Source organism: Macaca thibetana, chromosome 19, assembly GCF_024542745.1.
Source record: "Macaca thibetana thibetana isolate TM-01 chromosome 19, ASM2454274v1, whole genome shotgun sequence".
Classification (NCBI taxonomy): domain Eukaryota; kingdom Metazoa; phylum Chordata; class Mammalia; order Primates; family Cercopithecidae; genus Macaca; species Macaca thibetana.
In genome coordinates, this window is record NC_065596.1 from 28,590,403 (window position 1) to 28,834,195 (window position 243,793).

The 243,793-nt window shown below is 47.9% G+C and overlaps 6 protein-coding genes across 12 annotated transcripts; 2 read left to right on the top strand and 4 right to left on the bottom strand.

Moving 5' to 3' along the window:
* Positions 1-39,188: 39,188 nt before the first annotated feature.
* Positions 39,189-53,626, bottom strand: BSPH1 (binder of sperm protein homolog 1). Its single transcript, XM_050768339.1, has 4 exons — positions 53,530-53,626; positions 51,008-51,058; positions 40,305-40,436; positions 39,189-39,766 (listed from the first exon to the last, which is right to left on the bottom strand). The coding sequence occupies exons 1-4, from the start codon at positions 53,624-53,626 to the stop codon at positions 39,624-39,626; spliced, it is 423 nt and encodes a 140-aa protein (XP_050624296.1). The 3' UTR covers positions 39,189-39,623.
* Positions 53,627-58,684: 5,058 nt separating this feature from the next.
* ELSPBP1 (epididymal sperm binding protein 1) lies at positions 58,685-82,200 on the top strand. The gene is made up of 7 exons (XM_050772371.1): positions 58,685-58,763; positions 66,894-66,982; positions 73,400-73,537; positions 75,318-75,464; positions 77,696-77,854; positions 80,282-80,446; positions 82,003-82,200. Exons 2-6 carry the CDS (start codon positions 66,913-66,915, stop codon positions 80,437-80,439), a joined length of 672 nt encoding a protein of 223 aa, XP_050628328.1. The 5' UTR covers positions 58,685-58,763; positions 66,894-66,912; the 3' UTR covers positions 80,440-80,446; positions 82,003-82,200.
* Positions 76,847-100,480, bottom strand: CABP5 (calcium binding protein 5). Its single transcript, XM_050772373.1, has 10 exons — positions 99,778-100,480; positions 96,162-96,192; positions 95,208-95,351; positions 93,826-93,935; positions 88,139-88,286; positions 86,429-86,603; positions 83,748-84,047; positions 81,789-81,906; positions 80,506-80,664; positions 76,847-78,260 (listed from the first exon to the last, which is right to left on the bottom strand). The coding sequence occupies exons 1-6, from the start codon at positions 99,838-99,840 to the stop codon at positions 86,578-86,580; spliced, it is 522 nt and encodes a 173-aa protein (XP_050628330.1). The 5' UTR covers positions 99,841-100,480; the 3' UTR covers positions 76,847-78,260; positions 80,506-80,664; positions 81,789-81,906; positions 83,748-84,047; positions 86,429-86,577.
* Positions 100,481-103,958: 3,478 nt separating this feature from the next.
* On the bottom strand, positions 103,959-163,633 carry PLA2G4C (phospholipase A2 group IVC). 3 transcript variants are annotated; one of them, XM_050772197.1, is made up of 17 exons: positions 162,666-163,633; positions 158,730-158,769; positions 157,698-157,809; positions 156,925-157,061; positions 152,566-152,755; positions 151,041-151,161; positions 148,653-148,793; positions 143,543-143,596; positions 141,257-141,286; positions 137,595-137,651; positions 132,742-132,795; positions 130,092-130,199; positions 124,514-124,609; positions 118,801-118,955; positions 110,962-111,133; positions 109,110-109,260; positions 103,959-104,493 (listed from the first exon to the last, which is right to left on the bottom strand). In XM_050772197.1, the coding sequence occupies exons 2-17, from the start codon at positions 158,735-158,737 to the stop codon at positions 104,448-104,450; spliced, it is 1,632 nt and encodes a 543-aa protein (XP_050628154.1). In that variant the 5' UTR covers positions 158,738-158,769; positions 162,666-163,633; the 3' UTR covers positions 103,959-104,447. The 3 variants fall into 3 exon arrangements, with proteins under 3 accessions (XP_050628154.1, XP_050628156.1, XP_050628155.1); XM_050772198.1 differs by having other exon boundaries at positions 104,411-104,493; positions 109,066-109,260; XM_050772199.1 differs by lacking the exon at positions 137,595-137,651.
* A 3,829-nt stretch (positions 163,634-167,462) lies between these two features.
* On the bottom strand, positions 167,463-218,790 carry LIG1 (DNA ligase 1). Of its 3 annotated transcripts, XM_050772390.1 has the most exons (29): positions 218,440-218,790; positions 218,383-218,401; positions 214,834-214,907; positions 211,304-211,393; positions 210,426-210,561; positions 205,759-205,885; positions 202,636-202,731; positions 200,159-200,266; positions 199,025-199,147; positions 198,701-198,779; positions 196,422-196,502; positions 196,082-196,138; positions 192,679-192,851; positions 190,214-190,380; positions 189,710-189,786; positions 188,741-188,832; positions 188,393-188,492; positions 186,698-186,783; positions 185,694-185,809; positions 183,468-183,563; positions 181,297-181,407; positions 180,680-180,751; positions 176,957-177,101; positions 176,717-176,799; positions 174,678-174,830; positions 172,397-172,450; positions 170,478-170,621; positions 167,886-167,978; positions 167,463-167,747 (listed from the first exon to the last, which is right to left on the bottom strand). In XM_050772390.1, exons 3-29 carry the CDS (start codon positions 214,848-214,850, stop codon positions 167,664-167,666), a joined length of 2,760 nt encoding a protein of 919 aa, XP_050628347.1. In that variant the 5' UTR covers positions 214,851-214,907; positions 218,383-218,401; positions 218,440-218,790; the 3' UTR covers positions 167,463-167,663. The 3 variants fall into 3 exon arrangements, with proteins under 3 accessions (XP_050628347.1, XP_050628346.1, XP_050628345.1); XM_050772389.1 differs by having other exon boundaries at positions 200,159-200,263; positions 218,383-218,493; XM_050772388.1 differs by lacking the exons at positions 218,383-218,401; positions 218,440-218,790 and adding an exon at positions 215,078-215,447.
* Positions 218,791-218,801: 11 nt separating this feature from the next.
* ZSWIM9 (zinc finger SWIM-type containing 9) lies at positions 218,802-242,901 on the top strand. Of its 3 annotated transcripts, none has more exons than XM_050772386.1 (4): positions 218,802-218,853; positions 219,926-220,209; positions 228,689-229,001; positions 239,922-242,901. In XM_050772386.1, exons 2-4 carry the CDS (start codon positions 219,935-219,937, stop codon positions 242,103-242,105), a joined length of 2,772 nt encoding a protein of 923 aa, XP_050628343.1. In that variant the 5' UTR covers positions 218,802-218,853; positions 219,926-219,934; the 3' UTR covers positions 242,106-242,901. The 3 variants fall into 3 exon arrangements, with proteins under 3 accessions (XP_050628343.1, XP_050628344.1, XP_050628342.1); XM_050772387.1 differs by having other exon boundaries at positions 218,817-218,857; XM_050772385.1 differs by lacking the exon at positions 218,802-218,853 and adding an exon at positions 218,873-219,168.
* Positions 242,902-243,793: the final 892 nt, after the last annotated feature.

A 243,793-nucleotide genomic window follows, 5' to 3' on the forward strand; every position in this document is an offset into this window, starting at 1 on the left:
TGAGTAGCTGGGATTACAGGCACACGCCACCACGCCCAGCTAATTTTTGTATTTTTAGTAGAGAAAGGGTTTCACCTTGTTGTCCAGGCTGGTCTCTAACTCCTGGACTCAAGTGATCCACCTGCCTCGGCCTCCCAACGTGCTGGGATTACAGGTGTGAGCCACCGCGCCTGATATCACCACTATCTAATTAATTCCGGAACATTTTCATCATCTGCCCCGAAAACCTCCCCACCCATCAGCAGTCACTCTCCGTCCCCCCAGCGCCTGGCAGCCACGAGTCTGCTTTCTGTCTCTGTGGATGTGTCTGTTCACATTGTGTCACATTGCATGTGAGTGGAATCATGTACTCTGTGGCTTTCGTGTCTGGCTTCCTTCACTCAGCGTGACGTTTTCCAGGCTTACCCGTCAGGTGGCAAGCGGCAGAGCTGCGTTCCTTTCCATGGCTGAGTGATCCCCTGTTGGATGGATAAGGCCGCACTTTGTTTGGACATCTGGGTTGTTTCTGCTTTGGGGCTATGAATCATACCACTATGAACATTCATGTATAGGTTTTTGTGTGGATGTATCATTTCTCTTGGGTATCTACCTAGGAGTGAGATTGCTGGGTTATAGGGTAACCTATATGTTTAACTTTCTCAGGAATTGCTAACCTGTCTTCCAAAACGTCTGACACTTTTGTGACTTAACTGCTTGGTGCCTGAGTTTACTGTGATGGGTAAAGGATATTCCTGGCCGGGCATGGAGGCTCACGCCTATAATCCCAGCACTTTGGGAGGCTGAGGTAGGTGGATCACTTGAGGTCAGGAGTTCGAGACCAACCTGGCCAACATGATGAAACCCCATCTCTACTAAAAATACAGAAATTAGCTGGGCGTGGTGGTGCGCACCTGTAGTCTCAGCTACTCAGGAGGCTGAGGCAGAAGAATCATGTGAACCTGGGAGGCAGAGGTTGCAGTGAGCTGAGGGCAACAGAGTGAGACTCTGTCTCAAAAAAACCAAACCAAACCAAACCAAACCAAAGAATATTCATGAGAAGGATACTTTGTGAAGTACCCAGCACAGTGCCTGGCTCACATTACTCGCTCTACATTAGCTGTGATTATCATCAGTTAGGGCTAGAAAAATTGTTATTATGAGTCTGAAAAGCCAGATCAACTGCGAAAACCGAATGAGTTGGCTGGGCACAGTGGATTACGCACCTGTAATCAGAACTTTGGGAGGCCAAGGTGGGAGGATTGCTTGAGTCCAGGAGTTGGAGACCAGCCTGGGCAACAGAGTGAGACCCCATTTCAATTAAAAAAAAATTTTTATGGGCCGGGCGCAGTGGCTCACACCTGTAATCCCAGCACTTTGGGAGGCTGAGGTGGGCGGATCACAAGGTCAGGAGATTGAGACCATCCTGGCTAACACGGTGAAATCTCGTCTCTACTAAAAATACAAAAAATTAGCTGGGTGTGGTGGCGGGTGCCTGTAGTCCCAGCTACTTGGGAGGCTGAGGCAGGAGAATGGCGTGGACCCGGGAGGTGGAGCTTGCAGTGAGCAGAGATCGCGCCAATGCACTCCAGCCTGGGCAACAGAGTGAGACTCCATTAAAAAAAAATTATATAAAAAAATTAATTAAATATAAAAACCTGAATGAGTTAATGGCAGAAGTGATTAGCACAGCACCTGTTACACATTGAGCACGTAATAAAATTAGCTGTCATTATGACTGACAGGCATTTGACTGGCTAAGAACAAATGTCCAGAGACAGAATGAACCCTGGTACTGCCAGTCACTGACTATGTGTCCATGGGCAGGTCCCATAACATCTCCGGGCCTCAGTTTCCCTTTCTGTGTGATGGTCATAATGACAGTACCTCCCTCAAAGGATGACTGCACCAGTTAATACACATAGATGTGTAGGCCGGGTGTGGTGGCTCATGCCTGTAATCCCAGCACTTTGGGAGGCCGAGGCAGGCAGATTACTTGAGATCAGGAGTTCGTGTCCAGCCTGGCCAACATGGAGAAACCCTATCTCTACTAAAAAATACCAAAATTAGCTGGGGGTGATTGGGGGTGCCTGTAATCCCAGCTACTCGGGAGGCTGAGGCACAAGAATCACTCGAACCTGGGAGGCAGAGGTTGCAGTGAGCTGAGATTGCGCCACTGCACTCCAGCCTGGGCGACAGAGACTCTGTCTTAAAGAAACAAACACAAAAACATTGCGTAGTGACTACTACATACTAAGTGTTATGTAAGTACCAGCTCTTAGCAGCATCATATTGTTTTGTTATGTGACTTTCAGAAAACCATGGCCCAAGCTTACCCCGCTAGAAGCTGTGGGCCCATTTCTGTCTGAGCCAGGGATGCTTATGTCCATTTTGTAGATGAAGAAACTGAGATTCAGGGAAAGGAAATCTCACAGCCAGAAAGTAGAGGTGGGAGTCCAAAGGCTTTGCTCTGAACCCCCGACCCTAACTTGTGGGAGCCTCCTCTCTTAGGAAAGAGAGTCCTTTTGTCCTCTCTCTCTTTTTTTTTGGAGATAGAGTAGAGTCTTGCTCTGTTGCCCAGGCTGGAGTGCAGTGGCACAATCTTGGCTCACTGCAACCTCCGCCTCCCGGGTTCAAGTGATTCTCCTGCCTCAGCTTCCCAAGTAGCTGGGATTACAGGCACCCGCCACCACGCCTGGCTAATTTTTGTATTTTTAGTAGAGATGGGGTTTCACCATGTTGGCCAGGCTGCTCTAGAAATCCTGGGCTCAAGTGATCCTCCTGCCTTGGCCTCCCGTGAGCCACCGTGCCTGGCCAGCAGGATTACTTCCTGGCATAGGATAACAACAAGCATTCAGAGAAAGCATGCTTCTCCAGAAAGCTCCAAAGTTGCTTAATAAGCCGTCATGCTTTATCCAAAATTCTGGTCTAAACTTTAATTCTTCTTGAAGTTTTCACACTCTTCTTCACACATGGGTATCTGCCTCCTTGTATGAAGTATTATTTGTGTGGAAGATTCCAAGAAGGCTGGGACTTTATGGACGCGACTCATGGAATTAACATCAGCAATGCGGGAACTTTGTTGTCTCAAATAACCAAGCCAAGGGAAAGGTGGAGGTAGAATTCCAGATAACTGGATTCAGAAGCATCCGCTTCATTCTCTCCTACTGCATGTGGGCTTTTGGTTCATAGCAGGGAACAAGGCTTAAGCATCGTCCTTTGATCTCCTGAAACTTCAGGTAACAGAAAAGTCTTCCCTTACCTCCGTCATCAGTTAGAAGAGTCATGACTCTAGCTGGGTCATGAGTCCATATTCAGGGGGACAGGTTCCTATGCTATGTCTTGAGTCAACTTCCAGTTCTGTGGTCTGAGCGTCTGTAAGTCATTGCTGAAGTTGAGCATGCTGGAGCTGGGGGACTGGGGCAGGTTTTATAAGCATAGGGTAATGAAGTGTGAACTGATTGGATCTTGCAGTGAGGTGATGCCAGGAGGCATGATCTAATTGGATCCTGCGATGGGGTGATAACAGGGCTTGATCTGATTGGATCCTGGATCTTGCCTTTGTAGCCTCCAATGTTTAATTCAGTCCCCACTCCTCAGTCTGCTCCTCGGTCTTAGTACTTAGGCTCCCCCTGAGGTTACATAGTTGGTTCATCTGGGGATGCCCAGGTTATGGGACTTTCAACCCGCAGGCCCATGGCAACTGGAAAACAACTCACAACTTGGTTACATAAAGTTGAGCCAGTCTGGTGTAGTTACTTTTCGTTTTGAAAATGAATCTAGCCGGGTGCGGTGGCTCAAGCCTGTAATCCCAGCACTTTGGGAGGCCGAGACGGGTGGATCACGAGGTCAGGAGATCGAGACCATCCTGGCTAACCCGGTGAAACCCCGTCTCTACTAAAAAATACAAAAAACTAGCCGGGCGAGGTGGCGGGCGCCTGCAGTCCCAGCTACTCGGGAGGCTGAGGCAGGAGAATGGCAGAACCCGGGAGGCGGAGCTTGCAGTGAGCTGAGATCCGGCCACTGCACTCCAGCCTGGGTGACAGAGCGAGACTCCGTCTCAAAAAAAAAAAAAAAAAAAAAAAAAAAAAAAAAAAGAAAATTAATCTAGCTCTCACAAATCACATCCGCACTTAAAAAATGTCGCTGGGCGTGTTGGCTCACGCCTATAATCCCAGCACTTTGGGAGGCTGAGGCAGGAGAATCTCTTGAGCCCATGAATTTGAGACCAGCCTGGGCAACATAGCGACTTCATCTCTACATAAAACATTAAAGCATTAGCTGGGTGTGGTGGTGCATGTCTGTCATTCCAGCTACCGGGGAGGCTGAGGTGGGAGAATTGCTTGAGCCTGGGAGGCGAAGGTTGCAGTGAACCGTGATCACACCATTGCCTGGGTGACAGAGTGAGATCCTGTCACAAAAGCATGTATATTAGTGGGTAGACCAGTGGTATATCCATATAATTGAATATTACTCAGACAGGCTAAGGAATGAAGCACTGATACAAGCTACAATGTGGATGAATCTGAAAAACATGCTGAGTGAAAGAAGTCAGGAACCAAGGGTCATATGTTATATAATTCCATGTATGTATGTGTGTATGTATGTATGTATTTATTTATTTAGAGATGGAGTCTTGCTCTGTCGCCCAGGCTGGAGTGCAGTGGCATGATCTTGGCTCACCACAATCTCCGTCTCCTGGGTTCAAGTGATTCTCCTGCCTCAGCCTCCTGGGTAGCTGGGATTACAGGCACCCGCCACCACGCCTGGCTCATTTTTGTACTTTTAGTGGAGACAGGGTTTCACCACGTTGGCCAGCTAGGCTGGTCTCGAACTCCTGACCTCAAGTGATCTGCCCTCCTCGGCCTCCCAGAGTGCTGGGATTACCGGCGTGAGCCACCATTCCTGGCTTTTTTTTTTTTTTTTTGAGACGGAGTCTTGCTCTGTCACCCAGGCTGGAGTGTAGTGGTGTAATTTCTGCCCACTGCCATCTCCACCTCCCAGGTTCAAGTGATTCTCCTGCCTTAGCCTCCCAAGTAGCTGGGACTACAGGCACGCACCACAATGTCTGGCTAATTTTTATATTTTTAGTAGAGATGGGGTTTCGCCGTGTAGGCCAGGCTGGTCTCGAACTCCTGACCTCAAGCGGTCTACCCGCCTTGGTCTCCAAAAGTGCTGGGATTACAGGCGAGAGCCACTGCGCCTGGCCATGGCTGTGCCTTTTTTCAATAAAAGGAGTAATCAACACGGAAAAGAGATCAAATCTTTATTGATCACAATGGTCAGGACTGGAAAGGATAGAATTATATTTTGAGAGGCAGCTGATGAATGTGTGACTTCTGTCTCTTCAAGAACACCAAGAGGTATCTAAGTGCTGTGGAGGAAAAAGAGGCGTTAGAATGGTGTCATAGTTTTTCACCCTGCAAGGATCCATGTCACAGTCTCTTACCCTGATAGACAACTGTTTTTCCTGCCTGATGGGAGGTCTGGTCTACCCTCCAAAACTAAATGGTGTGGGTAAATGGGTCAGGAGAAGGGCAGAGGAACATGAAAGATTAGTGGCCTCAGAAGGGTGTAAGTATTTCTCTTTGCCTTTCAAATTAAATATACGATTATAGATTATTTTAATGACCACATTGCTATCTATTATTTGAAAAAAAAAATGTAGCAAATTGATTATTTTCAGTGTTAAGAAAGTTGTTAAAAATGGACAGTCTTGGCCGGGCCTGGTAGCTCACGCCTGTCATCCCAGCACCTTGAGAGGCTGAGGCGGGTGGATCATCTGAGGTCAGGAGTTTGAGACCAGCCTGGCCAACATGGCAAAATCCTTTCTCTACTAAAAATACAAAAAATTAGCTGGGCGTGATGGCATGCGCCTGTAATCCCAGCTACTTGGGAGGTCAAGGCAAGAGAATCGTTTGAACCCAGGAGGCGGAGGCTCAGTGAGCTGAGATTGCGCCACTGTACTCTGGCCTGGGTGACAGAGTGAGATTCTGTCTCAAAAAAAAAAAACAAAAAAAAAAAACAAAAAAGGACAGTCTCCCAGCTGGGCACAGTGGCTCATTCCTGTAATCCCAGTGCTTTGAGAGGCTGAGGTGGGAGGATTGTTTGAGCCCAGGAGTTCGAGGCTGCAGTGAGCTGTGATTATGACACTGCACTCTAGCCTGGGTGACAGAGGGAGACAGTCTCTAAAACCAAATGTTAAAAAAAGAAAAAAAAGGCCGGGCGCGGTGGCTCAAGCCTGTAATCCCAGCACTTTGGGAGGCCGAGACGGGCGGATCACGAGGACAGGAGATCGAGACCATCCTGGCTAACCCGGTGAAACCCCGTCTCTACTAAAAAATACAAAAAACTAGCCGGGCGAGGTGGCGGGCGCCTGCAGTCCCAGCTACTCGGGAGGCTGAGGCAGGAGAATGGCGTAAACCCGGGAGGCGGAGCTTGCAGTGAGCTGAGATCCGGCCACTGCACTCCAGCCTGGGTGACAGAGCGAGACTCCGTCTCCAAAAAAAAAAAAAAGAAAAAAAAAAGGCAGTCTTCTAAAGCTGATGGAAGATAATTTGGAATAACTTAAAATTTAACACACACACACACACACACACACACGTACAATTAACATGTACATATCTTTTGACTCAATAATTACTCAACTATTCCAATGGGAGTAAAACAAAAGAAACCACCAATGCAAACACTTCCTCAAAGATGAATATAGAAGGTATTCCCTTGGTCCTGGTAGGGTCGAAATATTTGACAATCAAATCATGCTCTAATATGGGAATGGTATATCCATATTATGAAATGTAACAAGGTAATGAGAATAAGGTATATTTCTACATTCACATAGAAAATCCCCATGAAGCATGTTAAATGAAGATCAAGTCTCACACCAAAGTGGATGGTATTATTCATTGATGTTTTAAGAGGCCTTAAAATGCTTATGTATGTGTAAATGCATACAATAAACCTGGAAGAACACACCCTAAATTGTTGTGTGTGTGTGGTTTTTTTTTTTTTTTTTTTGGTTTTTGTTTTTTTTGCTGTGGAAGGGAATAGGAAGAGACACGGGAATGTGAGAGGGAATACTACTAACATTTTGCTCCCTATATTTATATGGTGTTGCATTGAGATGCTATTCTCACGGAGGAGCACGTGCTAGCTCGTACGAGGTTTCAGGGACTTGAAAAGTCCCGAGGAAGGCCGGGCACAGTGGCTCACACCCGTAATCCCAACACTTTGGGAGGCCGAGGCGGGTGGATCACCTGAGGTCGGGAGTTTGAGACCAGCCTGACCAACATGGTGAAACCCCGTCTCTACTAAAAATGCAAAGTTACAAAATCAGCTGGGCGTGGTGGCGGGTGCCTGTAGTCCCAGCTACTCAGGAGGCTGAGGCAGGAGAATCACTTGAACCCGGGAGGCGGAGGTTGCAGTGAGCTGAGATCGTGCCTCTACTCTCTGGCCTGGGCCACAAGACTGAAACTCTGTCTCAATAAATAAATAAATAAATAAATAAATAAATAGAAAAAAGAAAAAAAAAAAAGAAAAAAAGAAAAGTCCCGAGGAAACAGTAGCTGTATGAACAGTGGGACTGGAGGGCGCTGGCCAAGCACCACTGATACTCTAAGGTAATGAAAAGCTGCAGGTGAGCAACAGTCAATGGAAAGTCAGGTGTGGAAACCTGAGCAGCTCCCTGGCGTCTTACCAAGGAAATGAATGTGGCCGGGCGCGGTGGCTCAAGCCTGTAATCCTAGCACTTTGGGAGGCCGAGACGGGCGGATCACGAGGTCAGGAGATCGAGACCATCTTGGCTAACACGGTGAAACCCCGTCTCTACTAAAAAATACAAAAAACTAGCCGGGCGAGGTGGCGGGCGCCAGTAGTCCCAGCTACTCGGGAGGCTGAGGCAGGAGAATGGCGGAACCCGGGAGGCGGAGCTTGCAGTGAGCTGAGATCCGGCCACTGCACTCCAGCCTGGGCGACAGAGTGAGACTCCGTCTCAAAAAAAAAAAAAAAAAGAAAGTGAATAAAGCTGCAGACCAGTCTAGGAATAATTAACTTCTGGCCCAACTCCAGAGAAGGTTCAAGGCTCAACAAAGCCAGTAAGGGGTCAGGAGGAGGTAGGGAAACGAGACGCTTTGCGCATATCAAACAACACAGTGGCTACGCCCAAGTCCCTAATAGTGCTGTGATGTTACTGGAGTCCCCAACAGAAAGGTGAACACAGGCTCTTTCCAGCCTCACAGTGCAAACAGGGAAAAGCAGTCACTCAGCTTGATTCGAATGAAATGCCCCACAGGATTCAGGAGGAAAGGATGGGAAGGGGGTGAGGGATAATACTGCTCGTGTGACGAGTGCACCAAAACTCACAAATCCCCACTAAAGAATTTACTCATATAACCAAACACCACCTGTTCCCCAATAACCTATGGAAATAAAAAATTTCAAACATGAGACCAGGCGTGTTGGCTCATGCCTGTAATCCCAGCACTTTGGGAGGCTGAGGCAGGTGGATCACCCGAGGTCAGGAGTTCAAGACCAGCCTGGCCAACACGGTAAAACCCCATCTCTACTAAAAATACAAAATTAGCCAGGCGTGGTGGTGCACACCTGTAATCCCAGTAACTCAGGAGGCTGAAGCAGGGGAATCGCTTGAACCTGGGAGGGGGAGGTTGTAGTGAGCTGAGATTGTGCCATTGCACCGCAGCTGGGGCAATAAGAGCGAAACTTGTCTCAAAACAAAAAAAATAAAATTAAAATTAAAAAACCCCCGAAACCGAAATGCCCCACAGGAATCTTTGTCTCTGTGCCACTGATGTTATGAATAATGACTCCAAAGATGTTTCTGAATAAATGGCTCTGAGTTCTGACAAGCGCATCTTGCTGTTGGGAAGGATGAACACTGACTTTAACCACCCCTGACCCTGGGTTCTGTCCGAGGCTTCACCTCTTAGAGGCCAATGGGCTAAGGCATCCGGGCTTGCCACATCCATTCCCATATACATAAAATGGCAGTTTTGATGGGGAGAGAGGTAATGAGTGAGACGCTTATAATAGAGTTTATAGTAGGGATTCATTTAATGGTGCCTATTTGTGAGTGGTCTTTGAATAACATCTCATTAAGGTGACGGGATTTGACACCTGGGTTTGGGCAGAACCCAACACTCCCAAGCCTGTTTCCTCATTAGCATATGGGCGTGATGATTCCTATAGTCCCTTCCTGAGGTCATAGTGAAGGTTAAATGAGGTGCTGGGCAGGCATTACTCAGCATGGTGGCCAGAACTTATTGTGATCAATCAAATCCTCACTAAATAACACAGAGCATAGGGATGCGTGGACTCTCCCATGTCTCCTGACTCTGCTTTTCTCTTTCTCTTGTGTTTTTCTTCTCTTTTCTCTCTCTCTCTCTCCTTCTTTCTTTTGAGACGGAGTCTCGTTGTGTTGCCCAGGCTGGAGTGCAGTGGCTCAATCTCGGCTCACTGCAAGTTCCGCCTCCTGGGTTCACGCCATTCTCCTGCCTCAGCCTTCCGAGTAGCTGGGACTACAGGCTCCCACCACCACGCCTGGCTAATTTTTTTTTTTGTATTTTTAGTAGAGACTGGGTTCTTTTCTCTTTTTGAGACAGGGTCTTACTCTGTCACCCAGGCTGGAGTGCAGTGCCATCATGCCCACTCAGCTAATATTTATTTATTTATTTATTTCGAGATGGAGTCTTGCTCTGTCGTCCAGGCTGGAGTGCAATGACGTGATCTCGGCTCACTGCAACCTCCACCTCCAGAGTTCAAGTGATTCTCCTGTCTCAGTCTCCTGAGTCGCTGGGATTACAGGCGCCCACCACCACACCTGGCTCATTTTTGTATTTTTAGTAGAGATGGGGTTTTGTCATGTTGACCAGGCTGGTCTCGAACTCCTGACCTCAGGTAATCCTACTGCCTCGGCCTCCCAAAGTGCTGATATTACAGGCATGAGCCACTGTACTTGGCCTAATTTTTTTTTTTTTTTTTGGTTTTTGTAGACATGGGGGTTTCACTGTGTTGCCCAGGCTGGTCTCCAACTTCTGGACTCAAGTGATCCTCTCACATTGGCCTCCCAAAGTGCTGGGATTGCTGGTGTGAACCCATCGTGCCTGGCCTCTTTTCAATGGAAACTAAACTTATTTCTTCACCAGCCTGGGATCAAGGACTGATCATCCAAGCCAGAGGTCAGAGGTCATTTTAGTAGGGCCCAGTGGCCAACTTCAACCCAACCCACTGTCAGTGTTTGTATAGCCCATGCCATGAGCTAATAGTTTTCTCATTTTTAAATGGTTGACCAAAAAAAAAAAAAAAAAAAAAGAAAAGGCAACTAATACTTTTCCATACCTAAAAATTATATGAGATCCAAATCTCAGGATACATAAATATTATTTGGGCCAGGTACAGTGGCTCATGCCTGTAATCTCAGCAATTTGGAAGGCTGAGGAGGGAGGATCACTTGAACCCAGAAATTCAAGACCAGCCTGGGCAACACAGCGAGACCCCGGTCTCTAAACATGAAAAAATTAGCCGAAGATGTTTCCATCTTTGTTGTAAAATTTTGTCGATGAACACAAGCTGTGTGTGGCATGTGGCTGTGGTCCCAGCTACTTGGGAGGCTGAGGTGGGAGGATCGCTTGATCCTGGGAGGTTGAGGCTGCAGTGAGCTGTGATTGCACCACTGCACTCCAGCCTGGGTGACTGAGTCCCTGTTTAAAAAAAAAATATTGGAACACAGCCACATTCTTTTTTCTTTTTTTTTTTCTGAGACGGAGTCTTGCTCTGCTGCCCATGCTGGAGTGTGGTGGCACAACCTCTGCCTCCTGGGTTCAAGCTATTCCCCTGCCTCAGCCTCCTGAGGAGCTGGGACTACAAGCACGTGCCACCATGCCCGGCTAATTTTTGTATTTTTAGTAGAGATGGGGTTTCACCGTGTTGGCCAGGCTGGTCTCAAACTCCTGACCTCAGGCAATCCTATTGCCTCAGCCTCCCAAAGCGCTGAGATTACAGGCGTGAGCCACCACACCCGGCCCATTCATTTGTTTTTGTATTGCCTGTGGCTGCTTTTGTGCTGCAATGGCGGAGTTGAGTATTTGTGACAGAGACCACATGACCTGCTCAGCCTAAGGTATTTACTATTGGGCCCTTCACAGGAAATGTTTGCCAACTGCTGGTCTAAGCCATTACCAGTTAATCTAAGCTGCAAGCTCCCCAGTCCCTTACGCCAGAGGATTCTCACTTTAAGAGATCTATACTGGACCAGGTGCGGTGGCTCACGCCTGTAATCCCAGCACTTTGGGAGGCCAAGGTGGGTGGATCACCTGAGGTCGGGAGTTCCTAGACCAGCCTGACCAATATGGAGAAACCCCGTCTGTACTAAAAATACAAAATTAGCCGGGTGTGGTGGCGCGTGCCTGTAATCCCAGCTACTTGGGAGGCTGAGGCAGGAGAATCGCTTGAACCCGGGAGGCGGATGTTGCAGTGAGCCAAGATCGCGCCATTGCACTCCAGCCTGGGCAACAAGAGCGAAACTCCGTCTCCAAAAAAAAAAAAAAAGATCTGTAGGATCCCCCATTCCACCGTTCCCAACCAGCTTACTTCTGAGGAGAACATTGCTTCCATTTCCTATCTTTATCGTAATTTTCTGTCAATGAACACCAACTCCGATTCAGAATATAGCCTTCCTTGGTGCAATTGTGAGTGGCTTTTTGTCTGAAGATGAAGGGGAAGACACACTGAGGAGAATCTGCAGGGAAAATGGGGGCAGAGGGAGAATTATGAACACAGACAGTTTCTAAAGGATTGTTTAATTTTTAATTTATGTGGGTACTTAGTAGGCATATATATTTATGGAGTATATGGGATACTTTAATACAGACATACAATGCATAACAACCACATCAAAGTGTATGGGGTATCCATCACTCCAAGCATTTATCCTTCGTATTACAGACAATCCAATCATACTCTTTTAGTTATTTCAAAATGTATAAACTGTTATTGACTATAGTCACCCTATTGTGCCATCAAATACTAGATCTTATTTATTCTTTTATTTATTTATTTATTTATTTATTTATTTATTTTTTGGAGACAGAGTTTCGCTCTTGTTGCCCAGGCTGGAGTGCAGTGGCGCGATCTTGGCTCACTGCAACCTCTGCCTCCCATGTTCAAGTGATTCTCCTGCCTCAGCCTCCCGAGTAGCTGGGATTACAGGTGCCACCACCACGCCCAGCTAATTTTTGTATTTTTAGTAGAGATGGGGTTGCACTATGTTGGCCAGGCTGGTCTCGAACTCCCGACCTCAGGTGATCCACCCGCCTCGGCCTCCCAAAGTGCTGGGATTACAGGTGTGAGCCACTGAGCCCGGCCTACATCTTGTTTATTCTTTCTAATTATTTATTTTACCCATTAGTCATTCTCCACTTCCCCACCTCATTCCCTCTACCCAGCCTCTCATGACCATCCTTCTACTCTCTGTCTCCATGAATTCAATTGTTTTTATTTTTAGCTCCCACAAATAAGTGAGAACATGAGAAGTTTCTCTTTCTGTGCCTGACTTATTTAACTTGACAAAATGACCTCCAGCTCCACTCATGTTGTTGCAAATGACAGGATCTCCTTCTTTTTTATGGCTGAATAGTACTCCATTGTGCATATGTACCAAATTTTCTTTATCCATTTGTCTGTTGACGGGCACTTTGGTTGCTTCCAAATCTCGGCTATTGAGAACAGAGCTGCAGTAAATATGGGAGTGCAGCTGTCTCTTTGACATACGAGTTTCCTTTCTTTTGGGAATATACCCAGGAGTGGGATTGCTGGCTCGTATTGAGGCTGTAGAACAGGGATATAGGGTAACCAAGGGTTAAGGTATAAGTAAAAGAACAGCAGGTGCAGCCAGTTTTAGGCAAGATTAGGCAGCATCCAGGTCACATCCTCACTCCTATGATAACAAGACAGTAGTCTCCATTCCAGCCTCTGATTGACTGTGGGCCAAATCTCCACGTCAGCCTCTGATTGGTCACGGGCAAATCCTTCATAAGGCGTAACCAATTGGAGGCCTCTAAAGGGTACCTAGGGGTGTTACCTAATTCTTCTAGCCTAATGAAAACCCTAGAGAGCCTTGTAATTGGTGTGCTTGAGCCTGTTGCTCAAGCCAGCGTCCACTCTGTGGAGTGTACTTTTGCTTCAATAAATCTGTGCTGTCATTACTCCGTTCTTTTGCTGCTTTGTTTGTGTTTTGTTGCTTTGTTTGTGCGTTTTGTTTGATTCTTTGTTCAACACGCCAAGAACCTGGACAACTGACCGTCAAGACCTTCCATCTGGTAACAGTACGGCAGCTCTGTTTTCAGTTTTTTGAGGAACCTCCAAACTGTTCTCCACAGTGGTTGTACTAACTCACATTTCCCGAGAGACTTGTTTGTTTGTTTGTTTGTTTTTATGAGCTAGATTCTTGCTCTGTCACCAGGCTGGAGTGCAGTGGCGTGATCTCAGCTCACTGTAACCTCCAAGTCCCGGGTTCAAGTCATTCTCCTGCCTCAGCCTCCCGAGTAGCTGTGACTACAGGTGCTCGCCACCACGCCCAGATAATTTTTGTATTTTTAGTAGAGATGGGGTTTCACCATGTTGGCCAGGATGGTCTCGATCTCTTGACCTTGTGGTCCACTCACCTCGGCCTCCCAAAGTGCTGGGATTACAGGTGTGAGTCACTGTACCCGGCCTTCCTGAGAGTTTTAAGTGTAATCATTGCTGAACTAACGGCACACCATGCTACTTTTCATGTTTTTTTGAGACTGAGTCTCACTCTGTCACCCAGGTTGGAGTGCAGTGGCATGATCTTGGCTCACTGCAACCTCCTCCCCTTGGGTTCAAGAGATTCTCCTACCTCAGCCTCCTGAGTAGCTGGGATTACAGGCGTACACCACCACATCTGGCTAATTTTTGTATTTTTAGTAGAGATGGGGTTTTACCATGTCGGCCAGGCTGGTCTCGAACTCCTGACCTCAGATGATCCATCCACCTCGGCCTCCCAAAGTGCTGGGATTATAGGTATGAGCCATTGCTCCTGGCCAAATCATGCTTTGTTGACCACACTGAGCTATTTTCAAAGCAATTAAAATTTTGTAAAGGAGTCAGGATTTGAACTCAAGTCTGTCTGACACCAAAAACCATGTGGCCAGCTGCTATTCACTACTTCTTGGGTCCTGGGCATCTAGGACAGTCCAACCCAGGGTACTCACCCAGCCCTGTGCAGTAGCGCCACCTGCCTTGGAATTCCTTGTCAAGAGAACACCAGTCAAAGTCACTGCGGGTGGAGATGCAGCTGTAGTAGGTGACATCACCATAGGTAAACGGGAAGACGCAGGGTTTATGGGAGATCACTGGAAAAGAAAAGACACGTTGGGTTGGGCATGGTGGCTCATGCCTGTAATCCCAGCACTTTGGGAGGCCGAGGCGGGTGGATCACGAGGTCAGGAGTTCAAGACCAGCCTGGCCAAGATGGTGAAACCCCGTCTCTACTAAAAATACAAAAATTAGCTGGGTGTGGTGGCGGGCACCTGTAATCCCAGCTACTCGGGAGGCTGAGGCAGAGAATTTCTTGAATCCGGGAGGCAGAGGTCGCAGTGAGACAAGATCATACTGCTGTACTCCAGCCTGGGCGACAGAGCAAGACTCTGTCAAAAAAAAAAAAGAAAAAGAAAAGAAAAAGACAAGACACGCTGAATGTAGGGCCAGCTTACAAAGTGATTTTTTTTTTAATTTTAATTTTTTATTTTTGGGACAGGATCTAGCTCTGTTGCCTAGGCTGGAGTGCAGTGGTACAATCATGGCTCACTGCAGCCTCAGACTCCTAGGCTCAAGTGATCCTCCTGCCTCAGGCTCCCAAGTAGCTGGGACTACAGGTGGATACCACCATGCCTGGCTAATATTTATATGTTTTGTAGAGACGAGGTTTTGCCATGTTGCCCAGACTGGTCTCGAACTCCTGGACTCCGGGAATCCATCCATCTTGGCAAAGTGCTGGGATGACAGGCATGAGCCACTGCGCCCGGCCGGACAAAGGGAATTGACTTTTAAATGTCCATCTCGATGATCTGCACCGTGCTTCTCATACATCCCTCCATATCTGCATATATTAGGTTGCAGCAAAAGTAATCGTGGTTTTTGCCACTAAAAGTAATGACAGTTAGCTGGTCTCACTAACTGCCCTTTCCTGTGTGTGGTGGAAGATACAAGTGAATATCAAAGGAAGCCTTAATTCAACCCAGGGCTGGAAGCAGACTGGAGTTGCTGGTTTCCTTTTCATGGAAGTCCTCTAGCAACTGCACACCTGATTTCCCTAAGCTAAAACTCTGGAGTCCTTTTTTCTTTTTCTTTTTAGAGACAGGAGAGGAATGAAGATGAGGTAATCATGGGCACATGGAGAAGTCATGATGACAAAGTGGACAAGCATTTTGTTCTAATCTTTTTTTTTTTTTTTTCTTTTGAGACCGAGTCCTACTCTGTTGCCCAGGCCGTAGTGCGGTGATGCGATCTCGGCTCACTGCAAGCTCCGCCTCCCGGGTTCATGCCATTCTCCTGCCTCAACCTCCTGAGTAGCTGGGACTATAGGCGCCTGCCACCACGTCCGGCTAATTTTTTGTATTTTTAGTAGAGACAGGGTTTCACCGTGTTAGCCAGGATGGTCTTGATCTCCTGACCTCGTGATCCGCCTGCCTCGGCCTCCCAAAGTGCTGGGATTACAGGCGTGAGCCACAGTGCCGGCCTCTCTCTCTTGTTTTTCTTTTTAATTTAAAGAGACAGGATCTCACTCTGTCATCCAGGCTGGAGTGCAGTGGCATGATCACAGCTCACTGCTGCCTCAAACTCCTGGGATTAAGCGATCCTCCTGTTTCAGCCTCCTGAGTAGCTGGAATTACAGGTGTGTGCCCCCACACCTGGCTAATTTTTTTATTTTTTGTTAAGGCAAGGTCTTGCTATGTTGCCCAGGTTGGTCTTGAACTTCCAGGCTCAAGTGATCCTCCTGCTTCAGTCCCCCAAAGTGCTGGGATTACAGGCTGAGCCGCGGTGCCCAGCCTGTAAATTTACTAAACATTGTTGAATGGTAAACTTTAAAATGGATGAATTTGATGGAATGTAGATTGTACCTCGATAAGGCTGTTCAATTTATCAAACGAGCAAGCAAACAATAAAAACTACCAATGCTTTTTTCGGAAGTTTAATTCATAGAAGTAGAGAGTAGAATGGTGGTTACTAGAGGCTGGGGGTGTGGCATGGGGACTAGGGAGATGTTAAGCATGATAGAGTTTCAGTTAGACAGGAGAAATAAGTTTTAGAGATCTATTGGACAGCATGGTGACTATTAAATTTCAAAGCTGCTAAAGATTAGATTTGATTTTATTGGTTATTTATTTTTAGCTGGAGTCTCGCTCTGTTGTACAGGCTGGAGTGCAATGGCGTGATCTCTGCTCACTGCAACCTCCGCCTCCCAGGTTCCCATGATTCTCCTGTCTGTCTCCCGAGTACCTGGGATTACAGGTGCCCACCGCCACGCCCTGCTAATTTTTGTGTTTTTTTGTAGAGTCAGAGTTTCACCATGTTGGCCAGTCTGCTCTCGAACTCCTGACCTCATGATCTGCCCACCTCGGCCTCCCAAAGTGCTGGAATTACAGGCGTGAGCCACTGCGCCCGGCCAAAAAATTAAATTTTAAGTGTTCTGACCGTAAAAAATAAGTATGTGAGGTGATGGATTTAACCATTTAACAAAAATAAGTATGTGAGGTGAGGTGATTTAACTTATTTAACAAAATAACTTATTTAACAAAACTTATTTAACAAAACTTAAGTTATTTAAAAATAACTTATTTAACTTATTTAAAAATAACTTATTTAACAAAACTTATTTAACTTATTTAACAAAATAACTTATTAATAACTTATATAACTTATTTAACAAAAATAAGTATGTGAGGTGAGGTGATTTAACCATTCCTCAGTGTAAAAATACATCACAATATCCAATTCTACCCCACAAATATATACGATTATTATTTGTTAATTAAAAATAAAATAAAATAATGAACAAACAAAAAGCTGTGGCACAAATGCTGATGCTAGTTACAATGGAGGAGAGAGCAGTTTTTGGAGGGGCAAGGGAAGAAATCTTGAATAGTGAACTGAACTGGATCCTGAAACATGGTTTGGCTGCTGTGACCACGGATGGTCTTTTTTTTTTTTTTTGAGACAGGATCTCACTCTGTTGCCCTGGCTGGAGTGCAGAGGCGTGATCACGGCTCACTGCAGCCTCAATCTCCTGGGCTTGAGTGATCCTCTCACCTCCGCCTCCCGAGTAGCTGGGATTACAGGTTCGCACCACCACACCACAGCAATTTTTGTGTTTTTAGTAGAGATAGGGTCTTGCTATGTTGCCCAGGCTGGTCTTGAACTCTTGGGCTCAAGTGATTCTCCCGCTTTGGTCTCCCAAAGTACTGGAATTACAGGCGTGAGTCCCCAGACCTGGCAACGGAGGGCCCTTCACGGCACAAGAACAGCAGAGGAAAGCGTGAGATGGCAAGAAAGGGCAAGGGACTTCAGGAATATAATATTGCTTATTGTGAGCATGTGAGACGCAAACAAATTAAGAGATGGTCTCCCTACCTTGGGTCGGAGGGTGCAAATGTGCAATCAGCTCTGAAAGAGAAAAGCAAGGGTAACATTTAGATTGCCTCCTAAGTTACTCTATTCCCAGAGTAATGGCTGTGAAAAGTACCTCAACATTCAAGCAGCCAACTGTTCTGTTGTAAAACACCTACGGTATCATACCCATGAACACTTCTAATTGGGAGACTGTGCATCTACTCACGAAAGCCATTTATTTATTTTATTTTATTTTATTTTTTTGAGATGGATCTCGGCTCACTGCAACCTCCGCCTCCTAGGTTCCAGCGATTTTTGTGCCTCAGCCTCCCGAGTAGCTGGGATTATGGGTGCTGACCACCAAACCCGGCTAATATTTGTATTTTTAGTAAAGATGGGGTTTTACCATCTTGGCCAGGCTGGTCTCGAACTCCCAACCTCAAGTGATCCTCCTGCCTCCGCCTCCAAAAGTACTGGGATTACAAGCATGAGCCACTGCACCCGGTCTAAAAGCCCATTTATTCAGACAAGGAACTCTGAGCATTCCAAAGGCTTTCTTTTCATTTTTGAAACATTTGCTTATTTATTTAATTTATTGAGAGGGACAGAGTCTCGCCCTGTTGCCCACGCTGGAGTGCAGTGGTACGACGATGGCTCACTGCAGTCTCGACCCTCTGGGCTCAAACCATTGTCCCCTCTAGGATGGACAGGCATGAGCCATCATGCACAGCTAATTTTTGTATTTTTATTTGGTAGATATGGGGTTTTGCTACGTTGCCCAGGCTGATCTTGACCTCTTGGTCTCAAGAGATCTGCCAGTTGCAGCCTCCTAAGTAGCTCCGACCATAGGCACGTGCTGTCACACCTGGCTCCTGCAAAGGCTTTTCTAGGGTTAGGTGACAGTAAACTCACTCTATCAATGTTAGTCAACGTCCGCCTATTTGTTGAAATTCTGCAATTCTCCAGGTCAGAGGGAATCCTCTAGCGTTCACCCCCATGTCCACGTTTCAGGAAAACAACGTGTCGATTCACTGCATGAGACTGCATTTTCCCAGAAGCCTCAGTGGTGTGTTTTTTTTTCTTTTTCTTCTAGAAAATTGGGCTCTTTCATCATCCTTGAGCCTATTTTAGGGCGTTTAAGTGTCTGTTGTATCAACACCTCCCACAGAGCCTCTGTCTAATAACAGTGACTCAGGCTGACTTGGCCATCACCACGTTCCTGTTGCCACCTTCATTTCATCTTCACAACAGCCTCAGGAGGGAGATGCGGATTTATGACTCCCTTCCCTCCCAGCCCCACCTCCCAAGTTTGACAGATACGAAAACGTGCTATAAAGGGACAACTTGCCAGAAAGTCTACAGTCGACTGGTAGGAATCAGGCATAAGCTCAAGAAATCTGACTTCACAGACTGTTCTGCACAGTCAGTCTTTGTCGGGGTGCACTGCAGGCATTCAGGAGATGTTGATCTGACCTCAGAAGTGCCAGTTTTCTGTGCAAGGGAATAAACTTCCCTTTCTCCTTCCTCCTCCCCTCCTCCCTCCCCATCCCCCTCCCCCTTCTCTCCCTCCCCTCCCCTTCCTCCCCCTCCCCTTCTTCCCCTTCCCCACTCCCCTCTTTTCCCCCCTCTCCCCCTCTCCCCCTCTCCCCATCTCCTCCTCTCCTCTCCTCTCCCTCCTCTCCTCTCCTCTCCTCTCCTCTCCTCTCCTCTCCCCTCCCCTCCCCTTCCCTCCCCTCTCCTCTCCTCCCCTCCCTTCTCCTCTCCTCTCCTCCCCTCCCTTCTCCTCTCCTCTCCTCTCTCCTCTCCTTTTTTCCTGCTCCTTACGGAGCAGGGCTAACTCATAGGCAGTGTGCCCAGAGTCAGCTGACTTTTCTTTATTTTTATTTAATTTTGAGATGGAGTCTTGCTCTGTTACCCAGGCTAGAGTGCATTGGTGTGATCTTGGCTCACTGCAACCTCTGTCTCCCAGATTCAAGCGATTCTCATTCCTCAGCCTCCCAAGTAGCTGGGATTACAGGCGTCCACCACCATGTCTGGCTAATTTTGCATTTGTAGTAGAGATGGAGTTTTGCCATGTTGGCCGGGCTGGTCTCGAATCCCTGGCCTCAAGTGATCTGCCCACCTCGGCCTCCCAAAGTGCTGTGCCTGACTTTCTTTACCTTTGATAAAAAGATGCTAATTCATAGGTTGTTGGTATTGTTATATTTTATACATATGTATATATATGTGTGTGTATTTATGTGTGTGTGTATGTATATACATATATTTATATTTATATACATATACATATATTTTTATGTGTGTGTATATATATATTTTTTAGACAGGGTCTCTCTGTAGCCCAGGCTGGAGAATGCAGTGTTGCAACCATGGCTTACTGTAGCCTTGACCTCCTGGGCTCAAGTGATCCTCTCCCCTCAGCCTCCTGAGTAGCTAGGACTACAGTCGTGTGCCACCACACCCGGCTAATTTTTTTTTTTTTTTTTTTTTTTTTTTTTTTGAGACGGAGTCTCGCTCTGTCGCCCAGGCTGGAGTGCAGTGGCCGGATCTCAGCTCACTGCAAGCTCCGCCTCCCGGGTTTACGCCATTCTCCTGCCTCAGCCTCCCGAGTAGCTGGGACTACAGGCGCCCGCCACCTCGCCCGGCTAGTTTTTTTTGTATTTTTAGTAGAGACGGGGTTTCACCATGTTAGCCAGGATGGTCTCGATCTCCTGACCTCGTGATCCGCCCGTCTCGGCCTCCCAAAGTGCTGGGATTACAGGCTTGAGCCACCGCGCCCGGCCCACCCGGCTAATTTTTGTATTTTTTGTAGAGATGCGGTTTCATCATGTTGCCCAGACTGGTCTTCAACTCCTGTGCTCAAGTGATCCTCTCACCTTGACCTCCCCAAATACTGGAATTACAGGCAGAATTACAGCCTGTAAATACAGGAATTACGACACCTGGCCAATAATACATATTTTCATCTTTAATTTATTTTTATTTGTTATTTTTGTAGAGACAGGGGTCTTGCAATGTTGGCCAGGCTGGTCTTGAATTCCCATCCTCAAGCAATCCTCCTTCCTTGGCCTCCCAAAGTGTATAATGATATATATTTGTAATATACGTGTATGGTCGTGATCTACCATTGTGCACAGAAGCGGAGGCTTGGAGAGGGAAATTGCTTGTTCGAAGCCACAGAACTAGGAAGTAGTGCAGGTATAACAGAGTCTCTACAACAGTCTTGCCTCGTGGAGTCATTGTCACAAACCTGAACCTCCTCCAAATGCAGCTGGTGAGTGACTGTCATGTTAGGTTAAAACCACAGGTGCTAATATTTTGTGTTAAACCCCAGGATTCGAGGTGCTACTGGGTGACTCTTCTACTTTGTCCAGTCACAGAGCTCTTGGCTATGCCGACAGCTCATCTTTATAATCTTTCACCCTTATTGTCTTTAATCTCTATCATCTTCTCCTAGTTTTACAGATGAAAGAGCAGAGAAATACTTTTATGTGTGTTTTGTCCACATAGCCAAAACCAGGTGCAGCCTGGACTCAGGTTCCGCTCTGTCTGATTTCAGAGACTGGGCTGTTTCTCTCAGACTGCGGTGGCCCCGGAAGTAGGCCTTTGCCATTCCATCTATGAATATTGCTGAACACAACTAAGTCCTTACAGTTGTTGTGATTTAAGCCTCATGTTCCATCATGTCGCTGGACAAACATGAGCATTTATTTATTTTTTTTTTGAGATGGAGTCTTGCTCTGTTGCCCAGGCTGGAGTGCAGTGGCATCATCTCGGTTCATTGCAACTTCCGTCTCCTGGGTTCAAGCAATTCTCCTGCCTCAGCCTCCCCAGTAGCTGGGATTACAGGCTCCCACCACCAAGCCCGGCTAATTTTTGTATTTTTAGTTGAGACAGGGTTTCACCATGTTGGCCAGGCTGATCTGGTCTGGAACTCCTGACCTCAGGTGATCCGCCCGCCTCGGCCTCCCAAAGTGCTGGGATTACAGGCATGAGCCACCGTGCTCGGCCAGCTTGAGCATTTTTACCACTTAATCTTCCTTCTTTTCCAACTGATCAACTGATGAAGAGACACCACTGCCACCGCCGCTGCCACCACCACCACCAACACTGAGAATTACTTTCATGTGTGTGAGGACGTAGCAGTGTGCCTGCTGTGTTCTGTGAAGGACAAAATAGAAGGCAGTGCCTGACGTCTGAAAGCTGACGTGGCACTCAGAGCTGGCCAGTTTATTCTCCTATCAGACATTATCTCCCATATTAATAATCTCAACCTTGCTCTGAGATCTTCGTACCGTGAGATAAAGGACAATGACTTCAGAAATTTGTATAAGCACAGGCAAAAACAAGTTCCCTGCGCAACTTAACACAAAACCCAACCCCTCCTCCGTCATGGCTAAAGTGACTGATTGCTACTTCTTTACTGATTAAATGTTCTTGTTCTAGTCTGTCTTCCCTATAGACAAGATTTATTGAGAGACCCACTCATAGAATGTCCCTCCTTCGCCCTCTTTCCGACAGCAACCAATCTTTTTTTTTTTTTGGATGGAGCCTCGCTCTATTGCCCAGGCTGGAGGGCAGTGGTGAGATCTCGGCTCACTGCAACCTCCGCCTCCTGGGTTCAAGCGATTCTCCTGCCTCAGCCTCCCAAGCACCTGGGATTACAGGCGTGCATCACCACGCCTGGCTAATTTTTGTATTTTTAGTAGAAATGGGGTTTTGCCATGTTGGCCAGGCTGGTCTCAAACTCCTGACCTCAGGTGATCTGCCCGCCTCGGCCTCCCAAAGTGCTGGGTTGACAAGCGTGAGCCACCACGCCTGGCCAGCATCCAATCTTGAGTGAATCTCTGCTTTCTTAAGCCTCCCATCCCAAATCACCCAAGCAAACCCCACATGATAGAACAGGTTCTTTCTAACACCCTGTTGCTTGCAACCCCTCCTGGTGCATGTTCTCCCTGGCTGCAGTGAGGGATAGATCAGTGTCAACTCCAGCGTGCTCCTGCTGGAGGCTGGCTGCAGAGCCTTGGCAGTTCTTTCCTACTTTAATCCTTACAATGACCATGAGAAACAAAGATCACTTGTTTTTGCTGTCAGTAGATTTGTTTTCCGGAGAGGTGATTCAAACGGTTCGAATTTCAAGTGAGTTATGCAAGGGAGAACATCAAAGTTCCCTGAGCCATGTCTGACCTCAGTCACACTGTCATCTTCCCTGCTGGTTACTGATGTAATTCTTGTGAAAACTAGATAGGTTTTTTGAATAGCCAAACAAGCATTTACTCCTTTTTTTTTTTTTTTAAACACAAAAGATAGCTTAGTGTATATACTGTTTATTTTGTGACTTACTTTCTTAACAACAGACTTTGAAGAACTTCCCAAAACAATACATCAAAAGCTTTCTTTCTTCCTTTCCTTTCCTTTTCTTTCCTCTCCTTTCCTTTCTTCTTTCTTTCCTTTTTCCCTCCCTCCCTCCCTTCCTTCCTTCTTTCCTCCTTCCTTCCTTCCTTCCTTCCTTCCTTCCTTCCTTCCTTCCTTCCTTCCTTCCTTCCTTCCTTCTCTCTTTCTCTCTTTCGAGAGTCTTACTCTGTCACCCAGGCTGGAGTGCAGTGGCGCAATCTCAGCTCACTACAGCCTCTACCTCCTGGGTTCAAGTGATTCTCCTGCCTCAGCCTTCCGTGTAGCTGGGATTACAGGCGCGTACCACCATGTTCAGCTAATTTTTGCATTTTTGGTACAGACAGGATTGTACTATGTTGGCCAGGCTGGTGTCGAACTCTTGATCTTAGGTGATCCACCCACCTTGGCCTCCCAAAGTGCTGGGATTACAGGAGTGAGCCACCACACCCCACCCAGCTCTTTCTTTCTTAAAGATGATTATTACTATTCCATAGATGAGACAGCCAAGGCTTAGAGAGAGGCACAATCACACATGATCTTCCAACTAACAAGAGGAAGAACTAGGGGTGGAACCCGGGACTCCCCAAGTCCTCTCTTCTGCACAGAACACTGTGCTGTGTTCAAAACAGATCATGGACAATGAACAGAATCTGTTTCCTGCGTGTCTCAAACCCTGCTCTGTCCCCTGCTCCTCCCGTCGCTCGCCCACCTTGCTGCCTCACCTGCGTTCAGCCCACACATGCAGCCAGCCAGCGACACCCATCCCACCAGGTTCTGCATCACCTCCAACTGCTGCAAGTGTCATGCACCGCAGCCAGCGTCACCTCTGATTTTATACTCTCCCATTTCTGCCCCTCCCACCCCAGCTGCTCTCACAGATGTACTTGACAGCATTTTCTCCCCTGCTTTCAATCTCAAGGTGCTCAGAAAAACTGGCAGCATCCACCTGGGAATGTCGTTTTGGTTTTTTCTTTGAGACAGAGTCTTGCTCTGTTGCCCAGGCTGGAGTGCCATGGCGTGATCTTGGCTCACTGCAACTTCCATCTCCAGGGTTCAAGCCATTCTCCTGCCTCAGCCTCCTGAGTAGCTGGGACTACAGGTACCCACCACCATGCCCGGCTAATTTTTGTATTTTTAGTATAGAGAGGGTTTCGCCATGCTGGCCAGGCTGGTCTCGAACTCCTGACCTCATGTGATCTGCCCACCTCAGCCTCCCAAAGTGCTGGGATTACAGGCTTGAGCCACCATGCCCAGACCCTGGCTGATTTAATTTTTGTTTTGTTTTGTTTTCGTAGAGACAAGATCTCGCTATGTTGCCCAGGCTGGTCTTGAACTCCTGGCCTTAAGCAATCCTTCTGTCTCATCCTCCCAAAATGCTGGGATTACAGGCATGAGCCACTGCATCTGGCTGATAATGCACCTTTGACTTTGATTTTCTTTTCTTTCTTGCTTTCTTTGAACACTCTTTTAACACTCTTAATTCTAGTCGTAACTTCTCTTAAAGACAATGGGCAGTGATATTGCTGAATATTGGTGAGGTTATAGAGGCTATGATAAATCCATACAGAGCTGGTGGGGAACATTCTGGAGATTCACCCCTCACCGCACATCAAAGGCACGCTCAGGATGCTGAGCCGGAGCCAGAACACCGTACCCTCTGGAAGGACTGACGTGAACACCAGAGAGAACTCGTTATTCTTTTCCTGCTCAACGGAAGAGTCACTATACCCCAAGGCACTGGATAAAAAATGTGATGAAACATTTTTTCAGAACCACAGTTGGTATCTAGCCAATGGTACTGGGTGGGTAGGGGCGGGGACAAAAGAAAAATCTTTCCCGAGGTCATGAAGTGTCAGGATGGTATCTGGATTCTAGAGCTTCCCTGGGATTGCCGCTCCTCACAGGCACACAGAAATTCCCGATGATTCTAAGAGAGAGGACATCATTCAGGCCCTCCGTTGTTATCTTCCACAAACATGAAGAGGGATGGCATTGGGTTTGGATTCAGAACAGCTAGCTGCAATGCCGGCTTTAGGACTAGAGGAAAATAGAGGAACATTCACATCGGATAGACTCACGTTCAAATCCTGGATTTTCCACTTATTAGTTGGGGACGTTACCTAAATGCCTTGACCTCTATCTGTGACAGCGGTTGTTGAATGTCCTTTTTCACAGAGGCATGGCACAAGACCAGTGGCAGGTATTCAAGCTTCACGAGTATTTGTTGTTTTTAAGAGTTGAATAAGGCCGGGCGTGGCGGCTCACGCCTGTAACCCCAGCACTTTGGGAGGCCGAGGTGGGCGGATCACTTGAGGTCAGGAGTTCGAGGCCAACCTGGCCAACATGGTGAAACCCCGTTTCTACTAAAAATACAAAAATTAGCCAGGCGTGGTGGTGGGTACCCGTAATCCCAGCTACTCGGGAGGGTGAGAGGGGAGAATCGCTTGAACCCAGGAGGTGGAGGTTGCAGTGAGCCGAGATCGTGCCATTGCACTCCAGCCTGGGCAACAGAGCGAGACTCTATCTTCAGGGAAAAAAAAAAGTTGAATAATTGTAGTGAAGAGACACAGATCTTCCTGAACCCTGTGCATCTGCAAGGGTTGCCATGAAATGCCACAGGCTGGGGATGTTTTCTCATAGTTCTGAAGGCTGGGACTCCATGGTCAAGGTGCTGGCAAGCTCAGTTTCGGGTGAGGACTCTCTTCCTGGCTTCTGCCTTTCCACTGTGTTCTCATGAGGCATTTTCTCTGTGTGCATGGAGAGAGGGGGGCAAGAGAAAGAGAGTATCCATAATCCCAGATACTCGGGAGGCTGAGACAGGAGAACCGACTGAACCCAGGAGGTAGAGGTTGCAGTGAGCCGAAACTGCCACTGCATTCCAGCCTGGGAAACAGAGCGAGACTCCATCTCAAAAAAATTAATTTTAAATATATATATATATATTTAATAGAGACAAGGTCTGACTATGTTGCTCAGGCTGGTCTCGAACTTCTGGGCTCAAACAATCCTCCTGCCTTGGCCTCTCAAAGTGCTGGGATTGTAGGAGTAATTACAAGGGTGAGAGAGATCTAATAACTCCGTCTCTTCTTAAAAGGACACCATCCCTATGGGATTAAGGCCTTGCCTTTGTGATCTCACTTAACCTTTTCTTTCTTTCTTTCTTTCTTTCTTTCTTTCTTTCTTTCTTTCTTTCTTTCTTTCTTTCTTTCCTTTCTTTCCTTTCCTTCCTTCCTTCCTTCCTTCCTTCCTTCCTTCCTTCCTTCTTTCCTCCTCCCTCCCTCCCCTCCCAGAGCATTGGCAGTTCTGTTCTTTTCTTTTCTTTTCCTTCCTTCCTTCCTTTCTTTCTCTTTCTTTCTTCCTTCCTTTCTTGCTTCCTTCCTTCCTTCCTCCCTTCCTTTATTTTCTTTCTTTTCCTTTCCCTTCCTTCCTTCCTTTCTTTTCTTTCTTTTCCTTTTCCTTCCTTCCTTCCTTCCTTCCTTCTTTCCTCCTCCCTCCCTCCCCTCCCAGAGCATTGGCAGTTCTTTTCTTTTCTTTTCCTTCCTTCCTTCCTTTCTTTCTCTTTCTTTCTTCCTTCCTTCCTTGCTTCCTTCCTTCCTTCCTCCCTTCCTTTATTTTCTTTCTTTTCCTTTCCCTTCCTTCCTTCCTTCCTTCCTTCCTTCCTTCCTTCCTTTCTTTTCTTTTCCTTTTCCTTTTCCTTCCTTCCTTCCTTCCTTCCTTCCTTCCTTCCTTCCTTCCTTCCTTCCTTCCTTCCTTCTCTCTCTCTCCCTCTCTCTCTTTCTCTCTCTCTCTCTCTTTCTCTTTTTCTTTCTTCCTCTCTTCCTTTCAGAGTATCTCACATTTCACTCTGTCACCCAGGCTGGAGTGTAGTGGTACGATCATGGCTCACTGCAACCTGAACCCCCGCTGTCTCAAGCAATCCTCTAGCCTCAGCCTTCTGAGTAGCTGGGACTACAGGTGAGCACCACCATGCCTGTCTAATTATTTATTTTTTATTTTGTAGAGATGGAGTCTCACTATATTGCCTAGGCTGGTCTCAAACTCCTGGGCTCAAGAGATCCTCCCACCTCAGCCTCCCAAAGTGCTGGGATTACAGGCATGAGCCACCCCGCCTGGCCCTTACTTAACCTTTGCTACCTTGTTATAGAACCTGTCTCCAAATATAGCCACACTGGGGGTTAGGGCTTTAACATGTAAGTTTTGAGAAGACCCGGTTCAGTTGGTAACACCCTGATGTATCTCTGCAAAATGAGATTTTGGTCTCAGCCTTGCTTATGTCATTGGAAAAGCTGAGAGCTTGGGCATGAGAGTGAACATAAAAAGCAACATGAAAAGTAAAGATGAAACATGAAAAGTGAAGTCAACATAGCAAGTAGAGATGTTTCAATTCACGGGAAAGTTGAAGCGTGTCCCCATGTAGATGACTGGCGTTAATTTTCACCTATAGCTCTCATGGAATTGAGAGTTTCAGGAGACAAATTGCGATGGGGCAATCACTGGCACATGGAGAAGCTGGAAAGAGGAAGTAGATGGGCATTTCGTTCTTATCTCTTCCATTTTTTTTTTTTTTTTTTTTTTTGAGACGGAGTCTCGCTCTGTCACCCAGGCTGGAGTGCAGTGGTGTGATCTCAGCTCACTGCAACCTCCACCTCCTGGGTTCATGTGATTCTCCTGCCTCAGCATCCTGAGTAGCTGGGATTATAGGCGCCCGCCACCAGGCCCAGCTAATTTTTGTATTTTTCATAGAGATGGGGTTTCACCATGTTGACCAGGTGGGTCTTGAACTCCTGGCCTCAAGTGATCCACCCTCCTCGTTCTCCCAAAGTGCTGGGATGACAGGCGTGAGCCACCGCGCCCGGCCTCTCCTATTCTTTTAGAGACAGGATCTCACTCTGTTGCCCAGGCTGGAGTGCAGTGGTGTGATGTGTGATCACAGCTCACTGCAGCCTTGACCTTCTGAGCTCAAGCAATCCTTCTGCCTCAGCCTCCTGAGTAGCTGGGGCCACAGATATGCACCACTGCTCCTGGCTAATTTCGTAACATTTTTGTGGAGACAGAGTCTGTATAAAATAAAGTGTAAATAGTACCATAAATAAAGTATACATAGTACCATTTTGTAGTAGTATAAAATGGACATTAGCAACTCTGAACTTAAGTAGTTCTTGAGTTCTAGAGAGTTGGAGAATCCAGGAATCAACAATGCCGTGGAACTCCTACAGCCCTTTATAAAGAATGGCCCTCGAGGAAAGTGGGAGTGGTGAGTGGGCACTGCGTTCATGCCTCAGCTAAACACGGCAGGAATTTATTTATAACCTACTCTAACATCCTCGAGCCCCTGTTCAATTCTTCGAGCAATTGTAAAATTCTCCCAGTCTTAGAAAAGATACAGGTGTGTGTTCCTCTGCTGTGGCTGTGCACCGAGGCTTCAGTAAAAGTTGCTGTCTGACACCACTGACCTGCCCTTGAATCATTATTACTATTATTTTTTTGGAGACACAGTCTCACTCTATCACCCAGGCTGGAGGGCAGTGACACGATCTCTGCTCACTACAACCTCCGCCTCCCGGGTTCAAGTGACTCTCCTGCCTCAGCCTCCTGAGTAGCTGGGATTACAGGGACCTGTCCCCATGCCTGGCCAATTTTTGTATATTTAGTAGAGACGGGGTTTCACCATGTTGGTCAGGCTGGTCTCGATCTCCTGACCTCAGGTGATTCACCCACCTTGGCCTCCCAAAGTGCTGGGACTACAGGCGTGCGCCACTGCGCCTGGCCCCTTGAATTATTTTCTAGGAGAAGCCAAAAACCCTCCCGGGGCAATCTTCAGTTTTGGGGCTCGCCTGTGCTGCATCAGCTTCACACCTAGAGGAGAGGGTAAAATAGACGGGAGAGCTGCCCTTTTGGGCTGCCTTGAAATAAAGGTTGACCCATGGGTTTATGTATTGTCATTCATTCTCCTTTTCTCTTCCTCTCTTTCTCTCTCTCCCTTGCCCCTTAAGTTAGCTTTTCTAAACCCTACTTGGATAAGGATGAGAAATAGAAGGAGGGGACACTTTAGGATGCTACAAAATAAAATAGAACAACAACAACAACAAGGAAGGAACAAATCGGCCACTGCATATTCCTCCTTGCCAACAAAAAGCCATGCATGCAAAAAGCTGCCCTTCACTGCATAGACAGAAGAGGGCGCGCTTGAGCTACGAATCTCGGAAACTACTCAAACCATTCGCCTCTGTAGCGAAGTCGATCTCCTATAAACAAGGTACTGCAGGAAGAAAGTAGAAAATGAGACCCAGGTACACACGTGCACCGGCGCGCGCGCGCGCGCGCGCACACACACACACACACACACACACACACACACACACCCCAGAAGAAATGAACCAAGGGGAAATGAAATATCCTCAAATAAGCATTTGGAGATAGGAAAAACACCTTGAAACAGAAATTCAAAAAGTACAGAAATGTGTGTGTGTATATATATATATACTTTTTTTTTGAGACGGAGTCTTGCTCTGTTGCCCAGGCTGGAGTGTAGTGGCGCGATCTTGGCTCACTGCAAGCTTCACCTCCCGGGTTCACGCCATTCTCCTGCCTCAGCCTCCCGAGTAGCTGGGACTACAGGCGCCCGCCACCACGCCCAGCTAATTTTTTGTATTTTTAATAGAGACGGGGTTTCACCGTGTTAGCCAGGATGGTCTCGATTTCCTGACCTCGTGATCTGCCCACCTCGGCCTCCCAAAGTGCTGGGATTACAGGCTTGAGCCACCGTGCCCGGCCAGAAATGTATTTTTTTTAAGTTAAAAAAGAAACAATAATAAACTCAGGCAGAAAATGAATAAAAAATAGAAAGTCATATCAGAAGTGAAGACTAAATTAAAAAAGAGTTTTTTTTTTAGACATAGCTTCCCTCTGTCGCCCAGGCTGGAGTGCAGTGGCGCAATCTTGGCTCACTGAAACCTCTGCCTCCTGGATTCAAGCGATTCTCCTGCCTCAGCCTCCCAAGTGGTTGGGATTATAGGCACCTGCCATGACGCCCGGCTAATTTTTGTACTTTTAGTAGAGACAGGGTTTCACCATGTTGACCAGGCTGGTCTCAAACTCCTGACCTTGGGTGATCCACCTGCCTGGGCCTCTCAAAGTGCTGGGATTACAGGCATGAGTCACTGCATCTGGCTAAGAAGGTGCATTTAAGAAAGGCACCAAAACAACAAAGATAAGGCAATAAGGAAAAGAACAGAAAGAGTCATAGACACTGTAGTTGCAATGGGAGATTGCATACATCACGTGTGTTCCTGAGAAAGAAGATTAAACAAAGGAAGAAACGTAATATTTGAAACTGTAATCAAAGAAAACTTTCCAAAAATAAAAGAAGACTGAGTCTATATCTTAAAAGGACCCACCAATTACTTTGAAAATTTTACCTGGGAATTACAACTCCTAGTCATAGAACTAATATAATTATTAGACTTCAAAAGTAAAGAAAAAAGTCTTCAGGGCCTCAAAACAAAAATAAAGCATACTTTAAAGGAACAAGATAATCAGGCTGGCCTCAAACTCCTCAAAAGCAAGGCAAGAATAATGTAGCAGTTTGAAGAAACTAAAACTGTAAACAAATATTGATCTAGCCATTATACAATGTATACATGCATCAAAAATCAGGTTGTACTCCATAAACACATACAATTTTAAGTTGCCAATTAAAAAAATAAAGGCTAGGAGAAAGAATACAAGACAAATAAAAACAAAGAAAGCAGGGCTTGCAATTTTGGCATCAAAGTTGAATTCAAGCCAAAAAGCATTAAGCACGACAAAGAGGGTCACTTTTCAATGACAGGAGTTGCTGTTCACAATGAAGGTATGAGCTATATGCATCTCTGCATCAAATTATCAAATTACAGAGTGATTTTTGTTTTTCGAGATGGAGTTTCGCTCTTGTTGCCCAGGCTGGAGTGTAATGGCACGATCTCAGCTCACTGCAACCTCCACCTTCTGGGTTGAAGCGATTCTCCTGCCTCGGCCTCCCGAGTAGTTGGGATTACAGGCATGTGCCAACACACCTGGGTCATTTTGTATTTTTAGTAGAGACAGGGTTTCTCTGTATTGATCAGGCTGGTCTCCAACTCCCGACCTCAGGTGATCCACCCGCCTCGGCCTCCCAAAGTGCTGGGATTACAGGCGTGAGCCACCATGCCCGGCCCAGAGTGATCATTTTGTAAAGCAAAAACTACAGAGGATGTAAGGAGACACAGAAACATTCCAACAATAGGAAATTTTAACACAACACTCTCAGTGCAAGACATCTCAAATTGGACCCCACATAGGTAAGAATTAGGATACCTAATGGGTATAAGATAGGATTTATGGGTCTAGGCCAGGCATGCCTCAGCCTCCGGAGTAGCTGGGATTACAGGAATGCACCACCATGCTCAGCTAATTTTTGTATTTTTAGTAGAGATGGGGTTTCACCATGTTGGCCAGGCTGGTCTCAAACTCCTGACCCCAGGTGATCCATCCCCCTCGGCCTCCCAAAATGTTGGGATTACAGGCGTGAGCCACTGCACCCGGCCTTTCCTTTGCATTTTCTTACTGTGTCTACCTATGGCCTTATAGCAGTGCCTGGTTACACAGCCTTGCCTTCACTCAAGGGGCATTGAGCTGGTGAACTGACTCATGCCTGGAACTGGGACAAAAGCCATGACTCCAGCGTGATGATTCCAGTCTGGCCGTTATACTGTGGATCTTCTGTGCAATGAATATCTTTTTTTTTTTTTTTTTTTTTTTTTTTTGACACAGAGTCTTGCTCTGTCGCTAGGCTGGAGTGCAGTGGTGTGATCTCAGCTCACTCAAACCGTCCTTTCCCGGGTTCAAGCTATTCCCCTGCCTCAGCCTCCCAAGTTGCTGGGGCTACTGGTGTGTGCCACCATGCCCGGCTAATTTTTTGTATTTTAGTAGAGACGGGGTTTCACTATGTTGGCCAGGATGGTCTCGATATCCTGACCTCGTGATCCGCCCGCCTCGGCCTCCCAAATTGCTGGGATTACAGGTGTGAACCATTGCACCCAGCCACAATGAATGTCTTTAAGCGAGCTGCCCGTTGAATTCATTTCTGAAAAACCTGTGATTAATTTACCACCACCAGATGTCGCTCTTGCACCAGCCATTCCCTACGATCTGATTAGTAATGACACCCTGCTGCCTGGCATAATAACCAGCATCACTTTGCTTCTTAGGGATTCATTGCCACCACCTGGGCTCAATCCCACCAGGCTCTGCGTGTCTCCACTGAAACCCTGAAGCCCAGTTCAAAAAGCATTGCTTTCTGCTAGCATTCCTAGACCGAAAAAACAAGTCAGCCTTACTCTTTACAAAAGATTTCCTATTCTTTGTGAAAGATTAAGATGAGATTTCTGGGTTCACAAAGACAATGTTTCCTTTTTTTTTTTTTTTTTAACCATAATCTATAGAAAGAATGGACTTTAAAATATGAGCCGACATCTATCTATTATCTATATCTTTCTATTTAGGCATCCATATCTATACAATCTCTAAAACCTTTTTTAGAAATAACTCATGCCATACGCATGAAACACTATGTTTTTCCATCCACGTTTGCAGTATTTTTAATTTAAACAATGCTGGTTGTGCTTTGATAAATGGAAGATTATGACTCACCATTCAAAAAGAGCTGGCCTAAGTGTCCTTTCCCTCCCTTCCTTCCTCCCTCCCTCCCTCCCTCCCTTCCTCCCTCCCTCCCTCCCTCCCTTCCTCCCTTCCTCCCTTCCTCCCTTCCTCCCTTCCTCCCTTCCTCCCTTCCTCCCTTCCTTCCTTCCTTCCTACCTTCCTACCTTCCTACCTTCCTTGATGGAGTCTCACTCTGTCTCCCAGGCTGGAGTGCAGTGGCACAATCTCAGCTCACTGCAGCCTCCGCCTCCCAGGTTCAAGTGATTCTCCTGCCTCAGTCTGCCGAGTAGCTGGGATTACAGGTGCCCGCCACCATGCCTGGCTAATCTTTGTATTTTCAGCAGACACATGGTTTCACCATGTTGGTCAGTCTGGTCTCAAACTCCTGACCTCAGGTGGCCCGCCTGCCTTGGCATCCCAAAGTGCTGGGATTACAGGTGTGAGCCACCGTGCCTGACCAGAATCTCTGTTTTAGAGTAGCCTCTAGATGTGTTCTGTGAGGATAGGGATGACATCTAATGCATCTTTGTCCCCAAGTGCTTAGTCCAGGGCCTGGTGCAGGGACGCTCCATGGATGTCCAAAAATTAGACATAAATCCTGAGTCATTGGAAGGAAAACACAGCATCTTCCCCCACTTTTTTTTTTTTTTTTGGATGAAGTCTTGCTCTTGTCACCCAGGCTGGAGTGCAGTGGTGTGATCTCAGCTCACTGCAACCTCCGCCTCCCGGGTTCAAGCAATTCTCCTGCCTCAGCCTCCTGAGTAGCTGGGATTATAGGTGCCTGCCACCACGCCCTGCTAATTTTTGCAGTTTTAGTAGAAATGGGGTTTCACCATGTTGACCAGGCTGGTCTCAAACTCCCGACCTCAGGTGATCCTCCCGCCTTGGGCTCCCAAAGTGCTGGGATTACAGCGTGAGCCACTGTGCCCAGCCATGCGTCTTCCCTTTGTATCTGAACTTTAGCCAGCTGGGTTTGCTGTCCTCCCAGCCCTCGTTCCGTCTCAGCTTACTCTGGGACAGGATCTCCCAACCTCCACTCTAGAAGCATCACCTTCAGCCCGCTAGTCTGCTGTGGTTGCCTCTTTAAAAAAACTATTTCCATAGGTTATTGGGAAAACAGGTGGTATTTGGTTACATGAGTAAGTTCCTTAGTGGTGATTTGTGAGATCTGGGTGCATCCATCACCTGAGCAGTATACACTGAACCCAATTGTAATCTTTTATCCCTCCCTGTCTTCGAGGCTGGAGGTTTTTAAATACTTTACATATCCCGGGTGCTGATTAGGCTTTTGATATTGTTATCATTTGTTCCAGGCTTGTCCAATAATGGGTCTAAGTTTGGAAATCGTGGGTCTAGGTTTGATCTGGATTTGCAAAAGCCAACCCAGTAAATTATGCAAAATGCAACCAGCTGTCTCGTAGGGCACACCAACCAGGGAATCTCTGGGTGATGGCAGATTGCCTGCCTGTTCAGAAACATTACTCAGTGATGTGAAGATCTAAGGTATTTGAAAATCTGTACAGGTATCATGTTTTCTTCTCTGACTGTGAACGTTCTGTTCCCCCAAACATGTCGAACTGGAATCATCACCAGGAACACGGCAACGGACTGGCTGCATGATGCAGGGACTTCTGTTTTCAAATATCTGTTTTTGAGTTTGTTTGAGTTTTTAAAGCCAATTTAGCCCCATCACTAACCGGGTATGAAACTATGTTAGCAGAGTCATAAAAAATCTGATTTTAATTGTAGCTCCTGAAGCAAAATTTTTAATTTGAACACTTCGTTTTCTGATTCTACCCAATGCCTTCGGCAGGATGGTTCTGCCCTGGAACTCTTTTTTTGTTGTTGTTGTTGTTGAGACAGAGTCTCACTCTGTTGCCCCGGCTGGAGTGCAGTGGCACGATCTTGGCTCACTGCAAACTCCGTCTCCTGGGTTCAAGGAATTCTCCTGCCTCAGCCTCCCGAGTAGCTGGGATTACAGGCACCCGCCACCACGCCTGGCTAATTTTTGTATTTTTAGTAGAGATGGGGTTTCACCATGTTGGCCAGGCTGGTCTCGAACCCCTGACCTCAGGTGATCCACCTGCCTCAGCCTCCCAAAGTGCTGGGATTACAGGCGTGAGCCACCGCGCCCAGGAATAGAGTCACTGTTTTCTTGGCCATTCATGAACATGTGAACAGCAGGGAAGAACTGGAGTTGTTCAATGCCCTCATGCCCTGCTGAGGTTGAACAAGGCGATGCTCCACCTTCTAGTTTCAGCTTTCAGTGTAGACAAGTGTCCTTCAGGCTGGGCGCGGTGTCTCACACCTGTGATCCCAGCACTTTGGGACGCTGAGGCGGGTGGATCACCTGAGATCGGGAGTTCGAGACCAGCCTGACCAACATGGAGAAACCTCATCTTTACTACAAAATACAAAATTAGCCGGGCGTGGTGGCGGGCACCTGTAATCCCAGCCACTTGGAAGGCGGAGGCAGGAGAATCGCTTGAACCTGGGAGGCGGAGGTTGCAGTGAACCGAGATCTCACCATTGCACTCCAGCCTGGGCAACGAGAGTGAAACTCTGTCTCAAAACCAACCAACCAACAAACAAAACAAACACACACACACGAAAACAAAACAAAAAATAAACAAGTGTCCTTCTTGCGATCTATTTAATCTCATGTTTTTCCCACTTTTGTATTTTTTGTTGGTAGTGTCACTGTTTAAATGACCCCCAAGCGTAATCCTAAATGCAAGGGGTTATGGCGCACCTTATGGGGAAAATGTGTGTATTAGAGAAGCTTCATTCAGGCATGCGTTCAGCCCTGTTGGTCTTGAGTTCCGTGCTAATGAATCAGCATTATGTATTAAATAAAACATCTTTAAACAGAAACACATATAAAAGAAGGTTACTTATTAGTCATTAACAAAAACATTGTGACCAGAGGCTCTCAAGAAACTAACCTTCTGTTTCCCCTAGAAGCACCAGGTTAGTATTCACTAATTCAGTGTACGTGGCTACTTTCTAGAACACACTTGCCACATATAGCAAGAATTGACTGCATCATCTTATTTTAGATTCACAGAGACCTATGAAACTTCGATCTCCACGTCACAGATGAGAAAACTGAGCCTTGAAGAGATAAAGAAAATTGCCCATCATCAATGATGCAGCCTGGATAGCAAACATATCCTTTGTCCTGTTACTCAAAGAATACTTAAGAAAGGCCAGGCGTGGTGGCTCATGCCTGTAATCCCAGCACTTTGGGAGGCCAAGGGGAGATCGATTGCTTGAGGTCAGGAGTTCGAGACCAGCCTGGCCAAATCCCTGTCTCTACTAAAAATACAAAAATTAGCTGGGCGTGGTGGCGTGTGCCTATAGTCCCGGCTACTTGAGAGGCTGAGGCAGGACAATCGCTTGAACCCAGGAGGTGGAGGTTGCAGTGAGCCGAGATCACGCCACAGCACTCTAGCCTGGGCTATAGAACGAGACTGTGTCAAAAAACAAAAACAAAAACAAGAACAGAAAACAAAACAAAAAAACCGAAAAACTTAAGGAAGCTCACAAAGCTCATAGGTGTTTAGGAAACAAATGTCCTCTGCCATGTTAAAAAAAAAAAAAAAGAGGCCGGGCGCGGTGGCTCACGCCTGTAATCCCAGCACTTTGGGAGAACAAGGCAGGTGGATTATGAGGTCAGGAGGTAGAGACCATCCTGGCTAACACGGTGAAAACCCGTCTCTACTAAAAATACAAAAAACTAGCCGGGCGAGGTGGCGGGCGCCTGTGGTCCCAGCTACTCGGGAGGCTGAGGCAGGAGAATGGCGTAAACCCGGGAGGCGGAGCTTGCAGTGAGCCGAGATCGCGCCACTGCACTCCAGCCTGGAGGGGCACAGAGCAAGGCTCCGTCTCAAAAAAAAAAAAGAAAGAAAGAAAGAAAAGAAAAAAAAAGTATACTGGCAGCTGGAGTAGGAGACAACTTGCAGGGGAAGTCCCTGAGCATACTATTATCTTCTTGGAATGTATGAATGGGGTCGATCAAGGGGACTCAAGCTGGGGTCACCAGGGGAGCTTTAGAAGGTGTGATGCCTGGGCACCACCTTAGGACTTTCTGAATGAATTGAGATGGGCAGCATACTGGTTATAGAGAATTTTTAAAGTTCTACAGTCGAGTGGAACCTAGATCAAAGTTCAGAAGCACTGGGGCCAAGCACGGTGGCTCATGCCTGTAATCCCAGCCCTTTGGGAGGCCGAGGCGGGCAGATCACTTGAGGTCAGGAGTTCGAGACCAGCCTGGCCAACATAGTGAAACCCTGTGTCTACTAAATGTACAAAAAATTAGCCTGGCACGGTGGTGCACCCCTGTAATCCCAGCAACTTTGCTTTCTACTTGGGCTTGACCAATGGGATGCACTGGCAGGAGATTAGAGGGAAGAAGGTTGAGGTATTAATTCCCTTGGCTCCCATGGATTGGTCACTTCCACAGCCACTTTCTTGCACTCTCTCTCTCTCTCTTTTTTTTTTTTTTGAGACGGGGTTTTGCTTTTGTTGCCCAGGCTGGAGTGCAATGGCACCATTTCGGCTCAATGCAACCTCCACCTCCCGGGTTCAAGCGATTCTCCTGCCTCAGCTCCCGAGTAGCTGGGATTATAGATGCCCGCCGCCACAGCTGGCTAATTTTTGTATTTTTAGTAGAGACGGGGTTTCACCATGTTGGCCAGGCTGGTCTCAAACTCCTGACCTCAGGTGGATCCTCCTGCCTCAGCTTCCCAAAGTGCTGGGATTACAGGTGTGAGCCACTGTGCCCTGCCTCTCTGTCTGTCTTTTCTACCCAATCTTCTCTCCTCCCTCCCTCCCATTCTCTCCTATTCTGTCTCTCGCTTACTCTCCATCTCTGTCCTTTTTCTTCCTCTCTTGTTCTCCCACGCTCTCCATTCCAGGAATTTCTCTTCCCCTCACTGTTCAGGTATTGCTCTTACTATCCCTGAATACTGCACTATTATCTGTAGTTTCCAGTTTCCTCTAACTACCCAATTTGAGCGTGCAGTAAGCTTCCTGACTGACACGTTAACCTCAACCAACCCCCCTACACTAGCCAGACATCTTCCGATATGTCTCTGGTCACCTCACTCTCCACTCTCTTCAATGACCATGACACACCTACCCCACTATACCCATCCCTCTATTATCACAAGATTGCTTTTCCTACTACTTTCTTGAGAAAATACAATAAAAAAACTCTCTCACATACGAATCCCCTCAAATTTATGAATCAGCTTATATCTGCACACACTCACTTTTTCTTATACCTTGTAGCAATGGAAGATCTGTTTCTACTGAGGGTGACTCCACTTCCTCCTCCTGGAATCATCCCATCTCTTCCTACTTTCTCAGAGCCTTCTATCAGATAGTTCCTCTCTACTATTCTTTGTTATTTTCTTTCATTTTTTTTTCTTTTGAGATGAGGTCTTGCTATGTTGCCCAGGCTAGTCTTTTTTTTTTTTTTGAGACGGAATCGCGCTCTGTCGCCCAGGCTGGAGTGCAGTGGCCGGATCTCAGCTCACTGCAAGCTCCGCCTCCTGGGTTTACACCATTCTCCTGCCTCAGCCTCCTGAGTAGCTGGGACTACAGGCACTCGCCACCTTGCCTGGCTAGATTTTGTATTTTTTAGTAGAGACGGGGTTTCACCGGGTTAGCCAGGATGGTCTCGATCTCCTGACCTTGTGATCCGCCCATCTCGGCCTCCCAAAGTGCTGGGATTACAGGCTTGAGCCACCGCACCTGGCCCCAGGCTAGTCTTGAACTCCAGGGCTCAAGCAATCCTCCTGCCTCTGCCTCCCAAAGTGCTGGAATTACAGGCATCGGCCACCACTCTTGGCTTCCATAATCAAATTGGATTCTATCCAGATTCTGCTTACTGAACGATGCTCTGTGGCTTCTCTTTGGACTTAGCCAACTCTCAAGTGCTGGCATGCCCACTGCCTGGCTCCCAGGGCACCCACCATGGACCAACCCCAGTGGCCTTCCCTCACTTTGTACAATGCACCCAGTTTTGTTGCCCTTGTTCGTGTGGTTCATATCTGACCTTTTTTAAACCTCACTCTGATACTTTCCCTCCACACCTGTATTCCTACCTCAGGTATCACCTCAGTTATCACCTTTTTTTTTCTGTTTTAAAAATATTCTTTATTAAGGTCATGCATTTTAAATACATGTTAGTTTTTAAAGCAGTTTTAAGTCACAGAAAAATTGAGTAGTAGGTACAAAAGTTTCCCATGTACACATAGCCTCTGTGTTATCAATATCCTTCACCAGACTGGAACATTGGTTACAACTGATGAATCTACATTGACACATCACTATCACCCAAAGTCCGTATGCTTACTTTACTTCATTTATTTTATTTTAGAGGTGGGTCTCCCTTTCATCACAGCTCACTGCAACCTTGAACTGTTGAACTCAGGTGATCCTCCTGCCTCAACTTCCTGAGTAGCTGAGACTACAAGTGTGTGCCACCATGCATAGTTAATTAAAAAAAAAATTTTTTTTTTAGAAACAGGGTCTTACTATATTGGTCCACGTTGGTCTTGAACTCCTGGCCTCAAGCAGTCCTTCCTTTTCAGCCTCCCGAAGAGCTGGGATTATAAGCATGAGCCACCACGCCTACCCCATAGACTTAATTTTTAAAAGGGACTAATTTTACACAGTTAGCAATTAAAGTGCTGAGGCTAAACTACAGATTTCCATATTAAAACCCCATAATCCTTAATCAAAAACCTCTAGTTATTTAGTTAGATCACCTTCAACTCGCATCCCAGAAAAGAAAAATAAAAAAATAAAAAAACCCCTCTCTAATGAGAAAGGGTTCTCCTCTGCCAACAAAAACTATAGGTTCTTTCCAAGGAGAACGATTAAACATCTTCATCCCCCTCCCCTGGTAAATCTCGCCATCATTCACAGTATTTCCAAATTCGGTCCTTGTTAAAATTCTTGGTCAGTGAACACCATTTTCTCCCAAATGCTTCCCCATGGTCAGTACAATCCCAGTAGATCAAGCGTCTATACCAGAAGGGAAACACGCAGCTTGCAAAATCTGCAGAAGAGAAAGAGGAAGCAGCAGTCTGAGTAAGAAACCTTTCTAATCTGCACCCCCTCCACCACACCATGCACACACATGCACACATATGCACACACGTGCACACAAGTGCACATGTGTGTGCATGCACGTGAACAAATGTGCACACATACACATGCACACTCACACAGACATACATGTATGCACACATGTGCACACACACACACACATGCAAATACACACTTTTGCTTCCTATTCCGTATCATCTGCTCTGCCCTATTTCACCAAAGGCACATGGGAACAATATTGGTGGGGGATTCAGATCCCATATTACTTTGATGTTCTACCAAAAAGATTCTTTTCAAAATAATGTGGTTGAAATGCTCATCTCTTTGGCGCAATGTGATTTTTATATCGTAAGAAATTGAACATCCTTTATTTTCACAATTTAATTGGCTATGGATTCTATTTTCAGAACCCTCTTGTGCTTCTCCCCACATCCCAGCCTCAGAGACCAAGATTACTGCTCTGAGGTGTTTAGAGGCAGGACACTCACCTTCGGCAGAGCAATACTTCCAGTATCCTTCGTAAGTCTCATTTAACGAGCACCACTTGTGTCTTGACTTGGACCTGATGCAGTCATAGTAGGTTCCATTTTTATAGTGGAATGGAAAGACACACTCCCCATCTAGAGAAAACAAAATTCTTCCTCTGTTTCCGGGTGTATTGAGAGAGAGGTTATCAAGCCACTGTCTTCCTAGGGGCTGCTGCCCTTTGAAATCAGAGTCATTGGCTGTGACTGCAGTAAATGTTATTGTGCCGCTCAATAGCAGAGCTTTGGCTCTCTAATGACAAAGGTCTTTTGTTTTATATTGCTGCCCCTGCCCTACTTTTTCCCCAGGGTATAAACAGTCTCAAAATTTTGCTTAGCATTTGCTCCGGTTTCAGAAATCTCTCGTAAGCATAGAAACATAAATGTGGGCATTTATCTACCAAACAATTCTTCCCCCCTGCCCCTGGATCTCTTATTTTCACCTCCTTCCATCATCTCTCTTTCTCTCCTTCTCCCATACAACTATACATGTGTGTATGTGTGTCACCTGGGTATATATATGTTGTATGGTTATACATATATACTTATATATGTTACATTGTTTTGTATATATGCTGTATGGTTAATACAGGATATATATAGTTATATGTGCATACACACAGACACACATGCATGATTTTTTGCCACCCTTCAAAATACATAAATGTGGGCATTTATCTACCAAACAATTCTTCCCCCCTGCCCCTGGATCTCTTATTTTCACTTCCTTCCATCATCTCTCTTTCTCTCCTTCTCCCATACAACTATACATGTGTGTATGTGTGTCACCTGGGTATATATATGTTGTATGGTTATACATATATACTTATATATGTTATATTGTTTTGTATATATGCTATATGGTTAATACAGGATATATATAGTTATATGTGCATACACACAGGCACACATGCATGATTTTTTGCCACCCTTCAAAATTAATCATATTTTATAATTGAGTTTCCAACTTAACACATCACAGAAATCTTCTTAAAGTGATTGTGTCGCTCTAACTTCTTCATGGCTCACTGCAGCCTCATTCTCCTGAGCTCAAGCGATCCTCCCACCTCAACCTCCAGAATAGGCTGGGACTACAGGTGCATGCTACCATGCCCAGATAATCTTTAAATTTTTTGTAGAGATGAGATCTCACTATGTTGGCCAGGGTGGCCTCAAACTCCTGAGCTCAAGCATCCTCCTGCCTCAGCTTCCAAAAATGTTGGGATTACAGGCATGAGCCACTGAGTCAGGCCTTAACTTCTTTCTAATGCTGATTCATGTTCTGTGATACGGATTCACCACAATTCATTCAGTATTTCCACATTCAGATTTTTCCCACTGTAAATACAGCTGCAGTAAACATTTCACGCATTTAAATTCTTATGTACCGAAGCGTTTGTTTCTATAGAATCTCCAAAGCAAGGTTACAAGGACAAAGTGTATATACAATTTTAACATTGATGAATATTGCTTTGTCAAAGAAAATGGCAATTAGTCTTTCCCACAAATTGTGCTCCTTTACCTGAATTTTCATTAGCATGAAGCATTTACACACTTTAAAAATGTTTACCTGTATTACAGATGATTTCTGCCTTGCTTTAAAAGATCTGCTGGTCCTTAGGCCACACATATATTTTCCATTTTCTTCTTAAATTAAACAATTTTGTTCCTTTTACGTTTAAAATTTGATTAAGCTAGAATTTAGTTTTGTATATGATGCAAAAGGGCAATCAACTTTATTTTCTTTCAAACACATTTAGTAATGACAGATTGATGATGAAATAAACCACCTGTACATTTAAATGGTCATGCTTAAAACCATGGATTATTCTAATATATCCTGGGATCCATTCTACATTTGCTCTAAAATTTCTTGAAATTACTAGAGAGGTAAGGAAGCATGGTGGTAAAATGAGCAGACTCTGGAGACAGCAAGTATCACAAAATATTTCTTCCTTTCTTCTCTCCTCTTCCTCTTCCTCCTCCTCCTTCTTTTTCCTCTTCTTCTTCCTTCCTCCCTCCTCCTCTACCTCCTCCTCCTCCTCTTCCTTCTATCTTTCTAGGCTGATTCCATGTTGTTTATATTACAGTATTTTAGTATGTCTAAATATCTGATGAGATGAAATATTTCTCTACTCCAGCACTTTGTTCATAATATTTCTAATTATTATTGGATGTTTTTTCTATATAAATTTTAAAATCTGTTATTTCTTGTTCGATTGGCAGAAATTAAAGAGTAGACACATTTAGTGCTGATGAAAGATCAGAGTGACTTCTATACCTCTCTTTTCTTTATCTGTTTACAAGGCACTTATATTACATTTTATATAAGAAGAAAATATTTTTTTTACTGGAAAAACATTACTGATTCCCCCATTTTTACAAAATTAAAAGAAAATATACATTAATAATCAAAGTTTTCTGATCAACTTACCTTCAATTTCTGGAAAATGACTTATAGTATCTGAAAAATAAAATTTAGAGCTGACATTTATTCCACTATTATTAGGCTTTAAAATGTGCTCTTATGTAAAATGAAATTAAATAAAAATATTAGTTTGGGAAAGAGTGATATTGTTATGGTATTATGTTTTCCATCCAAGAACATGGCAATATCTCTTTTTCAAAATGTATTTTTTTGCTCTTCAATATGATTTTCTTATTTGTTCTATATAAATCCTACACATTTCTCACTGATTTAATTCCAAAGTGCTTTTTTTTGGTCACTGATGTTAAACAGAATGCTTTCCATTTCCATCAATATCCAGTTGGTTCTTACCAGTATAGAGAAAAACTATTGACTGGTGTATGTTTATCTTGTATCCAGCCACATAGCCATATTACTTTATTAAAACTAATAATTTTTATTCATGTTCTTAGGGATTTAAAGTATACAATCATAAAATAATTTTGCCTGTTATTTTATATAGATTTTTCCTTTTTACAATATCACTTATGTTAGAACCTAAAATAGTGTTAACGTAACACCCCTGTGCTTTCCTAGTTTTAATTGGAATGACACTTAGATTAAGAATGTTTATTTCAGCATGGTTAGTATTAGTTTAAAAAATAAGAATTAATTAAAAATATTAATCCCTGAGAGAATATTAAAATGAAATTGACTTTATAATATCAAGTAGGCATTAATAAAGATGAGCATATAAATAGATATGGAAAAATTTGTACTTCATTTTTAGGTGGCAAAAGGCATTTTCTATTTCATTATTTTCCATAATACTTGATTTTTGCTAAAAATCACATTATGAAGTTACATGTAATGAAATGTTTAATCACCCAAAAGTAAAATTAACAGTAAAATTATGATTTATCACTTCTTCTTCCTTTTTTTTTTTTTTTGAGATGGAGTATCACTCTGTCGCCCAGGCTGGAGTTGGGTGGCGCAATCTCGGCTCACTGCAAGCTCCGCCTCCCAGGTTCAGGCCATTCTCCTGCCTCAGCCTCCCAGGTAGCTGGGACTACAGGTGCCTGCCACCACGCCCAGCTAATTTTTTGTAGTTTTTTAGTAGAAACGGGGTTTCACCATGTTAGCCAGGATGGTCTTGATCTCCTGACCTCATGGTCTTCCCGCCTCAGCCTCCCAAAGTGCTGGGATTCTTCTTTTTTCTTAACATTTTTAACATGGAATTTACTTAAATATAAGTACATAAAATAGTAATCTTTAATGAAAAATATGATTTCTTACCAGGAAAGGGAATATTCAATGGTTTCACGTTTTATTGCAAAACTCTTTTTTTTTTTTTTTTTTTTTTTTTGAGACGGAGTCTTGCTCTGTAGCCCGGGCTGGAGTGCAGTGGCCGGATCTCAGCTCACTGCAAGCTCCGCCTCCCGGGTTTACGCCATTCTCCTGCCTCAGCCTCCGGAGTAGCTGGGACTACAGGCGCCCGCCACCTCGCCCGGCTAGTTTTTTTTTTTTTTTTGTATTTTTAGTAGAGACGGGGTTTCACCGTGTTAGCCAGGATGGTCTCGATCTCCTGACCTCGTGATCCGCCCGTCTCGGCCTCCCAAAGTGCTGGGATTACAGGCTTGAGCCACCGCGCCCGGCCGCAAAACTCTTAAAAGAAACCCCAATAAAAGTTTTTTGATCAACTTACCCACAGTTGATGACAATTCATCTGAAAGACACAATTTTGAACAAATATTTATGTCACTTTAAAATAAAAGAAATGAAAGGATTTCACCAATTTCTATTCTAGTAAGAATAAAACTATTTTGAAAGTTAGGCAAAACTAAGTTAACTAAGTTAACTTTGGTTCAATAGAGCTTATTTTTGGTAGTGTGATTGTGGGTGATTTCTTATTTTTCTTTTGCTTTAACTGTATTTTCCAAATATTATTAAAGGATAGGAATGATTAAAATTATTCTTAAAACAAAAAATTCAGCAGGCAAAGGAAATTATTTACTTTTCTCACATTTTTCTATAAAATAAACTACTTCATCATAGGTTTCTGATATGGAACACTATAGGTTTTTATTTTTGTCACCACTTCTCACTGAATACCTGAATTCTACTATTAGAGATTCATGTCTTTAGAGTTATCACTTTCAAAAGGGAAACTTCTTCCTCTAGGAGGGAAAAATAAGAATGATACCTCTGAGGTATGTAGGAAATGCAAATAAATGCTCTGAGCATCTTCTCTATCCTGCGTACTATATTTTATTTAACTTATCAGAACAATTTTGTGAGGCAAGCATTGTTTCCATCATCTTAGAGACAAAGTTCAGAAATGTTAAGTTCCATTAAATTAAAAAAGTTAAGCATATGGCAATTCAATTCGAATCCTCCCTGGAGAGGTTGGTTCAGTAGGAAGTAACAGCCCAAACCCTGACACAGGCTCAACCACTGACCAACCATCTGCCCTCAGTTTACTCTGCTATAAAATGGAGAGAGAACATTAGGATGTCAAGTCCTCCCCAGTCTGAATATCCTAATATTCTTGGAACGAAGAAAATTGCCTGATAGCTTTACTTTTTTTTTTTTTCTTAAAGCAGCATTTTTCAATCATTGTTCCTTCATGAGCCATTAAACCTGTAATATTTACCTCCCCCTCCTTAGAACTTGAATTTTTTGTTTTGTTACTTTGCATGGTTCCTGATGAAGTGGTTTTATGCAAAGGCTATTTGATTCAAAACCAGCATGTGTTTAGTTAAACAGTAAATAACTGTTACAAAGTTCATTTAATTGAGGCTTTAAGAACAGTCATAACTTTAGGATGAAATATAACGTAGAATGAATTGTAGAATAAATACAGAGTGAAAGATTTGATTTTTTTCCCAAATAGCCCATGATAGATGATACTTAATAATCATTAAAATGATGTAAGATAGAAAAGCACAATTTACCAACAAGTAAATTTACAAATGTCATGTTTGGTTAAGAGAACATACACATACTATAATGTAATTTGCAGATATCTCTCATATTAAAGCATTATAACTCAACATAATCTGTGTTCATAACTAGTTCATCAAATTTGTAGATTACACTTAAAAGAGCAATGACTTAATTTTTTTATTTTTTGAAAAGATTTTTGCAAAAGCAATGATTTTAATTCTGAATTTGTTGTGTATATTTTATTTATTACTGATTATTTTGCTATTTGCTCATGTTTATTCTTTCCACAGGTTTGTTTTTCAGCTAAATTGTCCTGGCTGCCATTGTGGCTTGAAATTAAAACGTTTTTCCTTAGGCATATATTATTTAAGAAATAGTTATAATGGACCAGCACAATGGTTCACAAGCTTTGTTGCGTATTAGAATCACCAGCTGAGTCTCCTGCCTCTGCCTCCCAAGTAGCTGGGACTACAGGTGTGCACCACCACACCTGGCTAATTCTTGTATTTTTGGTAGAGACAGGGTTTTGCCATGTTGGCCAGGCTGGACCCAAACTCCTGACCTCAGGTGATCCACCTGTCTTGGCCTCCCAAAGTGCTGGGATTACAGGTGTGAGTCACCATGCCTGGCTTGAAGAAAACATATATATATATATTTTTTTTAATTTCAAAGGATTAAGAAGGGCCCCTAAAAATTAATATAGTCCTAGAATTAGTCTTAGAATACTTATACAAAACTGGCTTTCTTTATGATCCTTTGAGGAAAGTGTAAAATGGAAGAAGACAAAGCTATGCACTGGAAAATCATAACAATTTTGTCAGAAAAGTCCTGCATCCCAATTCTTTTCATTCTCAATAACTCACCTTTCGTCATAATTCAAGCTAAATTCTGTTACAATATATAAGGTTTTTAAAAATACCCTGATTTGAAATAAAAATCAGTCTCACTTTTTCAGATAAACCCAAATCAAAATTGTTTTATACGGCCATAAAAAAGAACAAAATCATGTCTTTTTTAGCAACATGGATGCAGCTGGAGGTCATTATCCTAAGCAAATTAATGCAGAAACAGAAGACCAAATACCACATGTTCTCACCTATAAGTGGGAACTAAACACTGGGTGCACAGGGACGCAAAGATGGGAACAAGAGACACTGAGGATTACAGAAGTGGGGAGGTAAGGAGGGGACCCAGGCTTGAAAACTACCTATTGATGGCTGCGCGCAGCGGCTCACACCTGTAATCCCAGCACTTTTGGGAGGCTGAGGTGGGCGGATCATGAGGTCAGGAGTTCAAGACCAGCCTGGCCAACATGGTGAAATCCCGCCTCTGCTAAAAATACAAAAATTAGCCGGGCGTGGTGGTGGGCGCCTGTAATCCCAGCTACTTGGGAGGCTGAGGCAAGAGAATTGCTTGAACCCAGGAGGCAGAGGTTGCAGTGAGCCAAGATCGTGCCACTGCATTCCAGCCTGGGCAATACAAGACTCTGTCTCCAAAAAAAAAAAAAAAAAAAGGAAAAAAAGAAAACTACCTATTGGGCACTATGTTCATTATTTGGGTGATGGCTTCAACTGAATCCCAAACCTCACCATTTACGCAATATACTCATGTAACAAATCTGTACATGTACCCCCTGCATCTAAAATAAAATTTTTTAAAAGAAAAATCTTTTGAAAGAAGCCAGAGGGGGAAAAATACTTTACCTACAGAGAAGCAAAGATAAGAATTATATCCAACTTCTCTCCAGAAACCATGCACATAGAATGAAGCATTTAGAGTGTTGAGAGAAAAAAATCTTCAATCTAGAATTCTGTACAAATTCTGCAAAATTATTCTTCGAAAGTGAAGGAGAAAGAAAGACAAAGATTTTCAGACAAACTCACGTTGAGGGAATTTGCTACCAGAGAACCTGCCTTGAAAGAAATGTTAAAAGTTCTTCAGAGATATAAAGAGAGGAAGCACATTAGAAAAAGAATAAGTGGACCAGGCCTGGTGGCTCACACCTGTAATCCCAGTACTTTGGGAGGCCGAGGCGGGCGGACTACCTGAGGTCAGGAGTTCAAGACCAGCCTGGCCAACATGGTGAAACCCCGTCTCTACTAAAAATACAAAAATTATCTGGGCATGGTGGTGCGTGCCTGTAATCCCAGCTACTTGGGAGGCTGAGGCAGGAGAATCACTTGAACCCGGGAGGTGGAGGTTGCAGTGAGCTGAGATCACACCACTGCACTCCAGCATGAGTGACAGAGCAAGACTTTGTAAAAAAAAAAAAAAAAAAAAAAAAAGGAAAAGAGTAAGTGAATGTAAATAAAATGAAAGCCTGTGAAATGTGTTCAGGAGCTTATGAAGTCCCCTGAACCTGACCACTTTTCCAGAGGATAAGCCGTGAATTTCAGCATCTTCAACAGTATGTATTGGCATCCTTGCAGTTGTCCACAGGAGGATACAGTTTATCAGACTTTATTCTTCCAAGTTATGGAGCCCCAGAGGAGGGAGCTTGGGGAAGCTGGTCAAACAGACTAGGGAAGAAAAGTGTAGTTGCCTCCCTATCATGGGGAACTGCTGTAGCCTGCTACATGGTAGTCCTACGATCCTATCTTGGCCAAGATTCTTGTTTGGATTCAAGAGCTGGGTCAGGAGTCTTCCCAAAGGGCTGCACTTGCTGTTCCATTCTATGTTCAAAGACCAGGAATACAGCACCCAAGATGGAAGTCAAAAGTTTCGAATCTGGAGAATGTCAGAAGGCCTGGAAGAGCACTGATGAAGAGCAGTAACAATGAACGGGGAGGAGTTGGGGTCCTCGGGTACCAAACCATGGGAGGCTCATCCCACAGACGGGAGAGACGCGTGGCCTCTGTGACTGCTTCTTCCTTGGTTTTGTGTTGTAGAAATTTACTGGTCGGGCATGGTGATTTAGCTTGTAATCCCAGCACTTTTGGAGGCTGAGCCAGGAGGATTGCTTGAACCCAGGAGTTTGAGACCAGCCTGGACAACATAGCAAGACCCCATCTCTACAATAAAGAAAGACACAAAAATTAGCTGGGCATGGTGGTGTGCGCTCTGTAGCCCCAGCTACTTGGGAGGCTGAGGCAGGAGGATCACTTGAGCCTGGGAGATCAAGACTGCAGTGAGCCATGATTGTGCCATTGCACTCCAACCTGGGTGACAGAGTAGCCCCTATCTAAAAAAAAAAAAAAAAAAATCTAGACAAAGTACCATAGACTGTTTGGTCTAGAGCATTTATTGTCTCATAGATCTGGAGGCCAGAGGCCAAAATGCCAGGGTTGGTTCCTTCTTAGGAGCTCAGAGGAAGAAACTGTTCTGTGCCTCTCTCCTTGCTTTTGGTGTCTGCTGGCAGGCTGTGGTATTCTGTGGCTTGTGGCAGCATCACTTTAATCTCTGCTTCTGACTATGCATGGCTGTCTTCCCTGTGTGTGTCTGTTTCCTCTTCTTAAAAAGATACCAGTCATTGGATTAGGGTCAACGCTTACCCGTTATGACTGCATCTTCATTAAGTACGTCTGCAAAGACCTATTTCAAATACAGTCATATTCACAGATCTCTGGTAAACATGAATTTTGGAAGGACGCTATGCAATGCAACCCCAGACAGTGAGGATGAAGATGAAGAATTTGAGCATCACTAGACAATACAGTTTGTGGAGGTTAAAGCACCTCTGTCTTGGATGCTAATTCGCCGTGTTGGTTTCTGATGAACCCCATTCTCAGAATGTCCCTAAAATTTCTATTTTATCTAGTGTTCTTTGTGAAAGAACATGTACTGGCCGGGCGCGGTGGCTCAAGCCTGTAATCCCAGCACTTTGGGAGGCCGAGACGGGCAGATCACGAGGTCAGGAGATCGAGACCATCCTGGCTAACCCGGTGAAACCCCGTCTCTACTAAAAAGTACAAAAAACCAGCCGGGCGAGGTGGCGGGCACCTGTAGTCCCAGCTACTCGGGAGGCTGAGGCAGGAGAATGGCGTAAACCCGGGAGGCGGAGCTTGTAGTGAGCTGAGATCTGGCCACTGCACTCCAGCCTGGGCGACAGAGCGAGACTCCGTCTCAAAAAAAAAAAAAAAAAAGAAAGAACATGTACTACAAACATGTACTTACTTTTTTTTTTTTGAGACAGAATCTCACTCTGTCACCCAGGTTGGAGTACAGTGACGCTATCACAGCTCACTGCAACCTTGACTTCCCAGGCTCAAGTGATTCTCTTGCCTCAGCCTCCCAAGTAGCTGGAACTACAGGCACGTACTACCATATCTGGCTAATTTTCAAAATTTGCTGTAGAGACTGGGTCCCACTATGTTTCCCAGGCTGGTCTCAAATTCCTGGGCTCAAGCAATCTTCCCGTCTTGACCTATGCCTGGCCAGAACATATATTTACTATTGATCCTTTCCTTAGGTCAAAACAACCTTGATCAAAGAACCTTTAGGCAGGGCTGGGTGTGGTGGCTCATAGCACTTTGGAAGGCGGAGGTGGGCAGATCGCTTGAGCTCAGGAGTTTGAGACCTGCCTGGGCAACTTGGCGAAATCTTATCTCTACCAAAATTACAAAATAAAATTAGCTGAGCATGGTGGTGTGCTCCTGTGGTCCCAGTACTGGGAGGCTGAGGTTGCAGTGAGCTGAGATCACGCCACTGCACTCCAGCCTGGGCGACAGAGTGAGACCTCGTCTCGAAAAACAAATACAATAAAATAAAATTAAAAATTAAAAAAAAATTAAAAAAGAGAAAATCCTGCCATTTTCGGTAACATGGATGAACCTGGAGTATATTATGCTAAGTGAACCAAACCAGTCACAAAAGGACAAATATTGCATGATTCCACTTGTACGAGATGTTTAAAGTAGTTAAACTCACTCTGTGACTATCGACTACTAAATCCAAACCATTATCCTGCCTCTTTAATACTGTAATAGTACTTTTGGTACTGTAATAGTAGTAATAATGACATAACGATAACAGTTCTGTTCTGAGCATCACACATGCTAACCCATTTAATCTTCCAGCAACCCTGGGAGGCAGCAAGAATCATGATCCTCCTGTTTCAGATGTGGGAACTCATAGCTATCCAGGGCTCAAAGTCTTGCTCGAGGCCACAGGCTAAGCTTGGTTGGAACCCGGAGATGCTGGAGGGAAAACTGGTCTCCTAAGCTTGCCAGGAGCGGAGTAGAGTGGGACGGAGGAGGCGAGAGGAGCCTTTAGTTCTTGGTGAGCGGGGATGCGTGAGAGCTCTTAGCTATGGTTCCTCCTCATCCTCTTTAAAACAATGGCTCTTGCAATGCAAGATTCCCATTTTAACACAAACCCTTGTTGACATCAAACGACCGGTTGGCGGGCAGTCCCTCCGCACCAAAGCCTGAAATGCCAAACGGCAAAAGGGAAAACCCCAGCGTTTTGGGTTCATGAAGCATGGATCTACATACCTGGACAGTTCTCCCTGCAAGGGACCCCACTCCCACGTAATCCCTTAGACAACCCATCAACTTGGAATAGTAATTACATTTTGGACATGGCAAATTTTCAGCCCTGGAACAAGATCACCCAATCAAGTCCTTTGTGAAGTCTTGCCAGTTCCACCACTTTTTCTTTTTCAGGGCAGGCGTATAGCCGATTCAGCATGTGCCACACGCACAGTCCGTTTCCTCTTCTGCCTTCCCACTAGATCGTGCACTAGTGGGAAGAGATGGGGGTGCATATCGTATGCTCATGAGTGGAGATGCTCATGCTGTTTAGTCTCTACATCCTGTGCATCTAGCAAACCTATCAGGTCACTGTTTTTATTTTTTGTTTGTTTGTTTGTTTTTGAGACCGAATCTTGCTCTTGTTGCCCAGGCTGGAGTGCAATGGCGTGATCTCAAATCACTGTAACCTCCGCCTCTTGGGTTCAAGCGATTCTCCTGCCTCAGCCTCCTGAGTAGCTGGGATTACAGGCACCTGCCACCACGCTCGGCTCAGTTTTGTGTTTTCAGTAGAGATGGAGTTTCGCCATGTTGGCCAGGCTGGTCTTGAACTCCTGACCTTGTGATTCGCCCACCTTGGCCTCCCAAAGTGCTGGGATTACAGGTGTGAGCCACTGCACCCGGCCAGTCATTGCTTCTAAAACACTAAAATGCAATGCTCCCCTGATGAGGATGAGGGAGAACCGTAGCTGAGAGCTCTCATACATCCCCACTCATCAAGAACTGAAGACTCCCTTCCCTTCCTCTGTCCCATTTGACTGCTCCTGGCAAGCTCACGAGTCCCGATTTCCCCCCAGCATCTCTGGGTTCCAACCAAGCTTAACCGACGGCCTCAAGCAAGACTTTGAGCCCTAGATGTCTATGAGTTCACACCTTCCCATTCTTTGCCACGACATCTTATTATCTGCAAGCAGGATTGCTGTGGGGACCCAGTTGTGATTGTCTGTATTGAATACAATCAGTGTAAAAAACTTGCAGTTTGCTCAAAAGAAACTCTTAAGAGACAATAGGCCAGGTGCGGTGGCTCCTGCCTATAATCCCAGCACTTTGGGAGGCTGAGGTAGGTGGATCACCTGAGGTCAGGAGTTCGAGACCAGCCTGGCCAACATGGTGGAACCTGGTCTCTACTAAAAATACAAAAATTAGCCAGGCGTGGTGGCATGCACCTTTAGTCCTAGCTACTCGGGAGGCTGAGGCAGGAGAATTGCTCAAATCTGGGAGGCTGAGGTTGCAGTGAGCCGAGATTATGCTACTGCACTCCAGCCTGGGTGACAGAGCAAGACTCTATCTCAAAAAAAAAAAAAAAAAAAAAAAAAAAAAAAAAAAAGAGAGAGAGAGAGAGAATAAGTCCAGGAGGCAGATGCAAGGGAGAGAGAGGGAGATAGTGAATAGGCAACAGTTCTGCAGATCAAAAGGAGACCAGCACCACATCATTTAACATACAGGCTAACAAGCCCGGGGCTCATGAGTTTTTATTCTCTGATGCATTATTAAGAGAAATGCTTCATCTCTAAGGCTCTGAATGGCACAAGTATTATGTGGAAAAATATGACATCCATAATTCAGGAGACCAGACATTGACAGTGGAGAAGATTTAGGATCATCTTAATTAGCTTTTTCCCACTTATCTATATTCCTTTTTATGTATCTACAAACATGATGTCTGATTAAAAAAAAAAACCTGTGGCCAGGTACAGTGTTATTTTTCAATAAGTACAAAATAATTCTACGGGATAAGAAAGCAGTGGTCATAGTTACATTGGGAGTACCTTTTTCTTTTCTGTTCTTTTTTAAAAAAATAGCAAGCACAGTGTTATTTTCTTTTAATGCAAGGATGTCCTGAAGAATACTTAAAAGAAATATATGCAAGATCATTATTCTTGGTCATTCCATAAAAAATTGTTTTTGAAATTATGCTTAGTCCTTATCAAATGTGTCAGATGCGTCCATAGTGAATTCCCTTCTTATTTTTATATTTTCACTTCATAATTGTTACAGGCAACACGACTTTGGAAAAGGAATAAAATCGACTTTATGAAAATCAGTCTCATTTTCAAAACCTCTGCATGAGACATTGAAAATCTCCTAGCATAAAGGGAGGAGACATATGGTTTTCAAGTAACATGTCACTAGGATTTTCCAATTTACATTCTTAGTCTTTCATTCTTTTATTCGCTGAACTTTCTTATTTTTTAAAAAATATTTACCCATGGATTGTGTTTCTGACCTGAAAGGGAGAGTATCTTTTTCTTTCTTAAGGTACCTAAAGCAAGGGGGACTGTTGCCCTCTGTGGCGACTGGGATTTGATTATATACAGCAGCAGATATGCAGGACTCTGTCCCCAGCCAGGGTCACCTGGCTCCTCACCTTCTTCTAGAATGTTGAATAGACCGCCGACCACACCACCGACCACACCACGAAACAGGCAGACCCAAACCAGCAGGAGCCCCATGTGCCGGGCCATGCTCCTGTCAGACACTCGTGGTCGACCAGCTGATCTCCAAGATTTTATAGCCCCTGGAACTAACCACAACCACTTCCCCTCCCTGTCCCCTCCTCTCTTTCCCTCCTCCCCACTTCTCCTCCCTGTCCTCTCCTCTCCTTCCCTCCTCCCCACTTCCCCTCCCTGTCCCCTCCTCTCTTTCCCTCCTCCCCACTTCCCCTCCACGTCCCCTCCTCTCTTTTCCTCCTCCCCACTTCTCCTCCCTGTCCCTCCTGTCTTTCCCTCCTCCCCATTTCTTCCTTGTCCCTCTCCTTTTTTACCTTCTCCTCCTCATCATTCTTTTTCTCCCTTCTCGTTCTCCTCTCCTCCTCCTCCTTCCTTTCCTCCTCCTTCTTCTTCCCTTACCCCTCCTCCTCCCCTCCTCCTCTTCTTCCCTCTCCTCCTTTTCTTCTTTCTTCCCCTCCTACCCCTCCTCCTCCTCCTCCCCCTCCTTCCTCTCTGTCTCCCCCTCCTCCTCCCCCTCTTCCTCCTCTTCTCCCCTCCTCCTCCCCCTCCTCCTCCTCTCCCTCCTTCCTCTCTGTCTCCCCCTCCTCCTCCCCCTCCTCCTCCCCCTCCTCCTCCTCTTCCTCCTCTTTCTACCCTCCTCCTCTCCTCCTCCTTCTTCCTACTCTCCCTCATTCCCCTCCTTCTCTCCCTCCTCCTCCTCTTCCTTCTACACCTCCTCCCCCCTTCCTCCCCCTCCTTTCCCTCTTTCTCCCCCTCCTCCTCCTTCCTCTCTTCCTCCTCTTCCCTCTTCCACCTCCTTCCCTGCCTCTTCTCCCTCCTTCCCCTCTTCCCCTTCCTCCTCCTCTTCTTTCATCTTTCATCCTCAACTTCTCCCTCCTTCCTTGCTCTCGCTCTGCTCCAAAGTTAAGCTATCTACCTTGCCTAGGAAGAACTACTTAAAATAACAGACAGGGAAGATGCAGGCTGAGGAATTTCATGTCGTTTCCATGAAGAGAGAACCATCAGGGAGCCCATGAGCAGTCACAGGTTTACCTGTATCTTCCTGGTCTTTGTCAGCCAGGGCTCAAGAATCCCCTGGAGAGGCCCAGGGAGGTTTCTTGGAAAAGCAGGTTTGCTTCCCTAATATAAGCACCGTTGTTGGTGCTCCACAAACCTTCGACGTGGGCCACTGTTCTCTGGAGGCCCTCGGCGATTAACCTAATGGGCTGCAGATGGCTTTGAAGTTCTGAGGAATGAGCGGTGCAGCGTTATGGACACCTACATTTCCAACTATAAAAAGTTAGATTAATTATGAATTCTGAAACACAGTGTGTTCTCAGTTACTGTTCTTTTTTTTTTTCCTTTTTTAGACAGAATTTTGCTCTTGTTGCCCAGGCTGGAGTGCAATGGTGCGATCTCGGCTCACTGCAACCTCCGCCTCCCAGGTTCAAGCGATTCTCCGGCCTTACCCTCCCTAGTAAATGGGATTACAGGCATGAGCTACCACACCTGGCTAATTTTTGTATTTTTAGTAGAGACAGGGTTTCACCATGTTGGTCAGGCTGGTCTCGAACAAGGTGATTCACCCGCCTTGGCCTCCCAGAGTGCTGGGATTATAGGCGTGAGCCACCTCACCTGGCCCTTAGTTACTATTCTTAGAAGAGGGACTGGGCACAGTGGCTCACGTCTGCAATCCTAGTGCTTTGGTAGGCTATGGTGGAGGCATTGTTTGCAACCAGGAGTTTGAGACCAGCCTGGGAAACATAATGAGACCCCCATCTGTACAAAAAAAAAAAGTTAACAAATTAGCCGAGCATGGTGGCATATGCCTGCTGTCCCAGCACTTTGGGAGGCTGAGGTAGGAGGATAGTTTGAGCCCAGGAGTTTGAGGCTGCCGTGAGCTATCATCGCACCACTGCACTCTTGCCTGGGCAACAGAGTAAGACCCTGTCTCAGAAAAAAATTGTGGAAGACGGGCTATCTTTTCATCTCCATTTTTTTTTTCTCAGTAAGATGGAATCTCCTTTGGAAAAAGTGGCAAAAGAGAGCCCTCCCCGCAACTAAACTGTCAAAAACGTCAACAACTGTCAAATTAGAAGCTCTTATGAAATAAAAGCCTATCCAAGACTTTAAAAATACCTTTGGGGAATCCTAGTCTTTGGAAATGACTGTTGCCTTCACTTATTTCTAACATTTCTTTTTTCTTTTCTTTTCTTTTTTTTTTTTTTTTAGATGGAGTCTTTTTTTTTTTTTTTTTTTTTTTTTGAGACAGAGTCTCGCTCTGCCGCCCAGGCTGGAGTGCAGTGGCGTGATCTTGGCTCACTGCAAGCTCCGACTCCCGGGTTCACGCCATTCTCCTGCCTCAGCCTCCCGAGTAGCTGGGACTACAGGCGCCCGCCACCTCGCCCGGCTAGTTTTTTTGTATTTTTTAGTAGAGACGGGGTTTCACTGTGTCAGCCAGGATGGTCTCGATCTCCTGACCTCGTGATCCGCCCGTCTCGGCCTCCCAAAGTGCTGGGATTACAGGCTTGAGCCACTGCGCCCGGCCTTAGATGGAGTCTTGCTCTGTTTCCCATGTTGGAGTGCCATGGCATGATCTCGGCTCACTGAAACCTCCACCTCCTGAGTTCAAGTGATTCTCCTGCCTCAGCCTCCCAAGTAGCTGGGACCACAGACATGTGCCAGCAGACCCAGCTAATTTTTGTATTTTTAGTAGAGATGGGATTTCACCATGTTGGCCAGGCTAGTCTTGAACTCCTGACCTCAGGTGATCCACCCGCCTCGGCCTCCCAAAGTGCTGGCACCTCTTTCCTTCTTGTTTGAACATCTTTTACAGATCTTGACTATATTCTACAACATAATGGGTGGTCTTTGGCACACTGCCTTTTTGCTATTATTATTGATACTTTATGAAGATCAAGTGTGCTAAGACATTGCACTTTTGCAGAGCCACCCATCCTCGCCTTTAACATCTTTGTTTCACGTCACTCATCATTGCATTGCAAGTCATCAGTTTCCCACTCTGCAAGAATTTCTTCAATCAGTTTCCCTTTATTATTAGCCATACAAGATCCAAAAATCCCTTAGCAGATTAATGTGGGCTGGGCGCAGTGGCTCATGCCTGTAATCCCAGCACTTTGGGAGGCCGAGGTAGGTGGATCACCTGAGGCCAGGAATTCGACACTAGCCTGGCCAACCTGGTGAAACCCTGTCTCTCCTAAAATATACAAAAATTAGCTGGGTGTGGTGGTATGCGTCTGTGGTCCCAGCTACTTGGGAGGCTGAGGTAGGCGAATTGCTTGAACCTGGGAGGCAGAGGTTGCTGTGAGCTGAGGTCATGCCACTGCACTGTAGCCTGGATGACAAAGCGAAACTCCATCCTCTGACTCCAAAAAAAAAGAAGATGAAGGAGGAGGAGGAGAAGAAGAAGAAGAGGAAGAGGAAGAGGAAGAGGAAGAGGAGGAGGAGGAGGAAGAAGAAGAAGAAGGCGGTTGATGGATGAAGAGAAAGAGAGAGGAAAACACACACACATACACCCCCCCAATATATAGTGAGACATTCAAACAGAAAGAGAGACACTGAACAAAACCCAAAGACAGAGAAAGAGCTTCAAAGAGGAAGGAAAAGGAGGCAAGGACAGAGGGAGAAAGAGAGACGGGAGTGGAGAGATGGCGAAAGAGAGACTGAGGAAGAGAGTGACAGGGAGGGCCAGAGAAACAGCCAGTGAAAAGAGGTGAAGGCAGAGACAGACAGAGAAGTCAGGGCAGAGGAGGCCACCATGTGAGAAACCCCCAGCCTGCGAGCCTCTTATTCTGAAAACACCCAAGCCTAGGATGTGAAGATGCAGCACCGAAGAATCAATAAAACAAAGAGCCCCAGACATGCTGGGTCAAGCCCTACTCTCCCCAACAATTTGCTGTATGAGGTTCAGTAAGTCTCTGAGCCTAGCTGTGCCTCAATTCCCTTATCTGTAAAACCAAGGAGTCATACTAGGGTCAGCCGTAACACGTGGCCAACTCTGACAGATCCCAAGAGAAGGCTTGTGGACTTCTTCACAAAATCCCAGGATGGTGGAGAATCATTTAAAAATGATGGCCTGTACTCCCAGCACTTTGTGGGGTTGAGGCAGGTGGATCACCTGAGGCCAGGGGTTCAAGACCAGCTTGGCCAACATGGTGAAACCCTGTCTCTATTAGAAATACAAAAATTAGCTGGGCGTGGTGGTGGGCACCTGTAATCCCAGCTACTCAGGTGGCTGAGGCAGGAGAATCACTTGAACCCAGGAGGCAGAGGTGACAGTGAGCCAAGATCACGGCTTTGTACTCTAGCCTGGATGACAGAGTGAGACCCTGTCTCAAAAATTAAAATAAAATAAAATAAAAATAAAATAAAATGACGTATTTCAGAAGGCTAGTTTCAATTATCCCATGCTTGCCTTTTCACTAGAAAATTCTAGGGCTTGGTCGGGCACAGTGGCTCACCCCTATAATCCCAGCACTTTGGGAGGCCAAGGTGGGCAGATCACTTGAAGACGGGAGTTCGAGACCAGCCTGACCAACATGGAGAAACCCAGTCTCTACTAAAAGTGCAAAATTAGCTGGGCGTGGTGGCGCATGCCTGTAATCCCAGCTACTCGGGAAGTTGAAGCAGGAGAAAGGCTTGAACCTGGGAGGTGGAGGTTGTGGTGAGCCAAGATGGCACCATTGCACTCCAGCCTGGGCAACAGAGCAAGATTCTGTCTCAAAAAGAAAAAGAAAAAAGAAAAGAAAAGAAAATTCTGGGGTTCTCTTTCATTGTTCAGCCGAAACCTCTCCAGCAATTCATAGCTGAATTTCTGGGAACATTCCCTCCTCTGTTCATTAATATTCTTGTCCCTGACCCCAGCCCCCGCAAGGCCCCGTCCATGTACACTTGACTGAATTTTATGGGCTTCGTGGATATGCATGGGGTTATCTCGAGGCATCATAAATTAACCACAGCTGATCTCATCCAAACTGTCTTCGGACAGTAACCACTGATGAAGAACCCTCCTTTGAGAAACTGCCATTGTGTCCTACAGACAGGCTGGGGCCAAAGCCGTTCAACCAATCCCCAGATAATCCAGAGCTCTTGGGAGCAGAACCGTAAAGAGAGATCGTGGAGAGAGCTAGGGCCCAGAAGAACTCTCTCAAAGGTACATTTTGACCTGGAAACTTGGGAGGGTGTGAGAAGTGGGGTCTTGGGACTCCCACAGTAAGAAAGGAAGGTCTAGAGCATTGTGGTGCACTAGAAATATAATGTGAGCCACATAAATCATTATAAGTTTTATAGCAAAAGCACTTTTAGAAAGTAAGAAAAAATAAGTGCAATTTATTTAAATAATATGTTTTGGGGAACCCATGGATATGTAAACGATTATCATTTCAACACATAATGAATACAAATTAATGAATACAAATGAATACAAATTAATTATTGAATACAAATTAATGAATAATTGCATAAATTGTATACATTGTATAATTGTATACATTGAAAATTGTATAAATTGTATAATGAATAAATTGAAAAAATTAATGAATACAAATGAATGCAAATTAATGAAATACTTTACTTTTTTTTCCTATACTTTGTCTTCAGAATCAGTAAGTATTTTACACTTACAACATAGAACAATTTGAACTTTCCCATTTCAAATGCTCAAGAACCAGAAGTAGCTGGTGGCTGCCATATTGGTTCTGGAAGGGGAAAGTCAGAGAAAGTAGGGAAGGGGGTCTTGTGGGTGAGATCCTTTCTCTGTTAATAAACTAAAGAAATGGGTTAAACCAGATTATGTCAATGATGTAATGCTAAGGAAGGTTGCCTGAATCCCAAATTTAGGGAAGAAACTGAAAAAAAGGGAACAAGTTACCTGTTAAGAGACTGAGTGAATTACTTATTAAATTCTTGGTAGTGGATTAAAATCTTCGTAGTTCTACCAATTTTTGCACCGTTTCTCCAAGGTAAGGCGTACTCTCCCTATTTTAGGAAAAAGAAAGTTGAGATTCAAAAAGAGCTTACTGAGATCCTGTTGCTTCTCACTCCAAAGGCAGCCTAATATGTAATAGAAGAGGTGTGTGTGCGCACTTAGAGGTGGAGGGAAGTCTTACACTGAAGTTCTGTTTCAGATCTGGGATCATTTGCTGCTGAGAAGCAGAAGGACTCATTATTTTGAAGCTACACTATACTCCAGTGACTTTACAGCCCCATGTGTCCCTGTAATTATCACAATGGCTTCTATAGTTGAGATTTTATTTCCATTAAACAGATAGGAATATTGGCTCGGAGTTCAGAGGGTGAAATGACCTTCCCAAGGCCACCCAGTTGAAACATAGGAGAGTAGGATTTGAATCCTGGTTGATCGGGTGCTATTATCTTCTCACCGCTCCACTGTGAAATTGTTTTGGCTTAAGAGAACCAGAGGGCAGAGGCTGTGGGCTAAGCTGCCTCTTGGGCACCCTATCAGTGCCTTAATACTACCAGTTGTGGCTGCCATTATTTTCCATGTTGGGTGGAAGTATTGGTGCCAATATCTTATCTCTAGCTGTTTGAAGACAGCTATCATATCTGGTTTCTCTTGGTACCCACCACATTTCCTCATAGGTGACAGGGTTCTTGAATACTCATTGGATGGGTGGTGGACTGATGGAAGATTAAAGAATGAAGGGAAGGATGGGTGGATAGAAGAATGGATGAATGGTGAAAGAATGGATGAACGGAAGGATGGATGAGGAGTGGATGAATAAATCGAAGGATGAATGAAAGGATTTATCTCTGATTTTTGAGGGCAGAAATCATGTGTGGTTCCTCTTGGTACTTGACACAGTTTCTTATGGATGGTGGGGTTCTTAAATACTTATTGGATGAATGACTGATGGATGGATAATAAGAGGATGGATTGAATGAATAATGAATAAATAGAAGGATAAATGAATGGATAGATGAGTGGATAGATGGCTGGTGAAAGATGGACAAAAGGATGGGAGAATTGATCCATGGATGGCAGAATTGGTGGAAAGATGAATGGGTGGATGAATTGATGGGTGGATGAATGGATGATGGAAGAAGATAGATGAAAAGATGGATAGATGGAGGAATGGATGGAAGAATGGTGGAAGGATACATGGGTGGATGGGTGGATGGATGGATGATGACAGAAGGGTTGGTAAAAGGATGGCTGATGGATGGACGGATGCATGAGGGAATATTAACAATGTAGAGTATCATTAAGCCGGAAAAAATTTCTCAGAAGGTAATATTTTCAGGAAAGTTTGAAAGCCAATAAATAACAAAAGTAAAAGAAGAGAATTAGAACATTCTCAAGATGTTTGCTTAATTAATTTATTACTGCAGGTCTAGCATGGTGAATGAATGTCATCATCATCATCATCATCATCAATGGCCAACGTTTATTGTGAATTATCTCTATAGCACACATTGTCTTAAGCATTTTGTATCTTTCATCTAATTTAATCCTCCCAACAACTCTATGAAGTAGATCTAGTTATTAGCATCCCCGTTGTATAGAGGGGTAAGCTGTGAAGTACCTTATTAAATGTCACTCTGCTAGGCACCAGTGAAATATCCACACAGGCTTTTAATGACTGGAAAGCCAGCGGAATTAGAATGCCAACATCAGGAGGCCCCTGCCACCATGCTTTGCTCTATAGATGTTCAATAAATTTGGTAAGTCAATAACTACCCCATAAAATTAATCCATTCCTAAGACAGCCATCTCATTGTTGTAGATTTTTTATTTTGTGATTTTAAACTGCCCCCTGTTGCTTCACCCAGGATGTTCTATCTTTTTTAAAAAACGTTTTAACTCTGCATGTTTTTGTGTGAGCATATGTGCATGCATATACCTGTGTATGTGCACATATGATGTGTGTATATTATGTATACATATATACACATCTATAATGTAAACAGGCATGTGCACATATATGTATATACACATTATGTATGTGCATAGATATATATGTATAATTACTGTTTTTAAAATGTATTGATACACAATAATTGTATATATCTATTGAGGTACATGTGATTTTTGTTTTCCATTATTTATTTATTTAATAGACATGGGGTCTCACTATGTTGTCCAGGCTGGTCTCAAACTCCTGGTCTCAAGTAATCCTCCCACCTCAGCCTCCCAAAGTGCTGGGATTACAGGTGTGAGCCACTGATGTGATATTTTGATACATGTGTATAGTGTGTAATGATCAAATCAGGGTATTTAGGATATCCATTACTTCCAACATTTATCATTTCTTTGTGTTGGGAATATTGCAACTCTTACTTTCTTGGTATGTACATAATTAAATTGTTTTTAATGATGTAAGTCACACATCTGTGACACAAACTTAAATCGAAAGAAGTCTCTTATTTACCCCTGGTTCCCACTTCCAGAGGTGATTGATATCAGTGGCTTCTCACAGGCCCGCTCAGGAAAACGCTCTGTGCATGTATGTGCATGGGGAACACAGATGCATTGGATGAATGATTGATGGATGGATGATAAGAGAATGGATTGAATGAATCATGAATAAATAGAAGGATAAATGAATGGATAGATGAGTGGATAAGTGTCTTGCTGAGAACTACAAGGCTCTAAGTGACTTAGGTTTTCGAGTGTCACCGTCTTTTCGTTCCTCTGCACTTATCCCAAAATTGGTAGTCAGCAGCTTCCAGTAAAATCTCAGGGATGGCCTGAGTGCAGTGGCTCATGCCTGCAATCCCAGCACTCGGGAGGCTGAGGCAGGAGAATCGCTTGAACCAGGGAGGCGGAGGTTGCAGTGAGCTAAGATTGTGCCACTGCACTCCAGCTTGGGACGCAGAGCAAGACTTCATCTCAAAAAAAAAAAAAAAAAAAAAAAAAAAAATCTAGCGTGTATGCTGTCTCCATAAATAGTAATGAAAATATCTGGCTTGTGTGCCCCCTCTGACATTTACACAGTGCTTTCCAGCATCTGCTGAATGTATAAGATCCCAAGGTGCCGGGCGCGGTGGCTCAAGCCTGTAATCCCAGCACTTTGGGAGGCCGAGACGGGCGGATCACGAGGTCAGAAGATCGAGACCATCCTGGCAAACATGGTGAAACCCCGTCTCTACTAAAAAATACAAAAAACTAGCTGGTCGAGGTGGCGGGCGCCTGTAGTCCCAGCTACTTGGGAGGCTGAGGCAGGAGAATGGCGTAAACCCGGGAGGCGGAGCTTGCAATGAGCTGAGATCCGGCCACTGCACTCCAGCCTGGGCGACTGAGCGAAACTCCGTCTCAAAAAAAAAAAAAAAAAAAAAAAAAGATCCCAAGGTAGAGTTTATTCTCCCTCATTTGATGATTGGAAAAACTACCCCCACATTTGCCTGTGGTTTGACTCCAAAACTACAACAACCCTTTATCCGACCAGCCAAGAAACAGTGGCAAGTGGCAGGATGCTGGTCCCAACAACCCCAGGGCTCAGGACAGAGGGTTCTCCAAGCATCTGAACCTGCCAGTGCCCAAGGCGTAACTTGGTCCTCACCTGGATGTTCCAGACGTGGGTGTCTGGCTATTAGGGTTTGTTTTCCAGTTGAATAATTATTTTGAACAGCCCTAAAATATTTTCTATTAATATCCATAACTTGGTCTGTGCAGAGTCATTAACATTCCAGACCATCTGTTGCTACCAATTCTTCGAATTTGCATGAAACTCTTTATTGCACAAGGAAGCAAGCCATGTAAATAGCTGGGGATGGAGGGATCATCCCGGGCAAAGAGAAGAACGAGTGCGAAGGCCTTGAGGTGGCTTCTGCAGGAAACAACTAAAAGGCAGATAGAGGAAGGAGAAGGAAGATAAGAAATGAGCTTTGAGGGAAGGCATGGTATGGACTATGGATTGTATTCTAAAGGTGATGGAGGATTTTGAATTAATAAACGCCACCCCTCCTCACTTTTTTTTTTTTTTTTTTTTTTTGAGACAGAGTCTTGCTCTGTCGCCCAGGCTGGCATGCAATGGTGCGATTTTGGCTCACTGCAACCTCCACCTCCTGGGTTCAAGTGATTCTCCTGCCTCAGCCTGCCAAGTAGCTGGGACTACAGGCACCCACCACCACGCCCAGTTAATTTTTTTTTTTTTTTTTGTATTTTTATTAGAGATGGGATTTTGCCATGTTGGCCAGGCTGGTGTCAAACTCCTGACCTCAAGCGATCCGCCCATCTCAGCTTCCCAAAATGCTCGGATTACAGGCGTGAGCCACTGTGCCTGGTTCACACCTCCTCACTTTAATCCCTTCTGTGGCTTCTGGTTGCTTCTATTCTATTCTATTCTATTCTATTCTATTCTATTCTATTCTATATATTTTTTTGAGACAGAGCCTTGCTCTGTTACCCAGGCTGGAGTGCAGTGGTATGATCTTGGCTCACAGCAACCTCTGCCTCCTGGGTTCAAGCGAGTCTCATGGCTCAGCATCCGAGTAGCTGGAATTACAGGCACCCACCACCATGCGGAGGGAATTTTTGTATTTTTAGTAGAGATGAGGTTTTACCATGTTGACCAGGCTGGTCTTGAACGCCTCACCTCAGGTGATCTGCCTGCCTTGGCCTCCCAAGGTGCTGGGATTACAGGCATGAGCCACTGCACCTGGCCTTCAGGTTGCATTTAGAATCTGAGGGAGAGGCCAGGCGCGGTGGCTCAAGCCTGTAATCCCAGCACTTTGGGAGGCCGAGACGGGCGGATCACGAGGTCAGGAGATCGAGACCATCCTGGCTAACATGGTGAAACCCCATCTCTAATAAAAAATGCAAAAAAGTAGCCAGGCGACGTGGCGGGCGCCTGTAGTCCCAGCTACTTGGGAGGCTGGGGCAGGAAAATGGCATAAACTAGGGAGGAGGAGTTTGCAGTGAGCTGAGATTAGGCCACTGCACTCCAGCCTGGGCGACAGAGCAAGACTCCATCTCAAAAAAAAAAAATCTTAGGGAGGCACTACAGGGTCCGGTCCCACCCACATCACCATGCATCTCTGTGACCTTGCTCCTCCTCACTTTTTGCAGAGACGAGGTGTCACTGTGTGGCCCAGGCTGGTCTCAAACTCCTAAGCTTAAGCCATCCTCCTGCTCAGCTTCCCAAAACACTGGGATTATAGGCATGAGCCACTGTGCCCAGCCTGGGCCCTAGCCATGTGGGTCCCACTTTTCCTTGAGCACATCTAGCTTTTTTCATCTCAGGCCCTTTCCACATCGGCTTCTCTGGCCTGGATGCATCCCCCACCCGCATACCTCCAGCTCCTCTCCTGTCTCCCTCCTCCATCTGTTCCTCCAGGTGTCAGCTTACCTGTCATGTCTCAGAGGACCCTCCCCTGACCTCTCAATCAAAAGTGACCTTGTCCTAGTTATTCCTGAGACTCGTCCACAGCAATGATCACAGCAAATAGTTGTATTTGTTTCTGGTTTCTTCACCTCGTGTCTCTCTCCTTGGTAGACTCTCAGCCCCACGAAGGAAGGGACTATGCCTGCTTTACCCACTGCTGCATACTCACTGTGTAGCCCTGGCCCCACATCTTGTAAATGCTCAATAAATACGCATTCCTGAGTGGATGCATAAAGCAGGCATCAGGAAAGAGCCCGTACTGGGCACAGTGGCTCATGCCTCTAATCCCAGTGCTTTGGGAGGCTGAGCAGGAGGACGGCTTGGGCTCAGGAGTCTGAGACCAGCCTGGGCAACATAGTGAGACCTCATCTCTACAAACAATAATCATAGTTTAAAAATTAACTGGGTGTGGTGATGCGTGCCTGTAGTCCCAGCTACTTGGGAGGCTGAGGTGGGAGCATCACTTGAGCTGGGAGATGGAGGCTGTAGTGAGTCATGATGGCACCACTGCACTGCAGCCTGGGTGACAGAGCAAGACCCTGTGTAAAAAAAAAAAAAAAAGAAAGAAAGAAAGAAAAAGAGAAAAAGAGCTCAGCTTTGTAGAGGAGAGAGGCTGGAGGCTGCATATCCGTGAGGGAACAGGATAACAGTTGAATAGTTGAGAAGAGAGATGAAAAAGACCTTCGTTTAGTCTGTAACAGCAGAGGCAGGAAAAGCGGATAGATTTGAGAGCTTCAGAAAAGTGAAGCCAACTGACTGATAGAACACAGCAAGAGACAGGGACAGCAGATCTGCACTGGGGTCTACAACCCAGGCGGTTGGGAAGAACATAGTGTAATTAAATGAAGTAACATGGGGGAAGGATCACATATTTTGGGCTGTATCTCAAAAGCCAAAGCTTGGAATTTGAGATGTTTGAAGGACATCTAGGTGGACATGTCTGGGAGCCAGTTGAGAATACAGTCCCGGCTCTCAGAGATGAAATAATATTATATGAACAATACCATTTTGGATAATATTTATGAGTTCTTAGCACATGTCTGGTCCTATGTTAAGCCTAGAGGCAGCATTGTACATTACTTAAGAGCTCAATTTCTCTGAACCGAGTCAGATTGTTGGGGTTCACCTGCAAGCTCCCCTACTTACATGATCTGTAACCCTCAGCAAGGTGCTTAAGCTTACTGTGTGCCCCATCTGTGCGTATCTGGGGTGGTAATGGTACTTACCACGCTGGGCTACTTCCTATCTGGATTATCGTGAATTTAGAATGGTGTGCAGCACTCAATGAGTTTTATCTGTTTTTTGTTTTGCTTTGTGTTTTGAGACAGAGCCTTGCTGTGTCGCCCACGCTGGAGTGCCGTGGTGCGATCATAGTGCACTGCAGCCTCGACCTCCTGGGCTCCAGCGATCCTCCCACCTCAGCCTCCTGAGTAGCTGGGACTACAGGCACGCACCACCATACAAGGCTAACTTTTTAAAATTTTTGTAGAGATGAGGTCTTGCTATATTGTCCAGGCTGATCTCAAACTCTCGGCCTCAAACAATCCTCCCATCTTGACCTCCGAAATCTGTTATTTTTTTATGGTTGTCATTAATCGTCATAACAAGGGTGAGCGGTATGCAGGATTAGTGTCCAGCCTCCTGAACAGCTGGGACCACAGGCATACACCACCATACCTGGCTAATTTAAATGAAAATTTTGTAGAGATGAGGTCTCACTATGTTGCCCAGGCTGGTCTTGAACGTCTGGCTTTAAGCGATCCTCTGCCTTGGTCTCCCGAAGTGCTGAGATTACAGGTGTGAGCCACTATGCCTGGTCTATTTTTTAAATCACTGTGGATAGAAAGAAAAATGGCATGTATGATGTCAAATCTAGGAGCTAGTGGGAAGAGGAAGGGGAACTGTGGGATGAAAATTTTTGTCTTCTTTCATTCCAGAGAGAAGAGGGCAGCCGAGATGACCCGATGGTCCAGTTACCTGCTGGGATGGACGACCTTCCTTCTCTGTTTCTATGAGTCAAGTGGAGGTGAGGACACTGAAAACGATGGGGAGGATTTAGAAACTGGAAAAGAATGAATGGGGCAAAGCAAAGATTCCTGGAACCAAGTAGGGAGGAGATGGCTTAGCAAAAATCTCAGAAGAGGCTGGGTGCAGTGGCTCACACCTGTAATCTCAGCACTTTGGGAGGCTGAGGCTGGCAGATCACTTGAGGTCAGGAGTTCCAGAGCAGCCTGGCCAACATGGTGAAAACCTGTCTCTACTAAAAATACAAAAATTAGCCAGGCATGGTGGTAGGTGACTGTAATCCCAGCTACTCAGGAGGCTGAGGCAGGAGAATCACTTGAACCCAGGAGGTGGAGGTTGCAGTTAGCCGAGATTGCGCCACTGTACTCCAGCCTGGGCGACAAGAGCAAAACTCCGTCTCAAGAAAAAAAAAAAAAAAAAAATCTCAGAAGACCTGGGGTTTGGACCTTGGATCTGCCACTTCTTTTCTCTGTACATTTGGTCAAGCCATAACCTCTCTGAAGTCAGTTTCCAGACTGAAGGAAAAATAATGGCATTTATCTCATGGGGTTATTTTGAAGATTAAATAAAATAATGGGCACCAGAATCTTTCATAATGCTCAGCACCTGGAGGGAGGAATGTGAATATGTTGATTAAAAGGCAAGTTATATGATCCCAATGAACTGAACCCTCAGACCCCAACCTGGACACCCTAATTATATATTAATGTATCTCAGAATCTAAACTAATCACTAAAACACTGCAGGTAAGCACAGAAACAGAACAAGAGGAGACCTTGCTTACAGGTCATTCACTCAAGCCTTGGTGAGTCATTTGTCACAATTAGAATCTTTTTCTGCCTGACAGATCATTCTCTTCTGGATAAGGCTCAGGAACCATTTACATATTGATGCACCTTGATCCCACATTCTTTATTCCAGAGATTCCTAACCTGGGGTCACTGAGTGAGGATTAGAGTATATGAAAACTTGAATTTGCATTTTAAAAAAAATGTGTGTATTTATCAGAGTAGTGAGAATAGCTATTGTAAGAAGCAAACTCCAAACTCTCAGCAGCTTAATACAATAACATTTTTTTTTCTTGGTTCTGCAAAGTGCCAGAACCAGGTGCATCCAGTCAGGAAACAATGCTCCACATGGTCATTCAGGGATCAAAGCTTCTTCCGTCCTAGGGACCCACCATCCCCTTGGGTTTCAGAATCTGCTGAGGTTTCTTTGCTTTTAGCTCGTAGACAAGGATCAAGAGAGTCTGGAGGATCTCGGAGGAGAGGGTTTTTTGTTTCTTTGTTTTCTTTTGGCCAGGACAGGAAGTGACATTCATCACTTTCTCCTACTTCCACTGGCTAGAACTGATACAGCTCTTACCTGCAAGCAAGTCTGGGAGATGCAGTGTAGCAGTGCATTTGGGAGGAAAGTAAAACTGATTTTGATGAACACACAGCCATCTCAACCATAAGGGCAAATGAATACTCTCCTAGAGAGAAATTGTGGGTTCTCAAAGAACTGACAAATTCCTAAAAGATTAGGAACTCACAGTTTATTCAGACAAGGAACAATGTAATTGATGGGGTATCTACTTTTCTAGTTATAATCTCAGTTTTGTCATGCCTCCCTGAGACCACACCCACATACTTGTGGTGAAACTCAGTATTCCAAGTTCCCTTTGAGTGTATTTACAGACAAATTTATTTAGTATACACTTACTGAGTGATCTTTAAGTTGCAGGCATTATGTTATGGATCAGAAGTGCAGAAATAAACAAAACCTAGACCCTCCACTCAGAGAGTTCACAGTAATTGGGAGTTATAGACACATAAATGAATTATTTTTTTAAAATTGGCAACTGCATTCATTTATAGTGATTGACTCTGAGTATTATAAGTGTGAGGAAGAGTATTGACCCAGACTGAACCAAATCTTCATGGATGAATAGCAGGGACTAAAGCTGGGAAGAGGGGAAAGACATTCGTGGCAGGGTGAAGGGCAGGAGCAAAATCCCAAAGACGAGAAAGAACATGGAGTAAGGTCAAGGGAATGTTAATCAGGGAGTGAGAACAGGCAGGTCAGCAGGGTCTGGATTATGGAGGATTGTAACTCAGTTAAGAAGATTAGGCCATCTGCTGGATTACTTTGCAGATGGCTAATAGTATTCATTATGCACTGATTCTTACTAACAACTCCCAAAGATAACCTTAATTCCGCCTACAGGGGCGTCTGCCCTCCTCCTCAACACAGTATCCTATATACTCAGTGGTGTTTGTGATTGAGGCAAAGCATTGATAACGACAATAATGATAGTGATGATGACAATGATAATGATGAGGATGATGATGATGATGACGATATGACGATGATGACAACGATGATGATAATGATGACAATAATCGTGACAATGATGACGATGATGATGGTGACAATGACGATGATGATGATAATGATGATGACAATGATGTGATGAGGAGAATAATGATTATAATAACGATGATGATGATGACAATGACAATAATGAGGTTGATGATAATGACACTGATGATGACAATGATGATGATGACAATGACAATGATCATCATCACATGATGATGACAATAATGGGGTTGATGATAATGACACTGATGATGACAATGATGATGATGACAATGATGATCATCGTCACATGATAATGACAATAATGAGGTTGATTATGATGACAATGACAATGATGATAACGATGATCATCATGATGACAATGACAATAATGAGATTAATGATGGTGACAATGACTGATGATGATCATGACAATGACGATGATGATCATTATGATGATGGCAATGACAATAGTGTGGAGAAGGATGATGATGATGGTGATGGTAGTGATGATAATGAAAATGATGATCATAACTAATATTTGTTAAGCAGCAGCCATGCTCCTGGTACTCTTCTAAGCACTTTCCTGATTTAAACTGGTTTACGTTTCACAAAAATAAATACCAAACAGTTCTGAGAAACAGAGGTGAAAAATGCAATGATATTTAAGTACTCCTAATTGCATCACCCCGTTGGTGCGGTTCAGAGATGGAAGTCTGTCTTCTCCACATTCTCCCAACCCATCCCTTGTCCCCATAATGACCTACGTCAGGTTATACAGGACAAGAATCTGATCCACAAGGGCTGTGGTTACCATGTTACAGACCTTGAAGACAGACACCATGTCTTGTCCGTCTATTAGGAGAGGACTAACTATTGTAGCAACACCCAAATGTCAGTGGCTTGACTCAACAGAGGTTCATGTTGAACTCATTCTACAGTCCAATGTGGATGTTCGGTGGGAAAACTTTTTGTTGTAATCCAGAGAACAAGATCCTCTAGTTTGTGGCTCCACTGTCCCCCAGGCCCTCAGTATTCTCTGCTCAGTCCTCAGAGTTTCTCAGCCTTGGCACGATTGCTGTCTGTGGCTGGATAGCTTTGTTCTGGGGAGCTGTCCTGTGCATTGTAGGATGTTTAGCAATATCCCTAGCCTCTAACTGGAGATGTCAGTAGCAGCCACTGGTTCCTTTCCCCTATAAGTTGTAACAACCAAAAATGTCTCTAAACCTTGGCTAATGCCCCCAGGAGGTCATAATTGCTCCTCCTTCTCTATTAAGAACTGCTGCTCTATATTCAGCTGGTTGGCAGAGGAAGAAAATAGCATGGAGGATTGTTTGGGACTTTTTAAAGCCAGGAAATGGTGAGCATAATTTCCACCCATAATCCATTGCACACACACACAAATCGCCCACTGGAGTATCTCACTCATAGTATTCTATCATTATATCTTTGAGGGAGAGAAGGAAGGAGGAAGATAAACGAGATTAGAGCAAGGAGCGAAGCTGTGACTCTGAACTAGCAGATGAGCAAGTTGAGCTCTCATCCCAGTTCTGCTCAAACGAAGCGATCAACTTTCATTAGTCCTTATTGTACGCGGGTTTTCACGTGATGAGGAATCTGGGATAGAATAGCATTTCTTTCTTTTAAAAAATTTACACATCAAAATTCTGCAGAACACCATTTTTGTTTTGGTTTTTTGTTTTGTTTTGTTTTCAGTCAGGATCTCACTCTGTCACCAGGCTGGAGTACAGAGATGCAATCGTGGCTCACTGTGGCTTCAACCTCTCAGGCACAAAGGGTCTTTCTCCCTCAGCCTCCCAAGTAGCTGGGATTACAGGGCACACTACCATGCCTGTCTAATACTGTTTGTTTTTTGTAGAGATGGGGTTTCACTTTGTTGCCCAGGCTGGTCTTGAACTCGTGGCTAGAAGTGATCCACCCACCTCTGCCTCCCAAAGTGCTGGGATTACAGCCATGGGTCATCGTGCCTGGCCAAGAACAGCATTTCTTGATATATTTCAGGGACCATTAGTCTCTAGTGCTATTGAATTGTGAAAAAAAAAAAAAAAAAAAAAAAAAAAGAAGGACAACTCAATATACTGTATACATCAATTCTCATTTTCATATTAACTTTTCTGATGAGTCCTTCATTAAAGAAACCTGTTTAACTTTGTCTCACGTGGCATTTTCCAAACTTATTTTATTCTTTCTGTTGTTTCTTGATCAAGTAACTATTCTAGGTTCTGTGGGTATACTGCACAAAAAAAACCAAAGTTCCTGTACTCATCGAGAAGAATAAGGACATTGAAAGTTGTCCCCTCAATATTTGCCACATCTGGGTGCCACCAGTACTATTATTTACTCAACATTTTTCTTTAAATTTGCTCACTTATCTTCACTTTAAAAAAATTCATTTTAAGAGTTTGGTTAACATCAGTATTATAATATAAAAAAGCACTACCACTTTCCATAAATAGGAAATATGACCAAAAATAAATACTGTACTATGAAAACAAAATCTCATTATTAAATTCTGCTAGGCTATTGTCCGAACAAAGCTTTAAGCCTGAGTCCTGCCCTGTCTCTCTCTCTCTCTCTTTTGTTCTTGTTAAAATGAGAGATTATTAAATATTAGAGATGCGGTAGAGAAATACTAGTATTAAATTGAAGCTTTCTCTTTTGCGTAAGCAGAAGGACTAAAAGGACCACTGGAAAATGATTTTTTTTCCAGTTTATATTTCAAAATTATTTAATGTGTGTCCCTACATAACCTAATGTGGTCTTGTGATCCACCAAAAGTTATTTTGTGTAACGTTATTGGCCTCCGATTTTATGCTCTGAGCAACAGTAGTCTCAGGGAACAACATACCTTGGTTGTCTGGGTTGTGTATGAAACTCTTCCCCAGTGCTCCTGGTTCCATCATGAATTGGATACTCCCTGATATGTCATTAGGAAGTTGGATGCTAAGCCTAGGTGTGTAGCCTTCAGGCCCCCATGAGAACTGTCTCAGTCTGTTTGGGTTGCCACAACAAAATACCACAGGCCAGGCATGGTGGCTCACGCCTGTAATCCCAGTACTGTGGGAGGCCAAGGCGGGAGGATCACCTGAGGTTAGTCTCTACTGCTATTGAATTGTGAAAAAAAAGAAGGACAACTCAATATACTGTATACATCATTTCTCATTTTCATATTAACTTTTCTGATGAGTCCTTCATTAAAGAAATCTGTTTAACTTTGTTTCACGTGGCATTTTCCAAACTTATTTTATTCTTTCTGTTGTTTCTTGAGCAAGTAACTATTCTAGGTTCTGTGGATACACTGCACAAAAAACAAAGTTCCTGTACTCATTGAGAAGAATAAGGACATCGAAAGTTGTCCCCTCAATATTTGCCACATCTGGGTGCCACGAGTACTATTCGAGACCAGCCTGGCCAACATGGCAAAACCTCATGTCTACTAAAAATACAAAAATTAGTCAGGTGTGGTGGGAGGCACCTGTAATCCCAGTTACTCTAGAGGCTGAGGTAGGAGAATCGCTTGAACCCAGGAGATGGAGGTTGCAGTGAGCTGAGACCAGACCACTGCACTCCAGCCTGGGTGACAGAGTGAGACTTCATCTCAAAAAATAAAAAATAAAATAAAAAAGTAAATAAAACAAAATTTAAAAAGTACCATTGACTGAGTAGCTTATAACCAATATAAATTTCTATCTCCCAGTTCTAGAGGCTGAGAAGTCCAAGGGCAAGGCACCAGCAGTTTCAGTTGCTGATGAGGGCCTGCTTCCTGGTTCACAGATGGTGCCTTCTTGCTGTATCCTCACATCATAGAAGGGGCTAGCTACCTCTCTGGGTTCTCTTGTAAGGGTTCTTATCCCAATCATGAAGGCTCTGCCCGTACGACCTAATCACCTTCCAAACGCCCCTTGTACCATGACCGTGGGGGTTAGGATTTTAACATATGAATTTGGCAGGGGGACACAGACATTCAGATCAAAGCAAGAGCCAAACCAAGACTCATCCTTTGCTAATTCATTGTGATTCTTCCCTACTCCCATTTTCTCCTTCTGCCCTTCAGGGATGCACGAGGAATGTGTCTTTCCTTTCACCTACAAGGGATCTGTTTACTTCACTTGCACCAAAATTCATAGCTTATCCCCTTGGTGTGCCACCAGAGCGGTGTACAATGGCCAATGGAAGTACTGCCAGAGTGAAGGTGAGCGGTATCATGTTGTCTCTGCCAGTGGCCTTTGACTAGGGTGGATCACAAAAGAGAATGTGTGACTGTCTATGACATGATCACATTTTTGCAGACGAATTATAATACGTATGCTTGCATAGAAAAAGCTCTGGGATGCCAGACGCTGAATGCTAATAATGGGTAATAATGTTAATAATGATAGTGTTAAAAATGGTGCTCTCTGGATGAGGGTCTTGTGATATTGTAAGACTAGTTGACCCAATAGAACCATCCCATCTTTATGTCTTTCTTAATTTTCTAAATTAATAAGGAAAAAAGAAACAAAGTGTAAGAAAAGGGATTTGAGGCTGGGCGAGGTGGCTCATGCCTGTAATCCCATCAAAACTTAACTACTAATAGCCTACTGTTGACGAGACAGCTTACCAGTAACATAAACTGTCAATTAACACAGATGTTGTATGTCTTATGTATTATATACCATATTCTCATAATAAACTAGAGAAAATAAAATGTTATTAAGAAAATTGTAAAAAGGAGGAAATACATTTGCTCTCCATTAAGTGGGAATGGATCAGCATAAAGGCCATTAGCATCATCTTCATGTTGAGTAGGAGGAGGAAGAGGAAGGTTGGTCTCACCATCTTGGGATGACAGAGGCAGAAATGATGGAGAAGGTGGAAGGGGAGGCAGGAGAGGCAGACACATTCAACAGAACTTTTTTTGAAAAACACCCACGCCCGCTGGGTGCAGTGTCTCACACCTGTAATCCCAGCAATTTGGGAGGCCAAGGTGGGTGGATCACCTGAGGTCAGGAGTTTGAGAGCAGCCTGGCCAACATGGCGACACTCCATCTCTATTAAAAATTAGGAAAAAATAGCTGGGTGTGGGTGGCAGGCACCTGTAATCCCAGCTACTCAGGAGGCTGAGGCAGGAGAATTGCTGGAACCCGAGAGGCAGAGGTTGCAGTGAGCCAAGATCTCGCCATTGCACTCTAGCATGGGCAACAGATTGAGACTCTCTCAAAAAGAAAGAAAGAAAGAAAGAAAGAAAGAGAGAAAGAGAGAAAGAGAAAGAGAGAAAGAGAGAAAGAGAGAAGGAGAGAAAGAGAGAAAGAGAGAAGAAAGAGAGAAAAGAGAGAAAGAGAGAAAGAAGAGAAAGAGAAAGAAGAAAGAAAGAAAGAAAGAAAGAAAGAAAGAAAGAAAGAAAGAAAGAAAGAGAAAGAAAGGAAGAAGAGAAGGAAGGAAGGAAGGAAGGAAGGAAGGAAGGAAGGAAGGAAGGAAGGAAGGAAGGAAGGAAGGAAGGAAGGAAGGAAGGAAGGAAGGAAGGAAGGAAGGAAGGAAGGAAGGAAGGAAGGAAGGAAGGAAGGAAGGAAGGAAGGAAGGAAGGAAGGAAGGAAGGAAGGAAGGAAGGAAGGAAGGAAGGAAGGAAGGAAGGAAGGAAGGAAGGAAGGAAGGAAGGAAGGAAGGAAGGAAGGAAAGGAAGGAAGGAAGGAAGGAAGGAAGGAAAGGAAGGAAGGAAGGAAGGAAGGAAGGAAGGAAGGAAGGAAGGAAGGAAGGAAAGAAGGAAAGAAGGAAGGAAGAAAGAAAAAAGAAACTCACGTATAAGTGGACCCAAGTTCGTGTTGTTCAAGAATCAGATGAATAGGCCATAGGCAAATGCTTGACAAAATAATGCATAAAATCTCTTCTGAACCTTATGTCTGTCCTGTCTTGTGATGGTTGATTGATGATCAAATGACTCTGTCCTGTGAATGACTAGAGGAAGTCGAGCCACTCACGAACTCTGTTCCTAACAGATTACCCACGCTGTATCTTCCCTTTCATCTATCGAGGAAAGGCCTATAACAGCTGCATCTCCCAGGGCAGCTTCTTAGGCAGTCTGTGGTGCTCGGTCACCTCCGTCTTCGATGAGAAACAGCAGTGGAAATTCTGTGAAACGAATGGTGAGCCCCTGTAGCAGGGATGTGTGGTGGGAGGGAGAGTGGACAGCAAGGATCATCTTGAGGGGAGGCCGGGCAAGGTAGAGACCAAAGCAGCAAGGGGGAAGTGCTTACAGGAGCTAAGTATCTGCTCAGAGAGTTCACTATGACAACTGCAGATAGGGGTATCCCGAGGCCATTTGCCCAGTCCCCAATCCAGCATGAAAAGACCCATGTCCTGAGAACTGAAACAATGAGCTGAAGTCCTGATATTGGCTTCTAGTATTTCTGTTTCTAGAACTGACAATAGTGAGATTCACCCATTGACAGATCCAACCTGCCCTTTCTTTCTTTTCCTTCTTTCTTTTCTTTTCTTTCTTTCTTTTTTTCTTTTCTTCTTTCTTTCTCTTTCTTCCTCTCTTCCTTCCTTCCTTCCTTTCCTTCCTTCCTTCCTTCCTTCCTTCCTTCCTTCCTTCCTTCCTTCCTTCCTTCCTTCCTTCCTTCTTTCTTTCTTTCTTTCTTTCTTTCTTTCTTTCTTTCTTTCTTTCTTTCACTTTCTTCCTCTTCTCTCTCTCTCTCTCTCTCTCCCCCCCCCTTCCTTCCTTCCTTCTTTGTTCTTTTTCAGGGTCTTGCTCTGTCACTCAGGCTGGAGTGCACTGGTGTGATCGCGGGTCACTGCAATCTCTGCCTCCCAAGTTCAAATGATTCTCCTGCCTCAGTCTCCTGAGTTGCTGAGACTGCAGGTGCCCGCCACCACACCCAGCTAATTTTTGTATTTTTACTAGGGACAGGGTTTCGTCATGTTGGTCAGGCTGGTCTCGAACTCCTGGCTTCAGGTGGCCCACCCGCCTCGGCCTCCCAAAATGCTAGGATTACAGGCATGAGCCACCATGCAGGGCCCCGACCTGCATTTCAATGCAGCCTAGCATCTTATTAAGTCTACGCACAATCCCAGGTGAATAGTGACCAAAATTCATTCAATGCCCTCTATGTACTACACTGATCTAACAGATTTGTATACAATATCCTGAATCTTTCTATAGCAGCTCTATGAGCTGCTATTCTCCACCACCCATTCAATAAATTGTCCCAGTAAAACTGAGCACTTCCCAGGGTCACAGTCATAGGCTATATTAGAATTAGAGCTTGAGTTCTAGTCCATACGGTTCCAAAGCGCACGCTCTCTCCTTAAGTACTGTTGCTTCCACAGAGACAAAAATCCATGAAGGCACTTATTCCTAGGCATGCTTATTCTTGCATAAAAATCTTAATTCTGTTCTTCCCTTAGCACTCAACAAATCTTAATTCTCTCTAAACCTTAATTTTATTCTAGTCCTAATCATCCACCATTTGCGTTCTTTACTATAAACCAACACTAACCTTAAATCTCACTATAGCAGGCCGGGTGTGGTGGCTCACGCCTGTAATCCAAGCACTGTGGGAGGCCGAGGCAGGTGAATCACCTGAGGTCAGGAGTTCAAGACCCGCCTGGCCAACATGGCGAAACCCCTTCTCTAATAAAAGTACAAAAATTAGTGAAGCATGGGTGGCACATGCCTGTAATCTCCAGGCAGGAGAATCTCTTGAACCCAGGACACGGAGGTTGCAGTGAGCCGAGATCGTACCACCGCACTCCAGCCTGGGTGACAGAGCGAGACTCCATCTAAAAAAATAAAAAATAACGTCTCGAAGTGGGGAGGGAAAACTCAGCATATTGATGGGGTCTTGGGGTCTTGTCTAAGGTGGGTCTCTCAGTGGGGGATGTGATTTGGATTGTGTAAGGATCATGATGTAATAGTTAGGGTTGGTGGTCACAGCAAGGTGAAATGACCAAAGACGGGGTTTCAAAGAGTCTGGAAGAGTAAACAGTGTTTTGACACAGTCTACTGAAAAAGTTGAACGGTCTGATATTTATGTAAATAGCTTTTCTAGAGGCTTCTGGAATGAATAATAAGGCTATTTGCAAGATAAGAATCTTCCGGGACAAGAATTTCCTAGCTTAATAGAGTCAAGGTGATGGCGACCGCAGAACCGTGAAGTCACGTTAATGGAGACAGTAAGCTGTGTGCGAGTTGATAATTTTGGCTCTCACTTATCCATAACATCCAGATAATAACGTCATCCAGAAGTTGCTTGGAGAATCCAATGCTATGTTGCCTTTCACGGGATAAAGCGTGGGACAGTTTTTGTGTCATAAATGGAAGCTCTTTTCAGCTCCTCTTCTTGACCTGTAACCTTTCCATAATCATTTTCAGAGTATGGGGGAAATTCTCTCAGCAAGCCCTGCATCTTCCCCTCCATCTACAGAAACAACGTGGTCTCCGATTGCCTGGAGGATGAAAGCAACAAGCTCTGGTGCCCGACCACAGAGAACATGGATAAGGATGGAAAGTGGAGTTTCTGTGCCGACACCAGTAATCTGGGGATGGGAGTTGGGTGGGTGTGGGTGGATTCTTTCATTCATCTGCTCAACAAACACCTACTGAAACCACATTGTGAGCCAGGCACTGAGTTGGGCGCTGAGGATCTGGTGTTGAATCAGGCAGACAGAGTTCTGGCCTCGTGAATAACGTCAATGGTGTGATATGCCACAGGCTTTAAAATCCAAGAGAAAGGTGCCAAAATGAAATGCTCGAAATGTTAAACACCTAACCGTGATGCAAATACAGAATAAACACATGCTAAGGCTTTTAAAAACCCTAGCGTGAGCCAGGCATGGTGGCTCACGTTGTAATCCCAGAACATTGGGAGGCTGAGATGGAAGGATCACTTGAGGCCAGGAGTTCAAGACCAGTCTGGTCACATAGTGAGACGCTGTCTCTACAAACAAAACAAAACAAAACACAACAAAAATAAATAAATAAATAAATAGCCAAGTGTGGTAGCACGTGCCTGTAGTCCCAGGTACTTGGGAGGCTGAGGCGGGAGGATCACTTGAGCCTGGGAGGTTGAGGCTGCAGTGAGCTATGATCATACCTCTGCACTCCAGCCTGGGTGACAGAGTGAGACCTTGCCTCTAAAATAAATAAATAAGCAAACAAACAGTGAAATCACCCGACAAAAGGCTCACACATTTGGAAAACGTACTAGACTGCCAAACTGCACCTGTTCACAGTAGGAGAGCTGAAATGAACCGGAAGAGCATCCCCTTGTTCCCCTCAGCTGAGAACATGTGTGTTGGGAGATTCAGACTTCCTCTCTCTGTGTGTGTCCACAAATGGCCGCAGAAGCGTCATGAGTGTTGATTTCGTGAGTCATAAAGTTTAGCAAGTAAACACATTTGCACCTGTGGAATCATGAAAGATGAGGACACTGGGATTGGTCCTCTGAGACAAATCCTCTATCCACCAGGTCCTCCTGGTGACCAGCGTTCTCCTTCTCCCTCCTTCCTCCAGCGCCCTCTGTGCTTCCACTCTGCCCTTCTTCCCTATTCCAGTGCCCTGCCCTATCTTCCAGCCTTTCTCAAGTCCTACACTCTGATAGCTTCTGAGCGAAGAAAATACCCAAGGCCCAGTGGAAAGGAAAGGGAAGTCCTTGGGCAAAGAGGAACTATAAGGAGTTATAGGTCTGCACCACTCCAGGCAAGGGGTCAGGCGAATAGCTGTGGGTGGGGATGTGTGTTGTTCCAACAACTCGGGAATTTCCTAAATAAAATAAATTATTTCTCAGCTGGTCATGGGAGAAGATGTGACAGCAAAAATTGAGACCCATTTACCCTCTGTTGCCTCAAGCTGCTGTGGATAGAGGTGTCCAGTTCATATTATTTATGGGGTCATCTTTTGTGAGGACATCATTTATATCCTCATCTTTCACGGATTCCACAGGTGCAAATGTGCCTACTCGCTAAACTTTGTCACTCACGAAATCGATACTCGTGACGCTTCTGCAGTCATCTGTGGACACACAGAGTGAGGAAGTTTGAGTTTGAGTTTCCCAACACACATGTTCTCACCCGAGGGCAGTAAGGGCGTGTTCTTTCGGCTCATTTCAGCTCTTGTAACTGTGAACACAAATTCTTCTTTTGCTTAGGTTTGGGTCAGCATTCTGAGCAGTGCCCAGGCAACACCTTCCTGTGCAGGGTTTACCCAGATTTTAGATTTTAGTTTTTTTTTTTTTTTTTACTTTTTTTATTTTGTTTTATTTTATTTTATTTTTGAGACGGAGTCTCACTCTGTCGCCAGGCTGGAGTGCAATGGTGCAATCTCGGCTCACTGCAGCCTCTGCCTCCCGGGTTCAAGCGATTCTTCTGCCTCAGGCTCCCGAGTAGCTGGGATTACAGGTGCCCGCCACCACACCCAGCTATTTTTTTTGTATTTCTTTTCTTTTAGTAGAGATGGAGTATCTCCATGTTGGCCAGGCTGTTCTCAAATGTCTGACCTCAAGTCATCTGCCCACCTTGGCCTCCCAGAGTGTTGGAATTACAGGCTTGAGCCACCAGAGCCAGCCGCTTTTTATATTTTAAAGACAGGGTCTCCATCTGTCACCCAGGCTGTAGTGCAGTGGTGGCTCAATGCAGCCTCAACCTCCCAGGCTTGAGCAATCCTCCCACCTCAACCTCCTGAGTAGCCGGGACTACAGGCACACACCTCCATGCCCAACTTATTTTTTAAGAAACTTTTTGTAGAGATGGGGTTTCGCTATGTTGCCCATATGTAGGCTGGTCTTGAACTCCTGGCTTCACGTGATCCTCCAGGCTCAGTCTCCCAACGTGCTGGGATTAAAGGCACGACCCCATCACACTCAGCCCCAGTTTGAAATCTAGGGTGGGTCTGAAGCTCACACCTCTATGACAGTGTGAAGCCTGGGGAGTAACCTTTGTCCTATCCCCTTCTGCTTCCTAGGAATTTCCGCATTGGTCCCTGGCTTTCCTTGCCACTTTCCATTCAACTATAGAAACAAGAATTATTTTAACTGCACTAACAAAGGATCCAAGGAGAACCTTGTGTGGTGTGCAACTTCTTACAACTACGACCAGGACCACACCTGGGTGTACTGCTGATGCTGAGGTGAGAGCAGGGACCAACAGTGGTCATTTCACTGACGCAGAGGTGAGACAGGTGCACACCTGGTACGTTTCTGATGTGAAGGTGATTTCTGCTTTTTCCAGCATGTCTGATTAGTGTCGCTGATGTGAAGGCGAGATCTGGATTTTCCAGCATATCTAATTAGCTGAGGTTCCCAGCAATGCGTGCTCTGTTGCCAAAGTTGGGGAAGACTGGAACAACTGCCCAGATTAGAAGGATGAAAGAAATTAGGATTTCTCCCACAAGCAGGAGAGCAGAGGGGAGACTGGCACTTTCTCAGACCCAGAAAGGTATCATTCCGAGTTTCAAGTCTGCGAGGCTTTGGCTGTGGACAATTAGGAAAGTGGAACTTCTCAAAATGGAGTGTGGTAGGAAAAAAACAATCCAGAAAAGGGGATAACTGACCAGCCGTGGTGACTCACACCTGTAATCCTAATGCTTTGGGAGGCCAAGGCAGGAGGATCAGTTGAGGCCAGGAGCTTGAAAACCACCCTGGGCAATGTAGCAAGACCCTATCTCTACAAAACAAAACAAAACAAAATTCGTTGGGTGTGATAGCACACACCTGTAGTCCCAGCTACTCAGGAGGCTCACTGCAGCCTCCACCTCTTGGGTTCAAGCAATTCTCCCACCTCAGCCTCCCGAGTAGCTGGGATTACAGGGGTGCACCACCACGCCTGTTTTTTTTTTTTTTTTTTTTTTTTTTTTTTTTTTTAGTAGAGATGGAGTTTCACCATGTTGGCTAGGCTGGTCTCGAACTCCAGACCTCAGGCGATCCACTTGGTCACCCAAAGTGCTGGGATTACAGGTGTGAGTCCCCGCACCTGGCCTATCCCTCCTTTTCTTTTCGTCTTTTCCTTCTGCCTGTCCACCAAGGCCAGTGTCAGTGTTCTCCAGCCTAGAGAAATGCCCTTTAAATCTCCTGCATGGATCAACGAACCTCACTGCTCTGTGACTTCTGAAATCTAAAATAAAGAGAAGCCCTTTCATCAGATGTGTAGACAAAACACCATCCCTCCTCCCTTTGGGGTGGAAAACGCTGGTGGTTCTAGCAATGTCTGTCCTTACGACGCACGTGGCTTATGGATGACACTAAATTAGTGGACCCTTCCTGAATTTTGCCTTGGCAATGAAAATCGTCTTCCCGGAATAGAGGAGAGGGAAAGGAGGGGGGTTGGAACTCTGGGAACCGTCTTAACAGGGTAGACATTAAAAAACACCCACAGCAGCCTTCGGTCTGTGGCTAGGACTAGGAACAGTGTCCAGCCTCTGACTTCTGTCCATCACAGCAGAACTAGCTCTTTGCCGATCCCCTTCCCCTTACCATAGAGGTGAAGTCGAGGGGCTCATTGTTCATTGGCCTGTTCCTATGAGCCCGGCAGAGGTTGGGGGAACGTCTGATTCTTCTCAGCACAGCTGCTTCCCCCAGCTTCCGACTAAGTCTGGAAAACCAATGCAAAGTCATTTTTAATTCACCTTCCTCTTGGAGCCAATGCCTACTTATTCATTACATTCAGATCTTTGCTTCTATTTTCAAGGAGAGGAGAAACATCTTCAGAGGAGGACCGCCATATTGAGGCTGAGCACGGATTCGTCTTTCTCATTGCTTTTTCAAGCTTAAATAACCACCTTTAGAAATACCCTCTGAACTACCTGGTTCGATCAGCTGGTCCTTTGTGAAGAACGTAGAGAGAATGCGGCATAACCACCAATAAAGGAGACTTGATTTAACCCTGGGATCTGCCTTCTCTGCTTCCTAAGATGAGAGCCATGGTGAATGTGTGGGAAAGGAATGGTTGGTGGCCAGGCTGTCGAGTCTCACGGTGTGGAGAGGTCAGACTCTCAGGCCAGAGACCTCTAGGAGTCGTTACAGCCTGCTCTGTCTTCTGGGGGAAATCAGATTTGGGTGGGGTGTTTGTAGGTACTTACTAAATTATTAATAAATTAATTAGGAAGTAAGCAGAGGGTAGAAAATTCACCGCAGGACTGCCTCAATCATTCCTCCCCTGTGCCCGTGGCAGATATCAAGAACTGATTATAGAATCTGATTCCCTCTCAGCCCAGATGGAAACTCACATTGTTGTTCTCGTACTTTCTTCTTCTTCCTTTCACTCTTCTCCTTCTCCATTTCCTTCTCCCTTCCTCTTCCCTCTCCTCCTCCTCCATCTTCTCCTCCTCCTCCCTCTCCTTCTCCTCCTTCTTATCCTCCTCCCTCTCTTCGTCTCTCTTATCCTCCTCCCCCTTCTCCTCCTCCCTCTCCTCCTCCTCCTCCCTCTCCTCCTCCTCCTCCCTCTTATCTTCCTCCCTCTTCTCCTCCATCTCCTCCTCCTTCTTATTCTCCTTTCTCCTCCTCCTCCTACTCTCCTCCCTCTTCTCCTCCTCCCTCTCTTCCTTCTCCTCCCTCTTGTTTTTCTTCTCCTCCTACCTCTCCTCCTTTCTCCGCCTCCCTCTCCTCCTCCCTCTTCTTCTTCTCCTCCTCTCTCTTCTCCTTCTTCTCCTCCCTCTCCTCCTCCCTCTTTTCCTCCTCCCTCTCCTCCTTCCTCTTCTCCTCCTTGTCCTCCTCCCCCTTCTCTTCTTTCATCTCCTTCTCTCTCCTCCTCCCTCCTCTCCCTCTCCTCCTCCCTCTTCTCCCTCTCCTCCTCCCTCTTCTCCCTCTCCTCCTCCCTCTTCTCCCCCTTGTCCTCCTCCCTCTTCTTCTTCTCCTCCTCCCTCTTCTCCTCCTTCTCCTCCTCCCTCTTCTCCTCCCTCTTCTCCTGCCCACCTCTGTGCCTTCCTTGTGCCCGTATTCTCTTCCCCCTTGTCTTCCTGAAGGCTCCTCCTCCCTTCACTCATTGTCCGTGGAACTGCCCCTGTGATGGAGATGGACGTGAGCTTCCCAGATCCCCCCTTTAATAAAGGACTTGCTGCCCAGCTCCGGCGAGTGCTGTCTGCAGGCAGCCTTTGGTGGTCAGCCCAGATCAGAGATGGTCTCAGCTTCAAAGTGGCCTCCATCACCCAAACGATGCCCTTCCCAGGGCAGGTCACAGCCAATAACTGACCAATGCTGGGTTTAAAGGCCTGGCTATTCCTATCCAAGTGAGATAACTCAAAAGAGCTACATCCAGAGCTCCTGTGGGTTCAGCTGAGGTTGTAGAGCCTGAACCGTGGTTCAACCTCTCCCTCTGTCCAATCCCAGTTCCTTCCCTTCTTAATTTATCCCAAAGAAACTCTCTGATAAGCCTCCTGCCTGCTGTCTCTGCTCTCAGAGGTGGAGCCCTGGGGAACCCAACCTGAGACAGCTCACCTTTGAGTGATGCCCATTCTCTCCGGGCGTGGTGACTCACACCTGTAATCCCAGCAGTTTAGGAGGCTGAGGCAGGAGGATTGCTTGAGGCCAGGAGTTTGATACCAGCCTGGGCAACATAGCAACACTCCATCTCTACAAAAAATACAAAAACTAGTTGGTTGTGGTGGCTTCACACCTATAGTTCCAGCTACTTGGGAGACCAAGGCAGGAGGATTGCTTGAGTCCAGGAGTTCGAGGCTGCAGTGAGCTGTGATTGCACCACTGCACTCCAGCCTGGGTGACGGAGCAAGACCCTGTCTGAAGAAAAAAATAGAGATGTCCTTTTTGACCACTCTAATTAAGCCCCTTCCCCAAATTATCTTTGTATCTAACCATACCACTTTATCCTCAAAGTATCCATCCCAATCCGAGCTTCTTCTAATGGATTTAATTTTTTTTTTCTCCCTTGGCACTGGAATGTAACCTCCAAGAAAGCAAAAGACCTTATTTCTGGGCACATTCCAGTACCTAGAATAATCCTGGGCTTATAGCATGAAATTGTGATGTCCAATACAGTAGCCACTAGCCACAAGGAGCTAGTTACATTTAACTTAAATAATTAATAGCGTTCCTTATTAATATGGTTTGGCTGTGTCCCCACCCAAATCTCCTCTTGAATTGTAGCTCCCATAATTCCTATGTTACCTATTGATGTGGTTTGACTGTGTCCCCACCCAAATCTCATCTTGAATTATAGCTCTCATAATTCCCATGCTACCTATTGATGTGGTTTGGCTATGTCCCCACTCAAATCTCATCTTGAATTGTAGCTACCATAATTCCCATGTTACCTATTGATGTGGTTTGGCTATGTTCCCGCCCAAATCTCATCTTGAACTGTATCTACCATAATTCCCATGTTATCTATTGATGTGGTTTGGTTGTGTCCCCACCCAAATCTCATCTTGAATTGTAGCTCCCATAATTCCCATTTACCTATTGATGTGGTTTGGCTATGTCTGCACTCAAATCTCATCTTTAATTGTAGCTACCATAATTCCCATGTTACCTATTGATGTGGTTTGGCTGTGTCCCCACCCAAATCTCATCTTGAATTGTAATTTCCACATGTTGTGGGAGAAACCTGGCAGAAGATAATTGAATCATGGGGGTGGTTTCCTTCATACTGTTCTCGTGGTAGTGATTACATCTCACAAGATCTGATGGTTTTATAGGGGGAAACCCTTTTCTCTTGGCTCTCATTCTATCTTGCCTGCTGCCATGTAAGACGTGCCTTTCACCTTCTGCCATGATTGTGAGGCCTCCCCAGCCACATGGAACTGTGAGGCCATTAAATCTGTTTTTCTTTTTCTTTTTGTTTTTTTAATTTATTTTGAGATGGAGTCTCGCTCTGTTGCCTAGGCTGGAGTGCAGTGGCGCGATCTTGGCTCACTGCAAGCTCTGCCCCCTGGGTTCACGCCATTCTCCTGCCTCAGCCTCCTGAGAAGCTGGGACTACAGGCGCCCGCCACCACGCCCGGCTAATTTTTTGTATTTTTAGTAGAGATGGGGTTTCATCGTGTTAGCCAGGATGGTCTTGATCTCCTGACCTCGTGATCCACCCGCCTTGGCCTCCCAGAGTGCTGGGATTACAGGCGTAAGTCACCGTGCCCGGCCTATTTTGACTTTTATTTTAACTTTGCATTGCTGGAGTGTCTTGCTTTGGGCTGAGATTAGGAGGAGTCTCTCTTTTTTGTTTCATAGCACAGATTGATGTCAGGACATGAGAAATGGAACAGACTTCCCATCTAACAGAGGCATCGTCTCTGGGTGGCTCAGGACAGACCAGCGTGAAGGCAGGGGGCTTCCAGGAAAGACTTCGCAACAACCTGGCTGAACTGGGGATTTGGGGGATCCTGTCATCGCTCTCTTTGCATGATGGCATTTTTTTCCGGGGATTAATTCCCCAGGGATCAGCTTGCTCTAAACCTTGATAATCCAGATTTGTGGTTTAATTCAGTCCCCCGAGTATCTTACACAAGGGAAGGGATGTGGGAGGCGGGGAGGCGGGGGGGCAGAGAGAGAGAGAGAGAGAGAGAGAGAGAGAGAGAGAGAGAGAGAGACACACACCAGACAGTGCTTCCAGGAAATCAGGAAAAGGAAGGAGTTGACTTTGAATGCCACTTGCATGAGCCATTTCTAAGCCCAGCCCCAACAACAACTCTGTTTCCAGCTCTGTGGTTGATTCGCATCCTTTTTATTTTATTTTGTATTTCTATAGATTTAGGGAGTACAAGTGAGGTTTTGTTACACGGGTATATTGTGTAGTGGTGAAGTCTGGGCTGTTCATGTAACCATCACCTGAATAATGCATAATTTGTCTCTCTGTTACCGGGAGAGAGAAACAGGGGATTTGCAACAGTTGATGCAGGCAGGGGAAGAGTAGAGACTACGTGCTGAACCTTCTGATATCCAAAGGAGAAGAGACTATTTTCACCCAAGGGGAAGCTGGGGAAGAGACTCTGGCAGGTCACAGGGACTTAGGACTACGTGAAGTGAAAAGACGTCATGAATCATTGGAATTTTTGGGGGTGGCAACTGGACCCTCCCACTTTTCCTATTTCCATCCATAGACTCCTCCTTGTTAATCTAGTTCTGCAGACGCCCCGATCCTGGCAAAACTACTGCTCTCGGTCTCACCTCATGCATAGCTCTGCATGCCGATCCCTCTCTCCCGCCTGCCTTCCCTCTCTGCTTTAAGGGGATCTGGGGCTTTGGGGCTTTGGTTCTCCACAAGCACTTGCTCCATGTTGACCAGGTGGAGAGGGCCAGGGGCTTCCAGGACCTCCTCAGCGAGACATCATCTTCACAAACTCTGCAAAGCAAAAACAAACAAACAAACAAACAAACAAAAAACCCAGTAAGGCATCTTGTTGTAAAAGCCCCCAATATTATTTTTTTGAGCCTTTCCTATGTGGCAGGCACGGCTGGTGATCCCTGGGAAATTACTTAATCCCTCTATGCTTCCATTTCTCCACCTATGAAATGGGAATCAGATCTCTTTGGCAACTTACTTAACCCTGTACCTCAGTTTCTCATCTATCAAGTCAGCATGTTTAATAGATTTATCTCATGAGGTTGAGATAAAATTGGCTTAGAGGCTGGGCTCGGTGGCTCACACCTGTAATCCCAGAACTTTGGGAGGCTGAGATGGGCAGATCGCTTGAGCCCAGGAGTTAGAGACCAGCTGGGCAACATAGTGAGACCCCCAACTCTACAAAAAAATTAAAAAATTAAAATAGGTAAATAAGATTTGCTCAGAACCGTGCCTGCCATCTCAGCCACCCCATGTAAACTACTGTGGTTATTATTATGCTCATACTTCTGAATAATTTCAATATGTTGCAGTTTCTTCATTTCTGTCATGAAAATAATCTTTGCATGTAAATAAAACATTAAGTTTAAAAAAATGGGAATCCTAGTATTGCTATTTCCTTATATGGTTTTTAAGACTGTTAATGGCATAAAGCTCATAAAAAAGATGAAGTTTCCCATAAACAGCTATTGTTGGCCGGGCGTGGTGGCTCACGCCTGTAATCCCAGCACTTTGGGATGTCAGGGTGGGCGGATCACTTGAGGTCAAGAGTTGGAGACCAGCCTGGCCAACATGGTGAATCCCCATCTCTACTAAAAATATAAAAATTAGCAGGGCATGGTGGCAGGCACCTGTAATCCCAGCTACTCCAGAGGCTTGAGGCAGGAGAATTGTTTGAACCCAGGAGGTGGAGGTTGCAGTGAGCTGAGATCGTGCCACTATACTCCAGCCTGGGCGACAGAGCGAGACTCTGTCTAAAAAAAAAAAAAATAATAATAATAATAATAATAATACAATGGTATTTTGTGCTTGATTTCTTTTAGTTTTCTCCAAAAGGTGTCATCATCCACCCCATTTTACAGATGGGAAAACTGACCCTTAAGAGAAAAAGTGAGTAGCATAAGGCTACATGCTCAGTCAGCGATGATCCTGAATTTGAAGCCCCTGAATCTGACCCCAGAACTCCAGCTGCTAGCCAGTCCAGTCTCTTTCCGATGGGACAAGTTCTTCCTAGGATAAAAGGCGCCCTGCAAACTAAGAAGGAATGGGCAAGGCGGAAGGGGGTCCTGAGCATGGGAAGGAAAGGGCCTTGGCTGAGGTATTCCTCGGAGCCACATGATGTGAGGGACACCCATTTGAAATGAATGGCCTGGGAGGAAAGGGATGGAACAAATGCTTCCAAAACCTGCCACCCACTTCCATTCTCCAACTTGGAGAGGAGTGAGGAGTGGCCAACTTGGAAAATCTGACTGTGAGTTGGAAGTGGATTCCTGCAGTGGCTGCCCCCGCTCCCCACCACGCCCAGTCAATGTCACCTTCAAAGTCAACGGTGCCGTCTCCATTAACATCAGCCTCCCGGACAACCTCAGAGATCTCCCGGGGAGTGAGCCTCTCTCCCAGGAGTCTCTGCATGGCCTGCTGCAGCTCCGCCAGGGTGATCTCCCCATCTCCGTTCGTGTCAAACTGAATAGAAGCAGAGGTAGATGATATCAGCAATGACGACGACAGCCACAAGATGATGGTTTACCCGTCACTTACTGTGCGTCAGACACTGAGCTAAGAGCTTTGGGAATGTGAGCCACTAAAATGTCAGCTCCAAAGGACAGTTTTGTTTTGTTTTGTTTGTTTTGTTTTGTGTGAGACAGTCTCACTCTGTCACCCAGGCTGGAGTGCAGTGGTACAATCTCAGCTCACTGCAGCTTTCACCTCTTGGTTCAAGCGATTCTCATCCCTCAGCCTCCCGAGTAGCTGGGAATACAGGCATACGCCACCACGCCTGGCTAATTTTTGTATTTTTAGTAGAGACAACGTTTCACCATGTTGGCCAGGATGGTCTTGAACTCCTGACCTCAGTTGATCCACCTGCCTCAGCCTCCCAAAATGCTGGGATTACAGGCATGAACCACTGCGCCCGGCCAAAGCTTTTTTTTTTTTTTTTTTTTAATGAGACGGGGTCTCACTATTTTGGCCAGGTTGGTCTTAAAATCTTGGCCTTAAGCAACCCTTCCTTCCACCTCATCCTGCCAAAGTGCTAGGCTTACAGTCGTGAGCCAAGGTGCCCAGCGATACATCTGAAACTTACTTTCAAAGTGATTTTTGAAATATATATTATTATTTACTACAGTTATCCTGCTGTGCAATAGATCTCAAAAGTTATTCCTCCTGTCTAACCAAAACTTTGTATCCTTTGACAAGTAACTGTCCATTCTTTTTCCCTGGCTCCCCAGTCTCTGCTCACCACCTCCACCTTTCTTTTTATTTGCATGAGTTCAATTTTTTAAGATTCTGCATGTAAAATCATGTGGTATTCGTCCTTTTGTGCCTGGCTTATATTGCTTAGTATAATGTGCTTCACGTTTATTCACGTTGTTGCAAATGATAGAGTTTCCTTCTTTTTAAAAGCTGGATATGCTGGGCGCGGTGGCTCACGCCTGTAATCCCAGCACTTTAGGAGGCCGAGGCGGGTGGATCACCTGAGGTCAGGAGTTCGAGACCAGCCTGACCAACATGGAGAAACCCTGTCTTTACTAAAAACACAAAATTAGCTGGGCGTGGTGGCACATGCCTGTAGTCCCAGCTACTCAGGAGGCTCAGGCAGGAGAATCGCTTGAACTTGGGAGTTGGAGGTTGCGGTGAGCCGAGATCCTGCCATTGAACTCCAGCCTGGGCAATAAGAGCGAAATTCCGTCTCAAAAAATAAGTAAATAAATAAAATAAATAAAGAGAAAGAAAATTTTAAATGACCTATGCGACTTGCACTGTATTTCTTTTGGACGACGCTGCTGTAGGCTGAGGAAGCTGCAGGTTTACAAGTGCTGTAAGGCAGGAAGGTGTACTTGAGGAAGAGGGAGAAGCAGGCAGTGTTTAGGGAGGCATGAGCTGGGGAGAGATGAGCATGAAATAGACAAGGTCTCAGTGTTGCAGAAGGCAGGGCCCAGGTACATAGGGGCTTGTGTGTCATGGGACGTTGTCAGGATTTGGTTCTGAGTAACACAAGAAGCCACTGGAGAATTTTAAGCAGGGGAGTGACCAGATCTGATATATATTTTAAAAGAACGTGAGCATGAAACCCTTTTGTGTAGAGAACAGACCACATGGGAGGACCATGATGGGAACCTGGAAACCAATTAGAGGGTCGCCATGATCATCCCGGTAGGAGATGACTGTGGCTTGAACCAGTTAGCAACAGCAGAGCTCGAGAAGGAGAGCTGGCTCCCCGATGTTTTGGAAATTGAACATACTAGACTTTCTGGTAGACTGGTTAAGGGTGTGCAGGGTAGAGCTTTGGAGGCAGTTCATTAATTCAACACACATGTATCCATATTGCTAAAAAATAATATGTGTCAATAGTGCCCATGGGGAAGGCACTGTTCTTGGGACTGAGCGTGGAGCAGCGAGCGAGACACTTAGAAATACTTGTCTTCTGTGCCTGGCTTATTTCACACAGCATACTGTCCTCCAGGTTCATCTGTGCTGCTGTGTGGGGCAGGATTTCTCTCTTTTGTAAGGCTGAATATTGTGTTTAAATATATACCACACAGAAGGAGAAATACTGCATAATTCCACTTACATATGAGGTACTTAAAATAACCAAACTCATAGAAGCAGAGAGTAGAAGGATAGTTGCTGGGGGTTGGGAGGACAGGGAATCGGGGAGATATCGTACCATGGGTATAAAGTTTCAGTTATACAAGATAGGTTCTGGAGATCTGCTGTGTGACATTGTGCCTATAACTAGTAATACTGCATAATGACAGATATTGCTTTTAATGGCAAAACCACAATTACTTTTGCATCAACCTAATAACTATGGGCAAAAGACATGAACAGCCATCTCTCTAAAGAAGACAAACAGGCAAAAGACGTGAACAGCTATCTCTCTAAAGAAGACAAATAAATGGTAAACAGGTTCATGAAAAAAATGCTCAGCATCACTAATCATTTGGGAAATTTAAATTAAAACCACAATGAGATATCACCTCACACCTGTTAGGATGGCTATGGTCAAAAAGATGAATAATAACAAGTGTTGGTGAAGATGTGGATAAAAGGGAACCCTGGTACACTTTTGCTGGGTATGGAAATTAGCACAGCTATTATGGAAAGTGGTATGGGGGTTCCTTAGAAAATTAGGCCGGGCGCGGTGGCTCAAGCCTGTAATCCCAGCACTTTGGGAGGCCGAGATGGGTGGATCACGAGGTCAGGAGATCGAGACCATCCTGGCTAACACGGTGAAACCCCATCTCTACTAAAAAAAAAAAATACAAAAAACTAGCCGGGCGAAGTGGCGGGCACCTGTGGTCCCTGCTACTCGGGAGGCTGAGGCAGGAGAATGGCGTAAACCCGGGAGGCGGAGCTTGCAGTGAGCTGAGATCCAGCCACTGCACTCCAGCCTGGGCGACAGAGCCAGACTCAGTCTCAAAAAAAAAAAAAAAGAGAAAATTAAACCTAGTGCTGCCATATGACCCAGCAATACCGCTTTTGGGTATGTACCTAAAGGAATTGGAATCAGTATGTCAAAGGGATGTTGAACTCCCCTGCTCATGGCAGCACTATTCACAATAGCCAAGGTATGGAAGCAACCTGTGTCCATCAAAACAGAAGAGTGGATAAAGAAAATGTGGCATAACCACACAATGGAATACTAGTCAGCTTTTTTTTTTTTTGGATGGAGCTTCACTCTTGTTGCCCAGGCTGGAGTGCAAGATAGGTTCCAGAGATCTGCTATGATCTCTATGTGGCTGTATAGAGTGGCATGATCTCGGCTCTCTGCAACCTCTGCCTCCCGGGTTCAAGCAATTCTCCTGCCTCAGCCTCTGGAGTACTTGGGACTACAGACGTGCACCACCATACCCCACTAATTTTGTAATTGTAGTAGAGACGGGGTTTCTCCATGTTGGTCAGGCTGGTCTCAAACTCCTGACCTCAGATGATCCACCTGCCTCGGCCTCCCAAAGGGCTGGGATTACAGGTGTGAGCCACCACGCCTGGCCTTAAAATTTTCTAGTAGCCACATTTTTAAAAAGTTAAAAGGAACAAATGAAACTGATTTTTAATGGTCTCTTTATTTAACCCAATATATCGAAAGTGTTATCATTTCATCATGTAATCCGCTTAAAAATTATTAAGTAGCTCTGTAGGTAGCATTCTTTTTATGCACACTGGATTTCACAAGGCAGTAAGTTCTAAGTTCTCAGTAGGTGCTTAGCATCTTCATTATGATACTTAGCATAGAAGTTTACTTAAGTATACTAGTATATTACACTAATTATATTAAGTATACTAAGTCTTAATCCAGTGTTTACTTTACACTTACAGCACTTCTTAATCCAGACAACTTTTTCTTTTGGTTTGAGATGGAGTTTCACCCTTATCACCCAGGCTGGAGTGCAATGGTGTGATCTCGGCTCACTGCAACCTCTGCCTCCCAGGTTCAAGCAATTCTCCTGCCTCAGTCTCCCAAGTAGCTGGGATTACAGGTGTCCACCCCCACGCCCAGCTAATTTTTGTGTTTTTAGTAGAGACGGGGTTTTGCTGTGTTGGCCAGGCTGGTCTTGAACTCCTGACCTCAAGTGATCCACCTGCCTCAGCATCCCAAACTGCTGGGATTACAGGGGTGAGCCACCACGCCTGGTCCAGACAATTTTTTATCAGAAATATTCAATCTGTTCCTAGGCTTCTACATAACACTAACAGTTGAAGAGGTGAATTCACATACCCAAGTCATTCTAGACAAGAGCTTTACAATAAAGTAAATAGAATGAAGTATTTGTTTTTAAATTTAAATAAACTGTATTTATTTATTTAGAGACAAGGTCTCACTCTGTCACCCAGGCTGGAGTGCAGTGGCGCAATCTTGGCTCACTGCAACTTCTGCCTCCCTGGCTCAAGTGATCCTCCTATCCCGGCCTCCCAAAGAGCTGGGACTACAGGCGTGTGCCACCATGCCTGGCTAAGTTTTGTATTTTTTTTGTAGAGACGGGGTTTTGTCATGTTGCCCAGGCTGGTCTGAACTCCTAGGCTCAAGTGATCCACCGACCTCGGCCTCCCAAAGTGCTGGGATAACAGGCGTGCGTAACTATGTACAACCTGCAAGAATCATACTTAAATACTGGAATTTGTATTCAATTGCATATAAATGGACATTAAATAAATAATTTAATTGAAATCCATTGGTTAAACACAATTAAAAATTTGGCCAAGCACAGTGGTTCACACCTGTAATCCCAGCACTTTGGGAGATCAAGGCCGGTGGATCGCTTGAGGTCAGGAGGTCAAGACCACCCTGGCCAACATGGTGAATCCCCGTCTCCACTAAAAATACAAAAGAAATTAGCCAGGTATGGTGGCGGGCACCTGTAATAGCACTTTGGGAGGCCGAGGTGGGCGGATCATGAGGTCAGGAGTTCGAGACCAGCCTGGTCAACATGGTGAAACCCCCGTCTCTACTAAAAATACAAAAATTAACTGGATGTGGTGTCGGGCACCTGTAATCCCAGCTACTTAGGAGGCTGAGACAGGAGAATGGCTTGAACCCGGGAGGCAGAGGTTGTAGTGAGCTGAGATTACACCATTGGACTCCACCTTGGGACAACAGTAAAACTCCATCTCAAAAAAAAAAAAAAAAAAAAAAAAAAAAATCCTGACATTTATTTTAGAGACGGCAGGATCTTGGATAAGATTTATAATCTTCATGAGCCTCACTTTTCTCATTTGTTTCATTGGGATACATGACTGCTTGCTACTCCTAATGTGTGTGTGTGTGTGTGTGTGTGTGTGTGTTTTGAGGATTAAATCAGAGAAAGTATACAGAGGAATTGATCCATTGCAGGTGTTTGGAATACATTAGTTTTCTTCCCTATTTATCGATCCCACCATGGCTAGAAAAAAAAAAGGGGTGGGGGCCTAGTTGGTGGGTGCTGTCCATGGTAATAGCTAATTATAGGCAGACCCTCTGGGGTCTGCCTCTACCGTCACCAGCACCATGACACTGTTAACTCACCTCCTTGAAGGCATCCCGCATCTCCTGGACACCGATCATCCCAGCTGTTTCTGCAAGCAATTTGGGGGTCATCAGCTCCACAAAGTCATCAAAGTCTACACGGCCACCCACTGAGGAAGATGGCACAGGATTAGCGAGACCCCACAAGCCCCGGCCTTCCATTATCTCACTTTGTGCTTTGAGTCAGTTCCAGAAATAGATCAGCTCCTATCTCCCTGCCCTATATGAGCCGTCTTTGACTTCCTCCCTCCAGCAGCCAACTCCAAGCTCTCATGTCCCTCTAGCCTGAACAGGAGTGGACAGGGTGCGGTACGTTGGAAGTAACTGTCTGTGTGATTTTCAGACAGTTGGTTACGATGTTTCTCCTCCTCTGTAGACCCGTAGAAAGAGGAGCATGAATTAAATGAGCATTCAAGTTTCTTTCAGGTACGAATATTATCATTTATCATTACCTTGAATTCAACCTTGTTTAGTCTGTTACATGCCCAGAAGCAAACCCAATTGCTTTCTTTTTTTTTTCTTTTGAGACAGAGTCCACTCTGTTGCTAAGGCTGGAGTGCAATGGTACGATCTTGGCTCACTGCAACTTCTGCCTCCCGGGTTCAAGCGATTCTCGTACCTTAGCCTCCCGAGTAGCTAGGATTACAGGTGCCCGCCATCACACCTGGCTAATTTTTTTTGTATTTTTAGTAGAGACGGGGTTTCATCAAGTTGGCCAGGCTGTTCACAAACCCCTAACCTCAGGTGATCTGCCCACCTCAGCCTCCCAAAGTGCTGGGATTACAGATGTGAGTCACCGTGCCCGGCCTCAATAGCAATTTCATTCTAGCTGAAATCTCAAAATCAGTTATGATCTCCATCAAAAAATCCATCCATCCTTTCTGTAACACAATTCACCAACATCAGCTCCAGCTCCAAGTTTGTTTCCAGCATCCAATACAGCTCCAGTCTCTTGCTCAGCTGATGGATCTTAGTGGTGATAGTAATAACTACATTTAATAAGAATTTACTGGAGGCTGAGCCTTTATCTGCATCAGCATCTTTACCCCTTCCTTTCCATAGTCCCATAAGGTAAGGAGAGAAGCATCTTCCTCTACAGATGAGGAAATGGAAACTCAAGAGTAGCGGATAACTCTGCTTTTCAAAATCACCGTAATTAGTAAATAATAGAACTGAGATTTGAACACAGACGTATCTCTAAAAGCTTTTAACCGCTTCAAATGCTGCCTTCCTGAGTCGAATCTGACCTGTTTTCTTCCAGACTTCTAGTCCCTCTCACCCTCCTCTCCATCCCCAACTCTACTCTCAATCTCTACATCCTTCCCAATTCTGCCCTGATCCCTTCCCTAACCTCGGCCGTCCCTCCCGTTCCCTGGACTCACGGTTCATGCGGATTTGCTGGCCGAGCTCAATCAGTTCCATCTCTGTGGGCATGTAACCCATTGTCCTCATGAGATTCCCCAGATCCTTACAAGAGATGAACCCATCTCGGTCCTTGTCGAACTCAAGAAATGCTTCCCGCAGCTCTGAAAGTTAGGAGGGAACATTGAGGGAACTTGAAACAGTCAGTGGGGAAGAGTGCCATCTCTTAAAGCTATCAGTGAGGCTCCAACTAGAGACTCCTTAAAGGAGTGTACATTAAAAAAAAAAAAAAAAAAAATCAAGGCTGGGTGTGGTAGCTCATGCCTGTAATCCCAGCACTTTGGGAGGCCGAGGCAGTTGGATCACCTGAAGTCAGGAGTTTGAGATCAGCCTGACCAACATGGCAAAACCCCATCTCTACTAAATACAAAAAATTAGCTGGGCGTGGTGGTGGGTGCCTGTAATCCCAGCTACTCGGGAGGCTGAGGCAGGAGAATTGCTTGAACCTGTGAGGCAGAGGTTGCAGTGAGACGAGATCGTGCCATTGCACTCCAGCCTGGGCAACAAGAGCAAAACACTGTCTCAAAAAAAAATTTTTTTTTTTTTCAAAAAAGAGTGATGGATGAAATGTGTTAGCAAAAGAGGCATCATTCCTGAGACCACTAAATGAGAGCATTGGCATCCTTCAGATTCTTGGGTGAAGTTTTGGGGAACCTCAAAGTCACCAAGAGAGAAACTCATTTGTTTCACTCCTGAGTCTTGGAGACCCTTGAGGATGGGTATGCCTTTGAAATACTTTGGGAGGTCCTTCAACTGCCATGAGAAAGAGTTCCACAAAATTACAGTTGAGTGGGAAGAGAGGGGGATTGTAAAAATTCCATGTAAAGGAATTTATACAGAAATTCAGAAAGGGATGGAGGGCAGGTCAGGTGGGTGGATGGCAACGTGGGGGCAACTGGGGAATACGGTGTTACCTTCAATCTCATCTTGTCCCAGTGGTCTTTCCTGGAAAGGAATGCAGATGAGAGGGAATTTGGAGAGAGGGTCACCCATTCTTCAAAGGTCTCCTTGTTATCCCAAGCTCCTCGCCACTCTCTCATGGTTCTCTTCTCATTCTCTCTCCTCCTCCATCCCTCCCATTCCTCTTCTCATCTCCTGACTCCTGTTCCACAGTTCTTGGCTCCCCACTCGATCTCAATTCCTCTCCCCCACCCATGAATCCCGATCTCCCTTTTTCTCCCTTTCTTAGACAAACACCCATCATATTGTGTCAAAGGGGGTCTTAAACACTGGGGAGTCCAATCTCTTCCATCACCAGATGAAAAAAGCGAGACTTCACAACCACAGCTAACTCATTCAGAGTGCTGACTCTGTGCCAGGCAGTTTCCACAATCATTTCATATAAACCTCAGAACTGCTCTGTGAAGTGGATCTACATCTCGTTTCCATCGTACCCATGAGAAAGCTGAGGAACAGAGAGGTGAAGGAACCTGCACGAGGTCACACAGCTCACAAGCGGCAGATCCCCTCCCAAGGGAGGAAGGCATTCAGTTACTCCCTGGAGGTCATGGGGCAAGTCAGACGCAGCTTTGGGATTTGAATTCAGGGCTCCTGACTCCCAAGTCAGAATTCTTCACACTAACCCCCATTAATTCCTTCTCACCTGCCTCCAATCTTCCTGTCAATGGTTAGAATCCCTGTGCACAGAAACAGCATTCAATGGCATTCAGGCAGGAGGGTCAGTGCCAGCATGACCAATTCCTAAACACTCTGAGAATGTCCAGTTATTGCTGCCCCACCTACTCCTGCACATACCTGAAGGGTTGAGCTTAGATATACATGGCATGTTAACAAGGAAATTCTACTGATCACTGGCCTCTTTAACCTTCCCATCTCCCTTTATCCCCGGAGCTTTCCCTCAGCTTCTCTTTCATCTGATCCCCTCCTTGCGATCCCTCATCACCCTTTTTTAATTCTTTCTCTCTCTCTTTTTTTGAAACAGAGTCTTGCTCTGTCACCCAGGCTGGAGTGCAGTTGTGTGAACTCAGCTCATTGCGACCTCCGCCTCCTGGGTTCAAGCAATTCTCCTGCCTCAGCCTCCCTAGTAGCTGGGATTACAGGCACCTGCCACAGCGCCCAGCTAATTTTTGTATTTTTAGTAGAGACGGAGTTTCACCATCTTGGCCAGGCTGGCCTTGAACTCCTGACCTCATGATCCGCCTGCTTCGGCCTCCCAAAGTGCTGGGATTACAGGCGTGAGCCACCACCTGGCCTTTTTCATTCTCTTTTTTTGGTGATCTTAAAGCCTAACAATTAAAAGTATGCCCATTCATCTAAGAAAGAAAAACTATACTTGCCCTTAATTTACCCTAAATAAATCCATAAATAGAAAAAAAAAAAGTATGCCCACATATCTGGACAAGTTGATATATATGGAAAAATAAAAAATAAATTAAAAAATTTAAAAAGCATGCCCACAGGAATCAAGCAGACCTGACCCTGCAACTTGCTTTTTTTTTCAAATGAGACAGAGTCTCACTCTGTTGCCCAGGCTGGAGTGCAGTGGCATAATCAGGGCTCACTGCAGCCTCCACTTCCTTGGCTCAAGCGATCCTCCTGCCTCAGCCCCCTGAGTAGCTGGGACTGTAGATGCATGCCACCATGCCCAGCTATTTTTTTGTATTTTTAATAGAGATGGGGTCTTGCTGAGTTTCCCAGGCTGGTCTCAAACTCCTGGACTTAAGTGATCCTCCCGCCTTTACCTCCCAAGGTGCTGGGATTCAGGCATGAGTCATTGTACTTGGCCAACCCTGCCACTTACTAACTGTGTAAGCTTAAGGCAAAGGGCTTCATGACTCAGAGCTTCACTTTCCTCACCTGCAAAATGGGAATGAAAGCCACTGACCTTATGAGTTGTTCCGAGGTGTAAATAATATCAGGCGTGCAAATCCCTTTGCACAGGGCTGGGCACACAGCAATGACTTAATAAGTGCAGCTATTGTTATTAACATCATCATCATCACCATCATCATAACCACCACCACCACCATCATCACCACCACCACCACCATCATCACCATCACCACCATCACCACCACCACCACCACCACCATCATCACCATCACCATCATCACCATCACCACCACCACCACCACCACCATCACCACCACCACCATCATCATCACCATCATCACCATCATCATCACCACCACTACCATCATCACCACCACCATCATCACCACCACCATCATCATCACCATCATCACCATCATCATCACCACCACTACCATCATCACCACCACCACCATCACCATCACCACCATCATCATCATCACCACCATCACCACCACCACCATCATCACCACCACCACCACCACCATCATCACCATCACCACCACCACCACCACCACCACCATCATCATCACCATCATCACCACCACCATCATCACCACCACCACCATCACCATCACCACCATCATCATCATCACCACCATCATCACCGCCACCACCATCACCATCACCACCATCATCACCATCATTATAACCATCACCACCATCATCATCATCACCATCACCACCATCATCATCACCATCACCACCATCATCATCATCACCACCATCATCACCATCACCACCACCACCATCACCATCACCACCATCATCACCACCACCACCATCACCATCACCATCTCACCACCATCATCACCATCATCATAACCATCACCATCATCACCACCATCACCATCATCACCATCATCACCACCACCACCATCATCACCATCACCACCATCATCATCACCATCACCATCATCATCACCATCATCATTACCACCACCATCATCACCATCACCACCATCATCACCACCACCACCATCATCACCACCATCATCACCATCATCATCACCATCATCACCACCACCATCACCATCACTATCACCACCACCACCACTATAATCACCATCACCATCATCACCATCATCACCACCACTACCACGATCATTATCACCACCACCACCATCACTATCACCACCACCACCATCATCATCACCACCATCACCACCATCATCACCACCATCACCATCACCACCACCATCATCACCATCACCACCACCATCACCACCATCACCACCATCATCACCATCACCACCACCATCACCACTGCCAGCATCATCACCATCACCACTATAATCAGCACCATCATCAATGCCATCATTATCACCACCACCGCCATCATCACCACCATCACCATCATCACCACCACCACCACCATCATCACCACCATCACCACTGTTATCACAATAAGCATCCATAGAAAAGGATAATGGTAATCTCAACAATGACATCATCCCACTTCTCTTCATTTTTCTTCCCTTTCTCTCCTTCTTTTTGCTCCTGACTTCTGATTTTACCCCCACCCATTTATCTCACTGGCTTACATGACCCCACCAGGGTCCTTGGAATTCTTGTACCTCAGCTTCTGCTCTATCAGCCTGTTCCCCTGGTTCTATGGCACCATCATGTCCTCTTCTTTGTCCCACACTCCTGCTCCCCTTGCCCTGCCCACCACCCTTCCCTCTCTCCCCACCTCACCCGCTGTTTCTCAGCAATGCCTTTCCTCAAGAAGATGCAGGCAGGGCCCATGGGGAACTGCATGGAGGGGTGGGGTGGAGCTTGCAGGGCACCAGTCTCAAGATGGCCCCTCCTCCTTGCTCCCTGTCGGAGCTCAGCCTCCTTATCTTCTGTAGCACTCCTTTGCCACCTCTTCCTGCCTCTCTTGGCTTCTCCCTCGGTCCCTGTGTCTTAGAGCTGTGACAGCTGGGCTGGAAATCTCTACTCAGTTGGGGAGGGATCAGAGCTGTCCCTGCCTCCCCATCTGGCTTGAATGATATGGGTGGGGAGAGCCAGAGTCAGGCTCTGTGACTCCTTTATCCCCAGAGTGGAATTGGAAGGTGCATTTTAAAAACGAGAATTAGAGGCTGGATGTGGTGCTCATGTCTGCAGTCCTAGTGCTTTGGGAGGCTGAGGTGGGAGGATCACTTGAGCCCGGGAGTTTGAGACCAGCCTGGGCAACACACAGAGACACTGTCTTTCAAAAAATAAAAAAATAGCCACGCATGGTGGTTCACACCTCTAATCCCAGCTGCTCCAAAGGCAGAGGTGGGAGGATCGCTTGATCCCAGGAGTTTGAGGCTGCAGTGAGCTATGATTGCACCATTGCACTCCAGGCTGCAGTGAACTATGATTGCACCATTGCACTCCAGCCTGGTTGACATGGTGAGACCCTGTCTCAAAAAGAAAAGAAAAAAGAAAAGAAAAGAAAAGAAAAGAAAAGAAAAGAAAAGAAAAAAAAGAAAAGAAAAGAAAAGAAAAGAAAAGAAAAGAAAAGAAAAGAAAAGAAAAGAAAGAAAGAAAGAAGAAAGAAAGAGAGAGAGAGAGAAAGAAAGAAAGAAAGAAAGAAAGAAAGAAAGAAAGAAAGAAAGAAAGAAAGAAAGAAAAAAGAAAGAAAGAAAGAAAGAAAGAAAGAAAGAGGGAGGAAGGAAGGAAGGAAGGAAGGTAGGGAGGGAGGGAGGGAGGGAGGGAGGGAAGGAAATAAAAGAAAATGGGGGAGGGGATTAGAGCAGAGGGCATCATTTATTCAATGTTCCAACAAGCATGTGAAGGGTCAATCCAAGACTGGCTTCTAGGCAGTGAGATGGAGAGCACAGGGCGCCTGGCCTCAGGGAGCTTTCCTGGGTGAGTTGGGAATGTGTGCGAGTGAGCAGGATGCAAGCATGGACTTCAAGAAGTGGGCGTGCACAGTGACTAAGAGCATGGCATTTTCTCTTTCTCTGTTCATCTCTTTCCTTCTGTCTTTCCTGAACGATTTAGAGGGGAAAAGCAAGGTGGGGGTGTCAGGGAGGGTGAGAAGTTATGGTGGTGTCAAAGCCTAAAGGGGTTTTGAGGTTCCACACTAGGTAGGGTTAGGGGAGGAGGGGGCTGGGGGCCATCTGGTATGGGGAGCCAGATGGGGTAGTGGGGTGAGGAGGAGTCCACAATTTGGAACATGAACTGAGTGGGGTGGGGGCGTTTATATGCAGGCATTGTCTGGGGCAGGGGTTTGCACTGTAAGGCAATTAGGGAGAAGGCCACACAGGGGGCATCTGGCATGGGTTGTCACAACCCAAGCAGAGACAGAAGGATGTCCATTCATGGGAATAGCAAGGTGTACGGTGTTGAAGCCAGACTAGGCTGGGAAAGACATTCCCACAGGGGTGAAATGGCAAAGGAGAAGGGAAATTGGCTACACATGGTGAGTAAGGGGAATGGGGGCCAGGTCTCCCACTGTTGGAAAAGGGAGTTACTAAGACAGAAAGGAGGAAAGTCGAATGAGCCCTGTGGTGTTGGACTGTAACTGGAGGTGCTGGTATGTCCTCGTGGATCTCAATTGTGTATAGAGATAAAAATAAACACATAATTTCAGTGTGTATAGGAACATTTGTACACATATTCTCTAGCTCTCTCCACTAAGAGAACATAGAAACAGGGATGGCCCATACAAATGAGCACCGCTAGCATCCAAATCTTGACTTCTATTTACTATTCTCCATCAAATGACACCAGAGTGCTTAGGAAATTTGGCCGATTCCATGTCTAGGGCAAAAAAAGAACAGGATGAACCTACAAACATCCTATGCTTAAAGCAAGAAATTGCTCAGAGTTATGAGAACATGTGGAAAGAACAAAGGAGTCTGCTTGAAGAAGCTCCATTGGCCATACTGGGCAGTTTGAGAGTCAAAATAAATAATGATAGTAACAAATTATACAGGACCACAGAGGAAACCAGGAGTCCATACTCAGATAAATAAAAAGGTAAGTGGGAAGTTTGATATTTACAGAGCTCAAAATACCTCCCTACAAAATACCAGTTTCAAAGGAGTTACTTTATAGTGGACAAACATGGCAAACACCATCTTAGTCAAAGTGGACAGCATCAGTAATGTGGTAAGTTGGACTTTTGCACCACCTGACAGGATGTCACGAGAACAAAGCGTCGCTTCTGTAAGATTCCTGAATCTCATCATAATCAGACGTCAGACGAACCCAAATGGAGGGATGGTTTACAAAATAACTGGCCTGTAAGCTTCAAAAATGTCAAGGTTATGAAAATCAAGGAAAGACTGAGGAACCATTCGAGATAGGAGGAGACTAAGAAGACATGGCCGAGGCCGGGGCGGTGGCTCACGCCTGTAATCTCAGCAATTTTGGAGGCCGAGGTGAGCAGATCACTTGAGGTCAGGAGTTTGAGGCCAGCCTAACCAACATGGAGAAACCCCGTCTCTACTAAAAATACAAAAAACTTAGCCGGGCGTGGTGGCGCATGCCTGTAATCCCTGCTACTTGGGAGGCTGAGGCAGGAGAATCGCTTGAACCCAGGAGGCGGAGGTTGCAGTAAGCCCAAGATTGTGCCATTGCATTCCAGCCTGGGCAACTAGAGTAAAACTCTGTCTCAAAAAAAAAAAAACAACAAAAAAGCCACGACTGAATGCAACACAGAATTCTGAACTGGATCCTTCTGCTCTCAAGGTCTTCTTTGGGATGACTGGTGGTTTGCTGGCAATAGTTTGACAGCCCCTTGGCCTGTAGATGCCTCACCCCAATCCCTGCCTCCATGTTCACATGGCCTCCCCTCTGTATACATGCCTCTGTTTTTAAATTCCACCCCTTTTAAAAAAATTTTTAAGTCTGGGATACATGTGCTGAACGTGCAGGTTTGTTACATAGGTATGCATGTGCCATGCTGGTTTGCTGCACCCATCAACCCGTCATCTAGGTTTTAAGCCCTGCATGCATTAGGTATTTGTCATAATGCTCCCCGTCTCCTAAATCCCCCCTTTTCTTTCTTTTTCTTTTTTTTTTTTTTTTTTTTTTTTTTTGAGACAGAGTCTCACTCTGTTGCCAGGCTCAAAGGGTTATGAGAACCTGTGCAGTGGCGTGATCTCAGCTCACTGCAACCTCCGCCTCCTGGGTTCAAGCCGTTCTCCTGCCTCAGCCTCCCGAGTAGCTGGGACTATAGGTGTGTGCCACCAAGCCCAGCTAATTTTTATATTTTTAGTAGAGATGGGGTTTCACCATGTTGGCCAGGATGGTCTCGATCTCTTTGCTTCGTGATCCGCCCGCCTCGGCCTCGCAAAGTGCTGGGATTATAGGCGTAAGCCACTGTGCCGGGTGAAATCCTCCCTTTTCATAAGGACAGTAGTCATTGTGGATTAGCGTCCACACAAATGACCTCATCTTCACTTGATCACATTGGTAAAAGACCTTATTTCCATGCAAGGCCACATTCACAGGCACTGGGGGTAACAATGGCCACATCTTTTGGTGGGGGTGGGACACACAGTTCATCCCTTAACAGTCCTGCTTTAATTCTGGAGAGCCTGTATGAATAATAATTGCTCTGGAACTCCGTCAGTGCCAGACATTATTCTAAGGTCTTGAGACTCATTAACTCAGTTAAGCCTTTCAAGGATACAGGCTCCATGATGGTCTGTTCTACAGATGATGGAACTGGGGCATGGAGGCGAAGGATCTTGTCCATGTTCTCATGGTGAGTAGGTAACAGAAGTAAGATTCAAGTGCAGCTGTGGAGCCACCATGTTGAATTGCTGAGATACAGACGGAAGAAGATGGAAAGGAAAGGGGGAAGGGAAGAAAGGAAGAAGTAAAGGGTACACAGAGGGTGAAAAGGGCCACAGCAGGGGTGGTGGCAGACCAAGACACACACGCACAGCTAATCCATCAGTTAATCAGCAAGCATTTATTGAGCACCTGTTGTATTCTCAGAGCTCCACTTGGCTGGAGAGACAGCCCATGATTTAAACCCCAGCTCTTACTTCTACAGAGCTAACTTCTACAGAGCTACTGGCTGGAAGTGCAGTAATAAAGGAGCAGTGAAAGGCATTGGTCTGATCTGCCGCATTCATTTTGGCTATCCGGACATTGGACATGATACTTCTGATTGTCAGAGACTCATGCTCCAGCTCCAGGATCTCCCAAGGGACCTGCAGGACACATTTCACCACCTGCAGCTCCTTGGACCCCTTCTTCTGAATGATGCTATCAAAATCACAGTCCAGCTGGTCACTGGTGATTGGCCCTGTTAGGATAGCCAAGGTGAACTCATGAAGTGTGTGGCTGAAGGGAGTGAAGAACAGGAAGGCCACGTGGACATCAGGGCCCTGGTAGACCAACAGGCCCATACTGCCCTGGAAGCTGAGGCTCATCTACACCAAGGAGCAACTTTGGGCATAACGCTTCGGGTAATAGAGCCTGGGGAGAAAGGAAAGTTAGAAGTTACCACTGTGCTTTGTAGGAAGTGTTGCACATTGGATAAGATTAGAAGATCTGGAAGCCTCTACAGGTCAGACATGACTTAGGAGAAAGACATTCATCCATTCTTTCATGAACTGAGAAGACCTGGAGCTCTGCCACCTCCTCCTGTGGAGCTCTTGTGATCTATGTTTACCATGTAAATGTTTATGTATCCAACACTATGCTTATTAAGCATGTATCAGATGCTGGGCTAGGGGCGAACTCTTTGGCCTACAGCAAATGTCATGATACCTGCCAGAATTCACAAGATCTGATCTCTGTCCATCTCTCCAATCACCTTTCATTCCGCGCTTCCCCTACCCTGATCCAGCAATAGCAGCTTTCTTCCTGTTCCTTGAATAGACTGATATAGTTTGGAAATTCATTCCCTCCAAATCTCACGTTGAAATGTGATCCCCAGTGTTGGAGGTGGGGCCCAGAGGGAGATGTTTGGATCATGGCGGTGGATCCTTCATGAATGGGTTGGTGCCTTCCCTGCGGTAATGAGTGAGTTCTTGCTCTATTAGTTCACTTGAGATCTGGTTGTTAAAAGGAAACTGGTACTTTCCTCCCTTCTCTCTCTCGCCATGTAACATGCCATCTCCCCTTCCCCTTCCACCAGGATTGGATGCTCCCTGAAGCCTTCACCAGAAGTAGATACAGGTGCCATGCTTCTTGCACAGCCTGCAGAACCATGAGCCAAATAAACCTCTTTCCTTTATAAATTACCCAGCCTCAGATATGCCTTTATATCAGTACAAAATGTTATAGACACAGGTAAGACATAGATCAAGGTCTTTCCCACTCCAGATACTTTGCATTTACTTTCCCTTTGCACAGAATTCTGTTCCCCAAGACTTCCTCATGGCCACCCCTTCTCAGTATTCAGCCCCAGGTGAAAGGTCTCTCCCTCGGGATGCCTTCCCAGACCCCCAGCCCCTTTCCTAAAAAGCCTTCACTTCACTCCTCAGCACACCGCAGGTTTGGTCGTCTCAACGGCACTTACTCTCCATGGCCATCCTGTTGACTCCTTTGTTTACCTGTTTATGTCATGTTGCCCCCCGGGAGGAGGTACCATTCTACAAGAGCAAGAGCCTCACCTGACCTGTATGCAGCCATGGCTGCAGGACCTGGGCAGACTGGATCTAGTCGGCATCCAGGAAATGTTCGTGGAATCAACGAATGAAAGAATGGACACTGTGGGGGGCAAAGTGATGTGGTTCCTGACCCCACACTGCTGCACACCTTGTTATGAGGAGAGAGAGTCAACAAATAAGCATAAATAAGCCCTGAGTTCTACAGGTGAGAAGGTGGGAAGTGGACAGGCACAGAGGAAGATCATGTGTAGACACAGGGAGGCACCATCTGCAAGCCAAGGAGAGACGCCTCAGGAGAAACCACCCCTGCTCACACCTTGATCTTGGACTTCCAGCCTCCAGAACTGCGAAACAATAAGTGTCTGTTATTTAAGTCACCTGATCTGTGGTGCTTTTTTGAGACGGAGTCTCCCTCTGTCAGCAGGCTGGAGTGCAGTGGCACGATCTGGGCTCACTGCAACCTCCACCTTCTGGGTTCAAGCGATTCTCCTGCCTCAGCCTCCCAAGTAACTGGGACTACAGGCGTGCACTACCACGCCCAGCTAAGTTTTGTATTTTTAGTAGAGCAGGGCTTCTTCACCATGTTGGCCAGGTTGGTCTCGAACTCCTGACCTCGTGATCCACCCTCCTCCACCTCCCAAAGTGCTGGGATTACACGCTTGAGCCACCACACCCAGCCTCTGTGGTACTTTTTAATGGCAGCCCCAGCAAACTAATATACAACCCCTCATTAGAAGACAGATGAGTAGCAAATAATCGACCTTCCCCATGCCAGGCAGGGCTTTTGGGGAAACTGTCTGGGGAATACAAACTGGTCCAGAGGCCCAGAGTGGCTTTCTCTTCCCTCTACCTTGCAACCCTGAGGTCACTGACTCAACCTGGTCCTCAGGGTGCTAATTATCTTGTCTAGGGACCAACTACACTGGAGCCAGGTGGGCCTTTGAAAAGGTGACTCAGATAAAGCTACTCCCCTGCTCAAAACTTAACAACAGCTTCCCACTATATGCAAAATAAAATTCTAACTCTTCCCCTGGTTTCTGTCATCGGGGTCCTGCCTGTGTCTTTGTGGCAGGCTGAATAATGGCTCCCAATGATGTCCCTATCCTAATCCCTGGAGCCCATGAATATGTGACTTTTTTTTTTTTTTTTTTTTTTTTTTTTTTGAGACAAGGTCTCACTCTGTCACCTAGGCTGGAGTGCAGTGGTGTGATCTGGGCTCACTGTAACCTCCGCTACCCAAGGTTAAGCAATCCTCCCACCTCAGCCTCCTAAGGAGCTGGGACCAGAGGCATACACCACCATGCCTTGCTATTTTTTTGTACTTTTAGTAGAGATGGTGTCTTGCCATGTTGCCCAGGCTGGTCTGAACTCCTGAGCTCAAGCGAACTGCCTGCCTTGGCCTCCCAAAGTGCTGGGATTACAGGTGTGAGCCACTGCTCCTGGCCAGTATGTGACTTTCCATGGCAAAAGGGACTCTGCCAATGAGGTTAAGCTAAGGATCCTGAGATGAGGAGAGGATCCTGGGTATCTGGGTGGGTCCAGTGGAATCACATGGGTCTTTCCTTATAAGAGCAAGGCAGGAGGTCAGAGCAAGGAGGAGATGAGATGACAAGCAAGAGGTTGAAGGAGAGGCCATGAGCCAAGGAATGTGGGTGGCCTCTAGAAGCTGAAAAAGGCAAGGAACAGCTTCCCCCGTGGAGCCTCCACAGAAGTCGGCCCTGCTAACACTTCGGGTTTTACTCCTTAACACTCGTTTCAGATTTCTGACTTCTAGAACTGTATGAGTCCATTCTCACACTGTGATAAAGACACTACCTGAGACTGGGTAATGTATAAACAAAAGAAGTTTAACTGACTCACAGTTCCACATGGCTGGGGAGGCCTCAGGAAACTTATTAGGTCGGTGTAAAAGTAATTGCGGTTTTTGCCATTACTTTTAGTTGCAAAACTGCAATTACTTTTGCACCAACCTAATACAGTCATGGTGGAAGCAGGGCATCTTCTTCACAGGGTGGCAGGAGAGACGAGAGAGAATGAGAGAGACAGAGAGAGACAGCAGGGGAAACTGCCACTTAAAAACCATCAGATCTCATGACAACCCCCTCACTCTCATGAGAAAAGCATAAGGCAAGCCACCCCCAAGATCCAATCACCTCCCACCAGGTCCCTCTCTTGACACGTGGGGATTACAATTCGAGATGAGATTTGGGTGGGGACACAGAGCCAAACCATATCGATAGAGTAAGCTATCTGTGGAGATATCTGTGGCCTTTCATCTGTGGCCTAGGAACAAAAGGAAAGACAGTTTCTTGCATGACTCAGCTTAATTAAGCTTTCAGCTTAATTTTTTATTTTTTATTTTTTAATTTTTATTTTGGAGGCAAGGTCTTGCTCTGTTGCTCAGCCTGGAGTGGGGTGGTACGATCATAGTTCACTGCAGCCTCAAACTCCTGGGCTCTGGCAATCCTCCCACCTCAGCCTCTTGAGTAGCTGAGACTATAGGCCTGTGCTACCACAGCCAGCTAATTTTTAAAATTATTTGTAGAGATGTGGTCTCACTATGTTGCCCCAGGCTGATCTTGAACTCCTGAGCTCAAGTGATCCTCCTGCCTTGGCTCCCCAAAGTGCTGGGATTATAGACATGAGCCACAGTGCCCAGCCACAGCTTAAGTTTTTCCTTTTGGCACAGTGAATTGGGGTCGTGAGATTTCATTTTCCTTTCACAGAGCTATGGTTTGGCTCTGTGTCCTCAACCAAATCTCATCTCAAATTGTAATCCCCTCTTGTTGTGGGAGGGGCCTGGTGAGAGGTGATTGATGGGAGTGTACTTCTCCCTTGCTGTTCTGGTGATAGTGAGGGAGTTCTCATGAGATCTGGTTGTTTAAAAGTGTGTAGCACTTCCTGCTTTGCTCTGTCTCTCTCCTGCTCTGCCATGGTAAAGATGTGCTTGCTTCCTCTTCACCTTCCACCACGATTGTAAGTTTCCTGAGGCCTTCCAGTCATGCTTCCTCTTAAGCCTTTGGAACAGTGAGCCAATTAAACCTCTTTTCTTCATCAATTACCCAGTCTCAGGTAGTTCTTTATAGCATGTGAAAATGGACTAATATACACAGAGACAAGCATGGAACAAATTCTCCCTCACAGATCCCAGAAGGAACCAGCACTGCTGATACTGTGAATTCACACTTCCAGCCTCCAGCACCATGAGACCATCAATTTCAGTGAAGCCACCCAGCCAATGGTATTTTGTTACAGCAACCCTAGCAAACAAACACAGCCTGCTTCACTCTTCAGAAAACCATTCACTCCTGACCCTGTTCGTGGTCAGTCCACTACTGAGACACAAGCTCAAGTGGGGGAGAAACTACCTATCTTTTTTCACCCCTTCAGCCCTCCTGCCTGTTGCAGAGAAAGTTCTCCAACAGATACTTACAGAATGAGTTATAGGCATCAGAGTGACTATGGTCTCCCACTTACATGGCCGCGTTCCTCATCTCTCTAAGGATCTTCTTCCTGTTTTCCCTGACGTTCATCTTGGCTAATGCCAAGAGTGGCCTCACCACATCTAGAGTGTAGGTGTCAGCGAGCTTGAATGTGTCGTATGTGTCACTCCATGCCTCAATATCATCTGAAGCATAACCAAACCAATGAAGAAAATGCATCGTGAGTTTGGACAATTAATTCTGCAGATTTTGTCTGTTTACATCAGGGCTTGTCAAACTACAGTTGTAGACCAAATCCAGTCAGCCCACCACTTTGGTTTTATAAATAAAGTTTTACTGACACATGAGGTAATGGATTTATCTATATTTTTATGATCCATGCCCCTTCCAGTCTTTTGAGACAGAGTCTCACTCTTGTCTCCCAGGCTGGAATGCAATGGCACTATCTTGGGTCACTGTAACCTCCATCTCCTAGGTTCAAGTAATTCTCCTGCCTTAGCCTCCCAAGTAGCTAGGATTATGGGCATGCATCACCACGCCTGGAGAATTTTTTGTATTTTTTAGTAGAGATGGGGTTTCACCGTGTTGGCCAAGCTGGCCTTGCACTCTTGACCTCAGGTGATCTGCCCCTGCTTGGCCTCCCAAAGTGCTGGGATTACAGGTGTGAGCTACTGCGCCTGGCCCCCCACTTCCTGTCTTCTTTACTACTCCAGTCTGCCTCTCCTGGAACTACGGCTGATGCAGCGTAGGTAACCAATAAGTGTTTGTTAAATGAAGGAAGAAAACAGACACAATTTATCCCTAATGGGAGTCTCATCGCAGGAGACATGATTGACAAGCTAAAAGGAGTCCACTGTGGGAAGTGGTACAATCAGGCCCTGGAGTACCACCTATCCTGTATTCTAGGCCTTCCAGGCAGCTGCTCACCTGAGACTGGATGAGGAATGTGGGATGTCCAGGTGGAAGGCGTTGGATATTCAGGTAGGACAAGAATGCTGCAGAGAGGCAGCAACATGCAGAGGCATGCAAGGCCGAGGGAGGCAGCCTGGCATCTCCAGGCCCGAGGGTGGACAGGATGACTCACTGGACCATCAGATGTTGGAGCATAACGAGATGTCCCCCAGGGCACAGCGCAGATCCATTCAGCCTGGCCTGGTGTTGATATGGTTTGGCTGTGTCCCCACCCAAATCTCATCTTGAATTGTAGTTCCCATAATCCCCAAGTGCCGTGGGAGGTAATTGAAGCATGGAAGTGGTTACCTTCATGCTGTTCTCGTGACAGTGAGCGAGTTCTCACGAGATTTGATGGTATGTATTAATTTATTTGTTTGAGAAGGAGTCTCGCTCTGTTGCCAGGCTGGAGTGCAGTAGTGTGATCCCGGCTCACTGCAACCTCTTCCTCCCAGGTTCAAGTGATTCTCCTGCCTCAGTCTCCTGAGTAGCTGGGATTACAGACACGCGCCACCATGCCCAGCAATTTTTTTTTTTTTTTTTTTTTTGTATTTTCAGTAGAGACAGGGTTTCAATGTGTTAGCCAGGATGGTCTCGATCTCCTGACCTTGTGATCCACCTGCCTCGGCCTCTCAAAGTGCTGGGATTACAGGTGTGAGCCACCGCGCCCAAATGATCTGATGGTTTTATAAGCATCTGGCAGTTCCCCTGCTGGCACTCACTTCTCCTTCCTGCCGCCTTGTGAAGAAGGTGCCTTGCTTCCCCTTCGCTTTCCACCATGATTGTAAGTTTCCTGAGGCCTCTCCAGCCATGCTGAACTGTGAGTCAACTAAACCTTCCTTTGTAAACTACCCAGTCTCAGGTATGTCTTTATTAGCAGTGTGAGAACAGACTAACATAGGTGGCTTCTCAACCTGCTTCTCCCCTGCACCTACCTCCACAGGCATCTGTGTTGAACAGGGGAAAATGCATCACCACTGGTCCGGTTTCTCCTTTCAGGATGTAGCAGCTGGCGGGGGCCTTGGACCACAAATCCAGCTGAGCCTCTTCTACGTGGGGAAAGGGGATCTTGTGGCGGCGGCAATAGTCAGTGGTAGCCCGGATGGTCTGAGAAGGAGGCAATAAGAAACTGTTGCAAGACCTCTCCCAGAAGACCTCCGGGGCCTGGAGACCTGACGGGACCTCAGCTAACAGTCCAGACACACGACAGAGCAGGGCTCAGCTTGGACAGGGACAACATCTTCTGTAAGGGAAAGAGTGAGCCTCTGCCATCACCTGCACGCCGAGTCCACCTGGAGACAATATTTGTGAGGTTAGAGAGTAACCTTTCGGGCTGGGGGCTGTGGGACTCAGAGGACAAGGAAAATGGTGCCTAGATGAGGCTTTGAATCCCAGCTCTGCCACAGAAAGATGTTGGAGACCTCATCTCTACAATAATTTTTTTTTTTTTCAATTAGCCAGGCATAGGGGCATGCACAAGTAGCCCTAGCTACTCAGGAAGCTGAGATGGGAAGACCATTTGAGCCCAGGGGTCCAAAGAGATGTGTGGTATGGGTACATCTCACCACCTCTGCAAAGGAGCTCTGTAATATCCACCTCACAGGGGTATTTGGAAGATAAATGAGATATTCTCCATCATCACTGTGTAACAGAAATATAATGTCACCGTGAAGGTACTTTTCTTTTGTTTTCTTATTTTTTAGATGGAGTTTCACTCTTGTTGCCCAGGCTGGAGTGCAATGGCACGATCTCGGCTCACCGCAACCTCTGCCTCCCAGGTTCGAGCGATTCTCCTGCCTCAGCCTCCCGAGTAGCTGGGTTTACAGACATGTGCCACCATGCCCAGTTAATTTTGTATTTTTGGTAAAGACGGGGCTTCTCCATGTTGGTCAGGCTGGGGATCCTCAGGTGATCCACCCACCTCGGTTTCCCAAAGTGCTGGGATTACAGGAGTGAGCCACCGCGCCTGGACATAAAATACTTTTCTATTGTCTACTTGCTGCACTTGAAGAAAGCAAAAAGAAGTAGGATAAATTAATTTTAAAAAGAAATTTTAAATAAAGGTGACAGCATGGGGAAACTTAATGAGAAGTAGTTTCTCAGTTGTAACAAATTTCATTTATTCTTTTTCCTACGACCTCCTTCCCTGCTGTCTTGAAGCAGAGCAAAAGGACATTGCATGTCTCGTTACTGTAGCACCGAGGTTACTGAAGTTACATAAAACACATCTCAGCCAGGCACGGTGGCTCAAGCCTGTAATCCCAGCACTTTGGGAGGCCGAGATGGGCGGATCACGAGGTCAGGAGATTGAGACCATCCTGGCTAACACGGTGAAACCCCAAAAACTAGCCGGGCGAGGTGGCGGGCGCCTGTAGTCCCAGCTACTCAGGAGGCTGAGGCAGGAGAATGGCATAAACCCGGGAGGCGGAGCTTGCAGTGAGCTGAGATCCGGCCACTGCACTCCAGCCTGGGCGACAGAGCGAGACTCCGTCTCAAATAAAAAACAACAACAACAAAAAACATATCTGAGTCTCTGTGTCTTAGAAAGGCATCCGTTAAGTTCTGCAAGTTAACTGACAAAACTAAGCAAGGAGAATAAAGATAAATGTGGGCCAGGCGTGGTGGCTCACATCTGCAATCCCAGCACTTTGGGAGGCTGAGGCGGGCAGATCACCTGAGGTCAGGAGCTTGAGACCAACCTGGCCAACGCGGTGAAACCCTGTCTCTATTAAAAATACAAAAATTAGCCAGGAATGGTAGCGGGCGCCTGTAATCCCAGCTACTCGGGAGGCTGAGACAGGACAATCTCTTGAACCTGGGAGGCAGAGGTTGCAGTGAGCCCAGATAGCGCCATTGCACTCCAGCCTGGGCAACAAGAGTGAGACTCTGTCTCAAAAAACAACAACAACAAAAAAACAAAAAACAAAAAAGATAGGCTGGGCATGGTGGCTCATGGCTTATGCCTGTAATCCCAGCACTTTGGGAGGCTGAGGTGGGCAGATCACGAGGTCAAGAGATCGAGACCATCCTGGCTAACACAGTGAAACCCCATCCCTACTAAAATTGCAAAAAATTAGCCAAGCATGGTGGCAGGCACCTGTAGTCCCAGCTACTCAGGAGGCTGAGACAGGAGAATCACTTGAACATGGGAGGCAGAGATTGCAGTGAGCCCAGATAGCGCCATTGCACTCCAGCCTGGGTGATAAGAACGAGCCTCTGTCTCAAAAAAAAAAAAAAAAGATAAATGTATAAGTGTTTTTCCAGGAACAGAAAACCAAATACTGCATGTTCTCACTTCTAAGTGGGAGCTGAATGATGAGAACACATGGACACACAGAGGGGAACAACACACACTGGGCGCAGCGCTGGCTGGAGGGTGGGAGGAGGGAGAGGATCAGGAGCTATAACTAATGGGTACTAGGCTTAATACCTGGATGATGAAATAATCGGTACAACAAATCCCCAGGACACAAGTTTACCTTTGGAACAAACCTGTACTTGAACCCCTGAACTTAAAAGTTAAAAAAAGATCAGTGTGTGTTTTGCACACAAATGCAGACTTTGCATAACCACGTGACTTCATAGTTGCGATCTCAAGAAAAAGGGCATTTCTCCTTTATCTTGTTCTTGCAGCTAACAAAAGAATACTTTAAATTTCTAAGCTTCTGAAGTGTTAGAGGAAGAGATGGCCCAGTAAAGATGTCAGAGGAATGTCTTATCCTTTTAGTATGTGGTTATTTTTCCTTATGTACTCAAAAGTGACTTCTTTGTTCAGAGGACTGGTGTTACAACTAGAACCCACTTATTAGCAAAAGGAGATGCAGTCTCAACAAGTGTTTCTTCTTCTTCTTCTTTCTTCTTTCTTCTTCTTTCTTCTTCTTCTTCTTCTTCTTCTTCTTCTTCTTCTTCTTCTTCTTCTTCTTCTTCTTCTTCCTCTTCCTCTTCCTCTTCCTCTTTCTTCTTCTTCTCTTCTTCTCTCCTTCTCCTCTCCTCCTCACCTCCTCCTCTCCTCTTCTCTTCTTCTTCTTCTTCTTCTTCTCCTTCTCCTCCTCCTCCTCCTCCTCCTCCTCTTCTCCTCTCTTCTTCTTCTTCTTCCTCTTCCTCTTCCTCTTCTTCTTCTTTCTTCTCCTTCTCCTCCTCCTCCTCCTCCTCCTCTCTCTCTTCTCTTCTTCTCTTCTTCTTCTTCTTCTTCTTCTTCTTCTTCTTCTCTTCTTCTTCTCTTCTTCTTCTTCTCTTCTTCTTCTCCTCCTCCTCCTCCTCCTCCTCCTCCTCCTCTCTCTTCTCTTCTTCTTCTTCTTCTTCCTCTTCCTCTTCTTCTTCTTCTTCTTCTTCTTCTTCTTCTCCTTCTCCTCCTCCTCCTCCTCCTCCTCTCTCCTCCTCTTCTCCTTCTCTTCTTCTTCTTCTTCTTCCTCTTCCTCTTCTTCTTCTTCTCCTTCTCCTTCTTCTCCTCCACCTCCTCCTCCTCTTTCCTCCTTCTCTTCTCCTTCTCTTCTTCTTCTTCTTCCTCTTCCTCTTCTTCCTCTTCCTCTTCTTCTTCTTCCTCTTCCTCTTCTTCTTCTTCTTCTTTTATTTTTTTGACAGAGTCTCACTCTGTTGCCCAGGCTGGCACAATCTTGGCTCACTGCAACCTCTGCCTCCCAGGTTCAAGTGATCCTCCTTCCTCAGACCCCCAGTAGCTGGGATTACAGGCACGTGCCGCCATGCCTGGCTAATTTTTGTATTTTTAGTTTAGTTGTATCTAGGGTTTCACCATGTTGGCCAGGCTGGTCTCGAACTCCTGACCTCAGGTGATCCACTCGCTTCTGCCTCCCAAAGTGCTGGGATTACAGGTATGAGCCACCGCACCCAGCCTCTTCTTCTTATTTTATATTGAGTTGAATATTTGACTCTAACACTTTCCTACATATACTTATCTTTAGAGACAGGATCTTGCTGTGTCACCCAGGCTGGAGTGCAGTGGTGCAATCATGGCTTACTGCAGTCTCAAGCTCCTAGGCCCAGGGGATCCCATCTCAACCTCCTAAGTAGCTGGGACTACAGGCGTGAGCCACCATGCCCATCTAACTAAAAAAAAAAATTTTGGGCCGGATGTGGTGGCTCACGACTGTAATCCCAGCACTTTCGGAGGCTGAGGCGGGTGGATCACCTGAGGTCAGGAGTTCAAGACCAGCCTGACCAACATGGAGAAACCCCATCTCTACTAAAAATACAAAAATTAGCCGGGCATGGTGGTACATGCCTGTAATCCCAGCAACTCATGAGGCTGAGGCAGGAGAATCACTTGAACCCGGGAGGCGGAGGTTGCAGTGAGCCGAGATCTCTCCATTGCACTCCAGCCTGGGCAACAAGAGCAAAACTCTGTCTCAAAAGAAAAAAAAAATTTGTGTAGAGGTGGGGTCTTGCTATGTTGCCCAGGCTAGTCTCAAATTGCTGATCTCAAGTGATCCTCCCACTTTGGCCTCCCAAAGCACTGAGATTACAGGAGTGAGCCACCATACCCAGCCACTTTTCTACACATAAAACAGAAATATCATGAAGGTGCTTCATAATTGTATTACAGAGGAATTTACTCTCATAAGTACCTTTTAAAGATTTGACATTCGGCTGGGCATCGTGGCTCACGCCTATAATGCCAGCACGTTGGGAGGCTGAGGTGGGCGGATCACCTGAGGTCAGGAGTTCGAGACCATCCTGGCCAACATGGTGAAACCCCGTCTCTACTAAAAAAACAAAAATTAGCCATGCATGGTGGCGCACGCCTGTAATCCCAGCTACTCGGGAGGCTGAGGCAAGAGAATCACTTGAACCCAGGAGGCGGAGGTTGCAGTGAGCCAAGATCACATCTCAAAAACAAACAAACAAAAAAGATTTGACATTCAACTATAGCATCTACATGTTGGTTAGTTTGCTTACAAGCCCCATCATAAAAATAATTAAAGATGAATTTGAGAAAAATGAAAAAAACTTAGATGATCAGGTTCTGTTAAATTGTTACAGATATATCTTGCTTAAATTTCTGTTTATTAATTTGTAACCACCTAATTACATTAAGCACATTTGAAAGAAAAAGTTTTATCTCATGCAATATGTCAAAAGTATGATTGCCTCGATGTGTGATGGTGAATATTAGGTGTCGACTTGATTGGATTGAAGGGTGCCTAGAAAGCTGGAATTGTTTCCGGGTGTGTCTGTGAGGGTGCTGTCAGAGGAGATGAGCATTTGAGTCGGTGGACTGGGAGAGGGAGACCCACCCTCAGTGTGGGTGGGCACCCTCCAGTTGGCTGCCAGTGTGACTAGAACAAAGCAGGCAGAAGCTGGCTTGCTGGGTCGTCTGGCTTTCATCTTTCTCCCGTGCTGGATGTTTCCTGCCCTTGAACATCACATTCCAGGTTTTTTGGCCTTTGGATGCTTAGATTTACACCAGAGGCTCGCCAGGGACTCTAGGGCCTTTGGCTACAGACGAAGGCTGCACCGTGGGCTTCCCTACTTTTTTTCTTTTTTTTTGAGATGGAGTTTTGCTCTTGTTGCCTAGCTTGGAGTGCAATGGCGCAATCTTGGTTCACTGCAATCTCCGTCTCCCGGGTTCAAGTGATTCTCCTGCCTCAGCCTCCCAAGTAGCTGGGATTACAGGCACTCGTCACCACGCCCAGCTACATTTTCTATTGTTAGTAGAGATGGAGTTTCACCAGGTTGGCCAGGCTGAGGTCGAACTCCCGACCTCAGGTGATCCACCTGCCTCAGCCTCCCAAAGTGCTGGGATTACAGGCATGAGCCACTGCGCCCGGCTGGGCTTCCCTACTTTCCAGGCTTTCAGACTCGGACTGAGGCACTATTGGTTTGTTTCTTCCTCAGCTTGCAGACGGCCTATTGTAGGGCTCCACCTTGTGATCATGAAACTCCCTTTCATCTAGACGTAGGTCCTATTGGTTCTGTCCCTCTGGAGAAACCTGCCTAGTACATCAATATACCAATCATGAATAAGGTCTTCTACATGCGTTTTCCATATGCGGTCATTAACATCTGAGGTGTATTTTATCCTCACAGCACACCTTATCTTGGGCCAGGCACATCTCAAGTGCTCAAATGCCACATGTGGCCGGCAACCACAGTACTGGACACCGTAGGTCTCCGAAGTCATCTTTGATTGAAGTTTAACAAATGCTGCTGTTTTTCTTACCATTACTCTTGCTATTCTCATCATCACCAGATACGCATTGTTGTTCATCCTGAACAGCAGCTATGGACCAGGCATGGTGCCGAGGCTCTGCAGATCTCCTGTGAGCCAGATGATACGATTCCCATTTTCAGGATGAGAAAACTGAGGCTCAGAGGTTAAGCCTATCGCTTGGGGTCATGCAGCAGAGATTTGGCAGAAAAGGACTCCCAAGACCTTGATAGTTCCACCTTTATCATATTGTCTTGGGATCTTTATTTCAGCAGAAATCCTAAGACCAGAAAGCCTGGGTATTCCAAGGCCCAGGGTCTAGAAAGATGGTGACAAGTGGGTTTTGGCTCATGGCATGGGGAGGAGGATGGACATTCCTAATTCATATTATAGAATGTAAACTGATAGATGTGTGTGAATATAAGTATATATATTACACATAAATATAATAGATGATATGTTTTACCATGATTATTTTATACATACTACTATGTATTGATATATATCATGTAATAGTTACATATTATGTACATGTATATTGTATGTGTATATATTTTTAAAGAAAATAGCTGGGCAGGGTGGCTTGTGCCTGTAATCCTAGCCTTGGGTGGTAGGAGAATTGCTTGAGGCCAGGAGTTCAAGACCAGCCTGGGCAACATAGCAAGACCCTGTCTCTAAAACAATTTAGAAAACCAGCCTGGCGTGGTGGTGTGTGCCTGCGGTGCCAGCTACTTGGGAGGGTGAGGTGGGAGGATCACTTGAGCCCAGGAGGTTGAGGCTGCAGTGAGCTATGATCACACCACTGCACTCCAGCTTGGGCGTTAGGGTGAGACCCAGTCTCCAAAGGAGGGCAGGGCAGGGCAGGGCAGAGAAGGAGAGGGGAGGGGAGGAGAGGAAAGAAGAGGAAGAAAACGTTTATAAACCCCACAGTAAATGGCAGGCACTGTGCTAAACACTTCACATGTATTAACAAGTATTAATTTAAACCACAGAACAACTCCTGGGGGAGCCATCGTTAGCCCAGTTTTACAGCTGAGGAAACCAAGAGGCACAGAAGTTACATACATTGGATCAGGCCACAGAGCTGGTAAGTGGCAGACTCGGGATATGAAGGCAGGGATAACGGATCCTAGTGGTCACGGTGAAGGTGCAATGTATGCTAAGCACGAATATACTGGCGTATGTTCTCACTCAGCAAACATTTATCGAGGGCCACTATCTGCCCAGGAAGCCCAGATGAGCAGGAAGACACGCCCTCGGGGCTGGAGACATGCACGCCTGGGGAAGGAGGTGCACAGGTGAGGAGCTAGACTGTCGCAGGTCAAACTGGTATGAATGGGCAGGCAAGGCGCAGAAGTGGGGAGCGTCATCTGCCAGGAAGAGGGGCCCAGGAAGGTCTGGGATGGCTTTGGATCAAAAGCTCGTTGGATGTGGCCGACTGCGGGTGCTTCGGGAGCAATGGGTGAGTTGATTTGGCTCTCAGGACTTCCCAGCCAGCACCTCCCCACCGCCCACTTTCCACTTTCCGCGTCCTCAGTTCCTCCTCAAAGTCAGCTTCACTGCAGCCCACCTCCCACCCAGGACCAGCCCCAAGGCCCTTCTCGATTACCTCGAAAGGATCTCCGGCACTGAAGTCAAAGGAGAGGATGAGGTGAACCTCCCGTGTCGGGGGCAGCACAAGTGGGAAGGGAGTGTTGATGGCTAAACCAGCATCCACCAGGTGGAGGTGCCTCCGGCTACTCATTGTCTTGTCCCGGATGCCACCTGCGGTGCCCAGGAAGAAAGAGGATCAGCTGCTTCCAGGGACTGAAAACAAGACTTGTAAATGGAAGGCAGGGAGGGGGATGGGAAGATGATTATTGTCAGTGTAGACAGCAGTCGTGAGGTTGCCCACTAGGTGTTGACTTCTGTCTCTTCCCAGATTCACATGTTGAAGCCCTGATTCATATGTTGAGGCGTGGTGCCTCACGCCTATAATCCCAGCACTTTGGGAGGCTGAGGCGGGCGGATCACTTGAGGTCAGGAGTTCAAGATCAGCCTGGCCAACACGGTGAAACCCTGTCTCTACTAAAAATACCAAGATTAGCTGGGCGTGGCGGCGTGTGCCTGTAATCCCAGCTACTTGGGAGGCTGAGGCAGGAGGATCATTTGAACCCATGAGGCGGAGGTTGCACGGAGCTGAGATCACGCCACTGCACTCCAGCCTGGGTGACAGAGCGAGACTCCATCTCCAAATAAATAATTCAAACACATGTTAAAGCCCTTACACCCAGTACCTTAGAATGTGACTGTATTTGGAGACAGGGTCTTTAAAGAAGTAATTAATAGGGTTTTTGGCGTGAAGTTCCAAACAAAGCTGCCTTCTCAGCAGCAATACGTGAGAATGTTGTTAACCCAGTATTTCTGAGACAGATCTCGGTCAGTGTAGAAAGTTTATTTTGCCAAGGTTAAGGACGCATGCCCGTGACGCAGTCTCAGGAGGTCATGATGACATGTGCCCAAGGCGGTTGGGGCACAGCTTGGTTTCGACATTTTAGGGAGACCTGAGACGTCAATATATGTAAGATGAACACTGGTTCGGTCTGGAAAGGTGGGACAACTCAAAGCAGGGAAGGGGCTTCCAGGTCACAGGTAGATAGGAAGTAAATGGTTGCATTCTTTTTTTTTTTTGAGATGGAGTCTCGTTCTGTCGCCCAGGCGGGAGTGCAGTGGCGCGATCTCAGCTCACTGCAACCTCTCCCTCCTGGCTTCAAGCGATTCTCTGCCTCAGCCTCCCGAGCAGCTGGGATTACAGGCACCCGCCACCATGCTGGGCTGATTTTTGTATTTTTAGTAGAGACAGGGTTTCCCCATCTTGGCCAGGCTGGTCTTGAACTCCTGACCTCGTGATCTGCCCACCTCAGTCTCCCAAAGTGCTGGGATTACAGGCGTGAGCCATCTAGCCCGGCCAACATTCTTTCCAGTTTCTGATTAGCCTTTCCAACTGGAGGCAATCAGATATGCATTTATCTCAGTGAGCAGAGGGGTGACTTTGAATCAAATGGGAGGTAGGTTTGCCCTAAGCCGTTCCCAGCTTGACTTTTCCCTTTGGCTTGGTGATTTTGGGGTCCCAAGATTTATTTTCCTTTCACAGCATAAACCAAAAATAAAACGATAAGCACCCTCCACCACCTCAACCATCTGAATGAACCCTTCCTCTTGGCCAGGGTACTCCAAAGTTAACCTGAAAACCTAGTCCTGGCCGTGACAGGAAGGGAGGGTCAGACATGCCTCACAACGCTCTCCTCCCTTTGGGAATTTAGGAAAGCTGACCAGCATTTAACATCAACACAGAGCTTAAATCTGATAAGAACCATTCCCAATCTATTCTCTCTGCAGCTTGCTACCTGGAGCCTCCATCTGTTACTGGAAAGGGGTCCCGATCCAGACCCCAAGAAAGGGTTCTTGGATTTCACACAAGAAAGAATTCAGGGTGAGTCCACAGTGCAAAGTGAAAGCAAGTCTGTTAAGAAAGCAAAGGGGTGAAAGAATAGTTACTCCACAGACAGAGTAGGGTGTTCCCGAAAGTCAGAGGAGGAATGCATCACCTCCTTCTTTTGTTACATATAGGAAAACAACAACAACAACAAAATATGGGGAGATGTGCTCTGCTAGAAGGGTTTGTGATAAAGGGTTGATTTTCATAATTACTATATTTTGGCTGGGCGCGGTGGCTCATGCCTGTAATCTCAGCATTTTGGGAGGCCGAGGCGGGTGGATCACCTGAGGTCAGGAGTTTGAGACCAGCCTGGCCAACATGGCGAAACCCTGTCTCTACTAAAAATACAAAAATTAGCAGGGTGTGGTGGCGCACGCCTGTAATCCCAGCTACTTGGGAGGCTGAGGCGGGAGAATCGCTTGAACCTGGGAGACAGAGGTTGCAGTGAGCCGAGATTGCTCCACTGCACTCCAGCCTGGGTGACAAAGAGCAAACCTCTGTCTAAAACAAGAAACAAAAAACAACAACAAAAAAAGAAAAACAAAAACAAAAAAAACAAAACACAATTACCATATTTTGCAAGAACTTATATTATTATTTTTAAAGCAAAATTAGGAATGCTTCTGTTCTCAAGATATCAGGATATCAGGACATTCCTGGGTCTGAGTCTATTTAGTAAACATTATTAATCTGTTCCCTTAACCATAAACACCTAGGGGCTAGGAATGCCTAACTTCCTGGGGATACAGCCCAGCAAGGCTGAGCCTCATTTTTCCTAGCCCTCATTCAAGATGGAGTCACTCTGGTTCAAATGCCTCTCACACATCTGCATAACAAAACTTTGAAACATTCCAATAGAATGATAGTGCTCTTCTAAGAAGAGGGGATTAGAACATAGATACACATGAAGCAAAGACCATGCGAGGATGCAGGGAGAAGGCGCTGTCTGCAAGCTGCCGAGAGAGGCCTCAGAAGGAACCCACCCCACAGACACCTTGATTTTGGACTTCCAGCCTTGAGAATGGTGAGAAAATAAATGTCTGTTGTTTAAGTCACCCAGTCTGTGGGATTTTGTCACAGCAGCCCGAGCAGACTAGGATAGTACCGCTGGGAATGGTTCCTCTTGTCAATGAAAAGAGTCAAACTATGGAAAATATTTGAAGAGGTTTATTCTGAGCCAAATGTGAGTGACCAATGGCCCATGATGCAGTCCTCAGGAGATCCTGAGAATGTGTGGCCAAGGTGGTCGGGGCACAGCCTAGGTTTATACATTTTAGGGAGACACGAGACATCAATCAAATACATCTAAGATATACCTTGGTTCGGTCCAGAAAGGTGAGACAACTTGAAGTGGTGGAGGGGTGGAGGTGAGGAGGGGTGGGGGTGCTTCCAGGTTATAGGTAGATTTAAAATTTTCTGACTGATGGCTGGGCACAGTGGCTAACACCTGTATACCTATAATCCCAGCACTTTGGGAGGCCAAGGTGGGTGGATCATCTGAGGTTAGGAGTTCGAGACCAGCCTGGCCAATGTGGTGAAACCCCATCTCCACTAAAAATACAAAAATTAGCTGAGCATGGTGATAGGTGCCTGTAATCCCAGCTACTCAGGAGGCTGAGGCAGGAGAATCGCTTGAACCCAGGAGGTGGAGGTTGCAGTGAGCCAAGATAGTGCCACTATACTGCAGCCTGGGTGACAGAGCGAAACTCCATCACTAAACAAATAAATAAATAAATAAATGGAAAATAAAAATATATGATTGGCTATTGGTTTAAAGAGTTATTAGCAATAGAAAGGAATGTCTGGGTTATGACAAGGGGTCGTGGAGACCGAAGTTTTATCACGCAGATGAAGCCTCCAGGTAGCAGGCTTCAGAGACAACAGAATGTAAATGTTTCTTATCAGACTTAAAATCTGTGTTGAGATAGCTCACATCTGTAATCCCAACACTTTGGGAGGCCAAGGTGGGTAGATCACGAGGTCAGGAGTTCGAGACCAGCCTGACCAACAAGGAGAAATCCTGTCTCTACTAAAAATACAAAATTAGCCGGGTGTGGTGGCGCATGCCTGTAATCCCAGCTACTCGGGAGGCAGGAGAATCGCTTGAACTCGGGAGGCCTAGATTGCGGTGAGCCAAGATCATGCCATTGCACTCCAGCCTGGGCAAAAAATGCAAAACTCCATCTCAAAAAAAAAAAAACAAAAATAAAAAAACTGTGTTGACATGACTGCTAGTTGGCTTTTTCTGAATTCCAAAAGAGAGGAGGGTTATAAGGAGGCATGTCCAACCCCCATTTCCCATCATGGCCTGAACCCATTTTTCAGGTTAACTTTGGAGTGCCCTGGCTGAGAGGAGAGGTCCATTCAGATGGTTGGGTGGTGCGGGGCTTAGAATTTTATTTTTGGTTTACACTCTCATATATTGCTACTGAGAAAGCAACTTCATCCACACCCTTCAGAGAGAAATTTGATGCTAAAACACTCATCGCCATGATCCAGTGACTCGACGCTTGAAAGTGTATTCCGAGGCCATAAGACCTGGCAGCTGTGTGGCATGGTGCTCAGACACAGCTCAAGTCCTGTGTTCCTGGCAGGAAGCACCCCGGGAGAGGTGAGCAGGACTGACATCCAGCCAGGGTTCCCTTCCCAGGCCACACACAGCCCTGGCCAAGGGGGCACATTTTAGAATTCACCGCCCTGGGAGATGCACCTTTTCCCGACTTGCACAAGGGCAACAGGGCCACAAACATAAAGATGTTCACTATAGTCTTGTAACAAAAGAGTGGGGAAGGCTAGGTGTGGGGTGGCTCACACCTGTAATCCCAGCACTTTGGGAGGCCGAGGTTGGAGGCTGGCTTGAGCCCAGGAGTTCAAGATCAGTCTGGGCAACATAGTGAGACCCCATCTCTATGGAAAATAAAAACAAAAATTAGCCGGGCATGATGCTGTGTGCCTGTGTTCCCAGCTACTCGGGAGGCTGAAATGGGAGGATTGCTTGAGCTGGGAAGGCCGAGGCTGCAGTGAGCCATGATTGCACCACTGCATTCCCAACCTGAGAAACAGAGCAAGACACACACACACGAGTGATCTCCACCAGCAATGAACATTGCAGCTTATGGAGACTATTAAATGGCCTTAGTGTGAGTTCCCAGGAGCCTGACATCAATTCCGCCCGAATGACAGGGTCAGCCCCATGAAGGGAAAACCCATACAAGTGTTTCTTTTTGTTTGTTTGTTTTAAGATAGTGTCTCGCTCTGTCGCCAGGCTGGAGTGCAGTGGGATGATCTCGGCTCACTGCAACCTCTGCCTCCTGGATTCAGACGACTCTCCTGCCTCAGCCTCCCGAGTAGCTGGGACTACAGGCACCCGCCACCATGTCCGGCTAATTTTTGTATTTTTAGTAGAGTCAGGGTTTTACCACGTTGGCCAAGCTGGTCTTGAACTCCTGACCTCAAGTGATCCACCCACCTTGGCCTCCCAAACTGCTGGGATTACAGGCGTGAGCCACTGTGCTGGCTCATAGAAGTGTTTTTTTAAAGACCAGGTCCTAGGACTAGCTGACAAGAAATTAGGGTTTCTGCATTTTTGCAAAACCAGAGAAAACCATCAGTGAGGCTTTTCACGATGACTGGGACTCGCAGCGAGGCCACACATTTTTCGGTATGGACCACACCACCGAGCGAAGGTTCCCCTAATCAGACCCCTGGGCATGTTGACACCAGCCCGGCTCCAAAGCTCTGGTGAAGGACCAGCCTGGGATTGTTTCAGGCCCCACCCCTTCCCCTACTCCAGCCCATTCACACACACGGACAGACCAGGGCGGTGGGAGGACGGTCTTCTCACCGTGTTTGTACAGGAAGTTGTGAGTGGTTCCCCATTCCCACTTTGAAGCGCAAATGCTTGTTTTTCTCACAAAATCCAAAAAGTCACTGACTGAGCCTAGAGAAAGAAGCCGAGACAGCCAAGGTGAGTACAGGAGACTGAGTAGTTTCTGCCCCCACCAAAGTCAAACGTGGAAGCCCTCATCCCCCACGGGGTTGTATTTGGAGACAGGGCCTTTAAAGAGGTCATTCTGGGCCGGGGGCAGTGGCTCATGCCAGGAATCCCAGCGCTTTGGGAGGCCGAGGTGGACAGATCACAATGTCAAGAGATTAAGACCATCCTGGCGGACATGGTGAAACCCCGTCTCTACTAAAAATACAAAAATGAGCTGGGCATGGTGGCGGGCGCCTGTAGTCCCAGCTACTTGGGAGGCTGAGGCAGGAGAATCACTTGAACCTGGGAGGTGGAGGCTGAAGTGAGCTGAGATCGTGCCACTGCACTCCAGCCTGATGACAGAGCGAGACTCCGTCTTATCATCACTCATCATCACTGGCCATCAGAGAAATGCAAATCAAAACCACAATGAGATACCATCTCACACCAGTTAGAATGGCCATCATTAAAAAGTCAGGAAACAACAGGTGGAGAAACAGGAACACTTTTACACTGTTGGTGGGACTGTAAACTACTTCAACCATTGTGGAAGACAGTGTGGTGATTCCTCAAGGATCTAGATCCAGAAATACCATTTGACCCAGCCATCCCATTACTGGGGATATACCCAAAGGATTATAAATCATGCTGCTATAAAGACACATGCACACGTATGTTTATTGCAGCACTATTCACAATAGCAAAGACTTGGAACCAACCCAAATGTCCATCAATGACAGACTGGATTAAGAAAATGTGGCACATATACACCATGGAATACTATGCAGCCATAAAAAAGGATGAGTTCATGTCCTTTGTAGGGACATGGATGCAGCTGGAAACCATCATTGTCAGCAAACTATCGCAAGAACAGAAAACCAAACACCGCATGTTCTCACTCGTAGGTGGGAATTGAACAATGAGATCACTTGGACACAGGAAGGGGAACATCACACACTGGGGCCTATTGTGGGGTGGGGGAAAGGGGAAGGGATAGCATTAGGGGATATACCTAATGTAAATGATGTGTTAATGGGTGCAGCACACCAACATGGCACATGTATTCATATATAACAAACCTGCATGTTGTGCACAGGTACCCTAGAACATAAAGTAAAATAAAAAAATAAAAATAAAAAATAAAAATCTAAAAAATTTAAAAAAATTTAAAAAAAGAGAGTCATTCAGGATAACTGAGGTCATGAGAGTGGGATCCTAATTCAATAGGACTGGGGTCTTCATGAGAAGAGGAAGAGCACCAGGCACCAGAGTAATCCCAGGACTTAGGAAGGCCAAGGTGAGAGGATCGCTTGAGCCCAGAAGTTGGAGACCAGCTTGGGCAAGATAGTAAGACCGCATCTTTACAAAAATAAAATAAAATAAAATAAAAAATAAAATAAGCAAACTAGCTGGGCATATGAATGCAAGCCTGTGGTCCCAGCTATTCAGGAGGCTGAGGCAGGAGGATCACTTGAACCTGGGAGTTCAAGGCTGAAGTGAACTATGATTGTGCCACTGCACTCCAGCCTGGGGAACAGAGTGAGACATTGTATCAAAAAAAAAAAAAACAAAAACAAAAACAAAAAAAAACAAAGAAAACACCAAGAATGCATGTGCACAGAGGAAAGGTCGGGCTGGGAGGATGCAGTGAGAAAGCGACAGTTCATCTGCAAGCCATGGAGAGAGGCCTCAGGAGAAACCGACCCCGCTGGCACCGTGATCTTGGACTTCCTGCCTGCAGAATTGTGAGAAAATAAGGCTGGGCACAGTGACTTACACCTGTAATTCCAGCACTTTGGGAGGCCCAGGTGGGTGGGTCACTTGAGGTCAGGGGTTCGAGACCAGCTTGGACAACATGGGGAAACCCCTGTCTCAAAAAAAGAAAAAAAAAAAAGCCAGGCGCAGTGGCTCACGCCTGTAATCCCAGCACTTTGGGAGGCCCAAGCGGGCGGATCATGAAGTAAGGAGATCGAGACTATCCTGGCTAACACGGTGAAACCCTGTCTCTACTAAAAATACAAAAAATTAGCCGGGTGTGATGGCAGGCGCCTGCAGTCCCAGCTGTTCGGGAGGCTGAGGCAGGAGAATGGTGTGAATCCGGGAGGCGGAGCTTGCAGTGAGCAGAGATCTCGCCACTGCACTCCAGCCTGGGCGACAGAGCAAGACTCCATCTCAAAAAAAAAAAAAAAAAAAGAACCGTGAGAAAATAAAAAGCCTCTAGTTGAAGCCACCCCGCCTGTAGTATTTGCTAGGGCAGGAGAGCTGACAAATCCGGCAAGCTGGGAAAGGTTGGCATCCAGGGGCCTCAGGGTCCTGGCCATCTGATCCAGCATCTATCATTGAGCCACTGGTGAGACACGACTTTGGGCCATTGAGGTGGAGGGAGTTGGCAAAGAAAAGATGGAGATTTAATGACTGTATGATCACCTGTGTACCTGGAGAAATGAGCTTGTTTTCTTTAGGTTCATGCGGGAGGACGATGCAGAATGTTCCAGGAGCTGTTCTTTTTTTTTTTTTTTTTGAGACGGAGTCTCGCTGTGTCTCCCAGGCTGGAGTGCAGTGGCGCGATCTCGGCTCACTGCAAGCTCCGCCTCCCGGGTTCACGCCACTCTCCTCCCGCCTCAGCCTCCCAAGTAGCTGAGACTACAGGCGCCCGCCACCACGCCCGGCTAGTTTTTTGTATTTTTAGTAGAGACGGGGTTTCACCGTGTTAGCCAGGATAGTCTCGATCTCCTAACCTCGTGATCCACCCGCCTCGGCCTCCCAAAGTGCTGGGATTACAGGCTTGAGCCACCGCGCCCGGCCCCAGGAGCTGTTCTAAAGTGCCCAGCACATTTTCCTGTGCTCCTGTCCTCAGCCCAAGGGGCTGCCAAGTCACTGAGGCGTAAATCAGGTCATCACCCCAGACTTCTGCCTCTTCCTCACCCTCACACCGGAGTATCACCAAGACCTGCCAGTTCCACCTCCTGATCATCTTTTCAGTGTCTCTGCTCCTCCCAGTCTCAGCTACCAGGACCTTATGCAGTATCTTTTCCATCCAGGATGCAACACAGCCTCCCGCTCTGATTTCTTTCTTCCTGGTTTTCCAGCCTCAGTCCTCTCTGAACAGCATGGGCAGAGCGGTAAGAGAGCAAAGCTAGTAGGGAGGTGGGTGCTTGAGCTAGATGCCGATTTGAATTTGACTTCATCACTCATTAGCTGTGAGACCCTGAGCACGTTACTTTTATTTATTTATTTTTTTCTTGAGACAGAGTCTCAGACTGGAGTGCAGTGGTGCAATCTCAGCTCACTGCAACCTCCGCCTCCTGGGCTCAAGGGATTCTCCCGCCTCAGTCTCCCGAGTAGCTAGGACTACAGGCACCCACCACTACGCCCGGCTAACTATTTTTTTTTTTTTTTTGTATTTGTAATAGAGAAGGGGTTTTGCTATGTTGGCCGGGCTGGTCTCAAACTCCTGACCTCAGGTGATCCACCCACCTTGGCCTCCCAAAGTGCTAGGATTATGAGCATGAGCCACTGCACCGGGCCCCCGAGCAAGTTACTTAACATCTCTGTTCTCATCTGTAAAACCAAGAAGAGAGTAACGCCTATCCCTTGTAGTTTTATGAGGAATAAATAAGAGTCTGCCTATAGCACTTAGGATGTTGGGAGGATGGTTTAACATGTCATCTAGGCTAGGCCACAGTAACCAGTTATTTAATCAAATGCTAGTCTAGGTGTGGCTGTGAAGGTATTTTGTAGATGTGGTTGACGGCTACAATTAGTTGACTTCAAGAAGATTATTCTCAGTGATGTGGGTGGGCCTCATCTACTCAGTTGAAGGCTTTAAGGGCAAAACAGTTTGTAGAGAAGAAATTCTGCCCCCAGACTGGAGCATCAAATCCTGTCTCAGGAACGCATTACCATGCCCAGCTAATTTTTTACAAAAAATTTTTGTAGAGATGGGGTCTTGCTATGTTGCCCAAGCTGGTCTTGAATTCCTGGGGTCAAGTGATCTTCCTGCCTCAGCCTCCCAAAGTGCTGGGATTACAGGTGCGAGCCACTGCACCGAGCCCTCTCCATAGAAATTAGCCCAGTCGGGGATGAACTTACCTGTCTATTCTCCATCTCGTCCTCTAGACTGTGAGTCCTCCAGGCAGGCACCTGGTCTGTCATTTCCCCTTTGTCACCCCTACCCCCAGCCTGCTATTAGGAGAGTTATTCTTTCATGCTAATGACTCAAGACATCCTAAATGGATGGATGGCCGGGTGGATGGATAGAGGGTGGGCGTATCAGTCCATTCTTGCATTGCTATAAAGAAGTACCCAAGGTTGGATAATTTATAAAGAAAAGAGGTTTAATTGGCTCACAGCTCTGGATGCTGTATAGGAAGCATGGTGCTGGCATCTGCTTCTGGTGGGGCCTCAGGAAGCTTCCAATCATGATGGAAGGTGAAGGGAGAGCAGGTACATCACTTGTCGGGAAGAGGAGAAGAGAGCGAGGGGGACGGTGCCACACACTTCTAAACAACTGTATCTCACATAAACTCAGAGCAAGCACTCACTAATCACCAAGAGGATGACGCTAAGCCATTCAGGAGGGATCCGTCCCCCTGATCCAATCACCTCCCACCAGGCCCCACCTCTAACACTGGGGATTACGTTTCTTTTTCTTTTAATTTAATTTAATTTTAAGTTCTGGAATACATGTGCAGGACGTGCAGATTTGTTACACAGGTAAACGTGTGCCATGGTGGTTTGCTGCACCTATCAACCCATCACCTAGGTATTAAGCCCTGCATGCATTAGCTATTTATCCTGGTGCTCTTCTTCTTCCCACCCCCACCCAACAGGCCCCAGTGTGTGCTGTTCCCCTCCCTGTGTTCATGTGTTCTCATCATTCAGCTCCCACTTATAAGTAAGAACATGTGGTGTTTGGTTTTCTGTTCCTGCATTGGTTTGCTGAGGATAATGGCTTCCAGCTCCACCCATGTCCCTGCAAAGGACATGATCTTGTTCCTTTTTCTGGCTGCATAGTATTCCATGGTGTATATGTACCACATTTTCTTTATCCAGTCTATCATTGATGGGCATTTGGGTTGATTCCATGTCTTTGCTATTGTGAATAGTACTGCAGTGAACATACACGTGCCTGTATCTTTCTAACAGAACGATTTCTATTCCTTTGGGCATATACCCAGTAATGGGATGGCTGGGTCAAATGGTATTTCTGGATCTAGATCCTTGAGGAATTGCCACACTGTCTTCTACAATGGTTGAACTAATTTACATTGGGAGATTACATTTCAACATGAGATTTGGAAGGGAGCAAGCATCCAAACTGTACCAGCGGGACATCGGGTCATGTCCCCTGCAGGACTGGCCCACAGGGGTGGGGAAGAGCAAGAGGAGAGAGAAGGTTGGTGGCACTTACTGTTGATGACACTTATTACACTAGGCACGGTACCTTTACTTTCGGGGTCCTCATCGGGCTGCTCCTGCTTTTCCAGGGAGGTCCTGGTCCAATTCTCGAGCATCTCAGTCAGCCAGTTGTAATTAGGCTCACCGCCTTCATCTACGTCAAGAAACCCAGGTGGTCTCAGATGCTGTCTAAGTACCCTGCCAAGAACACCACAGACCCTGTTCTGCCTCACCTTCTGTAATGCCCTGCAGTTCCTCCCGAGGTGACCTCCTTCTCCAGGTGACCCTCTCTCCCCTTGCCTTCTGCTGACCTCCATGTTACCTTGCTCTCTCTGACTTTCTGGCCTCTTTATTCTAGCTCCTTCACCTCTGCCTCCACCTCTACTCATCTTTTACATGCTCATCTTATTCAGGGTTTGAGGCAAAGTCTTCTCTTATTTATTTATTTATTTATTTATTTATTTGAGACAGAGTCTTGCTCTATTGCCCAGGCTGGAGTGCAATGGGGTAATCTCAGCTCACTGCAACCTCTGCCTCCCAGTTTCAAGCGAATCCCCTGGCTCAGCCTCTGGAGTATCTCGGACTATAGACGTGCACCACCACCAGGCCCGGCTAATTTTTGTATTTTTAGTACAGACAAGGTTTCACCATTTTGGCCGGGCTGGTCTCGAACTCCTGACCTCAAGTGATCCACCCGCCTCGGCCTCCCAAAGTGCTGGGATTACAGGCATTGAGCTACCATGCCTGGTACCCCCCCTTTTATTTTCATCCATACTCATGAATTAGATGATGCTCAACTCTCTCTCTCTCACACACACACTGATAATAGCTCTGCTCACATTTGCTGAGCTTATGATAAGCCAGGCTTATCTTGGAGCATTTTGCATAAATTCTACCCTTCAGTCTTCACCGCATTCCTTGGAGTGAGCTCTCTGAGGCTTCTTTTATAAGGGATTAATCCGAATCAAGAGGGCTCTACCCTCATGCTCTCAACACCTCCCAAAGGCCCCATCTCTTAATGCCATCACCTTGGGGTTGATATTTCTTTGTTGTTGTTGAGACAAGTTCTCACTCTGTCGCCCAGGCTGGAGTGCAGTGGCACAGTCACCAGCCTACCATCCCATAACGTTCGTTAGCCATTTGTAGGTTGGAGATAGATTCTCCTTCCAGACTTTTCTATAACCAGCATATGGTGAATGCTGATGTCAAAAAACAATATTAAAGCGTGTCATGTGGCAAGAAGTTGGCTCTCTGCAACCCAGAAGCGGGTTCCCAGGAATCCAACCCTACTGATACTCTGATCTTGGACTTCCAGCCTCCAGAACTGAGAAATAAATCTCTGTAGTGGGTAAGCCAGCCAGCCTATGTATGGCACTTTGCTCTAGCAGCCTTCACAACTAAAACAGGGAGTGAGGCATGAAGTGGATGCAGGGCTGTGCTCAGGACCTACCTTCACGCCATACCTGACTGTTGGCCTGTGAAAAAGCAAGAGTACCCTGCTGTGTTCACCACAGTTGCATCTTCCACAAATGGAAGGGAGACCACCTTTGTCAGCCCCCGCTGTAGTTAGGTTGGGGTCATGTGACTGATCCTGGCCAACAGGAGGTGTGTGGAGCTGGTGCCCGCTACTTCCAGGCCTGGCTACAAAAGGCCTTCTGTGGCTCTCCAGCTCTCTCCTCTCATAGAACAGACAAGGAGACCTTGTGCCAAGAGGAGAAGCAATGAGATTCAAGCAGCTTGGCCCAGCGTGGTGGCTCATGCCTGTAATCCCAGCACTTTGAGAGGCCCAGGCAGGCAGATCACTTGAGGTCAGGAGTTCGAGAGCAGCCCGGGTAACATAGTGAAAACTCGTCTCTACTAAAAATACAAAAATTAGCCAGGTGTGATGGCAGGTGCCTGTAATCCCAGCTATTTGGGAGGTTGGGGCAGGAGAAAAGCTTGAACCTGGGAGGCAGAGGTTGCAGCGAGCTGAGATAGTGCCACTGCACTCCAACCTGGGCGACAGAGCTAGACTTTGTCTTTAAAAAAAGAAAAAAAAAAAAAAAACAGAAAAGAAAGAAAAAAGAGACGCAAGCAGCTTGGATGCCTAAGTCCCCACATGGAGCCAAGGTGCCCTGTAGGAACACTCAACCCATATTGCTTTTTGGGTGAGCAAAATATAAACCCTTTGTGCCTTAAGTCATAGCAATTTGTGGTTTCTTTGTGCAGTACAACCTCTCCTGAACAAATATAGTCTCCTCCATAATATAATCTAACTTCTCCATACAGAATTCATCTGATACTTTGTTCTTGTTCTCCATACTCCCACCATGGGTCAAGTCTGGCTCCTTCAAGACTCTCAGCCCATGTAGTTTTGGGAAGTATTTTTCCTCTCAATTTGCTAATTGCCTCAGGCTGTTCCCATTTTCTGCTTCTGACACTTGGATCCTAGGCATACCTAGGGTATATCTATGCACATGGTTACAGTGCATAGATATACCCTACATGCATATGGTTACAGCGTGTCAGTTTGAACTCTGATCCTGCTTCCACCTGGCTGCGTGGCCTTGGGCACCTGTGAGAGTCCATGTTCCTCTCCATTCCCAAAGGAGCACTACATGAATCAGACACGTACAGTTTTTAGGACAATGGCTGGCTTCAAGCCAGTGTGCAGTCTACACTATCATTAGGGATTCATGACAAAGTAGGATGCTTACCTTCCAGGACAGGACGTTCCCTTTGCAAACTTTGTTGCAGCCTCAGTAACGGGGCTGCAAAAGAACAGAGGCAGGGGGAATGTTTAACTGTACAGTAAAGTCACCAGTTATAGAAAATACAGATTACCTGCAGGGACATCTCTTTAGTAGAAGTGGCAGCCATGGATTGTAGTCTGTTGTGAGAGCTAATTTTGTATCCATCTTCCAACTCTGTGCTCAGTGACCTCATGTTGGTAGCTTGAAGTCTGCCATGATGTGATCAAGTGTGTTTCATACCACTAATGCAAGGATGGCTTAACATACACAAGTCAACAAATGTGATACATCACAGAAACAGAATTAAAAACAAAAATCATAGGAGATGCAGAAGCATTTCACAAAATCCCACATCCCTTTATGATTAAAACCCTCAACAAAATCAGTATACGAGAGACATACTTCAATGTAATAAAAGCCATCTATGACAAACCCTACAGCCAACATTACACTGAATGGGGAAAAGTTTAAAGCATTCCCCCTGAGAACTGGAACAAGACAAGGATGCCCACTTTTACCACTTGTATTCAACATAGTACTGGAAGTCCTAGTCAGAGCCATCAGACAAGAGAAAGAAATGAAGGGCATCTAAACTGGTAAAGAGGAAGTCAAACTGTTACTGTTCACTGATGATATGACTGTACACCTAGAAAACCCTAAAGACTCATCCAAAAAGCTCCTAGATCTAATGAATGAATTCAGTAGAGTTTCAGGATACAAAATCAATGTACACAAATCAGTAGCACTGCTACGTACACCAACAATGACCAAGCTGAGATTCAAATCAAGAGCTCAACTCCTTTTACAACAACTGCAAAAAAAATAAAATAAAATACTCAGGAATATACCTAACCAAGGAGGTGAAAGACCACTACAAGGAAAACTACAAAACACTGCTGAAAGAAATCATAGATGACACAAACAAATGGAAACACATCCCATGCTCATGGATGGGTAGAATCAATATTGTGAAAATGACCATACTGCCAAAAGCAATCTACAAATTCAATGTAATTCCCATCAAAATGCTATCATTTTCCACAGAACCAAAAAATCCTAAAATTCTTTTTTTTTTTTTTTGAGACATAGTCTCGCTCTGTCACCCAGGCTGGAGTGCAATGGCCGATTTCGGCTCACTGCAACCTCTGCTTCCCAGATTCAAGCAATTCTCCTGCCTCAGCCTCCCGAATAACTGGGATTACAGGTGCATGCACCATGCCTGACTAATTTTTGTATTTTTAGTAGAGACAGGGTTTCGCCATGTTGGCCAGGCTGGTCTCGAACTCCTGACCTCAGGTGATCCACCCACCTTGGCCTCCCAAAGTTACAGATGTGTGGCTACCATGCCCAGCCACAATCCTAAAACTCATATGAACCAAAAAAGAGCCCGCATAGCCAAAGCAAGACTAAGCAAAAAGAACAAATCTGGAGGCATCACATTACCCAATCAAATTATACTACAACCCTATAGTTACCAAAACAGCATAGTACTGGTATAAAAGTAGGCATGTAGAACAATGGAACAGAATAGAGAACCCAGAAATAAAGCCAATACTTACAGCCAACTAATCTTCGACAAAGCAAACAAAAATATGAAGTGGAAGAAAGGACACCTTATTCAACAAATGGTGCAGGGATAACTGGCAAGCCACATGTAGGAGAATGAAGTTGGATCCTTATTTCTTACCTTATACAAAAATCAACTCACAAATTCAATGTGAATTTGCATCAAAGACTTAAATATGAGACCAGAAGCCATACAAATTATAGAAGATAACATCAGAAAAACTCTTCTAGATGTTGACTTAGGTAATGAGTTCACAATCAAGAGCCCAAAAGCAAATGCAACAAAAACAAAAGTAAACATATGGATGTATGGGAACAGGCATGGTAGCTCACGCCTGTAATCCCAGCACTTTGGGAGGCCCAAGTGGGTGGATCCTGAGGTCAGGAGTTCCAGACCAACATGATGAAACCCCATCTCCACTAAAAATACAAAAATTGGCTAGGTATGGTGTTGGATGCCTGTAATCCCAGCTACTCAGGAGGCTGAGGCAGGAGAATTGCTTGAGCCTGGGAGGTGGAGATTGCAGTGAGCTGAGATAGTGCTGCTGCACTGAAGCCTGGGTGACGGAGTAAGACTGTCTCAAAAATAAATAAATATATGGGACCTGAGTAAATTAAATACGTTCTGTACAGCAAAGGAAATAATTATCAGAATAAACAGACAACCCACTGAATGGGAGCAAATATTTGCAAACTAGGCATCCACAAAAGACTATTATACAGTACCTATAAGGAACTCAAAGAAATCAGCAAGAAGAAAACAAATAATCCCACCGAAAAGCATCCCAACGATATGAATAGACATTTCTCAAAAGAACATATTCCAGTGGCCAAGAAACATATGAAAAAATGGTCAGCATCACTAATCATTAAAGAAATGCAAATTAAAGCCACAATGAGATACCATTTTACTCCCACAAGAATGGCTATTGATAAAAATTCAAATAAACCAATAGATGTTGGTGTGGATGTGGTGAAAATGGAACACTAATACCCTGCTGGTGGGGATGTGAATTAGTACAACCTCTTTGGAAAACAGTATGGAGATTCCTCATAGAACTAAAAGTACATCTACCATTCGATCCAGGAATCCCACTACTGGGTATCTACCCAAAGAAAAGGCAGCCATTACATGAAAAAGACACTTGTGGGCTGGGTGCAGTGGCTCACGCCTGTAATCCCAACACTTTGGGAGGCCGAGAAGGGCAGATCACTAGAGGTCAGGAGTTCAAGACCAGCCTGGCCAACATTGAAAGCCCATCTCTACTAAAAATACAAAAATTAGCTAGGCATGGTGGTGCATGCCTGTAGTCTCAGCTACTTGGGAGGCTGAGGCAAGAGAATCACTTGAACCTGCGAGTTAGAGGTTGCAGTGAGATTGCACCACTGCATTCCAGCTTGGATGACAGAGCAAGCCTCTGCCTCAATTAAAATAAAATAAAATAAAAAAGACACATGCCCATGTATGTTTATCACAGCACAATTCACAATTGAAAGATATGGAATCCACCTAAGTGCCCATTGACCAATGAGTGGATGAAGAATATGTGGTATATAAACAGCATGGAATATGACTCAGCCATAAAAAAGAGTAAAATAACGCCTCGCAGCAACTCGGATGGAGGCCATCATTCTAAGTGAAGTAACTTAGGAACGTAAAACCAAAACCACATGCTCTCACTTACAAGTGGGAGCTAAGCCATGGGTATGCAAAGGCAATACGGAGTGGCATAATGGACTTCAGAGATTCAGAAAGGGGAGGGCAGGGAGGTGGGGACAAAAAACTACACACTGGGGCCAGGCGTGGTGGCTCATGCCTGTAATCCCAGCACTTTGGGAGGCCGAGGCGGGCAGATTACTTGAGCTCAGAAGTTTGAGACCAGTCTGACCAACACGGCAAAACCCCATCTCTACTAAAAATATAAAAATTAGCCAGGCATGGTGGTGCGTGCCTGTGGTCCCACCTACTTGGGAGGCTGAGGCAGGAGAATCACTTGAACCCAAGATACAGAGGTTGTAATGAGATGAGATCCCTCCACTGCACTTCAGCCTGGGCAACAGAGCGAGACTGTCTCAAAAAACAAAACCAAAAAACTACATATTGAGTGCAACATACTCTAAAACATACACTGATGGGTGGACTACAATCTCAGAATTTACTACTACATAATTCATCATGTAACAGAAACCACTTGTACCCCCAAAAGCTATTGAAGTAAAAATTCAAAAAAACAAAAAAACTTAATATAATATTTTAAAATATTATTACCTAATAGTAGCAGAGTTAATCCCTATAATTAAAATATTATACATGTTATACATTCTTACTTGAGATCAAATCAAAATTCAATTTTTCCACATGTGCTGAAAATGTGATAGAAAGCTGAGTCCTGATACGTGTCGGTTAGGTCAAGCTTCTGCTTCATCTTTTTCAGATTTTTGAATAGTCAATAAATTTTGTCTGCTTTTTTTTCTTTTTCTTTTTTTCTTTCTTTCTTTTTTTTTTTTTTTTTTTTTTGAGACACAGTCTCGATCTGTTGCCCAGCCTAGTGCATAGTGATGTGATCTCGGCTCACTGCAACCCCTGCCTCCCAGGTTCAAGCAATTCTCCTGCCTCAGCCACCCGACTAACTGGGACTACAGGTATGCACCACCACGCCTGGTTAATTTTTGTATTTTTAGTAGAAATGGGGTTTCACCATGTTGGCCAGGCTGGTCTCAGACTCCTGACCTCAAGTGATTCACCCACCTCAGCCTCCCAAAGTGCTGGGATTATAGGTGTGAGCCACTGTATCCTGGCCTCAAGTGATCTGCCCGCCTTAGCCTCCTAAGTGTTGGGATTATGGGTGTCAGCCACTGCATCCAGTCAGATTGCTAATGTTTACTGAGTGCCTTTATCTGCAAGACACTGTCCTGTGTGCTTTTGATGAATTAACTCATTCATCATAACTACTATTATCATCACCCGCATGGCACAGAGGCAGAAACTGAGGCACAGAGAGGTTAAGGAACTTTTCAGAGGTCACAAAGCTCACATGTACCAAAGCAACATTCCTTCCAAGGGGGTCTGTACTCTCATCCACTCTGTGGTCATCCTGGCTGCCCAGTTACATGAGAATAAATGTCAGGAAATGCAGTTGCTAGAACAATTACATACAGGTCTCTCTTCTGCCATGAGTAGGAAAAGTACTGTGAATCTCCTTGCATAAAATATCTCTAGGCTTTGACCTTGCTGTTCCACAAATACTCACCAAAAATACGGCGTCCAATGTATTTAGCATTTGCAACAGTCCTTCTCCATACATCTCCTAAGAAAATAGTAATAAAATTCAAACATTCTCCATCATGTGACTGTCATGCTTGATATTCAAAGCACCAGCAGACTGGTATAAAGCACTACAGGGATCTGTAGCAGGAAGAAAGATCATTCTTCCATTCCATAAATATGTATGAAGCAATTAGTGGGCACCCGGCACTCTTTTGGCTGCTGGAATAGAGCAGTAAACAAGATAGATTTGTCCTCATGAACCTTCTATGGGTGGAGCCAGCCAGACACTGTAGACTGGCTACTCCAAGGCCCATTTCAAGCTCCCTTCCATGCCAACATTTCTCAGCCCACAGGCAGGAAGGGCAAATATTTCCCAGCCTCCCTTGCAGCTAGGGGAAGGTCAAGCTCTGGCCCATGCACATTGCTGGGGGCACTTCTGGAAAGTCCTTGCTCTCCTTCTACAAAAGAGCAGGACAGTAAACATGTTGGATGACAGGCATTGCTGGCATACCCCTCCCACTTGGAAGGACAAAACACTGTGTAGAGATTCACACTGTGAACTTTTTTTTTTCAAGAAGTGATTCAGGAATTGGACAGGAAATCTGAAGGAATCCACCGTCCCTTTGAAGGAACTGACGGGCTGCAGCCTATACTGTGACTCAAGTGAAGGGCTGCGAGTCCCCGGGGTGTGAGACGGGGAAAGACTGCGGGATACATGCGCCCACCACACCAGGGAGCCTGAAAGTCCAGTCTTTGGGGCAAGGCCTTAACCCTATTCAGTGCAGGATATGACTTGGGGAGGTTCATGGAATATAAGTAGGAGCTGCGGGAAGAACCCTGCATGTACTCCCAGATCCCAGTATGGACCTAGGGAAGCCATTACTTACTGTTCCTCACAGGGCACCCTGCAGTGGTCAGCCAAAAAGTTTAGGGGGTGGTGGCAGGTTGAAAGAAGACTGCAACTGGGTTTCACTAGATAACTGTGGGTGCAGATGAACTTCCTTGGCCAGGGCTGGGATTGGGGCATGGGGTAAGCGAAAAGCAAGCTGCAGTCACGTGTATGCAGGATGCTGGCACATGGCTGGGTGGGATAGACGGGGAGGGGTATGGCCTGAAAGCAGTGGTTGCTATCTCTGCTATCTCTGCAGGGAAAGCTTATGACTTGGAGGCATTTGCAAGTTCTGAGCGCAGGCTGCCTGGACCTTAGCTCGCCGCTGCCAGTGGAACAGGGTGGGAGGAGATCTGCCTTGCCAAGTGTGTGGGATCTGCGTGGGGCTTACTGCCACCTGCCACTCCCCGCTCCCTGCACAAACTCTTCTGTGCAGCAGAGGCAGAAAGACTCCTCTCTGAATTATCAGCACACTGGCCTGGAAACCAACTGCGCCCCCGATACCCAACAGGGATTGCTGCTTGCCCCGCACAGGGAGAGTTAGAGCACAAAACTGCCTGATCCGGCCCACACCTGGCTTTGCCCTGCCACCCCCATCCTGGTGGCTTAATACAAAGGATAGAAACTTTGGGGAACTCTATGGCTCTGCCCATTGCCTGAGAAACAAGAGTAGCCACCCTGGGCAACATAGGGCAAGTGAACATCCCCACTGCTACTCCTGCAGCTGGTGCTCCACCTGCTGGGTGGAGGCCAACCAACACAGTCCATGACAGCATCTCCTGGTAGGATAACACGGCCCCCAGGAAGGAGAAAACGGCTCTATGTCCTCAGCTGTCACCACTGCGTGCACCACTCTGGCTAACCAGGAGGTCCTGAGTCTGTCCACGTGATCCGTTCATTACCACCGTAACTAGCATTCAAGGAAGCCAATATACTAAGGCTACCTATAACAGGAATCTCACAGAACCTGTGTCTCTCTCCTGCCACCCCCATTAGAGCTGGTGCTGCTACCCACTGCTGGGAGTCTCGAGGACAGGTGACATTATCGGATTCCTTGCAGACGTTCCCCAGAACCAGCCTGAAGTGTGGAAGCTTCACTGGGTGGCTAGACCCAGAGGAACAACACTCACTGTAGTCTGGTGCCCAGTGACTCCTATCCTACGGGAATGGGGAGTGCACCATGTCAAGGGAACACCCCACGGGACAAAAGAATCTGGACAGCAGGCCTTGAAGATCAGATCTTTCTGCTGGTGGGAAGTTTCTTTCAGCAAGGGCACAGTTTTAGTGCTGGGCTTAGCAGGGAAAGTCCACAGCTCTAACCCAACCATCAGACAGCCCTGGTGTGAGCGAAGGGTCTTGGAGAAGGGGATATCTTTCCTCTCTCTTCCATTGCCACAGGCACAGCTGGGGCTTCTCCCGTGGGAGCTCAGCATGGGTGCAACTGTCGACAGTCTTTCTGGAACACATCAGGGTGACGGCATCCCCGCAGGAGGAGCACCCTCTAGGTTTAGGCTTGCACAAGAGACAGATTCACAATTCCTCTCTACTTGGAACACCAACATTCCTACAGATGAAAAGAGGTGCCCGTCTGATCTGAATAGCTAGAGCACTGGATCACGAGTGTGTCTGAGAGGTGGATGGCATTCCGGCTGACCTGGCAGGGGAGCTGAAGTGGCTCCAACCCTTCCACCTGATAAGACCTTGGTGCACAGCCAGGTGCGGTGGCTCACGCCTGTGATCCCAGCATTTTGGGAGGCCAAGTTGGGCAGATCACCTAAGGTCGGGAGTTCGAGACCAGCCTGACCAACATGGAGAAACCCCGTCTCTACTAAAAATACAAAATTAGCTGGGCTTGGTGGCAAGTGCCTGTAATCCCAGCTACTCGGGAGGCTGAGATAGGAGAATCGCTTGAACTCGTGAGGCAGAGGTTGTGGGGTGAGCTGAGATCATGCCATTGCACTCCAGCCTGGGCAACAAGAGCCAAACTCTGTCTCAAAAAAAAAAAAAAAAAAAAAATCTCAGTGCAACTCACTGAGAGGTCCTCCAGTCACCTCTGTCAAGGCTGGGACCTTTGCTCACCACTGGGTGTTGCATTTACTCACATGCTTTAGCCACAATCACTTCCTATGCAGACACACCTCTCCTACAGACCTGAAACCTGAACCATCACACCAGCCAGTAAAATACTGGGGGAAAAAATTGCATGCCATGTGGGGAAAGAGTTAAGCTTCAAGAGACTTCGACCATTCCAACCCTGTAGGCAACAGCGAACTTGCTCACACAATGAGCACATTGCTTCTACAACCAGCATCGGAGAAAGCCATCACACAAAGACTCCCTATATCCAAAGAACTCTTACAGTCTTCACCCCTGAAAGCACCAAGGACCAAATTAGGCTATAATTAGCTAGGGACATTAAAGTCACATCCTTAAGTGGAAAAAAGGAAAAAAAAAAAAGTCAAATCAAACATAAATTCAAGAATAATTAAAAGAAATAGTCTACTCAAATGAGAAGGAACTAGAAAAGTAACTTTGGTAATATGATAAAACATGGTTCTACAGCACACCCCCAAAAGATCACATTACCTCTCCAGCAACAGATCCAAATCAAGATGAAATCTTTGAAATACCACAAAAAGAGTTCAAATGGGCACCAAATGAATCATACACGTAATGTTCTTAGGACAATGGCTGGCCTCAAGCAAGTGTGCAGTCCATATTATCATTAGGGATTCACGACGAAGTAGGATGCTTACCTCTCGGGGTCAGAAGATTCCTTAACTGGTCTGCAAAAGAGTAGAAGCAGGGGGAATGTTTAGCTGTACAACAAAGTCCCTAGTTATAACATAAAAAATACAGATGACCTGCAGGGATATTTCATTAATAGAAATGGCAGCCATGGGCTCCAATGGCAGCCAATACCTCTCGAGAGCCAATTTTGCACCTCTCTTCCAACTCTGTGCTCAGTGACCTCATGTTGGTAGCTTGAAGTTTGGCCATGGTGGGAACATTTACACCACAGGAATTGGCAAATGCTACATATCAGGAGTTTTGTTTTTGTTTTTTAGAGAGAAAGCTTAGCAGACCCACTGGAGAAGTAACACTCAGACCCATCTCACACCTTTAGTTAGCCATTTGGAGGTTGGAGATAGATAGATTCCCTTTTTCAGTTTGTTTTTAACCAACTTATGGTGAACACCGATGTCAAAGAACAACATCAGCCTGGGCACAGTGGTTTACACCTGTAATCCCAGCACTTTGGGAGGCTGAGGCGGTGGATCACTTGAGGTCAGGAGTTCAAGACCAGCCTGGCCAACATGGTGAAACCCTGTCTCTACCAATAATACAAAAATTAGCCAGGCATGGTGGCACGCAACTGTAGTCCCAGCTACTCGGGAGGAGAGTCGCTTGAGCCTGGGAGGTGGAGGTTGCAGTGAACCGAGATCACACCACTGCACTCCAGCCTGGGCAACAGAGCAAAACTCTGTCTCAAACAAACAAACAAACAAAAAAGTCAAAGGATAAGAACTAGTACAGTGCCTGGCATACAGGAAGTCCCATGAATATGCATTAAATGAATGGTGAGTTGTTCAGGGTGTGAACTCAATAATGATCCTAAAAATATGATTAACATAAAATGAAATACTCCTATGTGTCAGGCTTTGCTCTAAGCATTTTACATACATGAGGTCATTTAAACCCCACATCAAATATACGAGACTGGGACTGTGTGCTCTTGTCTCCGTTTTAGGAAGGCGAAATTGGGTCACAAAGAATTTAAGCAGCTTTCCAGAGTCAGCAATGCAGGAGAAGCAGAGCCGGAATGTGGATCCAGGCAGACAGGCTTCGGATTTGAACCACCACACTATTCCCCTAGAGATCCACCACCCAATTCTCCTATAGAATCCTGCGTCTGCACTCACTGACCAGCAGCATGGGTGAGTCACGCATCCTTCCCATGACTTGGTGGATCTCAGCAAAATGGAAAGGACAAAAGCATCTGCCTCTTAGGGTACTGAAGGGGTTAAATTTAAATGAGGGGCTGGGCTCGGTGGCTCATGCCTGTAATCCCAGCACTTTGGGAGGCCCAGGTGGGCGGATCACGAGGTCAGGAGATTGAGACCATCCTGGCTAACACGGTGAAACTCTGTCTCTACTAGAAATACAAAAAATTAGCTGGGTGTGGTGGCGGGCACCTGTAATCTCAGCTACTCAGGAGACTGAGGCAGGACAATGGCGTGAACCCGGGAGGCGGAGCTTGCAGTGAGCCAAGATAGTGCCACTGCAGTCCGGCCTGGGCGAAAGAGCGAGACTCCGTCTCAAAAAAAAAAAAAAAAAAAGACCAGGTAATGATTGCTAATGTTTACTGAGTACCATTATCTACCAGGCACTGTCCTATGAGCTTTCAATGAATTAACTAATCAAATATTCATAACTACTATTTTTTTTTTTTTTTGAGACAGAGTCGCGCTCTGTCGCCCAGGCTGGAGTGCAGTGGTGCAATCTCCACTCACTGCAAGCTCCGCCTCCCAGGTTCACGCCATTCTCCTGCCTCAGCCTCCCAAGTAGCTGGGACTACAGGCGCCCGCCACCGCACCGGCTAATTTTTGTATTTTTAGTAGAGACGGGGTTTCACTGTGTTAGCCAGGGTGGTCTCGATCTCCTGACCTCATGATCCGCCTGTCTCGGCCTCCCAAAGTGCTGGGATTACAGGCGTGAGCCACCGCGCCCAGCCCATAACTACTATTATTATCACCCGCATGGCACAGAGGCAGAAACTGAGGCACAGAGAGGTTAAGGAACTTTTCAGAGGTCACGAAGCTCACATGTACCAAAGCAACATTCCTTCCAAGGGGGTCTGTACTCCCATCCACTCTGTGGTCATCCTGGCTGCCCAATTATATGAGAATAAATGTCAGGAAATGCAGTTGCTAGAACAATTACATACAGGTCTCTCTTCTGCCATGAGTAGGAAAAGTACTGTGAATCTCCTTGCATAAAATATCTCTAGGCTTTGACCTTTCTGTTCCCCAAATACTCACCAAAAATATAATTCCTATTGACTTCAGCGTTACCAAGAGCACTTCCCCATAAACCTGCCAAGAAAATAGCAATAAAATTCAAACATTCTCCATCACGTGACTGTCATGCTTGATATTCAAAGCACCAGCAGACTGGTATAAAGCACTGCAGGGATCTGCAACAGGAAGAAAGATCATTCTTCCATTCCATAAATATGTATGAAGCAATTAGTGGGCACCCGGCACTCTTCTGGCTGCGGAATAGAGCAATAAACAAGACAGATAAGGTCCTTGTCCTCGCAAACCTTCTATGGGCAGATCCAGCCAGGCGCTGTAGACTGGCTACCCCAAGGCCATTTCAAGCTTCCTTCCATGCCAACCCTTCTCAGTCCACAGGCAGGAAGGGCAAATATTTCCCAGCCTCCCTTGCAGCTAGGGGGAGGTCAAGCTGTGGTCCATGCACATTGCTGGGGGGACTTCTGCAAAGTGCTTGTTGTCCTTCTCAGAAGGAGCAGGCCAGGCGTGGTGGCATGCAACTCTAGTCTCAGCTACTTGGGAGGCTGAGGCAGGAAGATTGCTTGAGGCCAGGAGTTCGAGACCTGTACTGGGCTATGATTGTGCTTCTGCACTGCAGCCTGAGTGACAGAGAGAGACCCTGACTTAAAAAAAAAAAAAAAAAAAAAAAGGTTGCAGCTTCATTGGATGCAGCAGCCATCCTGTGGTGTGGAGGAGTTCAGCATGAGGGTGACTGTTAATATGCTAAGGATGGAGGAGCAGAAACCCAGAATAAACCTAGGTCCTTCTGCTTAATGTTCCACAGCTAAACCAATGTCACCCAGTCACCTATCTTTGCATTATTTATGTATTTATTTTGAGATGGGGTCTTGCTCTGTGGCCCAGGCTGGAGTGCAGTGATGTGATCTCAGTTCAATGCAACCTCTGCCTCCCAGATTCAAGTGATTCTCCTGCTTCAGCCTCCTGAGTAACTGAGATTACAGGTATGCGCCACCACGCCCTGGTAATTTTTGTGTTTTTTTAGTAGAGATGGGGTTTCACCATGTTGGCCCAACTGGTCTCGAACTCCTGACCTCAAGTGATCTGCCCGCCTCAGTCTCCCATAGTGCTGGGATTTCAGGTGTGAGTCACGGTGCCCGGCCTGTCTTTTTCTTTTGTAAGAAAATTAATCCCACATTTCCTCAGGGCACTGTGGTTGGTTAGTGACTTTTAGCCAAACATATTTGTATAGATACAGGAAGACATAAAAAATGAATAATCAGCCAGGGCCAGGTGCGTTGGCTCACGCCTGTAATGCCAGCATTTTGGGAGACTGAGGTGGGTGGATGAATTGAAGTCAGGAGTTTAAAATCAGCCTGGCTAACATGGTGAATCCCTATCTCTACTAAAAACACAAAAATTAGCTGGGCCTGGTGGTGTGCACTTATAGTCCCAGCTACTCGGGAGGCTGAGGCAGGAGAATCACTTGAACCCGGGAGGTTGCAGTGAGCAGAGATTGTACCACTGCACTCCAGCCTGGGCGACAGAGTGAGACTCCATCTCAAAAAAAAAAAAAAAAAGGAGAAGAAAACTCAAAGACACTACAGACATACCCATTGGGTTGGCTGGTATCCAAAAAACCCCAGAAAACAATAAGTGTTGATGAGGACGTAGAGAAATTGGAACCCTGGTGCACCATTGGGCAGAATATAAAATGGTACAGCCACTGTGGAAAATGGTATGGTCGTTTCTCAAAAAAATTTTTTTTTTTTTTTTTTTTTTGAGATGGCCCAGGCTGGAGTGCAATGGCACGATCTCGGCTCACTGCAACCTCCACCTCCCAGGATCAAGCAATTCTCCTGCCTCAGCCTCCCGAGTAGCTGGAATTATAGGCAGGTGTCACCACACCCAGCTAATTTTGTATTTTTAGTAGAGATGGGGTTTCACCATGTTGGTCAGGCTGGTCTCAAACCCCCGACCTCAGGTGATCCTCCTGCCTCGGCCTCCCAAAGTGCTGGGATTACAGGCATGAGCCACCAGGCCCGGCCTCAAAATTTTAAAAATAGAATTACCACATACATGATCCAGCAACTCTACCTCTGAGTATGTACCCAAAAGAATTGAAAGCAAGGTCTCAAAAAGATATTCACAGACCCATGTGCATGGCAGCTTCCTTCACAACAGCCAAAAGATGAAAGCAATCCATGTGTCCATCGATGGATGAATTGATAAGCAAAATGTGGTATATTTGTACAATGGAATATGATTCATCCATAAAAAGGAAGGAATTCGAACACATGGTACAATATGGATGAACTTCAAAGTCATTTTCCTCTGTGAAATCAGACAGACACAAAAAGACAAACAGTGCATGATTCCATTTACATGTCATACTCAGAGTAGTCAAACTCATAGAGGCAGAAGGTAGTATTGTGGTTGTCAGGGGCTAAGAGAGGGGGTGACAGGGAGTTAAGTGTTCAATGGGCATAGAGTTCTAGTTTTACAAGATGAAAAGGGTTATGGAGATGGATGGTGGTGATGGTTGCATAACATTATGGATGTATCATATTTATACCACTGTACTCGACACTTTAAAATTGTTAAAATGGCAAAATTTATGCTATATGTTTTTTGTAATAATAAATAAAAAGCACCCGGGTGTGTGTGGGGGGGATAAGAGACATGTACAGAACCACTTCAGTAGGTGATACATACACCCAAGGAAATAATAATGTTATAAGGAGCACCTGGGAGTGACAATTTCAGAATATCTGATGCCCAAGACCAGATTTAGCAAAAAGATGGCGGGGATAGGAGACAGGAGCCAGGCTTGGCAATATGAAGGACCCCTTCTGTTCAGACAAGAGAAAGGGGGAAGATCCCCTTCATCCTACCTCATTCCTCTCCCTGAGAACACCCCTCCATCTACCAGGTTGCTGGAGCTGGAACCTTTAATGTCATCTCTGATTCTCCTTACTCTCCACATCCAATCCAGGTGTAATTCTTCTTCATCCATCTCCAGGTTTCCAGAGTCCATCCACTTCCCTCCCATATCCACTCTGGTACCCAACCTTAAACTGCCATTATCTGTCACCAGGACCATTAGCTTCTCAACTGCTCCCAACTTCTAAGTTTGCACACCCACCCCTAATCCATGCTGAGAGAGAGAGAGATCGATCTTTTCCAATATAAACTGAATCAGGTCACCACCCTAATTAAACTGCCTCCCTGGCTCTCCCAACACACTTGGAATACAAACTAAACTTCATCTGTGTCCCTCAGGGTCCCATATGATCTGGACCTTGCCTACCTCTCCAGCCCTCTCTCACAGCCTCATTCAGGAGGCTCCAACCTCACTGGTCTTCTCATTGGTTCTAGAGTAAGACAAGCATGGTCCTGGCTTAGGGTCTGATATGGTTAAGTTTTATGTCCCCACCCAAATCTCTCGAGTTGTAATCCCCAGGTGTTGAAGGAGAGACTTTGTGGGAGGTAATTGGATCATGGGGGCAGTTCCCCCCATGCTGCACTCATGATAGTGAGTGAGTTCTCACGAGATCTGATGGTTTTATAAGTGTTGGGTAGTTTTTCTTTGGCTTGCTCTTCTCTCTTCTGCCACCATGTGAAGAAGGTTCTTGCTTCCCCTTTGCCTTTTGCCATGATTGTAAGTTTCCTGAGGTCTCCCCAGCCATGTGAAACTGTGAGTCAATTAAACCTTCTTTGTCTACAAATTACCCAGTCTCGGGTAGTATCTTTATAACAGTATGAAAATGGACTAATACAAGGTCTCTGTATTTGCTCTTCCCTCTGTCCATGTGCTTTTCCTCTAAGATATCTGCATGGCTTCACTTTTCATCAGGTCCACGCTCAAAGGCCATCTCCTGTCAGAAGCTCGACCACCAATTAAAAATAATACTGTGGTCACTCTCCAGCCCCTTATCATGAATTATTTTTCAAGATAGCATTTACTGTGATCTGACATTATAATATATATTTATTTTTGTGTGTGTTCATTCATCATCTCCTTTCCTGGAGTGCAAACTTCATTAGGGAATGAGCCTTCACTGTCCTGCTCATGACTGAATCCCCTGCATTTAAAATAGTATCAGGGTCCCAGCGTGTCTCAAAAGTGTATGCTAAAATCATGGCGATTCAACCATCCTTGAATTACTACCATGTGCTGGGCACTGGGCTGAGTGCTTTATTTGTGGATTATGCCTAACTCTCATACCCACATTTTGAGATAAGTACTTTCCCTATGAGAAAACCGAGGCTCAGGTAACATAAATGACTTTCTCAAGCTGGCATTATTTGTCCCGTGTAGGGGAGCTGTCTGCCTAGCAGGGTAATGCCTTCAGACCCTGAGTTCTCAGAAGATTATGAAGCCACAACTAAAAGTGATACCAGTGTGTAAGCTACAGTCAAGGACATTTAATCAAGTTCTGATTTTACTCACTATCACTGTTTTGATTGTTTTTGGTTTTTGTTGTAATTTTTTCTGGAAATACCCTGTTTTAAAAAAATTGTATGCCCCTTGCTTTGCTGGTGCCCAAAACACATTCTAGTTTTTTTTGTTGCTGTTTGTTTGTTTTGAGACAGGATCTTTCTCTGTCATCCAGGCTGGAGGGCAGTGGTGGATCATAACTCACTGCAGCCTTGAACTCCCAGGCTGAAGTGATCCTTCCACTGCCTCAGCCTCCTGAGTAGCTGGGACCCATAGGCACATGCCACCATGCCTGGCTAATTTTTAAGTTTTTGTAGAGACACAATGTTGCTATGTTTCCCAGGTTGGTCTCAAACTCCCAGTCTCAAGGGATCCTCCCATATCAGCCTCCCAAAGCACCATGTCATCCCAAACACATTCTGAATCTGCTTATTGGAAGCCACAGCCCTGGACTTGAGCCCCTCTATTAAGCTCTCTCTCCTGGATTGTTTGATAGGATATCATGTATCTGACACATTAAGGAGACCTTTGAGAGACACTGAAGACTCAGCAGGAGGAACACACCATTCCTCTTTCTGGAAGCATACCAAGTCCTTTTCTTTCCCCCCAGAAATGTAAGAGCTGGGCAAAGCTAGACCCTCTTACCTCTCCTCCACTTCCCACCCCCATTTAATCCCCTCTGACCCCAGCACTGACCTCTCAGGAAAGACAGGTCTCTCTCAGGGTGAGTTCTGACCAGTCTTCCCTTCTTGAATTTGCTTCCGAAGTGGGTTATGGAAACATAGGCCCCCAGTGCAGGGAAGCCAGCATGGTGAGGGGTGAACTCGAACCAGGTCTCTGCAGAGGAAATACAAGGGCTAGTGAGTCCCAGCACAGAACTTGGAACGTAGCAGGTGTGCAGGAAAAAAAATCTATTAATGAGGAATTACAACCATGCCAGGAGAATGTCAGAGACGGACCGTGTGGTGTCAGAAACCACTGGGGATCTCATCCTCAGACCTGAGTCTTTACACTGCTGGTGGCAGCTCATAACTTCCACAGAAGCCTGTTTCCAGTATTTTCCAGAGCTTGAACCCTCAGCCCTGCCTCTCTCTTCCGTCTCATTGTGGCTACAACTCCATGGAACCCTGGAGTGCAAAGGAAGAGTGTAGCCACATGATTGCATGGAAGTTTGTCTGTGGGCATAAATCTAATGCATGATTCCAATGTGAGTCATTAGAATATTCCAGGGAAGAAAATGACATGATCAGATTTTCATCCTGGAAACTTCCATTAGGTAGCCAGGGAAGGAGGTGGACAGCTTGGGATGGGCGGGCCAGTGAGGAACTAATTACAAGAGTCTCCCAGGAGACTGGGAGACCTGGTCTGGGGGTGATGTAGAAGAGCACAAAGGATGAAAATGAGGAGGGGGTGATTTCTAGGGCTGGGAAGGACTGAATTTGTGGGGCCTATGGAATGGATGGAGTCAGCTCTATCTGCTCTGGTGAGAAAACAGCACAAGGAAACACACTGAGGAGAGAGAGAAAACACTCACGGCTGGGCGCGGTGACTCACGCCTATAATCCCAGCACTTTGGGAGCCCCAGGCGGGTGGATCACCTAAGGTCAGGAGTTTGAAACCAGCCTGACTGACATGGTGAGATCCTGTGTCTACTAAAAATACAAAACTTAGCCAGGTGTGGTGGCGCATGCCTACAATCCCAGCTACTTGGGAGGTTGAGGTAGGAGAATCACTTGAACCCGGGAGGCATAGGTTGCTATGAGCTGAGATCGCGCCATTACACTCCAGCCTGGGCAACAAGAGCAAAACTCTGTCTCAAACAAACAAACAAACACCATTCATACTGAGGGCTTCTGAGCCTTGAGATGCCGGGAGATGTCCAACCACTGGTAACTGGTAACATTGCCTGATATATCGTGAGAAGCCAGGACACAGTTGCTGAACAAGTAAGTGCACAAGTAAGTGCTTAGGAAATAGGGTAAGGAGGTGTGGATCTCAGGAGAGAGATGAGCTCAAAAGAGAAACTGGAAATGACTGGAGAGCTGCCAGCATTTGGGTGACAATTGGACCTATGGAGCAGGAAGACATCTAAAAAGTGAGAGATGGCTGGGAGCCGTGGTTCACGCCTGTAATCCCAGCACTTTGGGAGGCTGAGGCAGGTGGATCACCTGAGGTCAGAAGTTCGAGACCAGCCTGACCAACATGGAGAAACTAAAAATACAAAATTAACCGGGCATAGTGGCACATGCCTGTAGTCCCAGCTACTAGGGAGGCTGAGGCAGGAGAATTGCTTGAACCTGGGAGGTGGAGGTTGCGGTGAGCCGAGATCGTGCCATTGCGCTCCAGCCTGGACAACAAGAGAGAAACTCTGTCTCAAACAAAACAAAACAAAATAAAACAAAAGTGAGAGACAGCCCTTCCCACCCACCCTACCATCCTTCAAACCTCCCTTATTACAGTTTCTTTCCTTTTTTTCTTTTTTCCTTCCTGTCCTCTCTTTTCTTTTTTCTTTCTTTTTTTTTGGGGGGCGGGGGGACAGGGTCTCACTTTGTCGCCCAGGCTGTAGTGCAATGGTGCAATCACAGCTCACTGAAGCCTTGAATTCTGGATATCCAGTGGTTCTCCTGCCTCAATCTCCTGAGTAGATTCTTCAGGTTCCTGCCACCATGCTTGACTATTTTATTGTGTTTTGTTTTGTTTTGTTTTGCTATTTAATGTTGCTGTTGTTTTGAGATGGGATCTCACTATGTTGCCCAGGGTGGTCTCCAACTCCTAGTTTCAAGCAATCCTCCCACCTCAGCCTCCCAAAGCACTGGGATTACAGGCATGACTGGGATTACAGGCGTGAGCCACCATGTTGACCTCTTAAAGGTTTTCTTGATCCATGCAACGCAAGTACGCGTCCTCTGGCTACTTCTGGGACTTCCCTCTTCTCTCCTCTAAGCTGAGCACACTGTTTTCCGCAATCCTGAGCCCTTCCCTCTTCCTGGGCTCCCCAAGGGAAGGGCAGGAAAACACTCTTCCATTTCACTCCATGCCGTTCCGTCCCTTACTACCTCTCCCTCCCTCTAAATGTTTGCTTACCCTGTGCTTTTGCCTCCTGCCAGGAGGGTTGTAGGTCGTTGTCAATGGCTGCAAATATCGGGTAGGGTAGTGTCCCTTCTTCCACGGGCTTCTTCATATTGGACAAATGGGACTCCGGCAGCTTTGGAAGAAGGTGCCAAGACGAAGTGTGAGGGAGCATATGGGTCCCACAGGGTGGAACCTCTGCACGTAGGCCAACTTTTTTTTTTAGAGGGGTCTCAGTCTGTCACCCAGGCTGCAGTGCAGTGGTACAATCATGGCCCACTGCAGCCTCAACCTCCTGGGCTCAAGCAATCCACCTGCCTCAACCTCCCAAGTAGCTGGGACTACAGATGCATGTCACCATGCCCGGCTAATTTATTTTTTGATAGAGACAGGCTCTTTCTACGTGGCTCAGGCTGGTCTCGAACTCATGGCTTCAAGCAATCCTCCTGCCTCGGCCACCCTAAGTGCCTGGATAGGCTAGGTGCAGTGGCTCATACCTATAAATCCCAGCACTTTGGGAGGCTGAGGTGGAAGGATCACTCGAGTCCAGGATTTGGAGACCACCCTGAGCAACGAAGCAAGATCCTGTCTCTACAAAAAAAATGAAAAATAAAAGACAATTAGTCAGGCACAGTGGTGGGTGCCTGTAGTCCCAGCTACTTGGGAGGCTGAGCTGGGAGGATTGCTTGAGCCCAGGAGGTCAAGGCTGCAGTGAGTATGACTGCACCACTGCACTCCAGCCTGAGTGACAGAGTGAAACCCTGTCTCAAGAACAAACAAAACAAACAAAACAACAACAAAAGCCCAAAGTGTTAGGATAGGCTGGATGCAGTGGCTCATACCCATAATCCCAGCACTTTGGGAGGCTGGGGTGGGAGGATCACTTGAACCCAGTAGCTGGAGGATTGCTTGAGCTCAGGAGTTTGAGACCAGCCTGGGCAATATAGCGAGATCCCTGTCTCTACAAAAAAAAAAATTTAAAAATTAGCCAGGCATGGTGGTGCACACCTGTTGCCCCAGCTTACTCAAAAGGCTGAGGCAAGAGGATTGCTTGAGCCCAGAAGGTCAAAGCTGCAGTGAGCCATGATCCCGCCACTGTGCTCCAGCCTGGGTGACAGAGCAGGACCCTTTCTGAAAAATGAAATGAAATGAAATGAAATAAAATAGTGAATTCAAGACATCAAATGGCCAAGGAGGGATGGAGAGGAAAGTTGTCTTGGGTCTGAGACTTTCCCTATTTTTGCCTTATTCCATCATAATTCCTCATTGTTCTTCTTGCCCTGGATGTCTGTGTATCTTTCTAGTAAATCATATCACTTTATTTTTTGCATAAATGAATAAGAGTCAGTTTCTGTCACTTGCAACCACTGTCATTCTGATATACTTAAGTTTTGAGGCATCCATCGAAATGCCCAGATTTTGATGTCTTGAAAGTCCTGAAAGACTTAAAAGGTGTGCCAGTCAGTATCTTTGGCAACCTCACGCCCTGAGACCCCTTGCTCCTACCCCCACCCCAGGTCCCCAGCGGGGAATGACTTACTTCTCTGGTTTGCTTGGAGATAACCATGTAGGCCCAGAAGTCGGTCAGAGAGTAATTCTCAGACCTCGCTGCTTGGATGGTTTTCTGTAGGCTCTTAGCCAAGTCCCACTCCTGTCGGCTAAATCGATGTCTCAGGTCAGCCTCGAGAGCTTCCATGTCACCATCATTGGTGTAGAGAGAAGATATTGCCCTGGAGGACAGAGGAAGAGAGTGAGTTTGGCATTGTATGTATGGACGATGAAGACTGGGGAAGGATGCGTGGGAGGAGGTCCTTCACAGGAACACCTGCCTCACGGAGAGGGCGACACGCAGAGGAAACGGAAAATTTACATTAAATAAATATAACTGCAGAACGATCAGGGTCAAAGGAGGAGGCTCAAAATCATCTGGGACAATCCTTCTATTTCACAGGCAGGAAAATGAGAGCATGATGGGAGAAAGGCCTCATCTGAGTCAAATGTTTTTTGCAGCCAGCATTTATTAAAGGTTTACATGTGACAGCAACAAACTGTCTTTAGTCTTTTAGACCTATTAACTCACATAATCCTAGAAAATCAATGAAAGGGACCAGGTGTGGTGGCTTATGCCTGTTAATTCCAGCCCTTTGGGAGGCCGAGGCGGGAGGATTGCCTGAGGTCAGGAGTTTGAGACCAGCCTGGTCAACACGGTGAAACCCCGTCTCCACTAAAAATACAAAAAAATTAGCCAGGCGTGGTGGCATGCACGGTGGTGGGCACCTGTAGTGCCAGATACTCAGGAAACTCCGTCTCTACTAAAAACACAAAAATTAGCCAGGCACGGTGGCACACGCCTGTGGTCCCAGCTGCTCAGGAGGTTGAAGCAGAGGAGTCACTTGAACCTGGGAGGCCGAGGTTGCAGTGAGCCGAGATTGTGCCACTACACCCCAGCCTGGTGACAGAGCACAACTCCGTCTAATAAAAAAAAAAAAAAGACTTGATATTCATTTGTTCACTCAATAAATATGTGTGTGTGTGTATATATAATATTTATATAAAATATATGTATGTATATATATCTTTTTAAATTTATAAAGAAAAGAGGTTTATTTAGCTCACAGTTCTGCAGGATGTACAAGAAGCATGGTGCAAAAAGCTTCTACTCATGGCAGAAGGCAAGGAAGCTGGTGTGTCACATGGAGTCTATATATATATATAAAATTTTTTTTTTTTGAGACAGGTCTTGCTCTGTTGCCCAGCCTCAAGTGCAGTGGCATGATCTTGGCTCACTGCAGCCTCAAATCCCTGGGCTCAAATGATCCTCCCACCTCAGCCTCCCGAGTAGCTGGAACCACACTACTCACCAGGTGCATCACCATGCCCTGCTCATTTTTAAATTTATTTTCTGTAGAGACAGAGTCTCACTATGTTGCCCAGGCTGGTCTCAAGCTTGTGGCCTCGAGCAATCCTCCCACCTCAGCTTCCCAAAATGCTGGGATTATAGGTGTGAGCCATTGTGCCTGTGCTCAATAAAAATTTTTGATGTTCTTAATGCTGCTTATTGGGTGCTATCTACACTCACACCATCCAATGTATTAAACACACATCGTAGCTCTTGAGCCCTTGAAGTGTGGCTAGCGTGATTTTAAATTTTTATTTCATTTTAATTAGCTTAAATGTAAACACTGGTACTCCATTCAGTTACTGGGAAACTCTGGAGTATGTCTGGAACAAGCTGGTTATGAAAAGCTCTTTCCTTTAACATCTTTTTTTTTTTCTGGAGACGGAGTCTTGCTCTGTCACCCAGGCTGGATGGAGTACAGTGATTTGATCTCGGTTCACTGCAACCTCTGCCTCCTGGGTTCAAATGATTCTCCTGCCTCAGCCTCCCAAGTAGCTGGGATTACAGGCACCCGCTACCACAACCAGCTAATTTTTATATTTTTAGTAGAGACAGGGTTTCACCATGTTGGCCAGGCTGGTCTCAAACTCCTGACCTCAGGTGATCCACCCGCCTCGGTTTCCCAAAGTGCTGGAATTACAGGCGTGAGCCACTGCCCTGGGCCTCCCTTAACATCTAATGAGACTTCTGCATCCAACTTGGAATGCGCTGAGTATAAAAGGCCCAGCAGCTTTCAAAGACTTAGTCTGACAAAAGGAATGTCAAATATCTCATTAACAATGTTTTTCTTAATGATGTGTCAAAACACGAATGTTTTGGATATATTGGGTTAAAGAAAATTGATCATTCATTTCACTGTTTCTTTTTACCTTCTTGAAGAGGCTACTAGAAAATTTAAAATGGGCCAGACATGGTGGCTTATGCCTGTAATTCCAGCACTTTGGGAGGCTAGGGCAGGCAGATCACCTGAGGTCAGGAGTTTGAGACCAGCCTGGCCAACATGGTGAAACTCCATCTCTACTAAAAATACAAAAATTAGCTGGGTGTGGTGGCAAGTGCCTGTAATCCCGGCTAATTGGGAGGCTGAGGCAGGAGAATCGCTTGAACCCGGGAGGTGGAGGTTGCAATGAGCCAAGATCGCGCCACTGCACTCCAGCCTGGGCAACGAGAGCGAGACTGCATCTCCAAAAGGAGAAAAGAAAAGAAAAGAAAGAAAGAAAGAAAATTTAAAATGATAGAATAGATGAAATATGGCTCATGGTATACAGTACTACTGGATAGCTCAGGTTGGGACGCTTTGCATATGTTTCATCATTTAAATCTCAAAGAGTCCTGTGAAATCAGCAAGTTATCCTCAACAGTGGAGGAAACCAAGGCACAAAGAAGTATGTCTGGGCTCATAACAGCCCACGAAGGACAGCTCCAGGAACTAACCCAAAGCTGTTGGAATATAAGGCTTTTGTTGTTGTCATTTGTAGAGATGGGGTCTCGCTATGTTGCCCAGGCTAGTCTTGAACTCCTGGGCTCAAGAGATCCTCCCACCTGGACCTCCCAAAGTACTGGGATTACAGGTGTGAGTCCCTGTGTCCAGCCAGGTCTTAACCACTGCAGCCTTGGAAAGATTACAGAAGAAATCATGTGGTTCCTATCTCAACAGCGCCCCCTGGAGTTCTGCAATGTGCAGTTTGGCTAAATCCTCATGCCATGTCACTCAACATGTTCTAGATGAGCCTTGGAGGAATAGAGGGGTCCTAGGTGTGACTCTGCAGTACCTTTCCCACTCCCAGGCTCTGCAGCTCTGCTCTTCCTGCTGTCGTCCCCATGAACCTCATCCTCCACACCCAGCTCAGAACCCAGCTCCAGATCAAACTTTGAGCACAGAAAGGAAAACAAATCATGCCAGCCAGGTTCAACATTCATGCCTCTGCCCTGCCTATCTCACTCGAGCCTCTGCTGCTCTGCCCAGCCTTACCTCCTGCTCGGAAAATGTGCCAAGATCGATTAGTCATGTCTGCCCTGGGCTTGGAAACAAACATGCAGACATGAGTGTTTCATACCTGCCATCTGGGGCCTCCTGAATGAGACAGTCCTACACAAATTAATGCAATACTTTATCACGGAGGCTGAGAAGTTAAAAGGGCTGTATTCTATCCACCTGCAGTGTGAAAAGTGCACCTGAACCTGTAAATCCTCCTTTAAAGTCAGAAGGTAGTATTATTATGCTTTGTCCACAGCAGTTTTGTGTAGTAAAGAAAGATACTTCTTGTTTTTCCCTGCTTCCTGGTGCAGAGTTCCTAAAATCCTTGGAATTGTTTTTTAGAATTTTTGGGTTTTTTTTTTGAGACAGGGTCTCTCTGTCACCCAGGCTGGTGTGCAGTGTGTGACTGTAGCTCAATGCAGCCTCAGCCTCCCAGGCTAAAGCAATCCTCCTGCCTCAGCTTCCTGAGCAGCTGGGACCATAGGCATGCACCACCACACCTGGCTAATTTTTTCACTTTTTGTAGAGATGGGGTCTAGCTATGTTGCCTAGCTTGGGTCTCAAACTCCTGAACTCAAGTGATCTTCCTGCCTCAGCCTCTCAAAGTGCTCGGATTACAGGCATGAGCCACCACACCTGGCCCATCCTTTGTAATACACCAGCAAATATAAGTAAAGTGTGTTCCTGAGTTCTGTGAGCTATTCCGGTAAATTATTGAACATGAGGAGGAAGCTGTGGGAAACCCCAAACTATTGCCAGTCGGTCAGAAGTACCAGCGGCTAGGTAATTGCAACTCGTGTCTGAAGTGGGGCAGTTTTTAGGGACTGAGCCCCTTTAACCTGTTGGAATCTGACCTGAACTCCAGGCACAGCGTCAGAATTGCTCAGCATTGTAGGATACCCAGCTAGTATCAGAGAGCTCAAGAAGCAGCGTTGGAAAAACCACACATATTTGGTGTCAGGAGGAAAACAATAATCCCATTTATGTGTCAGAAAGCAATCTGAAACACGAGTAACACTTACCAAGTGGATCCGGAGACCCCTGCGAGGTACGTGACAGCATCCAACAGGCCCTGTTCTTTCATCTCACTCAGGACCCCAAGGCAGGCAATGTGAGCCCGCAGTCCTCCGCCTGAGCCCAGCACAGCAACAACTGGGGCCTAGGCATTGGGGAGAGAATCAATCAGAGGTTCAGAGCCTGAGGATGGAGGTGGGAACAAGAACAAGGGTACCTAGGGCCAAGCACCGTGGCTCACGCCTGTAATCCCAGCACATTGGGAGGCCGAGGCGGGTGGATCACTTGAGGTCAGGAGTTCAAGACCAACCTGGCCAACATGGTAAAACCCCATCTCTACTAAAAATACAAAAATTAGCTGGGTGTGGTGGCGCACACCTGTAATCCCAGCTGTTTAGTGGGCTGAGGCAGAAGAATAGCTTGAACCTGGGAGGTGGATGTTGCAGTGAGCCAAGATCATGCCACTGCACTCCAGCCTGGCAGACAGAGCGAGACCTTGTCTCAAAAAAAAAAAAAAAGAAAAGAAAAAAGAAAAAAAGAAAAAGAAAAAGAAAGGAGGAGGAGGAGGAGAAGGATAAGAAGAAGACCTAGGATCTCCCTTAGGCAGGGGCAATGTCTGTCCCATAGAAGTTCATATCCTTCTATTTCTGTCCCACAGAAGGTCGTATCCTTCTATTTCCTCCCTTTGGTCCAGCTCTCCCTGGCTGAGATGGGCCCTGGACACTGGGCACAGAGGGGGCGATCCTGGGATCTCTGGGGCCACCCTCCTCCCCTCACTTACCTCATCGGCCTCAATATGTAGCTTCTTCAGAGCTTTCAGCACATGATGTCTTCGTCTCTCCACAGCCACCTTTTCTTCTTTCTGGAGCCCAGGAATTATGGAAACCTCAGAGCTTCCCAGGAGAAAACACAAAGAAGTCCAGAAAATTCACAGGGAAAAGGGATAAAACACAGAATTTGACTTAGAACCGGGCTGTCCGAGCAGGTGGCCACCAGCCCATGGGTACCTGGTTTCCTTTTGGGGTGAGGAAAATATTCTGAAACTAGATAGAGGTGATGGTTGTACAATACTGTGAATGCATTGAATGCCAGTCAATTATTCACTTTTCAAAATGGTTAATTTTGGGGCCAGATGCGGTGGCTCACACCTGTAATCCCAGCACTTTGGGAGGCCGAGGTGGGTGGATCACTTGAGCCCAGGAGCTCAAGACCAGCCTGGCCAACATGGTGACCTCCCTCCCTCCCTCCCTCCCTCCCTTCCTTCCTCCCTCCCTCCGTCCTTTCTCTCTCTCTCTCTCTCTTTTTTGAGACAGAATCTTGCTCTGTTGCCCAGGCTGGAGTGCAGTGGCGCAATCTCAGTTCACTGCAACCTCCACCTCCCCGGTTCAACAATAAGACAGGGTCTTGCTCTGTTGCCCATCACCAGTGCGGTGGTGCAATCATAGCTTACTGCAGCCTTGAGCACCGGGACTCAAGTGATCCTCATGTCTCAGCCTCCCAAGTAGCTTGGACTACAGGTGTGTACCACTATGCTTGGCTAATTTTAAAAAATATTTTCTTTTATTGTAGAGATAGGGTTTCACCATGTTGCCCAGGCTAATCTCGAACTCTGGGACTCAAGAGACCTTCTTGCCTCGGCCAACAAAAGTGTTGGGATTACAGGCATGGGCCACCACGCCCAACCTTCAGCTCTTTCCATCTATCTCCACCAAGCGAGAGGAACGGTCACAGCCCTCACCTCTTGACACTCACTGTGCATTCCATTACACAAATGCTCTGCTTCCCCACAGTGGTCAGCTCTGAGACGACTTACCTTCCCATGGTGCACTGCAGTCAGAAAATTCTCAGTCCTCCTGCCAAACAAATGGCTCTTGTTAGACCTGTGTCCACTGTTGGGCTTAGCAAAGACAGTGGGGGAGGGCCGGGACTGTCACAGGCTCATGGGTTCTTCTCATCCACTGCCCAGACAAAACCAATGTGAACAGCAGGTGTTGCAGCAAAGAGTGAGAGTTTAATAATCTCAGGGGCAGCCAAGAGAGGAGAATGGGAGAAATATTTCAAGCACGTCTCTCTGAAAATCTGGAGGCTAGGGATTTTCCTCTCTGTCTTTCTCTTTTTCTCCTCTCTCTCTCTAGATGAAGTTTCCCTCTTGTTGCCCAGGCTGGAATGCATTGGCATGATCTTGGCTCACTGCACCCTCCACCTCCTGGGTTCAAGCAATTCTCCTGCCTCAGCCTCCCGAGTAACTGGGATTACAGACATGTACCACCATGCCCAGCTAATTTTTGTATTTTTAGTAGAGATGGGGTTTCTCCATATTGGCCAGGCTGGTCTCGAACTCCTGACCTCAGGTGATCCGCCTGCCTCGGCCTCCCAAAGTGCTGGGATTACAGGTGTGAGCCACCGCGCCCAGCCTGAGGCTAGGGTTTTTTTTGTTTTGTTTTGTTTTGTTTTTTTTTTTTTGAGACGGAGTCTCGCTCTGCCGCCCAGGCTGGAGTGCAGTGGCCGGATCTCAGCTCACTGCAAGCTCCGCCTCCCGGGTTCACGCCATTCTCCTGCCTCAGCCTCCTAAGTAGCTGGGACTACAGGCGCCCGCCACCTCGCCTGGCTAGTTTTTTGTATTTTTAAAGTAGAGACGGGGTTTCACCGTGTCAGCCAGGATGGTCTTGATCTCCTGACCTCGTGATCCGCCCATCTCGGCCTCCCAAAGTGCTGGGATTACAGGCTTGAGCCACCACGCCCGGCCTGAGGCTAGGGTTTTTTAAGGAAACTTTGGTGGGCAAGGGGCTGGGGGAACTGAAACAATTGATCGGGTATGGATGAAATCACAGACCAAAACTGTCTTTGTATGGCTGAGTCAGTTCCTGGTAGTGGGTGTCAGGACCAGGTGGTAGCTCTTGGTCTGCCAAAATGCTCACTCTGAAAACTATCTCAAAGACAAGTTCTTTTTTTTTTTTTCCTTAAAAAAACAAAAACAAAACAAAACATTATTGCCAGGAGCAGTGGCTCATGCCTGTAATCCCAGCACTTTGGGAGGCCGAGGCAGGCAGACCACTTGAGGTCAGGAGTGACCAGAAGACAGGAGTGTGACCCTCTGTCACGCCTGGACAGGGCCACTAGAGGGCTCCCTGGTCTAGCGGTAACGCCAGCGTCTGGGAAGATGCCCGTGGCCTAGCGGACCTTGGTCTAGCGGTCACGTCAGTGCCTAGAAAAAGCACCCATTTAGTTAGAGAAGACTGCTCCACCGCCTCTTGTGGAGGGCCTGACTGGTGTCAGCCGCCCACAGCCATCCGGAGGCCTAACCATCTCCCTGTGATGCTGTGCTTCAGCGGTCACGCTCCTGTTTCACTTTCATGTTCCACTCTGTACACCTGGCTCCGCCCTCTACAGAGCAGCAGCAAAATTAGTGAAAGTATTAAAGTCTTTGATCTTTCTGAAAAGAGCATAGAAGAAATAATGACATAAGCTGTCTTCTCTCTGCCTCGGCTACCTAACAGGGAAGGGCCCCCTGTCTGGTGGACACGTGACTCACGTGACCTTATCAATCACTGGAGATGACTCACACTCTTTACCCTGCCCCTTATTATCCAATAAATAACAGCGCAGCCAGGCATTCAGGGCCACTATCGGTCTCTCCGTCTTGGTGGTAGTGGTCCCCCAGACCAGCTGTCTTTTCTTCTCTGTCTTGTGTCTTTATTTCTACGATCTCTCATTTCCACACACGGGGAGAAAGATCCACAGACCCTGTAGGGCTGGTCCTTACAGTGGCGCAATCATAGCTCACTGCAGCCTCCAACTCTTGGGCTCAAGCAATCCTCCTGCCTTGGCCTCCTGAGTAGCTGGGGCTAGAGGCATGCACCACCATGCCTCTAAAACTTTGCCTCTGGCAAAGTTTTAATTTTTTTGTAGAGATTGAGGTCTCACTGTGTTGCCCAGGCTGGTCTTGTTCTCCTGGGCTCAAGCAATCCTCCTGCCTTAGCCTCCCAAGAAGTGGGGATTACAGGTGTTAGCTACCACAGTCCACTAAAAAGATGAGTTCTGTAAGTTTCACAATAGCGATGTTATTTACAGAAGTGGCTGGGGAAGTTATAGATCTTGCGACCCCTGGTTACGTGACTCTGAAGCACATATAGAAAAGGAAGCTAAGGGAGGGCAGGTCATTGTTTAACCCACAACTGTTATTTAGCAAAGTTCCAGCACCTTCATGATTCTAACCTTGTCTTATGAATGTGGCTTCAGGCCGGGCACAGTGGCTCATGCCTGTAATCCCAGCTCCTCGAGAGGCCAAGGTGGGTGGATCACTTGAGATCAGGAGTTGGAGACCAGCCTGACCAACATGGTGAAACCCTGTCTCTACTAAAAGTACAAAAGTCACCTGAGCATGGTGGTGGGCGCCTGTAATCCCAGCTACTCAGGAGGCTGAGGGAGGAGAATCGCTTGAACTCAGGAGGTGGAGGTTGCAGGGAGCAGAGATCACACCATTGCACTCCAGTCTGGGCAACAAGAGTGAAACTCTGTCTCAAAAATAAATAAATAAAAAGTAAATGAATGTGACTTCAATCTCTCAACAAGCACTGGGGGTCAGTTTTCTTCGTCTCAAAGTTTAACTATGAATTAAATTCCTCTCATGGTAATTTTGGCCTCTGCACTAGAATAAGAAAAAAAAAAAATCTAGCCTGTGAGGTTAGAAACAAGATGGTCAGTCATGTTAGCTTTCTCTCATTACTTTCATTTCTGCAAAGGCAATTTCAAGATCCCTGTTATGAAATTAATCGGCTTCCCCCCACCACCTCCAAATTCATGTGTTAGACTTGTAACCTCCAGAACCTCAGAATGTGACTGTATTTGGACATAAGATTCTTTTTCGTTGCTTGCTTTTTGAGACAGGGTCTTGCTTTGTCACCCAGGCTGGAGTGCAGTGATGTGATTGTGGCTCACTGCAGCCTCAGCCTCCCTGGCTCAAGTGAGTCTCTCACCTCAGCCTCCCGAGTAGCTGGAAGTGCAGGTACATGCTACCATCTCCAGCTAAATTTTTTATGTTTTGTAGAGATCAGGTCTTGTTATGTCACCCAGTCTGGTCTTGAACTTCTGGGCTCTAGAGAGCTTCCCAAAATGCTGGGATTACAGGCATGACTCATCGCACCTGGCCAGATAGGCTCTTAAAGAGGTGACTAAGTTAAAGTGGAGTCCTGAGGGTGGCCTGGAATTTGGTTTTATTGGTTTTATAAGGAGAGATTAGGGCCTCTGCGAGAGGCTTCAGGAGAAACCAACCCTGCCAACACCTTGATTTTGGACTTCCAGCTTCCGGAAGTGTTAGAAAATAAACTCCTGGCCGGGCGCAGTGGCTCACGCCTGTAATCCCAGCACTTTGGGAGGCTGAGTGGGGCGGATCACGAGGTCAGGAGTTCAAGACCAGTCTGGCCAACATGGTGAAACTCTGTCTCTACTAAAAATACAAAAATTAGCCAGGTGTGGTGGTGTGCGCCGGTAGTCCCAGCTACTCCAGAGGTTGAGGCAGGAGAATGGCTTGAACCCGGGAGGCCGAGGTTGCAGTGAGTGGAGATCGTGTCACTGCACTCCAGCCTGGGCGACAGAGCGAGACTGTGTCTCAAAAAAAAAAAAAAGAAAGAAAGAAAAAAGAAAAAAGAAAAAGAAAAAAAATCCTGTTGTTTAATTGCACCCAATCCCTGGTCCTTCGTTACGGCCGCCCCAGCGGGATGAAACAGCCCTCCCCGCCCCGACGGCTTGCCTGAGTCTGTGCTGGGGCTTGTGCGCATGCGCAATGGAGCTGGGTGCTCGGGAATCCGGAGCAGAGGGTTGGGCTCCCTGGGCTTAGCGATGTAGTCGCTGCACAGTTCGTTCAGCCGGGATCTCAGTGGGTGAAGACTGCGGGAATCCTCGGTGCCAAAGCTTCTGTGGTCCTCCTGCTTTCCTTTTCCCGCTGTGGGGGGAGGTCGCGGGCTGGAGGTGTTTCCTCCTGGTCCTGAGCAGGGCCAACCTGGAGGTAAAATGCCCCCTGCGCTTTTATACAGCCCTCCTCGGCTTGTGGGCCCTGCTCGGTTGCTCCAGCTTTTTCAGCTGTTCCCAAGCTCACCCAGAGCTATTTGCATCCGTGGGATCACGTGGAAAGAGGGACTTTCCAGGGTTCCTTAATGATGTCACCCTTCTATCATTAGGCACCCGAGACCAGTATTCAAAAAAAGAATGTTGTCGTTATATAACTATATTGAAGATAAATATTCCTCAGAACAGATTTAGCTAATCTTCCTATGCAATGGGCTGCCTAATAACCATCATATATAATATCATACTCAAATACCCAGAAAAAGAAATATTGAGGCCAGGCGTGGTGGCTCACGCCTGTAATCCCAGCACTTTGGGAGGCTGAGGCGGGTGGATCATGTGAGGTTAGGAGTTCTGAGACCAGCCTGGCCAACATGGTGAAACCCTATCTCTACTAAAAAATACAAAATTTAGCCAGGTATGGTGGTGTGTGCCTGTAATCCCAGCTACTACTCGGGAGGCTGAGGCAGGAAAATTGCTTCAACCCAGGAGGTAGAGGTTGCAGTGAGCCAGATCCTTGGGGCCAAGTGTGGCTCATTTAATGTCAATTTTTAGAAAATCTGTGAGCTCCATTCACAGTGAAGGTTTGAAGCCCAGAAGTGGCCTCCCAACAGGGAACCACATTTCCCAGCATCCTTTGCAGCTAGGTGTGGTCATGTGACCAAGTTCCAGTCAGTGCAATGGAGCATCTGTGGGGAGCGCCACTTCTAGGAGTGGCTCCTAGAAACCTCCCATACTACCCTCCTGCCTACTCTTCCTGAAGCCCAGCACTAAACGTCCCAACTTGATGGGTTTTGAATTTTTTTTTTTTTTGAGATGGAGTCTCTTTGTCGCCAAGGCTGGAGTGCAGTGGTGCGATCTCAGCTCACTGCAACCTCTGCCTCCTGGGTTCAAGCAATTCTCCTACCTCAGCCTCCTGAGTAGCTGGGAATATAGGCACCACGCCCAGCTAATTATTTTTGTATTTTTAGTAGAGACGGGGTTTCACCGTGTTGGCCAGGCTGGCTCGAACTGCTGAACTCAAGTGATCCACCTGCCTCGGCTTCCCAAAGTGCTGGGATTACAGGCACGAGCCACCACACCCAGCCTGATTCTTATTTTTTAAAAATAGAGATGAGGCCATAATCCCAGCACTTTGGGAGGCCAAGGCAGGAGTATCACCAATTTTAGAACAGGATTTCACCAGGGGGAAGATGGTTTCCCCTGCTCCCCCTAACTCCAGGCTCATCTCTTCAATGCCCACAACTCCAGCCATTGCAGGATCTTTTCACTCCTAGACCTGTCCATGCCATTGCCCGACCTGTGGGATAAGGTTCCGCACCTCACAGAAGCTCACGAGGCTCTCCACAGTATAGTTAGTAGTTACAGATGCAGGGTCAAGGAGCTGAAGGCATGGACCAAACCCTGGCCCACCACTTCCTAGATAGTGGACCTAGGGAAGGTAACTTACATCCCTGCACCCCTCAGTGTCCTCACTTGTTCAATGGGGAGAATAAAAGTACCTACCTGGTGGAGCCATCATGAGGGTCACTGAGGAGTGAGGATGACCCTGCCCAGCTCCAGCGGAGGGACATGGCGGCCATGTGTGGCGGGAGATGTGTTCCTGGGACCCTGCACTGGTGTGGGAAGAGCCAAGCCCAAGGGAACCATGGATCTCCACACAGAGTCAGACAGTGACGTGGGGATCCCCTGACATACAATATTTAAATACGTATATATATTTTTTGCCTTATTTTATTTGAAATTGAAACACAAATGCATACTAATTTGCCAGTTCTTTAAGGCAGAGCTGTATCAGGAACTCTTAGCTGTGAGAAACAAGTCATTTTTTATTTATTTTTTTTTGAGACAGTTTTGCTCGTTGCCCAGGTTGGAGTGCAATGGCTTGCTCTCAACTCACTGCAACCTCCACCTTCCGGGTTCAAGTGATTCTCCTGCCTCACCCTCACGAGTAGCTGGGATTACAGGCGTGTGCAACTACACCCGGCTAATTTTGCATTTTTAGTAGAGACGGGGTGCCTCCATGTTGGTCAGGCTGGTCTTGAACTCCTGACCTCAGGTGATACACCCGCCTCGGCCTCCTGAAGCACTGGGATGACAGTCATGAGCCACTGTGCCCAGCCGAAAGCCATGTTTTAGAGTGGCATAATCACACTGGGACTTCTTCTTCCCCCACTCCAAAGAACAAAAGCCCACAGTTACGCAGCTGCTGCCCTTGGCTCGCCGGCTTAAGGTCGTCAGGGGCAGTCTGCTACTCTCCTTTCTTTTTCCTCATGATTACAAAGTGGTGACTTGGCTCCAGCCATCACCATCTCTAGTCAAGGCAGGAGGAGGGGAAGAGCTGCCACAACCAGGGCTGTCCTTTTTGGTCAGGAAAGATGTTTCTCCAGAAGCCCCCAGCAGCCCCTGTGCTTATGTCCCCTGGGTCTGCCCACACGGGGCCACAAGGCCACTGCCAGCCAGGAGAATGGGAAGACAATGTTGTATTCTTGGGCTATGACAAATAGAAACAAAATGTCCAAGAGATGGCGTGTGCAAGAGACCATGATGGAGACACAGGAAGGAAGACAGGGAGGGTGAGAGTCACAGTGACAGACAGTAAAGTAAGCCTGGCACAGACTTGCACAGCAGGGAACAAGGCCTCGCAGATACGAAGGAAGGGGAGAGAGGACGGGTGGGAGACAAGGGCAGAGGAACCTGATGAGAGAGAAGGGAAGAAGGGAGGGCAGATGTGAGAGGGAGAAACAGAGTGTGAGGGGCAGGGGGATGGCTAGGAGCCCTTTGTCCCTCCTGCGGGAGTATCAGGACATCCTGACACTCTCCTGTCCAGAAGCTCATGTTCCACGCTGGGCCCCGAGGTCAGAGGCCTCCTGCTCTAGAAGACCCAAGCCTGGACCCCACCCCAAGTGTACCTGTTTTCCCCAACCCAGCCCTGTGGTACCCAGGGTTGGGCGGGTGTCCCAGGCATCCTGCTTGCCTTGTCTGACCACTTCCCGATGGTTTTCCTCTAACATATCATCCCATGTGGGGTGGCTGGAATAATAACAGCCCCCCCCCGCCCAGAGATATCCAGGTCTTAATCACTGAAACCTTTAATGTGATTTTTTTTTTTTTTTTTTTTTTTGAGATGGAGTCTTGCTCTGTTCCCCAGGCTGGAATGCAGTGGCATGATCTCGGCTCACTGCAACCTCTATCTCCCAGATTCAAGTGATCCTCCTGCCTCAGTCCCACTAGGAGCTGGGATTACAGGCATGCACCACCATGCCTGGCTAATTTTTGTATTTTTATTAGAGATGGGGTTTTGCCATGTTGGTCAGGCTGGTCTTGAACTCCTGGCTTCAAGTGATCCTCCCACCTCAGCCTCCCCAAGTCCTGGGATTACAGGTGTGAGCCACCGTGCCTGGCCTCTGTCAATGTATGATCTTATGTGGCTAAAGGGACTTTGGGATTGAGTTAGGATCCTGAAATGAAATTATCCCGGATCATCCAGGGGGCCCTAAATGGAACCACTTGAGTGCTTGGAAGAGAGAGGCAGAGATCTGATGGAGGAGAGGAGGTGACCTGATGACCTCAGGAGAGAGATTTGAGGCGGGACGCTGCTAGCTTTGAGGAAAGTGGAAGAAGCCATGAGCCTGGGAACCAGGTGGCCTCTGGAAGCTGGGAAAAGCAAGGACCCAGTTTCTCCCCTGGAGCTCCCAGAAGGAACCGGCCCTGCCACCACTTTGACGTTAGCCCAATAAAACTGATTTTGAACTTCTGACCTCTGGAACTGTAAGAGAATACATGTGGCTTATTTTAAGAAACTGCATTTGTCTTCCTTAACAGGGTTCATGATGGTGCCTCCCCGTGGGATGGCTGGAAGGTTAAACAAGTTAAAAAACATATGGATGTAAAGATTTTAGACTACTGCTGTCCAATACAATTAAATAAAATATTTGGCATGGCTGGACGGGGTGGCTTATGCCTGTAATCCCAGCACTTAGCGGGGCCAAGGAGGGTGGATCGCTTGAGGCCAGGAGTTAAAGACCAGCCTGGCCAACATAGCGAAACCCCATCTCTACTAAAAATACAAAACTTAGCTGGGCGTGGTGTCACATGAGTGTAATCCCAGCTACACGGGAGGCTGAGGCAGGAGAATCACTTGAACGCGGAAGGTGGAGGTTGCAGTGAGCTGAGATCTCGCCATTGCACTCCAGCCTGGGCAACAGAGTGAGACTCTGTCTCAAAACAAAAACAGAACAAAGCAAAACAAAACAAATTCGCATCCTCTGTCATGCTGGCCACCTGTCAAGTGCTCGGGCATTGCAGGTGGCCAGTGGCGGCCACACTGCACAGAGCAGTTACGGAAGATACCCACCACCGCAGGCAGTTCCATGGCTGGTGCTGGCTCTGGCAGTTCCTAGGCCACTGCTACATGCTATGCAAGTGACACCCATGGGAGCTTTGCCCCCAGAGCCCAGCACAGACCTTGTCACAAAGTAGCTATCCGATAATTATTTATTGAAAGAAATGATGGGATGAATCCCAGGCTCAGGTGTAAGCCACCCCCCTCACACACACACCCCTCCCCTGACTCTCAAAAACCATAGCCTGCCACAGCAGATTTGCTAAAGAGCAAAGGCAATAATAACCCTGGGTTCCGTCCAACTCATGCCCTGTACCCAGGCCCTAGGAGGGCAAGGACTTAGTAGGTATCTTCAGGGTCAGAGCCTGAGTCCTCGCCTTGTTGGTTCTGAATCTGACTTTGCTTCCGGTACAAACAGGCCACCTGCGGAGACAGGGTGGGACGGGGTGGTCAGAAGCTCCCTGGCTGTCCCCACTTCCACAAGGTTCCAGAGGCCACCACGCTAAAAAGCTGGTAGGGCCAAGCAGCTGGGCGGCCCAGCCCTGCTTCCCAGGGCCTCACCTGTGCACTGGTGGTGGCCTGCTCCGGCTGCTTGTCTTCACGGACTCGAATAAACCGAGGGAAGCGAAGGGAGATCCCCTTGTCACTATCCACCTGCAGAAGCGGGATGGAGACTCCTGCGGTCCAGCCCCAGCGACACCCTGCTCAGTCTCCTCCCTCCTCCACTCTGGACTGCTTCCTGATCCACACGAGGGGGCCAGACGATGGGTTGTCATAAGGATTAAACAAGTTGACAAAGCGCTTGGAACCGTACCCAGGGCACAGTAAGTGCTTAAGAAATGCTGCCTGTTGGCCGGGCGTGGTGGCTCACGCCTGTAATCCCAGCACTTTGGGAGGCCGAGGTGGGAGGATCACGAGGTCAGGAGATGGAGACCATCCTGGCTAACACAGTGAAACCCCGTCTCTACTAAAAATACAAAAAATTAGCTGGGCATGACGGCGGGTGCCTGTAGTCCCAGCTACTCGGGAGGCTGAGGCAGGAGAATGGCGTGAACCCAGGAGGCGGAGCTTGCAGTGAGCCGAGATCGCGCCACTACACTCCAGCCTGGGCGACAGAGCTTCGTTAATATGATGATGATGATTCGGGCTGAGGCTGAACTATAGGGCCAGGGCATGGGTTCTAGAACCTGACTGTGGGATTCCAATCCCAGCTCCCAACTCTCAGGAGCCACGTGATCCGGAGGCAGTGACTCGAGCTCTCTAGGGCTCTACATCCTCACCTGTAAAATGGAGATGTTTGTGTGACTATGTCCTAGGGATGTGGAAAGGATTAGATGAGTGTCTATGAGTGACATGCTGATTACCACACAGCGCCCGCCGCACAGCAAGGGCTGGACACACACCGGCTCCAGTCCCTTGTTACTAAGGGTCTGTGGCTCTCCAACGTGCAGCATGGTAAAAAAAAATTTTTTAATTAGATCAAAAACGTAAGCTCTTGACTGGGCATGGTGGCCCATGCCTGTAATCCCAGCCCTTTGGGAGTCCGAGGTGGGTGGATCACTTGAGGCCAGGTGTTTGTGACCAGCCTGGCCAACATGGTGAAACCCCATCTCTACAAAGACGACAAAAATTAGCCAGGTGTGGTGGTGCACGCCTGTAGTCCCAGCTACTCAGGAGGCTGAGGTTGGCCCACCTGAGTCCAGGAGGTTGAGGCTGCAGCGAGCCATAATCGTGTCACTGAATTCCAACCTGGAAAACGAAGACCGTGTCTCCAAAAAAAAAAAAAAAGGAGTTATTTAAAAGTGGAAGTCTGCTTCTCATCAGAAAAGTATGTGCTAGCTCGGTTCTGAAGGACAAGGAGAAACTGAAAAGAAAATATATCTAATTAAAATTATTTATTTATATATTTTTTGAGGCAGTGTCTCACTATATTGCCCAGGCTGGTCTTCAACTCCTGGCCTCAAGCAACCTTCCTGCCTTGGCCTCCCAAAGTGCTCAGATTACAGGCATGAGCCACTGTGCCCAACCTCATTTTAACTTTGAGATGTGCTGTTCTTTGGAAGGAGAAGCTGGGAGCTTTCCTAGTGCTGGCCACGGGCTGGTGTTCTCCCCCGGTTTACAACAGTGCTTTGGTGAGTGCTGAAGACTGAGGCACTAGAGAGAGAAATTAGCCAAGGCGTTCTAAAACCTGATCGCATGAAAATTAATTACGGTTGAGGAAGAAACTGCAGCAAAGTAAATGGTGAGGAGGAAGTGAACTCAGCCTTTGCTTAAAAGAACTGAGTTTCTAAAAATGATTTCAGAGCTGAAGATGAGATGATGATACTGAAAGGAGCGGTGTCACTGTTTTCTGACTACTCCTGGTGGTTTTTTTTTTTTTGAGACGAAGTCTTGCTGTGTTGCCCAGGCTAGAATGCAGTGGCATGACGGATCACTGCAACCTCTGCCTCCTGGGTTCAAGTGATTCTCCTGCCTCAGTCTCCCCAGTAGCTGGCACTACAGGCATGGGCCACCGTACCCGGCTAATTTTTGTATTTTTTGGTAGAGGTGGGGTTTCACCGTGTTGGTCAGGCTGGTCTTGAACTCCTGACCTCAAGTGATCTGCCCGCCTCAGCCTCCCAAAGTGCTGGGATTACAGGCATGAGCCACTGCACTTGGCCTGGGAATTATTTTGTTTAAGAAAATACTTTTTTTTTTGAGGCAGAGTTTTGCTTTGTCATCCAGGATGGAGTGCAGTGGTGTGATCTCAGCTCACTGCAACCTCCGCCTCCCAGGGTCAAGCGATTCTCCTGCCTCAGCCTCCCGAGTAGCTGGGACTACAGGCACCCGTCACCACACATGGCTAATTTTTGTATTTTTGGTAGAGATGGGGTTTCACCATGTTGGCCAGACTGGCCTTGAACTCCTGACCTCAAGTAATCTGCCTGCCTTGGCCTCCCAAAGTGCTGGGATTACAGGCACGACCCCCCGTGCCTGGCCCATTTTTAAAGAAAAAATGTTTTCACCTTGTTATCTGACAGTCAAATAAAATGCCAGCTCATCTTCCCAATCCTTACCTGGAAGAACAGACAGGAGCCAAGGTCCCCTCCCTACTCTGCTGTGGGGCTGCCCAGAATCCCACACAGGGCCAAGCCCAGGTCCTCTGCCACTCACCAGGCCCCGCGCAGCAGGGTAGATGGGGGAGAGGGAGAGGTCGGCACACTTCACCTCCCAGACGGCGCTGGGGTCCAGCCAGTGGTCGGGAGTCACGGCACCATCTATCCGCACATAAGGGCGGGGGCTGGGCAGCACCAGGGCCTGCAGTGAGCAGAGGAAGAGAGGATCTGAGGGTCTGGAATCTCAAAGTCAAGGCCAAGCCTTGGAGGGCTGGGGAGAGGGAGGAAGGGAAAAAAACAGACACCCCCTTGAAATAAACAGAAATAGAAACAGAAAGTGTAGGAAGGGAATAGAAACACACACCCCTTAAAGTAAACAGAAACAGAAACAGAAAGTGAAGGAAGGGAAAAGAAACAAGACACCTCCTTGAAGTAAAAAGCTGGGAAAGGTGGGAGTTGGGAGGAATGAGAGATGGTGGGTAGCACCAGGGCCTGCAGTGAGCAGAGGAAGAGAGGATCTGAGGGTCTGGAATCTCAAAGTCAAGGCCAAGCGTTGGAGGGCTGCGGAGAGGGAGGAAGGGAAAAAAGCAGACACCCCCTTGAAATAAACAGAAATAGAAACAGAAAGTGTAGGAAGGGAACAGAAACACACACCCCTTAAAGTAAACAGAAACCGAAACAGAAATAGAAAGTGAAAGAAGGGAAAAGAAATAAGACACCCCCTTGAAGTAAAAAGCTGGGAAAGGTGGGAGTTGGGAGGAATGAGAGATGGCAAGAAATGAAAGGCCCTGGGGGCTGAGGCAGGACATTAAAGACAAAAATAGGCAGACAGAGGGCCAGAGACCTGGAGGAAGGAGACAGAGACACAGTGGGAGGGGGACAGAGATGTAGAGAGAGAGGGCAACGGAGAGAGAGAACCGAAGAGTCCGTGTGTCCCCACCCACATTTCATCTTGAATCACAGCTCCCGTAATCCCCACCTGTGGTGGAGGGACCTGGTGGGAGGTAACTGAATGATGGGGGCGGGATTTTCTGTGCTGTTCTCGCCATAGTGAGGAAGTCTCACGAGATCTGACGGTTTTATAAAGGGCAGTTTCCCTGCACGTGCCCTCTTGCCTGGCGCCATGTAAGACGTGCCTTTGCTCCTCTTTTGCCTTCCGCCATGACTGTGAGGCCTCCCCAGCCATGTGGAACTGTGAGTCCGGGAAACATCTTTCTTTATAAATGACCCAGTGTTGGATATTTCTTTTTTTTTTTTTTTTTTTTTTTGAGACAGAGTCTCATTGTCACCCAGGCTGGAGTACAATGGCATGATTTCAGCTCACTGCAACCTCTATGTCCTGGGTTCAAGCAATTCTGCCTCAGCCTCCTGAGTAACTGGAATTACAGGCATGTGCCACCACGCCCGGCTAATTTTTGTATTTTTAGTAGAGAAGGGGTTTCACCACGTTGGTCAGGCTGGTCTTGAACTCCTGACCTCAGGTGATTCACCCGCCTTGGCCTCCCAAAAGTGTTGGGATTATAGGCATGAGCCACTGCGCCCAGCAAGTCTTGGGTTATTTCTTCATAGCAGTATGTGTATGAAAATAAACTAATACAGATCCAATATGTAGGACAGACACTCATGCCTGAAATGCCTGTGACCATGACAACTCATACTCACACTGATCAGGGCTCACAGGCACTTCACAACGAGCAGTTGTGGCACCTGCTGTGTCCTGTGGCTACCCCGTGGTGTGAATGAGGCACAGGGCTTGGGGAGGCGAGGTTCCTTGAGCAGGGTCACCAGCTAGTAGCCGGCAGCGCTGAGACATGAACCTGGAGATGCTGGACTCCAAAGCCAGCTCCATTGCCTGCTGCCCTCCTGCCCGCACCCAGAGCCCCAAGATGGTAGAGGGTCAAGAGCCCTGACGGAAGGAGTGCACTGTCAGGGGCGGGGGGCGGCAGGGGTGGCTGAGGCGTGGCCGCCATGACTCACCTTGAGGCTCTGGTGATGCTCCTCCAGCTCCTCGTCGCTGAAGCCAGTTCCAAGCTGCAGGGAGGAAGCGGGAGGTCAGAGGCTCAGCCGGCCATGGGCCCAGCACTTGCTCCCGCCATCTAAAGCTGTGTACACTCATGGCCCCCACCGCCTTCTGGTCTATGCAGTATCCACAGAAAACCAGAGAAGTGGGGAGCTGGGGGTGTGGAGCATCCAGCCTGAGATTCCCGGGTGGGGAATGCTCTCCCAGCAGGCCTGCCCTGTCCTCTGCTTTATGGAGAAACTCCTCTGCTTCCACTGTCTCCCTGGCCCAGGAAGTCACTCCCTTATGCCCACCCACATCCTCACTGCCCAGTAACCGGCTGTCCTCACTTCCAATCTTTTTGTTTTTTTTTTTTTTTTGAGACAGGGCCTAGCTCTTTCACCCAGGCTGGTGTGCAGTGGTGCAATCTTGGCTCACTGTAACCTCCACCTCCTGGGCTCAAGCGATCCTCCTGCCTCAGCCTCCCAAGTAGCTGGGACCACAGGCATGCGCCACCACGCCTGGCTAATTTTTTTAGAAAAGTTTTTGTAGAGGTGGGATCTCACTATGTTGCCCAGGTCTCGAACTCCTGGGCTCAAGTGATCCTCCCGCCTCAGCCCCACAAAGTGCTGGGATTACAGGCGTGAGTCGCCATGCCCAGCCCGTCTCTAATGTTAACACTACCAAGAGCTTCTTTCACCTACCAAAATAGGAAAGGCTAAAAATTAGCAATAATGCTCGATGCTGGCAGATACGCAGCAAGTGAACAATAACGACCGATATCACCTGGAAGGCTCCTTTTGCATTGAGAGTCTTAAGGATTTTCTTGCCTTTTGTCCTGACGATAGCTCGTTTAAAAATCTATTCTAAATAATGCAAAATGGTGACAATGTAGATTGGTGGCCAAAATATTTGTGAATTATAAAATCATTTCTGTCACTGATCATGTAGGTTAACGGACACTAAGTACTGATGTCACCCATAAGCACAAAGCTGGCAACAACTTCCCCAGACAGCCACAGGGAGCTGGTTCAGGACACTGGGGCATAACGCTTGAAAATTCTCGTGCAGGCATTCAAGTCCTGTTGCCACACTGCTTAAGGGCATATACAACATTGAAAATAAAGTACTTCCAGGGTAAAAAGGCAGAAGAGAAAATCACTCACAGAGAAGGATCACAACTTTGCAAAAATGTAAATAAAACATTCCCTCAAATGTCACTACTGCATGTCTCTGGGCGGTGGGAGTCTAGGTGATATTTTGTTCTGCTTCTGTGGCAAAAGACCCAAATTTGCTGGAGAGGGGAGTATAGGAAATACATTAAGAAAATCTAGGGCCGGGCGCGGTGGCTCAAGCCTGTAATCCTAGCACTTTGGGAGGCCGAGACGGGCGGATCACGAGGTCAGGAGATCAAGACCATCCTGGCTAACACGGTGAAACCCCGTCTCTACTAAAAAATACAAAAAACTAGCCGGGCGAGGTGGCAGGCGCCTGTAGTCCCAGCTACTCGGGAGGCTGAGGCAGGAGAATGGTGTAAACTCGGGCGGCGGAGCTTGCAGTGAGCTGAGATCCGGCCACTGCACTCCAGCTTGGGCAACAGAGCGAGACTCCGTCTCAAAAAAAAAAAAAAAGAAAATCTAGTCCAAAATGTGCACAGCTTTAAGAAAAACTTTAACTTGAAAAAAAATAAAAATCACTTCACATTTCCCAGAATTCCTTGCAGCTAGGGGTGAGCCATGGAGCAAAGTGATGAGCAACAGAACCTGAGCAGAAGGTGTTGGACGAGGCTGACTCAGGGTCCACCCCACTTTGCTCCTTCCTGGTGCGTGGAGCAGGCATGGCCATGAGGGCTGGAACTCCTGCAGCCACATTGTGATGATGAGGCCAGAGGCACATGACAAAAAATAATGTGGGGAAAGAGAGGAGGAACCTGAATCCCTAATGGCATCAGACTGCCCCCTCCACACTTCTCATTTCATAAGGAAAAAACTCCTTTTCTTAGTGTGAGCCACCACTATTTGTAGCTAATCTCCATCTCTCACTGACACACATTCCTGACACCTTTCTATCCCAGCCCGTTTTTCTATATGAAGCAAGAGTTACTCATAGAACCAGAAAAAGTAAATAAAAACTGGGGAGAACGAATCCTTCACAGGGGGATGTGAGTGTCCCTAGGTCTGGGTTGTGCAATAGGAAGTCCCCCCGGGAGTCTAATATCCTTCCCTCCTGCTTCTGTGGTCAGCCCCAGTCCCCCAGGACCTTGCATATGGCCTGCAGCTCCTCACTGTCCTCGTCATAGGAGGCCAGCAGGAAGCCCCCGTACCGGCCGGCCCGCTTCCCCCGGCCCAGGTAGGCGCCGATCACCACCAGGTCCAGGGTGTCACCCACGCCATCAAGGTAGTCCTTCTTCAGCTGGGGGAAGAGGAGGCAAGAGATGAGAGGGGGAGCGCCCAAGGCGGGGGCCTCACTGCTGGAGAGGGGCTCCTCCATGGACTGAGGAGGGACTGGAGGTAAGTCTGAAGGGAACTTCCAGAAGGAACCCCAAGGATGGCCCCTGGGAAGAGACTGGACATGGGAAGGGCCTCTAGGTTTAAATAAGAACAAATGGGGCCAGGCGCGGTGGCTCATGCCTGTAATCCCAGCACTTTGGGAGGCCGAGGCGGGTGGATCACCTGAGGTCGGGAGTTTGAGACCAGCCTGACCAACATGGAGAAACTCGTCTCTACTAAAAATATAAAATTAGCTGGGCGTGGTGGCGTGTGCCTGCAATCCCAGCTACTCAGGAGGCTGAGGTAGGAGAATCGCTTGAACCCGGGAGGTGGAGGTTGCAGTGAGCCGAGACCGTGCCATCGCACTCCAGCCCGGGTAATGAGAGCGAAACTCCATCTCAAAATAAATAAATAAATAAATAAATAAATAAATAAGAACAAATGGGAAATGCAGGCGGGATCGACGGGACCTCAGGAGTCAGCCTTGGCACCCTCTTTCCCTCAGTACAGAGACGTGGCCAACTCGCTCTGGCCACTCCTCCAAAGGGAGAGCATTTTTCCATTCATTCAGACACGTTCACTAAGTGCTGACCGTGTGCCAGGCAGAAGCTCAGCCTTGGCGGCACAACAGTGCTATTTCCTGAGACAGGAAAGGTCTGTGCTGGAGGGAAGATAGCCACAGACAACCATAAGCACACAGGAAGAGCTGGTAAGCCGGCCTGGCCAGCTCGGTGCCACAGTGCCTCCCGCTCCAGCCCCTCGTCCACCCCTCACTGCCCCTCTCCACTCAAACATCCATCAACTCTTACTAAGGACAGGCTCCTGCTCGCTGGCCCTCACCACGCCCGTCCTCCACTCGAGGGGAAACCCCAGGAGCTTTGCACAATGACAACCTGACCGTGACTCCTGGCACAGAACCCTCACTGACTTCCTGAAACCCTCAAGAGGAAGATCCAGTTTTATCTCACAGTGGCCCCCAGGTGCTTCGTCATCTGGGGCCTGCTCCCCACTCTGAGCTCACCTCGCGCCTCGCCTGCCCTTGCTCCCTGCACAGGCAGAGCCTGCTCCTCCCTCAGAGCCTCTGCACCGGGGGTGCTCTTCCCTACTGCTCTGTCCCTGGCCTGATCACCTGGGGCACTCCCAGCCCCTCCTCACGGGGCCGGAGTTGACTCGCTTTTCTTCACGGTGCCCACTCCTGCCCGACTTTCTCTTATTCATGTCCTGGCTGACTTCCTGCCCAAGAGCCTGGCATGACATGGGCGGCAGGCTCAGGAGAGAAACCTCATCTACGCTGCACCTCGTGGGATGTGCAGTGCTCAGGCTGGGGCTGTTCTCAATCACAACTCGTGAGCAAGGGCTTGCAGCAGGGGGGAGGTCTGAACCCGGCTGCAGCAGGGGGGAGGTCTGAACCCGGCTGCAGCAGGGGGGAGGTCTGAACCCGGCTGCAGCAGGGGGGAGGTCTGAACCCGGCTGCAGCAGGGGGAGGTCTGAACCCGGCTGCAGCAGGGGGGAGGTCTGAACCCGGCTGCAGCAGGGGGGAGGTCTGAACCCGGCTGCAGCAGGGGGGAGGTCTGAACCCGGCTGCAGCAGGGGGGAGGTCTGAACCCGGCTGCAGCAGGGGGGAGGTCTGAACCCGGCTGCAGCAGGGGGGAGGTCTGAACTCGGCTGCAGCAGGGGGCTGGGGTGGGATTGTGGAAAGGGGCCCTGCGCTCAGACAGGGTACACAGTGGAGGCTCAAAATCCACGGCCCAGCTGGGACAGACCTCCAGACCCGGGGCGGGGAAGGCCCGGTGAGGGGGTGGGAATCACCTTGAGCCAGTTGTGCGATCTCTTGGCGATCTCGTAGGTGGCATCGACATCCAGGGTCTTCACCATCAGCCCCTCGCAGGAGTCTGAGGGAGAGACAGAAGCGTGGTCCTTGGGAAGCCCCGGCTCACAAGCGCCAGGGCAGGCAGGATTCTGGTCAAACAGTCCCGGATTGGGGACGGGCTGGGAGGCCAGGGTCAGCGCAAGCTGCAGACCTCAGGAGAGAAGAGCAAGCACCCTCACCTTTCACCGACTGCTCCAGGAACTCGGCGATCTGCTCGACGTCCTTGGTGTCCAGAGAGGTGGCGAAGACAAACTCGCCCTCCGTCTCCACAAAGTTCTCCCGGAGCAGCTGCCGGCGCCGGGAAAGGGGCTCACGTACCAGGGACTGCAGGGCCGGGGAGGAGAAGAGAGATGAGACATCATTGTGGAAATAAAGACAATAAGCCCCAAATGTGAGGCGAACAGGACACGTGCAGGTCACAACTAGTGACAGCTAGTTTGTGGAAAGCCTTGAGAGGGAAGAACCCCGACGTCAGAAGGATTCCGGGAGCTTAAAGCACAGGGCTAGGTCACTGGCAAGAGGGCTTGACATCATTTAGAGTCGGTGACTTCAGGAGCACCAGACAGGGGGCCGTGGCCTCGCTGGAGCTTGAATTAACACTTTATGGGCATCTCATCAGTTTTTTGTTTTTTTTTTGAGACAGAATCTCGCTGTTGCCCAGGCTAGACTACAGTGGTGAAATCTTGGCTCACTGCAGACTCTGCCTCCTGAATTCAAGTGACTCTCGTGCGTCGGCCTCCCGAGTAGCTGGGACTACAGGTGCACATCACCACACCCAACTAATTTGTGCATTTTTTAGTAGAGACAGGGTTTCATCATGTTGGCCAGCTGGTCTTGAACTCCTGACCTCAAGCGATCCACCCACCTCAGCCTCCCAAAGTGCTGGGATGACAGGCGTGAGCCACTGCACCCAGCCTCATCTCCAAGACGATTAAAAAAAAAAAGTCCTCCTTTCCCTAGAATTCCGAACGTTTTCACTGAGTTTTTCCAGTACCTTTAGAGTTTTGTGTTTTCTTTGAAATCAGTCCAGCTGGACCTTGCAAGAGTGTGTGTCAGAGAGGAAGGGGGTGATCTAATGTTTTCAAACAAAGGATAAGGCAGTTGTCTCCGCATATCAACACTGACTAATCCGTCTTGTGGCTTTGAATTGCTTTTCTCTTTTGTGCGATCGGTTCCCATCCACGCGCAGTGTTCCTGCTCTGCCCTTTGCCCAGGGCTTCTCTCTGTGTGGATGTTAAACTACCTTCACCACTTGCCCTCCAGGGGGACATGCACGTGTTTTCCATCGACAGTTCTTTTCTGTCGTACAATTGTGCTCATGAACATCTTGTATGAAAAGATGAGAGAGGGGAGCCACAAGGGTTAGGCAGGTACAATGTATCTGGGGTCAGACCATTTCAGGTTTACATCCCACCCACACACTTCCTAGCTGGTGACTTCGGGCGGGCAAGCGTTTACCTCTGTGCACCCAGAGCTCCCATCTGTAAAATGCAGCAATACCTACTCAGCGCATGTCTGGAAAACTCAGCTGAGCAGGTGCTACCCAGTGTAGCCGCCACCAGCCATGAGCCCTTGAAATGCAGCAAGTTCAATCGGAGATGTGCTCAGGGCAAAACAGTCATTGGATTTAGAAGACTTAATCCAAGAAAAGAGCGTAAAATTCCACGTTAATAATTTCTTACATTCATCGCACATTGAAAGGATAATATCTTAGACACTGGGTTAAAGAAAATAGGATTTTATCTGTTTCTTCTTACCTTTTAATATGACTACTAGAAGCTCTAAAAATAGAAATGTAGGCCGGTTGTGGTGGCTCACACCGGCAATCTCAGCAGTTTGGGAGGCTGAGGCAGGCGGATCATTTGAGGTCACGAGTTTAAGGCCAGCCTGGCCAACATGGTGAAACCTGGTCTGTACTAAAAATCCACAAATTAGCTGGGCGAGGTCCTCGGCAGGCACCTGTAGTGCCAGCTACTCGGGAGGCCGACGCAGGAGAATTGCTTGAACTCGGGAGTTGGAAGTTGCAGTGAGCCAAGATCAAACCACTGCACTCTAGCCTGAGAGAGAGACTGTGTCTCAAAGAAAAAAAAAAAAATCTAGGGGGTGAGGACACATTAAAGAGAAAAAAAAGATACATACTTGACTGCATAAAAATAGTTCATCAGGCCGGGCGCAGTGGCTCAAGCCTGTAATCCCAGCACTTTGGGAGGCCGAGACGGGCGGAACACGAGGTCAGGAGATCGAGACCATCCTGGCTAACACAGTGAAACCCCGTCTCTACTAAAAAATACAAAAAACTAGCCGGGCGAGGTGGCGGGCGCCTGTAGTCCCAGCTACTCAGGAGGCTGAGGCAGGAGAATGGCGTGAACCCGGGAGGCGGAGCTTGCAGTGAGCTGAGATCCGGCCACTGCACTCCAGCCCGGGCGACAGAGCCAGACTCCGTCTCAAAAAAAAAAAAAAAAAAAAAAAAAAAAATAGTTCATCCATGTTCAACTACTGATAATAAAAATTTTTTTTTTCTTTTTTGAGACAGAGTCTCACTCTGTTGCCCAGGCTGGAGTCCACCACGCCCGGCCTGATTGCAGCTAAATTTCTTTTGAAAGCTTCCATGTACTAGCTACTGAGTTCCACACCCCTGTCCTACCAGTCAGCCCTCACCCTAACAGATGAGGCACCTGCCACTGTTAGCTCTTTACTGTACATCAGGAAACTGACACACAGGGAGGCTGAGCCATTCATCTGTAGCCACACAGCTAGGAAGGGAGGGCTGAGATCTGAAGGCATGTGGCCTGGCTCCAGATTCCTGATACCCCAAAGCAAGCCATTCTCAAACTTTTCTTTCTTGAGACCTCTTTACACTCTTAAAAGTTATTCAAGGCCAGGCACAGAAGGCTCACGCCTGTAATCCCAGCAATTTAGGAGGCCGAGGGGGGCAAATCACCTGAGGTCAAGAGTTCGAGACCAGTCTGGCCAACATGGTGAAACCCCATCTCTACTAAAAATACAAAAATTAGCTGGGCGTGGTGGCGCACATCTGTAATCCCAGCTACTTGGGAGGCTGAGGCATGAGAATCGCTTGAACCTGGGAGGAGGCGGTTGTAGCGAGCTGAGATCGCACCACTGCCCTCCAGCCTGGCGACAGAGCGAGACTCCATCTTGAAAAAAAATTATTCAAGACTCAGATCGCGCCACTGCACTCCAGCCTGGGTGACAGAGCAAGACTCCGTCTCAAAACAAAAACAAAAACAAAAATTTTTCAAGACTCACTCCATAGAGCTTGTTAATGTGGGTTACATAATATTATAGTTACACCATATTAGAAATTTAAAATGAGAAATTAAACAAATCCAATATGCTAATCCAAATAATATTATTATTATTATTTTTTAAATAGACACAGGGTCTTTCTATATTGCCCAGGCTGGTCTTGAACTCCTGGGATCAAGCGATCCTCCCGCCTTCCAAAATGCTGGGATTACAGGCGTGAGCCACAGTGCCTGGCTCTAAATAACATATTTTGATGAAACATAACCTATGTTTTGAAAAATTGGTGAGACTACAGGCATTATTTTACACTTTGCAAATCCTCTAATATCTGGCTTCACAGAGGCTGGCTTCTCCTGCGTGCTTCTGCAACACACTGTTCTGGTGGCAGGACCTGAGGGAGATCCACCTCACGCCAACATGGAGTTGGAAACAGAGGGACGTCGAAGATGTCCTTGAAAGAATCTTAAGGAACCTCAGGGGTCCTCAGACCACACTTTTGAGAACTCCTGCCCAAGTGTGGCCTCCTGGCCGTGTGAAGTGGCAGAGTCGGAAATGGAAGTCAGACTGGCAGCTGCCAGGCTCACATCCCACCCCGTCACCCCTCAGTTGCCCCTGGACAGGAAGCCGGAACTCACCTCTCCATTGAGGTAGATGAGGTCGAAGGCGTACAAACACACCTGCACCTGGATCTCGGACGCATCCACTTCCTGGGTTGGGGCACAATGGAGTTTGTGAGTGCAGGAAGGTGAGACAGGGTGCTGGGCCTGAGGCCAACAGCATGCACCTACTGGTCTCCCTCTCGCCCCACCTAACTGGCTGCCCATCTGTGAGGGCAGCCATGCTGCTGGTTCCAGGTGCTGGATTGTAACGGCTCTCAGCTAATTCCAACAACCTCATTCCCCTTCACCAGATATTTGCTTTCCCAGCCTTTTCTGCAGCTAATGGCAGTGACATGGTACAGTTCTGGCCAATGAGATGGAAAAGGGGAAACCTGTGGGGGTTTCCTGAACAGATCTTCTTTCATAGTGAAACAACAGAGATGCAGGAAAAGGGCCTTCCCCTCTTCCTACTTGGGATGCTGGGATGCGAATGTGATGGCTGGAGCTGTGGCAGCCATTCTGCAGAAGGCTGAAAGAATTGCATCCAGACTGACACTCTGCCCTTCTGGGCACTGGGCAGGACCCACAGCCAGGACTGGGCGGAAGATGAGGAAGTAGGGGGCCTTGGCAGGCAGTGGAGCGGGTGATGCTACCTTGCGTTTGCGGGTGGTGAGCACTTGGAATGGCTGGATCTGCTTCTTTTCCCGGTCCCAAGCCACGGCTTCAGTGTCCAGGATGAAGGATGTGACCGATGGGAGTTTAATCTGAAAAGTGAAGGGAGAGACCAGGGCCTGTGAGAGGTGGAGGATGAGGTGGAAAGACAAACACGGGGAGATAAATTCCCCTTTTCTTCTGCAGCTCTCAAGATGCACTAACAAAGAGGCAGCACATGCGCACAGATGCTTTTCTCTTATTCCCCACCAAGAGGAGACAGAAACTAACGTTTCTGAGAATGTAATATTTGGTCCCACAAGCTGGAAACCCAGGAACTCTTGTCATCTCCCTCCTTCTGTCACCCACATTCAGTTCCCCAGTGGACTTGATGATTTATTTCCTAAGCTGTCCACTTCCCACCGCCTCCCTGCTCAGCCCAGCCTACTGGGCTTCCCTGTCCTGCACCAACCCCCTCCAATCCAGCTTCCCCATAGTGGCCAGGGTGACACTGGCAAGCCCCAAATCCGATCACAGCACCTCCCTGCTAAAAACCATCCCCATGATTCCCCAAAGCTGTGGGGACCCTCCTGGGTCAGTCTGGGTCGTCCCTCGCCTCACCTGGCCCCCTCAGCCTCTCTTCGCCCCAGCATGTGAGCCTGTTTCTCAAATAAATGGGCAATGCCTCTTCCACCACTGGGCCTTTGCGTATGCCGTTCCCTCTAGAGTGCCTGCGCCGTCCGTCTCCTCCACTGGGAGGCCTTCTTTTCCCTCAAGGGAACACTGTGTTGCCCAAGCCGGGGCAGCATTCATGTTGTATCCTGGAGCCAGGAGCTTCCCTGGCACCAAGTCTAAGCCAAGCCTGTTTCTTTTCTTTTCTTTTCTTTTTGAGACAGTCTTGCTCTGTCGCCCAGGTTGCAGTGCAGTGGCATGATCTTGGCTCACTGCAACCTCCACCTCCCAGGCTCAAGCAATTCTCCTGCCTCAGCTTCCTGAGTAGCTGGGGTTACAGGCACATGCCACCACACCCGGCTACTTTTTGTATTTTCGTAGAAACAGAGTTTCACCATGTTGGCCAGGCTACTCCTGACCTCAATGATCCAGCTGCTTCAGCCTCCCAAAGTGCTGGGATTACAGGCGTGAGCCACCGCGCCCAAAGGAAATATGTTAGAATGATGAGAATGTGGAAATATTTTATACGTTCATTGGGTTGTTGGTTACTTGGGTGTATGAACTTTTCAAAATTAATGAAACAGCATAGTGCACACTGAAAATCACTAACTTTTAGGGAAATTACACCTTAAGAAAATCGATTTAAAAAACAGTGCTTGGCACTGAACAGGAGCTCCCCTAATGCACGCACTCAGCTGTGCCTCTCGCCGTCACTGTCTCTAACAGGCAGAAAGCTGGCCACTGTGCCCCCTGCTTTCTGAAATAGCCTACTTCCTATTGAATTAGGGGCAGGCAAAGAGAAAGGCTCTTTGACGGAGGACTCCTTGAACAGGCACAAGAACCCCATTGGGTGCAGAGAAGCCCCCAGCTCTGGGGCCTGTGAGGCCCAGCTCTGTATGACTCTCTCTCTGAGACTCGGGGCCTATCCGCAGGCTGGCCCCGTCTACACTCGTCCTGACTCCCTTTCCCTGCGTTCCTGACCAGAGAGGCTGCAGAGTTAGACTCCAGCTTTTCGAGGCTTTGCTGCACTAAGGTGGCCACAGAACTCGGTGCTGGACAGTGACTCCCAGCTGGAGTCCACGGCGGGGGAGCGGGTGTGGGTGGGAGGTGTCCAGGAAAAGTGTCAACTCAAGCTAGAATCCCTTTTCCCTCTTTCTGTCTGGAAGAGTGACATCTGTTTGGGAAACTCTAAGGGGACAAGCATCGGCACTAAAAGCCAACCAGCCACGGACAGCAGGGGATAGAGGTAGTGATGAGCTGGGTTCAGGGGGACATCAGTGCTCAGCCAAGTCAGTGCTGGGGTGCCCACCTCTAGATGTGAGAAAAAAATCCTATCGGCGTACACCGCGCAGGACTGAGTGCTCCGTCATTTGCAGCCAAAAGCAATCTGATCTCCTCCCAATAAACCCCGCACTGTGCCACACTGGCCTAGACTGGCCTCAGGTCTTTGCACCCCTGACCACAGCCCGTGGCAGAGTGCAAGCGCGTGGCAGACGCCCACCTTGGGGATGCGGCTGATGATGTCCGGGTACTTTCCAGTGTTGTCTTCCTGATTCCTGCTGAAGATCTTCACCTCCCCGCCTTCCAGGGCGTGGATCTGTCACGATGGGAGAAGGGAGGGGAAATCAGCTGAGTCCCCTCATGCGGCCTCACCTTTCTCTTCTGACCCCACCTGCACTGGTAGAAGGTTCTGGAAGCTCTGGAGGAGGAACTGGTGTGGAGACTTGAGCGAATCATCTCCTCAGTACCAACAGCACCTCCCAGCCCTGTCTCCGGAAGCTCCTGCCATCATTTTCTTCTTCATTTCCAACCCTACACCTCTCCCCATGTAAGCACGTGCACCTTGCTGCGTGTGGGAGCTGATTTGTTTAAATGTCATTATGCTCTAGATCTCATTCTGATTTTTTTTTTTTGAGGCGGAGTTTCACCCAGGCTGGAGTGCAGTGGTGCAATCTCTGCTCACTGCAACCTCCACCTCCCGGGTTCAACAGAGTCTCCCGCCTCAGCCTCCCAAAGAGCTGGGATTACAGGCGCCCACCACCACGCCTGGCTAATTTTTGTATTTTTAGTAGAGACGGGGTTTCACCATGTTGGCCAGGCTGATCTCAAACTTCCGACCTCAGGTGATCTGCCCACCTTGGCCTCCCAAAGTGCTGGGATTACAGGCATGAGCGACTGCGCCCACCCTCTATGTCTTTATTTTAAGACAGTCTGGTCACAGCCATTAAGCAGGGCTGCATATATAGTATCTTGAATGTATGTTATTATTTCAAGGAACAGTTGTCAAGAAATCATTGTCACTATCATAAATCATCTTGTGTCTTTCTTCTCAACACTATTTTGGAGATCTATCTGTGTGATCCTGTGTCTACTGGATCCACCCTTGTCTTTTTTTTTTTTTAAGATGGAGTCTCGGCCGGGCGCGGTGGCTCAAGCCTGTAATCCCAGCACTTTGGGAGGCCGAGATGGGCGGATCACGAGGTCAGGAGATCGAGACCATCCTGGCTAACACGGTGAAACCCCGTCTCTACTAAAAAATACAAAAAACTAGCCGGGCGCAGTGGCGGGCGCCTGTAGTCCCAGCTACTCCGTGAACCCGGGAGGCGGAGCTTGCAGTGAGCTGAGATCCGGCTACTGCACTCCAGCCTGGGCGGCAGAGCGAGACTCCGTCTCAAAAAAAAAAAAAAAAAAAAAAAAAAAAAAAAGATGGAGTCTCACTGTATTGTGGAGGCTGTAGTGCAGTGGTGCGATCTCGGCTCACTGCAACCTCCGCCTCCCGTGTTCAAGCGATTCTCCTGCCTCAGCCTCCCGAGTAGCTGGGATCACAGGCGCCCACCACCACACTGGCTCATTTTTGTAGTTTTAGCAGAGATGGGGTTTCACCATGTTGGCCGGGCTGGTCTCCTCAGGGGTCCACTTCCTGTAACTGCCCCGAGCCCTGTGGCATCCACCCACTTCGCTTGCTTACCTATCCCCAGGAGCGAAGGCCCCACACCTGCCAGGACAGAAGAGACATAACCCATTCTCACAGACCCCAGGACCAAGGACGCCTGAGACCCTGGATCACAGGACACAATGCACAACACAGCATGAAGGGGTCATGTGGGCACCTCCCAAAACAGCTGTTGAAATGAACACATCCACCAGCAGCATCAGCGGAGCCCACGTTTCATGAGCTCCCACTATCATCGGTCAGGATTCTGGATGATTGTCGCTTTGGATAAGCCAGTGAGGTAGTTAAGACCACACTCTACAGACTGGGCGTGATGGCTCACAGCTGTAATCCCAGCATTTTGGGAGACAGAGGTGGGTGGATCACGAGGTCAAGAGATCGAGACCATCCTGGCTAACACAGTGAAACCCCATCTCTACTAAAAATACAAAAATTAGCGGGGCGTGGTGGTGTGCGTCTGTAATCCCAGCTACTTGGAAGCCTGAGGCAGGAGAATCACTTGAACCCGGGAGGCGGAGGTTGCAGTGAGCCGAAATCACGCCAATGCACTCCAGCCTGAGTGACAGAGTGAGACTCTATCTTAAAAAGCAAAACAAAACAAAACAAAAGCCGCATCCACTGCATGGAGGTGGATGTTGAAGCCCAGAGGGACGAGCGAAGGCAGCTGGGCAGTCTGTGGCGCAGGCCGGCTTGGAGCTCAGGCATCAGTGACCCCCCGCCCCTGCTCTTTGACGTTCTCCTGTCTGTGGAAGGGATATGTCCCACTCCCCATACCTGTGCCCTCTGCCCATCGTATTTGTATTCGCAGGTGAAAGCTGCCTCCTCAAAGCGTTTCAGGACCTCACTGACACCCCGCGTGGGATGGGCCAACATTGGTTTCAGGGGAATCCCTGGGAGAGGAGTAGAGTGAGTTAGAGGAGAGGGAAGGCAATGGATTAGAGGGGAAACATGGCGAGGAGAACTGCTAACGGGCCCCAGGACCATTCTCCTTCCTTGCTATTCAGTCACGAAGCCTCCCACGTTTTAGAAAGGGACCTAGCCTCCCACTTGGGACTACAGCCTCCAGCCTTCCTTGCAGCTGGGAAAGGCCATGTGATTGGAACCCACACAGCATGTGCAATGTCTGGCTCACATCCTTGCAAGGAATCTGGTTGCCTCCCTTCCCTCCTCTGCGTCCCTCCTCCTACAATTAGAACAGGGAATTGAGCCACATTTGATCACAGACACTATGGTGACAATCTTTGGAGGACAGAGGGACAAGACACAGGAACCTGGGTGCCTGGGTCATCCCTGGGTCACAGCTGCACACCTGTACCTTCCCTGTCCACCTCCCTTGCTCTGGACATTTATGTGTGAGAGAAAGAGATTCTATCTTGCCTGACCCACTGCCTTCTGGCCCATTTTTATTTACTTATTTATTGTCTCACTCTGTCGCGCAGCTGGAGGGCAGTGGCGCGACGACGGCTCACTGCAGCCTTGAACTCCTGGGCTCAAGCGATCTTCCCACCTCAGCCTCCTGAGTAGCTGGGATTACAGGCACACGCCACCACGCCCAGCTCCTGTTTATCACAGCAGGGTCGCCTACACCCTGTCTACTCCAGAAGGGGAAACTGGGGAAACTCCAAGGAGAAAAGCAGTGGGTTTCAGCACCAGGGAACAGCATTCGGTTTTGGTCGGGGAGAGGACCCTGCGGGTTCTGGGAGGGGCGCCTACAATGGCCATCCTCACGCCAACTCAGGAGGGGGCAGGGCTGCTCTCAGCGCCCCTGGGGTCTGTACCTGGGCTCAGCTTGCAGTGCTCCGGGAGACGTTCCAGGCCGTGCTCCAGCAGCACGGGGATAATTCGGTCCAGATCGGGCACCTCGCTGGGGTGGAGGGTGAAAACAAGATAGAGGAAGCCTTTCTAGAACTCACACAGTTTGGAAAGAGAGCTCGGCCTGCTCCCAGAAACCTGGGCTCCTGGATACCTCTGCCCGCCTCAGTCACCACGTGCCGAACTCCTCTTGCCACCCTGTGTCTGTGCTCTCCCTTGGTGTCACTATCTGTTACCTTGTCTCCCCTAGTCTGGCCCTGCCCCTGTTCCCTGCCTATCACCATGAGACCAGCGATTCTCTACTCGAGCTACACGTGAGACTACTCAAGAATATAGTTTTTAAAAAAAGGTTTTTGGCCGGGCACAGTGGCTCATGCCTATAGTCCCAGCACTTTGGGAGGCCGAGGCGGGTGCATCACTTGAGCCCAGGAGTTCAAGACCAGCCTAGCCAACATGGTGAAATCCCGTCTTTACTAAAAACACAGAAGTTAGCCGGGGATGGTGGCAACGCGCCTGTAGTCCCAGCTACTCAGGAGACTGAGGCAAGAGGATCGCTCGAACCCTGGAGGCAGAAGTTGCAGTGAGCCGAGATTGTGCCGCTACACTCCAGCCTGGATGACAGGGTGAGACTCCATCTCAAAAAAAAAATAAAAATAGACAAATAAGTAACGGTTTTCAAGGCCAGGCTCCACCTACAAAGATTCTGATGTAGCTGGTGTGGGGTAGGCCTGAGGTCAGCAGCCGGTAGAGCCCCACGTGCAGGCTGGGTTGAGCTTGCTGCCCGGGCCTGGGAGCTCTATTGGGCCTTGCTCACCGCTGTCTGCTCTGACTGGCTCAGAGCAGGTGCTCTGAGGGCATCCATGGAACTGCCATCGGCCCTCCTGCCTCGGACATCCTCTCTGGGGCAGTCAGGATCTTGGAGTCACCAGCCCTGGGTCAGCTGCTGTCCTAGGTCCCTCCACACGGCTCTCTCTGGAGCCCAATGTCTTCTCCGTGACTCTCAGGACCCTTCACCATGTACCAGTCACCTGCTCCTCTCAGGGTCCCTTGAGGCCTTTCTACACGCACAGCCCTGTCTGGAACTCGGAAACCTCATGATGCCGGCTGCCCTCCCTTGCTGTCAGCGTTTTTCTTTTCTTTTTTTTTAAGACAGAGTCTCACTCTGTTGCCCAGGCTGGAATGCAGTGGCGTGATCTCAGCTCAAGGCAGCCTCCGACTCCCGGGTTCAAATGATTCTCGTGCCTCAGCCCCCCAAGTAGCTGGGATTACAGGCTAATTTTTGTATTTTTAGTAGAGACTGGGTTTCACCATGTTGGCCAGGCTGGTCTCAAACTCCTCACCTCAAGAGATCTGCCTGCCTCGGGCTCCCAAGTGCTGGGATTACAGGCGTGAGCCACTGTGCCCGGACGCTGTCAGCGTCTTCTATACCTCTCCTAGGGTCACTGACCCTTCAGTTTGCCACCCTCCTGATCTTTGTCATCAACCTTGTGCCAAGCACCAGTCTTGTCTAGATCACCACCTCTGCTCTCAGTCACCCCATGACTGCACTAGTGACGCCTGTCCATCACTTACTGGCCCCGCCCACTGCTCCTCTGGCTCCACCCCATCCCTGGCACTCTGCCCACAGCCTCTGGCAACTCTGCCCACGGCCCGGCTCTCACCAGAATGTCTGCTTCAGGATCATGCCTTGCTCCTCCAGCCACGTCTTTCTGGCCTCTGCTGTCTTGCCCTTCCCAGCATCTACCACGGCTGGTGGGAATTCTAAGAAAAGACCCGCCAGAGGCTTTGGAAGGTGCCCATGTCCTTGGCTACACCAGGGTGCACAGTGGGTGGTTTGCTGTATGGCAAGGAATGCAGATGCCGCAGCCCAAGACGCTCCCCCGCAGAGGAGAGGAGCCTGGGATGGCAGGGGCCCGCTGGGGAAGGGGCAGGCATAGGCCTCTGAAGAGGAGGGGGGAAGCCCGAGTTAACTCCAGTGAGGGACGCAGTGACGGGCCACAGGAGCTCACCTTGGCCTGGGGGCGTGAGGCTCACAGCCTGGGAGAGGGCGGCCAGCACCGACTGCCCTGCCAGCCCAAGGCGCAGCCGTCCGCTCAGGGACCTGGGGAGAGAGCAGCCAGGGAAGGGGGCTTGTCTGCACCTCCCCGATCTTGCCTCCTCTCTTTTCTGGTCTACCCCACCGTGACATGTATAGACCCTCTCCTCAAAAACCAGAAGAATCTTCAGAGCCCGAAAGGGACCCCAGACATCACACAGCCCCATGTGACAGATGAGGAAACTGAGGGCAGGCAGTAGTGATCCTGCCAGCTAGCATGGACTGGGGAGGGGCACAAGTAGGTGCACCAGCACCTCTCATCTCAGCTGCCCTGAGGGGTTGGCGAGACTCAAGGAGGGTGAGTCAGGGAGAGAACTGAGCCTGGCGCCCGCCCTGGTGACTGTGATGGTCAGGACCCCAGCATGGTCCTTGCTTTGAGCCAGTGGCAGGAGGCAAGTGGCTTAATTTGCCTCCCCGTGTCTCCATTTCCCCTTCTATAAACTGGAGGTGAGGGTAACAAGACCAGTCTCACAGAGTCGCTGGTAGGAACTGATAAGGCATGTGGCACAGGGCTGGGCACCTAAGAAATACTCCATGATGTGAGCCCTCAATGGCTTTGCTCTCACTGTCATGGCAAACAAATCCTGGCTTCCTGCTACAGGGCCTGTGCCCAGGCCGAGGCAGACCTCACTAATCAATCACCGCACACCTCATCCACAGGGGCCCACGGGCCTTCTCTAGACAGCACTACCAAGGGACAGAAGCTGGCCTGCGAAAGGAAACAGTGCCCCTTCCCACTCTTCAGGGGCCAGGTCTCCTGCTCATGCTTTTCTCGTCCAAGGATGGTCAGGGCATTCGTGATGATTCCGGCTGCCAGTCCCTCCCTCCTTTCACCTCCGCGTCTGCAGTCCCCCTCCGCAGCCTCACAGGCCCACACACTCACCTGGCGATGAACCGGGCTTCTGAGTGGCGGCAGGCCACAAAGAGGCCTTTGATGATGTCTATCTTCTTGGCTGTGGACTGGAGAGTCGGGGGAGGAGCCGTCAGTGCCTGGTGAAGGCAGGGACCACACCTCCACCCCACCAGCCGCGCTGCTGCCCCGCATTTTGGAACACCTGCCCTCCTTCCCTCACCCCATCCCCATGTCCCAGCTCCCATGGCCGCCCACTCTTAGGGCAGTAAGAACGAGTTAGCTCTCCTTGCCTCCCTCTCCCTTTATCCAGGAAGTATTTAGAGTCCTGTCATGTGGCAGCCATGGTATTGGGTCTGCTAGACTCTGGAGAGAACCCCCTAGGCTTGGGTGCAGAAAGGAGGAGAGGAAGCCGTGCCCCCCACAAGCAGAACTGAAGTGACCCTGCCGATGGTCTACCCAGAAGCCTTCCTGATGCACACATGGCCTCAGGTCCCCAAAATGTCTGGGGTCCGGGGTGAGCAGCCCGCCACTCACAGCACTGCCAGTGAGCCTGGCGATGTCACGGAACTTGCTGAAGACCCCGGAAGCAGTGAGCGGAGGTGGTGGCAGCATGAGCCTCTGGGTGCTGCGGCTGTTCTCGGCCACCAGTCCCACGTCGCCCTTCTCGGCTGCCTCAGCCCGGACGGACTCCAGCTGCCGACCTTCAGGGGAGAGTGCGGGTGGGGGTGTCGAGGGTGACAGCTGTGGCTGCGTGTCTCCCTTCTCTGGCGGCCTGGATAAATTTTCTCCAGCTGTGTGCGCTTGTGGCGAGTCCCTGCACCTCCCTGTGTCTAACGCTCACCCACTTGGTAGAAACGGCTTGGGGATGGTGCCCCCAGCTACGCTGGCTGTAGGAAGCCAGCAGACATGCACGTGGAGCCAGGAAAGCGGTGGATGAACGAACATGACCACACTCAGGGGAGATATCTGGGCCGGTGTCATCAGGGAGCAGATGGGATTTAAAGCCATAGGCGGGACAAGATCACTAGGGACGTGAGTGTGGACAGAGCAGAGAAGGCCAAGGGACCCTTTCCTCTGGCGGGTCAGGAACATCTCTGGCAGTGACCAGTGACCCTTTGGCTTGTTTTGGAGCCACCAACTTACACACGTGGGATGTGCTCTGGCCCCACTTACTGTCCAGAGCTGGGTCCCGTGGGCGCCTGGGTGTAAGAGCTGGGGAGGTGGAGCCTCAAGTCACGGTGACAAGTGTGACAAGCAGCTCTCAACGTATCAGAACCAACACACCCTTGTCACCAGATACTGTGTGTCACCTCTTTTCTGTTCTGAAATGAAATGTGGAGATAACATAACCTGCCTACACATGTCGAAATAATGCCCTAACCCTAACCAGAAAAGAACGAAAGGGAAAGCAGTCTGTGATGAACAAGCGCGCGTTTCAGTCCACGGACGCTTGGCTGCCGCACATGAGGGGACACACCAAACGGCCGGGTCTCGCACGTGAAGTGAAACTCCCATAAATGGGAACATCAGCAGTGAGTGTTCATCGGTATGTGACGTATCGACTCACACGTCAAAGGGGATGGGATTCTCCAAAGTGGTCAACAACTCACAACAAACCCAGGACTTGGGCAGCCACGGGGCCCACGAGGCGGCAGGGAGAGGAGTGTGAGTGTGAACACAAACATGCCAAGGGTGGAAGCATGAGAGAGCGGAAGAGGCCCCGGCCGCCATGGATCGCTGGGCAGGAAAGCCAGCATCTGCAACTTCTTTTGTGAGAAAAACAGATCCTTCTTTGTCCAAGCCAATGTAGTTGGGTTTTCATTACCGGCAGCTCAGAGTATTCTTAACAGACCCCGTGTGTGCTGGGTCTGGTATGACGTCAGTGCTCGAGAAACACATCGTGAGTGAATGAGTGAGAGAATCTTGAGTCTCATCTCCTCTGGCTCCCATAAGCCTGTAACTCTTTCCTGAGCCAAGTCAACTTTTCTCAGTCCCTGTGTCCTCTCGCGAAAGCCTGAAACCCCCGCCTTCCCTACACGTTGCTCTCCATGGCCCTAAGCCAGCTCCAGTGCACCCAGCACATCCTCTCCCCAAGTGGATGAGAACTCACCAGCGGGTGGTCATCCCTCCTACGCTGACCACTCCCGAACCCTGGGCTCTGAGCCAGACCTGGTGAGCCTCAGACCCATTTCCAAACGTCCTGGATGGCCCTGGGGGCCCACAGATAGAGGCTGCCCACGCCTGCCCCACGCTGGGGTGATTAATGCCCCCTGCAGGTGCCTGCCCCTCACCAGGGTCCCAGGCTGCTGATGGCTTCCTCATCCATCCCCTCGCCCAGGGAGATCCTGGAGGCATTCCTCCTGCCTTCTCACCCTGACATCCACTGTTTGCCGGATCTCTCCCGTGCTCCCTCTCTCCCAACTCCTGCCCTCTCCTCTCTCCTCTACAGCTGGGATGCAGCTCCTCTTCTCCCTGGATGCTGCCCCTTGCCTGCTCACAATCCTTCCATGGCTCTCCAGTGTCCTCATGATAAGCACCGAGCACTCCAGGCCTTTGCCAGGCGGGTCGTCCACATCACCAGCCTTTCCACCCAGCGCTGGCGGCTGGGCCCCTGCAGGCCATTGGCCCCTCACACACGGAGTTCCTTCCTCCCACTCCTTCCAGTCCCTCCAGTCGAAGTCCTTTCAGACCTCTCTACGCCCCAACCTTCAATCTCAGCCCCTGAATCCTGCTGTCGCTGCCTCCAGCATCTTTCCCCAGCCCTCCCCTTTAGTGCGCCCCACGGCCCCTGTCCCAACACAGGCCTGGTCCTCCCTTGCCTGAACCGCTGCCCCTATGTTCTCTCCCTCACCCCTGCAAATCTGTCCCCATCAGGCTCTCCTCCCTCTCAGCCTTTACCCCACCCCAGTTGCAGAGTCTCTCTCCGATCCGCCTGACCTCTGCATTTTCTCTGGCTGAGCTCCCATCCTTCCGGTCCCTCCAACCACAGTCCCTCTTACCTGTGGCCTGGGCCACTGCCTTGAGAAGGACGCCATCACCCACGCCAAGCTCCAGGCCCTGCTGCGGTGGCCCAAGGTGGTTGAGGCTGAGGTAGAGGACCGGGAGGAGGTCTGGAGGCGACAGGGCCACCACGGAGCGCAGCAAGTTGCTCAGTGTCTCCACCATCCGGAGCCTGGAGGAGGGGACGGGGGTGTCACCACCTGGTTCTTCAAGGCCAAAGTGTGGTGTAGGGGTGGGGTGGGTTTAAGGGGGTGGACACTAGAAAGAAATGGAGAAAGGAGAAGAGGAAAGGGCTCGGGAACAGTCCCAGGCTCTGGGGCCTGGAGCCATGAGGAAAATCACAGATTGCTAAGTGGTGAGACCGCCTTTGCAAAACCCTAACTGAGGAAATGATGACAGTGGAAAGCAATCACACCTAACCGATTCCATCTTGCTTCCAACCTTTAAGCTGTCCTTGTTCAGTCCTGAGTATAGGAAAACTAACTGTGGGAAGGAATTCGGTTCATGGTTTGACTCTGAAATGAAATTGGTAATAGCCCTTTCCGGAAAAGACCCCTTTTTGCCTAGGGACCTGCCTCTGCAAGACTCACAAATTAGCTACAAGATCAGAAATTTAGGTTTAGGGGTCACGCAGCCTCTGGCTCCTCAGCCTTCTCCTGGGGATAACATCACTATTGTAAAACCTAAGATCAGGTCTTGAGAGAGTTTGCAGACCCTGCACTCAGCCTGACACCACTCAGACTGGTAATCTGGCTCAGCGAGTTTGCCATCTCATCCAGGAACGGAAGACAGCAAGAAAAACTCACTTTGACCCCCCGTGAGTCCATCTTCAACCTGACCAATCGGCACTCCCCACTTCCCAAGCCCCTACCTGCCAAATTTTCTTTAAAACCTCTGCTCCCCAAATGCTCAGGGAGACTGACCTGAGTGAAAATAAAACTCCTGCCCAGGTCTCCTGCCCAGCCAGTTCTGCGGGAATTACTCTTTCTCCACTGCAGTTCCCCCGTCTTGATAAATTGGCTCTGTCTAGGCAGCGGGCAAGGTGAACCCACTGGGCGGATACAGTGGGGGAGCGACTTGGTGTGACAGTAACAATGATGAAGATGGTGATGATCAGCCCAGAGAAATGACAGGGTGTTTTCTTTTTTTTTTTTTTTTTTTTTTTTTTGAGAGAGTCTCTCTCTGTCGCCCAGGCTGGAGTGCAGTGACGCAATCTCGGCTCACTGCAAGCTCCGCCTCCCGGGTTCACGCCATTCTCCTGTCTCAGCCTCCTGATTAGCTGGGACTACAGGCGCCCGCCACCACACCCGGCTAATTTTTGTATTTTTAGTAGAGACAGGGTTTCACCGTGTTAGCCAGGATGGTCTCAATCTCCTGACCTCGTGATCCGCTGCCTCGGCCTCCCAAATTACAGGCGTGAGCCACCGCACCTGGCCTGCTATGGAGCATTTTCTAAATTCAGGTGCTGGCTTTGAGCACTCCGCACTCTTTTTTTTAAGGCAGAGTCTCGCTCCGTCGCCCAAGGTGGAATGCAGTGGCACGATCTCGGCTCCCTGCAACCTCCACCTCGTGGGTTCGGGTCATTCTCCTCCGGAGTGGCTGGGACTAGCAGTGTGCGCCACCACGCCCGGCTCACTTTTGTTTAATTTTTAGTAGAGATGGGGTTTCAACATGTTGGTCAGGCTGGTCTTGAACTCCTGACCTCAAATGATCCGCATGCCTTGGCCTCCCAAAGTGCTGGGATTACAGGCGCGAACCAACACGGCCAGCCACTTTGCACCTTTTAACTCACTAAATCTTCACAGCTCGCCTCTGAGGCAGGTACTATTATTATTTCCATCTTACAGATGAAGAAACGGAGGCACAGAGAGTCCACGGCCTGCCCAAGGTCACAGAGCAAGTATCAAGCTGAGATGTAAACCAAGGCCGTGTGCCTGAGGACTGTGCTCCCGGCCACTAAGCTGCGCTGCCTCTAAAAAGAAAACCGTGTTTCTGTCTAAAACATCAAAGCTGGAAAGAATGGGTTTGTTACTGGCAAACTTAGGGGGCCTCATTAAAAAGAGAAGCTGTGTTTTTCTTACAGAAGTCTCATTACCAAGGTTTTTAAGGTTCAGAGAAGAAATACAAAAACCAACATTAGAGAAATCCCACAGTAATAATTGTAAGCAAGAGCCACCATTGGATGGTGCAGTGGGTGGAACAGCCTACCCCAAAATTCGTGTCTACTCAGAGCCTCACAACATGACCTGATTTGGAAACAAGGTCTTTTCAGGTAGGCTCTGAATCCAAAAAGCATCCTCACAAAATACAGAAGAGGGCTGGATGTGGTGGCTTAGGCCTGTAATCCCAGCATTTTGGGAGGCTGAGGCGGGCAGATTACTTGAGGTCAGGAGTTCGAGACCAGCCTGGCCAACATAGTGAGATCCTGTCTCTATTAAAAATACAAAATTAGGGCCGGGCGTGGTGGCTCACGCCTGTAATCCCAGCACTTTGGGAGGCCGAGGCAGGCAGATCACGAGGTCAGGAGATCGAGACCATCCTGGCTAACTCTGTGAAACCCTACTAAAACACACACAAAAAAATTAGCTGGGCATGGTGGCGGGCGCCTGTAGTTCCAGCTACTCGGAAGGCTGAGGCAGGAGAATGGTGTGAACCCGGGAGGCGGAGCTTGCAGTGAGCTGAGATCGCGCCACTGCACTCTAGCCTGGGTGACAGAGTGAGACTCTGTCTCAAAAAAAAAAGTGCTGGGCCGGGCGTGGTGGCTCAAGCCTGTAATCCCAGCACTTTGGGAGGCCGAGATGGGCGGATCACGAGGTCAGGAGATCGAGACCATCCTGGCTAACATGGGGAAACCCCATCTCTACTAAAAAATACAAAAAAACTAGCCAGGTGAGGTGGCGGGCGCCTGTAGTCCCAGCTACTCAGGAGGCTGAGGCAGGAGAATGGCGTAAACCCGGGAGGCAGAGCTTGCAGTGAGCCGAGATCCGGCCACTGCACTCCAGCCTGGGTGACAGAGTGAGACTCCGTCTCAAAAAAAAAAAAAAAAAAGTGCTGGTAACATATGCAATGTGAGAAAGAAGGGACACTACAGCGCAGTCACAACAGGCTCGAATCACTTAACCAACATGGACACATATGGAAGTGGGGTTGACAGTGAAGGCAGGAAGCAGAATGAGCCGCACATCTGGGCTCACCCTTGTGTCTTGCTCTGACCCATGAGAACGAGGCAGAAAGTCAAGAGGACCTGCTTTTGTGACCATGTCTGACATCCACGATCACATGCCCGAATGGGGTCGGAGGCCAAGTTGAAAGGATTTGGCGGAACAAGGCAGCATGGACCGCTGTGCAGAGGACAGAGCCAGAAGCGTCCCCGCCCCCGCCCAGGCAGGCCTGATTAGTTACCGGGCAGACACCTCCTCGATCTTCTCAAACGTCCGGGCCACGGCCAGGTAAGGGACCCTGGGGAAGGAACAGAGCCGCAAGAACGACAGTGGTGCCGGCTATACCACGCTGCCCGTCTGCACCCTTGCTTCCTCACGCCTCCCTGGGAAACCCTTGCCAATACCCAAATGCATGAGCTCACTGCCCAGGGCTGTCTCTCTGTCCCTTTCAATGCTGCTGATTGTCGCCAAAACACAGGAGGGAGAGACTTGACCATTTCTCCCAACCAAGGCTCTGCTTAGAGAGCCTCCGGCGGCAACAGGGACTGCAGGGGGACAGTGTGAAAAGGGAGAAACCTCACTTCTGGCCCGGTTTCCAGCAGGCGTCTTCCACGGGATGGTAGTTGTTCTTGGCAGGATTGTAACCGGATGGGTCCAGGGGTCTATGGAGGCAAAAGGGAGGTTGAATTGCAATAGAGCCCTGGGTCAAAGCGAAGTCATTCCTCCAACTGTGATGTGCCAGGCTCTGTTCAAGGCACACAGTGCAGAGCTGGATGAAACAAAGTTTGCTAACCTGGAGCTCACATTCCAGCAGGAGAGTCAGAGGAAAGCGGGCCAAAAAAACCCCTGTACAAACACATCATTAGTTTTAGGTGTTAAAAAAAATCTTTCAGAAAACAAAAGAAAGCTGAGTAGAGGGAGAGGAAGAAATGAGAGGTGCTGCTTCACAGGGCGGTCAGGGAACGCCGGAGGCATCTGGGCAGAATGAGGGGAGGGGTTGGCACAATGGGCAGCAGGGGAAGAGCATTCCAGGCAGCGAGAAGAGCGAGTGCAAAGGCCCCGAGGTGCAGACAAGCTTGAGAAACAGAAAAGGGATTGCATGGCTGGGGTAGGACAGAGGAAGGCGCGTACAGTCCTGGGTATCGCAAAGTGCCAGGTGCCGTGCTAATACCACGTTGATTAACAATCAGACGTGCAGGTACAATGGGAGCTGGGTCCTGAGGGAAGCCTGCTGGGCAGGGTGGGTTGGGGACAGTGTTCTAGGCCGGGGGCAAGCATGTTCAGAAGCAGGGCGGAGGCTGGGTGCGGTGACTCACGCCTGTAATCCCAGCACTTTGGGAGGCTGAGGCGGCCGGATCACCTGAGATCAGGAGTTTGGGACCAGCCTGGACAACATGGTGAAACCTGGTCTCTACTAAAAAATACAAAAATTAGCCAGGCTTGGTGGCAGGCACCTGTAATTCCAGCTACTTGGGAGGCAGAGGCAGAAGAACCACTTTAACTCAGGAAGTAGAGGTTGCAGTGAGCTGAGATGGCGCCACTGCACTCCAGCCTGGGCAACAGAGTGAGACTCCGTCTCAAAAAAAAAAAAGCAGGGAGGAATGACAGGACATGGGGACACGGTGTGCGGAGGGAGCAGGAGGAGGCTGCAGATGCCAGGAGGCTGCAATCTAAGGTGGACAGGGCTGGCTCATGAGGGCACTGGGAAGCCCAGCATTTATCCTCTGTGCTGGGGGGAATAGCAGATGGGTTTCAAGCATGGCAGGGGGGTGACATCATCACTATAGGATATGTATCCACCCGTGCATCCAATCAGTCTTCAGTGTGGCCTCCTGCGTGCGTATTAGGTGTCATGGGAATCAGCCCAGACATCTCCTCAAATAATTAACAAAATTACAGTGAAGCAACGAATTGTTTAACAACCTACTCAGGGTCCCACAGCCCCAGCACACTATGCACATCACCAGGGCCAGGGCGGGGCGGCCAGCTCTCTATGGTTCATCCCCATGGGCCGCCCACGGCTGGCACAGAAGGGGTGTTCAGGGAATTTTAAGGCAGAGGAGATGCGCCTACTGGCTTCCAGCACATACACTAAATCTGGTGAGTTCAGGCCAGGTGTAGTGGCTCCCGCCTGTAATCCCAGTACTTTGCGAGGCCGAGGTGGATGGACCACCTGAGGCTAGGAGTTCAAGACTAGCCTGACCAACATGGTGAAACCATGTCTCTACTAAAAATACAAAAATTAGCTGGGTGTGGTGGCGTGTACCTGTAATCCCAGCTACTTGGGAGGCTAAAGCAGGAGAATCGCTTGAACCTGGGAGGTGGAGGTTGTAGTGACCTGAGATGGCACCACTGCACTGTAGCCTAGGCAACAGAGCAAGACTCCGTCTCAAAAATTAAAAATCTGGTGAGTTCAGAGCCAGAGGAACAGAGAAGTAGGAAGCGAGGCCAGAGAGAGAGGTGGGGGTCAGCTGTCGAATGGGCGTAGATTTTCTCCTGAGGGCTCTGGGGAACCCTAGTGGGGCAGAGTCAACTCTGGGTGTTAGGAAGATCCCCCAGGCTCTACGGGGGATCTCAGACTAAGGATGAAAGACTGGAGGCAGGGTCAGGGGGTGGCTGGGGCCATGGTCAGCAAACTTCGATCCTGGACCGTTTCTACAGGTCCTGGGAGCTAAGAATGGTTTTGCAACAGGAGCCAAATGTGTCCCGTAAAGCCTACAATATTTACTCCCTGGCTCTTTATAGAAAAGGTTTGCCGAGTCCTGCAAGAGGAGGAAGCCTGAGCTGGGGGTGGGGCTGTGGGAATGCAGAGAAGGAAACACAGCTCGAAGACCCTTTCCAGACCCGGACACTGACTCACCCCTCAGCAGCTCCCTCCTTTCCTGGAGCCCCTGGCTCCTCCTCCTTCACTTCTTTTTTGATTGCTGGCTTCCGGGGCGCTAGGAATGAAGATAGAAAACAGTGGGTCTTTTCTCCTTCCGGTAGCCCCTACCTCCCATCCATTCTGCACCCAGCACTGCCCCAGTGCGTGGGGAGATGGGTGACAGGCTGGTAGAGACGAGGCTGACTTTCCAACCAGCAGGAAAGGGAGAAGGGTCTCACAGCATCTCAGGCCTCTGGAGACAGGCCCACCAGCCTCCTGCCTGGACAACCCCGGGAGGTGGGGTGAGCAAAGAAAACTCACTGAAGAAGCTGCTGAGCGTCTTGGGAGCGCTGCGGGGAGGCTTGGTCTGCTCTTCCTCCTCCTGCAGTTCCTGCCTCGTGGCCACCTCGGGCTCCGAAACGCTTTCCGTCAGGGTCTCTGCTTCTGTGGTGAGAGCGCTCAGACAGTGATGCAAACTCTTTTGACCCTGAGACTTTTTTTTTTAACCTCCAAGATCATTCTGACCCCACAGATGGAAGATACAGCTAAACCTACCCTTTTCCTTTCTGCTAGCTTTGAGCTGAGATCTCAGGCCTGCTGTCTACTCCTCAGTGCTAAACTAGTGGAATTCTAGCACTTGGCCTGCAGTAGGAGACTTAGGAATAGTGGTAAAAAGAAATCTCATCCTCATGAGAAGAAAATATTCCCAGTACTCCCAGCAGCTGCAGAAAATCAGATACAACTCTGGATCCCTAAAATTCTCCCTGCAAGCGTTTCTAACACAGAGGCCTCACGGCCACTTGGACCACCCTGCGAGGGTAACTTCAGCCTCTAAAATCCTGTAACTCAGTTTGGTTGTCTAACTTAATTAATAACATTTAATTTACACCTATGACTTCTGAAAGCTGTGAACACGTTTTATCTTTTACTTTTTTTGAGGCAGGGGAGCTCTTGCTCTGTCGCCCAGGCTGGAGTGCAGTGGTGCGATCATAGCTCACGGCAACCTCCACCTCCTGGACTCGAGCGATCCTCCCACCTCAGCCTCCCAAGTAGCTGGGACTACAGGTGCGTGCCACCACACCCAGCTCATTTTTGTATTTTTTTTGGTAGAGATGGGGTTTCGCCACGTTGCCCAGGCTGGTCTCGAACTCCTGGGCTCAAGCAGTCCATCCACCCCAGCCTCCCAAAGAGCTAGGATAACAGGTATGAGCCACCGCACCTGGCCTATGAAGACTTTTTAAAGAATGACTGGCTCTTTCCTCCTTTCCCACATGCATGGGAAAAAATAATAATTAAAAAAAAAAACCCAGTAATAAAAACTATTCTTCTTCTAGATTTTGCACTTAAGCAGTAAGTTTGAGAATCTATGCCTTGTTTAAATTAATTGTCCTCCAAAGACTTCTGACCCCAAAATCAGGAGGCGGGGCAGGGTGGAGGAGAGGACCGGAAACTCACCAGAGGTCTTTAGGGGCTTGGGAGGTGTGGTGGGCTGGTCCCTGTCTTCTCCTTCCTTCTCTGTTGCCACTTCAGCCTCTGTGAGGCTTTCTTCTGGGGTCTCCACTTCTGACAATAGACAGAACGGTCAGATGGCAAAAAAATCACAGTGAACCTACAAGGGCATTTTGACTCTGGAGGCAATCTGCCCTCATCTGTCATCTGTTTTTTGTTGTTGTTGTTGTTGTTGTTTTGAGACAGAGTTTCGTTCTTGTCACCCAGGTTGGAGTGCAATGGTGCGATCTCGGCTCACTGCAACCTCCGCCTCCTGGGTTCAAGTGATTATCCGGCCTCAGTCTCCCGAGTAGCTGGGATTACAGGCACCCGCCACCACGTCTGGCTACTTTTTTGTACTTTTAGTAGAGACGGGATTTCACCATGTTGGCCAGGCTGGTCTTGAACGACTGGCCTCAGGTGAGCCACCCGCCTCGGCCTCCCAAAGTGCTGGGATTACAGTTCTATCTTGTACCAATCCAAGGTACCTGTTAAGTGGTGGGCCATGTAAGACCCTGCTCCTTGTCAACCCCAAGCAAGGCAGGGACCTTGAGGGAGTCCAGCCCCCATTTACCTATGTAGCCAAGACATACACGGTATGTCTTTCTTTACAAACGATTCCTTTAGTGTTATTCACCCCAAAATAGAATCTGAAAGGGTTAAAAATGCAAATGACGGCCTGCTATAGACAAAAACTTTTAAAGTTAAAAAAAATCATACCTCTAGGGTCACAATAAAAACTGCAAAAACCATCTTGGGGAAAATCTGCCTTAGTAGAAAGAGGCCACCTTCGCTGCCCCTCACTGGACACTGACAATAGCTGAAAGTGTAGTTTACAGTAAAATTTGTACTAAAAATTATCAATAAGAAATCAAATCTTTTTTTTTTTTCTTTTTTTGAGACGGAGTCTCCCTCTGTCGCCCAGGCTGGAGTGCGGTGGCGCAATCTCAGCTCACTGCAACCTCCACCTCCTAGGTTCAAGTGATTCTTGTGCCTCAGCCTCCTGAGTAGCTGGGACTACAGGCGCCCGCCACCATGCCCAGCTAATTTTTGCAATTTTGGCAGGGATGGGGTTTCACCATGTTGGCCAAGCTGGTCTCTAACTCCCGACCTCAAGTGATCCACCTGCCACAGCCTCCCACACTGCTGGGATTACAGGCATGAGCCACCGCACCTGGCCAAGAAATCAAATCTTAACCAAATTTAAATCTGCCCTGGGAAAATGGACCTTTTATTTGTTTGCAGAAACAAAAAACCTGACGACCTTAAAGCCTGCAATTGGTGTAATCTCATGCGGGCCCCAGATGATCAATGGATCAGATCTTTATGGCTGTTTCCGGTGGGTTCACCAACATGCCGGGAACTCACTGGGCACTGCAAAGTATTTTGGATTTTTCCAAGGAAACCCGGCGACACCTGTTGGCCACTGTATGAACTACAAGTTCGAGGTATTTCAGTTTTCAGTATTATGTCACATTCCTTGCAATGACACTGCATCTCTGCAAAACTGGGTTTTCATAGGTTGCTGCTATAACAATCAAGTACTATACAAAAATTAACATAAAACAGGATATGACGGTGGCAGTTTTCAATTAGATTCCACTGTTTAAGATGTTATAGAGTATCCAAGGCATTTCCCACAAGTAATTGTGGTTATTTAAGAACAAAATACAGGCTGGGTGCGGTGGCTCATGCCTGTAATCCCAGGGCTTTGTGAGGCCGAGGTGGGTGGATCATGTGAGCTCAGGAGTTTGAGACCAGCCTGGTCAACATAGTGAAATCCCATCTCTACTAAAAATACAAAAATTAGCTGGGCATGGTGGTGGGTGTCTGTAATCCCAGCTACATGGGAAGCTGAGGTGGGAGAATCACTTGAGCCTGGGAGGTGGAGGCTGCAGTGAGCCCAGACTGCACCACTGTACTCTAGCCTGAATGACAGAGTGAGACTCTGTCTCAAAAAAAAAGAAGAACAAAACACAAATATTACTTTTTTTTTTCAATGTATGTATAGTATCTACTAGATGTTTGCATATTACCACTTAATCAATAGAACTGATAAGGTATTGGCCTAGGAGCACTGTAAAAAAAATTACTAAGACATCATGGGTGCTGTGAACTAAGAAAGTTTGGGAACCTCAGCTTTATGGTAAAATTTACAAGGAAAATGAAATCATTTAGAAGAAAATAGTTTCCATTAAATAAATATAAAAACAGAAAATAAAAATGGGAAATTGTGCCTGAATTATGACTAAATTAAGATGTCCAAACAAATATATTCCACAATGTTTTCAGAACAAAAGTTCCCATATTGGTAGGTGGAATTCCTGGGGTTCCTGGACACAGGCATCAAATCGGCAGTGTCCGAACATCCTGAGCTCTCAGGCCCCTGCCCTTGCGGATCCCCCACCACGCACATACACAGTTCTCTCCTCCTGGGGGCTCACCTTCCTCCACCTTCTTCCTTTTGGCTTCTCTGTCCTCGTCCGCACTCTGCTCTTCCAGGACTTCCTGAATGGTCCGTTTCGGGAGCTGCTTCCGAGCTGGGGAGGCAAAGGGCTTGGTGTAGCTGACCTCACTGGCTTGTGTGCTCCCATCCCAGAGAGCTCAGACCCGCTGATGTAGCCCCTGGAAGGCTCTGGGCCCTCTCCCCTTCTCTGCCTGCACATAGCCACTGCCCCAGTGCAGGCCACACCCTTCAATCCCTGCTGCTTCCTGGCTGTGTGACCTTGAGCAGGTTACTTAATTTCTCTGTGCTTTGCTCTCTCACGACTGCAGAATGGAAATAATCCCCACAAGGAAACAATGATGTAATGTTCTCGGCACAGTACCGATTCCAGCAGGTCCCCTGAGCTCCCCACTGCTCCCCTCAGATCTTAACTGCCTCCATGTGTTCCAGACAGCTTCCCTGGAACCTCGGAATTCTGGAAGTGGCAGGGAATAAACTAGCCCCAGGAGAAGCCCTCACCCCATGGTCGGCAGGAGTTGGTGTATCAATACCCCAGCTGCCTCACATCTCGCGGATCACTCTGGAGCATTGATACCGTCCTCCAGAGAATCCCACAAAACCAAGCTCCAGCTGCCCAGTGTGTAGCAGACCTAACGGCCCATCCCGTGTTGGCTGCTCCCCTGCCCTGAATCACCCTCTGTTCCCTGCACCTCCTAAACAAATCACTTGCATTTGGATCCCTGTTTCAGAGCTTCAGAGCCTGCTTCCAGAAGACTCTAAACTAACTAAACCTAACTAACCCTTGATGAAGAGCTCACACGAAGGCAGTTACACGCAGCTTCACTGTTATATCTCATGGTGGCCATTGCACCACCTGGTCCCTGGTCTCCCGGCCCCCAGTGGCTCCTTCAACCTTCTATCAGCATGGCAGGCACTGTCTCTCCCTGCTCAAAACCCTTCCATGATTCCACATTCTCTGCTGTATCCAGGATAAAGTCTTTTGATGTCTACCCTGATCCTACCTAATCTCTCTCCATCTGACCTTCTAACCCGTCCCACACCACACACTCCACCTTCTTTGATATCACTGCTAAACTGGGGTGTTTCCAGACACACCCAGTCATGTCACCCCTCCCGGCCTCAGCATGTGCAGTTTGAGACCCAGCTCAATGTCACTCCCTCTAAACACGATCCCCTGACACGCCCCCAGGGCCAACCTCAGCATCCACCCGGAGCTCCCAGCATGCCCTCAGCCACACTGTGACTTCCTTATGGCCACCTTTCATTCAGGGATGAACCTGCCTCCCCAGCTCACAGCCCTTCCGTGGCTCCCGGGATCTGCAGCACGAAGCCCAGGCTCCTTAGCTGGGCGTGCAAGACCTTTTCAGATCCAGCCCCCACTCTCCTCTCTAGCTCACCTCTCACCACGTGCTATTCTCAAACTTTCCCTGCTCCTCAGATCGCATCCGGTTCTCCAGAAACAAGGAAGTGGATGAGAGGCCCCAAACATGCCGTGCTGTTCCCATCTCGAGGCCTCTGCACGCGCCTTTCTTGTCTGAGAAACGTGCATCTGTCCTTTCTCAACATGGCCAACTCCAATCCATCTTCTAAGACTCGGCTCAGCCATCACCTCCCCTAGGTCGCTTGACTTCTGAGCTCCCAGAGTACCCTGCGTCACCCAGCGTCGTCCGATGGAAAGATCTGGCAAGCCATGTACGTAACCTTAAACTTTCTTGCAGCCACGTTAATAAAAAGCGGGAAAAACCAGGTTGAACTTGGTTTGAAGAATCCATGTTGCTCAACACATCTAAAATAGTATGATTCCAACATTCTTTTCTCATGCTAGGTCTTCAAAATCCAATGAACTCACTGCACATCTCAAGTTGGACACCAAATGTTTCATCGGAAACATGGTCTGTGTAGGTTTCATAAAATGTACGGCTATTCACATACCAAAGCTGTTCCAAAATTACGTGGAAAAAGTGCAGTCTTTACTCACTGAATCGCATATTAGCTTTCAAATATAAATTCAACTGAAAGGATCTAACATGAAAGATTCAGCTCCTCCGTCACACTCACCACGCTAAAGTGCTCAGCAGGCCGGACCGGACAGCAAGGGCTCACGCTGCCCTGCGTTACGTGTGGGTCTCTCACTCTGTTCTTCCCCCACAGCAAACATCCCCATTCCCTCTTAGGACAAAGATGCTGTTCCCCAGGCTGGCTTTCCAGGACCTTCTCACCTCATTGCTCATCGTCCCCAATCCTGCCCTCTACACACCAGCACGCCAGGCCCTGAACGGCCCCCAGGCCTTCTCAATTTATATGTTCCCTTGCCTAGCATGCTCCCCTCCTCCTTTGCTGGTTGCCTCTTCTTTGTCCTAAAGGGCTCAGTTTGGTGAGCCTCTCTTCCGGAAGTCTCCCTTGAGCCACGGCCCCACGCTTGTGTTCCCACATGAGCTGTGAGGCCTCCGTCTCAGCAGATAATTACAATCACAATGACCAACAATGACTGAGCCTTGACTGAAGGCTGGGCCCAGTTCTGAGCAGCTTACACGTGCTATCTTCTAACTCAGATATTTCTGTGCGGTAGGTGCTGTCATTATCATCGTCTCTACAGATAAAGCAACCTAAACTCAGAGAAGGTCGGTCATTTGTCCCAGGTCATACAGCCAGTGGATGGTGGACCTGTGCTCTTAACCACAACACTGAGACCACCACTGTCATAAGGATGACTACCTTGGATGGAAATCCAAGCGGGGAGAAAGGCAGGCGACTGGCCGGTGTGGTGACTCATGCCTGTAATCCCAGCATTTTGGGAGGCTGAGGTGGGTGGATCACCTGAGGTCAGGAGTTCGAGACCAACCTGGCCAACAAAGTGAAACCCCGTCTCTACTAAAAATATAAAAATTAGTCAGGCACGGTGGCACGCTCCTGTAATCCCAGCTACCCAGGAAGCTGAGGCAGGAGAATTGCTTGAACCCAGGAGGCAGAGGTTGCAGTGAGCTGAGATCTCGCCACTGTACTCCAGCCTGGGCAACAGAGCAAGACTATGTCTCAAAAAACAAACAAACAAAAAAAGAAAGGCAAGCGACTGAAGGGGCAGCGGCCCGTGTATTCTCACCTGTGCGACGCTTCGGGATCCCTGATGGGGAGCTGTCCGTGGGAGAGGTGTCAGAGAGGGAAGCGTTGTTTTCAGGAGATGTGGCAGGACGGGGCGGGGAGACCTGTGAGCAGTCTGGGGCAGGCTTCTGGAAGATGAAAGAACAGTTCTAGAGTGAGCGGAGGGAAGAGGGACTCCATTTCCCAGAAGTTGAGAGTAGAGGGGACCAAAACCTCCTGTGTTTACCCTCCTCTCTGACCCTATGGTCTCAGCCCTAACTCAGGTCTGGCCTCTTCTCACCTGGGCCATCATCCCGCCCTCCAGTGCAGGATCATGGTCCCATCAAGGACCCCCCATAGCGCTTCTGTTTCCTGCAGTAACAGAATCTTCAATTCTCCTGCCTCAGTCTCCCGAGTAGCTGGGACTACAGGCCTGCACCACCATGCCTGGCTAATTTTTTTTTTTTTTTTTTTTTTTTTTTTTTTTTTTGAGACGGAGTCTCGCTCTGTCACCCAGGCTGGAGTGCTGTGGCCGGATCTCAGCTCACTGCAAGCTCCGCCTCCCGGGTTCCCGCCATTCTCCTGCCTCAGCCTCCCGAGTAGCCGGGACTACAGGCGCGCGCCACCTCGCCCGGCTAGTTTTTTTTTTGTATTTTTTAGTAGAGACGGGGTTTCACCATGTTAGCCAGGATGGTCTCGATCTCCTGACCTCGTGATCCGCCCGTCTCGGCCTCCCAAAGTGCTGAGATTACAGGCTTGAGCCACCGCGCCCGGCCTTGCCTGGCTAATTTTTGTATTTTGAGTAGAGACGGGGTTTCACTACGTTGGCCAGCTCTACACAACGGGATGTCAGGGGAAATGATATACACCTCTTTGTATAGTTTTTTTTTGAGACAGGGTCTCGCTCTGTCGCCCAGGCTGGAGTGCAGTGGCGCGATCTCGGCTCACTGCAATCTCCGCCTCCCAGGTCCAAGGAATTCTCCTGCCTCAGCCTCCCGAGCAGCTAGGATAACACGTGCATGGCACCACGCCCAGCTAATTTTTGTATTTTTTATAGAGATGGGGTTTCACCATGTTGACCAGGCTGGTCTCGAACTCCTGAGCTCAAACGATCCTCCCGCCTTGGCCTCCAGAGCACTGAAAATACAGGCATGAGCCACCATGCCCAACCTTCTCTCCATATAGACTGGATGTTTGTTCCCTCCAGGCCGCATGTTGCAATCTGGTCTCCAATGTTGGAGGTATGACATGGTGGGAGGCATTTGGGTCACGTGGGCAGATGCCTCATGAATGGCTCGTACCCTCCTTGTGGGAGGAACCAAACTCTCCCTCTACTGGTTCACATGAGGGCTGTGGTTTAAAATGCCTCTCTCGCCATGTGACACACCTGCTCCTCCTCCACCTTCCACCGTGACTGGAAGCATCTTGAGGCCCAGGAGCAGATGCTGGCATTATCCTTTTTGTACAGCCTGCAGGACCGTGGGCCAAAATCAACCTCTTTATAAACTAACTGCTCTCAAGTATTCCTTTATAGCAATACGAAATGGACTAACATGCATTTCTTGGTTCAAATAACATCCACTTAATGTTGACTGGGTGCCCTCCTCTTCCTGTTGGTGGAATATGGATGTTCACAGGGACAACGGCATCTACAGAGAGCAGATGACAGCACAGAGGAAGCCTGGGCCTCTCACCCTGTGAGACTGTCACATGAATCCTGGACTCTGCACTCATGAGTGAGAAAAATAAGTTTGCGTCTTGCCTGAGCCACTGCTACTGTGTCTCGGTTTCAATCACTCACCTCTCTTCTTACAGGACCCTGTGCCAGTTATTAAGTGATTTTCTCTCAGCTCCAAACCTGTCACTGTCCAGTCTCCCTCGTGATGCCAGGACTGGGACTCCACAAATCTCCTTCTTGCTCTGGCACCACCTCGGCATCAGGCAGTGCCAATGGAGGGAACTAGAGGGCACTGCATGATTGGAGACATAGCCGGCTTCTCTCCACCTGGGGGCTCAGCTGCTGGATCCCACTGAGTTTTTTCTAACACTCACGGGGCTTGCCACGTGGTACCTGATCAGAGACACTGGCATCTCCCACCCAGTGCTCCCTTCCTAAAAGATCAGAGTTCCAGGCTCTTGAGGCACCTTCTCTAAGCTCAGAGACCTGCCAGCAGTCCCGCCACAGAGGTGTGAATTTCAGCTCCAAAGCCACAGGGACGGTCGCTGCACCTGGCAGTTGCTATCTCCATGATGCCTTAGAGTTAGTTCTCTCTTTACCCCTTCAGTTACCTATTTAACAACTGCACACCTAGTGACCATCCTTTAAACTCCCTCTGTTCAAATCACTGGTATGGTTTCTGGTTCCCATTGAGACCCTGATGGAGAGAGAGGTCTCAGAGAATTTTTTTTTTTTTTTTTTTTTTTTTTTTGAGATGGAGTCTCACCCTGTTTTTCAGGCTGGAGTGCAGTGGCACGATCTCGGCTCACCACAACCTCCGCCTCCAGGTTCAAGCGATTCTCCTGCCTCAGTCTCCTGAATAGCTGGGACTACAGGCCCATGCCACCGTGCCTGGCTAATTTTTGTATTTTAGTAGAGACAGGGTTTCACTATGTTGGCCAGGTTGGTCTCAAACTCCTGACCTCATGATCCACCCGCCTCAGCCTCCCACAGTGCTGGGATTACAAGCGTGAGCCACCACGCCTGGCCAGAGGTATATTTTAAACACAGCCCAGGACTAAACGATCTCTGCCTCTCTTCTGCCCAAAACTCTTCCTAGCTCCCCAGAAGCCTCAGGGTAAAGTCCAAGCTCCAAAAGAGATCTCTGTCCTAATACCTGGAACCTGGGCGTATGTTAGGTTACATGGCAAAGAGTAATTGAGGTTGCTAATCGGTGGACCTTCCGATAGCAGGATTATCCTGGACTATCCAGGTGGGCCTGATACAGGCACAGGGGCCTTCAAAGTGGAAGAGGGTGGCAGGAGAGGAAAGTCAGGGTGAGACGTGGCCACAGAAGAAAGGCACAGAAGGAGGCAATGCCACGAGCTTTTTTTTTTTTTTGAGACGGAGTCTCGCTGTGTTGCCCAGGCTGGAGTGCAGTGGCGTGATCTCGGCTCACTGCAAGCTCCGCCTCCCAGGTTCACGCCATTCTCCTGCCTCAGCCTCCCGAGTAGCTGGGACTACAGGCGCCCGCCACCACGCCCAGATAATTTTTTATATTTTCAATAGAGATGGGGTTTCACCGTGTTAGCCAGGATGGTCTCCATCTCCTGACCTCGTGATCCGCCCACCTTGGCCTCCCAAAGTGCTGGGATTACACGCATGAGCCACCGCGCCCGGCCACTTGCTTTGGAAGTGGAGAAAAGGGGATCTCTGGTGGCTGCAAAAGGCAATTCCTGGATTCTCCTCTAGAGCCCCCAGAAATGAACGTAGACCTGCTGACACCTTGATTTTAGCCCAGTGCAACCCATTTCAGACTCACGACTCCCAAACCGTAAGACAATAAACTGGCATTGTTTGAAGCCAGTTTGTGGTCAATTGTTACAGCAGCAAATGGGAAGCTAATATAGGTGGTGAGGAAAGTTTCGCTGAGAAAGTGATACCTGAGCAAAGCATGGAAGAAAGCAGGGGACTGAGCCAGGTGTGTATCTGGGAAAGAGAGTTTTAGGCTGGGAAAAGAGGTAGCGGCCCAGAGGTGGAAGTGCACACGGTGGGTGTGGAAAGCCAGGACGGAGCGAGCTGAGGAAGAGCTGTCGATGCAGCTGCAGATGTGATGGGCGGGGGAAGCGAGGAGGAGCGGGAGGGGCCTGGTAGGTTTCCACAAGGCCTGGCTTTGGCCTGTAGTGGTAATACCAGGGGGTTTGGGCGGGGAGTCACAGGACCTGACCTCACCACTGACAGAATAAGCAGCTCTGTGCTTTGGACATCATCCACAAAGCAATGAACAAGCATTAAATGACTTAAACAGGGGAAGAGAGTGATCCAATGTTTTTGGAGAAGTTAAAAAGCCCTCTGACCACAGGAGAGGCTAGATATACTTTTGAGCCCTTATTTTTTTTGTTTTATTTTTGAGGCAAGGTCTTGCTCTGTCACCCAGGCTGGAGTGCAGTGGTACAATCGTAGTTCACTGAAGCCTTTGAACTCCTGGGCTCAAGCGATCCTCCTGCCTCAGCCTCTCAAGTAGCTAGCTAGCACCACAGGCATGCGCCACCACACCTGGCTAATTTTTAAAACTTTTGTTGTAGAGATGGGGTCTCACTATGTTGCCCAGCCTGGTCTGGAACTCCTGGCCTCAAGTGATCCTCCCATGATGGCCTCCCAAAGTGCTGGGATCACAGACATAAACCATTGCGCTGGGTCTTGAGCCCTTACTTTACATCAGGCACTATTCTCAGATCTGTAGGTAAATGAACTCATTTCACCTTCCCAGTCACCCTATGAGGAAGGCATTATCAGGAGCTGCACGTTACAGGTGAGGCACCCAAGACATAACTTGGTGAAGGAGGCCACCCAAGGCCCTAGGGCAGGGGCAATTAGGACCAGGCCGTCTGCACCCGACACAACCAGGAAACACATCCACCTCTCCCGGGCAATTTCTCCAGAATCCTCCTCAACAGCTGCTGCGCTCTGTTCCAAAGGCTAATGGGAATTAGTTTCTTTGGGTAAAAATGGGCAGGCTGATGGGGACCTACCTGGCCTTTAGCAGGGCTAAGGGCTTCATCCTCCTCTTCCCCTTCGCTGCCCAGGACCCGGGCCGCCTTCCTGCCTGGCCTCTTCACTGGAGAGTCACTCTCGGACACCACTCCATTCCACTCCTTCAGTGCCGCCCTGGAAGGTGGGGAAATGGGGGTGTAAAGGGGCGACTACAGCAGGCAGAGTGGGGTCACTGCTCACAAACACCCTGGTTTCTTTGCTGTTTCCTTTCCTTCCTTTCAAGCATCCAATGAACATTCTCTAGTTGCCTCCTCAGCAAATCTCATCATTTCATCCATTAATGCATCCATCCACCTGCCCACTCATCCACTCACCCACCCATCACACATCTCTGGAGACCTCCGGAGTGTCTGTCCTGTGATGGGTGATGCTGAAGAGCAAATGGAGTCCCTGCCTAAGGCTCCATTGGTCTCCAGCATCTATTGGGAAACTTCTTTTTTTCTAAGATGGAGTTTCGCTCAGTCACCCAGGTTGGAGTGCAGTGAGCCGAGATCACGCCATTGTACTCCAGCCTGGGCAAGAGCGAGACTCCGTCTCAAAAAAAAAAAAAAAAAAGACTATCGCTTCTTCTTAGATGAGAGAGCATTAAGATGTGGCCAGTGGCCAGCTTCTCTGCATCATGGAGAATGTCTGGTTGTAGAACGAAGCCAAGACCTGCAGAAACAGACCAACGGACGACTCCGAGGCCCTGGATCCAGCTGTGCCTGCAGCTGCTCTTGCTCTTGGACTTCCAGCTGCCTGGCTGAAGAAATCTTTCGGGTCCCAAGACATTTTGCATTAGGTCTGTACACTCACAACCAAGAGAATCCTGACTGCTAAAGGAAAAAATTCACCATATTCCAGCCCTGTGACGTACTTCGGAGGGGGCTCCGTCTCTCTGCTGCCGTTGGATGCCTCCTTCTCAGGCTTCTTCGCTTTACCCTCTTTCTTGGGGTGGAAGAATGACCTAGAGGAGCATAAAAGGGGATTAAAAAAGGAGAACAACAGCACCAATACCCTGCCTATCTCTGCTGCATTCTATAACTTCTAATACCATTTCCCATCTCAGCACATAACAGAGAATTTCAAACAAGCCCTTTAACCTAACAACCTAACTGATAAGGAAACTCAGACTCAGACAGAGGAGGCAACACTGTACTTATTTTTCTGCCCTTAGTTTTTGCAAGATACGATACATCCCAAGTTTCACTCAACAAATATCAACTAAGCACTTTTTAACTTTTTTTTTTTTTTTTTTGAGACAGAGTCTCACTCTGTTGCCCAGGCTGGAGTGCAGTGGCATGATCTCAGCTCACTGCAAGCTCTGCCTCCCCAGTTACAGCAATTTTCCTGCCTCAGTCTCCCGAGTAGCTGGGATTACAGGTGCCCGCCACAACGCCTGGCTAATTTTTTTTATATTTTTGGTAGAGATGGGTTTTCTCCATGTTGGCCAGGCTGGTCTCAAATGCCTGACCTCAAGTGATCTGCCCACCTCGGCCTCCCAAAGTGTTGGGATTATAGGCATGAGCCACCACACCCAGCCTAAAAAAATTTTTTTTTCTAGATGGAATTTTCACTCTTGTTGCCCAGGCTGGAGTGCAGTGGCGTAATCTTGACTCACTGCAACCTATGTCTCCTGGGTTCAAGCAATTCTCCTGCCTCAGCCTCCTGAGTAGCTGGGATTACAGGCAGCCACCACCAAACCTGGCTTTTTTTTTTTTTTTTAATTTAGTAGAGATGGGGTTTCACCATGTTGGTCAGGCTGGTCTCGAACTTCTGACCTCAGGTGATCCACCTGCCTCCCAAAGTGCTGGGATTACAGGCGTGAGCCACTGTGCCCGGCCTAACTAAGCACTTATTATGTGCTAGGGCCTATTCTGGGCCTGAGGGGTTTGGCGGTGACCTAGACACATGAAGTTCCTGCCTTCAGGCAGCTGACACTCTGGTGAAGGACACAAATAGTAAGCAAACAACTAAATATAAAATGTTGGGGCCGGGCACGGTAGCTCACGCCTGTAATCCCAGCACTTTGAGGAAGCCGAGGTGGGTGGATCATGAGGCCAGGAGATCAAGACCATCCTGGCTAACATGGTGAAACCCCGTCTCTACTAAAAATACAGAAACAAAATTAGCTGGGCGTGGTGGCGGGCGCCTGTGGTCCCAGCTACTTGGGAGGCTGAGGCAGGAGAATGGCATGAACCTGGGAGGCGGAGCTTGCAGTGAGCCGAGATCCGCCACTGCACTCCAGCCTGGGCGACGGAGCGAGACTCCATCTCAAAAGAAATGTTGGAAGGCGTGCAGTGCTCTGAAAAATATAAATAAAGTAAGGCACTTTCCAACTAACTCATTGGAGATTGCCTAGAAGGGGGCTTCTTCCTGAGAACAGAGTGCTGAGAGGAAAACTAGGAACTTTACAGTGGAGAGGTCTGGCCAGCACTCCCCTAACCAAGCGATGAAGGTTAGCTTCACCAGCGATGTCACAGGCACCTTATATGCGCCTGACGCCAGCCAGCATCTTTCGGTGGTATCTTTCCAAAAGCCCATAACCCTAGTGTAATTATGAGAATAACACTGCACATACCAACACCGGGGACAGTTCTACAGGATACCTGTTCAGTATTCCCCAAGATTGACAAACGTCGTAAAAAACAAGGAAACTCTGAGAAACTGCCACCCAGAGGAGACTGAGATGTGATGATTAAATGCAATATGGTACCCTGAATTGAACTCTGGAATAGAAAAGGACATTTAAAACAAAAAAAAAAATCTGGTGAAACCTGAATAATAAAATACAGAGTTCAGTTAAGAGTAATGTACTGACGCTGGTTCCTCAGTGGTGAGAAATGGATCGTAGTAATGTATGATCATAGTAATGTATGATCGTAGTAATGTGCTGTCGGGGGGCTGTCCTACGAACTGAAGGATGTTTAGCAGCATGCCTGGCTTTTAGCCACCAGATGCCAACTGGCAATGGAAACTGGGCAAGGGTATACAGGACCTGTCTGTACTGTCTTTGCAACTTTCCTGTATCTCTAAAATTATTCCAGAATAAGAAGTGTATTTAATCTTCAAAAAGAAAAGGAAAATCATGCAAAAGCAAGAGGACACAAAGGATCATCAGCCCTGGAGAGACAATCCCCAGATTCCTTACCACGGGAGAAAAATGGAACTCAGGATTTGCGTAAGCCACTCACTACCTCCCAGGTGGTTTCTGGGACGGATGCCCAGGTCTGGGTCTCTCTACCATCCACTTTCTCCTCCTGGTAACAGCCCCTCCGTTTTCCTCTTGGGATACTTCTTACCCCACACTCTCTCAGCACGCACGATTTGAGTGCACTAGCTCTTTTGCTCGTGACCAGGGGTGGACACGTGACTCAGGCTGCATCCCCATGGCCGGTTCAGGGATAGGTATGTGGCCCGAGCTGGGCCAGTGAAACTGGGCTCTAACACCCTCTTTCCACGGGGAGGCTAACCAGGGGAGAGCCTGCCTGAGGGTGAGGACAACCTCAAGGACAGCAGAGCTGAACAATGGAGAGAGACAGATTCCCAGGGAGAAAGTTTTGGCAATTGGATGGAACCAAGCCTGAGGCTGTTTACTCCAGCAGGTTTCAATGACAGAAGTCAAGTCACGCCCTTTCTTGTCTTCCTGAAGCCAGACTGCATTAACACGAGGTTTCTCAACCTAGACACTACTGACGTTAGGCCTGATGGTTCTGTGTTTTCGGGGGGCTGTCCTACGAACTGAAGGATGTTTAGCAGCATGCCTGGCTTTTAACCACTAGATGCCAATGGCAAACCCTGTGTCCCTAGGTTGTAACAACCAAAAATATCTCCAGACACTGGCTGGGCGCAGCGGCTCACGCCTGGAATCCTAGGGCTTTGGGAGGCTGAGGCAGGCGGATCACGAGGTCAGGAGTTCCAGACCAGCCTGACCAACATGGTGAAACCCTGAAAATACAAAAATTAGCTGGGCGTGGTGGCGCGCACCTGTAATCCCAGCTACTCAGGAGGCTGAGGCAGGAGAATCGCTTGAACCCGGGAAGCGGAGGTTGCAGTGAGCCGAGACTGTGCCACTGCACTCCAGCCTGGGTGACACAGCGAGACTCTATCTCAAAAAAAAAGAAATATCCAGACACTGCCAGATGTTACCTGGGGAGCAAAACTGCTGCTGACTGAGAACCGCTGGGTTGGGTTTCTGTTCCTTGCAACTAAAAAGAGTGGTTCAATACACCGTCTTCCATATCCCACGGCTCATTTTCCTTACTACTTGACTCCTGGAAATTCCAACTCAAAATCTAACGTAAGGATTTGTTTGTTTGGTTTTTTGGGGGTTTTTTGGTACAGATTTACGGAAAGAAACAGAGAACTTGGAGAATGAAAGACTCAGGGGCAAGGGAGAGTCCTCACATGATACTTCGCTGCATGTTGGCGCCAGAATTCTCCCTTCCTGTCCAGCACTTTTCTTCGTCTGTCAGCTGCTCCTGGAACAGAAATCCAAACGCTTGTTGAGGTGACTGGTTGTGCAGAGATCCAAACACATAAAACCCTTTCTTTAAGAAAAAAAAAAAAAAACAACCTAGAAACATGAATTTTCCCTTTAAGAAGAAACTCCTGTTTTTATGAACCAAAATAATTTGCTAGTGAGACTTACTGGTGAAGAACAACACTTCCAAATCAGAGATTAAGAGGCCTCCTTTACCGTAAGAAGACTGTTTTTCATCTAATATGAAGAATAGACTGAGGACCTGAAATGGGTTTTTTTTGAAGTTTAAAGGTTAGTGAAAAATTGTTTTAAGGTGATGACATAATTCCCTAAAACAACTGTGGAAGCTTATAAAATTATACCCGCTGGTGAACATAAATTAGCTGTTGGGCAATTTCTAAGTTATGCTGTTATTTCAAGCAAAGGGCAGAATATCACAGGGTGTGTGCTACTGTACTGTGTAAAAAAGAAAGACTATAGGCCAGGCACGGTAGCTCACGCCTGTCATCCCAGCACTTTGGGAGGCCATGGTGGATGGATCACCTGAGGTCAGGAGTTCAAGACCAGCCTGGCTAACATGGCAATACCCTATCTCTACTAAAAATACAAAAATTAGCCAGGCGCAGTGGCGAGCGCCTGTAATCCCAGCTACTCTGGAGGCTGAGGCAGGAGAATCGCTTGAACCCGGAAGGCGAAGGCTGCAGTGAGCCAAGATTGTGCTACTGCACTCCAGTCTGGACAAGAGTGAAACTCCATCTCGAAAAAAAAAGAAAAAGAAAAAGAAAAAAAAAGAAAGACTGTAAATGTATCCACATATCTTGTATATACACAGAGCATCTCTGTTGGAAGACAAAAAACTGGTGATGCTGTCGCCTGAGGAGGTACAGACATTGGAGGGAGATATTTTTAACACGCATGCTTTTGCAGGCAGAACAATCAGAATCCATTACCCCTTCAAAATATATTTTTAAAAATTAAATACTTTTTTAAAAAGTCTTTTTTTAAATGAAATCAATAACAGTCACTGGGGCTTCCACAGTTTAGAGTAACGCTAATGAAAGGGTTCCTAGGCCGGGCGTGGTAGCTCACGCCTATAATCCCAGCACTTTGGGAGGCCGAGGTGGGTGGATCACTTGAGGTCAGGAGTTCGAGAGCAAGACTCCATCTCAAAAAGAAAAAACAAACAAGCAAACAAAAAACAAACTCAGCAACTTCCAAACAAGGTTTCTCAGGGCTAGCTGGGGAGCAGGAAGTATGCAATGCTTCAACCAAACAGTTCACAAAGAAAGCAGGTTAGGGACTTAGACACCAAAATCCTGAGGGCAAAGGAGAAAACTATTACGACCACTACTGAGCACTCACCTGGCTAGGTACTTTACATTCTCAGTTATACCGACTCTCCACAACAACTCTGTTACAGAAACTAAGGCCCAGAGGGGTTTTTAAAGGAACTTAACCTGCATCTCTACTACCTTCCGCCCCAGGTGTCTGCCTGCTCCACAGCTCACCTCTTAACCACCAGACTGAGTTGCAAGGGAAGGAGAAAGAAACAAGCGTTTACTGGGAAGCCTGCTCTATGCCTGACATGCTGATCACATTCTCAAATACCCTCAATCCTCAAGTCAGCCCTCCAAGACAGGTGTGATCATCCCCACCTCACAGATGAAGGCACTGAGGACAGGGGGACACAGCTGGGGTTCAGGCAAGGCTTCAAACCCCGGTGTGGCTGGCTCCAAAGCCCATGTTCCTTCCTCCTTACCACGGTACTCAAGGCTGGCTTCTCAACTCCGTGTACTGCTGAGTTTGGGGGAAACAAACTGGTTGATGCCTCTGGAGGACCACCTGCCACCTCTATCAGAATGGCAACCTCACTTCTGTGTATTTGGCCCACAGAGACCCTCACAGGTGGACCAAGCAGGTAACAAAGTTACCTGCTGCAGCACCAACTGTAATGAGAAAAGACTGGAAACTGGTGGAATGTCTACCCTTAGGGAACCGGTTCCCTAATTACTGGAATACCATACGGTGGAATATTGTTCAGGGTTACAATGAAATGAATGATGGATAAAAGGTATGGGAATTTTTTTCAGGGGGTGATAAAAATATCCTAAAATCAATTATGGTAATAACTGCACAACTCAGTGCAAAAACTAAAAACCACTGACTTGTACACTTTAGATAGGCAAACTGTATGGTTTGTGAATTATATCTCAATAAAGCGGTTACCAAAATGAAGAAATGACAGGAAAAATATCAAGTGAGGATGAAACAGTACTCAGTGATAAAAAGAAACAGAGCACTGATACAAGCACAACTTGGGTGGATCTCCAGGGCATTGTGCAGAGTGGAAAAAAGGTCACATCCTAATAACATATGATTCCATTTACATAACACTCTCCAAATGACAAAACTAGAGATGGTGAACACATTTGTGGTTGCCAGGGGCCTGGGGAGTTCTTATGTGGAGAGGGAACTGTTCTATATCACAATTATGATGGAGGTTACACAAATCTATACAAGGGATCAAACTGCACAGGCACACAGATACACAATCACACTCACACACACAAAAACTGGTGAAAATTGAACAGGTCTGTAATCTAGTCAACAGAACTGTACTGATGTCAATTTCCTGGTTTCGATATTGGGACTACATAAGATGTCACCATTAGGGAAAGACGGATATACTATTTTCACAACTTCCTTGAATCTATAATTATTTCAAAATAAAAAGTAAAAACAAGAGATAAGCTCCACCCCTTTATCAAGCATACATCAGGCCAGACTTCTCCCCATTCAGATGATTCTCCATATTTTGGGGGCCCTTTACCTAGACCTGGACCTTACCAGCGACCTCTCCCTGCCGTGATCACCTCCCTCCAGTAGGGCCCACTCATTTCAGGTGATCCTGCTGCCCGCAATTTACCCTCCTCTAGCCCCGCCCCTTTCAGATGGCCCCGCCCCCAGCACGTCCTGTCCCCAGCCAGCCCCGCCCCCCGGCACATCCCCATTTCAGGTGGCCCCGCCCACAAGCAATCTTTCCCAGGCCCCGCCCCTCAGCTCCCTTCAGCCCCTGCCCCTTCCAGATGGCCCCGCCCCTCGGGGGGGTCGTCCTAGTTCAGGCTGGCCCCGCCCACACACAATTTTCCCCCCGGCCCCGCCCCTCAGCTCCATTTGGCCCCTCCCCCTTCCAGGTGAACTCGCCCCTCAAGGCCTCTTCTCAGAGGCCCTGTCCAACTGTCTCTATCTCTCGTCTACCCTCTACCTGGCCACTCTCCCTCTGGGGGACATCTCTCTGCACCCTCCGGCGGCCCGCAGCCCGCGCTCTTCCCTCTCCACCGCGCTCTCGGCAGCCTCAGCGTCCCCACGCCCGCTCCTCTGCAGACACCCCGACATGGCGAAGCATGGACCCCAAGCATTCGGCGCGCCCGCCGCCCTCCGTCTCCCATCTGCTCGCGGGCGACCCCACTTGCCTCGCGCTGGTCCCGCGCGCCGCTGCCCGGGCAACACACTCAGATCCGCCGGGCGCTCCTCTGTAGTCCCAAGTTCGCGCCACGGCATTCGCGCGCAGACGTCGGCGGGCGGGGGCGGGGCAGAGCCTAGGGGCGGGACCTGGGCACAGTGCGCACCGCCGCCGTCGCGCGGAGGACACTGGGAGTCGTAGTCTCCCGAATGGGAGGAGGGCGGGAAAAGGGGTGAAGTGGGGCAAGCCCTCCCGCAGAGCACACTGGGAAAATGCCCCGAGCTTTCCCTCGCCCTGGATGAGAGGGTGTGGCTGAGGGTCTGAGGAGTGGCTGGCAGGGAAGGAGGAAGAATTGGTGGAAGCGCCCGCGCGAGGCACGGCGGGAAGAGAGGCGGGAGACCGCGCGGGGCATCCCGGGAGCAAGGGCCGGGCCAGGCCTGGGCGCGGGGCATTGTGGGAGGTGGACGCCGCTCCGGGGCGGGTAGGTGAGTGGGGAGGGGCGGGAAGGGTGCACATCTTGGGGAGGGGAGAGGCACAGTTAGGTGGGACGGCGGGGCTGGAAGGTGCCGCAGCGGGCGGGGCGGGGAGTAGGAGCGTCAGGAGCAGGCTGGATGGGGCTGCTCGAGGAGAGACGCGCAGCTGGACGTGGGGGGAGCATCTGGGGTGAAGGAGCCCATCTGAGGAAGAGGGGCCATGTCTAGAACGAAGATGCACATTGCGGGGAATGGTGGGTGTAACTGGGAGGAGGGGCCCACAGCTGGACTGGGGGCCGCATCTGAGGAGCAGGGGACCACAGGTGAATATTGCTGACACTTCCGAGGAGAACTAGCCACAAGTGGGGCACACACCTGTAGGCGAAGTGTCGATAACTGCATGTGGGGAGCACATCTGGAGATGAGAGCGTCTCAGGGAAGCCCCAGCCACAGCTGCATGTGGCGAGCCATAGGGTCATAATCGGGGGAAGGGGCAACAGCTGCACGCCAGAGACACATCTGGGGAGTGCGGAGCCACAGGTGCATGAAGCATGTGACCGGGTGAGGGGTCCGTGGCCTGGGTGTGGGAGCACATCTGGAGATGGAGCGTCTTTGGAGGGGTTACAGCCAACTGTTGACACATGGAAGGAGGAGTTCCAGATGATTATGAGCGCTAGGGGTTACTCTTGGGTGAGAGACACAGCTGGAAGGGGAGGAGGTTTTAGCTGGAATTTGAGAACGCATTTGAGGAGATGTCCACGGCTGAGCTTAAGGGTCATATTTTGGGAAACGGGATTTCAACTGTACCTAAGGGTCACATCTGCGGAAGAGGAGGCGAGTTGGAATTAGGAATCAAGATGACAGGCTCCAAGTGAACCAGGGATAAGGCGGTGGGAGGAGGCCAAAGATAGGGTGGAAGTTTATATTTATATATTTGGAGAAAAACAGGCACGTCCGACCCCGGGCTACCTACCTCGATAGAGGCACCAGCACCAACGGGGCAGGCCGAGAATGGGGTAGATGAGATACCCCGGGTGGGAATGGGTCTGATATCCACCTGTTCTCCTCTCCTCCACGCAGGCCCCCAGGATGGAGCGGCCGGAGCCCCCACCTGGCACGGCTGCGGGGCAGGAGGAGCAGGAGCTGCGGGAGCGGGCCTTCTTCTCCTGGGCCGAGTTCAGCCGCTTCTTCGACGCGTGGTGCCAGCAGCGGCTGGCACTCTTCTTCGTCAAGAGCTCTATGCACCTGGCGCGCTGCCGCTGGGCCAGTGCGCCCCCGCTCTACACACTCATCGACGTGCTCAAGTACAGCTACGTGCGGCTTGTGTGCAAGGACGTGCGTGCGCCCAGCCGGCCCGCCGTGGGGTGCGTGAACCTGAGCACTGTCCTGCTGGGGGGAAGGGGAGCACCGGGGGTGGGTGGGGGTGGGAGACGGGCAGAGAACACCCCACCCAGAGATGCAGAGGGAGAGAGGCCAACTGAGACAGCCAAATACACCTTGTAGAGAGGCGGGAGTCAAGGAGGGACATGTACTGAAAGACAGTGAGAAGAGGAGCTGGAGAGAGAAAGACACTCACGGAGCAAGAGATGGTATGGGCTCGACTTACAGACTTTCTTTGTCTTTTTTCGAGATGGAGTCTCGCTCTGTTGCCCAGGCTTGAGTGCAATGGTGCCATCTTGGCTCACTGCAGCCTCCACCTCCCAGATTCAAGTGATTCTCCTGCCTCAGCCTCCCGAGTGGCTAGGACTACAGGCACCTGCCATCATGCCCGGCTAATTTTTGTGTGTTTTTTTTGTTTGTTTTGTTTTGTTTTTTGAGACAGAGTCTTGCTCTGTCACTCAGGCTGGAGTGCAATGGCACAGTATCCGCTCACTGCAACCTCCACCTCCCAAGTTCAAGCATTGTTTCTCCTGCCTCAATCTCCTGAGTAGCTGGGATTACAGGCGTGTGCCACCACATCTGGCCAATTTTTGTATTTTTGTAGAGATAGGGTTTCACCACATTGCCCAGGCTGGTCTCGAACTCGTGACCTCAGGTGATCTGCCCGCCTCACCTCCCAAAGTGCTGGGATTACAGGCGTGAGCCACAGTGCCTGGTGTGACCCCAGTTTTAAACTGGGGTTGTTCCTCACACAATGTTAGGTTTCCAGCTTCCGTTGGAACACCGGAACAGGTGAGCCCATGTTTCCACTGGCAGACGGCCACCCCCTTGGATGGGGTTTTGCTGCCCAGGTTTGCCCCAAACCCTGCCACTCTCTGCTGCCTCATGCCTACTGCTGTCATTTGCTTGTTTTGCCTGCCTGGCCCCGTACGTGTGTGAGTTTGAGACCCTTGGTTGGGGCGCTGTAGACAAGAGCAGAGTGCTTAAGAACACAGGCTCTGCCTTCAGGCTGCCTGAGATGTGCTCCACAACTTCCTGGATGGGTGACTTTGGGCAATGGACCTTCACATCTTCAAGCCTCAGTTTTCTCATCTCTGAAATGGGGTTATGATACCCGCTTCATGGGGCCATTGTGAGGATACCGTGAGATCATACATGAGAAAAACGCATAACCCTGGTGCCTGGAACATGGGGTGGCTGGTTAAGTGATAGCTGTTACGGGATTCAAGAGCGTGAATCCTGGGCCATTGCACTGCTGATACTTGGTGGATGCTGTTGAGCAAGTGACTGCACCTTTCTGTGGCCTCAGTTTCCTCATGTGGAAAATGGGGGACATAATAGTGTCTATCTCATAGGTAAATTATTCAGAGAGATGTCCAGCACGGAGTAAGCACACCCTAACAGCTCTTTCACCGGTAGTTATTTAAATATGTATTGTGAGATACATTCTTGCACCTTTTTTCTCACTACTTATTCTAGAAACAGAGACTCGGAGATCTGAAAGCGGAACAGCGTCAAACACACACATCACCCAGAAACCTAGAACGTTAGAGCTTGCAAGAAGCTCAAAGAAGCTCAGGCCTAATCTGAAACCTATGAACAGAACCCAATCCGATGTAACAAATACTTACTGAGCACCTACTACGTGCATGCTCTTCACTGGACATTTGGAATCCAAGGCTGATCTCAGCCCTTGAACAGCTCAGAACTTAATGGGGTAGACAAAGACCAAAAAAAAAAAAATTGTAGATAGTGGCCCGTAGTAGTCAGAGCGAGATTGAGGGGGAGATGAGAGGAGGATACAAAGGGAGTGGTCAGCTCCACTTGAAAGTTTACTGGGTGGTTCTGGAAGGCTTCCTGGAAGAGGTGGCCAGTAAGCAGAACCTTGAAGAATTTTGTTGATGTGTTTATGTATGTATAGTATTTGAGCTAACAGATGCACTAGGTTTACTATGTGCTGGTACTGTCCCAAGTGCTCTACCAATATCAGAGACAGCCAAGAAGCAGGAGAGACAGGGCTGTGGAGGGGGCGAGGACAGGGCCCTGCGTACACTCCTGGGAACGGGTAGATGATGAGATGGTCTCTGAATGGGGAGTGCGGGAGCAGGTGGTTGATGAGCCGGTTCAGGAATGATGTCTTGGACCCGTCACGTCTAACTCCCCAACTCTCCTGAGCTGCTCAAGGCAGAGCCCCTCCAGTGCCACAGCCCAGGGACAGCCCACGGGCTGAGGTCAAGCTGGAGAAGTTAGCGTGTAAGGAAAGGCAGGAAATGAGACGGCAGTGGTGTCAAAGCCTGGACCTAGCAGAGCTGAGTCCAGGGGTTGAGACTTTATCCTGGAGGGTGGTGGGGAGCCCTAGAAGGCTGTGAGTAGGATCAGTTCTGGGTGGAGGAACATCCCTCTGGGGCCACGTGGGAGACGATCTTGGGGACAGAGAACGGACGCGAAGGAGGAGGCTGGGGCTGCGGGTGCAGGCAACCAGACAAGAACATTCTTCCTGGCCACTCCTTCCCCCTTGCCAGAGGTTGCACAGTGACTCTCTCCAAGTCACCACTGCGGCAGCTTCAGCTGTCCAGCTCCAGTTCCTCCCCTGTCCCTCTCTCTTAGCACTTCCCTCCCTGGAACAGAATTGCTCAGCCTTTCTCAATACACGCCAGCCTTTGAAAACACAAAGATCTCGAAAACCTGAAAGATCAAGAATAAATGAGTAGCCGGGTGCAGTGGCTCACGCCTATAATCCCCACACTTTGGGAGGCCGAGGTGGGCAGATCACCTGAGGTCAGGAGTTTGAGACCAGCCTGGCCCACAGGGTGAAACCCCATCTGTACTAAAAATACAAAAATTAGCCGGGCATGATGGTGGGTGCCTGTAATCCCAGCTACTCGGGAGGCTGAGGCAGGAGAATCACTTGAGCCCGGGAGGCGAAGTTTGCAGTGAGCTAAGATCGTGCCACTGCACTCTAGCCTAGATGACAGAGCGAGACTCTGTCTCAAAAAAATGAGTAAATGGGTAAGTGGAAGGCAAAATAAAGCAAAGCAACAGGTCCTTGAAAAAAAGTTTTGAAAATAGCAGCTACTATTTCTGCATTGTTTACTATGCACTAGCCCCTTTTCTAACCCCTTTATGTAATTTAATCTTCTTATTTAACCCTCTCAAAAAGACTGAGACCCTAGTGTTACTATTAGCCCCACTTTCCAGGTGAGAAAACTGAGGCACAGAATACTTAAAAGATTGTTCCCAGGATAACACAGCTGCTAAGAAGGAAAACCAGAGTCTGGCCCCTCATTCTGGTTACTAAGCCCATGCTTTTAATTACCACCCTCCTGCCTTTGTTTCTCACTTTCTCTTTCTCTCTCCTCCCCTCATCTTTATTTCAGTCATTCAACCCTCATTGTGAGGGTTGACTGTGCCATGGGTCCCCTAAAGATGTGTTAGTTCTGGGCACCAGCCTATCTGTCCCTTCACCCAAGAGGTTTTTGGGAGCCCCTGCAATGTGCAAGGTGGTGTTTTTAGATGCTGGGATTTCTGTGGGGAGTGTACATTAGAGATGGACATAAATAAAAATCCCGGCCAGGCGCGGTGGCTCACACCTGTAATCCTAGCACTTTGGGAGGCTGAGGCCGGTGAATTGCCTGAGCTCAGGAGTTTGAGACCAGCCTGCGCAACATGGTGAAACTCCATCTCTACTAAAATAAAAATTAAAAAAAAAAAAAATTAGCCAGGCGTGGTGGTGCACGCCTGCAGTCCCAACTACTCAGGAGGCTGAGGCAGGAGAATTGCTTGAACCAGGGAGGTGGAGGTTGCAGTGAGCCGAGATTGCGCCACTGCACTCCAGCCTGGGGACAGAGTGAGACTCCGTCTCCAATAAATAAATAAATAAATAAATAAATAAATAAATAAAATAAAATCCCTACATGTGATAGACTCTTCCCTAGCCTGGATGTGGTCAGGGAAGACTTCCTGGAGGAGGCGATGCTGGCTGTGAGGCCTGAAGGATGAGTAGGAGTTGACTAGGTGAAAAGGGAGAGGAATGTTTTATGAAGGAGGGAAGAACTTACCCTAGGTTGTGGAAATGGAAAAAAAAGTGGACGGGTAGGACTTGGTGATGGATGGTTTTGGTGGAATGGAGACCATATCCCAGAGTAGGTGTGCCAGGGTTTGTAGATGACATAGTCGTTGAATCATCACACACTTACTGAACACCTCCAGACACCAGGTACTAGGTGCTGATGACACAGAGATAAACAGACAAAAATTCTTATCCATGTGGAATTTGCATTTAGCGGGGGATGACATTATTCCTCCGGATAGGTGGAGAGATTGCAAAAATGGTGTGTTGAAGCACCAGTAGGTGGTTATGTGAGGTTCTGGGTCCCTTCAGAGGAGAGGCGCTGTTCTCTGGCGAGATATATGGCTTCACAGAAGAGGTGACCTAGGCGGAGGAAGCGGCTGTTCTAGGGCCTGAAACACCTAGGCTGAAGGAAGTCAGACAAACGGTTTCACAAAAGCCCATGAATTATCCTAGAAAAATGAACCGGTTAACATTCCATGAACTTGCAGTCTTGATAGATCAAACATGGCTTCACATTGGAATTTTCTTTGCTTCCATCTGATACCACGTGGTGGCAGTAGGTTTATTTTATTGATGTTTATTTGCACATTGAATAATTTTCTAAATTTGCGTTTTGTTACTTTATTTATTTTTTGAGATGGAGTCTCGCTCTTGTCTGCCAGGCTGGAGTGCAGTAGCACAGTCTCAACTCACTACAACCTCCACCTCCCAGGTTCACGTGATTCTCCTGCCTCAGCCTCCTGAGTAGGTGGGATTACAGGCGCCCGCCACCACACTCAGCTTATTTTTGTATTTTTAGTAGAGACGGGGTTTCACCGTGTTGGCCAGACTGGTCTTGAACTCCTGACCTCAGGTGATCCGCCCGCCTCCGCCTCCCGAAGTGCTGGGATTACGGGCATGAGCCACTGTGCCTAGCCTTGTTACTTTAAATAAGGCATAAAGTCTCGGACTCTATATTTCGATTTTTAAAATCTAGCAGGCTTCTGGGTTTTTCTTTACCTCGTGCATGTAGGAAAAAAGGAGTGTGTCAAGAGTGCTCTTCTGGTTTGACAAAGAAAATTTTTAAGCATTTATACTGGTGGATTTAAGCATTTCTCTGGGTGGATCCTGGGGAGAATCACCCAGTTAGGGGGCCATTTGGAAAAAAACACAGGAGGGTTTTGGGGGGTGTGCTACTCGGGTATTTACTACCTGGGAGCCAGGGTTTCTTAACTACATGCCAGGCCCTGGGCAGTCTGTGTTACAAGGGTCAGCAAATTAGGAAGCCCTTGGACCAATCCCAACCTGCAACCTTTTTTTTTTTTTTTTTTGAGACAGAGTCTTGCTCTGTCGCCCAGGCTGGAGTGCAGTGGCACAATCTCAGCTCACTGCAACCTCCACCTCCCAGGTTCAAGCGATTCTCCTGCCTCAGCCTCCTGAGTGGCTGGGACTATGGGTGTGCGCCACCACAACTAGCTAATTTTTGTATTTTTAGTAGAGACGGGGTTTCACCACGTTGGTCAGGCTGGTCTCGAACTCTTGACCTCATGATCTGACCACCTCGGCCTCCCAAAGTGCTGGGATTACAGGCGTGAGCCACCGCGCCCGGCCTGTAGCGTATTTTTATAAATGAAGTTTTATTGGAACATAGCCATGCCTGGTCATTTACATATTATCTATGGCTTCGTTTGTAATATAGGAACAGAATATGTTAAACGTTTACTGCCTGGCCCTTTGCAGAAAATGTGTGGCAGCCCCTGCTGTATAAACATAAAATCTGCCAAAAAATGCTGATATTACCTCACATGGAGAAACACGGAACCCTCTTCAGAAATCAGATACCGATTTAAATACTATTATCAGAGAAATACACTCTGATTTTTTTTTTTCTATTCTCTTTTATTTTCTTTTTTGAGACAGGTTCTTGCTCTGTTGCCCAGTCTAGAATACAGTGATGCCATCATAGCTCACTGTAACCTCGGACTCCTGGGCTCAAGTGATCCTCTTGCCTCAGCCTCCCGGAATAGCTGGGACTATGGGTGTGGGCCACTATGCCTGGCTGGTTTTTTATGATTTAATTTTTTGTAGAGAAGGCTCTTGCTATGTTGCCCAGGCTGGTCTCGAACCTCTGGACCCAAGCGAAGTAATCCTCCTGCCTCAGCCTCCCAAAGTGCTAGGATGACAGGTGCTGGCCACTGCACCCGGCCCTATTTCATTTTCTACAGTGCTGGTTGCAACTCCCTATGTTAATTTCATGTAATGGGAACCGCTGTCCTCAACAAACTCTTGCTCACACACATAAAGAGATGTGTAAGAGAGTGTTGTATCACACATTGGGGTGATGGAAGCGTCATTCGTAAAAGAGGAGAATTGGAAACACCATCATAGATGGCAGAGTCATGGAGCGGAACACTGGGCAGCAGTAAAAGGAATGAAACTGAACAGTTTTCAAAATCCGAGTGAAAAGCCAGCTGGAAAGGCATCTATAGGGTGGGATGCTTGTCTTAGTCTCAAATAAATTACCACACACATGGTGGCTTAAAACAATACCAATTTATTATCTCGCAGTTCTGGAGGTCAGAAGGCCAATATAGGTCTCTGGGCTAAAATCAAGGCGTTGGCAGTGCTGTGTTCCTTCTGGAGGCTCTAAGGAGAATCTCCTTCCTATCTTTCCAACTTCTAGAGGCCACCCATGCTCTTTGGATGGGAGCCTCTTCCTCCTTTTTTTTTTTTTTTTTTTTTTTTTTTTTTTTTTTTTGAGATGGAGTTTTGCTCTTGTTGCCCAGGCTGGAGTGCAATGGTGAGATCTTAGCTCACCGCAACCTCCGCGTCCTGGGTTCAAGCGATTCTCCTGCCTCAGCTTCCCAAGTAGCTGGGATTACAGGTGTGCACCACCATGCCTGGCTAATTTTGTATTTTTAGTAGAGACAGGGTTTCTCCATGTTGGCCAGGCTGGTTTTGAACTCCTGACCTCAGGTGATCTGTCCCCCTTCAGCCTCCCAAAGTGCTGGGATTACAGGCATGAGCCACCACACCCGGCCAAAAACAAAGTTTTTTTCTAAGTAGACTTTTAAAAAATATAACACACATCCAGAAAAGCATACACGTCATACGTGTGCAACTGAATGAATTTTCCCAAAATAAAATTCAGAGGTAACCAGCACCCAGAACAAGAAACAGAATATGTCCAGTCCCAAGAAACCTCCTGGTGCCCCCTTACAGGGTTAACCACTTAAGGGTAACCACTATCTAACCTCCTAACAGCAGAAGTTAACTTTGCCTGCTATTGAACTTTCTATAAATGGGAATCATATCATCGTTTCTCTTTCATGTCTGGCTTTTTTCATTGGTAGGTTTGTGAGATTCATCCATGTTGTTGGAGGTTGTAATGGTGTGTTCATTCTTGGTGCTGATTAGCATTTTACTTTAGGAATATACCACAACTTATTTTCTCATTCTATTGTTGGATATTTAGGTTTCAAGTATTTGGCGAATATACATAGTGCTGCTGTGAACATTCTCGTACATGTCTTTAGATGCCCATTTGTCTTGAGTGGCACCACTGGGTCATAGGAGAGGCATAAAATCTGCTTTAGTAGATACTGTCATGCAGTTTTCCAAAGTGCTTGTGCCATTTCACGCTCCCATCAGTGATGAGTGAGAGTTCCAGTTGCTCCACGTCCTCATCAACACTTGATGTTATCAGTCTCTTTTGTCTGACCATTCTGCTGATGTGTAGTGTCATTTCCTTAGGATTTTAATTTGTTATGTCCTTGATGATTAATGAGTTTGAGTCCTTCTTCACATAGACAATGCTTTAAAGCAGAGAAACATATCTCCCATTGTTTATGGGTGCATAAAAATATACATGGAATGCTAATAGATAATTTTGATAGTGGCTGCCTCTGGGGACAGAGTGAAGGAGGAGAATTTATTAGGGCAGCGTTCACAGAAGGCCTCAACTTTCAATGTTATTGCTAAACCAGAAGCAGATACAGGACTATCTGAATTTTTTTATTTCTAAAAAAAGTTAAGGTAAATACAATAAAACATTCATTCACTTTTGACAGAACTCAGGGTGGCAGGTATAGAATTTTAGTGAACACTTACTGCTTGCCATATTCCAGACACCGTGTAGGTGCTTTACTTATATTAACTCTTTTCATGCTCATGACGATCCTATGAGGAAGGTATGATGAGTAGGACCTCCCTTTTAACCTATGAGGAAACTGAGGCATAGAGACTTGAAGTGACTTGCCCCAGGTCACACAGCTGGCATATTCTTAGGGCCCTCTACTCTTCTCTATGCCTGAAACAATTCTTAGTTTAAAAAAAAAAAAAAAAAGGTGAGTGGCATGAAAGAAGAGGGCAGCAGAGTGATGTGACCAGGGCGGTGGTGGTTCCTCCCACAGGCCCCCCCAGCCCGGCTGCCCCGCCTTCATCATCGTCAAGCTGAGCCCACTGCGGGACCGCCTCGTGGTGACGGAGTGCCAGTTGACCCACTCGCACCCGGCCTGCCCGCTGGAGTTCGCCTACTACTTCCGCCCAGGCCACCTGCTGGCCAACGCCTGCCTGCCGGTGCGCACCACCAACAAGATCTCCAAGCAGTTCGTGGCCCCAGCCGACGTGCGCCGCCTGCTCTCCTACTGCAAGGGCCGCGACCACGGCGTCCTGGACGCCCTGCACGTGCTCGAGGGCCTCTTCCGCACGGACCCCGAGGCCAAGGTGGGGTCTTGGGAGAGGCAGGAGGGGGGCGGGGGCGGGGGAGAGCCATGCTGAAGACTTGTGGGTCATTCATTCCTTCATCCGCCCTCTCATCCCTTCACTCCTTTCCTCCATTCATCCGTTCATTCATTCATTAAGTACTTAGGGAAGCACTGGGGATGCAGCAGCAAAGGAGACCCACGTGGTCTCTCTCTGCAGAGAGCTCACCTTCTAGTGTAGTGCTGCCCAGTAGAACTTTCTTCCAGAATGGAAAGGTTTCTGTGATTCTGCACCCCCAGCCACACGTGGCTATTGAGCACTTGAAATGTGTCCAGTACACTGAGGAACTGGATTAATTAATCGATTAATTTTTTTGAGATGGAGTCTCACTCTGGAGTGCTCTATTGCCCAGGCTGGAGTGCAGTGGCATGATCTCAGCTCACTGCAACCTCCGCCTCCCGGGTTCAAGCGATTCTCCTGCCTCAACCTTCTGAGTACCTGGAACTACAGGCCATGCCACCGCTCCGGCTAATTTTTTGTTTTTCAGTAGAGACGGGTTTCACCGTGTTAGCCAGGATGGTCTCGATCTCCTGACCTCGTGATCCACCTGCCCCGGCCTCCCAAAGTGCTGGGATTACAGGCAAGAGCCACTGCACCTGGCCTGAATTTATTCTAACTCACTGAAATTTAAATAACCACCTTTGGCTATTGGCTGCCTTGCAGAGGTAACTGCCAGAATGCCGCTGCAGTTCTGGTGGGAGAAACCAACAAACACATCCAAATGTGATGTAGCATCACTAGGGGCTGGGTGCTAGCAAGAAGAGGAGCCACAGTGATGGCAAGTGCTATGTACGTTTTTTTTTAAAAAATCTTTTTGTTTTTTTTTTTTTGAGACAGGATCTCACTGTCACCCAGGCTGAGTGCGGTGTTGCAATCACGGCTCACTGCACCCTCGATGTCCCAAGCTCAAGCAATCCTCTCACCTCATTCTCCCAAGTAGCTGGGACAACAGGCGTGCACCACCACACCCAGTTAATTTTTTTTAGTTTTTGTAGAGATGTTAGGGGTCTCCCTATGTTGCCCAGGCTAGTCTCGAACTCCTGAACTCAAGCGATCCTCTTGCTTTGGCCACCCAAAGTGCTGGGATTATAGGCATGAGCCACCACACCAGGCCTATTTAAATTAAAAAAAAAAAAAAAAATTGAATTACACAAATAGAAAATGCACAAATGATAAATATTTAGTTTGGTGAATGTTCACAAGGGCAGAACACACCCAAACCCCCCATGCAGATGGAGAATTAGGAGAAGGAAGAGTCCTGTGTCCTGTGATGTGATGGAGCGATAAGTACTGTAAAGGAGAAAAAGGCCAGGGCCTGGAGCGGGACAGTTCTAAGGGTGCTGTTTGAATTGGTCAGGGAAGGTCTCTTTAAGCAAATGACGGTGAAGCAGACGAGATGGAACAGAGGCAAGGGACCCTCATTCTGTCATCAGAGGGAAGAGAGTTCCAGGCAGAGGGAACAGCCAGTGCAAAGGCCCAGAGGCACGAGCAAGCTTGTGTTGGAGGAACAGTGAGGATGGCTGCTGCTCCATAAGGAATCTCTGCGGCTTTAATCCAACTTCAAGTTTGGGGTGAACTTGAAGTTTAAAAAGGAAAGAAAGATGAGAAAGTGGGAAAAGAACGGGTTTCTCCTCCTGGTTGTGCCTTTGTCTCCCTTGGGTGTGGAAGAGGTCCCAAGGCAGGGTGAAGTCAAGATTCAGCTCTGGCACAGTCTTCCTGTCTTCATCTCATGCCCAGTAAGAAGCCCTGATTCAAGCCACCAGCCCAAGCCCAGGCCTCTGTCCCGACATAATAATAATTTTAGCTAATGTTTATCAAGCACTTACTATATGCCAGGCACTACTCTAAGTGCTTTACATACTATAACTCATTTTAATCTCACCTGAGCCCTATGAAGAAATAGTCCACCATTCTCATCCCCATTTTACAGATAAGGAAACTGAGGCACAGAGAAGTCAAGTAACTGACTCAAAGTCACACAGCTATTTAGTGACAGAGCTGGGCTTCGGACCCACACAGCCAGGATCCAGACCCATGGCCTTCACTGTGGGGACAAACACACATGCATTTCCTACTCCGCTAGTCTTTACTGACCTAGTAACTCTCATCCACTGCCCACCATTACATACATAAGCCTCAGCTTTTCTTCCCTGAAACCGCCCTCTGCAGGATTGTTCCTGTGCAAAGCAGCTCATTCATAAATCACAGCCTTCTCTGGAAGGGGAATTGTCTTTTCATTTTGAAGCCTGTCTTGGAATCTAGGCTAAACCAAGGTTGGCTCCTGGGTCTGTGTTTTGGCCTGCCTTAATACTTTTTTTTTTTTTTTTTTTTTTTTTGAGACAGAGTTTTGCTCTTGTTGCCCAGGCTGGAGTGCAATGGCGCGATGTCGGCTCACCGCAACTTCCGCCTCCTGGGTTTAAGCAATTCTCCTGCCTCAGCCTCCCAAGTAGCTGGGATTACAGGCATGTACCACCATGCCTGGATAATTTTTGTATTTTTAGTAGAGACGGGGTTTCTCCATGTTGGTCAGGCTGGTCTTGAACTCCTGACCTCAGGCAACTGGCCCACCTCAGCCTCCCAAAGTGCTGGGATTACAGGCATGAGCCACTGTGCCCAGCCACTTAATACTCTTAAAAGAAAGGAGGAAGAAGTTCTAGGACAGGAGAGACAGATTAGTGAAGCAACATTTAAATATTTACTTTTTGAATATGTTATACATTCACATGGTTCTAAAAAGGGTATGTGGTGAAAAGTCTTGTCACATCCTGTTCCCCAGGTCCCCTCCCCTCCAGAGTTATTAGCAGTTTATAAATCATATCTCGCTTTCTATCCTATGGACCAGCACTGCCCAGTGGATCTTTCTACAATGATAGAAATGTTCCTTATCCAGGCCGGGCATGGTGACTCACACCTGTAATCCCAGCACTCTGGGATTCTGAGGCAGGTGGATCACCTGAGGTCAGGAGTTCAAGACCAGCCTGGCCAACATGGCGAAACCTGGTCTCTACTAAAAATTCAAAATTAGCCAGGCATGGTGGCAGGTGCCTTTAATCTCAGCTACTCGGGAGGCTGAGGCACACGAATCACTTGAACCCAGGAGGCAGAGGTTGCAGTGAGCTGAGATTACACCACTGCACTCTGACCTAGGTAACAGAGTGAGACTCTTGTCTAAAAAAAAAGAAAGAAAATTGTTCTTATCTGTACTGTCCAATCCAGAGGCCGCTGGCCACACATGGCTATAGAATACTTAATGAGGCCAGTGTGACTGAGGAACTGAATTTGTCATTTAATTTACTGAAATGTAAACAACCTAATGTGGCTAATGGCTTCTGGATTGGACAGCACAGATCTGTACATATAAAGGTCAGTTTGCATGTCTGTGTTTTTAACTTTATTTCCTCTTTCTGTCCCCCCATCCCCCACCCCCAGCAAGGCAGCCAGTCACCTAAGCCAACGGTTTGTATACATGCTGTTTGTTTGGTTTTGGGTTTTTTTTTTTTTTTTTTTTTTTGAGATGGGATTTCACTCCTGTCACCCAGGCTGGAGTGCGGTGGCACGCTGTTGGCTCACTACACCCTCCACCTCCTGGGCTCAAGTGATTCTCCTGCCTCGGCCTCCTGAGTAACTGGGACTACAGGCGTGCACCACCAAGCCTGGCTAATTTTTGTATTTTTAGCAGAGACGAGGTTTCGCCGTGTTGGCCAAGCTGGTCTCGAACTCCTGACCTCAAGTGATCCACTCACCTTGGCCTCCCAAAGTGCTGGGATTACAGGCATGGGCCACCGCACCCACCCGACCTGTACACACTGTTTTGCATCTTGCTTTATACGTTGGGGAGTGCCAGATGTCACCACCTTTTGTTCTTCCTCTGGGGCTGGTCAAATCCTCCTGAGAAAACTCCTCCGGCCCTCCTGGCGGGGGGTGAAGGCCAGGCTGCCAAGGCCAGCTTCTGGGAGCCACCCGGGCAGAGGCAGGGAGCTGTCGGGCATTCAGCCAGCAAGACTCACTCAGTCCCTACTTGGGATTCAGAATCCCCCTCCCTCATCTTCAGATGGGCCAGATGCCCCCAAAGCCAGCAGCCCCTTTGTGTTTCGTCCTGTCTACAGAATAAACCCCCATAACTGGGGATGGAGGAAGAGTAAGGGGAGAGGGGAAATGGGATTTGGAGATCTAGCTGCTGCTGAAACAGCCCTCAGTTCATCTTTATTTTGCCTTCCGCAAAACTGGCCTGGTGTTGCCAGCTCCTTTTGAGGACTTTGCTACTGGTTCTCAGCATCCCCCAATTGCTGGCTTAGGATTCATGGGTTTTGGCAGTGGGGTGGGATTAGCATGTCCAGCTGCTTTCCAGTTTCCAAAGTTCTATCCCTGTCCTATTGCCTCTGTCTTAAAAAAAAAAAAAAAAAAAAAAAGCCATTTTAAAAATAGATGTACTTGAAGTTCAAGAGGGAGTGAAACTAGAGAGGTGTTCAATCCACCACTCTTACACAGAAGTTTCACCTTTTTTTTCACTTATAAAATCTACTGAAGGCCGGGCGCGGTGGCTCAAGCCTGTAATCCCAGCACTTTGGGAGGCCGAGACGGGTGGATCACGAGGTCAGGAGATCGAGACCATCCTGGCTAACACGGTGAAACCCCGTCTCTACTAAAAAAAATACAAAAAACTAGCCGGGCGAGGTGATGGGCGCCTGTAGTCCCAGCTACTCGGGAGGCTGAGGCAGGAGAATGGCGTGAACCCGGGAGGCGGAGCTTGCAGTGAGCTGAGATCCGGCCACTGCACTCCAGCCTGGGCGACAGAGTGAGACTCCGTCTCAAAAAAAAAAAACAAAAAAAACAAAAAAACAAAATCTACTGAAAGAGTTCTATATTAATATATTAATAATACAATAGTAATATAACATAATAGATAACGTAATATTAATATTATAATCTGTAACTCATAATGTGTAATACTAATGATATAAGAGGTGCGATGGCTCACACCTGTAATCTCAGCACCTTGGGAGGCTGAAGCGAGCAGATCACTTGAGCCCAGGAGTTCAAGACCAGCCTGGCCAACATAATGAGCCCCTGTCTCTACAAAAAAATAAAAAAATTAGCCAGGCGTGGTGGCGGGCACCTGTAGTCCCAGCTACTTGGGAGGCTGAGGCAGGAGAATGGTGTGAACCCAGGAGGCGGAGCTTGCAGTGAGCTGAGATCAGATTGCGCCACTGTACTCCAGCCTGGGTGACAGAGCAAGACTCTGTCTCGGAAAAAAAAAAGAATACTCGATGTACTCGATGGGCAGCTGGTATGATCTCAGTGGAGGGCAATTTAGCAATATCTATCTATCAAAATGACAAGAACACTCACCCTTAGGCCCACAATCCCACTACTGGTGATTTATCCTGCAGATGTAGTTGCACAGATGTGGAAGGACTTACTTACAAGGTTAATCATTGTTATTTGTGAAAGCAACAGATTAGAAACAACCCAAACTCCAATGGGTAATGGTTACATAACCTGTGGCATATCCATCCATGGATTACTGCACAGCACTAAAAAAGAATGAGAACTTTGGGAAGCCGAGGTGGGCCGATCACAAGGCCAGGAGATCAAAACCATCCTCGCTAACACGGTGAAACCTCGTCTGTATTAAAAATACAAAAAATTAGCTGGGTGTGGTGGTGGGTGCCTGTAGTCCCTGCTAATCGGGAGGCTAAGGCAGGAGAATGGCGTGAACCAGGGAGGGGTGGCTTGCAGTGAGCCGAGATTGCACCACTGCACTCCAGCCTGGGAGACAGAGCGAGACTCTGTCCTAAAAAAAAAAAAAAAAAAAAAAAAAAAAATGTGAACACGTCTAGGAACTATTTTGAAAGATCTCTCAAACACATTTTTAAGTTAAAGCAAAATGCAAAACTGTACATGATATGCTGTATTATCTATAAAATAGAGAAAATAAGAATTATAGGTATGCTTACTTATATTCATATAAAGAAACTCTAGAAGAATACCAAGAACTGTGGATGGGGGTAGAATAGTGAATGGAAGCAGACTGATTAGACTAAAGAGGTGGGAGTAAGGCCTTTTACATATCACTTTACATTATTTGGCTTTTGGACCATGTGGATGTTTGCATATTCAAATAATTAATTCTAAAAAAGAAGGTAAAAAATAGAGCTGGGCACAGTGGCTCACACCTGTAATCCCAGCATTTGGGGAGGCTGAGGTGGGTGGATCACTTGAGGTCAGGAGTTTGAGACCAGCTTGGCCAGCATGGTGAAACCCCATCTCTACTAAAAATACATAAATAATACAAAATACATGCTGGTGGGTGCCTGTAGTCCCAGCTACTTGGGAGACTGAGGCAGGAGAATGATTTAAACCTAGGGGGGAGGTGCCGGAGGTTGCAGTGAGCCGAGATCACATCACTGAACTCCAGCCTGAGTGACAGATTGAGACTCCATCTCAAAACAAAACAAAACAAAACAAAAAACAAAAACACACACACACACCAAAAAAAAAAAAGAAAGAAAAATAGGCAACAGTCCCAGCATACTAAACGCATTTGTTTCTCTCCTCAAAGGAAAAATTAGAGGGTGAGTGATAGAGGGCCTTGAGGCTGTGTGAGTCAGGATGGCCTGGGTTTTGCTGTAATAATGAACAGCCCTCAAATCTCAGTGGCTGAACTCATTGAATTTTATTTCTTGCTCACCTATGTGGCCACCATGGGATGTTGGGAGAGTACTGTTTATCTGGGTCATTCTGGGACCCAGGAGGATGGGCATTCATCCCAAGGTAATAACTGTATGTGGCAGGGGTGGCTGTGAAGGCTTCTCCTTGGATGTGATGCCTCAGCTCCCTCCCGCTCACACTTCATTGGCCAAAGCAAGTCACATGACGCTGCTTACCTGCAAGGGGGCAGGGAGGTACAATGCTAGTAAGTGCCCAGGAGAAGGAGAACTGCAATTTCTTGGCAAGCAGAACCATAGGGTGCTGTTTCATCAAGGGCCGCCCAAAGCCCTGTCTGAATATGGGGCTCGTGTTTCCCCTGCTCTGTAGTTACACAGGCCTCCTGCAGTTCAGTTTCAGCTTTTCTAGCTTTTCATGGCTTCCAAAGGGAATATTTTCTATGCCATATAGCCTGTTTTTACATCAAGCCATTTTTGGGGTGTTGATTTTGGTGACTTGATTTTATTTGTATTGATAGGCGCTGAATGCTTTATGAATGTTCTGGCTGTGCCCGTTACTAGCTACAGGACACAGAACAAGTTATGAACAACCTATTTACCCTTTCCAAACCTTATTTCATTTATCTGTAAAATGGGGATAATTCTATCTTATAGGGTTGTTGGGGTTGTGCGAGAATTAAGGTACAGTGTGTGTGTGCGTGTGTGTGTGTGTGTGTATGTGCGTGTGTGTGTGTGTGTGTGTGTATGTAGGATGGGAGGAATAGTGCTCAGAAAGTAGAAAGCCCTGCATATGTTCAATATTTAGCTATTATTTTGTTGTTGTTGTTTTTGTTTTTGAGATGGAGTCTCTCTGTGTCACCCAGGCTGGAGTGCAGTGGCACAATGTTGGCTCACTGCAGCCTCTGCCTCCCGGGTTCAAGCAGTTCTCCCATCTCAGCCTCCCAAGTAGCTGGGATTACAGGTGCACACCACCAGGCCCAGCTACTTTTTATATTTTTAGTACAGATGAGGCTTCACCATGTTGGTCAGGCTGGTCTTGAACTCCTGACCTCAGGTGATCCACCCACCTCGGCTTCCCAAAGTGCTGGGATTACAGGCATGAGCCACTGTGCCCGGCCTCAGCTATTATTTTTATTCCTTCAGTTTTTTCTTTGGGGCAGTTTGATGAATAGTATCATTCTGATCACATGAAAAAGGGAGGATTTACTCATGTGTCGGAAGAGGTGTGAATGGAAAGTAGTAAAGGCACGGTTTCTGATGTTCATGTTCATGGAATCTGCTGTCTATGGCAGATGCTTCCCCATGCTACCAATTCGTGTGTCTGAAAGGACACCTGTACTCATTCACATCCTCAAAATCTGTCCCTCTGTGGGTTTCTCCATCTCTGCCAAATGCACTGCTGTCCACTGTGTGCCTAAGTCAGGGCTGTTTGGTCACTTTTTGGAAGGCTGTAGGGTAGAGTGGTCAGGAACAAGAGGCCCTGGACCCAAGCTGTGAGGGCTCAAATCCCAGCTCACCTGGTGTTGCAAATCACATGGGTGACTCCAGGCAAGCAACTGAAGCCCTGTGTGCCTCAGTGTCCTTATCTGAAAAAGGGGGTGATAATCATAGTATCTGTCTTACAGGGATATTGTGAGGATGAAAGATTAATTGCTGGAAATGTGTGTGGTGCAGAGAAACTACCTCATGTGTGCTTTGCACTCCCAAAGCCTTCTTTTTTATATTTATTTATCCTTGGCCTGCGGGCTGTCTCCTCTCACTCTGTGGTGAGTCTCATTTGTTCTCTGTGCCTGAGCCAGCACATGGCACATCATATTTTCTCAGTAAATAGTTGTATTCATCAGCCTGGCCAACATGGTGAAACCCCGTCTCTACTAATAGTATAAAAATTAGCCGGGTGTGGTGGTGGGCACCTGTAATCCCAGCTACTTGGGAGGCTGAGGAGAGAGAATCGTTTGAACTCGGGAGGCAGAGGTTGCAGTGAGCCAAGATCATGCCACTGCACTCCAGCCACGGCGACAGAGTGAGACTCTGTCTAAAAAAAAAAAAAAAAAAAAAAGTATTCATTTACCTAGCCCCACCTTCATCGAATGTCACCCTACCCCTTAAAATGCCACCCACACATGTTTTCCCACCCACTGCTTTTGTTTCCAATCATTTAATGGTCTGGGCCCATTGGATCCCAGCATCACCACTTAGTGCTACGGCCTTGGGCCAGTTTCTCCTCTGGTATAGCTGGGGGTCCCTAAGACCACCCTCAGTTTCCATGATTCACTAGAAGGAATCACAGAACTCAGAAAAATTGTGACAGTCAAGGCTACAGTTTATTATAGCAGAAGGATACAGAATAAAACCAGCAAAGGGAAGAGCCACATAGGGCGACCCCATCAGTCTCCCTGATTCCTTAATTATCCTGCAGCATCACATAGGGCAGAGGCCAAGAGAGACCAGCATGAGCTGCCGGATGTCCTCTCTCAGTGAAGTCCCGTGGACAGTGCTCAATTCTCCCACCAATGACGTGTGACAACAATGATGTGTTGCCAGCCAAGGACACTTACTTGGGCCTTGGTGTCCAGAGTCATTATTGGGGTCAGCCATGTAGACTTGTGCTGAATATTGCTGAGAGATTGAGACAGACAGTAAGAACCGCTGAGATCTGATGCACCCCAGGTGTCCTTCCATGTGTTGGCCAGGAGTGATCTCATTTTAGTCCATCCATGACCCTGTTAAATAGACATCCCCATTTTTCCAGACAAAGAACCAAGGCTTATTGAGGGGAAGTCACTTGCCCAAAGTCCCACAGCTAATAAGAGGCAAATCCAGGAGTCTGATCCTTGAACCTCTGCCCTACAGATGTGGCCTTGGACATGGCTGCACACCCTCGTGTGAGTTCCCTCACTCAGGATGTACTGAGCCATTGTTCTGGGGCAGGTACCATTCAAAGCATCAGGGATGCTGTTATTATAGCCAAGGCTACAGTTTATTACAGCAGAAGCATGCAGAATAAAATCAGCAAAGGGAAGAGCCACATAGGGCAGAGGCCAAGAGAGACCATCCCGAATGGGAATGTCCCTGTGCTTGTGGGGCTTACATCCTAAGGAGGGCAAGCAGGCAATGGGCAGATGAGCAAATGAAGATATGACTTGCCAAAGGGTGGTAAGTGCCATGGCCAGAAGGAGCCAGAGAGAGATGGGGTGTTTGCTTAGTTGGGAAGGTCAGAGAAGACCTTGATGACGTGGTGTTTGAACAGAGATGATAATTATAATGACCACTTTCAGAACACTTACTATGTGTTGGATACGTAGTAACAGTAATATTATATGTACCAGGCAATGTTCTAAATGCTTGACTGCATCTCATCTTTCCAATCACAGAGATGCTCTTATTATCATCACTTTACAAATGAAAGGGAGGTTAGGGAAGTTGGCAGAAAGGCACACAACGAGGAAGCAGCGTCTCCAAGATCTCAGCCCAGGGATCTTGGCCTCAGAGGCCATGCTTTTCACCATTGTCCTGCCTCTCAGTGCGTGGAGAAAGGAATGTTCAGTTCCTAGAAGGGAGAATCAGGGAATATGGAGGTTAAGGAGGAAACTGAGGCACAGAGAGGTTAAATTACCGGGTTCAGAAGTGGTGGGGGTAGGACTCAAAGCTAAATGATCTGCCCCCACAATCGAAGCTCATTACCACTAGACCAGTCATCCTTAACTTAAGCATGCATAGGAGTCCCCTGGAGGGCTTGTCAAACTAGATTGCCGGGCCGCTTCCAGAGTTTCAGGCTCAATAGGTCTGACGTGGCCCCGAGAAGGTGCATTTCTGTCAAAGTGCCAGGAACCGATGGTGATGCTGCTGGTGATGCTGCTGGTCCAGGGCCCACATTTTGAGACCCACTACCTAGACTGCCTCTCAGCACACGGAGGAATGAATAGCCAGCTTCCGGCGGAGGAAACTGAGGCTCAGAGAAGCTAAAAGTGTCATGTGCAAAAAATCACATAGCTGTGTGGTGCCCGGATCTCAAATCCAGGCAATCCGGCTCCAGTCTGTTTTTAACCATTTCTCTGCACTGCCTCCTGCCGGTCAAAAGAATAAATGCATATGCAGGCAAGAATGAATGGGTTCCCATTTCCGTAGAAGGGGAAACCGAGGTCGGGGAGCTGGACGGGGAGACCCCAGCATCCTCTGACCTCTTTCCTTGCCTCCCTGCCCCCGCCCGCAGGTGAAGCTGGTGTTCGTGGAAGACCAGGCAGTGGTGGAGACGGTGTTCTTTCTGACGTCGCGCACCAGGGCGCTGCTGCGGCGCTTCCCGCGCATGCTGCTAGTGGACCGGCTGCCGGGGCTGCAGGGCGCGCTGGATCTGCTGGCCGTGCTGTGCGTGGACGGCTCGGGCCGTGCGCGCCAGGCTGCCTGCTGCGTGGCACGCCCGGGCACGCCGAGCCTGCTGCGCTTCGCACTTGCGTCGCTGCTGCAGAGTGCGCCAGACGTCAAGGGCCGCGTGCGCTGCCTCACCGCCGGGCCCGAGGTGGCGGCGCAGTTGCCTGCAGTGCGCCAGCTGCTGCCCTGTGCGCGCGTGCAGATCTGCCGCGCGCAGGGCCTGGAGACGCTCTTCAGCAAGGCGCAGGAGTTGGGCGGCGCCGGCCGCGAGGACCCCGGCCTGTGGTCGCGCCTGTGCCGCCTGGCTGGCGCGTCGTCGCCCGCCGCCTACGACGAGGCGCTGGCCGAGCTCCACGCCCACGGCCCGGCCGCCTTCGTGGACTACTTCGAGCGCAACTGGGAGCCCCGCCGCGACATGTGGGTCCGCTTCCGCGCTTTCGAGGCGGCCCGAGACCTGGACGCGTGCGCCCTGGTGCGAGGCCATCGCCGGCGACTGCTGCGCCGTCTCAGCCCCTCGCGTGGCGTGGCACAGTGCCTTCGCGACCTAGTGGCCATGCAGTGGGCCGACGCGGCCGGCGAGTCGGTGCCCGAGGGGCCCGATGGCGGGGGGCCATGGCTGGAGGATGAGCCGGGGAGGGGGCCCCAGGTGGAGAACGAGAGGGTGAGGGGCCTGGAGACAGGCGACTGGGGAGGGGCTTCGAAAGAAGCAAGTATTTGCAGGGGGGCCCAAATGGAGAAGGAGTGGGCAAGAGCACTGGAAACCAGAGACTGGGGCGGGGCTCAGTTCGAAGGTGAGAAGGGGAGGGCACTGCAGATCAGAGATTGGAGAGGGGGCCAGTCGGAGAATCAGAAGCCGAGGGGACTGGAAGGAGGTGTCTTGAGAGGGTCGCAGTTGGAGAAAGGGCACCTGAAAGGGCCAGAGATTAGGGACTGGAGGGGGCCCCAGTTGGAGGGTGAGAAAGATTGGGGACTGGAAGGTTATGTCTGGAGGGCGGCCCAATTGGAGGACCAGGCGCTACGAGGATTGGAAGGATATACCTGGAGGGTGGCCCAGTTGGAGGATCGCGGTAGGGCGCTGGAGACCACCGACCTGAGGGGGACCCAGTTTGACTATGAGAGGGTCAGGAGTCTTGAAGGAAGCCCCTGGAGGGGGGCGCAGCTGCACGATGAAAAGGCAGGGGGACTGAGAACGGCAGAATGGAAGGGGCCACAGTCAGAAGTAGAGAAGGGGAGGGCGCTGGAGGTCAGAAACTTGAGGGGGATCCCCTTGGAGAAGTCCCTGGAGTTGGCCCCTGAGAACGGAGACCCAAGGGGACCCCAGTGGGAAGATGAGAGGAGGAGAGGGCCAGAGACTGCAGAGGAGAGGGGAGCGAGGGTGGGAGCCAAAAGAAGAAGGGGCCTGGAGGATATCGTTTTGGTCCAGCTGGGAGACACGAGGGTCACAGGCGTGGAGAATGGAGATGGAGGGGGAGCCCGGTCTGTGGGCCCCAAGAGCCGAGCTGGACGAGGGATGGAGTGGGCAGACGCGGGAGGGCGGTGTCTAGGGCTGGGGAATGGAGTCGTGTGTGGCACCCCGGTGGGGACTGTATTGGAAGGCAGCCCAGAATGGGCAGTGGTGAGGAGCGAACACCTGGCTGCAGGTGACGGCCTGCAGGAAGGAGGCGAAGATGGCCCCAGGGAACCAAAGAGGCTTTGCCGGCCCCCAGGAGAGGAGGAGGTGGACTGGGAACCCCTGGCCAAATTCCGAGCAGCCTGCGGGCCAGAGCTGGCAGACCTGGTGGCCGAGGAGTTGGCCTTTGCTAGGCAGCATGGGACCCGGGGTTTCCACTGGACTGGAGCCGGTTTTGCCCTTAAGGACGGCACCTCGGACTTCTTCCTGGATGGGGCCCTGACACGCTGCAGCTGCTCAATCCATGCCGCCCGCCGTCTGCCCTGCAGACACCTCTTTGCAGCGCGCCTCCTCACTGGGGCAGCCTTATTCCACATGGACCTGCTCAGGGATTGCTGGGGGAGAGCCCCGGAGCCCTGACCCTTCATGCCTCTGCCCACCACCCTCCACCGGGAGGGTCGGAGGGCATTCTTCGATCCCAAAGATAATAGGGCTGAGGCCAAGGAGACCACTCCAGTCCCCCTGGCCACCTCCTGGGTCATCCAGGGACCTCCTCATGGCAGTTTGCCTCTCTGGGTCCAAGGGCAAGGTGACAGTGGTCTCTGAGGTCCTGGAGCCACAGCTGGGGAAGGCGTTGATGGCCAGGGCGGATTCTGAGGGCTTCCCTCTGGAGAGGAAGCATGTGGTGAGAGGTGTAGACAGGGTCAGGCTGGGGCAGAAGGAAGGAAAGGGGCAGAGCTGGGGGGAGGGGGAGGAAGCGATGATGATACGGGGAGTGTCTGGCAAGAGTAGACTGGCCAATCTAGGGAGTGCAGGGGGAGACGGGGAAAGGGAGAAAGTACGGAAGACAGACGAAGGAGAGGAGGTAAGCGAGAAAAGATGGAAAGGGGAGCCGGAAATGGAGGAGAGAGGACAAGAAATGAAGAGACAGAAATGAAGACATGAGGAAAAGCTGGGGGAAGCAGGAGAGGAAGGGACAGGATGTAGGAGGGGGAAGAAAAATCGGAGATGAGACAAAGGAAATGCCTAGGAGATGGGTAGAGAAGAAACGGAAGGGGCGTGGCTTTGGTTTTTCTCTTAAGACCTGGAGACATCGACCCCCTTCGCCTTCTGAAGGGGCGGGGGGCACTGGGGATTGGGAGAGTCTCCAGCAGGGGAAGGGAATTGTTCGGACTATTGTGCTTCAGAATTGGAATAAAACAATCTTATTTTGGTTTCCGTGATGAGTTCTTGGCTTCTGGGGTTGGTTGGGAGTCCCAGATCCAGGGAACAGTTGAGATGGTCCAGCGTTCCTTCATTCTTTCCACCAACGAGGCCTCCTGGGGCCAGATGGATAGAGGAGCCTCAATGAATTCATCTCCATTGCAACTCAAGCTGCTTCCTCCATCATCTGGACCAGTACATCCCAGCGGCAACTTCTTGACAGGAGTCAATTCCACCTTCAAATGACTGACTCGTGCCAAATGTCCTGGCCACAGAATGGGCATGTGACCCAGTCCTGGTCAACGAGTCTGCTCAGGTTGAGGTGGGAGGCTTCTTTTTTTTATTTTTATATTTTTGTAGAGACAGGGTCTTGCTATGTTGCTCAGGCTGGTCTTGAACTCCTCAGGTTAAGCAATCCTCCTGCCACAGCCTCCCAAAGTGCTGGGATTACAGGTGTAAGCCACTGTATTCAGAACTAGGATGCTTTTTTTTTTTTTTTTTTTTTTTTTTTTTTTTTTTTTTTTTTTTATAGAGTCTTGCTCTGTTACCCAGACTGGAATGCAGTGGCACGTTCCCAGCTCACTGCAACCTCCACCTCCCAGGTTCAAGTGATTTTCATGCCTCAGCCACCCAAGTAGCTGGGATTACAGGTGTGTGCCATCACACCTGGCGAATTTTTGTATTTTTAGTAGAGACGGGGTTTCACCATGTTGGCCAGGCTGGTCTGAAACTCCTGACCTCAGGTGATCTGCTCGCCTCAGCCTCCTAAAGTGCTGGAATCATAAGCGTAAGCCACTGCGCCCGGCCTAGGAGGCTTCTAATAAAGATTCTCTCACTCCTAAGAAGGCCTAGAGACATGATCAGGCCTTGGTATGGTGTGATAATGAAGTCCACACTGAGGATGA

Bases quoted from the DNA above. Each gene is read 5' to 3' on its own strand.
- ELSPBP1 (XM_050772371.1), top strand. From the start codon at position 66,913: ATGACCCGATGGTCCAGTTACCTGCTGGGATGGACGACCTTCCTTCTC. The intron at 66,983-73,399 runs GTGAGGACACTG...TCTGCCCTTCAG, and splicing joins TTTCTATGAGTCAAGTGGAG to GGATGCACGAGGAATGTGTC. The intron at 75,465-77,695 runs GTGAGCCCCTGT...AATCATTTTCAG, and splicing joins GAAATTCTGTGAAACGAATG to AGTATGGGGGAAATTCTCTC.
- PLA2G4C (XM_050772197.1), bottom strand. The intron at 132,796-137,594 runs GTGAGTATTTGT...GTTCTTTTGCAG, and splicing joins CATTGGACGCCGTATTTTTG to CCCCGTTACTGAGGCTGCAA. The intron at 111,134-118,800 runs GTAATCGAGAAG...CCTCCTTCTCAG, and splicing joins GTGCCGGAGATCCTTTCGAG to ACCATCCGGGCTACCACTGA.
- BSPH1 (XM_050768339.1), bottom strand. From the start codon at position 53,626: ATGGCCCGGCACATGGGGCTCCTGCTGGTTTGGGTCTGCCTGTTTCGT. The intron at 51,059-53,529 runs GTGAGGAGCCAG...TTGGCATTTCAG, and splicing joins ATTCAACATTCTAGAAGAAG to GCTTTGGTGCGGAGGGACTG. The intron at 40,437-51,007 runs GTTTGTGTTAAA...TGTTTTCTCTAG, and splicing joins GTCGTTTGATGTCAACAAGG to ATGGGGAGTGTGTCTTTCCA.
- ZSWIM9 (XM_050772385.1), top strand. From the start codon at position 219,097: ATGGTGGGTGTAACTGGGAGGAGGGGCCCACAGCTGGACTGGGGGCCG. The intron at 219,169-219,925 runs GTGAATATTGCT...TCCTCCACGCAG, and splicing joins TGAGGAGCAGGGGACCACAG to GCCCCCAGGATGGAGCGGCC. The intron at 229,002-239,921 runs GTGGGGTCTTGG...CCCCGCCCGCAG, and splicing joins GCACGGACCCCGAGGCCAAG to GTGAAGCTGGTGTTCGTGGA.
- CABP5 (XM_050772373.1), bottom strand. From the start codon at position 99,840: ATGCAGTTCCCCATGGGCCCTGCCTGCATCTTCTTGAGGAAAGGCATT. The intron at 95,352-96,161 runs GTAACACCGTAT...CCTAACTTTCAG, and splicing joins GGGACAAGATGAGATTGAAG to AGCTGCGGGAAGCATTTCTT. The intron at 88,287-93,825 runs GTGAGTTAACAG...GCTTCTATTCAG, and splicing joins TGCGGGATGCCTTCAAGGAG to TTTGACACGAACGGAGATGG.
- LIG1 (XM_050772390.1), bottom strand. The intron at 188,833-189,709 runs GTGAGTGTGTGG...CTCTCTCCCCAG, and splicing joins GAAGCCCGGTTCATCGCCAG to GTCCCTGAGCGGACGGCTGC. The intron at 185,810-186,697 runs GTACAGACCCCA...CTCCTCTCCCAG, and splicing joins GCACTGCAAGCTGAGCCCAG to GGATTCCCCTGAAACCAATG.